The 288,358-nt window shown below is 46.6% G+C and overlaps 2 protein-coding genes across 7 annotated transcripts; one reads left to right on the plus strand and one right to left on the minus strand.

Moving 5' to 3' along the window:
- The first annotated feature begins 28,945 nt into the window (after positions 1-28,945).
- On the plus strand, positions 28,946-44,360 carry LOC140739877 (inositol-3-phosphate synthase 1-B-like). 3 transcript variants are annotated; one of them, XM_073068495.1, is made up of 11 exons: positions 28,946-29,145; positions 30,161-30,292; positions 35,102-35,263; positions 36,327-36,456; positions 37,928-38,121; positions 38,539-38,688; positions 39,693-39,908; positions 41,174-41,338; positions 42,171-42,284; positions 43,160-43,377; positions 43,859-44,360. In XM_073068495.1, exons 2-11 carry the CDS (start codon positions 30,176-30,178, stop codon positions 44,043-44,045), a joined length of 1,653 nt encoding a protein of 550 aa, XP_072924596.1. In that variant the 5' UTR covers positions 28,946-29,145; positions 30,161-30,175; the 3' UTR covers positions 44,046-44,360. The 3 variants fall into 3 exon arrangements, with proteins under 3 accessions (XP_072924596.1, XP_072924598.1, XP_072924599.1); XM_073068497.1 differs by lacking the exon at positions 28,946-29,145 and adding an exon at positions 29,483-29,733; XM_073068498.1 differs by lacking the exons at positions 28,946-29,145; positions 30,161-30,292 and adding an exon at positions 30,336-34,414.
- Positions 44,361-65,018: 20,658 nt separating this feature from the next.
- On the minus strand, positions 65,019-225,611 carry ssbp4 (single stranded DNA binding protein 4). Of its 4 annotated transcripts, none has more exons than XM_073068501.1 (18): positions 225,498-225,611; positions 224,734-224,806; positions 224,574-224,635; positions 221,328-221,412; positions 105,767-105,856; positions 91,319-91,402; positions 90,622-90,681; positions 89,294-89,360; positions 86,046-86,116; positions 84,678-84,745; positions 83,693-83,741; positions 83,162-83,197; positions 82,536-82,587; positions 78,962-79,032; positions 74,609-74,687; positions 73,470-73,498; positions 70,867-70,968; positions 65,019-68,587 (listed from the first exon to the last, which is right to left on the minus strand). In XM_073068501.1, exons 1-18 carry the CDS (start codon positions 225,536-225,538, stop codon positions 68,558-68,560), a joined length of 1,149 nt encoding a protein of 382 aa, XP_072924602.1. In that variant the 5' UTR covers positions 225,539-225,611; the 3' UTR covers positions 65,019-68,557. The 4 variants fall into 4 exon arrangements, with proteins under 4 accessions (XP_072924602.1, XP_072924600.1, XP_072924603.1 ...); XM_073068499.1 differs by having other exon boundaries at positions 225,407-225,579; XM_073068502.1 differs by lacking the exon at positions 224,734-224,806 and having other exon boundaries at positions 225,407-225,582.
- Positions 225,612-288,358: the final 62,747 nt, after the last annotated feature.

Raw genomic sequence — 288,358 nt, forward strand, 5'->3', positions numbered from 1 at the left:
CTGCTAGACTGACAGCTCAGATTCTTGCCATCGTGCATCATGCAAAGGGTCACACAGCATTCTATCCATCAAAGCTGATGATACGCTACTAATTAAGTCACTAGAAAAGGATTTGCATCTTCTGGACCGTGGATCCAGAGGCATGAATGTGAAATCTCATTATGATAGTTATAGTATTTCAATTCAAGTCATTAAATAAATCTGAAATTTAAAAAAAACTGAAATCCCAGTGATGGTAATTTCTGTTGTTCACTAATATTTTAAAGGGTAGTCTGGCCTATATTTGAATCTAGAACTCCCAGCGGAGTAGATACTTAGCTCCGGATAATTAAAAACAAGCAATACATTTTGGAATTGTCAGTATTGTCTGCATGAATAAAGGAACTAATCTGCCTTCCATCAGTTTGTTAGCACTTTGAGGTAACACACCTTGAAGTTTCAATGGCTTACAGAGTAAGATCTCTCCCAGGATGGTTCAGCTTGACAGCATATAAACCAGTCTGATTAAAAGACATTTTCATTGGCAATTTACTCTTTTATTACTAGAATTGGCAAACACATCCATTAAGTTTAGGGCTACAGAATAATTATCCAAAGAACATGAATTCAAAACTCATTACAGTGCACTGATAATTTGAACAGTTTTAAATTCAGCCATGGTAACAGTGACCAGGAAATTGTTGAGCTATAGTAAAAGTCCATCTGCTTTACTTATGGATGTTTGGCAAGGAGGAAAATTAGCATCTAAGGAGAAAGGACTTCTGTCTTTTTCTCGGTTTCTTTGCCTCTGCTGTACTTGTTCTCAGGGCACGGATTTCTGCTTTGGGACATCAGAGATGTCCCCCCTTCTTCCTTTCTCAACTACTGATGCTGCTCTCACCCACATCTCCTCCATTTCCCGTAATCCATGCGCACGCCTTCTTCTCGCCGGCTTAATAGTGATAGAGTTCCTCTTGTCCTTACCTACCACCCCATCAGCCTCCTCATCCAACACATCTTCCTCTCGCAACTTCCACCATCTCCAAAGGGATCCCACTGCCAAACCTAGCTTTACCTCTTCCCCCCACCCCGCTTTCTGCGGGGGGGTCACACCTTCCGTGATTCCCTTGCCCATTAATCTCCCTCCTGGCGCTTATCCCTGCAAGCAGCCTAAGTAATACACCTACCCATTCACCTCCTCCCTCACCTCCATTCATGACCCCAAACTGTCCATCCAGGTGAGGCAACACTGCACCTGCGAATCTACTGAGCTATCTATTGTGTCTGATGCTCCTGATGCAGCCTCCTCTACATTGCTGAGACCCACCATAAACTGGGCACTGCTCCATCCGCCACAAGCAGGACCTCCCGGTGGCCAAGGTGAGGAGCAACACCTTATTTCCATCTGGGTACCCTCCAATCTGATGACATGAATATCAATTTCTCCTTCTGGTAAACAAATTTTGCCCCTTCCCCTCCTCTGTTCCCCACTCTGACCTTCTACCTCTTCTCACCAGCCTATTACTTCCCCTCCCGGTCCCCTCCTCCTTCCCTTTCTCCATTGGTCCACACTCCTCTCCTATCGCATTCCTTCTTGACCTTTCCCGCCACCCTGGCTTCACCTTTCACCTTCTGGCTAGTCTCCTTCCCCTCCCTCCACCTTTTTATTCAGGTGTCTCCCACCCCCCACCTTCCTTCTCAGGCCTGGAACGTCGACTATCTATCCGTTTCAGTGGATGCTGCCTGACCCGCTGAGCTCCTCCGACATTTTGTGTGTGCTGCTTTGTTCTGAGTCAATATTTATTCATCGAAATATGGCTATTGTGAGGGCTCACAATAGGTACTTTACAAAGTCCAGACAAGGATTAACCCTTCTATCAGCTGTCTCATTAACAGCTTCTAGTAGCTTTTGTGGTGAACTACATATACCTGTCTGGACACGCCCCCTGCTGACTGCTCCTGTGGCTCCTCCCACAGACCCCTGTATAAAGGTGATGGAGGTCTGAGCCCGGCCTCTCAGTCTCCAGGATGTAGTATGGTGGTCACTCACTGCTTGTTCCTTCTTCCAGTCAATAAAAGCCGATACCTCGCTTTTACGTCTCAGAGTGAGTTATTGATGGTGCATCAGCTTTATAAACCAAACCAACTAATAAAGATATTTATAATTATACAGAGATTTAAAGCGCTTTGATCAGGAAGGTTGATTTGCAGATGTGAGATGAAAGTAGTGTTCCTTAAAAGCATGACAGCTTTTGATGGATTTTGACAGAGAGAAGTCATGTGATTGGCGGAAGATATGGTTGTCACTTAACAGGTTTTTTACACAGAGAGTGATAAGTGCCCAGGGTGGTGGTAGAAACCAATACATGAGGGACATTTAAGGGGATCTTATATAGTCACATGGATGAAAGAAAATGGACGGCCATGTGGAAGGGAAAGTTAGGTTAGTATTGGACTAGGTTAAAAGGCTGGCATGTCACTGTGGGCCAAAGGGCCTACACTGCGCTGTGCCCAATGTGCTAAAACAGCTGCTCCATCATTGACCTTCTCCCTTCATAAGGTCAGGATTTGGGATGTTTACTGACGACTGCACAACTTTCAGCTCCAGTCACATCTCATCAGATAACGAAACAGTCGATGACTGGTTGCGGCAAGATCAGAACAACGTTTAGATATAGGCTACTGAGTGCCAAGCAACTAGCAGACAAGAATACAGAAAAGTCTAACCACCTATTCCTGACATTGAATATCATTACCACTGCTGAGTTAACCACTATAACATTATTGGGGCTCACCATTAACAGACATTACTGGGTAGCCGCATAAGTTACGGTAAGTAGATATATCCTCCCGGCCTGGTATTTTCCTTCAGCATTTTCTGCAGTTGTACTATGCTTGCTGTGAGAGAGCACTTTAAGCTCTGATGCCCTCCCCAGTGATTCAATATTCACAAATTGTTCCAGCAGCTTCTGAGGGTAATCATTTGAATGCATGATCCTGGGTGTAAAAACCATTCTGCTACCTCGAACATAATTTGCTCAACTTCATATTTTGTTTTGTCTTAGCAGGGTCTTTAATTGACTATTAGTGCTGTTTACCACACAAGAAAAAGGTGTAGTTTTACCCCTCAGAAAGCTTAGATTGCCCCATTACTGTCTGGTTTACAGTACGCTCCTGGAAAATAAAGAAAGCCACACTACTGATTTCTTAGCATAGACCACACAGACTGTTATCTTAGCATCACTCTTGATGAACACATCTTGTAAAACAAGGCCCTTTTCTGGCTACAGGCTCACAAGGGATATTCCCTTCAGAGCTGGCTCATGGGTCAAGTCAGCAAACACAGACTCAGTAGCTGAGTCAGCCTACTAAAGTGCTGCCACCTTTAAAAATATCAGGTTGAAACACTCAAATGATGCTTCTGCTAAATAGATGCACTTGGCAAGAATCTGTACCTACCCCAAGACATTAACAGTCCTGAGCCCTTTGTACCAGCATTACAACTATTTGAATTCCATTCAGCCTTTCCCTCACTTCATTATAAATGCCAACACTTAAAACAAACCACAGTCATCCCTATTCAATAATACTGGACACAATTTTTTTCTGACGTGTTTCTTCCTTAGAAATTTTATTTTGTTTCTGATAGACTGCTTGAAACGGAACCCAAATATCACTTTGGACTTCTTGAGGAATTTGAAGAAACAAGAAATTAATTTTTATTGAATGTAATGTGTTTAATTGCATTATGGTGCTGATGCTTTGCAGTAGTTCAACTCGGCTAAAAATGTTTTGCCGAAGCTCTTCGTTTGTACTCAGTGTCTGAGGCTTCGCGCAAAGTGTCCAACAACAATCAGCCAACATCAATGGATTCCAGTTGCCCTGATACTGTTTCTCCATGACCGCGATGTCCTGGTGAAGCCTTTCACCATGCTCGTCACTGACAGCGCCAAGATCTGCAGGGAAGAAACCTAAATGGGAATGCAGAAAATGAATCTTTAGTGACATGTTGCACTTCATGGTTTTGTATGCTTGAAGCATGTTGTCAACCAGCTGCACGTAGTTTGGTGCTGTGTAGTTGCCAACAAAACTTTCAACAACATCCTTGAGTACCTTCCATCCAATTTTTTCTGGTCCCACCAGAAGTTCTTTGAATCGCCTGTCATTGATGACTTTGTCAATCAACAAAAGCTCCCTCCTTAATCTTGGTACCAATTATTCTGGGAAACATCTGGCTTCAGATATCAAAATGCATCACAAAAATTTATAGCCTTTCTAAAACCTGCCCTGCCTAAGCATACTTAGGCATGCTTGAACAAATTAGAAAGCTTTTCAGCTTATATTGTGGGAAACATTTTAATGGACTTGAATTATGAAATTAAATAACAAATATAGACTTTTTTTTTCAAATGGTAGATGCTAGGGAAATTTCATTGTGATTTTCATGATCAGTAGTCCAAAATCCATAAGGTATACTTTAAAATATTCAGGAAGCAAAATCTTTCTTGTCCAGTGTAATTAACAGAGAAACCCCCTTTTACTGTGCGTCCCATTTACCTTTACCAGGGTGTTACAGTAGAAAACTAACTACTACAGGCCCTTAGTGTCTGTATTCAATGCTTACTCAGCCATGGAAATTATGGACAATGGAATGGAAGGCTGCCTAATTAAAAGCAAAGATTTCAGATAATTTATAGTAGCAGAGATACTCTGAGTGACTCAGAGAAATTTTACACCAGTGTGTGAGACTTTGTAAGTCTGGGGCTTTGAGTGAGTATTAGAGACTCTGAATGTGAGAAACATTCTGAATAAACCAAAAAGGAATCACAATTTTTTTTAAAAATTAGACTTTTAAACCATAGGAAAATGAGTTGTATAAGACTCTGAGTGAGATAGCTTTTGAACGTGCAGTTTCAGGTGATATTTTGGACGGTAAAAGTGGTTTTGAGTGTACTGTATGTAAGAGATCCTGAGTACAGTGGCACTTGAGTGAGTGTGTTTGGGATTCTGGGTAAGTGAAAGACTCAAAAGTATTCAAGATATTCTGAGTGAGTTGGAAAAATTTTGAATGGGAGAAATTTTGCTTGTGAGGGATTTTGTGATTCTGAATTGGTGTGAGATTCGAAGTATGCATAAAAGATTCTTTGAGTAAATGTGAGAGATTCTGAATATATGTCAGAGAGTTTAGGTACATGTAGAATTTTGAGTGAGTGTGAGATTTTGATTATGTCGGAGGAGTTCCATGTGAGAGATTCTGAATGTGTCAGACTAAGTGAGCAAGTGAGAGATTCTAAATCTGTGTGAGATTATGAATGTGTATGTTTCTCTTTAAGTGAGGAATTCTGGTGAGTCTGATTGTTACAAATCTGCTTGAGACATTCTTTGGGTGGGTGAGAGATTTGGAGTGAATATCATTCTTCAAGTAAGTGAGATACAGCAAATATTAACCTCATCAGCAACCAACCTTCAAATCTGAATCTGAATATAGATTGTAGATTGAATTTAAACTGTAGGTCGGAACAGTAAATTGCAAACCAGGAAACATCCAACTGATTGATACATGTCTGCATATGCATGAATGCAATCGACACCCTATTGCATGAACATGACTCAGAAGACCACAGTAATTAACTTTCATTTCGGGTACATTGGTGGGAAGACCCAGGAATTTGAAAAATTACATGTACTCAAAAGAAGCATTACGGAGGCATTGTAACTTTAGAAATGTCTTGTAACCTTTGTCCTTTAACATATAAAAATGTGCTGTAATGTTGGGTCAGGGAGTCTCTCTCTCTCTCTCTCTCTCTCTCTCTCTCTCTCTCTCTCCCTCCCTCTCCCTCTCCCTCTCTCTCTCTCTCTCTCTCTCTCTCCCTCTCTCCCTCTCTCCCTCTCTCCCTCTCTCTCTCTCTCCCTCTCTCTCTCTCTCTCTCTCTCTCTCTCTCTCTCTCTCTCTCTCTCTCTCTCTCTCTCTCTCTCTCTCTCTCTCTCTCTCTCTCTCTCTCTCTCCCCCCTCTCCCTCTCCCTCTCCCTCTCCCTCCCTCCCTCCCTCCAAAGGCTCTCAGCTTGTGTGTGTCCCAAATAAAGAAGTTTATATCTACCAGCAGCATCTTTCTGGTGCCTTCAATCACAGTTACAACAATTTTTTTGGGTGAGTTTATGTACTCATACCAAGACTTTAAGATTGGGCCTGTTGTCACCTCCTTGTATTCCTTTTCTTTCAGCAATAAATAAATGTTCTAAACTCTAAACATAGCTTGTTCTGTCATTGCTTTTAGGTTTGTCTATTCTGGCATTACTTACAATCCTAATGTCTAATATCGCGTGGTCCAGGAGGGTTAAAGGACGGTCGGTAACTAAAATGGTTTATGTTGTTGCGAAACTGATTCTAATCATCCCTTGTGTTGTTTGTATTGTGTAACTTCAAAAACAAAAAACAGCAAAAAATAATCAAAAAACAAAGGGGTAAAATTTGTACTGCTGAGGGAGAGTGAGTCCCAAGCTCTGATTAACAAAATGGAATTTTAACCTCTAAATACCAGGGAAATTCTATTCAACTCATCAAACCTGCTTCTTCATCTGATCATTTCTGAGACCAGGCACCTTACCTATTTAGTATTATTAAAGAAAGTTCAGTATATTTTTTTCTCAAATATATCAAAGTCTAATCCTGCTCCACACGCACAAAAAAACTTTCACTGGGAGTCATGGACAAGAATTGGGCAATACTATGTACTTGAGAATTCCACCTTTGAACAAGGGCACCAACACTATCTATAGTTCACCCACCACTGTCCTGCTAGGACCTCAAGCTCAACTACCCACCTGCTCTCCCTTGATGTAGAGCCGTGATGTAGCTAGAGATTACAGACTAACAGCCAGTGGTCTGGATCATTGATCTAGTGATGTGAGTTTGAATTCAGCATGGAAACTAAATAAATAACAAATTTCAAACAAATTCTAATACCAGTAGTGGAGGCTACAAACGTGCAAGATGATTGCAAAGACCTACTTGGTTAGCAAAGCTGATCTCATACTCTCAAAAGACTATGGGAACCTCTTCAAAATGTTAATCATGCCTCCTTGCCTCGATCTAGCCTGTAGTAGGCAGCCATCGATCTCAGGGGATCATGGGTTTGCGCCTCTGGTGGACTGTGTCCTCTCCAGGGCACAAGCCTGGGCGGGACGATTTGAAGAATTGGCTGTTGCTCATGCTGTGACACTGTCCACGTCACTGATGTAGTCTGAGGGAGGGGCAAGTGCTGATACAGCTCGGCACCAGTGTCGTCGCAGAGGTTGCCAGAGTGAAGTTGTAAACAACATCAAACTGCCTTGGGGACCCCGGCTCCGGAATTCTTCCTCAGGGTTTATTCCTGAAGCCTTTCCCATGGGTGGGTATGGCCACAGGGCAGCGGAGGTTTAAAATCAGAGTTTTCCTTCTCCTAGGTGGGCTGCCGTCCAAGGCTGACGAGCCCCACCTGCCCGAAGCAACTGGATTTGAGGCACCAGTGGTCCATCTTTGCCCCTTCTCGTGTCAGTAGAAACAGTTCCATCGGGCCTAGTAGCTAAGCCACACGTGAAGGCCAAGGGTTGGACGTGGTTGTCAGAGTCTGTTAGAGTCGCACGCCATTTGGAGCACCTTGTAGGTAGTGGGAGCTTATCCCCACGACTACTCTCGGCTGGGACAACCTTAGGAACCTCTGGCCTGTATGTCCACCAATTTCACTTACCTTCAGCTGTTCCTAATTCTGGAGCAATCGGGGATGGGCAATGAATACTGGAATTGCCAGCAATATTCGTATCCATAACATAAGCTAAAAATGAAGGAAAAATGGATCCTAATCTAAAGGTTGGACCCTTCAAAAGTTCATGAAGATAAAACTGTCTCAACACTCCATTTGCAAGTGTCATCCTGAGGAGTAGTGGTTTGTAGAGCAGCATCTGAGTCCCTCAGTTTACTGTGGGTCAGGTGGACAGAGTGACTCATGAGGTTCCTTATACTATTAGCTTTTATCTGATGGAGACTTGTGCCTTCTTGTTCTCTGCTGCTAGGGCCCCTTCCCATGGGAGTAAAGGATGGCTTTGTTTAGTGAGTAGAAGTCCTTTATAGTTAAACATTTATCTATAAGAACTTACAAAGGACTATGGATGCCATACTTTGATGTACACCTGAAGTCCTGATTATCCCTGAATTAAGGAACAAATTAAAGTCAAAGAAATCGGTGAGCCTGGATTGACATGCAGGCTAGGTCAAGTCGTGAAGTTGTCACATTTCAGAATCAGAATCAAGTTTAATATCACCGGCATATGTCGTGAAATTAGTTAACTTACCAGCAGCAGTACAATGCAATACCTGATGATACAGAGGAAAACATAAAGAAGCAAATCATTTACAGTAAGTATTTATGTGTACATTAAATAGTTAAATTAAAAATTGAGCAAAAACAGAAATAATTTTTTTAAGAAGTGGGTTAGTGTTCATGGGGGTCAATGTCCACTTAGGAATCGTTTGGCAGAGGAGAAGAAGCTGTTCCTGAATCACTGAAGCCTTTGGGCTTCTGTACCTCCTTCCTGATGGTAATGATGAGAAAAGGACATGTCCTTAATAATAATGGACGCCGCCTTTCTGAGGCACTGCTCCTTGAAGATGTGTTGGATACTACAGAGGCTAGTACCTATTATGCAGCTAATTAATTATACAGCTATCTATAGCTTCTTTCGCTCCCGTGCAGTAGCCCCTGCCCCCATACCAGACAGTGATGCAGCCTATCAGAATGTTCTCCATGGTACCTCTGTAGACATTTTCGAGTGTTTTGGGTGACAAACCAAATCTCCTCAAACTCCTAATGAAGTATAGCTGCTGTCGTGCCTTCTTTATAGCTGCATCAATATACTGGGACCAGCTTAGATCCTGAGAGATACTGACACCCGGGAACTTGAAATTGATCACTCTCTCCAGTTGTGATCCCTCTATGAGGAATGATTTGCTTTCCTTTGCCCTACTTTTTTCTGAAGTCCGCAAGCTTTGGATTCCTTCCTTAAGTGTAATTTGTGAACTAGAAAAGATCTATGGAAGCCCTTCATAATTAAAATCCTAGATCATGGGAAATATATTCACCACACTCTCACCATCATTCTCCTACCCCTTATCTCTTGGCTCCACTGGCTCATAATTCTTCCACCAGCTTTACTGTGGGGATTGGAAAAGCTGACAATGTCCCCAGAACATCTGGCTTTGACAGACCCCCAGCTGTTTCGGAGTTCCTGATTGTGGGCTTCAATTCACCAGATTTCTTCTGAAACACCAGGACAAACCTGGCACTGTGTAACATTTCCCTGGTATGTCCTCTTTAAAAAAAGCAGGACACATCCAGTGGTGGTAATTACTGTCCAATCAGTCCACAGCAGATCATCAACAGAGTGACGGAAAGTGTTATTGACACTGATATCAAATGGAACCAATTAACCTGTTCACTGATGCTCATTTACGGTTTCACCTTATCAAGTTCCTGGTTCAAAAGTAGACCACAAAGCTGAATTCTAGAAGTCCACAGATGCCAAAGTAGGATTTGACCAAGTTTGGCATTAATGCACCCTAAAGTCAATGGTTACCAAAGGGAAAACACTCCTGTGATTGGAGTCATACTTTGCAAATGATTGAGTTGGTGATCAATAACTCAACTGCAGGTATTCATAAAAGTATCCACAAAGCTAGGTAGAGGAACAGGTAGGGTTGAGCAAGCAGAGAGTCTGCAGAAGGACTTCGATGGATTAGGAGAATGGGCAAAGAAGTGGCAGATGGAATATTGCATGGTGTTGCACTTCGGTAGAAGGAGAAAAGGTGTAGACTATTTTCTAAACGGGGAGAAAATTCAAAAAGGAGAGGTGCAAAGGGACTTGGGAGTCCTCGTGCAGAATTCCCTAAAGGCTAAATTGCAGGTTGAGTCAGTGATGAGGAAGGCAAATGCAGTGTTAGCATTCATTTCGAGAGGACTAGAATATAAAAGCAAGGATGTAATACTGAGGATTTATAAGGCCTTAGTCAGTCTACACTTGGACTATTGCGAGCGGTTTTGGACTTTCTATCTAAGAAAGTTTGTTCTGGCATTGGAGAGAGTCCAGAGGAGGTTCATAAGAAAGATCTCAGGAATGGAACTGTTAATATATGAGGAGAGTTTGATGGCTTTGAGACCTGCCCTCTCTGGAGTTCAGAAGAATAAGAGGGGCTCTCAGTGAAACCTATCGAATATTGAAAGGACCAGTTATAGTGGACGTGGAGAGGATGTTTCTTATAGTGAGGGCATCTAGGACCAGAGGGCACAGCCTCAGAATAGAGAGTTGTCCATTTAGAATGGAGATGAGGAAGAATTTCTTTAGCCAGGTTAGAATAACCAGGTGCTGTGTTTAGAACAATTATAAGGCCACGAGACACAGGGGTAGAATTAGACCATTCAGCCCATTGAGTCTACTCCACCATTTCCCTCTGAACCCCATTCTCCTGCCTTCTCCCCATAACGTTTCATGCTTTGACTAATCAAAAACCCATCATCCTCCATCTTAAATACACCCAACGACCTGCCCCGCACAGCAGCCAGTGGCAACAAATACCACAGATTCACCACCCTGTGGCTAAAGAAGTTCCTCCTCGTTTTCATTCTAAATGGATGTTCCCCTTTTCTGAGGCTATGACATCTGGCCCTACACTCCCCCACTATAGCAAACATCCTCTCCACATCCGCTTTAAACATTCAATAGGTTTCTATGAGATCCTCCCTTATTCTTCTATATTCCAGTGAGTACAGGCCCAGAGTCATCAAATGCTCTTCATCTGGTAACCCTTTCATTCCTGGAATCGTTGTCATGAACCTCCTCTGAACCATCTCCAATGTCAGCACATTCTTTTTTAGGTAAAGGGCCCAAAACTATAAGATGATGGGGGGCATTGATCGTGTGGATAGCCAAAGGCTTTTTCCCAGGACTGAAATGGCTAACACATGGGACATGGTTTTAAGGTGCTTGAAAATTGGTACTGAGGGGATCTCAAGGGTAATTTTTTCACACTAAGAGTGGTGGGTGTGTGGAATGGGCTGCCAGCAGTGGTGGTGGAGGTGGATACAATAGGGTCTTTTAAGAGCCTCTTAGATAGGTAAATGGAGCTTAGAGAAATGGAGGGCTATGTACTAGGGAGATTCTAGGCAGTTTCTAGTAGGTTACATGGTCGTTACAACATTGTGGGCCGAAGGGCCTGTAATGTGCTGTAGATATCTATGTTCTATGTTCTAAAACTGCTCACAATATGGAGCAGTTAACCTGCAAGTTAACCTTTAGGGAATTCTGCACAAGGACTCCCAAGTCCCTTTGCATCTTGGATATTTTAATTTCCTCCCTGTTTATTCCTTCTATCAAAGTGCATGACCACACACTTCCCAACATTGCATTTCAACTGCCGCTTCTTTACCCATTCTCCTAATCTGTCTCAGTCCTTCTGCAGCTTCCCTGCTTCCTCAGCACAATCTGCATCTCTGTATCATATGCAAACTCGATCACAAAGCCATCCATTCATTATCCAAATCATTCATGTACAACAAAAAAAGAAGCGGTCCCAACACCGAGACCCCTGTGGAACACCACTAGACGGTCCCAACACCATCTGGCAGCCTAACAAAAGCTCCATTTATTCCCACTCTTTGCCTCCTGCCAATCAGTCAATGCTCTATCTATGCAGGCATTTTTCCTGTAATACCATGGGCTCTTATCTTGATAAGCAACCTCATGTGGTACCTTGTCAAAGGCCTTCTGAAAATCCAAGTATAAAATATCCACCGATTGTCTTTTGTCTATCCTGATTGTCATTTCCTCAAAGAATGAGCTGCCAGCAGCAGTGGTGGAGGCAGATACGATAGCGTCTTTTAAGAGACTTCTAGATAGGTACATGGAGCTTAGAAAAATGGAGGACATGTTCAACACAGCTTGTGGGCTGAAGGACCTGTATTGTGCTGTAGGCTTTCTATGTTTCTAATTCCAACAGATTTGTCAGGCAAGATCTTTCCTCAAGGAAACCATGCTGACCTTGGCCTATTTTATCATGTGCCTCCAAGTACCTGGAAACCTCATCCTTAACAATCAACTCCAACATCTTCCCAATCACTGAGGTCAGGCTAACTGGCCTATAGTTTCCTTTCTTCTGCCTCTCTCCCTTCTTGAAGAGCGGAGTGACATTTTCAATTTTACAGTCCTCCAGAACCATGCCAGAATCTATTGATTCTTGAAACATCAATACTAAAGCCTCTACAATCTCTTCAGCCACCTCTTTCAGAACCCTGCGTTATAGTCCAACTAGTCCCGATGACTTAACTATCTTCAGACCTTTCAGCTTCCCAAGCACCTTCTCCCTAATAAAAGCAACTGCAGTCACTTCTGCCCCCAACACTCTCGAACTTCCGGCATGCTGCTAGTGTCTTCCACAGTGAAGACTGATGCACTCTGCCATTTCCTTGTTCCCCATTACTACCTCCCCAGTGATATTATCCAGCAGTTCAGTATCTCCTTTCTCCGCTCTAATACTCTTTATATACTGAAAAACCTTTGGTATCCTCTTCGATATTATTGGCTAGCTTATCTTCATATTTCATATTTTCCCTCCTTATGTATTTTAGTTGCCTTCTGTTGATTTTTAAAAGCCTCCCAATCCTCTAACTTCCCATTATTTTTGCTATATTATATGTTCTCTCTTTTGCTTTTATGTGAGCTGTAACTTCCCTTGTTAGCCACAGTTACATCATCCTTCCTTTAAAATACTTCTTTAGGATGTATGATGTATCTGTCCAGGGTCTTCCCAATTGCTCCCAGAAACTCAAGCCACTCCTGCCCTACTGTTACCCTTGCTGGTGTCCCCTTCCAATCAGTTTTGGCCAGCTCCTCTCGCATGCCTCTATAAATCCCTTTATTCCACTATAATACTAATAAATATGATTTTAGCTTCTACCCCTCAAATTTCAGGTTGAATTCTATCATATTATGATCACTGTCTCCTAAGGATTCCTTTACCTTAAGCTCCCTAATCAAATCTGATTCATTATATAACACCCAAGACAGAATAGTTGATCCCCTGGTGGGCTCAACAACAAGCTGCCCTAAAAGATAGATAGATAGATAGATAGATAGATAGATAGATAGATAGATAGATAGATAGATAGATAGATAGATAGATAGATAGATACTTTATTCATCCCCATGGGGAAATTCAACATTTTTTCCAATGTCCCATACACTTGTTTTAGCAAAACTAATTACATAAAATTACTCAGTAAAAATATGATATGCATCTAAATCACTCTCTCAAAAAGCATTAATAATAGCTTTTAAAAAGTTCTTAAGTAGTTTACTTAGATACATTAAATACAATCAACCCCGGCACTTTAACATATCTTACTCCTGGCGGTTGAATTGTAAAGCCTAATGGCATTGGGGAGTATTGACCTCTTCATCCTGTCTGAGGAGCATTGCATTGATAGCAACCTGTCGCTGAAACTGCTTCTCTGTCTCTGGATGGTGCTATGTAGAGGATGTTCAGGGTTTTCCATAATTGACCGTAGCCTACTCAGCGCCCTTCGCTCAGCTACCGATGTTATACTCTCCAGTACTTTGCCCACGACAGAGCCCGCCTTCCTTACCAGCTTATTAAGACGTGAGGCGTCCCTCTTCTTAATGCTGCCTCCCCAACACGCCACCACAAAGAAGAGGGCGCTCTCCACAACTGACCTATAGAACATCTTCAGCATCTCACTACAGACATTGAATGACGCCAACCTTCTAAGGAAGTACAGTCGACTCTGTGCCTTCCTGCACAAGGCATCTGTGTTGGCAGTCCAGTCTAGCTTCTCGTCTAACTGTACTCCCAGATACTTGTAGGTCTTAACCTGCTCCACACATTCTCCATTAATGATCACAGGCTCCATATGAGGCCTAGGTCTCCTAAAGTCCACCACCATCTCCTTGGTCTTGGTGATATTGAGACGCAGGTAGTTTGAGTTGCACCATATCACAAAGTCCTGTATCAGTTTCCTATACTCCTCCTCCTGTCCATTCCTGACACACCCCACTATGGCCGTGTCGTCAGCGAACTTCTGCACATGGCAGGACTCCGAGTTATATTGGAAGTCTGATGTGTACAGATGTGAACAGGACCGGAGAGAGCACGGTCCCCTGCGGCGCTCCTGTGCTGCTGACCACCGTGTCAGACCTACAGTCTCCCAACCGCACATACTGAGGTCTCTCAGTCAAGTAGTCCACTATCCAATCCACCATGTGAGAGTCTACTCCCATCTGTTAGTTTGTGCCTTAAGATCTTGGGCCGGATGGTGTTAAAGGCACTAGAGAAGTCCAGGAATGTAATCCTCACAGCACCACTGACCCCATCTAGGTGAGAATGACACACTGTAGGCATTCTACAAATTCTCTCTCTTAGGATACACCACCAACATGACTTTTCTAATCCACCTACATATTGAAATCCTCCATGACTATTGTAACATTATCCTTTTGATAAGCCTTTTCTATTTCCCATTGTAATTTGTAGCCCACATCCTGGCTACTGTTTGGAGGCCTAGATGTAACTCCCATTAAGGTCTTTTTATCTTTGCAGTTTTCTTAACTCTGCCCTCAAGGACTCTACCTCTTCCAGTCCTTCGTCACCTCTATCTCAGAAATTGATTTATTTTTGTTTACCAGCAGAGCCACGCCACCCCCTCTGACTACCTGCCTATAACACTTTCCAGTGCCTGTGACCTGGGTTCAATTGCCACCGTTATCTGCAAGGAGCTGGCACGTTCTCCCCATGACTGCATGGGTTTCCTCTGGGTGCTCCAGTTTCCTCCCACATTCCAAAGATATAAGAGATGTTAGATTAATTGGTCATAGAGTCATAGAAAAGTACAGCAGAGAAATAAACTGACCCATCTAATCCATGCTGAACCATTTAAATGTCTACTCCCATCAACCTCCAGCCAGACCATAGCCCTCCATACCCCTACTATCCATGTACCTATCCAAACTTCTCTCAAATGTTGAAATCAAGCTTATATGTAGCACTTACACTGGCAGCTCATTCCACACTCTCCAGAAGTTTCCCTTCATGTTCCCCTTAAACTTTTCACCTTTTGCCCTTAACCTATGATCTCTAGTTGTAGTCCCACCCAACAGTGGAAAAAGTCTGCTTGCATTTACCCTACCTATACCCCTCTATCAAATCTCCCCTCAATCTTCTACATTCCAGGGAATAAAGACCTAACCTATTCAATCTTTCCATGTAACTCAGGGCCTCTAGTCCTGGGACATACTCGTGATTTTTTTCTGGACTCTTTCTACCTTATTTAGATCTTCCCTGTAGGAAGGTGACCGAAACTGCACACAGTACTCCAAATTGGGCCTCAGTAACACAATGAACAACTTCAACAAAGCATCTCATCTCTTGTATTCTATACTTTGATTTATGAAGGCCAATTTGCCAAAAGCTTTCTTTACGGACCCTACCTATCTGTGCCACCACTTTCAATGAATTATGGACCTGTATTCCAGAACACTTTTTTCTACCACACTACTCAATGTCCTATCGTTCACTCTGTAAGACCTACCCTTGTTAGTCCTACTGAAATGCAACTCCTCACATTTGTCTGCAATAAATTACAGCTGCCATTTTCCATTTGGTCCAGATCCCGCTGCAAGCCATGATAACCTTCCTCATTGTCCACTACACCACCAGTCTTGGTGTCACCTGCAAAGTTGCTAATCCAGTTAGCACACGGCCATCCAGATTATTGATATCAGTGACAAACATTGGAGCCAGCACCGATCCCTGTGGCACTCCACTAGCACGGTCAAAGAGGTAACCATCTACTACCATTCCATCCAATTTACTTCCTCATCTTGAATGCCAATAGACTGAACCTTCTTGACCAACTTCACATGCAGGAACTTGTCAAGTGCTTTGCTAAAGTCCACGTAGATAACATCCACTATCAACTTCCCTGGCACCTTCCTCAAAAAATTATACAAGATTGATTAGACACAACATACAACACACAGAGCCATGCTGACTACCCCTAATCAGTCCCTGTCTATCTAAATACTCATATATCCAGCCTCTTAGAATACCTTCCAATAACTTTCCCTCTCCTCCAAGAGGACCACAACCTTGTCAAGATTTGGAGGCTTGTGTGCCTCAATGACCTGGAGAGCTATGCTGTCTGGAGTCAGGGCTTAATGCTTTGGCTCTTGGTAGGGTCACTAGGGTTACCCAGGTCAAAGGGTAGAGGCTAGACTAAGAATGGTCCATCAGTTCACCAGGGTCAGGGGTTCAGCTCAGGGCTAACAACCCTGACTGGTCAAACAAAACTGTAATAGAAGCCTCCTTCTACATCTGAATGCAATGGTATACCTGAGTTTCCACCCAGGATTTGCATGACTGACAGGAAACTGACTATTGACGCAATGAAGGAAGTCATGAACGCTGCCAGAGATGGAGGACCAGCAGCATAACGGGCAAAACAGAAAGAAGAAGAACTTTCCCACTACTGATGTTAGACTCGCCAGCCGATAACCTCCTGGTTTATTCCTGACTTATTTTTAGAGCCTTTCTTAAACAGAACAACAGCGTTAGCTATCCTCCAATCCTCCGGTACCTCAGCTGTGCTAAGGATGATTTAAAAATGTATGCTAGGGCCCTTGAAGTTTCTGCACTTGCCTCCCACAGAGTCCGAAGCAACACCTTGTCAGGCCCTGGGTCATTGTGTGTACTTGGGTGGCGTGGGTTTGTTGAGCTAGAATAGCCCGTTATTGTTTTGTATCTCTAAATAAATGAATGGCATTGATAGGAATAATATGTCAGCCATAATGGAATAGCTGAACAGACTGAACGGCCCAGTTCTGCTCCTATGACTTATGGTCTAAAAGTCATGTGTGCTAGTGTTCTTCGCCGAATAATTTTTGTTGTGTATTTAAAATTTTAGTAATATTTTATTAATCTTTGTGTGTGTGTGTGTGTGTGTGTGTGTGTGTGTGTGTGTGTGTGTGTACATATATATATTGCTTGATTAAGCATTCTTGTTCATTTTAATAATTCATTACAGGTTACATGTAAAAACTATGTGAGTTGTACGCGTCATCATGCTACCATGTAATACATGCGCATCTCGCTTAAGTAAAACACAAAGTTAGACTCACATCTCAGACTCCCATGTCTTCTTTTGAATTAGTTTAATCTTTTGAAGCAATAAACATGACAATTTTTGCATATTTCATTGATGGCCTTCTTTCCACCTTAGTGTCAGAAGTGCAGAAATTCACAGATGATTTGCGACTTTCAGCAAATGAAGTACAGTAATCCATGCAACAGGAGCTCGACAACATTCGGGGATAAGCTGATAAGGGGCAGGTAACATTTGTGACATTAACCATTTCCAATAAGTCATGATCTAGCCGTCTACTCTTGATTGAATCTAAGCCCTCCACTGACATTGTCTTGCAGTTCACCATTGACGAGAAACTCGACCACAGCAGCGACATGCATGTCATCTCCCCAAGGCTGAGTAGCCAGCAGGGAATGACTTGCCATCTAAAACTCCAAGGGCTTTCCCACAAGACAAATCAAGGGCGAGGTGGAATACACTCCATTGATTACTTACAGTAAATGAATGTAGCACCAACAACTCTAGAAGCTTGTCATCATTTAAGAGAAAGCACCTTAGTTGATTAGGTACCATTTTAGCCACACTAAACTTTTAACTCTACAAGTAGCTCTGTAGAATGGCTGCTCTGTGCACCACTTACAAACTGCATTGACTGAGGTTATTCTGCCTGCACCTCCATTACCCATGACCTCTACCACTAAGAAGGATAAGGACTACTGATTCATGGGAACATGACCTCCTGTATTATCCCTTCCAAGTCACATATCATCTTGATTTGATCGCTGGCTCCTCATTGTTGTTGGGTATAAATCTTGGAAGTCCTTACACCTTCACCAGAAAGACTACCACACTTCAAGAAAGCGTCTCACCAGCGCCTTCTCCAGGGGCAGTTAGGGATGGGAAATAAAAACTGGCCCTGGCACCTATTTCCAGATCACTGAAAATTAAATTCTATATTAATTACCTTTCTCCGGCAATCTGCCATTAATGCAGCTAATTTTGTGGAGCAAGTATTTTATGCACCTTTTCTCAACCCTTCAATCACCAGAGCAGTCTTAATATTTTGGTTTCTTATAATTAGTAGAATTATAAGGGATCTGTGAATTCTAGTATTAGCAGCTTTCCTCATGCATTTGGGTCTTAGTGATAGATGTCCTGGAAACGGGAATGTTAGCTCCCAAGGGAAGTGGGAATGTTAGTACTGCCACTCCAATAATGCAGCTTTCTCTTGCTTATGTCTCCCCCGCAGTGTATTTCTCCCTCAACATTGCCCTTCCCAGAGTACTGCCCCTATGACAATGTACACCCTCAGTATTTCAGTGCAGGGCCAATCTGCATGATGTGCATAAGGTGCACAATCATAGTCTTCTGACCCAGGGAAATGCACAACTGAGAGAGAAAGCAAATCCGAACAGATAAATCGAAGATAACACTCTGACCGTCCTTTGCATAGAGAGATTGGAATGGAAGAGACTAGAGTATAAAAGCAAGGATGTAATGCTGAGACTTTATGAAGTGCTGGTGAGGCCTCACTTGGAGTATTGTGAACAGTTTTGTGCACCTTATCTAAGAAAGGAAGAGTTGACACTGGAAAGGATTCAAAGGAGGTTCACGAAAATGATTCTGGGATTGAAAGAATTGTCATATGAGGAGCTTTTGATGGCTCTGGGCCTCTACTCACTGGAATTCTGAAGAATGAGTGGGGACCTCATTGAAACCTATCGAGTGTTGAGAGGCCTCGATAAGAGTGGATATGGAGAGGATGTTTCCTATAGTAGGGAAGTCTAAGACCAGAGGACAGAGCATCAGAATAGAGAGACATCCATTTAGAATGGAGATGAGGAACAATCTCTTTAGCTAGAGAATGGTGAATCTGTGGAATTCATTGCCAAGTCACTGGGTATATTTAAGGCAGATTCTCAATTAGTCGGAGCATAAAGGGACATGAGGAGAAGGTAGGAGATTGGGACTGAGAGGGAAAATGAATCAGTACGATGAAATGGTGGAGCAGACTCGATGGGACAAATGGCCCAATTCCACTCCTATATCTTATGGAAATTTATTGCTAAACCTAAGAAATATATGTTCACTGAGAATAGTATCCAGGGACATTCCCTGTGAATTTAACCCAAACATCTGACTTTGAAGAGATAACGCTGTTCCTCACGTCTACACAAACCATTGGTGTGAATCAAGTGTACTTTCTTGAGTGAATCTGAAAGCATACACCTGTACTAACTTCAGCTTCAGTGGCTAATAGGCAATTGCTACTCGTAAGTAGTAACATGACAGATTTACAACTGTCTCTCTTCTATCAATTAACCAAGTAACCAGTTTCCTGCTTAACCTGCCTATTTGTGCATGCCATTTGACGGCACCAGAGTTTGTAAAGAGGTGTGATTATGTATAGCAATGAGTACATTCACTCATTCTCCATGCTTCTTCTCCATTTTCTAACTTAAGTCTTACTTCAACACCTCTTCTGATTGGGCTCGGCTCTGTAACCAGGTTCAGCTCCATGAAAGATTGTGCATGAGCACACCTATCTATTTAATGGAAAATTCATTCTGAAACCATGTCACTTCTCTGTTAAGACCTTCATGATTTTCAGATAAGGAAGGGCAATGCCCTTAAAAGAGGCCTTGCAATTTCTCTCTTTAATAGATTAGCCTGTATGTGAGGTTAGCTTGTATGTGACAGACAGGACACAATGCAAACAATATCTTCATATCAACCCACAGATCTAAAGATCAATATTTCAGGTTGCATAACCCGCTTCAGAACTCGTCATTTTCTGGGTTAAAGTCAGCAAACAACTATGAAAACTGCTAGAACTTTCCACCTGTTCTTGGCCTGGGCTTCATGTGATGTCAGTTCTATATTATCAATTCATACTCAATGCCCAGAGAACCACCCGGAAAGGATTAACTGCTGCGTGGCACATGTCGTCCGTATCCCGGGTTCAACTAAAACTGATTGTGAAAGAAAAAGATAGAAAATGCTGGAAAACCTAGTGTGGGAGTCAAAACAGGACATATAGTTTAGACTGATGTTATCACAGCTATTAAAATATTGATGCACCATCAATAACTCTCCGAGACGTGAAGCGAGATATTGGCTTTTATTGGCTGGAAGAAAGAACAAGCAGCAATTGACCACCACACTGCATCCTGGAGACTGAGGCCGGGGCGGTGTCCCCAATCGCCTTTGTACTGGGGTCAGTGGGAGGAGCCACAGTCAGTGGGAGGAGCCACAGGAGCTGTCAGCAGGGGGCGTGTCCAGACTGGTATATGTAGTTCACCACAAATACACATTTTGAATTTCTTTTTAAGATACTGAATTAGAATTAAAAAAACATACAGAAGAGGAGCCAAGGCACCTGTGTCAAATCTTTAATGGGTCTTTTCATATTTTGTCATTTAGTTTCAAATGTTTTTATCCAATTCCTTCTTGAGCTACTATTGAATCTTCCATCAGGCACTGGACTGAGATAATCATACCTGGGGTGTCAAATGCTTCTCTCGTTCACAACCTGGGTTCTTTTGGAAATTATCTTAAATGTGTAGGCTCTCATCACAATCACATCTGCCTGAAGAAAGAGTTTCTCCTATTTATTCTTGGTGCTCAGTGCCATCGAAGAAGGCAGGAACGGGGTACTGATTGTGGATGATCAGCCATGATCACAGCGAATGGCCGTGCTGGCTCAAAGGGATGAATGGCCTACTCCTGCACCTATTGTCTATTGTCTATTGAATGGTCATTGACTCATGGCGACCCTGTGGATAGTCTAGGTGCCACTGCACCACTGCCCGTCTATTAATTCCAAGAAATTACATAATGGCCTTGTATCCCCCTTTCACTTCTCTAAAGGGCACAATCACGAAAGTTCTTGTTTCTCAAAATCAGAATCAGGTTTATTTGTTAATTTAGCAGCAACAGTTCAATGTAATACATAATCTGGCAGAGAGAAAATAATAAGTTAAATAAAAATAATAATAATAATAGTAAATAAACAAGTAAATCAATTACATATATTGAATAGATTTTAGAAAACGTGCAAAAACAGAAATACTGTATATTAAAAAGTGAGGTAGTGTCCAAGGGTTCAATGTCTATTTAATAATTGGATGGCAGAGGGGAAGAAGCTGTTCCTGAATTACTGAGTGTGTGCCTTCAGGCTTCTGTACCTCCTACTTGATGGTAACAGTGCGAAAAGGACATGCTCTGGGTGCTGGAGGTCGTTAACAATGGAAACTGCCTTTCTGAGACATCGCTCCTTGAAGATGTCCTTGGTACTTTGTAGGCTAGTACTCAAAATGGACCTGACTGGATCCCTTGCATTACTAAATTCCTTGGAAATCCAGTTAATTTCCTCTGCCTTAATATTTTCCCTCAACTGTGGGGCTCAGAAATGGACAGAATGGAGTCTTAGATTTAAGTCATGGAAACAAGGCCTTTGGCTCACAGAGTCTGCTCCGCTGTTTTACTTTTCCTACAGCTGCATGGTATGGCGCTGTAAAAAAAAAAAGGACTGGGTATTGGTGAAGGTTAATGATTGCTAATCTGTCCCCCGAGATGAAGATAGGGAAGTCAGCATAGGAAGAGAAGAATCAAATCATGTGACTGAGACAGTAGTGTGGAAATTAGTTGCAATGATAACAAAATGTTCTAAGCCAGAAGTCAGCTTGAGGAAAAGCAACTCATGTTTTGAACTGTAGAACTTAATCCTTGGGACTAAACTTTTCAGATAACCAGCCCCTTTCCCCCCATTTCTGGCTGGTTTTGTTGCAAGATAAGTTCCTTCATGGTAGGTTGATTCGGAAGATAAAGATGCTTGTGATCCAAAGTGAATTGAAAAATTGGACCCAGAACTGGTTTGCCCATGGAAGACAGGGAGTAGGAGTGAAGGATTGTTACTCTGGTTGGAGGTCCAAAAATAGTGGTGTTTTGCAGGAATTGGTCCTGGTATCCTTGTTATTTGTGACAGAGCAGGAGGGATTAAAGGGGTAGGCTAGTGTTATTAGTCAGAAAAAATGTTACGGCAGTGCTCAGTCAGGAGCATTTATCTAGTGCATTTTTATGGATGGAACTGAGGAATGGGAAATGTATAAATACGTTGATGGGTCTATCTAATAAACCACCCAAAAGTTTGCAGGATTTAGGGGAACAAATCTGTAGAGAGATTGCAGACTGTTGCAAGAAATGTAAGGCTTTTCTTCAAAGATTCAAAGTACGTTTATTATCAAAGAATGTATAAATTATACAACCTTGAGATTTGTCTGCTTACAGGCAATCGCAAAGCAAGAAACCCAAAAGAACCTAATTAAGGAAAACAAAAAGGACCAACACCCAAAATGCAACAGGAAGGACAAAAAACACAAATCACGCAAACAAGTCACGTGAACAACAACATCCTAAACCAAACTGAGTCTTCAGATCCGAAACCCGGAGTAGGCCCTAAGTAGGCCCTCGCTTGTCAGCTTATCATGTCAGTGGGCACGGGGCACAGCAGACGGGGTAATCTTCATAGCCATAGCGCCATGGATAGAGAAGTAACCATCATGGGGAGCGAGCAAAATTGACTCTCACCTTGGATCTCCACACCCCATCTTTTCAGTCTATCTGGGAGGGAGTTTAAATTGATTAAACAATGGAACAACGAAGGGCTCCGGCGCCTTGCAGAGAGACATGAACGAGCAAAATCAGCTCTCACCTTTGATCTGGCCCAGTGTTTAAGTTGTCTAAACAGCAGATCATACCTCACACTAGAACCCAGGTGCTGCAAAGTGCTCGGGGCCTAAACAGTGTCACCCAACAACTCACTCTGGGACCAGATTTCGCTGCCCAGCCCAAAAACACTCTCAAGCTCTTCAAAATCAGCTCAGCGCCCTGAGTGATCCTACCTTGCTCCCTTGCCAGTTGTACAGGCATCGAATCTCCTCTGCCCCAACTTTACCTCTCCAAGTGGCTCACTCCACCTGCATCGATCCTGCAACACACCATTCCTGCTCATCCCCTGAATGCGCCTTACCATCATTCAACCCCTCACTGTTTGTGGCTATAAGCTAACACAACTTATCTCAAAAAATAGGTATTTTTAGTCAAATTTAGTAGGTGATTTTAATTTTCCACATATTGACTGGGCCTTCCATACTGTAAAGGACTAGATGGTATACAGTTTGTCGGGAAAGACTCTTTAATTGGTACATAGAAGTCCCAACAAGAGAGTGGGCGATACTTGATCTGCTATTAGGGAATGAGACAGTGCAGGTGACAGAATTTGGAGTAGGAGAACACTTTACAGTTAGTGATCATAATGCTATTAGTTTCAAAATAAATATGGAAAAGGATAGGTCTGATTCGCGAGTTGAGATTCTAAATTGGAAAAAGGCCAATGTTGATGGTATCAGAAAGGATCTGGCCAAGTGTGGATTGGAACAGGCTACTTTCTGTCAAAGGTGTACTTGGTAAGTGAGAGGCCTTCAAAAGTGAAATTTTGAGAGTACAAAGCTTGTCAGAATAAAAGGTAAAGATAACAGGTTTAGGAAAACTTAGTTTCCAAGAGGTATTGAGGCCTTGTTTAAGAAGAAAAGGAAGTGCATTAGCAGATATAGGCAGGTAGAAACAAGTGAGGTGCTTATGGAGTACAAGAAATGCAAGAGGGCACTTAAGGAAAAATCTGGAGGGCAAAAAGAAGGCATGAGGTTGCCCTCCGGAAGATCAGAATGGTAATCCATGCCTGGAGCCAAAAGTGATGGGGGAGATTTTAAATGAATCTTTGGCATCTGTATTTATTCAGGAATGGACTCAGAACCTGTAGGGATGAGGCAAAGTGGCATCAACTTCATGGACATTATTCAGATTACAAAGGAGGAGGTGTTTACTGTCTTGAGGCAAATTAGGGTGGATCATCCCTTGGGTCTGACAAGGTGTTCCCTTGGATCCTGCGGGAGGCAAGTGAAGAAATTGCCGGGCGCTAGCAGAGATATTTATATCATTCTTAGTGACAGGTGAGGTACCAGAGTATTGGAGAATAGCCAATGTTGTTCCGCTGTTTAAGAAAGGCTCTAATTATAATTATAGGCCAGTGAGCCTGACGTCAGTAGTGGGAAAATTATTTGGAAGGTATTCTAAGGGACTGGATGTTTAAGTATTTGGATAGACATGGACTGATTAAGGATTGTCAGTATGCCTTTGTGCGTGGTAGGTCATGCCTAACCAATCTTATAGGGTTTTCTGACAAAGTTACCAGGAAAGTTGATGAAGGCAAGGCAGTGGATATTTTAGCAAGGCTTTTGACAAGGTCCCCTGTGGGAGGTTGGTCAAGAAGATTCACTTGGCATTCAAGATGAGGTGGTAAATTGGATTAGACATCGGCTTTATGAGAAAAGCCAGAGAATGGTAGTAGATGGTTCCCTCTCTTACTGGTGGCCTGTGACCAGCGGAGTGCAGCAGGGATTGGTGCTGTGTCCATTGTTGTTTGTCATCTATATCAGCAATCTGGATGAGAAAGTAGTTAACTGGATGACAGCAAGATTGGGCATGTAGTAGACAGCAAGAAAGATTATCAGAGCTTGCAGTGAAAGCCGGACCAGCAGGAAAAATGGGCTGAAAAATAGCAGATGAAACTTAGTGCAGACAAGATCAAGGTGTCGAGCTTCGGAAAGACAAACCATGATAAGACCAAGGTCTTACACATTGAACGGTAGTTCACTGAGGAGATCAGTGGGAAAAAGGGATCTGGAAATACAGGGCCATAAGTCTTTGAAAGTGGTGTCACAGACAGATTGGGTTGTAAAGAAAGCTTTTGGCACATTGGCCTTCATAAATCAAAGTATTGAGTACAGGAGACAGGATGTTATGTTGAAGTTGTATTAGATATTGGTGAGGCCACTTTTGAGTACTGTGTGCCGTCTTGGTCTCTTATCTACTGGAAAGATCCAAATAAGGTTGAAAGGGTACAGAGAAGATTTACACGGATGCTGGAGGACCAGAGTTATAAGGAACAATTGAATAGGTTAGGACTTTATTCCTTGGAATGAGTAAGTTTAAGAGGAGATTTGATGGAGGTATACAAAATTATGAGGGGTATAGATTGGGTAATGCAAGCAGGCTTTTTCCACTGAGATTGTGTGCGACTACAACCAGAGGTCATGTGTTAAAGGTGAAAGGTGAAATGTTTAAGGGGAACATGAGGGGAAGCTTCTTCACTCGGAGGCTCATGAGTGTGGATGAGCTGCCAGCACTAGTGGTGCATATGAGCTCAATTTCGATGTTTAAGTAGTGTAAACAGTGTAAAGAACTACCAAAGAGTAAAGTGTGATACATGAACTGCTGAGTATCTCCAGCATTCTCTTTTATTTCAGAATTCCTACAAATTCTGTGAATCAGTGTCAGTGTGTTTTACTCTCCCACCTAGGGTTGCCAACTCTCCTGTATTAGCCGGGACGTCCCGTATATTGGGCTAAATTGGTTTGTCCCATACGGCACCGCCCTTGTCCCATATTTGACTGCTACTACTCTGTAATCTCCAGAGGGCACGCTTACAGACAGACCCTAGATCTGATACAACAGCGTGTGTGCGTGTTACATGTGCTGTTGGCGCCACGCACGAGTGATTCACCTGTCATCCAATCACAGGCCCCCTTATGCGCATCAGTTGTGTGCTATATTTTGCCAATTCCTGCCAAAACAAAAAGTTTCAGTAACGTCTGGTGTTTTTCAGTCAGTTTGGCATGTGCCAATATGGATAAATCTCCAAAAAAGGGGAGACTGTGCAGCTATAAGAAGCAATGGGAAGCAAAAAAGACCTGGGTTAAGCCCGTCAGCAGTGACTCGACGTCGACGAAGGCCTTCTGTACTTTATGCCGTCAAGAATTCTCAATTGGCCATGGAGGTGAGAATGACCTAACCCAGCATGCTTCCACAAAAGTGCACAAGGAGGCCACACTAGCTAAAGGTGCAAGCAATATTGGTGCACTCTTCGTGAAATCTACGGCGGAAAATGACAAAATCGCGGAAAAAGTAGACTTGGTGAGTTCCCCCCCCCTTTTCCTCTTTTGCAGTGATTATATGTCTACTCTATAGGCACACACAGATAGGGTTATTTGGTGTTATTTCATGTCTGACTGCTAGTCAGATTATGCTCTGTATTGTGCTTTGTTATAATTTGGGGTTACATTTCATATATAACACTGAAGATATGTATACATGGTTCATATATTGGATTTGTTTACCTATTCGGGGTTGTTGTCTCTCTCTCCCTCTCCCTCTCTCTTTTGAAAAAGGTCCCTGTTACCATCTGCTAGCTGCCAGCCCCCTCAGTCTCTTCACCCCGGGCCTGCACCATACCCACACTGCCGCGGCACCCCACATTTTGTCCCTTATTTGGGAGTGAGAAAGTTGACAACCCTACTCCCACCCCCATCTTCATCCGTCTTTATTTCTTCAGTCAGATTAGCTAATATTAGAAGATATCTGTTGGCATGGTGGAGTTAAAATATAGAAGAAAACATTGATCTCGAATGGGTCAAGGACAGTGGAAGCAGACAGATCAATTGTCTTTGTTTCTGCCATGTGCTTGGAGATGGAGGCTGCTATTTTGTGGAACGGCTTTACCTCCATTTTGTGAGATGAAACTGCTTTGCTTTCAGTGTTTTAAAGACTCAATGATACCTCAGGTAATCTGCGTGACTAGAAATCATTTCCAAATAAGAAGTTATTTGTGAGATGTACTTTGGTTGGACATAACGTGCAGGTTTGTGAATGTTGGGGTTGGTGCCTGCCAGGAGCGAGTTGAGTTGGTTACTGAAGAGAACAAAGAGCCATAAATTACTGATTGTCACTTGACAGGAAGAGGGCAATAAATGGAGCCGGGCCAATAAAAAGGTGTTAAAGGTCAATCAGATGACATACAGCCAATGCCACTGGAATGCAATATTTGAATTGGTAAGGAACAAGTATAAAAATTAACACTTCGAGTGTGCTATAGGCAATAACTCCTGAGACCCACCATCGTGAGGAAGAACCCCCACGCCAGGATGGGAGAAGAAAGGATCGATCACCTGACCAGTGGAGATCCCCTATTTCGGTCATGTAAATTGGAAAAGTGGTCTGAGTGAGTGTTGGTACAGAGGGAACGGTAAAATTCATGTTCTAAGCTGTTGGCCCAGGATCAACAAAGTTATGTTGTTTGTGCAGAGACAATAAGGTGCGAGCTTCAATTAAATACGAGTTGCATGGTGAATTTCCTAACCTAGTTCTGTTGACGAGCAGTCAGCAATATTCATTCCCCTCTGTTAGACACCACTGACCACTGGACACTCATGCTCAATGACAATTTTGTAGCTTTGGTGACGATGGACCATAGATGGACGATAGATAGAGGCTATCTATCAATTCTAATGGTTGACATTAAAGGTGGCCAAAATAAAATTCAGCTAATTCCTAGACAATCATAGAATATAAGAAATACACAGTACAGAAACAGAGCCTTCTGTATCAACCACCGTACCTAGCTATAGTGATCCCATTTCCTGCATTCGATCTACATCCTGAAACCTGGCCTGCTCAAGTGCCCATCTAAATGCCTCTTAAACATTGTGACCGTGTTAGCCTCCACTATCACTGGCCATGAATTCATAGATTTCAGCAACTCTGTGTGAAAAGCTTTTCCCTCAGATCCTCTTAAAGCATCTTCCCTCACCTTAAGCTTGCTGTTTAACACCTCTTCTCATAGTTTTATATGTCTTTTTCTTTAGGTGACCCCTGAATCTCCTTTGCTCTAAGGGAAAACAAGTGCAGCCAATTCAATCTTTTCTATAACTAAAGTCCTTCAATCCAGGCAACATCCTGGTGAATCTCTTCTGCACTTTCTCCACAGCAAACACAACTCCAGCCCCAACCCTATCTCTGACCCCTAATCCTAATTGATAAAGCCTCTTCATACCAAATTCTAACTACTATACTTAACCACCTGATCAAACATGCGCCATCACAGCTCTGCTACATATTCATGTAATTTTAAAACAAAGGAAATGGTATATATTAAATGTTCCGATTTGTTTCTGAGCATACTTAAGAGTTTCAACAGTAACGACTTTCTTACTTCTAAAATTAGACGTGCAATGATTATTTACTTAAAAAATTAATATAATGGATAGGTATATGGACAGGAAAGGAATGGAGGGTTATGGGCTGAGTACAGGTCAGTGGGACTAGTTGAAAGTAAGCGTTCGGCACGGACTAGAAGGGCCGAGATAGATAGATAGATAGATAGATAGATAGATACTTTATTCATCCCCATGGGGAAATTCAACATTTATTCCAATGTCCCATACACTTATTGTAGCAAAACTAATTACATACAATACTTAGTAAAAATATGATATGGCCTGTTTCCATGCTGTAATTGTTATATGGTTATCGGGCATATTACTTATGTAAACCAGGTCATGGAAAAATACAGGTTTTCCAGAACGTTCTATTTTTTTTCTCTATGAAGTTGCATGAGCCTTTGCATTGCCTGAAGAGTTATAGAGTAAATACCAATCAGATAACATAAGAAGTTTTCATAGATCAGATTACAGGCACAGAGGATGGGCTTGGAAAAATACAACTAAAACTCTGCCCGGCTCTTTAAAGCAAGATTGTTTACTCTCTGGTGAGACACGACCTTCCTTTCCAAAGAGCAGTTGCGATAGGAGCGGGTGATTTGCTTGCCTGGCAGAACGGGACGAGGTCAGTGGCCCTTTAAGTGAGGTCTTCCGGCCCGCTCGCTCCGCCCTGTGCTGGATGAGGTAACCGTGGAAGGGAAGGCTGACTCTCTATATTAAGGAGGCCGACGGCACCGGGTTGACAGAGGCGAGGATCGGCTCTGCAAAGTCTGGTGGTCGAATATAGATCCCACTTATCCCAAGGTAACGCGGAGCGGCCCAGCGGACGGCAGCAGGAGTCGACGCCCTGAGCGAGAGAGAGAGAACCGGTAAGGTCTGGTTCCTGGTATGTGGGGTGGCTGGGAGGGGGAGGGGAATTTCTATCAGCAGGGCTATAATGGCAGGTTCCCGGCCGTGGGTGATGCTCGCCGGCGAGGGCAGGCCAGGGCAGGGCACCGTCCGAGGCGGCGGCAGCTGCTGCCCGATCCGGACGGGGTGCGAGAAGTGGGGACGGTCAAAGCCACGCTGGAAGGTCCGGGTGGGCGGGGTGGGCTACTAGCTGTGCTACCTTGAGTCATCTTGGAGGGGTAGGTGGGGGGGGGGGGGGGAAGAGAATGGGGTATGGTGCTTATAGAATAAAGGGCACCCCTATTGGAGAGAGGGGGGGGGGCAAATTCTCTCATTCAAAGCCGGTATTGTACCGACTTCCATTGCCCTTCCACGGAGCTTCTGTGCTGAACATGTTGTGCTCCTCACTGGGACTCGTCCTCTGGGCGAGTTTTTCTGTTTGAGTAGTTATTGAATAAAACCCAGGACTGATTTTTAAATGAAGAGACTGGTGCAAAGACATTTCTCCAGGAACGAAAGAGCAGGAAAAAATGATCTGTGGTCTGAACTGATCATGAGGAAAATGGAAGGTCTGGAAAACATTTTCTTTATTTCTTTATTTCCAACCTCGCTTGTCTTTCAGGAAAACGCTGGTTGTGGGAAGGGAAGGGATCTGCTTACTTTTCGGTAATCTCCATTAAGTTCTAAATCTGGAGCCTTTTAGCAGCATATACTAATAATAGGGATTTGCATGTTCAGGGGAACTTGGGGCTAGTCATTTAATCAAAATTCATTTAATTAAAATTTGGGCATTCTTTACAGTTGACAGGACATCACAACTTAGATCCCTGTTTTGCATGATAGTGACTTGTCTCTGGCTGCCTTACTTTTTAATACAATTTAGAAAGTTTGATCTGCTCCCAGTCTTGACCTTAAGTTGACAAATTGGTTGCTGTTGAATTCTGGTGCTTCACTGTGTTTTCCAAACCACTCTAGACTTCCATATTCCTTTTTAAGGAGCCTTCCCAACTGATGATGGCGGAGAAATTTATTGTTGATAGCCCAGACCTGACTTACACCAAGGATTACATTGAGGCAGAATATCCCTATCAGACCACACAGGTCTACGAAGAGAATGGAACTATTAAGGTAAGGCATCTGTTTTCTGACTGTTGTTGCTGTGAGCTGGATTGTCAGCAAGGTGAGTATTGTGGTGACATCCCAGGCTCTTTAAATTTGTACATGGGATTCAATTAATAACAGATGCTTGTCCTGAGCAGTACTAATTTCTAGATCTTTTGAGTACCACATTCCATCTTGTGCACAAAACTAGCTACAGTAGCATTCAATATCTTAAGATTTGGTTGTGTGGGACGTGAAGGAATTCTGCTTCTTGTTCATTCTTTTCCTTTTTGTTTTTTAAAAAAAAAGTGTTTTGCCTTCTGACTTTTATTCCTTGGCCCAAGGAGTTGGGGTTTTGAGTTTCATTGTCTCTACTTTCAAAACACCTCTACTTTGTTTCTGAATTTCAATCCAATTGCTCATCTTAACTTCCTGAGAAACCTGACCTATTACTTAAAATGCTGTGAGGAGTGATATTAAGAGTTGCTTTTATTGGCTGAACAAGCAGCAAGGATAGGGGTGATTAGATGAAGGTTTTATGTCATTTTTAGTTGGCAATCTGTGAAGTGACTTGTTTTACATAGTCTTCCTAACTGCAGGTTATAAATGTATATAATCAAGCGATTGAAGCTCTTAATTTATTTGCAGTGCAGATGGTCACTTAGCTCAGTAAGTCTACGCCCTCTCAGAGCAATCCTGTCTTCCCATCTTTTACCCTACAAACCTACTCTTTCATTCTACTCACCTACACTAAAGATCATTTACAGTAGGCAATTAACATATCTTAATGTGGGAAGAAACTGCAGCACCAGGGTGCAATTTGTGTAGTCATGGGAAATGCATGCAGATTCCATGTATTCAACAGTCAAAGTCATGATCAGATGTCAGGTTGCTGGAGCTGTGAGCCAGTGGCACAGCTGGCTGCTCAATTCTGCCTCTCTCCATGAATCAGAGGAAAACCAAGTTAGCCCAAGCTTCTGATAATTATCTCTTTTTTTTTCTTCTTCCTTTCCTTGTATCCTCTGGACTTTACACCCAAATTTCCCTGTGGATGCTGGCTGATCCCACAGATGAAACTCCAGACTGTTTATTGTTGAAGATTGCACATTAAGAATGATCAGTTAATAAAAATGCTATATATCTGCACAGACACCTCTAAACCGTGCGCTATCAAGAACAGCGGAAAATTCAGTCCACAGAATTGAAGAAGCTGTTTGTGCACATTTTAGTAAAACTAAATTGACTTGTAAATGAAAAGATGGAATAGTTATTTGCTCACTCAATGCTGGGGGTGGTTTTGGCATTAATCAGATACGTATTTGACCGTGACAGCTTGCGCTAAAACCAGACAAAGAATTCATCATGGGAAATGTGATGTGGATATTGTCTGTTTATCACTGAATGCTGATATTGGTTGCGGATCAGATGCGATTTTCTTTTTCAGTGTGATCCTGGTGATCTCAAGTGGAAGAATTACTGGAAAACCAGTGTGTTGCTGGGTGAGGGTGTTAAACATTACTTAGCTGGAGTTTTCAATTAGCAACATACTGTTTTGGAGCAGAATCTTAATGCAAAGGTCATTGTGCCTATGCTTGACTCTTCATTAGTATCTGTTCCCATTTCCCAGTGGCTTAGCCCTGTCAAAAAAAAATGGCTTATTACAGGGGACGAGTGTCTGATTTCAGAACATGGCAGAGGGAAAAAAGAGCTTTTGATCCCAACAGCTGTTTCTCTCTCGAGAGGGAAAAAGTGGCACAAAAGAAGCAAACTCAATTTTTAATTACACTGGACAACAAATATTTTTGAAAGTGCTGCTTCCTCAGATTTTTTTTTTGGTTTATGAAGCTGAACAAAAATATAATTTCTGGCTACTTGTATCACGTATGAATTTGGAGAAAGAAGAAATTAACTTTAATTGAAAGTAATACATTTAATTGTACAATAGTACTGAAGCTTTGCAATAGTTCAATGAAACTAAATGATTAGTTGATTATTTTCTTTTTTTTTACTGTGTCCGGGCTTCTCGCTTAAGTGCCCAACAATCAGCCAACATTGATGGATTCCAGTTGCCCTGGTACAGTTTCTCCGTGACCGCAATGCCCTGGTGAAACTTTTTGCCGTGCTTGACACTGACTGTGCCAAGATTTGCAGGGAAGAAGTCTAAATTGGAATGCTGGAAATTAATTTTCAGTGTTATGTTGCACTTCATGGTTTTGTATGCTTGAAGTATGTTGTCAACCAGCTGCACGTAGTTTGGTGCTCTTAGTTGCCAAGAAAATTTTCAATGATTTTTCTCAGAATCCTTCATGGAAATTTACAGCCTTTCTAAAACCAGTCCTGCCCAAGCATGCCAGGGCAAACTCAGAAAACCTACAGCACAATACAGGCCCTTCGGCCCACAAAGTTGTGCCGAACATGTCCCTACCATAGAAATTACTAGACTTCTCCATAGCCCTCTATCTTTCTAAGCTCCATGTACCTATCTAAAAGTCCTTTAAAAGACCCTATAGTATCCACCTCCACCACCGTTGCAGGCAGCCCATTCTACGCACATACAGAAAACTTTTTAGCTTGCATTGTGGGCAATGTTTTAATTGACTTGGATTATAAATTGAAATAACAAATGTGTAGGATTTTTTAAAAATGGTCTCTGATAAGGAAATTTCATAGCGGTTTTTTCCATGATTAGCAGCATAAAATTCATGAGGTACATCCAGAAGTATTCAGGGAGCAAAATCTTTGTTGTCCAGTGTTATTTGAAGCAGTAATTGCTGTAATGGCCCAGTTTCTAAAGTTTTGAGTGCATTCCCAATAACTTGGTTTTCACAATAGCAATTGTTGCAAACTTCAATTACCCATGCAGCCTTCACATATTGCAGCCTTGTGCATCTGTAAAGAGTAATTAGCTGAAAGATTAACCATCACCTTCTGTCATGCTATTTCAGAAGTTGTTTCCCATGCTGTAGGACAGTATAATGGAGGCCCACCAGCCAGTCAGACCCTTCAAAAGCTTAATTTTTAATCTTTGACTGAATTCACAGTAGAACAACAGTGGAAACCCTGGTTAATACAGTAATTAAGGTTTTACAAAAATAATCCAACATGTTAAGTATGTGTTTTGAATATTTTTAACCGAGCCTTTAGAATGTACCGTGGTACTTTAATTCTTTTATACAGTGAAGGAATAGCATGCATGAAATTGCTTCATATCAGTTTTATTTGAATGACCAGATCACAGCTGCCTTTTCATTCAATCATTTAGGAATGACTTCTCGGGTGTCCATTGGTTTTGATGGTGTATCAGTTGCCTGTTTGAAGCAGAACCCTGAACACTGCATCTACAAACATGTGTTTAATACTTGGTATATGGAAGTTGTGTACAATGTGTTAAATTGCTTTCCTCTGAGAAGCTGGTTCCTTCCAAACTGAATAGATAAAGCACGTTGTCTTGATGTTTATCTGTTCTGCTCTCAGGTGGATTAAAAGATCCCACGGCGCTATTTTGAAGAAGAGCAGGGAAATTAATCCCGGTATCCAGGTCAATATTTATCCCTCAACAAATGCCTTTTTATAAAAAGTTATCTGGTCATTATTGAACACTGGCACTTGTTGTATTAACTATATTACATCAGCGAATACACGCTTTTTAAAAAAAAAAAAGTTCATTGGTTATATGCACTTTGTAAATGTACTGAGATCATAAAAGATGCAGTATAATTGCAAGCCTTTTGTGTTATTTCCAAACAGGAAAATATAAATAAATTCCCATATTGGTCAGCCCTAAAACCATTATAGGTTACTATGTTTTATTTGAAAACAAAGACCACTGCTTCCTCCGTCAGAAGATTCTAGTTAGATTATGAGCTGTCTTTCAGTGTCTAAATTCTGGATCCATTCAAACAGAAAATGTTCAGTAGTGAACAGCTACTTGGAGCAACCTGAATGCCAGTATTTCTTCTCCATAATCTGCAAACCAAATATGGTTGTTTTATTTTCCTGTTGTACTTTGGCTACGTTTAACTTATTAAGCACATGTCCTGTTGTGGTTAATGCTGCTTGTGACATTTCTAGGTAAAATAAAGTCGTTTGATCCCGAACGTTAAGGTGACAGATCATAAATCGTGTCTGACTATGTTTTGGTAGCAATGGGTGAGATTTTTTCTGCAATATTTCTAGTTTTAAGCATTGCTAGGGAGCCCTTTTAAGAACATTTCAATATTCATCAGTTGAATGCATTTTGCTAGAGAAATATTGTGATTTAATTAGCAAGTCAAATATAATTTGGGTAATACTGGTTGGGCCTGATAAGGACTCCATTTCATTAAACTTTAGTTTTGTGGGTTTACATTTTTTTCTGGGTTGGTTAGATTTCTTCCTCTTTCTATCTGTCACAATGTGCAGTTTTCTTTCTTTCTCAGAATATGCAGTTTACTTTCACACATGTAAAGATGTTTTGTATCTCTTCAGTATACCATAGGACCTGGTTTCATAAACAATCCTTTCTTGTGAGATGTTCATCTAGGTCTCCCTCTGCCTTGTTCTTGTACCTGCTTGAATACAGTTCAACTTGGGATTTCTCGATCCCCATTTTAGTATTGAGTGCATCTTCATCCAAGGCCATATTCTCATTCCTGCTCATCAAGGCAAATAGTGGGGAAAGCTTGCATACAGCTGTTGCACCAGCCTTGTTGTGGCTTTTAGAGTTGACTTGTCGCCAGAAGGGGCAAATGCTGACTCTGAAATCTATTGACAAAGCTTGACGAGCCTACTTGCCTTGATGGAAATGGAGTTTGGATTTTATTTTAAATGATCTGTTTGTGTTTGGGCTCTGACTAGGTGAAGCCATGCTCAACCAAATTCACCTTCCGCACGGAGAGAAATGTGCCAAAACTTGGCGTGATGCTAGTTGGATGGGGTGGTAATAATGGCAGCACCGTTACGGCAGCAGTTCTGGCCAACAAGTTGGGACTTCACTGGATGACCAAAACAGGAAAGAAGGTTGGTTTTGCAACACTTAATCTTGCTGAATTTCTCTTCTAGGATTTCAGGTAGAATTTAAAGGGATGGGAATATTTGAGACGTCTTTGGTGTGTTCATGTTTCAAATACGCTGTTTTCTGAGGTTGTAAACTTGCAAATTTGTGTTCTAGGGTATATACTGAGCATTTTCCCATTGCACCATGTAAACTTCACTGATCCCAAGAGTCATAGTTTAACTAACTAATAAATATTTTGTTAATACTTTTTATCCTGAAGTATTAAGGCCATCAAGATATAAAACCCACAATCCTATATCACATCAGCTCTTTGTTTAGGCCCCCAAGTGGACCACCTCCTTGTCGCGGTTAGGAGGCTTGCATGCCTCAGTGACACAAAACTGTATTGGCTGGAGTCAAGGCTTTACGCTTTGGCTTTTGGTAGGGTTGCCCATGCTAAGCAGGTCTAAGGGTAGAGGCCAGGCTAAGGGTGATTCACCAGTTCAGGACTAACAACCCTGATTGGGCGAACAAAATTGTAACCGAAACAGCAATGAAGATTCCTCATACACCTAAGTGCGGTTGTATTCTCGAGTCTCCACCCAGGACCTACATGACTGACAGTAATGAAAACCATGAGGAAGCTACCGACATGATGAAAGAGGCTCTGAACACCGCCAGAGATGGAGGACCTTCGTTGTTACCATAAATGCCAGCAGTGTAATGGGCAGCAATTCTTTGTTTAGGACTGAGTGAAATACCGTCAAGCTTTCAGAGTGTTGCTTCCTAGATTTCATTGTTGGGTCTGTTTCTGACCTGAATAGCTCTTGACGCTATGACCCTATTTGGATAAAGGAGGAAATCCTGGGTTTTTTACTATTCTTTCCCCTTTTCCCCAATCCCAAGGTGACAAAGCTTGTAACTGGCTGTGCTTTGACAGAAATTCCACATAGCTGTTACTTCATACACTGTACTAAGCTTTTATTTAGATACCACATTCAAGTGCTTTGTTTATGAAAGCTGATTTGATTTAGCTTGACATCTTAATCTTTTTCTCTCCTCTCTCCTTTGTTTGCTATTAAACAGGTTGCTAACTACTATGGATCCCTGTTTCAAGCCTCAACAGTATGCCTCGGAGCTGGTCCTGCTGGGGATATCTACATGCCTTTCAAAGACCTGCTGCCTACCGTGAATCCAAATGATATAGTTTTTGATGGTGGGTACCATCTCCCATAAGTTTCCATCGTATGAATGGCTTATTTTGCCCAGAGTAGGGGTGTGAGATCCATTAAGAACAGAGACAAGACTGATGGTTGTATCAGAACATTCAAAACACATTGAGAGTTGCTTGGCAGAATTATTTCTGTTATGACCCATTCCAATAAAGACTTGATGTTTGATAGGTTTAAACACAAGAGACTCTGCAGATGCTGGAAATCTTAAGCAACACACAGTGCTGGAGGAACTCAGCAAGTCGGGGAACACAGAGGGGAAAACACAGTTGATGTTTCAGGCTGAGATATTGCTTCGGGACTGGAAAGGAAGGGAACGGAAGGTGGTGGGAGGAGGGGAAAGGGTACAAGCTGATGTGATAAGGTGGGCTGGACTTGGGGGGGGGGGGGGGGGGGGCTTGAACTGAAGCTGGGAGGGGATGGTCAGAGGTAAAGGGCTGAAGAAGGAATCTAAGAGAAAGGTGATTTAACTTAGTTTTTCATGTGTTTCAGTTTGAATATTGGCAGGATGATAGTAAACGGTGTGATGTATTAGAAATTTTATCATTTTTGTCCAACAGTACATATAGTATATCTACTTGTGTGTCTGGAGATAGAATTAACCTAGGACTTGAATATAACTTTGAACTTGATGGCTTTATCCTTGTTGTGGTGTGCAGCTTTCCAGCTCTATATGATTGCTGTTTGAATGCATAGATATAAAACATTTTAGCCTTATTTCAGTGTCTCAAGCAGAATTCACCATTGCACTAAGATTAAAATGATTAACTTATTTGCATGTATTGATCAATACCTGCATTGATTTATGTAAATGGGACACCAGAATCAATGTATTAATATTTGATATTTAATGTTTTGGACACAAAGAGTTGGATGAAACTCAATCTCCACGACGGATGAACCTCGAGCGGGAGTCTGTACAGGGGTTTTCGTTGGCTTCTGTTCTAGGAGCTGGGCTTCCCTTTGTATTTACTAAACTGAATAAACAAATGATAAATCCAATAGTTAAACATACAATATGAATATGGTTTCAATTTTGTAAATTTTTTGGATTGAATAAATTTATCCTGTCACGCTCTATTATCTTTTTTTCCAACCATCTAGAATTGATCAAGCCTTTTTGTTATGGAAAACAAAAGGAATAACATGTTTTCGTGATTTATTTATGGATGATTGTTTTATGTCTTTTGAACAGTTGTCTAATAAATATAATTTTCCTAGATCACACTTTTTCAGATATCTACAGATTAGAAACTTCCTGAATGCTATTCTACCTACCTTTCTGATATCACATCCAATCGAAGTTACAGAAAAAGTTGTGGGTTTAAACCCCTTTCAGAAGAGTTTAATAGAATCAATGTATTGGCTCTGGAGTGCTTGGTGGTCTGAAGATATGAATGCTGAAGTTATGAAGTTTTGTTATAGATACTACAAAACTTGAACTGTATTTTCTAGGCTGGGATATCTCATCAATGAATCTTTGTGATGCCATGGAGAGAGCTCAGGTCCTGGACTGGCAACTTCAAGAACAGCTGAGGCCTCACATGAGAAAGTTCCAACCTCGGCCTTCTATTTACCTTCCAGAATTCATTGCTGCTAATCAGGGAGCACGGGCAGATAATGTACTTCACGGTTCCAAAAAGGAGCAGGTACAGAAATACTTGCTGGTTAAGATGATAGGACATGAAGTATACGCCACAGATTGTATTCTTTAATGGTAATCCTTACAGAACAAGCAACATTGGCTGTCACTGCCAAGGTTCATACGTTACTCTAGTGCCTGTGAATAAAGTAGTGGCAGCATTGCTGGGTTTCTTTGCAGTGGTCTTGTACCCCCTAATGGGTAAATATCCTGATTAAGTTATTCTTCTCTTTAAAAACTAGAGCACAAGAGAGCTAGTGATGAGGAATGACAACAAATACTCTGTTTCTTTTTAATCATATCTCAATTGGAAACAATTGATGTAGCAGAGGAAATTGTGTAATTTTTTTTTTGTGTAATTGGTTTCAAAATAGTTTGGCCATCGGGCATCTTGACAGCAGAATTTGCAATTTGTTTTCTGAAGGTGGATCAAATTAGGAAAGATATCAGGGATTTCAAGGCAAAGAGCGGCGTTAACAAAGTGATTGTTCTATGGACAGCAAATACTGAGCGCATCTGTGATGTCTCTCGTGGAGTAAATGATACAGCAGGAAACTTAATGAAGACAATTGAGGTAAAGACTTTTAGAAAAATGTGCTTTTTTTAAAAATCTAGTATAACTGAATAAAAGCATGAACATAAGAAATAGGGGCAGGAGTAGGCTATCTGGCCCATCGAGCCTGCTCCGCCATTCAGTAAGATCATAGCTGATCTGTCTGTAAACTCAGCTCCATCTGCCTGCCTTTTTTCCCCATAACCCTTAATTCCTGTACTGTGTAAAAACCTATCTAACTGTATCTTAAATATATTTAATGAGGAAGCCTCAACAGCTTCCCTGGGCAGAGAATTCCAGAGATTCACCACTCTCTGGGAAAAACAGTTTCTCCTCATTTGTTCTCAATCTTCTCCCCTGAATCTTGAGGCAATGTGCCCTAGTTCTAGTCTCGCCTATCAATGGAAACAACTTTCCTAATTCTATCTTATCCCTTTCAAAATTTTGTATGTTTCTATAAGATCCCCTCTCATTCTTCTGAATTCCAGAGAGTATAGTCCCAGGCAACTCAGTCTCTCCTCATAGGTTAACCCCTTCATCTCTGGAATCAACCTGGTGAACCTCCTCTGCACTGCCTCCAAAGCCAGTATATCCTTCCTTAAGTATGGAGACCAGAACTGCACACAGTACTCCAGGTGTAGTCTCACCAGTACCCTGTATAGTTGCAGCATGATCTCCCTGCTCTTGAATTCAATCCCTCTAGCAATGAAGGCCAACATTCTGTTGGCCTTCTTAATAACCTGTTGTTCCCGCAAGATAACTTTTTGCGATTCATGAATAAACATTTTGCTGAAGGCTCATGATAGGCAAATAAAAGAATGTTGGAAACACTCAATGGGTCCAACATCCATGGTAAGTGGCTGGAGTTAATGCTTCAGATTCAAGACCCTTCAGGATAGGTTTCTGTTCATGCTGCCAAGCTGCCTCAAGGTCATGAGGTTATCAGCTGAGCTTGTCAGAATGTCTAAAAGCATGCAATGGTAATTATAACTTGGTTCCTTCCTCTTTCTTTCTGTCATCTGCAGTGTGGAGGAGAGGTATCACCATCATCTATGTTTGCTGTGGCCAGCATTTTGGAGGGCTGTGCCTACATCAATGGTTCTCCACAGAACACCTTTGTGCCAGGAGTCATTGATCTTGCCATCAAGCACAAGGTGTTTATTGGGGGTGATGACTTCAAATCTGGCCAGACTAAAATCAAGTCTGTTCTGGTGGATTTTCTGGTCAGTGCTGGACTAAAGGTGAGAAGCTCTGTTCTGACATTTCTAATAAGTGAACTATACTCTCTCATGTCTTTTTTTTTTGCCTATTCAGTACTTCAAGAGCAATAAATTATTTTACTTGTACTGATTCAGCAAATCTTAACATGCTACAAATTTGAAATGAACTGAATAGCATGGTTCTCATGTTAGCTGGAAGGCAACTGGAAATAATTGCTTTGTTTCCAACATTCCCTCTATATTTTTGTTTTTACAGCTGTGTGGACCAGCCATTGCCCTGAGCAGGAGATTTTTACACAGCTTGAACACTGTGTGGCACTTTAAACTTTTTTTTGTAATATTTACCTACTGTGAATATTTAGAATGAAATTTGAAAAATCACACACTTTGGATATTTGTTAATTAAAGGGGATAATGAAATACAGTAAAACAAAGAAAATGTTTCCAGCCTTGTAAACCTTTTCTAGCTGCGTTCCATTCCAGCTGCACAGCAACAAAGGCCATGTGCACAGGAGCATTTCAGCTTCTGCACGGCCACGCACCCGTGCAGCATAGAGGAAAATGTTTGGTTCTGTTTACTTTTTACATTGTGTATGGGTGTACCTGTGTTATCAGTACAAGCAGGATACAGCATGTTATCAGTGCAAGCAGGATATGGCTTGGTTGTGATGAGTGGACTGGTATGAATTAGCTACTGGGGAGTTTTTAGGTAATATATAAAGCCTTCACTTCTAAAACAAAAGGTGAAAGTGGGAGCAACATTGATCTATTTATAATCAACAATGACGCTGTAACTTGTGCTGGAATTAGGCTGCAAAACAGAAACCCCAATGCTTTGTAGCTGAGCTGTGTAATTGTATATTGTGCTTCTACTTATAGAAAGATTTAAGCTATCAGTGTCAGTATTTTTTGGTGGCTGTCATCGCTAGAGGAAGCATTGGTCCCAGAATTTAGGCAGGCTGTTGTGGAATTATTTTAGATGAAGGGGAACTTAATGTATTGGCTGACAAAATAGGCTGACTACATTTTATACACTGGCCCCATATGGTGTAGAGTTTAATGTCAAGTGTTGTACCATTTATTAGCAATGCCTTGCTGCTTAAAATCATGGGTTATTGTGTTCTTGGAAGTTTTTAGCCGAGTTCATTGCTTAGTAGATTGTGCTGATGATTATGCCTCTGATTTCAGTTGTTTGGTTCAGGAATAACAAAGGTTTTTCCAATATGGATGAGAATAAAAACTGATTGACTGGTCACGTCAGTGCTAAACTTTTATTTTCCCTGCAGACTGTCTCAATTGTCAGTTATAACCATTTGGGCAACAACGATGGGAAGAATCTTTCTGCCCCAGAGCAGTTCAGGTCAAAGGAGATCTCAAAGAGCAATGTTGTAGATGACATGGTTCAATCCAATCCTATTCTGTACAGGCCATCTGAGAAGCCAGACCATTGTGTAAGTACCAAAAGAGCTTGGCTCTGTCCACAAAATCGCTGGTTTATTTTGAATTGAAACCTGTCAATTTGCCAGTTGCTGCTGCTTATAAAACTGCACTTGTGAAATCAAGGATGACATCAGCAAACGGCTAGGAGAGCCGCTGTCTTGTAGTTCCAGTGATGCGGGTCACTCTAGGCCTCTGGAAACTCATCGCGGTAACAGGGTTTCCTTTGATCAGGTGACCATACACATCCCATTTGCAGGAATGAAGTTGGGGGGTTAATCGGCCATTGTAAATTGCCCCTAGTCTGATTGAAATGTAGGAAGAATAGATTAGAGAGGGGTTACCCAACCATTTTCATGCCATGGACCAATACAATTGAGCAAAGTGCCTGTGGACCCCAGGTTGGGAATTCCTGGATTAGAGGGAAAATTAATGTGGAAATGGTATTGTTATGGGTTGCCATAGACTCAGTGCCTCAAATGAGCTCCTCGACTGGAGATGGAAATTCCACTCTCGTCTTCAAAGCTGCAGGAAATGTTGTGAAGTTAACAAGCTTGAGCTTGGGACCTCTTTATTAATTTAAGTTCCTTTTCTTTCTCTCTCTCCCCCCCCCCCCCCCCAATTTTGTGGGGGGGAAAAAAAGTTGTGATTGCAACATGAAGTTGGCTTAGGACCTGGGGATTTAAGCTAACTTTCATTTAAATTTTGATATGATAGCAATATAGCAATACATTTCTAAACATGGCACAATTTACCTGGCAATCCTTGAATGTGAAGCTTATAAACTTGAAAGGGGCATTAGTGGACTAATTGTCCTCGTTTTTTTTGTTTATCCACCCTTTTTAGGTTGTAATTAAATATGTCCCGTACGTTGGAGATAGTAAGCGTGCAATGGACGAGTATACATCGGAGATCATGATGGGAGGCACCAACACCATAGTCCTCCATAACACTTGTGAGGTTCGTGTCAAGTGGCGAATATTTGTTCTCTTGAAGAGGCTGGAGGGTAGATTCTTTTTAATACCATTAGAAGAACGAAGGAAAAGTATCCTCTTCAAGCGTTGTGAAATCTGAGCATTTTCCCCTCTTTCTCCCCCCCCCATTGTGTTTATCTCTTCTACTAAGTCCTTGCTCATTCCCTTGGCCTCTCTACATTCTCCTAACATCCCACACTACCGCATAGCTTTGTATCATTGGTGAACTTGGATGTAATGCTTTTATTGCCCTTGTATAAATTATGTAAATAGGTGACTAGACACCAGCTATTCACTAACTGCAGTGTACCAGTTCTCAAACCTAAATGATTCTTCTTCCTTCTGTTCACTGTACATCATATTACCAATACCATAGTCACTTACTGTGTTTAATGATCTTTCTGCACCCTTGTTCAAGGGCATACTGAAAGTCTATGCATACTACTTGGATTGGTTTGCCCTTAAAAATTCTGCTGATTAAAACCTTGCATAATACTGCAGATTTGTTAAAACATAATTTCCCTTTCAAATTGTGAGAGTCCACCTAGTCTTTTGTTTTCCAAGGGTTCTATTAATTCCAAGAGTTCCAAGGGTCTGTGCAACCATGGTGTGTAGCTACCACAAACTGTATGATTTGGGTCATTGGGCCTTAATGATTTCCTTGCTTTTTAATTTTTTTTTTGTCCTTGGCCACCTAATTTCTTTCAGCTTTTTTGTTTATGGTTTATACATTAACTATAATCAGTTTTAAGTTGGAGGCCCATGTTTGTGACCAAACACTTGAAGTTCACTTAAACCATTGAATATATTATAAAGGAGCCCTAATTGTATGTTCGTTTTTTCTTTTTAAATTCCATTCAGGATTCCCTGCTTGCCAGTCCTCTTATTCTGGATCTGGTAATCCTGACTGAGCTCTGCCAAAGGATAACATTCCGAACTGAATCAGACACAGAATTTCAAACATTCCACAGCGTTCTCTCAATTCTCAGCTACCTCTGCAAGGCCCCAGTGGTGCCAAATGGAACACCAGTCGTTAATTCTCTTTTCAGGCAAAGGACATGTATAGAAAATATTTTGAGGTATGTGCTTGGAACAATCTTTTTCCTTCTGTGATAAAGTGAAAGGGGGTATTGGGGGTGGGGGGAATGGACTAGTGAACTCCAAATTGATTCACACTTTGAAGATGTGTCAGTAAAAGTAGTGTCTGAGGTGTTGAGGGTGGGGAACAGGGAGAGCATCATTATGGATCAAAGAAATTGGACTGGGTGACTTGTTTGGAAGGAGGAATATCAAGGTTCACTGAAGTTTTAATGGAGAAATTTATTTTACCACCTAAGTGATTCAGTGATCCTTTGTTCAGTATTGGATCAAAGCATTAGGCCTTTAGGAGGAAAATTGCTTTGATTGTGCTAACGAGGATGGGACTGTAGCCTTTACATTACACACAAGTGGCTGATAAATGGGGGTGGACTGGAAAGATGTGCCATCAAGACACTAGCTGTCGTTGGATTGAGGTGGTATGGAGTTAATGAGTAATGTGGATTTCACTACTTTTTCTAGGGCCTGTCTGGCTCTTCCTCCTCAGAACCATATGCTCCTAGAACACAAGATGCAAAGAAGTTTCATGAGTACCCGGTTAAATGACCACCCGGCAGCTCAGCCTGTGCCTCACAAAACTGCAAAACTTAACAGCATCCTCAACAAAAACCATATCATAAATGGTTATACAAACGGCTGTGTTAATTAACTTTACAGATAATATTGAAACATTGTCGGGTTATTTCTGATCTACTAAGCTTTTGGATAATGGATCTGAACTATTCTACATCTGTATTTGATGTGCTCCTTAACTAAAAGATTGTTATTGTTACATATTACAACCATCCAAGATATGGGGCTGTTTATAAACCTAGTTTATTGTTGAAGTGCGGGATATGGGATATAAACTTTTAATTTTGAATGTATTAATAACCCATTTGTCACAAGTTATTTTCTACCAAGAGCACGATCTAAAGAGTTAATCAGATGCTAGGAGCTCTTAAAATAAAATCCTTCATCTTGACTTTGATTACTGTGAATTTATTTTGGGTCTAGTGCTTTGCTGCGTTGTGTTTAGTGAGTCTATTAAATGGATATTTTTGGTTTTGTGAGTTGGGTTTCTGTAGTTCCTCATGATTTCAAGCAAACTGCTTTAGAATAACATTTTAATCCTTTTTAATCTTAAAATTCGGGCTTGTATTATTAGATTCCTTTTTGAAGCCTCAGAACCTATAGTTTTTATAGTCACATGTAATAATATGGGAGGCCACTGTGGCTTGTCAGCCTATCAGAAGGGTTTCATTTTCCATGGACTAAATTCTGGAGCTGTTTGTTCTACTAACTGAGAATATTTTAAAACATGTAAAGATGAAAGATGTGGATTACATCTTTTATAAACTATCATTTTAACTGATTACCCATTCTTTGAAGTGAAAACTTAATCAAATGTAGACCAGTTAGCTTGCTCTGCTATTAAGAGCTGGACAGCTCCTGTATCACCATACATAGAAGATACACAACTGTATAGGCCCATCGGTCCATCATGATGTGGCAACCTTTTAACTTACTCCTGAGGTCAATCTAACCCTTCCCTTCCCCTCCCACTTATGCCTGTGCCCTAAGGGTCTAGTAAATGTCCCTAATGTTCTCTGCCTCTGCTTCTACCACTAATCCCAGCAGTATGTTCCATACACCTACCACCCTTTTTTATTCAAATTGTGCCTGATATGACCCCTTTTTCTCTTTCCCCACCCCCCCCCATTAACTTTGCTCCAGTCACCTTGTATTAGCCATTTCTGTCCTGGGGGGGAAAATTGACTGGCTGTTTATTTGATCTATGCCTCTTGTGCATCTCTATCGTCACCTCTCATATTCCTTTGTTCCAAAGAGAAATAAGCTCTAGTTTTCTCACCTATCCTCATAAAGCATGCTCTCCAATCCAGGCAACATCCTTGTAAATTGCCTATACACACTGAAGTTTCCAATCTCTCTTGTTGATGAGGTGACCAGAAATGAACACAATATTCTAAGTGTGGTCTAACCAGGATTTTATGGAGCTTCTCAACATTACCCCATGGCTAATGAAGGCCAAGCTACCATACGCTTTCTTAGCTGTCCTATCAAATGGCATGGCAGCTTGGATGTGGACTTCAACGTGCCTCCGTGGCTCCTGACAGCTAAGAATGCTGCCATTAACACGATGTTCTGGCTTTAAGTTCAACCTTCCAAAGTAAATCACTTATCAATTTTCCACATTGAACTACATCTGCCATTTCTCAGCCCAGCTCTAGCTCTGCATCCTATCAATGTCCCATTGTAACCTGTGACAGTGTTCTACACTACCCACAGCACCACCAGCTTTCATTTCATCTGCAAACTTACTACCCACCCTTCCACTTCTAATAAAAATCACAAAGAGCAGAGGTCCCAGGACAGATCCCTGCAGAACACTGGCCTCCAGGCGTGTGCTCCATCTATACCAACACCAGCCTTCCATGGGAAAGCCAATCCTGAATCCATGTAGTCAGGTTTCCATGGATCCCATACCTCCTGATCTTCTGAATGAGCCTTCCATGGTAGATGCCTTACTAAAATCCATATACACCACACCCACCACTCTATCTTAGAATCATAGAACAGATAAGCTCAGAAACAGGCCATTTGGCCCACAATGTTGTGCTGAACCAGCTAAAAAGCAAATCAAAAACACCCAAACACTAATCCCTCCTACCTGCCCCACGTTCACATCCCTCCATCTTTCTCGCATCCATGCCCCTAGCCAAACATCTCTCAGAAGCCTCTAACGTATTTGTCTCTACCACCAAGATCTCCACTCAGCAACATTGCTAAAGGATCTTGCCCCTAACAGTGTACTGTCTCCTTGTATTTGCCTTTCTGAGGTGCAACACCTCACATTTATCTGAGTTAAACTCCATCTGCCATTTCTCTGCCCATATCTGCAACTGATCTATGTCGCGCTGTATTCTTTGCTGGTCTACCACACTATCCTCAACTCCACCGATCTTCAAATCAAATCGAAGTACATTTGTTATAAAAGAATACATAAATGATACAATTTTGAGATTTGTTTGCTTACAGGCTGACGCAAAGCAAGAAACTGGGCAAAACCCAATTTTAAAAAAATAAAGACCCATACCTGACATGCAGAGAAAGGGAAAAAATAGCACAAATCATGCAAACAATAGAAGCAAGCAACAACATTTTCTGAACTAAAATCAGTCCTTAGATCCAAACCCCAGAGCAGCCTGCAGTAGGCCCAAGCCTCAATATCAGTCCATCATATTAGCAGGCATGGAACGTAGCAGCTGGGGGCTGCCGTCGTAGCCTCGGCACCATGGAGAGAGCAGTCACCAGCGTTGGAGAGCGAGTGAACTTGGCTCTTGCCTTTGATCTGGATGCCCTGTCGTTTAAATTGTCCAAACAGCATATTGTACCTCGCAAAAGAACCTGGCCACCACTGCCTCGTGATGCTCTGAGCGTAGAACATGGCACCCAGCGACTTGCTCTGGGCCCAGATTTCGCTGCCCAGCCCGAGGCCACTCTCGATTTCTCTAAATCTGCTTGGCACCCAGAGTGATCCAACCTCGCACCCAAGCCAGTTGTACAGGCATTGGAATCCTCTGCCTCGACTTCTCCTCTCCGAATGGTTCACTCCATCTGCATTGTTTGGCAATGTACTAACTCAGTTCATCCCTTGAACTTGCTTCACCTTCGCTCGCCTCGTGTTGGTACCATCTGCAAATTTACTAACCCACCCAGCTACATTTCCATCCAGATAATTTATATACATCACAAACAGCATAGATCCCAGCACAGATCCCCACGGGACACCACTAATTGCAGAGCTCTAGCTCCAATAGCTTCCATTCAACCACCACCCTCTGTCTTCTACGCGCAAACCAGTTCTGAATCCAAACAGCCAATTTGCCACTGGATTAGCCTCTGACGAGGGTCTTTGCTGTGTCTTTCCATGTTGGCAAACTCAGCCTTCGCCGTTGCCAGCTTTTCTGGGTCCAGCCTATGTGGACAGGCATGGACCAGTGGGCCAGCTGCGGGAATGTGGTGCTCGGCCCCACGTTTTGTGACTGTAGTGAGGCATGTGGCCTTGGTGAGGTCTGGGAATTCGCCCAGCAGTCGAGTAAACTCACATTCCGTGGTGCACGCACTTGACAGAGTTGTGGGGAACTTACTGGGAGAGCAGGGTAACAACCCAAAGTCCTTGACATCCAAAAACCGGCAGTTCTTAAAATCAAGTTACAGTCCTTGGCCACACAGGAAATCTGCACCGAGCAGAGATCTAGCCACTATAGCCAAGATGCAGTCCCCCGTGTAATGTCGCCCACGGAAGCAGAGCATCACCTGCATTGTCCTCGTAAGTCTGGATCCTGCTGCTGTTGGCTGCCTCCAGCAAGGTTTCGGTGCTCTTTACCTTCTCATTAATGGGCGATGCTGGCAGCACCCTCACTTGAGCACCTGTGTCACACAGGTGTCCGTGATGAACAGTAGCCAACCCTGGCAGCTGGGCCTCTGATGTCCCAATGGCGCTGGCACTGTCAAAGCTGCAAGGTGATCAGCTCTTCCTGGCATTCATCCCAAAGTAAGTGTAAAAACACACAAGCCTTTCATTGTCTGTTTTTCTGCCGCAGGTGTCCTTACAGACAATAGACAATAGGTGCAGAAGTAGACCATTCGGCCCCTCGAGCCTGCACCGCCATTTTGAGATCATGGCTGATCAACTACCATCAATACCCGGTTCCTGCCATGTCCCCATATCCCTTGATTCCCCTATCCATAAGATACCTATCTAGCTCCTTCTTGAAAGCATCCAGAGAATTGGCCTCCACTACCTTCCAAGGCAGTGCATTCCAGATCTCCACAACTCTCTGGGAGAAGAAGTTTTTCCTTAACTCTGTCCTAAATGACCTACCCCTTATTCTCAAACCATGCCCTCTGGTACTGGACTCTCCCAGCATCTGGAACATATTTCCTGCCTCTAGCTTGTCCAATCTCTTAATAATCTTATATGTTTCAATCAGATCCCCTCTCAATCTCCTTAATTCCAGTGTGTACAAGCCCAGACTCTCTAACCTCTCTGCGTAAGACAGTCCAGACATCCCAGGAATTAACCTCGTGAATCTACGCTGCATTTCCTCTACAGCCAGGATGTCCTTCCTTAACCCTGGAGACCAAAACTGTACACAATACTCCAGGTGTGGTCTCACCAGGGCTCTGTACAAATGCAAGAGGATTTCCTTGCTCTTGTACTCAATTCCCTTTGTAATAAAGGCCAACATTCCATTAGCCTTCTTCACTGCCTGCTGCACTTGCTCATTCACCTTCAGTGACTGATGAACAAGGACTCCTAGATCTCTTTGTATATCTCCCTTACCTAACTCTACACCATTCAGATAATAATCTGCCTTCCTGTTCTTACACCCAAAGTGGATAACCTCACACTTATTCACATTAAACGTCATCTGCCAAGTATCTGCCCACTCACCCAGCCTATCCAAGTCACCCTGAATTCTCCTAACATCCTCATCACATGTCACACTGCCACCCAGCTTAGTTTCATCAGCAAATTTGCTGATGTTATTTTCAATGCCTTCATCCAAATCATTGATGTAAATTGTAAACAGCTGTGGTCCAATACCGAGCCCTGTGGCACCCCACTAGTCACCACCTGCCATCTATCTGCCAACCAGTTTTCTATCCATGTCAATGTCTTCCCCCCGACGCCCTGAGCTTTGATTTTACCCACCAATCTCCTATGTGGGACCTTATCAAATGCGTTCTGAAAATCGAGGTACACTACATCCACTGGATCTCCCCCATCTAACTTCCTGGTTACATCCTCAAAAAACTCCAACAGATTAGTCAAGCATGATTTACCCTTGGTAAATCCATGCTGGCTCAGCCCAATCCTATCACTGCTATCTAGATATGCCACTATTTCATCCTTAATAATGGACTCTATCATCTTCCCCACTACTGATGTTAGGCTGACAGGTCAATAGTCCTCTGTTTTCTCCCTCCCTCCTTTCTTAAAAAGTGGGATAACATTAGCCATTCTCCAATCCTCAGGAACTGATCCTGAATCTAAGGAACATTGGAAAATGATTACCAATGCATCCGCAATTTCCAAGGCCACCTCCTTTAGTACCCTAGGATGCAGACCATCTGGACCTGGGGATTTGTCAGCCTTCATTCCCATCAATTTTCTCATCACCGTTTCCTTCCAAATGTCAATCTGTTTCATTTCCTCTGTTACCCTATGTCCTTGGCCCATCCATACATCTGGGAGATTGCTTGTGTCTTCCTTAGTGAAAACAGATCTAAAGTACTCATTAAATTCTTCTGCCATTTCTCTGCTTCCCATAACAATTTCACCCAATTCATTCTTCAAGGGCCCAACATTGTTCTTAACTATCTTCTTTCTCTTCACATACCTAAAAAAGCTTTTGCTATCTTCCTTTATATTCCTGGCTAGCTTGCGTTCGTACCTCATTTTTTCTCCCCGTATTGTCTTTTTAGTTAAGTTCTGTTGTTCCTTAAAAACTTCCCAATCATCTGTCCTCCCACTCACCTTAGCTCTGTCATACTTCCTTTTTTTTAATGCTATGCAATCTCTGACTTCCTTTGTCAACCACTGTGGCCCCTTTCCCCCCTTTGAATCCTTCCTTCTCTGGGGGATGAACTGATTTTGCACCTTGTGCATTATTCCCAAGAATACCTCCCATTGCTGTTCCACTATCTTTACTGCTAGGATATCCGTCCAGTCAACTTTGGCCAGCTCCTCCCTCATGGCTCCATAGTTTCCCCTGTTCAACTGCAACACTGACACCTCCGAGCTGCCCTTATCCTTCTTAAATTGCAGATAAAAACTTATCATATTATGATCACTACCTCCTAATGGCTCCTTTACTGCAAGATCGCTTATCAAATCCTGTTCATTACATAACACTAAATCCAGAATAGTCTTGTCCCTGGTCAGCTCTCGTACAAGCTGTTCCAAGAATGCATCCCGTAGGCACTCTACAAACTCCCTATCCTGTGGTCCAGCACCAACCTGATTCTCCCAGTTCACCTGCATGTTGAAATCCCCCATAACTACTGCGACATTACCTTTGCCACATGCCAATGTTAACTCCCTATTCAACTTGCACCCAATATCCATGCTACTGTTTGGTGGCCTGTAGACAACACCCATTTGGGTCCTTTTGCCCTTACTGTTCCTCAGTTCTATCCACACAGACTCCACTTCTCCTGACCCTATGTCCCCCCTTGCAAAGGACTGAATCCCATTCCTCACCAACAGGGCCACCCCACCCCCTCTGCCCACATTTCTGTCCCTACGATAGCACGTATACCCTTGTACATTCATTTCCCAGGTCTGATCTCCCTGCAGCCATGTCTCTGTTATCCCAACAACATCATAGTTACCCATTCGCACCTGGGCTTCAAGCTCATCCGCCTTATTTCTGACTCTTCGTGCACTCAGATATAGAATTTTTAGCCCATTTCTCCTCTCTCTGTTTGAATCGCTGCCTATTGTGCTTAACCCAGCTCCCCGAACTCCCATCAGGCTATACGCCCCTAGAATTTTGTTGTCCTTCCTAAATTTACTTATTCTTTCAACACATTTAACTCCATGTTCCGTCAGACCATCCCTCTGTACATGTGTCCTCCTTATCACTTGTTCCGCCTCACCTTTCTCTACTACACACTTTATATTCCGGAACCGTGTAGTCCCCACCTGTCCTTTATTCTTCCTCTCGCTATCCTCTCTCACATTCTGGATCCCCGCCCCCTGCAAATTTAGTTTAAACCCCCCCAAGAAGCACTAGCAAACTTCCCTGCAAGAATGTTAGTACCGCTCCAGTTCAGGTGTAAACCATCCCTTCGGAACAGATCCCACCTTCCCTGGAACAAAGCCCAATTATCTACAAACCTGAAGCCCTCCCTCCTGCACCATCCTCTCAGCCACGTGTTAATCTTTATAATCTTTCTGTTCCTTGCCTCACTCGCATGTGGCACAGGTAGCAATCCTGAGATTATGTTGGGGACCTTGCTGACCGGGCTTATTGGGGTAGAGAAAGGAGGAGGCTGCTGTACCACTGCCTAACTAAGTTAGACTCTCAGCCATTTTAGCAAGCTCCCTATAGTCCTTCATGGGTGCATTAGTGAGGGCTATGTGAACTTGACCAGGCATTTATTGCATGAGGAGTTCTTTAAAAATAAAACGAGGATGGTGATTTCCCAGGAGAGACGGCATGTGGTCCATTTGCTCTGACTGCTCATCACCGAGGCCGGGCAAGGAGAGCAGCTGTTTGGCGCGCTCAGACTCTGGTAGTGCAAGTGCCTGTAAAAGGTGAGTTTTCAGCAATCGATGTTTGTCATGTTCAGGTAGGTGTTCCAGTAGACTCACCACTCTCACAGCCGCGGAGTTGCTACGGCTACCACATAGAAATATCTGGTGTTGTCAACAGAGATATCTCGCAGCATGAACTGGGCATCAGCCTCAACGAGCCAAGTGACAGCATTCTGCTCCCAAAACTCTAGCAGTTTCGAAGTTACTCTATTGGCCAACATGTTTAATAACTCTGGAATCGTCCTAGAGCATCGGGGTCACCAACGTAGGTTTTTGCAAATAAAGCGAAGTGAGACATTTTATGTTTAACGAAACCCATAGTAACACTTTATTGAACTCCACAACCTAAACACAAAATTGCGCTAAAAATCTTTACGTAACAATGTCATCACGTCAGACCAGCCTCTTAAGGTGAAACCTCAACTCATTGTCGGGGGTTGTGAATTATGTACGTTTTTCCCAATTATGTTACCCTACAATGTGAATTCCCAGGAAGCTGGTGCACTTAACACTCCCTATGGAGGGACCATGTATTCACAGAGGGGTATCTGCACCTTCCTGAAGTCCACAATGACTCTCCTTGATGATCTTCACGTTCAGAGTTAAGTTATTTTCTCGTACCAATCCACTTCCCCTCTGTACTCTGTCTCGTCTTCACTTTTGATAAGACTAACCATCCTTGTGTCGTCTACTAACTTGATGATACAGATTGAGCTGAATCCTGCGACACAGTCGTGTGTCAGCAGTGGGCTGAGCACACAGCCGTGGGTGGGGGGTGGTTGGAGCCAGTACTCAGTGTAATGGGACTAGAGACATTGCTGCCCTCATGAACTGACTGTGTGGCCTTTCTGTTAAGAAGCGCAGGATCCAGTTGTACAGGGAGATGTTGTGACCCAGCGAAGACAGTTTCCCCGCCAGTTTCTGCAGAATGTTGGTGTTGAAAACTGAACTGAAGTCTATAAGTAGCAAACGAGCATGTGAGACCCCATTTTCCATGTGAGACAGGACAGAGTGAAGGGCAGAGGTATAGCATTGTTAGTAGATTGACTTGAGCAAAAAGCAAACTGGAAAGGGTCCAATGTAGCCGGGAGTAAAGTTTTAATGCACTCCATGACCAGCTGCTCAAAGCATTTCATTCTTCACCTGTTATACTGACAGGAACATACAAGCTTTGTACTCTCAAAATTCCTCTTTTGAAGGCCTCTCACTCACCAAATACAACTTTGTCAGAACACATCCTGTCCCAATCCACATGTGTCAAATCCTAACTGATCCCATCAAAATTGGCTTTTCTCCAATTTAGAATCTCAACTAGTGTTCTCCACCTGCCCTATCTCATTCTTCAATAACAGATCAAGTATCACATGCTCTCTTGTTGGGACTTATACATACTGATTAAGGAAACTTTCCTAAACACAGTTGACAAACTCTATTCCATCTAGTACTTTTACAGTATGGGAGTCCCAGTCAATATGTGGAAAATTAAAATCACCTACTAAAACAACCTACACACAATGCTGGAAGAACTCAGCAGGCCAGGCAGCATCTATGGAAAAAAAATGATGAGAAGTCAGAGCAATAAAGTGGGGGAAATCTTATGTTTCTTGCAATAGTCTGTGATCTCTCTACAAATTTCTTCCTCAATATCCTGCGGACTGTTGGGTGGTCTATAATACAGCCCCATTAATGTGGTCGTACCTTTCTTATTCTTCATTTTCACCCATAAAGCCTCACTAACGCCTCTCCCTTTAATCCTTCCCGCTCTGTCACGTATAAAGCAACGTTCCGCTGGAATATTGCCACCCTGACCCTCCTGTAACGAGGTCTCATTAATAACTACAATATCATGATTCTGTGTGTTGATCCATGCCCTGAACTCATCTGTCTTTCCTACAATACTTGCATTGAAATATATGCAGCTCAGAATATTAGTCAGACCATAATCAACCCTTTGATTCCTGACGTGATCTGAAGTCTTACCAACATCTGCCTCCACAACCTCCCCACTAACTGTTCTGGCACACTGGTTCCCATCCCCCTGCAACTCTAGTTTAAATGCCTCCATGCAGCATTAACAAACCTTCCTGCTAGAATATTAGTACCCTTCCAGTTCAGGTCCAAACCATCTCTTCTGTACATGTCCCGCCATCCCTGAAAGAAAGCCCAGTGATCCAAAAATCTGCTGCCCTCACTCCTACACCAACCCCTTAGCCATGCGTTAAACTGTACGATCTTCCTATCTCTGCCCTCACTCACACACCAACCCCTTAGCCATGCGTTAAACTGTACGATCTTCCTATCTCTGCCCTCACTCACACATGGCACAGGTAGCAGACCTGAGATCACATCCCTGGAGGTCCTGTCATTTAACTGAGCATTTAGCTCCCTGAACTCACTTTGCAGAACCTCGTCACACATCCTACCTACATCACTGATACCTTCATGGACCACAGCCTCCCACTTAAGTATGCTCAGGACTTGATCTGAAATGTCCTGGACTCTGACACCCGGAAGGCAACATATCATCCAGGAGTTCTGCTCTCGTTCACAGAACCTCCTTTCAGTCCCCTTATCCAATGGATCCCCTACCACCACAACTCGCCTCTTCTTCCCACTTCCCTACTGGGTCACAGTCAGACTCAGTGCCAGAGACCTGACCACTGCAAGCTTCTTCTGCTTGGTTATTGTGGTGAACTACATATACCTGTCTGGACACGCCCCCCCCGCTGACTGCTCCTGTGGCTCCTCCCACTGACCCCGGTATAAAGACGATTGGAGGCACTGCCCCGGCCTCAGTCTCCAGGATGTTGTGTGGTGGTCACTTGCTGCTTGTTCTTTCTTCCAGCCAATAAAAGCCTATATCTCGCCTCACGTCTCCGAGAGTTATTGATGGTGCATCAGTTATCCCACCCCCACCCCCAACAGTATCCAAAGTGATATGCCTGTTGTTGAGGGGGGTGGCCACAGGAGTACTCTGCATTGGCTGTATAACATCTTTCCCCTTCCTGACTGTCCCCAGTTTTCTGTGTCCTGCACCATGGGTGTACCTACCTCTCTTTATGTCCTGTTACCCACCTCAGCCTGCTGAATGATCCAGAGTTCACCCAGTTCCGGCTCCAACTCCCTAACGCGGAGTGTTAGAAGCTGCAGCTGGATGCACTTCTCACAGGTGAAGTTGTCAGGGACACTGGAGATCTCCCTGCCTTCCCACATCCTGCAAGAGGAGCAGTCAACTGTCCAGCCTGACATCCCTTCTGTTCTAACTGTGCAATATAAAGAAGGAAAACAATAAATAAACTGGGGGGAGAAAAACATCTACCAACAGCTTTTTTGCCTTCCCTCACTCAAGTCTCTCCTCACTGAATCATAGAACCATAGAACATTACAGCACAGAAACAGGCCTTTTGGCCCTTCTTGGCTGTGCCGTACCATTTTTCTGCCTAGTCCCACTGACCTGCACCTGGCCCATATCCCTCCATTCAGCTCTCATCCATGTACCTGTCCAAGTTTTTCTTAAATGTTAAAAGTGAGCCCGCATTTACCACTTCATTTGGCAGGTTTCATTCCCACTCCCACCACTCTCTGTGTGAAGCAGCCCCCCCCCCAAATGTTCCCTTTAAACTTTTCCCCCTTCACCCTTAACCCATGTCCTCTTTTTTTTTCTCCCCTAACCTCAGTGGAAAAAGCCTGTTTGCATTCACTCTATCTATAACCATCATAATTTTATACACCTCTATCAAGTCTCCCCTCATTCTTCTACGCTCCAGGGAATAAAGTCCTAACCTATTCAACCTTTCTCTGTAACTCAGTTTCTCAAGTCCCGGCAACATCCTTGTAAACCTTCTCTGCACTCTTTCAACCTTATTAATATCCTTCCTGTAATTTGGTGACCAAAACTGCACACAATACTCCAAATTTGGCCTCACCAATGCCTTATACAACATCACCATAACATTCCAACTCTTATACTCAATGTTGTTGTTGTTGTTGTTCGTCCCTCGGAGTCGAAGACAACCACAACTTCTGTCAGTTGGAGGGTTTGTGACTGTGGGTCCGGAGGTGACTGGTGAGGCCAATCCGGGCCCTGAAAGCTCGCCCACATGTGGGACACATGAGGGTAGGTGCTGCAGTGGAAGTGGAGGTAGCTCGAGCCTTGCGCGCGGCGCGTTTCCTCTGAGACTCTACGGTGCGTCTGATTTCTGCTGCATGCGTTCCTTTAGTGGTCCTGCTCCACCAGGTTGGGCGGTCCAGAGCAAGCGATTCCCAGCTACTGGGATTGATGTTGAGGTCTTTGAGGGACACTTTGAGGCAGTCTTTGATACGTTTCTTCTGCCCTCCAACTGAGCGCTTGCCCTGGCTCAGCTCTCCATACAGCAGCTGTTTTGGTAGTCGACTGTCAGACATCCTGATGACATGGCCAGCCCATCTGGTTTGGGCTTTCTGTAGGAGGGTGTAGACACTGTGGGTGCTACACTCAATACTTTGATTTATAAAGGCCAATGTACCAAAAGCTCTCTTTACTACCCTATCTACCTGTGATGTCACTTTGAGGGAATTTTGTATCTGTATTCCCAGATCGCTCTGTTCTACTGCACTCCTCAGTGCCCTACCATTTACCTTGTATGTTCTACCTTGGTTTTCCCTTCCAAAGTGCAATACCTAACACTCGTCTGTATTAAACTCCATCTGCCATTTTTCAGCCCATTTTTCCAGCTGGTCCAGATCCCTCTGCAAGCTTTGAAAACCTTCCTCACTGTCCACTACACCTCCAATCTTTGTATCATCAGCAAATTTGCTGATCCAATTTGCCACATTATCATCCAGATCATTGATATAGATGACAAATAACAATGGACCCAGCACTGATCCCTGTGGCACACCACTAGTCACAGGCCTCCACTCAGAGAAGCAATCCTCCATTACCACTCTCTGACTTCTCCCATTGAGCCAATGTCTAATCCAATTTACTACCTCTCCATGTATACCTAGCAACTGAATCTTCCTAACTAACCTCCCATGTGGGACCTTGTCAAAGGCCTTACTGAAGTCCATGTAGACAACATCCACTGCCTTCCCTTCATCCACTTTCCTGGTAACCTCCTCGAAAAATTCTAATAGATTAGTTAAACATGACCTACCACGCACAAAGCTGTGTCGACTCTCCCTAATAAGTCCCTGTCTATCTAACTACTTGTAGATCCTATCTCTTAGTACTCCTTCCAATAATTTACCTACTACCGACGTCAAACTTACCAGCCTATAATTTCCCAGATTACTTTTAGAGCCTTTTTTAAGCAACAGAACAACATGAGCTATCCTCCAATCCTCCGGCACCTCACCCGTAGATACCGACATTTTAAATATATCTGCCAGGGCCCCTGCAATTTCAACACTAGCCTCCTTCAAGGTCCGAGGGAACACCCTGTCAGGTCCTGGGGATTTATCTACTCTGATTTGCCTCAAGATAGCAAGCACCTCCTCCTCTTCAATCTGTATAGGTTCCATGACCTCACCACTTGCTTGCCTTATTTCCATTGACTCCATGCCAGTTTCCTTAGTAAATACAGACGCAAAAAAAACATTTAAGATCTCTCCCATTTCTTTTGGCTCCATACATAGCCCACCACTCTGATCTTCAAGAGGACCAATTTTATCCCTTACTATCCTTTTGTTCTTAATATACCTGTAAAAGCTCTTTGAATTATCCTTCACCTTGACTGCCAAAGTTACCTCATGTCTTCTTTTGGCCCTCGAAGAGTTCAAGCCTCAAATAACCACTCAGTCTGTGGCCGCTCTGCTTGCCCCTGTCTTATTTTTATTTGTTCTTGCCGATTGCTTCCAATCGCTGGCTGGCCATTGCTCTAAATACCAAAGTGCCACGAATCAATGCCTTATGATCTTATTTGGCAAACCTGAGTGAGCCACGTCTTTGCATGCTTCCATTCACCGATTGGCCACTGCTCAAAAGCATATTCAACTATTTGTTTTGACATTTCCTCAAAGAAGTCAGTGACACTTGTGTGGCATAACCTGTCCCTCACAAAACCATGTGACTATTCCTAATCAGACTATGCTTCTCCAAATGCTCGTTAATCCTGTCTTCAGGACCCTTCTCCAATAATTTGGCCACAACTGATGGAAGACTAGTCTATAATTCCTAGAGTTATTGCTATTGCTATTGAAAAAAAGGTACAACATTTGCCGCCCTCCAACATTCTGGTACTACTGTAGCCAGTGAGGACATAAAGATTATTGCTAAAGATGCAGAAACCTGTTCCCTCACTTCTGTAGTAACATGGAATATATCCCACCTGGCCCTGGGGACTCATCTATCCTAAAGTTTTTCAAATGCTTGAGCAGATCCTCTTTTTTTTAATTTCAACATATTCTAGCATATCAAGCTGTTTTATGCTGTCCTGACATTCATCAACCCCTCTTGCTGATGAATACTTAAGTAATGTATTTATTAAGAAGTTCCCCTAACTCCTTTGACTCCAGGCTATTCTGTCCCTCCCTCCTTTCTTGAATAACAAGCTGCCACTTGCTACTTTCCAATCTGCTGAGACTGTTGCTTCAGTGATATAAATTACTTCAAGTTCTTCAATACAAAGGAGATTAAGTTTATCTCAGACCAAAAGTCAGATAAGTTAAGGTTGTTTTAAGGTAAAAGAACCATTGGGTCAAGTGATAGAAATCACCCTGAAATTTGAGAAGGAGATCTTTTCTGATACCATCAAAATTGGCTTTTCTCCAATTTAGAATCTCAACCCAAGGACCAGACCTATTCTTTTCCATATTTACTATGAAACTAATGGCATTATGGTCACCAGATGAAGAGTGTTCCCTACCATCTCAGCCCTTAATAGCGGATCAAGTATCGAACACCCTTTCATTGGGACTTTTCAGTACTGAATAAGAAAACTTTCATGAAACTTTTGACAAACTCTATGCCATCAAGTCCTTTTACAGTATGGGAGTCCCAGTCAATATGTGGAAAGTTAAAATCACCTACTATGATAACCTTATGTTTCTTGCAACAACCTGTGATCTCTCTACAAATTTGTTCCTCAAAGTCACACAGACTGTTGGGTGGTCTATAATATATCCCCATTAACGTGGTCACACCTTTCTTATTCCTCATTTCCATCCATAAAGCTTCACTAGACAATTGTTTGGGCTACTTGGAGGCTCCTGATAAAATAGACTGTCATCAGCATGGTTTCCTCAAGGGAAAATCTTGCCTGACAAATCTATTGGAAATCTTTGAAGAAATAACAAGCAGGATAGACAAAGGAGAATCGGTTGATTTTGTGTACTTGGATTTTCAGAAGGCCTTTGACTAGGTGCCACACATGAGGCTGCTTAACAAGAGATAATACTATAACAGGAAAGATACTAGCATGGGTAAAGCAGTGGCTGATTGGCAGGATGTGAAGAGTGAGAATAAAGGGAGCCTTTTTTAATTGGCTGCAGGTGACTATTGGTGTTTCACAGGGGTCTGTGTTGAGACCGCTTCTTTTTACATTATATGTCAATGACTTGGATAACAGAATTGATGGCTTTGTGGCAAAGTTTGTGGACAATACGAAGATAGCTGGAGGGGCAGGAAGTTTTGAAGAAATAAAGAGGCTCCAGAAGGACTTAGACAGATTAGGAAAGCAGGCAAAGAAATGGCAGATGGATACAATGTTGGGAAATGTATGGTCATGTACTTTGGTAGAAGAAATTAAAGGGTTGACTATTTTCTAAATGGAGCGAAAATACAAAAACTGAGGTGCGTAGAGACTTGGGAGTCCTACTGCAGGATTCCCTAAAGGTTAATTTGCAGGTTGAGTCTGTGGTGAGGAAGGCAAATGTGATGTTAGCAGTCCTTTCAAGAGGACTAGAATATAAAAGCAAGGATGTAATGTTGAGACTTTATAAAGCACTGGTGAGGCCTCACATGGAGTATTGTGAGCAGTTTTGGGCCTCTTATCTTAGAGAAAATGTGCTGACATTGCAATGAATTCCACAGATTCGCCGCTCGCTGGCTAAAGAAATTTCTTCTCGCCTCTTTTCTAAAAGGCCAGCCCTCTATTCTGAGGCTGCATCCTCTGGATTAGAGGAGAGATGAGGATCTTGTCATTCAACAAGGAATGAAGGACATCTGGGAGCTCTTGATGATTGACGCAGAACCTCATCAGATTTACGAGATTGGATATATACTTGAAGAGCAGTGGTAAAGCTAGTCGAGCTGTTTCTTCATTACCCGAGCAGACAGGGTTCAACTCTGACTCTATGAATCTTCAGTGTTTTCCTTGTGACTACGTAGGTTTTCTCTGGAGAGCGCCAGTGTCCTTCCACCTCCCAGAGATGTGTGGATTGACAGGGTAAATGGCCTCTGTAAATTGCTCCTAATGTGTAGATGAAGGTGGAATCTCCCCCAGATCAGGGCAATACTATTGAGAATGTGGAGTGTGTGCGTCTGCACAGTAATGATGAGACAAATGTTCTAGGCTGTCAGAACGTATGAAATGAAATATGACCTGCCGAACTGTAAGCTATGTTTAGAAGATGGGATTAATTTGTGTAGCTTTTCCTTGACTGGGCTGAACTGCATTTGTGCTTCATATTTTCTGATTCTATTCTTGCCATTAGACTCATGCTTCCCCACTACTTTTTCTCTATTTCTGCATCTTTTACAGTAAAGCATCCAAAATGTTTCTTATTAATACCCTCAGACACATTTGTACTCTCCTCTCTAACCTTTTCAGCATTTTCCAAAAAATATTCTGTTACGGATTCAGCAACAATAAATATATCAGTGAGGCAGGGTTTTTTATAACAAATAAAACATTTATTAAACACTGAAAAACAAACCCCCAAAAGTAAACAAACCACTAACGTAACCGGAAATCAGCTGCTGTGCGGCAGCTTAAACAGTTCTTAAAGGAATAAAGTGAAAACAGTTCTTAAAGCGATGTTGCAAACACAGTTCTTCAAAGTAGTACTGCAAAAGGTCAAAATGCTTACAGTCCATTAAAGGAGAGACTTCTTAGATGATTTAAATTCTCTTTCACGTCGTGTTGTTGCGGTTCCCAGTCGAACTATACTTTTCTCGGAGAATTTACGAAGATGAAAATGAAACGGCTTAAAGGCACTGACCTTTCCTTGACAAAACTGTACCCAAACCCTTTCTGCTATAATTCACAGGGGTTAGCACGGGGACAGCCAACGAATTCCTTCCGAATGAGGATCAAACAAGGTCAAACTTGTTTCACCATCGAAATCGACTTTTCCTCGATCTTTTAGCTCCCGAACTCCGATCTTCACTCTCCACTGATTTTTAACTGGCAGTATTATAAAGAAACTGCTGGCAATGACCTTTTAAACTTTAGGCATTAAATAAAACTCCACCTTTCAACCAAACTGCGTCATAAGCCAAAATGGCAAATCCAGCCACGAACTGCCCCTCCTCACAGGGAGGGGTCCTCCTCTTATACCCTGTAAAAACAACCTGTCACATGATCTCTACTGGCGGGAAAATGATGTCACTCCACCATCACAAGACCACTACCTTAAGTCCAGTATAGCTTCAACACCACTGTCATGTGACAAGTACAAGATACCCACGGGTACGTAACAATTCAAATCACTGTTTTATTTGATTATTTGAATATTTATATTTTTATATCTAATGCTAGGGATATGCCAACTAGCGGAGTGGTGTTGCAGCAACAACCTGGTACTGAACGTCAGTAAGACGAAAGAGCTGATTGTGGACTTCAGGAAGGGTAAGACAAAGGAAAGCATATCAATCCTCATAGAGGGATCAGAAGTGGAGAGAGTGAGCAGCTTCAAGTTCCTGAGTGTTAAGATCTCTAAGGACCTAACCTGGTCTCAACAGATTGATGCAGTTATAAAGAAGGCGAGACAGCGACTATACTTCAATAGGAGTTTGAAGAGATTTGGTATGTCAACAAGTACACTCAAAAACTTCTATAGATGTACTGTGGAGAGCATTCTGACAGGTTGCGTCACTGTCTGGTATGGGTGGGGGGGGGGGGGGGGCGGCTACTGCACAGGACCGAAAGAAGAGGATTGTAAATTTAGTCGGCTCCATCTTGGGTACTAGCCTACAAAGTACCCAGGACATCTTCAAGGAGTGGTGTCTCAGAAAGGCCTTATTAAAGACCTCTAGCACCCAGGGCATGCCCTTTTCTCACTGTTACCATCAGGTAGGAGGTACAAAAGCCTGAAGGCACACACTCAGTGATTCAAGAACAGCTTCTTTCCCTCTGCCATCCGATTCCTAAATGAACATTTAACCCTTGAACACTAGCCCACTTTTTAAAATATATATAATTTCTGCTTTTTGCACAATTTTTAATCTATTCAATATACATATACTGTAATTGATTTACTTAATTATTATTATTACTGCTTTTATTTTTTTCTCTTCTATATTATATATTGCATTGAACTGCTGCTGCTAAGTTAACAAATTTCATGACACGTGCTGGTGATAATAAACTGATTCTGACCTTCTGTTCTATCAAATTTTGGATTACCTTAAAAAATCCCAGACTTCCTACCTTCATCATATTAGATGATAATCTAATTTTCCCTTAACATCCCAAGTTAGCTAGTGATAGATTACCTACTGTAAGGAAAGAGTTAAGTGTGCTTCCTCCTTAGAAAATGCGAAAATAAAATGGAAGTCTAAGACAAAATGCTGCTAGCTTGGAGAGGGGTTGTTTTGGAAAGTACAGAAGTCCACAGCAAAGTTTTGAGGAAGTTAAGGGAGTACAAGTCTACAGCCATAACAGTGAACAATGGTGAACATGTTCTTCATGAGAAGGCAAGGTCATTGTGCAAGTACGGGCACCAAATACATGGAAAAGTACCAGTGTAAAGGGTTTTGAAGGGTATAAAAGGGGCATCTTCCTGGTGCAAGGAGAGAGTTTTGTCCGAGGCTTGGTCTAAGCTGGTGACTAGTACTGAGAAAGGGAGAGAGAGCCGAGTATGTCATATCAGAGTTAGACAGAACTGTATTCCATGGACCAGCTCACTCAGAGGATAAGTATTATTTTGATTTCTGTACTACTACTTAGAGCTGTAGGGATTTGTTTCATTTACTTTTTTATTGCATTTCTGCTAGTTGTAATAAAGTGTTTTCTTGTGGCCTTGAACACGTGTTGACTGCTTTTGTTTGCAATTACACATTAAAATAACCTGAACTGAATCATGAAATAATTTTCATTTACACACACCTCATGGAATTTCCACTTCTCAATGGATTCACTGAAAACCAAAAAAAATCAATTGATATTTGTTATTTTTATCTGTTAAAGTTCTAATCCGTTTAAACTAATTTCTCATCTTTACACAGTTAGCTTTAATTAAGGACACTGGTTTCCAAGTTAGTTCATTCATCTGAATACAAAAGGTATCACATTGATCTATTTTCCCAAGATAATCCTCTTCTGTAAGACTATTAATTGCTAATTAAAATTGCACCATTATACAAGATATACCCTCTTTCTGAGTTGCTTCCATAATATATAGTGCTTCAGGAAACTATTCTAAGTGCATTTTATGATTTCATCTTTCAAACTACTTTTGCCAATTACATTTGCTGAGTCTGTATGAAGACTAATGTCCCTTTGATTATGCCTTATCATCACTACAAGATCTTGCTTAATTTAATGTCCAACAATTTTGCTTCCATTTTTTTGTTCTTAAGTCAAGTATAGGGTTCTTAAGTGTTTTCGTGCCAAGATACGGAAGTAGATCATCAGGCCTTTCTTCCGCACAGATACTGCTGCTGCCCAGTTTGGGACCCAGCTGGGTTTGAACACAGGACCATCTGCCTTGAAGTCCAGTGCTGATACCACTATACCACCAGCCAGCCCCTGCTTCCATTAGGGTTACTATAAATCAATCCTCTGATATCCCGTATTACCTCTGCCCTCCATCTGTGCCGATTTTACTCCCCATTCTGTGTGAAGGTATTCTTCACTGCTCTCTATCACTGTTTATCCTCTATTCATCTGCACACCTACCTACCCCTGCCCCTTTCAGGGGACCCCATCCTTTTGCTGACAACACAAAACTAAGTGGAAATGTGAGAACTGCAGTGCCAAGTGGATTCTAAGAGATACGGACAAGCATACATTTAAGAGCACAACGTGAAGTTGCCCACTTTGGTACAAATTGCTGAGTATTTTTTCAAAGACTGGGGACCTGAATGTCCCCGTACACAAGTCACTGAAGGATGCAGTGTCACAACCACAGATACGGCAATTGCGCTCATGAATATGCGGGTGTCAGCTAATTCATTATTTCACTGTGATAGTATTTAACTCCACTCATGCCGTCGTAGTGTTTGTCGAGACTTGGACACAGCAACACTTGGCTGCCTGCTTGCATTCCGCCCTGCCTGAGAAAATGGACAGTCGAGTGACTCTGAAGACTAGCGGAATTTGTTTCATTCTTAGTTGTTCTTTTCAGCCACAGTGTAGGCTTTGTTTTCCATTTGAGAGTTTTAGTTAACAGTCCTGTTTGGCCTAGTGTTTATTGTTTTCTTTTCCTTTAACACTATTCGCATTAAAGTCTGTGAACTATCAACCAGCTTCAGTGATTCTCACTCCGCACTTGGGCCATTTCCGAACCCTGTCTGTCATGGAATTAGGAAGGCAATATTAATGTCAGCCTTTACTGCAAGAGGATATGGTAGAGATGTCTTACTACAATTATACAGCTTCTGTGAAATGCCTGGATATTGTATACAGTTATAAAAAATATATTTGTTATATAGGGAATGCAGCAAAGATTCACTTGACCTTTTTCCTGGCATGGCTGGTCTTTAATATAAGGAGAAGTTGACCAGGCTGGGCCCCTATTCCCCAAGGTTTCAAAGAACAAGAAATTGAAATGAAACACATACTTAAAACAGGATAGTTATGGGGAGGATACTTTGACTGGCTGAGTCTGAAATCGGGGAACATATGTTCGACATTAAGGATTAGACAAGTTAGTTCTAAGATGAACAGAAATCTGTTTGCTGAGAGGATGGTAAATCTTTGGTCTTTAAAGCTGTGGAGGCTCAGTCATGGATTCCGTTCAAATCAGAACAATCTTTCCCTGCTATAAGAGGATCAAAGGAGATACGGTTGGGGGAGGAAAATAATGTAAAAGATCAGTAACGATTTTGTTGAATGGTGAAGCAGGCTTGAGGAGCCAAATGACCTTCTGCTGCTCCAGTTGTGTGATGTTCTTATAACAGAAAGCCACAACACAGGCAGGGAATAAGAAAAGCATCCATGACATTTATTGATGCAGTATAATACGCAACTGAACATCTAAAGAATCTTTACAATATATAAAGAACATACAGGTGACATAATATATATAACTACACAGAACGCTATAGCAAACTTGGGGCTGAGAGGGTCAGCAAACTGCCAACATTTGTGTTCAATACAGTTAAGACGTAACGTAAAAGTTTAATGCAATTATACATCAAACACAATTGGCAGGCAGCAGGAATACAGGACTGTACAGTCATAAATGATAGATATTAAAAATATATATTTAAAAAAACATGGGTTCAAGATTGGCTGAGGTTCCTGCTGGTACCCAGCAGTGCGCTGTGTGGTTTAAGTAATAACTATGATTTTGATTCAGCTAAAATGATATCAGCTCTGAGTTCAAACTTGATTTTCTCTGTTCTCATCAAGAGCGTGGGATCCTGGAAGTGATTCAGGAAAGGGGAATCCAAGTGTGTTCAGGATCTTGGCAGGTGCAAGGTCTAGGGGACTGCAGTACCCACATATGCAGGATCCTTAGGTATAGGATGCAAGGCAACAGGACACAGGGGTTTCTGAAATCTACAATGTAGAAACTGTGGTGGGGCGGGGGGGGGGGGGCATTGAATCCAGGTGAACAGGATGTGCAGGACCCAGAGGATATTAAATGGAAGCTAGCAAGCTCTTGGATTCGATCATGCAGGATCCCTCTCAAAGGGAGAGGATGTCATGATAACCTAGTTGGTTATCAGGCTGACTCTAATAATGAGGGGCTAGACCATTGAAGCTGCCCTCCACCTGTACCAATTTTGCTCAGTTCTGAATATCTCCGAGGTATGTACAGACAAATCTTGGCTCTGCTCCTATTCTGAACCCTCTCCTTGCCAATTCATGGCATCCTGGTGGGGCTTTCAACTCAAAGCCTCTCAGCAATATGACACTCCCCATGAAACTTTACTGAAATGCCATAATAGTCCACTCTTGCCACCCCACAATGGTCCCTTCTCATGGATATGCTCAATAACGTCCACTCTGGACTGTCGGTCTGTGAGAATCTTCCTCTTCCAGCTACGAAGCAAAGGCTGGTGAAAAAGCAGCAAAAGAACCAAACAGAAAAACAGGGATTCAACAAAATCTAAAGATAGAAGCAAACTTTAGCATATTGTGGGCATTGTGACTTCATGGTGAATAGGTCCTTAGGTGAGACATCACAGACCTGAAGTGAGAGGGAAAGGATCCTGAGGGGGCAGGAAATATGTGTGAGTAGTGACAGTGAGCAAGCAGTTGTCATGGCAATGTGTTTGCAAAGAAACATGTGAAGATTTTACTATGTTGATAGAGAGCATGAGTCTGCGGTGTGTGTATATATACAGTATAATGTGTATATATATGAGAGAGAGAGAGAGGGGGAGAGAGAGATATGAGGAACAACCTCTTTTGAGACTGTATGATGATCAAGAAATGGATAATAGATACACCGGCAGCAGACCTACATCTTACCTAATGTCACACCAGACTGTAGGAGTGAAAATTTTGCAAAGGCCCTTTTAAATGAGAAAACAGGTGAACATGAATTGAGCTGGAGGCTGCTGGTTATGTTGTGGGGGTGACAGTCAGTGAACTGCAGGAAGTATTCAGTTCTGCTGGACATAAGGCTGGTGCACTGGTGAAGGAAGGCAGATGACAGAAAGGGAGATCCCCAGAAGTGCAGTCGATTTAACTGTGATATGGAACATTCAGAACAGGGAAACTCTGCTTCATTTGGACAACTTGCAAGGTTTTTTTTAGCTGGGCAGGGAGAACCGTTTAGTTCATCTAATCTTAAAAGTCTAAGGTCTCTACCCATCAGTACTCAACAAACTTATGCTTAAATTGCACCAGGGACTTTCACTCAATAGCCCCCTTCGTGGACAACCTCTCAGCTATTTCACCATATTCTGCTCCATTCTGATTTGTTGATGTTCTTGGATGCCCCAGTAAGGTCATCACAGCCGTCTCCTTCTATAGTTGATGCACTTGAGGAGAACATGATCTATTGTCATTTAGACTAAGGGTCGGGTCTCTCTGTTCAAACCTCTTTGGTAGATGCTAACGATCCCTCCAGAACCCTGGAGTACCTCCTAGAATCTGAACCAACACTAACAACCGAAGCCACGCCATCAGATAACTGGTCATTTTGCAATTGAAGACTTTTAGCAATCCACAAGATAAGTGCCACACATATGGCAGCCGTGGTTGTTCCAATGTGATGTTGGTTAGTGAGGCCAAGGTCTTTTGTTGAATCCAGTGGGCAGCAGGGACTCAGGGCATACATGATTCATGTCAGTACAAGCTCCAAGTACCAAATGTATTCCAGAATTTTTGAAAGAAGCCATTTAACAGTAAATGATTACAATATTTACAAGGAAGCCCCTTCTGGTCAAAACAGTAGTTAGCTTTCAGGTGAATAATCTAGGATCTGGTCCATGTGCTGGTGAGCAAGGGTTGAACAGCACCAGAGGCATTTTCATCTCCCACGCAGCCATATTTGCCCATAAAGCCAAGTTCGCTGGGCTTTCCCTTGGTTAATGGCTGACCAAGGAGCAGAACCTTTGGATCTGTGCTGCGATGTTTTCACCGTCGAGACAATGGGAAAAGTTCAAAAGATCAGTGCAGATTTGGTGCTTTATAGACATGAGCCCAGGGACAATAAACACTTAAATATTCATTCGCATGCATCTAAACAGGAGGAGGAATTTTAACTCCCAAGAAGCTCGGACTTGAGGTGAAGTTTGAAGGGATTCTTCATGGGCAAAGATGCAGATACAGAAAATATGGAGAGGAGATCTCAGGGGTGGCGTGTTGAGGAGTGAGGACATCTGTCCGAATTGTGAACTTTGCTGCACAGCCCAAAAACAGCTAAACCATGCAGAAAGAGCTTCCAACTGCAGAGGCTAAGCCTGCAGTCAGAAGACCCAATTCCTTGGCTGCACACAGACCTCTCAAAGTTATATACTATGGAAAGAGGTCCTTCTGCCCACCAAGATCTGAGAGGACTCTACTGGACAGGAGACCATTGGATGTTCCAGTGAAACATGAAATGTCGATCATCCCTCCATTGCCCCTTCCCTATGTCAAAATAAAGATAGAATAGTGTTGCTTGGTTATCACAGCACCATGTAACTGAAATAGCCACAAACTGTGCCAGCTTGGGCCTGCTTCAGGACCAAGGCCTTTAAGTATCTTTGTCTTCTGAATGAACAACGTTTTTTATACAAAAGAAAGTATTAAAACAGTAAAATATCTTTGATCGCCCTCCCCATGCCATCCCCTCCCCTCCCCTCCCCCCTCAGCCCCATGCTTAAATATAACATCTTCCATTCCTCCAACAGGCCTCAGACCTCCTTCCAACTTAACTACAGCACAGTGCAGCAGACACAACTGCGCAGGTAATCGTCCATTAAATATTGTTTCGTTTCAATAGCAAATGGCCATCCACGCTTTCTTCTCATTTCTAGTGGGATTGCACGAGGATCAGAAGAGAGAGTATGTAGGACTTGCTCACACACTCATCGTCATACTTGGGGAGTACTGGGGAAAGAAGACACAGTCATTGGAAACAGCTTCTCCTCCTTCGCCAAAGAAATTTCATCAGATCTTGCCTTAAGGAGAACAGCCTCAGTTTCTCCACATCTCCTGAGAGCTTTATACTAGAATTAGAAACATAGAAAACCTACAGCACAATACAGGCCCTTCAGCTGAACATGTCCCTACCTTAGAAATTACTAGACTTACCTATAGCCCTCTATTTTACTAAGCTCCATGTACCTATCTAAAAGCCTCTTAAAAGACCCTATCGTATCTGCCTCCACCACTGTTGCCGGCAGCCCATTCCACACACTCACCAATCTCTGAGTAAAAAACTTAACCCTGACATCTCTGTACCTACTCCCCAGCACCTTAAACCTGTGTCCTCTTGTGGCAACCATTTCAGCCCTGGGAAAAAGCCTCTGACTATCCACACAATCAATGCCTCTCATCATTTTATACACCTCTATCAGGTCATCTCTCATCCTCCGTCGCTCCAAGGAGAAAAGGCCGAGTTCACTCAACCTATTTTCATAAGGCATGCTCCCCAATCCAGGCAACATCCTTGTAAATCTCCTCTGCACCCTTTCTATGGCTTCCACATCCTTCCTGTAGTGAAGCGACCAGAACTGAGCACAGTACTCCAAGTGGGATCTGACCAGGGTCCTATATAGCTGCAACATTACCTCTCAGATCCTAAATTCAATTCCACAATTGATGAAGGCCAATACGCCACAGAGTTAACCTGCGCAGCTGCTTTGAGCGTCCTATGGACTCAGACCCCAAGATCCCTCTGATCCTCCACACTGCCAAGAGGCTTACCATTAATTCTATATTCTGCCATCATATTTGACCTACCAAAATGAACCACTTCACACTTATCTGGGTTGAACTCCATCTGCCACTTCTCAGCCTAGTTTTACATCCTATCAATGTCCTGCTGTAACCTCTGACAGCCCTCCACACAATCCACAACACCCCCAACCTTTGTGTCATCAGCAAACTTACTAACCCATCCCTCCTGAGATGCTTGGTCAGAATCGGGAAGGAGGCGAAAGAAAGCTTACTAGACTTCAGGGAGTGTGGGGGGAGGGTAAGACTGGGGTGAGCGTGGGAATAAGCTGAAAACAAGGTCATCTGCTAATGAGTTAGAGAGTGAAGACATGGGCAAAAGGTTATGGGAGTTGTGAAATGTAGAGCAGTAAGACAGGGCCAGTGGAAATGATGAAAAATGGAATTTGCAAAATAGTCATAAGACCGTAAGATATAGTAGCAGAATTAGGCCATTTGGCCCAGTGAGTGTACCCTGCGACTTCATCATGGCTGATCCACCTTCCCTCTCAGCCCCAATCTCCTGCTGTCTCCCTGTATCCCTTCATACCCTGATCAATCAAGAATCTATCGACGTCTGCCTTAAATAAGCCCAAAGACTTGGCCTTCGCAGCTGCCTGTGGCAACAAATTCCACAGATTCACCACTCTCTGGCTAAAGAAATTCCTCCTCGTCTCTGTTCTAAAAGGACATCCCTCTATTCTAAGGCAGGGTCCCCGAGTCTTAGACTACCCCACCATATGAAATACCCTCTCCACATCCACTCCATCAAGGCTTTTCACCATTCAATAGGTTTCAATGAGGTCACCCCTCATTCTTCTGAATTCCAGTGAAAACAGGCCCAGAGCCATCATATCTTGGAATCATTTTTGTGAACCTCCTTTGAACCCTCTCCAGTTTCAGCACATCCTGTCCAAGATAAGCGGCCCAGAACTGCTCACAATACTCCAAGTGAGGCCTCGCCAGTGCTTTATAAAGTCTCAACGTTACATCCTTGCTTTTATATTCTAGTCCTCTCGAAATGAATCCTAACATCGCTTTTGCCTTCCTCAACACCAACTCAATCTGCAAACTAACCTTTAGGGAATCCTGCAAAAGGACTCCCAAGACCTTTGCACCTCATATCTTGGAATTTTGAATAGTCTACCCTTCTATCTCTTCTACCAAAGTGCTGAGGAAAGTGGTAGACAGAGAAAAGGAGAGAGAGACCTAGAAAGAGAGAGGGGTAGGGAGAGAGAGGGAGAAGGAGAAAGAGGGAGATAGAGCGAGAGAGGGAGAGGGAAGGGGAGAGAGGGGGAGAGGGAGAAAGAGTGAGAGAAATAAAGAGGAGAGAGAGAGAAAAAGAGAGTGAGAGAGAGAGAAAAGAGAGTGGGGGAGAGGGAGAAAGAGGAAGAGAGAGAGAGAGCTAGAGAGAGGGAGAGAGTAGATGGACAATCTGTGGCTTAACTTACACTTTCATTTTGGAAAGGGTTTAAAAAGTTTCCTGCCATCTCGCCATCATCACGTGGAGTTCCAGGAGGATTGCTGATCCCTGTCATGTTGTTCGGGGAATTCTAAATTGAAAGGGATGACAGACATGGTGATTATCAAGCAATCTCATCATTAACTCTGTTTTCCTACGTCAATGTCTGAATTACGAATGGCAGGCATAAGGAATAACTCATCCACGACTGCACGGCCAAACACCTGAGCAATCACATCGTCAAGTTCGCCGATGACGTGACAGCGGTGCGGCTTATCATCAACAATGTTGAGAAGGCTTAACAAGAAGAGATGGAAGGTTTCGAGGCTAGGCAAATAACCTCTTTCTGAATGTCAAAAGGACACAGGAGATGGTTATCGCCTTCAGGAGAACTTGCACAACTCATACTGGTCTCTATGTCAGTGGCACAGCAGTGGAAAAGCAGTTTCAAACTGCTGAGAGTGCACATCACACAGAACCTCTCTTGCTCCCAGAATACATCCTACACAGTCAAGAAAGCTTATCAACGCCTCTACTTTCTGAAGAGAGCTGGACTTTGCACATCCATACTCACATCATTCTACAGATGTGCATCCTGACAAGTTACGTCACTGCTTGGTATGGAAGTTCCACTGCAGTGGCCATGAAAGTATTACAATGGGTGATCAAAGCTGCCCGTCACATCACCAAGCACCTGCCTACCCGCCAGCATGGACATATATAGAGAAAGGTGCCTGAAAAGAGCCAGTAACATCATGAAAGAACCCAGCCACCCTGCCCATCAGGGTCGAGGCTACGTAGCATCCCTGCCAGGACCACCAGACTCGAAAACAGTTAATTTCCCGCAGCAGTAAAGACCGATCAATGCCTCCATCCACTAACTCCACCATTACTTTATTTCATGTCGGTCACCTTAAGTACAGCCTAGTGTCACTTTACAGACATACATATATACTATGTATATAAGCTATCTTATGTATTTATATTTATAGAATTTTTTAAATTTTTTTTATTGTTTTCTTTATCTTTTGAGCTTTTCCTGTGACCATCAGATCCAGAGTAGCAATTATTTTGTTCTCCTTTACACTTGTGCACAGGAAATGTCACTAAACAATCTTGAATCTTGAATGGAGAATCAAATATTTGTACATATGGAAAGCAGCTGTGGATGTAGTTGCAGTGAACAGTCACTAGATGGAGCCTGAACACAGATTTAAGTTAATTTTTAAAAATGATACTAGAGATTATGTTTAAACAGGGATTCTCCCATTCTTAGACCTCTTACAGGAAGGCTGCTTCAAGCCATCTCTGGATTAAGAATGCCTGATTTAAGGACATGTGAATGAGCTCCCATAAAATGATTCAATTCTAGTCCAATGTACATAATTGCATTTGTTCTTACAAATAACAGCATGATGCAGTTTCCTGCCTCTTTCCATTTTTGGTAATTGTTATTTTTTTTTATCAGTTTTCTGTGTGTTTGATACCATTCATTACCATTCTGTGAAGGTATGATGACCATATTGAGTGATTTTTTTAAGAAGTGCATTTTCTGACCTAGGGACTAAAGTAGACCAAAGGACTTCTGCCAAAGTGTTACCCAGTACATTAGTGTTACCCGTATGTAGATCAGTGTCAGAGCTGTAAGGCTGATGACCTGATTCTCTAACTGACCCAGAGCAGTCAATGGAAAGCCAGTGTTATTCATATCATTAGAATGCAAAGTCCCACAGCTACTAATCCAAGTAGAACATGAGTGGAGATCTCAATATCCTGGACATGACTCACTTTTCCATCAACAGCTAAAGCAGATTATCTGGTCATTATTACTGCTGTATGGAAGCCTGCCATGAATAATCACGTATTTGTTGCATTTTCTAACTAAGTTACAGCAGTGACTAAATTTCAAAAAGTACTTCGGTGTCTGTGAGGCACTTTGGGATGTCCTGAAGATGTAAAAAGACTCACGAGATATTTCTGATCATAGAAGGTGGCAGATTATGAAGGAAAATTTGAGAGCAGGTACATTATTCTGGATCAGAGCTGAGGGATAACTCTTATAGTTGACTGGGCCCACACATTCAGAAATGTTGCACTGTCCCACAATGATAATACGATTTGCCACCGCTGCAGAAAGGGCCATCTGGGACTTACTCTGAAAGTCTGAGCTGCAGCTAGCAGGAAAGACTGAACAGGTTAGGTGGGCTTCTTCTCTTCAACTGGTCAAGTAAACAGGTGGAGGGAGGACAGCTAAAAGAAACTTTAAATGATGACAGAGTCCAATAGAGTAAACAAGGAGGTACTTCTAATTCCATACTCAGCCACTTCAATAAGATGGTGATTGATCCACCCAGTCTGGAACTCAAGAGAAAGCTCTGTTGCCTGGAGAGTTGGCAGAAGCAGAGTAGGGTTTAAGGGGAAGATGGCTAAACATACAAGGGTGAGAGGAGATGTGGTGGGGTGAAATGAAGATGGATGGGAGAAGTCCACTGTGGGGCAGAAACACTAGCTCAGAGCAGAAGGTCTGTTTCTGAATTTAGAGTCTATATAACAAGAAGGCCAACAAAGTCTGTGTGATCTGCACCAACATACCTTTGACAATCCATCGATATCACCAGAACCTGAAAGATACAGAAAGACTGTTAGTTGCTCCCTCTCACCCTGGCTCACTTAAAAGCTCAGATCCTTGGCCCCAACAATACCAAGAGTGAACGGAAAAGGGTGTAATGATCATCTAGTTCCCAAATAGAGGCGGCAAGGCACTATGGAGCCCAAAGCAGGAGAGAAAGGCTTTTCATTCCAATACCACCACTATCTGATCTTCACTCCCTCTGCTCCCTGATCTTGATGAATTGCATTGTACGTATGTCCATGATAATGTTACTCTGGAAACCACCGTTGAATTACATCAGGCAGTTCTGGGCTGCATTACAGTGTGGTAGCTGTACGCCCATGTTACTGCACACTGATGCAAGCACGCTTTTCATTGTACTCTACCTGTACCTCACTATTCTGCATATGACAATAAACTCCACTTGTTGCTCCAAGCCCAACTGCATGTTATCCAGTTCCATAATCTATTGTTACTGAAAGATTGAACAGTTTAGGACTTTATTCCCTGGAATGTAGAAGGTTGGGAGGAGATTTGATAGAGATATAAAAAATAATGAGGGGTACAGATAGGGTATATGCAAGCAGGCTTTTCCCACTGAGGGTGGGTGGGACTGCAACTGGAGGTCATGGGTTAAGGGTGAAAGGTGAAAAGTTTAAGGGGAACATGAGGGTAAATTTCTTCACTCAGACAGACGATCAAGAGAGTGGGGAACGAGCTGCCAGTGCAAGTGGTGCATACAAGCTCAATTTCAATGTTTAAGAGAAGTTTGGTTAGGAACATGGATGGTATGGTCCTGGTACAGGTCAATGGGTGTAGGCAGCTTAAGTGGTTTGGCACAGACTAGATGGGCCAAAGGGCCTGTTTCTGCGCTGTACTTTGCTATGACTCTATGAATGTTACTCCGGTTTTTAATCTATATTATTTTGTGTTTTGCTTCAGACTCATGTCTGCTAATTCAGGTCCAAGCCCATGTTACTTGTTTTATTCCAGGGTCTTGTCTACATTGTTTTACTCCAAGCCCAAGTTTTACTTATTTTGTTACTCCAAGCCTTCAGGCTATGTGCTGCCAGCCTGAATTACTTTTACTCCAGGCTCGCTTTACATCACTGGCCATTACCTAGCGTTCCGTTCATGTGATGAGGCTCCATGCCTGCCATTCCACCAAGCGGACCCTCAGCTCCAGGACCCATTGGGAACTGAAAGAGAGGGAAGGAAGAGACAATTTATCTGCTGCCCCATGCCACTCAATGCAGGGGTCACTGTGTAGGGACCACAAGGCATGTTAGTTTTTTATGCTCAGTGGGAAGCACAGATCTCCTTAGATAATAATAGGCTTGAGCCCAATCTAGGAACTCAAGCTGACACCAGTGAAGCAGGATTAGAATCAGGTTTATCGTCACTGACGTATGTCATGAAATTTGTTGTCTTACAGCAGCAGCACGGTGCAATATATAAAATGTTACAATAAGAAGTATAAATAAGGACATAAACAGGGCAAAAAGAGAGCAAAATAATGAAGTGGTGTTCAAAGGTTCATGGACTTTAGAAATATGATGGCGGAGGGTTGAAAAAGGATCTAGTGCTCTCTCTCTCAGCGTATATGACAACTAAACTCTTCTCGGGCTTCCAGCCGGGTATAGGTATCAATTTTAACTGACGTTTCGATGACAAACTCTGCCATCTTCGTCAGGGATGGTGCCTGGGCATGTCTAGCCCGGTGGTATTTATACCCCTGTCGTCCGTCCCTCCTGATTGGGTAGTCCTCATCCAATCAGGTTTCTGCCTCCTACCTTTTATCGATGACAAACTCCAGCACCTTCATCAGGGCCGATGCCCTGGCATGTCTAGTCTGGTTCCAGACAATGTCTAAAATTCTAGTGCTTAGTTTGAGCGAGACCTTCATCTTTGTTAAAATTCTTTTCTTCTAATTTTATTACAATGGCAGTAGCAGAACATTGCATTCGCTACGGCCACAGGATTGACTTTGATGGCACAGAACTACTGTATCGTGCTACTGGCTTTTGGGACCGCCTGGTGAAGGAAGCCTTTGAAATAAAACTAGAGGAGTTTATTTATTCCTAAATTGTTAGGTATGCATCATCAGACTCCAGCACCTCCTCCCTGATGGTGATAATGAGAAGAGGGCATGTCCTAGGTGATGGGGGTCCTTAATGATGCATGCCAGCTTTTTGAGGCATCAACCTCTGAAGATGTCCTCAAAAATGCTGCACTGTTGGACAGACCTATTGACGCAGAGGTATTAAACCAACCACCCTGCTTACTGCCAGGGTTCAGAGAAGGGCACTGAGTTCTGCTCTTACCCCTTATGAGGTATCAGTAGTACTGCAACATATATTGCAGTCGGCCCTCCTTATCCGTGGGGGATTGGTTCCAGGACCCCTCGCGGATACCAAAATTCTTGGATGCTCAAGTCCCTTATTCAACCTGTCTCAATGAGGTGGAACTTAGGACCCAGCGGAACCCCAGACATTATTTAACCTGTCTCAGTGCGGTGGACATTAGGACCCAGTGGCAGAGATCTGAATCCACAGTGTTTCTGTTCACGAAAATAATCACGAACACAATTAAAAATAAAGTGGAAATAATAAAGCGATCGGAAAGAGGTGAAATGCCAGCGGTCAATGGAAAAGCATTAGGCTACGTCGGTCAACGATCGGAACAATTTTAAAGGATAAAGTGAGAAAGGCTCTGCCCCAATGAAAGCTACAATTATTACTAAGCAACGCAGTGGTTTAATTATTGGGTTTTGGGGTTTTGGATCCTCCACATCAACCCGGCACGATGGAGAGTGCACTCAAAAGTGGTCTGTCACTAGATCGAACTCCGGAACCTCCCGAGCCCGGCGCAGAAACATATGTTCTTAAGCGTTTTATATGCATAGAAAGGTAAAATATATACTATATACTAAGATAAACGTTTGACTAACTGATGCTAAATAATACCATATGTACTTGTTCCGACTTACTTAGTAAGAGAACTTCCAATTTTTTTCGATCCCGATCCACGATAACGCACGCACATCTTTCCTTATACTTTAAATCATCTCTAGATTACTTATAATACCTAATACAATGTAAATGCTATGTAAAATGGTTGTTATACTGCATTGTTTAGGGAATAATGACAAGAAAAAATAGTCTGCAAATGTTCGAACAACAAGTGCTGGAAGAGCACTTCTGGGTTTTCGTGGTTCGTGGTTGGTTGAATTCGTGCATGCGGAATTCGTGGATAAGGAGGGCCAACTGTATCATAATAATTATATGATTGGTTCCTTAAGGTTTATATAGCCGGAGTGGTGTTGGGGATAAGCTCCTGCTGTCTATTAAATGCTCCCAATGGTGTGTATCTCAAATAGCCTCTGACAACCAAGTCCAACTCCTAGCCTTCTTGTGTGGCTTAGCTACTAAGCCCAGCAGAACCTTTTCTACTGACAGGAGAAGGGGCAAAAGCAGCTTACTGGTGCATTAGAAGCAGTCATTTCAGGCAGATGGGGCTCGTCGGCTGTGGTTGGCATCTCATCCAGCAGAAGGAAAACTCTGATCTCAAATCTCTGCTGCCTTGCGGCTATACCCGCTCGTGAGGGAAACTCCGGAGCTGGAGTCCCTAAGGCAGTCCAGTGCTGAGTTCAACGCTGACTGGCAACTCCTGCGATGCCGCTGGTGACAAACTGTATCGGTCTCTGCCGTTCCTTTGGATTCATTCATCAGCTAGTGGAGAGGGGGCACCTGTGGCTGCATGGGCCACAGCTTGCTGTCTCTATAATACTACCCAGGCTTGTGTAGATAGGATGCAACATCCATGGGCGACCCTAACCAATGGAGGGCCTCAGTTATATGATCAAAACTGCTATCACCCTGAAATGTTAACTCTGTTCCTCTCACCACAGGTGCTGCCTGACCTGCTGATCTACTTCCATCGTTCTGGTTTTATTTCAGATTTCCAGCTTCTGCAGTATTGTGCTTTTGGGAATGAGCTTCCTGATCATTTCCTGTTTGAGGACACAAGCAGCCAACGCTTGGTCCGAGATATGTGGAAGCTGTTCCAAGGACCTGGGGGCACTGACCTAAACTTCTCAGCAAAAAGAATTCAGAAGGATGACCGTTGATCTGGAGCTAATTTTGTGAGGATAATGGAAGGAATCAATTGGAGCTTTCAAAGGATTAGGATAGGCATTGAGAAAGGATAATTTTCAGAGTGAAGGAGTAATACGGATGGGATTGCCAGAGTAGGAAAGATGGGTTAAACAGCCTCCTTCTATGCTTGAAGTGTTCTAAGATTCTTGCCTGCTTTCCTAGACGTCGTGGTTATGCAGCACTTTTAACAAAATGATCCAAGAAACTTCAAATCAAATAAACTGAGGTATTAGGTTTAGTGACCAAAAGCACGGTGGTGGATGTAGGATTTAAGGAGGATGTGGAATGGGGTCAAAGCACAGGCACCCATGGTTCAACCTGGGGGGTCTGAAAAGTTGATCACTAAGCTCACGGACAGAGCACAGGAACAGCGGAGTTTTGAATGAGCTCGATTTTGTTCACGCGACACACAGTTCAGCACTCAACACTGTCGTCCCAAAGACTGCGGTGAACAAACTCCTACACGTCAGTCTAAATACACCACCGTGCAACAGGGTGTTGGGGCTTTCTAACCAATAGATCTCAGATAGTCAGAATGCACCACTTCTCTTCCCTTCCCCACATCCTCAACGTGGGTGCCAACAATCCCCCCCTACAGGGCTCTGTGCTGAGCCCATTGCTATACACTCTGCTAAATCATGACTGCAAGGCCAAGCACCCGAGTGATCACGCTGGCAAGTTTGCCAATGACAGGACAGTGGCGGGGCTCATCACCAGCGACGTTGAGACAGCTCACAGAGAGGAGGTGGAAGTGCTCGAGGCCAGGCGCCAGGCAAATAACCCCTTCCTCAATATCAACAAGGTATTGACTTCAGGAGAACTTGCCCCACTCACAACCCCTCCACCCTTCTACATCAGAGCGCAGTGGAAACTGAGAAAACTTTCTAGCTCCTGGGAGTGCACAAACTCTCATGGTCTCAAAACACTTTCTACACAATCAGGAATGGTGAGATGGGAAGCAGGGTAACAATAGTGTGCACCAGGGTTTGGCAGCTGATGGAACGAGATGAGCAGGGGTGACATTAAAGGGTTGGAGCTATCTTCCCCTCCTGAAGCTGCTGAGTTACACCTGCAGCCTGCAGAAAGCAGAACCGGACACAGGGGGGGGGGGGGGGGGGGGGGGGGTGTGTGTGTGTGTGTGTGTGTGTGTGTGTGTGTGTGTGTGTGTGTGTGTGTGTGTGTGTGTGTGTGTGTGTGTGTGTGTGTGTGTGTGTGTGTGTGTGTGTGTATGTATTTATATGGAGCAGAGGCCGGAGACCCAGGCCTCGCAGAATCACAGCCGGACTGCCCCACACAGCCACCTCCCTCAGACTTACTCCGGGTCGATTCCCTCCAGGCCCAATAGGATTCATCATCGTGTACATGTTCTCGCTGGAGTTGGTAGAATCTGATAAAAAATAGCAAAAGGCAAAGGTTCAAGGCAGGACTTGGAGGTTGCTGGAGTTTCATAGAAACATACGAAAAACTACAGCATGATACAGGCCCTTCGGCCCACAATGCTGTGCCGGACATGTCCTAACTTTGGAAATTACCTAGGGTGACCCATAGCCCTCTGTTTTTCTAAGCTCCATGTACCCATCCAGGAGTCTGTTAAAAGACCCTATCGTATCCGCCTCCACCACCGTCGCTGGCAGCCCATTCCTGGCACTCACCACTCTCTGCGTAAAAAACTTACCCCTGACATCTCCTCTGTACCTACTTCCAAGTACCTTAAAATTGTATCCTCTCACGTTAGCCATTTCAGCCCTGGGAAAAGGTCTCCGACTAGCCACATGATCAATGCCTCTCATCATCTTAAACACCTCTATCAGGTCATCTCTCATCCTCTGTCACTCCAAGGAGAAAAGGCCAAGTTCATTCAACCTATTCTCATAAGGCATGCTCCCCAATCCAGGCAACATCCTTGTAAATCTCCTCTGCACCCTTTCTATAGTTTCCACATCCTTCCTGTAGTGAGGTGACCAGAACTGAGCACAGTACTCCAAGTGGGGTCTGACCAGGGTCCTATATTACCCCTTGGCTCTTAAACTCAATTCCTTTCAAACCACAATCAAGCAGCATTCCTACTGGCATGATCCACATTTCTGATCCTGACCTCATACCCAGAAGAAGCAGTGAGCACACTCTGTCCCAGCCCTGCTCAGAACAAAAAGCATCCAATGCTCCTTTCTGATCTGTGTGACGGAACTTTGAACAGTTTCATTGCTGCATTGACCAGGAATCCACACACACTTAAACACAATAAGAATCAACTCCCATAGGGCAGCCGGCTGAGTATTCGGGAAGTGTGCACACCAGCTCACGGACATCTTCAACACTTCACTCTTCCAGGCTGCTGTCCCCATGTGCTTCAAATCAGCTACCATCATCCCTGTACCAAGGAACTCTACACCTTCAGAACTAAATGACTGTGGCGCCGACACCAGTCATTGTGAAGTGCTTTAAATGGCTGGTAATGGGACACATCAAAAGCTCCATTCCTGCCACATTGGACAATCATCAATATGCTTACCAAATGAAACGCTCCACGACAGATGACATAACATCTGTCATGCACCTGGCCTTAACATACCTAGAAAACAAGGGCACTTCTGTCAGAATTCTGTTTCGGGATTTCAGTTCAACAGGCAACACTACTGTCCCACAGAACCTGGTGTACGAACTCCTAATGTCGGTCTGAATACACCACTGTGCAACTGGGTGCTGGACTTCCTAACCAATAGACCTCAGACAGTCAGTATGTACTGTACAACCGCTCCTCCCTTCCCATCATCCTAAACACAGGGGCTCCTCCATGGCTGTGTGCTGAGCCCATTGCTGTATGCTCTGCTAACACATGACTGGCTGCACGTCCAAACACCCCAGTGATCATATTGTCAAGTTCGCTGATGACGCGACAGCAGCGGGGCTCATCACCAACAATGATGAGGCAATTTACAGAGAGGAGGTGGAAGTACCAGGCAAATAATCTCTTCCTCAGTGTCAACAAGACAAGGGAGAGAGTTATCGACTTCAGGAGAACTCACGTCCCTCCGCCCTTCTACATCAGCAGCACAGCAATGGAAACTGTGAACATTTTCAAACTCCTGGGACAGCACATCTCGCACAAACTCTCATGGTCCCAAAGCACATTCTACACAATCAGGACAGCTCACCAATGTCTCTACTTTCTGAGCAGGCTGAAGAGAGCTGGAATTAGCACGTCTGTACTCACTTCATTCTACAGATACATGGCAGAGAGCATCATAACAAGCTGCATCACTGCTTGGCATGGGAAATGCACTGTGGCGGACAGGAAGGCACCAGAAACGGCAGTCAAAACTGCCCAACACATCATCGGCACCAGCACACCCACCATCAAGGACACATGTAGAGAAAGGTGCCGGAAAAGGCACAGTAACATCACGAAGGATCCCACACACCCTGCTCATACACTGTTCCGCTCTCACCAGGGAGCAGGCTACTTAGCATCCATGCCAGCTTCACCAGACAGTTACTTTCCACAAGCAGGAAGGCTAATCAACACTTCCACCCACTAACCAAACCCCACCATCACTACTTTATCATTTCCTGTCAGTCACCTTAGGTACAGACACACCTCTGCCTAGTGTCACTTAATGAATGTACAATCAATCTATGTACAGAAACTACCTTACGTATGTATAGTCATTGTGTTTTTTTAAATTATTATGTTTTTTGTGCTGCATTGGATCCAAAGTATCAGTTATTCTGTTCTTTACACTTGTGTACCGGAAATATTAAGCAATCTTGGACCTTGAAAAAACAGACATCTTCTCCTGACACATAGAATATGTGAGGAGGTATCACAGCAGTACAGGAGTACAGAATGAGGCAAGTTTACTCTGTATTTAAGCCGTAATTTTCATTTTTTAAATAACTGGAAACATCAACAAAACAGCTGCCATTAAAATGCCCCACTCACTTCCCGGGACACTTTCCAGTCTCTGTGGGACTGACCCATCCTGCAAGGTTACCTGTAATCCTATAGACGTTGTATGGTTCACTCTGCCGGGACACCCAGATATGAAAAGTGGATCAGATTGATGGCTTGGATGAACTTTTTGATGGCCCACTGCCTGAACCCAGCTGGGCCAGATCCAGGACTAGACCCACCTTGGCCTGAACCAAGGCTAGACCCAATTATAGACAGTGTGAGGATTCATGAACCACCTTCTGAACTATCACGTGGGATTCGTGCAATGCTCTCCATTCTGTCTCCTCACGTTAAAGGGGGAGATTCCAACACAGAGAGATGTCCCTTGAGATCCCCTTTCATGGCAGAATGTACTAACACTGCACGTGCAGCCCACAGGCTGGGGCAGGAAGCGGAGTATTGCTGGGGCAGCCTACACAGGAAACCCCTCTGTGCCATGTGGAATGACATGGAAGGTAATTCCAGAAGATGGCTCAAGTCAGGTAACCGAGCCTCAAGGATACGGATCCAATGAGAGATTTCTTCAAAGGGCTCAGCCCAACACCTCTGAGCTCTCAGCACTCATACAATCCATGTCAAAGAGTTGGCCACGTTATTCAGCTTGCTGCCATGTCTGCCCATCCCATCCTCCAAACCGCCCTTCAAAAGCAGCAGGCACAATAATTGGAGGAGACCATTTCCTAAACAGGTCTTAAGGCTGCGTCATGGCAGAACGTGTAACACACCAGCACGCGCCATCTGGGAGGATGCTCGGCGCACAGGGTTCGAAGTAGGCAGGGATAGGCCTTGGGGACAGATGCATTCCAACAGGAGGGGCTGAATGATCTGACAGTGTTATGATTCACAACCCAACGCCACTCCAACACCCCCACGATTTCATTATCCTTCATCGCTGTCGCTTCCTTAAGAACCAAAAGAGGGGCAAGATTCATTACCTCCAGGGCTGGGAATGATTGGCGTTCCTGGGGGTGCACTGCCCGGTGGACCCTGAGAGAGATCACATGGGGAAAAAAAAACAGGTCAACAAAGGGCAACGTGGGAGGGGTGCGGATGGGGGCGGGGAATCCTTCTCTGTCGCAGAGGGGAGGAGGAGGGAGAGAAATGGGTGACTGAGGGAGGACTGGTGGAGGTAGGGAGAAGAGGCAGGCGAAATATCTGCCTTTCAGTGGTAGGGGTGGAATAAAACCAGTCAGGAAAGGGTGGACATTGGAAAGGAAAGGGTTCAGTGAGGCTAATGGCCTTGTGGAAGGGGGTTTGGGGGAGGTTTACAGGGATGGGTGCATCAGAAGGAAAGTGCAGCAGAGGGGATGGGTGCAAAGAAGGGAAAGGGAGGGGCTTATATTGGGATGGTAGCGGTGTAAACTGTGATAGGAAGCGAATGGGGGGGACCACGGGAGAGGAATTTGAGAAGAGGAGAGGAGCTGGCTGCGGAGTGTGCAGGGAGGGACGATTGGTGAAGGCAGATATGGGCTGGAGGGGGTGGACTTTGGTGCAGGGGTGGTGCGAGTGGGCCTCTGCCCATCTAGCAGGACGTGCGTTTTTCTGAGGACAATAAACTCACCACATAGCTGCCCGGTGATGATGAGGAATATGGTATCTGGGACAAAGAAAGAGGCAAACCATTAGCAATGAACCTCCATTACTGGAGCCTTCAAGTCTAGCAACACCCTACATTATGGCCATTGTTGGCCCCGATTAACTGAAGGTACAATCCATAAGAACATAGGAGTAGGTCAATTCCCTCATTAAGCTTCCTCCCCCTTCAGTAAGTTCATGGTTGATCTCATCCTAATGTCAGTGTGTGAAACGTTAGATATCTCCATTTCGGAGCTGTTTTGCAGTTACGGACACAATGGTCATTCCCAGTTTATACTGCTCTCAGAATGAACTCATGTCCGATTGTAAAACCATTAACCAACCAGAAGAACTCAGTGATAAGACTGGATAACTGGCATGATCAGGGCTTGGAGTATTGACACCAAAGGAAGAGACTGACTGTGACGGGGTTGGAAAAGGGGAACCGATTACAGCATTGTTTGAGGAGAATTTGGTTTCTCTGAATCCTTCTGACACCTAATCATTGGTTACTTACCGAATTAGCATTGGGTGGGTTTGGCCATGTTCTCCCACCGCCTGGACCCCTGTAATCAAAACACATCTCTGTGTTACCGATATCATACAGGAGGACTACTCTTGTCAATCACTCAGACAAGTGAATGCTCCTGATAACAGACAGCACTCCCCAGTACAGAGGTTTTGACTGGCAGACCACCATGGACAGACCCTTCATTGGAGACCATCACTGGAGAACCCACAACAACATCTAGATCACAATTTCTTCTGAGCCAAATGTTGCCTTTGCTTCTGCGAAATCTCTTTATTCATACTTTAACACCAAGCATGCAATTTCTAAACGTTTTCCAAAAAACTGAAACTATCTCTTTGGTCATTTTACTTTGCTGCTTGTGTGTCAGTTGGCTGCTGCATTTCCTACTTTACAGTGAGTGCACTGCAAATGTATCCCGTCAGCAGTTAGGTGACGTGCTGAAGGGTCTCGCAGGGAAATCACTGAGGCTGCAGAAAGCCATTTGGATCATTCCGACCAGCATCCAAACCAAAACCCAAACTGGACCGTTCTCCAAGACTGAGGCTGCTCACGATTGAGCTGAGGAGGTTCAGAGTAGATCTGAAGGTGGCACATTATTTGGGATGGACTTGAAGGATTGCATTGGAAGAAACTGTTTTCATTAAGGATAGAGTTTATAAGGTGATCGACATAAGATACAGAAGGGCCAAATGGAGAATATTTTATGCAGAGATTTGGAAAGAGGGGTGGAAGTAGATTCAACAAGAACTTTTCAAAGGGGCAATGAAATGAAGCAAGACAATGCTGGTACAAGCAATGGACCAAATGGTCACCCTTATTATTTTCTATAGTGGTCAAATGATGCCACCTTCCCTTTATCCTTCAGGTGGCTCACAGTATCTTCTACTGATGTTACAACAGTCTCTGTCTCCAATGACTGGGACCAAATAACCACACAACCCAAAAATTGCAATTCATTAGGAAATCTTACAGATTCATTCCCGGCATTCCAGGACCTCCTAAAGAGTTAGGCGGGGGCCGCATTGCGCCTCCGTAATTCTGGAAGAGAAAAAGACAAAAGATCCCGGAGTGAGCGAGGGATGGCAAAGAAGCCTGGCAGTGCCAGGATTAGATGTGTAGCAGGGTGGAACAGCCGCTGCCTCACGACTCCAGCAACCTGGGTTCGATTCTGACCCCAGGTGCTGTCTACCGTATAGAGATATAGAGTCATAGAGCAATACAGCAGGAATGCAGGCTGCTTGGCCATGCTGAGCATGGTGGCCACCCAGCTGGCCCCAATTTCCTGCATTCGGCCCATATCCCTCTAAGCCCCACCTCTACACGCACCTATGCAAGCACCTCGTGAATGATACCACCGTACCTGCCTCAATTACTTTCCCTGGCAGCTCGTTCTATGTACTCACCACCCACTGTGTAGGAAAGTTGCCCCTTGGGTCTTTTTTAACTCTTTCCTCTCCCACCTTGCACCTACTCCCTCTAGTTCTTGATTTCCCTTCCCTACACATTCTACCTCTGCATGGGCTCTCTCCAGATGAAAACTGCAGGTGGGTTAATTGGCCAGTGTGAATTGCTCCTCGGGGGTGGATGTCTGGGATGGGGGGGGAGTGGGTTGATGCAAATGTAGGGAGAACAAAATGGGTTAGTGTAGGATTGGTGTAAATGGGTCGTTGGTCAGCGGGGGCCTGGTGGGACGAAGGGGTTGCTCTTGTGTATGACTCTGTGACAGGATGGGATCAGGTGGTTCGACACAGGCAGAAGTTTGACAGGTGGGACGTCTGCTGGAAACAAGGATTCTTTCTGCAGCACAGATTCAGTGGGAATTGAGAGACAGCTCCTGAGGGTGGCTCCGCTCATTTCCTGGTAGATTCAAGCTTCTACATTAACTCTGGCTATGAAGGTTCTTGCTGTTGCTCAGCTTGACGATGTGCAGTCAGAGTCAGTGGAGACTCCCATCCTCTCAACTTTCCCTTTCATTCGCTCCTCCACTCCCTCTCCACTTTCTTTGCATCTTAAAGCCTGTTTGTCTTCATCTCTGCGAAGTTGAGGACCCTGCACATGAACTTGTTCCTCCCTCAGAGACACAGATAGACTTGTTGAACAACTTCCGACATTCTTTGATTTTACTTCAAACTTCAGCAGTTGCAGGTTTTTGCTTTCTACCTTTGCAAGTCTAAGACTGACTTGGAAAGGAGGGTGAGAAATATTCCTGGCACAGCATGGGTTAATCAGTGAATCGGGTGATCATCCATTAAGGACGAGAAAGCAAGATCATAGACAGCGGAGGAACAGTCTGGCCCTCAAGGGCAGAGCTATACGTATGGAGTGAGTAGAACAGTACCTGGGGTCCCATCCCAGCTAGTCCTCGAGGAGCAGTCATTCGCTGTATTGGACCGGCCATTCCTGGATGACCTGAAACAACATAAAAGCAATTCTTCATCAGAAGTACTCTTGCATTCCCCAAGATCCTTCGTAAATACTAGCCATTCCTAGGGACACCCCATAACACTGTCACAGACCCGTGGTGCTAATACACACCACAGGACATTTCAAGAACTGACCCATTTCCAGCATTATTCATAAATACTGAGATTAAAGAAACGAAAGGTTGGTTCCATCTGTCACTTGTACATCAGAACATTGAAACACGGAGTGAAATGCATAAAATGTGTGAATGAGGATTCTGCCCAAGGATGTGCTGGGCAGCCCACAAGCGTGGCTACACTTCCAGCGCAGACATAGCATGCCCACCATTTACTAACCCTAACCCTGACCCTGACCCTGACCCTGACCCTGACCCTGACCCTGACCCTGACCCTAACCCTAACCCTAACCCTAACCCTAACCCTAACCCTAACCCTAACCCTTACGTCTGAGGAATGCGGCAGGTGTCACAACCATGGACTCTGCTGCAGAGTCTATGCACCCGCAAAGGCAGGCTGTAGAATAGGTTTGGCAGGTGCGTTCACGAACATGCGTGTTCCAGCTAACTACTGCTTCATTATGGTAGTATTTAACCCCCTTCTTTTCATTCTAGTCTTGTCGAGACTTGACTGAAAGCACAGTAGCGTTTACACTCCCTGCTTATCCTCGTCCTTGCCTGGGAAAGTGGACTACCGTTTTGACTGACACTGAAAAGGAACGGCATTCATTTAGTATCTAGTTATTTCTTCCAGCCACGGAGTTGCCACGTGACTTTCAGTCTGAGAGCTTTGGTTAATGGCACTGTTAGCCTAGTGTTTATTGTTTTACTTTTCCTCTAACTTTACAACAGTTCTCATTAAAGTCAGTGAACTTCTGACCCACTTCAGGGTCTCTCTCACCACACTTGGGTCACATCAGGACAGGGGGAAAGCGGAGCACCTGGAGGAAACCCACTTTGTCACGGGGAGAACTTATAGACAGCAGCGGAAACTTAACCCTGACCATCGGTGCTGCAAAGTGTACACTAGCCGCTACACCACTGTACTGACCATTCTTGGAATCCACGTAAATACTGACACAGTCCTGCAGTCCCCTGTGAATACTGCCACACACCCATAACCACCCCCTGCCCCCAGCAAACATTGACATTTCAGTGACATCCCTTATCAATACTGAATCCCTTCCAGGGTCTCCATGTGAGCGACAACACTCCTGGGAATTTGCTGTGAAAGTGCTGCACTTACAGGAAGCCACTATGGATCTACTGATGAATATCCCACCGTCTCCCAGAAATCTCCTGCGAATGCTGATATGCTTCTGGGAACCCCGTAAGTACTAATACACTCCAGGCTTCACACTTTCAGGATGCTGATACACTCTCAAAGACCTCCCTGTGAAAACCGGCAGACTCAGGGACCTCCAGAATCGGAGTCTGTGTATTTGGCAATTGAATGTTACAAAGCCCCACTCAGGCCTCGCCTTAAGAAGGATGTTGAAAATTCAGTGGTGAACCGATTTAAGTTTTCAGAGTTGGTGGTTGGAGGTGAACTATTTTTATTTCAAGGCTCACCTCTGATCATAAAACATGCTGTCTATGTAAGAAATACAAAAAACAGTTCATGGTTTTTTTTACATTCATAGTGCCGATCAGTCCGTACATTCATTGGGTATCTACGTTAGCAGTGTTAGCACATTCTGTGCACAAGGCACCAACACGACACTTGTGCCACTTCCAAGTGTTTTTGAGAGCCTTTTACATTCGAATGAGAGCTGATCTCATGAAACACACAAGATTCTCCTGGGACTTGATGGGATATTTGGAATGATGATGTTTGCAAAAACTAGGGTAAATAGAATTACAGTCTTGACATGGGGGTCAGCTATTCAGGGAGATGTGAAAAGGGTTCTTCACCCATCTTGGGAATTACTGGTCCTCCCAGGTTATGGCTGGATTCTGTTTCTGTGAGCTGCTCATAACCCGGACAGGACAGTTCACAACTTGGAAACTGAATTTCCACACAGGAAGACCCCAGCAGGTTCATCCCATGGTCCTCAAACACTTGTTCAGTTGTACAGATTGTACATAATTCGGGTGTTCGTAAGCTGGGAGAAACAATCTGTATTTGTTGAACAGATTTATTAAAGGCTCATTGGATGAGTGCATTCAAGATAAAGGTGGGAACATTTTTGGCTATTAAAGGAATCAAGCGTTATGGAATTGCTATAGGAAGAAGGCACTGAAGTAAGCATCATCTCCGTACTGAATAGTATAAGGAGATATTTGCATTTTGAATAGATTCCATTACCCTATGTCCGAGAACAAAGCCATCACAAGCTACTATAGATCAAATGGGATGACTAACTAATCAGCAGGTATTTACAGGTTAATAAGGAGAAGGTGGCTACGCTATAAGAACGTAAGATACATGAGCAGAATTAGGCCATTCGGCCTACTTGTTTCAAGCCTATCTCCTCGTCAGTCTCATACTGAAATTCACCGTTTACTCAGCCTGCTAAAACCTTGCTGCTATCCCTCATGTTGGACAAGGGAGTGCCTTTGGTGAGGGGTGGGGGATGCAAAGAGGACAAGTCAAGACATAGTTCAAACGGCTCATGGGGCTGAGAGGAATGCTTCAGACGCAGACTAGACAGAGGATGAAGAGATTGGTAGATGTGGCGTGGGATGGTAGAATGGAGGAAGGACTTAACACAGGCCTCAAAAAGGCAGCATCCCATCATTAAGGACCCCCGTCACCCAGGACAAGCCCTCTTCTCATTGTTACCATCAAGGATGAGGTACAGGAGCCTGAAGACACACATTAAGTGTTTCAGGGACAGCTTCTTCCCCTCCACCATCAGATTTCCAAATGGAAGAGGAACCTACTAACAATACCTCAGTATACTTTCTCTCTTTTTACATTATTTATTTAATTTATTTTAACCTATTTTATATACATATATGCTTCTTAATATAATTTAGTTTTCATTATTATGTATTGCAATGTACTGCTGCTGCAAAACAACAGATTTCACAACGTATACAAAGTGATTATTAAACCTGATTGTGATTCAATCAAAGCCTCCAACACCCGCAGGGAAGGTATCTGTGGACAGTGTTGGTGTGGCCTTTGGGCTCAGCGCACAGCACGGTTCCGCCATACCCACCTTGCTGTCTTGTGGGGTCCATTGCATTTGGTAACAGTGGCTGAGATCCCGGGACTCCGATAGGAGGCTACAGGAAAGGAAGGAAGGGTTAACACAGGGCAGGATTCTCATTTCCACTCCCCTCCACCTACGCCCAATCTCTGTCGCTACCTCCTGGGCTCCCAGGCTCACCACCACCACCCCCCCCCACATGCTCTCCAAGCAGTTGTCTGTCTTCTTGCAAAAGGGGGTCAGCTCAACGGGCACTGGTGGTGGCGTTCTCTGAGCACAGTTTCCAGTACTGAGCTCAGGACCAGTGGCTCCGCAGGTGCTGTAGCTCTTCCTTCGGGCTTCCACCTCTCATCATCCCCTAGCCTTAACTTCGCAGATTGAACAGACACTGATTTCTAGGTGGGGACCCACTGGTGGGTCTGATACTTGTTGCCCCCTCCCCTGTTACCTGTCTTACTTCTGATGCCCTGCATGGCTTCGTTCACAAGACCATAAGACATGGGACTAGAATAAGGCCATTTGGCCCATCATGTCAGCTCTGTTATTTGATCATGGCTGACTTATTTTCCCTTTCAGTCCCATTTTCTTGCTTTCTCCCTGTAACCTCTGACACCCTTACTAACTAAGAACTTGTCAACCTCTGCTTTAAACACACCCAATGATTTGTTCTCCACAGGCACCTGTCCCAATGAATTCCACAGATTCATCACCCTCTGGCTAAAGAAATTCTTATACTATTCTTCTATCCTTAAACTTGTGCCCTTTGGTCCTGGACTCCCCACTGTTGGAAACATCCTCATCACTTCTACCCTACCTGCATTTTTTAATATTTGGTATATTTCAATGAGATTATTCAATTCTCTAGTGAGTTCAGGTCCAGAGGCATCCAACGCTCCTCGTTCACTAACTGTTTCATTTGCAGGATCATTCTTGCAAACCTCCTCTGGTCCTTCTCCAATGCCAGCACATCCTTTCTCAGACATGAGACCTGAAAATGCAGGGCTCCGGGGCAGGGGGTGGCCTTAAAAGTGAAAGGTGTGACCTGGAATATCATATGGGCCCAGACCCAGGCAGGGGAACGGCTGGTTTGCAACGATCCAGCAGATTCTCAACCTCTCTCACTGAGGTGAGTTCCTGATTTCCACATGATGATGTCCTCAGTGCTGGGAGGCTAGTGTCCTGATGGAGCTGGCTGAGTTTACAACCCTCTGCAGCTTTTTCCTGTCCTGTGCACTGACCCCTCACCGATGCGATCAGTTAGAACTCTCCCCACAGAACGTCTGAGTGTATCCTGCACCCTATCGAAAAGTCAGGCCTGTAAACCTGGTGACACTCACCTGTGCTGATATCCGGAGCGAGTTCCGGGGTCCACCTGGGTACCGAGGAGACATGAAGGACTGTTGGGTGAGAAACACAGGTCCGTCACAAGGGAGGGTTCACTGTTACTCCAGATATTCCAGAAATTCCCAGCTACTCCCAGTACCTTTGAGAAGCTATGTGGAAGAGCCCCGCAGAGGACTTGGTGCATTGCCCAAGCCATGCTCCTCTGCAGCAGAAAATATCTGCACAGATGAAATTAGATCAGAGCTGGAGGCAAGATCTCTCTGCACAGTCCCATGCAACATTCCCAGGTCAGGGTCATAATTAGATCCAGAGGAAAGCGCCTTCTAGACGATCCCAACAAACATCCTCAGGGTGGGAATACCACAAATTAGATACAGGGGCAAGTTTCTTCTACACTGTCCTGTCAAACATTCCCAGGTAGGGTCAACTGGGGTTCAATGCACAGGAAAAGTCGTCTCTACACTCTCATATCAAGTTCTCCCTAGGCAGGAATGACACAATTGGATCTAGAGGAAAACTCCTTAGCCTAACTCATCCCTACAAATATCTCGGGGCAAGAATACTACAGGTCAGATACAGAGGAAAGTCCCCTCTACACTGTCCCATCAAACATTCTCCCCAGCAAGGGCTAAATAGAGAGTGAAGTTCCCTCCCACTGTCCCCTTCCTTATGACGTCGGACAGCACTCACCTGACCATGGGGTCCCATGATGGGGTTGTTGGGATTGTGTCGAGGTGCCTGACTGTGTTGTGTTGGTTGTGATCCAGGGGGACCCTTCAACAGAACAAAGTTGAAAAGAAATTAGTGACAATTGGGACAGACCTAGGTTAAATTGCATTATATCTCAGTTCACTGCACCCGGTCCAGGGAACCACACCAACCTGACTTTAGTTAGCTGATACTAACATCACATGAAGTTTACAATGGGCAAGGACATGGACAAAAAACTGGGGAGAAGGACTAACTAGGGGCACCCTCACAGAGGCACAATGGGCTGAATGGCCTTCTCCCGAGTGGGACTTTACATGACCCAAGGCCATCCTGAATAGTCGGAGTTTAACTATAGATGGGATCTGTTCTCCCAAGGCCACAAGACTCAGGGAAACCTCAGGAACTCTCTGTGACAGAGGGCTATGCTATGAAGTGTACTCAAAATCAGGAATGATGTAATACAATCTAAATATACAGGGAATGGGTGGTAAAATAGATGAATATGCTATTGACTAGTGAGACAGATTGTAAGGGTTGTAAAACTTATCTTTTAGGGACTGGGCATAAATTGGCTTTTTTTATTTAACTGATTATCGCAGGAATGTGTTTTCAAATCCCATTTTTATGAATTGAGGATCCAGAACAAGCCAACAGTAAGCAGTTAAAGTGTCAAACTTGGTTTTCTGTGCTGATGAAAGGGAATAAACAGTCAACATCTTGGCCCAAAATGTTGATGGTTTATTTCCCTCCATAGATGCTGCTTGACTCGCTGACTTCCTCCAGCATTTTGAGTGTGTTGTTTAGGATTTCCAGCACTGCAGAATCTCTTGTGTTGCTGATGGTTATTCATTGTTGTCTACTGACATCTGCTGGAGGACGTCTGCATGTGCAGCTGAGCCTGGATGTGCTGAGTCTACAGAAAAGTATTCTATCTTTGAATCAGTGCCTTGGAGATATGTGGCACTGCTGACCTTGAGGTTTAAATTCACAAATGATGTGGGCATGGGAAAAAGATAAACTATGGACTGGATTTTCTCTTTGGACTTCAGTGAACTGGTGCAAACTGGTATAAATGACTGAGGGACTTCAAAAACAAGTCAGAACTTCAAAAAAAACCTCCCTCTGCAACTGGATACTAGGCTTCCTGACTGGGAGACCTCAGTCAGTCCGGATCAGGAGCAGCATCTCCAACACCATCACACAGAGCACGGGGGACCCCAGGGCTGTGTGCTCAGTCCACTGCTGTTCACTCTGCTGACCCACAATTGTGCTGCAACACACAGCTCGAACCACATCATCAAGTTCGCCCATGAAACAACCGTGGTGGGTTTCATCAGCAAGAACAATGAGTCAGCTTACAGAGAGGAGGTGCAGTGGCTAACAGACTGGTGCAGAGCCAACAACCTGTCTCTGAATGTGAGCAAAACAAAAGAGATGGTTGTTGACTTCAGGAGGGCACAGAGCGACCACTCTTCACTGAACAGCGATGGCTCCTCGGTAGAGATCGTTAAGAGCACCAGAAATCTTGGTGTTCACCTGGCGGACAATCTCACCTGGTCCCTCAACACCAGCTCCATAGCAGAGAAAGCCCAGCAGTGTCTCTACTTTCTGAGAAGGCTGAGGAAAGTCCATCTCCCACCCCCTATCCTCATCACATTCTACAGGGGTTGTATTGAGAACATCCTGAGCAGCTGCATCACTGCCTGGTTCGGAAATTGCACCGTCTCGGATTGCAAGACCCTGCAGTGGATAGTGAGCTCAGCTGAGAAGATCATCAGGGTCTGTCTTCCTGCCATTACAGACATTTACACTACACGCTGCATCCGTAAAGCAAGCAGCATTATGAAGGACCCCATGCACCCCTCATACAAACTCTTCTCCTTCCTGCCATCTGGGAAAAGGCGCCGAAGCATTCGGGCTCTCACGACCAGACTATGTAACAGTTTCTTCCCCCAAGCTATCAGACTCCTCAATACCCAGAGTCTGGACTGACACCAACTTACTGCCCTCTATTGTGCCTATTGTCTTGCTTATTATTTATTGTAATGCCTGCACTGTTTTGTGCACTTTATGCAGTCCTGGGTAGGTCTGTAGTCTAGTGTAGTTTTTTCTGTATTGTTTTTACGTAGTTCAATGTAGTTTTTGTATTGTTTCATGTAACACCATGGTCCTGAAAAACGTCTCATTTTTACTGTGTACTGTACCAGCAGTTATGGTTGAAATGACAATAAAAAGTGACTTGACTTGAGGTACGTTGCCGATGAAACGTTTTTAAAAGTTTGTGTTAATTGTTCCACAACGTTGTCCAATTAATACATGGACAATATTACACCAATCTGTGTCCAGATTGTCAATTTTACTTAAAGTACATGCATAACATGGTTGGAACTATCAATGAAATCCTTCTGTGATTCCAGTTTTGTCGGGATTTGCTGCTTCATAAGTAATCCAGAGGTCAAACATCTGGACATCTTTACATAGAACATAGGACACAGAACACAGAACAGTACAGCACAGAAACAGGCTCTCCGGGCCACAGTGCTGTGCCAAACCAAACAAATTAGTAATCAAATTGCCAACTAAACTGAAGTTAATAAATTTCACGACAGATGCCAGTGGCCTTCTTAACCACCTTATCAACATGTGTAGCCAGTCGATGTTTCGGGCCGAGACCTTTTGTCAGGAAGGACGAAGGGTCGACTGTACTTCTTCCTATAGATGCTGCCTGGCCTGCTGCGTTCCACCAGCATTTTGCGTGTGTTGCTTGAATTTCCAGCATCTGCAGATTTCCTCATGTTTGCGTTAGTCAGAGACGATTTGCCCCACACATGCTGATTCTCCTTAATCAGGCCATTGTTTTTCAAATGCTCATAAATTTTATCTCTATGAGTCTTCTCCTTTGCTGGGTCACCATCAGGCTGCTGAACCAGCAAGGACTCACCTCAACTTTGAAACAATTCCACAACGCATGGACTCACTTTCAAGGACTCTGCAACTCACGCTCTCAGTGTTACTTATTTACTTATTTATTTTTAGTTTCCTGCTTCAATCAGGCTTCAATTGTACAAGTGCTCAAGAAGAATATGGTAGCTTGCCTCAATAAGTATCACTCAGTAGTACTTACATCCACTGTGGTTAAGTGCTTTGAGAGGTTGATCATGAAGCATATCAACTCCTGCCCGAGGAATGATTTGTATGCAGCTCAGTTTGCCTCCCGTCACAACAGTTCAACAGCAGATGCCATTTCATTGGCTCTTCACTCACCTCTGGACAGTGGGACAATGAAGACGCATACATCATGATGCTCTTCATTGATTACAGGTCAACAGTATCATCCCCTCAAAACTAATCACTCAGCTCCAAAACATAGGCCTTGATGCCTCCCAGTGCAATTGGATCATTGATTTCCTCACTTGCAAACCCCAATTAGTTCAGATTGGCAACAACATCTCCTCCACAATCACAATCAGCACGGGTGCACCACAAGGCTATGTGCTTAGCCCTCTGCTCTAGCTGCTTTACACTTATTACTGTGTTGCTAAGTACAAATTCAACACCATATTTGAGTTTTCTGATCACACCACTGTGGTTGACCAAATCAAAGGTGGTGATGAATCGTCACATGGGAGGGAGATTGAAAAACTGGTTGAATCATGCCTCAACAACCACCTCCCACTCAACATCAGCAAAATCAAAGAACTGATTATTGACTACGTGAGGAAGAAACCTCACGTAGCCCATGAGCCAGTCCTCATTAGGGGATCCGAGGTAACGAGATAACCTTAAAATTATTTGGCGTTATCATTTCAGACGATCTGCCCTGGGACCAGCACCGAAATGCCATCACAAAGAATGCACAACAGCACCTCTGCTTTCTTAGAGCTTTGCACCGATCTGGTGTGTCATCTAAAACTTTGACAAACTTTACAGATGTGCAGTAGAGAGTATCTTGACTGGCTGCAACACCACTGCCTGGGAATGGGAAAACTTATAGTGGATGCAGTCCATTCCTACACAGGCACAGCCCTCCCCACCATTAAACACATCTGCAGGGAACGCTGCCACAATAAAGCAGCCTCCATCATCAAGGAGCAGTGTTCCCTCTAATTTGCGATGACCAGTGCACGTAAAGATCTTTTGCTGTGCAACCTTTTGCCCAGTGACACCAAGAAGTGTGCACTGAATAATTCCAATAAAAGCAGTATAAATAAGGCAGTTCTAAAATTTGCAGACAAATCATCACAAACTCCACATTGTCAACACCGTCCACATCAGAAACCAGAAAGGGAAATGTGATTGTGTATGATTTTGAAATATACTTAACATACTAACAAGGTAGAAGGCTCTCTTCTCACTGCTGCCATCAGAAAGGAGGTACAGGAGCCTTAGGTCCCACACCATCAGGTTCAGGAATATTTGAAGTATTACCCTTCAATCATCAGGCTCCTGAACTAGCAGGGATTGCAGCACTCAACTCAACTCTGAACTGATTCCACAACCTATGGACTCACTTTTAAGGACTCTGCAACTCACATTCTCAGTATTTATTCATCCATCCATCCATCCATCCATCTATTTATTTATCTATCTATCTATCTATCTATTTATTTATTTGTTCATTTTAAAATGTGCAGTTTGTCTCCTTTTGCACATTGGTTGTTTGCTAGTCTTTGTGTGTAGATTTCATTAATTCTATTGCTTCTCTGTTCCACTGTCAACGCTGAAAGAAAATGAATCTCAATGTATTATACAGTGACATGTATGTACTTTGATAATAAATTGAACTTTGAAAGATCCCTTCACTGCAACAGCAAGGCTGAGGAAGCCCGGGGGTCCCTGATACTGTGAAAGGACATGGCAGTGGTTGTGACGGTAAGTTATTTCCACAAGTGAGGGTTTGAAAGCTGCTGAGTGGAAATACAAGGCAGCAATTCATGAGCAGTTTCTTTCCCCAGAACGTGTCGCTGGCTCCGACTGACAATGGTTGTGATGGCAATGTTGGTGCTGCTCTTATCAGGAAGCTGGAAGAGCATGCGAGAGAAAGCGGACAGCAATGGGCAAAATCCCTGTTCAATTATAGCTGTCGCAAATCAGTGGCAAGATGGCAAGAAGGGCAGCAGAGAGATGATCTACTGCTCTACGAATGGGGAGCTTACTCCTGCTTTATCAGGTTTTAACGTGCACAGGATGGCCTTGAACTCTGCTATCAGTCTACAAACTCACTAGACTCCATTAGACAGAACATGATACACTGGACACGCTCAGCAGGTCAGGCAATATCTGCGGAGAGGGAGACAGGGTTAACCCTTTCAGATTGCTGACTCTTCATCCAGGAGGAAAATGGAGGAAACAAATACGTTTTACGCTGCAGAGAGGGCGAGGGTGGAGAGAAGAAAGTGAATGTCTGTGATGGGTAGGAAATCAGAGCTGACCCATTGCTTTCGTTGCTGTCCAGCTGTAGATCAATGAGGAAGTTCGAGAGAGAGAGAGAGAGAGAGAGAGAGAGAGGAAAAAAACAACAAAAAGTACTTGCTAGAAATCTGAAATAAAAATGTTGGAAATACTTGCAAATCAGGTGGCATCCACGGAGAGAGAATAACTGAGATAATGATGTACAGAAAGCGGATGTAGTGGAACTGGCCAACTTTGACACAAAGGGAGAAGGCAGCTTACCCTGTGTTGGGAAAGATGTTACTAAACTAGGAATGCAGAAAAGAATTACCAGGGTGTTGCCTGGACTTGAAGGGCATGAGTTACAACGAGAGGTTATGTGGAGTATGTCTTTATTCCCTACAATGTAGGAGATCAAGGGGTGACCTGGCAGAGGTACATAAAAATCATGAGGGGCATAGACAGGATGAAAGCACATATTCTTTTTCTAAGGGAACTACAAATAAGAGTTAAAATCAGAGGCAAGTGATTTAAAAGGGACATGTGGCACCTTCTTGACACTAAAGGTGGTGAATATTTGGAATGGGCTTCTAGGAAATATTGACTGAGGCAAGCACGTTAGCCACTTGATAAATACATGGATAGGAGAGGTTTAAATTTTGAAGTAAATTTATTATCAAAGTATGTATATGTCACCATATACTACCTTAAGATTCATTCTAGAACATAGAACAGTACAACATAGGGACAGATTCTTCAGCTTAAAATGTTGTGCCAAGCCACTTAAATTAGTAATCAAATGGCCAACACAATGTCTTCTGCCTACACAATGCCCATGTCCTTCTGTTTTCCTCACATTCATATGCTTATTCAAAAGTCTCCGGAGTTTTTGCCTCTATCATCACTTCAGGCAGCACATTCCAGGCACCCACCTCTCTGTGTAAAAAAAACTTGCCTCGTTACATCTCCTTTGAAATTAACCCCTCTCACCTTAAATGCATGCTCTCTGATATTAAGCATTTCAACCCTGGGAGAAAGACACTGTCTGTCTACTCTATCTATATCTCTCATAATCTTATAAACCTCCATCAGATCTCCCCCCAGCCTCCACCACTCCAGAGAAAACAACCCAGGTTTTCCTCTTGTTATACCACACACCCTCTAAACCAGGCAGCATCCTGAGAAGCCTCTTCTGCACCCTCTCCAAAGCCTTGACATCCTTGCTATAATGGGGCAACCAGAACTGCATGCAATGCTGAACTAGAGTTTTATAAAGTTGCAAACAAGAGAAAATCTGCAGATGCTGGAAATCCAAGTAACACATGCAAGATGCTGGAGGAACTCAGCAGGCTAAGCAGCACCCATGGGAAAAAAGTACAGTTGATATTTCGGGCTGAAACCCTTCAGCAGGTCAGCCGAAGCTGCAACATTTTGAGCTCATTGCCTCGACTAATAAAGGCAAGTATGCCATATGCCTTCTTAATCACCCAAACAACCTGTGTAGCCACTTTCAGGGAGCTATGAACTTGGACCCCAAGATCCCTCTGCTCATCAACACTGTTACGAGTCTTGGCCTGAACAGTGTACTGTCTCTTTACATTTGACCTAACAAGGTGTAATGCTTCAGATTTAGCCAGATTAAACTCCATCTGCCATTTTGCTGCCCATATCTGCAAATGATCTATGAATATCCCAATGCATTCTTTGCCTGTCTTCTATGCTATCCACAACATCACCAATCTTCATATAATTGACAAACTTACTTACTAACCAATCCAGCTAAACTTTCATCTGGGCCATTTATATACATCACCCACAGCAGAGTTTCCAGTATAGATCCCTGTGGAACACCACTAATCACAGACCTCCAGCTGCAATAAATCCCTTCGACCACCACCCACTGTCTTCTTTGGGGCAAGCCAGTTCTGAATCCAAATGGCCAAATATTAATCTTCTGAATGACAGGCCTTGTCAAATGCCATTCTAACATCCACAGCTCTACCTTCATCAATCACCCTCGTCACCTCGTCAAAAAACTCACATTAGTAAGACAGGATTTGCCCTGCACAAAGCCCTGCTGCCTCTCCCTAATTATGCCACAGTTTTCCAAGTGCTCATGAACCCTGCCCCTAAGGATTCTCTCAGTAATTTCCCTACCACTGATGCGTGACTGTAGTTTCCTGGATCTTCCTTGGTTCCCTTCTTGAATGGAGCATTAGCTACTTGCCAGTCCTCCGGGACCTTTCCTGTGGCTAGGGAGGACACAACAATATTCCTCAAGGCCCCAGCGATCTCTTGCCTCTCTCAACAACCTGGGGTATATTCTGTCAGACCCTGGGGACTGATCTACATTAATACTCTTTAAGAGACCCAACACTATGTCCTCCTTTACCTCAAAAAGCCTTAGCATATCAATATGCTGCATACCTGTTCCTCAGTGTCCTGGGGGCTACAGGAGGGAACGTAGTTACAATCCCATCAGAGTGGTTGCACCCTTCCTATTTCTGGATTCTACCCACATAAACTCAGTGGCCGAGCTCTCTATTATGTCCTCTCTGAGTGCAGCTGTGATACTGTCCCTGATTAGTAGTGCAGCTTCTTCTTCCCCCACCCCAATTTACCCCCCCCCCCCCCCGGTTATCTTTTCTAAGACATCAAAACCCTGGGATATTAAGCATCCTTTCCTGATTATCTTGCAGACTTGACCAGTAGAACAAAGAAATACAATGGAATCAATGAAAAAATACATGCAAATAAAGACTGACAAACAACCAGTGTACATAAAGACCCATGCAAATACAAAAATAAATATATTAATAGGCAAATAGATAGATTGATAGATAGATGAGTTGTAGAGTCCTTGAAAGTGAGCCCATAGATTGTGGAATCAGTCCAGTGATAAGGTGAGTGGAGTTGTCCACACTGGTTCAAGGGTAATATCTGTGCCTGAACCTGGTGGTGTGGAAGCTAAAGCTCTTGTTCCTCCTTCCCGATGGCAGCCGCAAAAACAGAGCGGAGGTGGCGGAGACCCTTGTTGATGGGTGTTGCTTTTTTTGTGGAAGCACTCCCTGTGGATGGTTTAGAGGGCTCTGGGCTAAATGCAAGCAGATAGGACTAACTCTGACAACACAGCATGGATGAGTTGGGGTAAAGAGCCTGCTTCAGCACTGTAAGACTCTATGGCTCTACCTGAAATTGTTGAATTCACTACTGAGCCCCAAGGTTTACAATGTGCTTAAACAATCGATGAGCTGCTGTCCCTTCAGTTTACACTGGAGTTCATGGATCGACACAGCAGACCAAAGACAGGACTCGATTGAATTACTGCGTGAGGGGACTGAAAGCTCCGGGTCGCGCAAAGCATCACCTAATTAGCACTGGCACCCTCATTGCAAAGGAGTCCTCATTGTGAGCACTACAGGCTCTCAACCGGATTGGAAGAACTGCAAGTGTGCTGCTGGTTACCTAGAAGGACTGTTCGTACTCTTGGGCCGTTGGGAAGAGAAGCGATCAAAGGACAAATGTGTATTTCCTACGTTGTGTGGAAAAGTGCTGTGAGAAGGTGAATGAAGATGAAAGAGTGACGCAGTTACGGAGGGAATAGTTCCCTCAGAATGCTGAAAGCCGAAGGGTTGGGAAGATGCATCTGGTGGTGACATCACATCAAAGGCAGCATAAAATCTATTGAAAATAGAAGGTAGCGGATGGAAGCTGGGGGCAAGGGGAATGGCCTTTGTTCTGCCTGGGAGAGATGGTCAGAGAAGAGGATAAGGACACAGACGTGAACATTTAAGTATTTCATTTAGTATTTTATTTCATGTTTACCCTCAGAAATATTGTCTGTAAACAATTTTCACCGCAGATAAATTCTTGCAGTAAAAAAAATTAAATAAATGCTATTAGTTTTTCTCTTTGGAATATTAAAATTCCACCGGCACAAAGGAAGATTAAAATCCTGTTTTCTAATTTTTAACTGTAAATACGTAGACCAAGTTTGTGTGCACAGTAATTAATGTTACCTTGAGCAACACACACAAAACAATGGAGGAACTCTGCAAGTCAAGCAGCATCTAGGAAAATGAATAAGCATTTGCAGTTTTGGGCTGGGGCCCTCATCGGGACTGAAAAGAAAAGGGGAAGGCGCCAGAATAAAAAGGTGACCAGAGGGGAAGGAAGACAAACTAGAAGATGATAGGTGAAGACAAGTACGCGGGAAAAGTAAAGGGCTGGAGAAGAAGGAATCTAATAGGAGAAAAGGAAGATGGAGGGGCACGAGGGGGAAGTGATAGGCCGGTGAGAAGAGATATGAGGCCAGAGTAGAGAACAGAAAAAGAGGGAAGGGGGAGGGGGAAAAGAGAAATTACCATCAAGAGAAATCAATGTTCATGCCATCAGGTTGGAGGCTACCTGGACAGAATGTGAGGTGTTGCTCCTCCACCCTAAGGGTGGCCTCATCTTGGCAGGAGGCCATGGACCAACATGTTGGACTGGGAATGAAAATGGTTCACTACAAGTTAATTCCACTTTTGGCAGATGGTGCTGGACAAGGTGATCCCCCATTTTACATTGGGTCTTACCAGTGTAGTGGAGGCCACATTGGGAACACTGGACACAATAGACGACCCCAACGGATTCGCAGGTGAAGTGTTGCCTCACCTGGAAAGACAGTTTTGGGCCCTGAATGGAGGTGAGGGAGGAGGTGAAAGGGCAGGTGTAGCACTTCTGTCACTTGCAGTGATACGTGCCGGGACAGCGACGAAAGGACAAGGGAATCTGCAGAAAGCGGAGAATGGGGGCAAGTAAAGATGTGTTCAGTGGTAGGATCCCATTGAAGATGGTGGAAGCTGTGTGAATGGTCTGTTGAACGTGGCAGCTCTTGGGGTGGTAGGAGAGGCCAAAAGGAACTCTATCCCTGTTAAGGTGGCGGGAACACAGGGTGAATGCAAATGTCTGTGAAATGGAGGAGATGTGGGTGAGGGCTGCAACAATGGTGGAAGCAGGAAAACCCCGTTCTTTGAAGAAAGACATCTCTGATGTCCTCCTTCTTCAAAGAATGGGGTTTCCCTTCCTCCACAATTGATGCTGCTCTCCCCCATATCTCCTCCATTTTCTAGGTATCTGTGTTCACCCCATTTTCCCGTTGCCCTCACAGGAACAGAGTACCTCTTGTCCTCACTTACCATCCCATGAGCCTCCACATCCAACACATCATTCTCCGCAACTTCCACTGCCCACCAAACACATCTTTACTCCCCAACCCCCCCCCCACTCCCTGCTTTCAGCAGGGATCACTCCTTCTGTGATTCCCTACTTCATTTGTCCCTCCCCACTAACCTCCCTCCTGACACTTACCCCTGAAAGTGACAGAAGTGCTGTACCTGCCCATATACACCTCCACTTAAGTTCCAAACAGTCCTTCCAGGCGAGGCAACACTTCACCTGTGAACCTGCTGGGGTCGTCCATTGTGTCCAGTGCTCCTGATGCGGCCTCCCCTACATTGGTGAGACCCATCGTAAATTGGGGTGCTGTTTTGTTGAACACCTCCGCTCCAGGCACCAAAAACATAATTTCCTGGTGGCCAACTATTTTCATTCCTCTCCCCAATTCCTGGTCCAACATGTCGATCCATGGCCTCCTGCCACAGTGAGACTAGCCTCAGCATGGAGGAGAAACAACTCATATTCCATAAAAGTAGTCTCCAACCTGTTGACATTAAAATTGATTTCTCCTTCTGGTACTTTTTATTTTATTCCCTTTCCCCTTCCCTCTTCCTCTATTTACTACTCTGGACTCTTACCTCTTCTCCTTACATACCTATCACCTTCCCCTGGTGCCCCTCCTTTGTCCCTTTCTCCCATGGTCTACTCTCCTTTCTTATCAGAATCCTTCTTCTCCAGCCCTTTACCTTTCCCACCTACCTGGCTTCACCTATCACCTTCTAGTCTGTGCTCCCACCTCTTCTTTTCATTCTGGCGTCTACTCCCTTCCTTTCCAGTCCTGATGAAGTCTCTTGGCCTGAAACGTCAAATGTTTATTTGCTTCCGTAGCTGCTGCCTGATCTGCCAAGTTCCTCCAGCATTTTGTGTGTGTTGATCTAGATTTCCAGCATTAGCACACTCTTGTTGAAGAGATGACTATTTAGCAAAAATAATGTACAATAAGTGGATAATACTTATAAAGGAGGTAAAAATGGAAAGAAATTTTAAATCTGTGAGCAAACATTGACAACTTTATTAGTATGTTTTGCAAATGCATGTTTAATGGTTAAAATGGTAAATATTTAGAAATCTTTGAGAAGGTGGGATTCAAAACATTGTACTGGCGTAGAACTGATAGTGTTTAAAAATTATTTCAAGCTCTCAAACATGAAATCCCCTGGACGAGTCTACTGCATTAAACACAGTTTGTTCCTAGTTAGTTCCTGTTTACTTGAAGACAGACCATACAGAATAAACTTTGTGTTATCATGAAAATGGCTTAAGATGTCAGGACTTGTTATATGCAACTAAGAAAAAAATGATTCATGTGAGTGAAGCTCAGAGTCAATTCTGATCGTAAGTCTGGCTCTTACCCCAAGAAAAGATTACGCACCACTGGAATATAAGGATTTGGTGATAGGTGAAATGGAGAGGGCTGAAAGGAGACTTGTGTGGAATCAGCTGGCAGAATGGTCTTCTTTAATTCTTTTCAGTAATGTTAACTGAATTGCAGTCCTGAACTGAATGTAAACTTGATCCTTACCCCTTTTACAATGTGGTGGAATAACTAGTCACAATAACTGCTGTTTTTAACCAGCAATTGCTTTGTAGTATGAAGCGAAATGTATTGAATTAATGTGTAGATATAACTGGGGTTTAATTTTCGGTTCAGGCAAGGTTGAAAGTGCGGGAGCAGGGATCTATTGCTTTTTAGCTCTTTGAATGTTTTCAGACTATCAGAAAGAAATGCTTGCTGGTGAAGAAGGCAGGAACAGATATCACCACATGATGGCAGTGTCGTTCAACGAATGAAAGAACAGCCAATTAAACAATAATAAAAGCAGAAAATGTTGTAATTACTCAGGTTAGGTAGCATCTGCGGAGACAGAAAAATAATTGACATTTCAGGATCCTTAACCTGAAATGTTAAACTTGTTTCTCTCTTCACAGATGCTGAGTATTTTCTGTTTTTATTTCTGGTTTCAAGCATCTACATTTTTCCACTTTTTTTTGGGCCAAAAACGTTGTGCAAGGTTGGAGAGAAAATTGGGAAGAATGAAATATCAGAGAATGTAAATAAAACAGACAGTAAAATGTCAGAGAGGTTTAGAGGGCATGAAATGGAGAGCAGAAAACAGAGAGGGAGTCAAAGAGAGCACAGAGATAGCAGAGATGTGTGTGGAGTGAGTGGCAAGGTGGACAAGCCAGACACTGGAGTAATGGCTCCTACTCTGTGGCCATGATTCACTTTGGGATTTCAAATACAAAAGATGACGTTGTAAAAATGCTGGTCAGGTATTGCAGGACGTGTTTACGACATGTTGACTACATTGCTTTGATGGTCTAAGGAATGCTCTAGGGTTTCGGTGAGGTCATGGCTAAGAGATTCAGAAGGCAGAGATCCAGTGAGGAGACAGAGAAGGTGGAGAGATAACGGAAGTGGTGCCAGACAATTAGCCGATGGGCTCGGAGAGAGATATACAGGCTGGTGAGAGGAACTAGAAAGGAGGGAGGAGAGGGAAAAAAGAGACAAGGGGAGGGAATAAAGTGAAACACAAACCGGAGAGAGGATGCAGTGAGTTGATAGCGTGACACAGAGGCAGCAGACTGAGTGGAAGATGCATAGAGAGAAAACGAACAGCAAAGAGAGGGTACGGAAAAGATGAGCTGACACAGGGAGATTGCAGAGGCAAGTAAAAAAATGCTCTCCAGTGTGTTAACCTAGGGTCTCATTTTTAGCCCAATCCAAATATAAGGTGCTATCAATGGGATATTCACCACAGCAGGCATCACCGAGCAGCTTGAACGAACTTTCTTTGGATGTGTTCTGATCAGATGTGATGGACAGCAGAAAGCCTTTGTTCAGGGATGTTGGAATCTCAGTGGATGACACAGTGAACAGCGGGATCAAATGCATCCCCCTTCTCATTTTGGGGTTCGGGATCTCACCCACCACAAGGAGCACAGGAGAGTAACCAATCATTTGCGCAAACCTGGCTGCGGAGGGGTTCCTGGACCACATTAAAAGCCTAGAAACATCGAGCCAGCCGATGGCTCTGCCATTCAATAGTATCACAGCAGATACGATCCAGGCCACAACACTTTCCTGCCAGTCCCCATAACCAATGACTTTAGACAAAGAATCTGTCTCCACCTGAACATATCCAGCAACTTTGCCTTACGGCACTTGTGTCAGAGAACTCCATAGTCACAACCCTCTGAGAAAGAAATTCTTCCCCATCTCCATCTCAAAGGGCTAACTAATCCCACTGTTATAGGATATCTGATTGCTCCCCCGTATGATAAGATGGATTCCTGACCTCACAATCTACCTCATCGTGACCTTAAACCTTATTGACCGCCTGCACTGCACTTCCTCTGCAACTATTACACCTCATTCAGCTGTTTTCCCTTCTACTGCCTCAATATACTGGTATACTGGTGAAATGACCTGTACGGATGGTATGCAAGGCAAAGTTTTTGACAATAATAAACCAATTTATCAATCTTAATCTGAACCATACCCTCTAGCTTTAGATAGCCCCACCAGGAGAAACATCTTGTAAAACTGTGCCCCCCCACCCCCGCCGCTCACCAGATCTTGCGTTTCTAAGATCACCTTTAATTCTACTGAACAATGAACCTCATCAGACTACCCCTTCACCCTGGGCACCATTTCATGCACGTGCTTGTTGCTGCATCTGGTGCGGTTTTTAAACCAGAGTGTTGGACCCAAGTCCTCCTGTGCCCCACCATGTAGAGCCACACACCACTCCCCCCCCCCACCCCCCATCACCACCACCACCACCACCACCACAGTATTTGAGCCGTGAGTACCTGGAAGAAGCCGGGTGGCAGAGGGACCCCCGGAGCCCCCTCGCCAGGAGTCACGTTGCCAAGCACAGGGCTCGGAGCTGCTGCCGCACTCTGTGAAAAGACGCAAGAAGCAGTGGGTTAGAATGTGGGGCAAGAGGTCACACTCAGCCAGAGGGGGAGCCAGCACACTTCCTGCCCATCATAACTAACCCCAGCTCTGTGGGGTGACCGAAGCAAACGGGCAGCTACCTCTTCCACTGTAGGGCACGCTGCACCCTTCTTCAGTGAATCAAAGTAATGTTTCCGGGTCAAAGAATACACAGGAAGAGATCAGACTCAGAGTCTGAAAAGTCACCCGCACACAAGCACAAGGGAGAGCCATTGGACCCATCACATCTCAAGGCCCATTCACAGAGGCTGAGAGTAAAGGAGGCAAACAGCCAGCATCAAAGCAGTGGGTGCACATTGTGGAGAGAGTTACAGGCTGGATTATTGTCGGGGTTCAGGGGTTTTACATATAAATAGATCCTTGGGAATGAGTTCCAAGCTGGAACCCATCGGGTGGTTTATAGAATAACAGATGAGGGAGTAACATGAGAGTGAGATACAGGCTAGAACCCAGTCAGGGGATTTATATAGAGAATAAAGAACAACCAGGAGTGTGTCGTATATTGGAATCTGCCTGAAGGATTCTGGGGGGGGGGGGGGGGGGGGGTGAAATCATACATAGAATAACAAATACCCTGGAATGAGTTACAGACTAGAATCTGATCATGGGGTTCTGTGGGTTTATATATAAAGCAGGCTATCCAGGATTGAGATACAGTTTTGAGCCAATTGAAGGGTTTAGTTGTTGACGTATTGAACAACAGATACTGGGACTTATTTACAGACTGCATTCTGGGGGAGGGTTATATGTAGAACAGGCTCATGCTGGGGCTGGCATTGAGCATTCCCCTGTCCCGTTAGACAGAAGCCTGAAAACAGGTACCACCAGGCTCAAGGATAGCTTCTATCCCACCGTCACCAGACTTTCGAACGGACCTCTTGTATGATAAGACGGCCTTGCAATCTACCTCATATGATCTTGCACTTCATTATTTACCTGCACTGCTCTCTTCACCAGCTTTTACACTTTATTCTGCCTTGCTAGTGTTTTACCTTATTCTATCTCAATGCACTGTGTAACGATCTGATCTGCTAGACAGCACACAAGACAAGCTTTTCACTGTATCTCGGTAGCAAAACCAAAAATCAACAAAAAAAATCCGACCGAGCTACAGGTCAGAATGGGATCGAGAGGTTTGGTGGATTCACATTCGGAATAACAAAGCCCCTGGATAGAATCTGATCCAAGAGGTTCAGGGAGGTGGAGTTTATGTAGAGAGTAACAGATACTGGGAGTTAGATACAGGGATTCAAGGGGTTTATATACATTGAATCACAGATACCCAACAGTGGAATCTGATTGAATGTTCGCAGGGGGTTTATATAGAGAATAATAGTTAACCAAGTGTGAATCATTTATGCAGCTCTAATATTTTAAACAGTGCCTTTCAATTTCTGATATAATTTAGGGTTTAATCTCAGATATATTTCAACGTTTAATCTTATTTACCCCTACTGTTCCTGCTGCAGCTGGGTCGGGTGGAGAGGCTCTGATTGGAGTGTGGGGCTGTGGATAATCATGCTGACTTGGCTGCAGACAGGGCCGGGGTGACGCTGGGATCGGTGGCTGTGTTACACACAGGGCAGGATCACATCAGAACCTGCTGCCTCTCCTCAGACTCCCACCCTACGGTGGGGCTGGCACCGATCGCTCCTTCCCCCTCCCCACCCCCAGCCATACCCCAGGTTATCCTAGCACAGCATGCTGTGCCTTCCCCCACCTGATCAGAGAGTGGTTTATTGAGGTCCGGCCATGCATACTAATCCGACGAGCGGCTGCAGGAGCAGCTTGCTTTCGGCAGTTCCAACCTGCACGGGCCCAGGGCTCACCCGGAACCCAGGGGCTGGGGGGCATAGCACCGTGCATCGTCCCCACAGGGGCAGACACTCCATCCACTCCCAGCCCCCTGCACTCCCCACCCAGGCTGCTCCAGCTCCATCAGCAGAGGGGTTATTCATTACAGGGTGCGGGGTGGAGTTAGTCAGCACAGGCCGTTCAGCCATGACCAGTATCACAGGCAAACTTACGTGTCACAGAGGGAGGCACACACAGACACAAACACAAAGTGTCTCACATACACACACAGACACCTGCACACAGAAAGTGCAACACACACACATACACACCAGCACAGACACACACACAAAAATGCAACACACACATACACGCACAGTGTCAGAGTGTGACACACACACACAGAGAAAACGCAACACACACACATACACACCAGCAGACACACACACATACACGCACAGTGTCAGAGTGTGACACACACACACAGAGAAAACGCAACACACACACATACACACCAGCACAGACACACACACAAAAATGCAACACACACATAGACATACGCAGAGTCTAAGTGTGACACACTCACACACACACACACACACACACACACACACACACACACACACACACACACACACACACACACACACACACACACACACTTCAATTAGACAAAAAACAAACACACACACCAGAGCCCCCTCCCTTCCTTGGTTTATCCTCTTCCTTTTCCTGCCTGCCCAAGCCATCGCCATTCCCTCTATACCCCGTCCTTAGCACCGCAGTCTCATTGCCCCTCCGCACATTAAATGGATGAACCTGCCCTCCTGGACACACTCTGATGGCTTGAATTAGGCAGCCTGGTCCTGACCTAACCAGTCACTGTAAATCCGGGACTGAAAGGGTTAAAGAAAATAAACACGCCATAGGTTTACAAGGAAAAAATATCTGAAGCTTTTCAGGCGATGATCTGAATTTTAAATGAGGGCAGAGAGGAGAGCAAAGCACCGCACTGTGCTGTTGCTGTGCTCGACAGTCCCTCTCACAGCTCCGTGCAGTGAACTCTCCACTTCAACAACCTGTGGTGGATTCAAAACTATTAAAAATTAATCGGTTCGGAGGCAGATCAGGAGACGCCTCTCCTGACTCGAGTAAAATCCATCCCTTGGTCAGGTGAACGGGCTCTACACTACCAGTAACCATGGAAACCCATGCTTCCAATGCCTCTCGAGTCCCCATTAAAACCCTCCACCTGGCAATCACTCAATGCCTCTGAGAGTTGGGTCTGTATCATTAGCTTAGCAAACCCTGCAGGTATAAAAAAAACACAATTCTACTTACAGCTCATACATACACTATTTTTTTTAAACAGGAAATGATTCCTCCATTGAACCAAGAATCTTAGCTCTGCCTATATTTTTGAGTTGGGCAAGCCAGTGTTTATTGCCAGCCCCTAACGGTCAGAAGGCGCTCCTGTGGTGTTGTGTGTGAGAGGTTTCAGGATTAGACCCAGTGGCGGCGAAGGAAGTTGGGAACACCATCACCTCCATGTGCCCCTGACATGCGTCTACCATCCTTGTCCTTTATGGTGGTATGGCTTCGGGGGGCAGGGTGACCTACTCGGAGAGATAGTCAACTGGAGGGTGTCTCATAGATGGCACTGACTGCTGTATAGTACCGTGGTAAAGGGGGATAAATGTTGACGATAGGGGAGGTGGGGTTGTCAATCGAGCAGGCTGCTTTGTCCTGGGTGGTTTTAATCTTCTCAGTGTGTGGATGTGTGGAGAGTGCCATCACACTCCTGAATGTGACGATATAAAGACTTTGGGATATCAGGAGGTGGGTCACTTACTGCAGGATATCCACCATCCAGCCCACTCAAGTCCATCCCAGCCCCCTTGGAAGTGTCACTCACGAGCCCTGCTCATCCACCGCAGCGGCTGCCGACAGCGTGGCCAACCACGGACCGCCTCACAGCCAAGGCGGGCAGGTTCGGTAATGTAGCAGTTAAGTTATTCGACTAGTAGCTGAGTTCTGGTCCAGTGATCCAGAAACGAGAGTACAAATCCCACCTCAACTGCAGGAGAATTTACATCCAAGTAATTCAATATCTCTGGAATTAAAAACAGAGTCTCAGTAACTGTAACTGTGAAACGACTAGGTTTTCACCAAATCCCAACTGATTCAATGAGTCCCTTCAGGGAGGGAACCTGTTGCCCTTAACCAGTGCAACGTAAACCTCCTCAGTTCAGGGGCAATTAATGATGGGCATAAAATATCAGCATTGTCAGCAACGTCCACGTCCCTCACAGAAATAAATGTAACACAACGGTGTCTCCCCCTCCATGAATGGGTACTGAGGCTAATCCTATTCCCATCTGAATCAGATAACCCCACTTCAGTGTCAGGGTCTCATTCTCCTGCACGCTACAGTTCAGCAGGGTAGGTCAGGCCCTTTTACCCTTTACCTCTTCCACCACCCACCCCCCCAGCTTCATTCTTCCTACCCCTCCTTCAACCACCTACCTTTCTCCTCACCTGGTCTCAGCTATCCCCTGTAAGTTTATATTCCTTCTGCACCCTCCCACCTTCTTATCCTGGCTTCTGCCCCCTTCATTTACTATCCTCAAGAAGGGTCTTCACCCGAAACACTTTCCCCTCCATTGATGCTGCCTGACCTGCCAAGTCTCTCCAGCATTTTGTGTGAGATGCTGTGGGCAGGTTAGATGTGGGTCAGCCTGTGTGTTGCCAAGGTGTTTCCTTTTTCCCACTGTCCTCTATTGAATCCCAATGAAATTGGGATCATTGACCAACTTGGTCATTGCTTAACAATGGAGTGAAAGCTTAGTCAGGAGAAAGGATGTGTCACGGGACCAGTACTGAGGGAGAGTGGAGCACCTGAATGGAGGAACTGAGGAAGTATCACACTGTTGGTGGGTTCATACCGAGGGAATGTCACACTGTTGGAGAGTTCATACCGAGGGAATGTCACACTGTTGGAGGGTTCATACCGAGGGAATGTCACACTGTTGGAGGGTTCATACCGAGGGAGTGTCACACTGTTGGAGAGTTCATACCGAGGGAGTGTCACACTGTTGGAGGGTTCATACCGAGGGAGTGTCACACTGTTGGAGGGCCCATACCGAGGGAGTGTCACACTGTTGGAGGGCCCATACCGAGGGAGTGTCACACTGTTGGAGGGTTCATACCGAGGGAGTGTCACACTGTTGGTGGGTTCATACCGAGGGAGTGTCACACTGTTGGACGGCCCATACCGAGGGAGTGTCACACTGTTGGAGGGTTCATACCGAGGGAGTGTCACACTGTTGGTGGGTTCATACCGAGGGAGTGTCACACTGTTGGAGGGTTCATACCGAGGGAGTGTCACACTGTTGGTGGGTTCATACCGAGGGAGTGTCACACTGTTGGAGAGTTCATACCGAGGGAGTGTAACACTGTTGGAGGGCCCATACCAAGGGAGTGTCACACTGTTGGAGGGCCCATACCATGGGAGTGTCACACTGTTGGAGGGTTCATACCGAGGGAGTGTCACACTGTTGGAGAGTTCATACCGAGGGAGTGTCACACTGTTGGAGGGTTCATACCGAGGGAGTGTCACACTGTTGGAGGGCCCATACCAAGGGAGTGTCACACTGTTGGTGGGTTCATACCGAGGGAGTGTCACACTGTTGGAGAGTCTATACCGAGGGAGTGTCACACTGTTGGTGGGTTCATACCGAGGGAGTGTCACACTGTTGGAGGGCCCATACCGAGGGAGTGTCACACTGTTGGAGGGTTCATACCGAGGGAGTGTCACACTGTTGGAGAGTTCATACCGAGGGAGTGTCACACTGTTGGAGAGTTCATACCGAGGGAGTGTCACACTGTTGGAGGGTTCATACCGAGGGAGTGTCACACTGTTGGAGAGTTCATACCGAGGGAGTGTCACACTGTTGGAGGGTTCATACCGAGGGAGTGTCACACTGTTGGAGAGTTCATACCGAGGGAGTGTCACACTGTTGGAGAGTTCATACCGAGGGAGTGTCACACTGTTGGACGGCCCATACCAAGGGAGTGTCACACTGTTGGACGGCCCATACCGAGGGAGTGTCACACTGTTGGAGGGTTCATACCGAGGGAGTGTCACACTGTCGGAGGATTCATACCGAGGGAGTGTCACACTGTTGGAGGGCCCATACCGAGGGAGTGTCACACTGTTGGTGGGTTCATACCGAGGGAGTGTCACACTGTTGGAGGATTCATACCGAGGGAGTGTCGCACTGTTGGAGGGTTCATACCGAGGGAGTGTCACACTGTTGGAGGGTTCATACCGAGGGAGTGTCACACTGTTGGTGGGTTCATACCGAGGGAGTGTCACACTGTTGGTGGGTTCATACCGAGGGAGTGTCACACTGTTGGAGGGCCCATACCGAGGGAGTGTCACACTGTTGGAGGGTTCATACTGAGGGAGTGTCGCACTGTTGGAGGGTTCATACCGAGGGAGTGTCACACTGTTGGAGGGTTCATACCGAGGGAGTGTCACACTGTTGGTGGGTTCATACCGAGGGAGTGTCACACTGTTGGAGGGTTCATACCGAGGGAGTGTCACACTGTTGGAGGGCCCATACCAAGGGAGTGTCACACTGTTGGACAGTTCATACCGAGGGAGTGTCACACTGTTGGAGGGTTCATACCGAGGGAGTGTCACACTGTTGGAGAGTTCATACCAAGGGAGTGTCACACTGTTGGAGAGTTCATACCGAGGGAGTGTCACACTGTTGGAGAGTTCATACCGAGGGAGTGTCACACTGTTGGAGAGTCTATACCGAGGGAGTGTCACACTGTTGGAGGGTTCATACCGAGGGAGTGTCACACTGTTGGAGGGTTCATACCGAGGGAGTGTCACACTGTTGGAGAGTTCATACCGAGGGAGTGTCACACTGTTGGAGGGTTCATACCGAGGGAGTGTCACACTGTTGGTGGGTTCATACCGAGGGAGTGTCACACTGTTGGTGGGTTCATACCGAGGGAGTGTCACACTGTTGGAGGGTTCATACCGAGGGAGTGTCACACTGTTGGTGGGTTCATACCGAGGGAGTGTCACACTGTTGGTGGGTTCATACCGAGGGAGTGTCACACTGTTGGAGGGTTCATACCGAGGGAGTGTCACACTGTTGGTGGGTTCATACCGAGGGAGTGTCACACTGTTGGAGAGTTCATACCGAGGGAGTGTCACACTGTTGGAGGTCTCATACCGAGGGAGTGTCACACTGTTGGAGGGTTCATACCGAGGGAGTGTCACACTGTTGGAGAGTTCATACCGAGGGAGTATCACACTGTTGGTGGGTTCATACCGAGGGAGTGTCACACTGTTGGTGGGTTCATACCAAGGGAGTGTCACACTGTTGGAGGGTTCATACCAAGGGAGTGTCACACTGTTGGTGGGTTCATACCGAGGGAGTGTCACACTGTTGGAGGGCCCATACCAAGGGAGTGTCACACTGTTGGAGGGCCCATACCGAGGGAGTGTCACACTGTTGGAGTGCCCATACCAAGGGAGTGTCACACTGTTGGAGGGCCCATACCAAGGGAGTGTCACACTGTTGGAGGGTTCATACCGAGGGAGTGTCACACTGTTGGTGGGTTCATACCGAGGGAGTGTCACACTGTTGGAGGGCCCATACCAAGGGAGTGTCACACTGTTGGAGGGTTCATACCGAGGGAGTGTCACACTGTTGGTGGGTTCATACCGAGGGAGTGTCACACTGTTGGAGGGCCCATACCAAGGGAGTGTCACACTGTTGGAGGGTTCATACCGAGGGAGTGTCACACTGTTGGTGGGTTCATACCGAGGGAGTGTCACACTGTTGGAGGGCCCATACCAAGGGAGTGTCACACTGTTGGTGGGTTCATACCGAGGGAGTGTCACACTGTTGGAGAGTTCATACCGAGGGAGTGTCACACTGTTGGAGGGTTCATACCAAGGGAGTGTCACACTGTTGGAGGGTTCATACCGAGGGAGTGTCACACTGTTGGAGGGCCCATACCAAGGGAGTGTCACACTGTTGGTGGGTTCATACCGAGGGAATGTCACACTGTTGGAGAGTCTATACCGAGGATGTGTCATACTATTGGAGGAACTGTAGCAAGTACCGCTGCACTGACAAAGGGGCTGCGCTGAGGGAGTGTCGCACTGTTGTTAAGGCAAGACTGCTGAGAGCTTGCTGCAGTGTTTGGGGGTCATGAATGGGAGGACGAACACTGAGGGGATGCTGCAAACAGTAGAACGGTGCTGAGGATGCGTGGGCTGCAGGAGGAGCAATGCTGAGGGAACGTTGTGATGTTGGGTGTGCAGTGCTGCTAGAAGGAGATACTGTCCTGTTGATTGGGGTGCACGTAGGCCTCTGCTCTACTGGAGGGCATGCACGCAAAGGGTGCTGCGATGACAGAATGCCACACAGTGGTGGAGAAGCATTGCCTTGAAGAACAGGCTGTAGTAATGGGGAACTATGGTTGGTGAGGCAGTACTGGAAGGGCGTTGTGGTCTTGGAAGAGTAGGTCTGAGGGAGTGCAGGAGAGTTGAAGGAATAGTGCTGTGGGTGGGTTGAGGAAATGTCACGCTCTCAGAAAACCAGTCCTGACTGAATGCTGTGCTGTTAGAGAGTGACTGCACCGCCATAAAAATGATGTCCTTCAAGCCAGTTCCCAGAAATGCTGAAGGCTGGTGGAGGGCTGCTTGAATTATTCTCTTGGTATTTGTGGCCTGAATCTTCCCTCATTTGTAACCAAAAAATGACTGCTAGTTCATTCCATTCCGTTCTTGGTTTACCAAAAATACCAACACTGACAACATTCGGAGGTTATTGATTAGTCTGACGGCATTTTTATGTGAACTGGAACAGTGCGGGGAACAAATGAGACTTGCTCATCCACAGAGTCCAATGCTTCATCTTAATGCTTGCTTTCCACCCACTGGTCCAATCAGCTGTTAAATCACAGAACTGCTCAGATGCACCCTATTTACTGTCAGCTCAGCTACTGCTGAAACTGGGCGTGCTAGGGTGCCACAGTAGCGTAGCGGTTAGCTCAATCGCTTTACAGCGCCAGGTGATCACAGACTGGGGTTTGATTTCACTGCTGTCTGTAAGGAGTTTGAACATTCTCCCTGTGACCATAGGGGCTTCCTCCAGGTGCTCTGCTTCCTCCCGCATCTCAAGGACGTACAGTGAGGGCTAGCAAGCCGTGGGCATGCTACGTTGGTGCTGGAAGTATGACGTCACTTGCAGGCTGCCTCAGCACAACCCTCGCTGATTTGATTTGATGCAAATAAAGCACTTCACAGTACGTACCAATGTTTCGATGTATACGTGACAAATAAAGCTAATCTTATCTTTTAGAAAACCTTCATCTGCACCCTATTTATCTCTACCCTGCACCTTTACATGTTGGAGTTTAAAAGAAAGAAGGGTGATCTTATTGGAATACTGTAGATCCCTTGGGGCAAGGCAGAGTAGGCGGTGTGATATTGTCGCTAGGGAGACAGTCTCGTATGAGGGGGCTGGGATAACACGGAGGTGCTCAGGAACCTCTGGGATTCTCCACCTCGGAATGTTTTATTTAATTAGGTCGAGATGCTGCACTGTAACAGGTCCTTCTGGCCCAATGAGCCTAAGCCAAGCAATCACACCCTTGTGAGCAGTTACAAACAAGAGAAAATCTACAGATGCTGGAAATCCAAGCAACACACACAAAATGTTGAAGGAACTCAGCAGGCCAGGCAGCATCTATGGAAAAGGGTAAACAGTTGATGTTAGGGCCGAGACCCTTCATCAGGATTGTTCTTCAGTCCTGATGAAGGGTCTCGGCCTGAAACGATACTATTCTTTTTTCCATCGATGCTGCCTGGCCTGCTGAATTCCTCCAGCATTTTGTGCAAGTTGCTTGTGACCAGTTAACCTACTAAACTTAAAATATGGGAAGAGACTAAAGCACCTGGGGGATACTCATTGGTCATGTCGTGGAGGCTGGATTACAGGAGTATTTAAAGATGAAGTATGTGGAATGATTGGGGAATTGAAGACAATGGGAAACTGGTACTGAGAAAGAGATGAGACCTGTTACAAATCAGCCATTGATCATATTGAATAGTGAGGCAGACTTGAGGGGCCGAGTGGCCTACACCTACCTCTGTTTTCCTGTGTTATGTTTCAACTGTATTTATTCCAACACACTGCTATTGACTTTCCTCAATGTTCCCTTTGCAAACTTGAGCTCATCTGAACTTGCACCAGGTCCTATTCACCCACTCATCCTGGTCACTCTGAGTCAGAATGGCTCCTACTGAAATAGTCTTCAATTCCTCACCCTTACCATATCCCTGCTTCTTATGCTACTCCGTCTCTGTAACCTCCAGCAGCCATATTCCTCTGGGATCTCTGCATGCTTATACCTCTTGGTCATTCCCAGATTTACTCACTGCACCATTCTCAGTGGTGTCCTGTTACTACTAAACCCTGGAATATTTTTTCTCTTTTTCTCTCCTCCCCCCCCCCCCCCATTCTCTCTCTCCTCCAAGACGTTTCTTAGAACCTCCCTCTTTGACCAATAATTTGTCTAAAGGTATGATTAATATTTCCTTGAAAAAAACCATGAAATTCTTTATTTCAGGGGTTCCCAAACTTTTTTTTTCATGCCAATGAGCCTTATCATTAACTGAGGGGTCCATGGACCCCAGGTTGGAAACCCCTGATTTATGTCAACTAGAGAGAACCTTGATCTGCCGGCTCCTCCAAAAGACAGTGTAGCAATTCCTGGGTGCTGGCCAATGATCAGCCGAAATTAATGTTCCTAAAAGCAGGAGGCAGCTCGAAGATGGAGGTGGACACAATGTCAGGTTCAGTAGCAGCGCCCTCATCGCAAAACCAAAGGGTGATGGGTTTGAATCCCAGTCCAGAGTTCTGAGGTGGTCAGAAATTCAGGATGATGCATCAGGACTGACTGGTGTTGGAAGTGTGGCCGCTTGGATGATATGTTAAACCTGGTCTCTAATCATTGCCAATCTGAGGTGCGATATCGAAGAAGAGCAGAGGAGCTGCCTCCCAAAAGCCAATCAACACATTCACTTGTTACAGGATGGGGACATCACCACAGGCTGGCATTTGTAGTCCATCCTCAACTGCGGTCATAGTGAAGAGTTAAGCAGGTTGGTCAGCTAGGATCACAAAGAAACCACACTGGATAAAGGTGGCAGGTTTTCTTCCTTGAAAGACATCATTGAAGCAGATGGGTTTTTACAACAACCAGTGCTTTCATGGGACTCCTCTATATATATAAATAATATATAATATATATAGGAGTCCCATGAAACCATATATATATAGCCTTTATGATATATAAATATATGTGTGTGTGTGTGTGTGTGTGTATATATATATATATATATCATAAATAAAGATTATGGAATAAAAAATAGGTCTGGTATACCATGTATTTTTTTAAATCACTTTTTCAACATTCCCGCCTCTGCCTCTAAGGAGTTTTTACATTCTCCCTGTGACTGCATGGGTTTCCTCCAGGTGTTCTGGTCTCCTCCCACAGTCTGAAGACATACCGGTTGGTAGATTAGTTGGTCATTGTAAATTGTCCTGTGATTAGGATAGGACTGGGCAGCAAAGGGCCAGAAGGGCCTATTCCGCACTGTATCTGAATAAATAAATAATTTTTTTAACTGCCTGGCACTTTCAATGACAGTAAATAAACTCCAAAATTTCTGTTCTTGTGTCCCCTGTAGAGGTCTGGCTTACATTGTTTTTTTGTGATTTTTCTGTGATTGGCTGCATTTCTCAGTATTAGATTTCATCTGCAACTTAATCTGCCACCTTCCACCAGACTGCCTACATCTCCTTGAAGTCTGTTGTTCTTTACAATCCTCAGTGTCTCCATGTTTTGACCAAATTCGGAAACCATGTCCAGCACACCCAAGTTCAGTCAGTAATATTATATTAAAGATAGGTGTGGACCTGATGGTGACCTCAAGGGAGTTCCACCGCACAGGTGCCTCGTACAAACACCTTTCCACTACTATATGTGTATTTACAGTATTCATATATCTCTCTATGCACGGGTGTGTGAGTATGCATACACGTCTGGGTGTGCTTAATGTGTCCTCTTGTGTGTAGCTGTCAGGAGATGCACACAGTGTGAGTGTGTGCAGGGGTACACGTTTGAGCTGTGTGTGTGTGTGCGTGCACCTGTGTTGACAGGGCTGTGTGTGAGTACTGTCAGGGCTCTGCGTGCACACAGAGGGTTCTGGGGTTGTGGGTGATTCTGTGCAGTGTTGCCAACAGAGCCATCGCTGGACAAGTCGGCAACATGGCCTGCTCTTCCTGCTGGCTGCAGCATCAATCGCTTGATTAATTCCCGCTAAGCAAATGTGTTGGGGAAAGACATGGATTCCCAGCACTGTACAACAAGCAGACCACTGGGCATCCTGCCCTCTCTCAGTAAGTGGCAAACAGCAGGCCTAAACCATTCGCTTTCAAGTACACAAAAGCAGACCTAAGTCAATTTTAACCATTCCCAAACTCATCTTTTACAGCAGGTACAGTACTGGGCAGGACAGCAGACCTATACCCCAGTATTACACACTGACAAACCTGCCCACACCAGCACTGTACCCCAGTATTACACACTGACAACCCTGCCCACACCAGCACTGAACCCCAGTGTTACACACTGACAACCCTGTCACACCAGCACTGTACCCCAGTGTTACACACTGACAACCCTGTCACACCAGCACTGAACCCCAGTATTACACACTGACAAACCTGCCCACACCAGCACTGTTCCCCAGTGTTACACAGAGACAAACCTGCCCACACCAGCACTGTACCCCAGTGTTACACACTGACAACCCTGTCACACCAGCACTGTACCCCAGTGTTACACACTGACAACCCTGTCACACCAGCACTGTTCCCCAGTGTTACACAGAGACAAACCTGCCCACACCAGCACTGTACCCCAGTGTTACACACTGACAACCCTGTCACACCAGCACTGTACCCCAGTGTTACACACTGACAACCCTATCACACCAGCACTGTTCCCCAGTGTTACAGAGACAAACCTGCCCACACCAGCACTGTACCCCAGTGTTACACACTGACAACCCTGTCACACCAGCACTGAACCCCAGTGTTACACACTGACAACCCTGCCCACACCAGCACTGAACCCCAGTATTACACATTGACAACCCTGCCCACACCAGCACTGTTCCCCAGTGTTACACACTGACAAACCTGCCCACACCAGCACTGAACCCCAGTGTTACACACTGACAACCCTGTCACACCAGCACTGTTCCCCAGTGTTACACACTGACAATCCTGCCCACACCAGCACTGTTCCCCAGTGTTACACACTGACAACCCTGTCACACCAGCACTGTACCCCAGAGTTACACACTGACAACCCTGTCACACCAGCACTGAACCCCAGTATTAGAGACTAACCTGCCCACACCAGCACTGAACCCCAGTGTTACACACTGACTACCCTGTCACACCAGCACTGTACCCCAGTGTTACACACTGACAACCCTGTCACACCAGCACTGAACCCCAGTATTACACACTGACAACCCTGCCCACACCAGCACTGAACCCCAGTATTACACACTGACAAACCTGCCCACACCAGCACTGAACCCCAGTGTTACACACTGACAACCCTGTCACACCAGCACTGAACCCCAGTATTACACACTGACAACCCTGCCCACACCAGCACTGTTCCCCAGTATTACACACTGACAAACCTGCCCACACCAGCACTGAACCCCAGTGTTACACACTGACAACCCTGTCACACCAGCACTGAACCCCAGTATTACACACTGACAAACCTGCCCACACCAGCACTGAACCCCAGTATTACACACTGACAAACCTGCCCACACCAGCACTGTTCCCCAGTATTACACACTGACAAACCTGCCCACACCAGCACTGAACCCCAGTATTACACACTGACAAACCTGCCCACACCAGCACTGAACCCCAGTATTACACACTGCCAAACCTGCCCACACCAGCACTGTTCCCCAGTATTACACACTGACAAACCTGCCCACACCAGCACTGAACCCCAGTGTTACACACTGACAACCCTGTCACACCAGCACTGTTTCCCAGTGTTACAGAGACAAACCTGCCTACACCAGCATTGAACCCCAGTATTACACACTGACAACCCTGCCCACACCTGCACTGTTCCCCAGTGTTACACACTGACAATCCTGCCCACACCAGCACTGTTCCCCAGTGTTACACACTGACAACCCTGCCCACACCAGCACTGTACCCCAGTGTTACACACTGACAACCCTGTCACACCAGCACTGTACCCCAGTGTTACACACTGACAAACCTGCCCACACCAGCACTGAACCCCAGTATTAGAGACTAACCTGCCCACACCAGCACTGAACCCCAGTGTTACACACTGACAACCCTGCCCACACCAGCACTGTTCCCCAGTATTACACACTGACAACCCTGCCCACACCAGCACTGAACCCCAGTATTACACACTGACAACCCTGTCACACCAGCACTGAACCCCAGTGTTACACACTGACAACCCTGTCACACCAGCATTGAACCCCAGTGTTACACACTGACAACCCTGTCACACCAGCATTGAACCCCAGTGTTACACACTGACAACCCTGCCCACACCAGCACTGAACCCCAGTATTACACACTGACAACCCTGCCCACACCAGCACTGTTCCCCAGTATTACACACTGACAACCCTGTCACACCAGCACTGAACCCCAGTATTACACACTGACAACCCTGTCACACCAGCACTGAACCCCAGTGTTACACACTGACAACCCTGTCACACCAGCATTGAACCCCAGTGTTACACACTGACAACCCTGTCACACCAGCATTGAACCCCAGTGTTACACACTGACAACCCTGCCCACACCAGCACTGAACCCCAGTATTACACACTGACAACCCTGTCACACCAGCATTGAACCCCAGTGTTACACACTGACAACCCTGTCACACCAGCACTGAGCCCCAGTGTTACACACTAACAAACCTGCCCACACCAGCACTGAACCCCAGTATTACACACTGACAACCCTGTCACACCAGCACTGAACCCCAGTGTTACACACTGACAAACCTGCCCACACCAGCACTGTACCCCAGTGTTACACACTGACAACCCTGTCACACCTGCACTGTACCCCAGTATTACACACTGACAACCCTGTCACACCAGCACTGAACCCCAGTATTACACACTGACAACCCTGTCACACCAGCACTGAACCCCAGTATTACACACTGACAACCCTGTCACACCAGCACTGAACCCCAGTATTACACACTGACAACCCTGTCACACCAGCACTGAACCCCAGTGTTACACACTGACAACCCTGTCACACCAGCACTGAACCCCAGTATTACACAGTGTCAGCCCTGTCCTCACTAACTGTACCTCAGTATTACATAGTGTAAACCTATCCACACCAACACTGAACCTCGATGTTACACACTGACAACCCTGTCACACCAGCACTGAACCCCAGTATTACACACTGACAACCCTGTCACACCAGCACTGTTCCCCAGTGTTACACACTGACAACCCTGTCACACCAGCACTGTACCCCAGTATTACACACTGACAACCCTGTCACACCAGCACTGAACCCCAGTATTACACACTGACAACCCTGTCACACCAGCACTGAACCCCAGTATTACACAGTGTCAGCCCTGTCCTCACTAACTGTACCTCAGTATTACATAGTGTAAACCTATCCACACCAACACTGAACCTCGATGTTACACACTGACAACCCTGTCACACCAGCACTGAACCCCAGTATTACACACTGACAAACCTGTCACACCAGCACTGAACCCCAGTATTACACACTGACAAACCTGCCCACACCAGCACTGTTCCCCAGTGTTACACACTGACAAACCTGCCCACACCAGCACTGTACCCCAAAGTTACACACTGACAACCCTGTCACACCAGCACTGAACCTCAGTATTACACACTGACAAACCTGCCCACACCAGCACTGAACCCCAGTGTTACACACTGACAACCCTGTCACACCAGCACTGTTCCCCAGTGTTACACACTGACAAACCTGCCCACACCAGCACTGTTCCCCAGTGTTACACACTGACAAACCTGCCCACACCAGCACTGTTCCCCAGTGTTACACAGTGACAAACCTGCCCACACCAGCACTGAACCCCAGTGTTACACAGTGTGAACCTGTCAGACCAGCACTGAACCCCAGTGTTACACAGTGTGAACCTGTCCACACCAGCACCATATCCCAGTGCTCCACAGTGTGAACGTGCCCACACTAGCACTGTACCCCAGTATTACACAGTGACAGACCTGCACTCAGCAGTATGGTAAGCCAATGTGTCACAGCAACAGATGTGTACGCACATAAAGTAGCCATAAAGTAAGGTTACTCAGTGACAGATCTCCACCAATATTGTGTGCCAGTATTACAAGTGATGAGAGTAAACCTGCTCTTGGCCTTAGTATTATACAGTGAGAGAGATGAACCTGAGAGGAACATGGTAACACTTAGACTGCACCAAAGTTTTATACAGAGACAGACCTGCATCACTGGATTTGTACAACAGCTTCCCACCATGACAGTCTGCATCCTACAATATTGCAGCAATGTTCAAAGCAAATTTATTATCAAAGTACATATACATCACAATAAACAATCCTGAAATTTATTTTCTTGTGGGCATACTCAACAAGTCCATAGAATAATAACCATAACATAATCAATGACAGACCACACCAACTTGGGCATTCAACCAGTGTGCAAAAGACAATAAACTGCAAATACAAAAATGAAATAAATAATATTAATGATGATGATGATGATGATGATGATGATGATGATGATGATAATAATAATAATGATAATAATAATAATAATAATAATAATAATAATAATAATAATAATAATAATAATAAGCAGTAAATATCAAGAACATGAGATGAAAAGTCCTTGAAAATTAGTCCATTGATTGTGGGAACACTTCAGTGATGGGGCAAGTGAAGTTATCCCCTTTGGTTCTAGAGCCTGTTCCTGAGCCTGGTAGTGTGAGTCCTAAGGATCCTGTATCTTCTGCCTCATGGCAGCAGTGGGAAGTGAGCATGACCTGGGTGGTGAGGGCCCCTGTTGATGGATGCTGCTTTCCTGTGACGGTGTTTCAACTAGATGTGCTCATTGGTGGGGAGGGCTTTACCTATGATGGACTGCTTTGTATTCACTACTTTTGGTAGAACTTTCTATTCAAAGGCATAGGTGTTTCCATCCCAGATTGTGATGCAGCCAGTCAACATACTCTCCATTACACATCTATAGAAGTTTGTCAAAGTTTTGGATGTCATGCCGAAACATCACAAACTCTTAAGGAAGTAAAGGTGCTGCTGTGCTTTCTTTGTAATTACAGTTACATGTTGGGCCCAGGGCAGGTCCTCCGAAATAATAACACCTAGGAATTTAAAGTTGCTAACCTTCTCCACCTCTGATCCTCTGATGAGGACTGGCTCATGGACCTCTGGTTTCTTTCTCCTGAAGTCCATAACCAGCTCCTTGTTCTTGCTGACATTGAGTGAGAGGTTGTTGTTATGGCTCCACTCAGCCAGATTTTCAATCTCCCTCCTATAGGTTGATTCATCACCTTCGATTTGGCCAACGACAGTGGTGTTGTCAACAAACTTGAATATGGCATTGGAGCTGTGCTTAGCCCCACAGTCATAAGTGTAAAGGCAGTAGAGCAGGGAGCTGAGCACACAGCCTTGTGGTGCACCTGTGCTGATGGAGATTGTGGAGGAGATGATGTTACCAATTCAAACTGAGTGGGTTCTACAAGTGAGGAAATCAAGGATGCAATTGCACAGGGTGGCATTGAGACAAAAGTCTAAAAATTATTGATCACTGTTGAGGAGATGATGGTCTTGAATGCTGAGCTGTAGCCAATAAAGAGCATCCTTGCTCTTTGCTGTCCAGATGTTCCTGGGTTGAGTGAAGAACCAATGAGATGGCACCTACTGTGGACCTGTTGCTCTGGTAGACAAAGTGGAGCAGATCCAAATCACTTCCTAGATTGGAGTTGATACATTTCATCACCAACTTCTCTAAACACTTCATCTTAGTGGATGTAAGTGCAACTGGACAATAGTCATTGAGACAAGTCACCATGTTCTTGGACACCAGTATAACTGAAGCCAACTTAAAGCAGCTGGGTACTTCAGGCTGCTAGACTGTTAAAGATCTCCGTGAACACTCCAACCAGTTGATCAGCACAGGTCTTTAGTACTTGGCCAGGATGCTTTTCATGGGTTCACCCTCCTGAAGGCTGCTCGCACGTCGGCCTCAGAGGCTGAAATCACAGGATAGTCAGGGGCTGTGGGTGATGGTGAATAAATAAGGCAGTGAGCTCATCTGAAAGCAAACCTGCTGTTGCCTACATCACTTGACTTTATAAAGGATAATAGTTTTCAAGCCCTGCCACAACTGTTGAGCATCCTTCGTTGATTCAGGCTTGGTCTGGAATTGCTACTTCATCCGTGAGATGGCTTTCCAGAGATCATACACGGGCCTCTTGTAACTTTCTTGATCCGTGTTCCGCAATGACAGAACTGGCCACACTCATGTTGTAAACCTCAGTATCATTGCATAAGTTTTGTATAAGTTTGCAATAAGACAGTCTGTAACAGGATGTCTTCCGGTGACATTTAACCCATTTCCAACATCCACCTTAACCAACATTTCTATTTCACCTGACATGCCCTGTCCCTCCATTGCTGTACATTGTGGCACAGCTGTACCATCAGAATCAGAATCAGACTTTAATCGCCAAGTACCTATGCACATACAAGGAATTTACTTCCGGCAGATGTTGTCTCTCTGCTCATAACAATAATAATGATAAATATAAATGAAAATATAGACTATACATACAGGTAGTGCAATCCAAGTAATAGTTAGCCGACAGTTAACTGTTCAGCAAAGTGACCGCAGTAGGGAAAAAACTTCTCCAGTGCCTATTAGTCCATCCACAAAAGGTGCCACAATTACCTGTCTAAGGTACTTTGAAAGCTCCCCACCGAAACTTTTGACTTCTAGAACAAGAAAGAGAAGATCAGCAGTTGCAGGGGAACACCACCCCTTGTAGATTCAGTTCTGTGTCCCACACTGCTCCAACATGGAAACACTGCACTATTCTGTCAATGTAATAGAGACCAAATCATGACTATTCATATTGTAGGAAAACCTTCCCTGAGAAAGACAACATGGGACAGCTCATCATGAGTTAGGAATGCAGTTTCTGCTTTGCTATTGTTGCTAAACGCTGTAAAATGAATAGAAAGAGACCCACTTTATAGGCTAATTCAAAACCTGTGCAATTATCCAAGAACACACAACTTTCAGGAACACCATGCCTCCAACGATATCATTATATGTGCTGTACCCCAGTGGGAGTCAGTGTCTGTGGGATTCATATTACAGTGAGAGCTGATGTTTGTTTGACATGTACGTACCTAGAGGGTGTCAGTCTCTGTGGCCCTTACACCACAACTGAGCCAGTGTCTGTACCAGTACCCTAATGAGAATCAGTGAATGTAACACCCATCTCCAGTGAAAGGCTGTGCTCTTAAGGTAGCTCCAGTGCAGCTGAAACAACCTGAGCTTGAAATACCAGGGAAGTGGTGAGATAGTAATTAGGAAACAGGCCAAATATTCAACATTTAATCACACTTAATGAATCAAACTTTATTTAGCTAAAACTGGAAGTTGGGAGAGGTCCTGGCAAATACTCCAAATTTTAATCTAACTCTACAAACAAACTGGACTCTAAATCACATTACTCTAAACAGGCTACAGAGACCAGTGACAGGTGATACAATCTGTGCTGCCTGAAGCTCAGTGATAGGACAATTAAAATGATCCCAATGACAAATGAATGACTGTACCTTGCAGGGTTATGTCCACAATAATCAAGAGTATGGGTAAGAGCAGGACAGGGATGGCTTTGACCAAACAGGTGTGCAACTAATTGCCCCCAGTTAATAGTGCTAATTCCTCCAGGAGGACCACAGTCTTGTGATTTGGAGGCTCACATGCCTCAATGACCAGGAGAGTTATGCTGGCTGGAATCAGGGCTTTATGATTTGCCTCTTGATAGGGTCACTCATGCCAAACAGGTCAAAGGAGAGAGGCCAGACTAGAAGTGTCCACCAGTCCTCTGAGTCCAGGGCCAACCACCATGACTGGTCTAACAAACCGTTACAGAAACAACAATGAAGAATCCTTCTACATCTGCATGTGGCAGTATTCCCGTGTCTCCACCCACGACTTGTATGGCTGACAGCAGTGAAAACCAAGAGGAAGCTACTGGCATGATGAAGGAAGGCCTGAACACTACCAGTGATGGGGGATTTCCGTAGCTGCCCCAAACACTCGTGGTGTAGCAGGCAGTAAGTAAGTAATGGTGCCAATTGCTAATAGACTTGAATGAAATATTAATCACCATTTCAATTCTGGTGAAGAACTGACACTCAGAGTCCAATGAGCTAGATACAGACTGATGACCTTCACTATCACGACCAAGGTTTACCCAATCAGCCTAGTACAAATAAAGAAGAAAAGTCTCCCTTTGCTATAGAGCTCTTCACATCCTCACTGTTAACGAGGTGCTTTCTCCAAAGTGCAGCCACTGTTGACCAGGAGACTTGGGGAGCCAATTTCTGCATAGCAAGATGCCACAAACTGTGAAAAAATAACCTGATAATGTTGGTTAAGGGACAAGCAACAGAGAGCATGTTTAGAGTGATCTGCCCTGCTCACTGTCTTCCAGCAGCTGTGGGGAGCTTTACAACCACCCAAGACAGCATCTTTGTCCTCTTATTAACTTTTGGTCACCTCATTATAGGAAGGATGTGGAAGCTCTAGAGAGGGTGCAGAGGAGGTTTACCAGTATGTTGGCTGGAACAGAGAGAGTGTCTTATGAAGAAAGATTAAGCGAGCTAGAGCTTCTCTCTTTAGAGATGTGAGGCAGCTTGATACAGGTGTATAAGATGATAACAGGCATTGACAAAGTGGACAGCTGAGACTTTTTCCCTAGGGTGGAAATGGCTAATATATGGGAAAATAATTTTAAGGTGACTGGAAGAAAGTATAGGGAGATGTCAGAGGTAGGCATTTTACGCAGAGAGTGGTGGGTGTATCAAACAAACTGCCGGAGTGGTGGTCGAGGCAGATACATTAGGGAGACTTAAGAACCTCTTTGAGGGGCACATGGATGGAAGAAAATTGGAGGACTACTTATGAGCGAAGTGCTAGATCGATCTTGGAGCAGGTTAAAAGATCGGCACAACATTATGGGCTGAAGGGCCTGTACTGTGCTGTACTGTTCTAAGCTCTATGTTGTATCTGTTGGGAAAGATGGGGTGCCGCTGCAACCGCTGTGCCAGCCGGGACTTCTGAGGATTTGAAGGCAAAATTCCCTGATTAGAGGGAGAGGTGCTGACCACACAAGACATCAAAATGGTGATGAGGAACTCCGTCCGCAGAGGTAGGCTGGAAGAAGGATCTTAAAACACATCTGGGAAGCAGGGAGACTGAAAGAAGGAACTCCGGAGTTAAAAGACCGGAGCAGCCAAAGGCATGGCTGCAAATGGTGGAGTGATCAAATTCAGGAATACTTAAGCAGCAAGAGCTGAAGGGAGTGCCCAGATCTCAGAGGGTTCTGGGGTTGGAAGAGATCAGAGAGATAGGGAGGGGAAGGCAAGACGGAGATTTGAAAAGAACATGAGAACTTTAAAAAATGAGGTATTGTTCGATTAGGAGCCTCTGTGGGTGAGGAATCCTCATGGTCGCTGTAGCTTGAGACCACAGCAGGAAGCACACCAACCCAGCGCAGCATCCGGTTGTGAAGTTTTACTATAAATTTGCAGTAAAACTACAGGTAAGCTGGGCAGAAATTCTTATGCATTGAGGTTTTATGCTGTTCTCTAACTTCTGAATCAGAAAACTGTCAGTTCATGGTCCCTGAACATAAAAGCCAGGCTTAGTGAGGGCTGCACTGTCAGAGGGACTGTACTGAGAGACTGCTGCATTGTCGGAGGGGTAACCTGAGGGACAGCTGCATTTTGAAGCAAATTGTACTGATGGAGTAATGAATTTTCAGAATTAGAATCAGGTTTAATATCACTGGCATATGTTGGGAAATTTGTTGTTTTACATAATAATTAAAAAGCTATAAATTACAATAATAAAACAAATTAAATTAAATAAGTAGTGCAAAAAAGGGAAGAAAAAATAGTGAGGTTGGGTTAAACTGGGTTAGTTGGAGCGTAATGCTGTGGGAGCCCTGCACTTCCTGAAAGATCAGTACTGAGAGAGTGTTAACGTCAGAGGGATAGCACCGCACTGTTTAAGGAGCAGAGCTGAGCAGAATCACAGCAGCAGAGGGGCAACGCTGTTAGAGAGGTGATGCTGAGGGAGTGCCGCAGGAGAGTAATTCTGAGCAAGCGCCATAGAGTTGGAAAGGTGCATGAGGCAATGCCAATCTGTTACTGGGGCAATACTGAGGGAGTGCTGCGCTGTCAGAGAGCAGTGTTGAGGAAACAACTGTTGGAGGGACAGCACCAAATTTTTAATTTCAAAAATAAATTTTATAGATAAAAATATATGCAAGAAATACAAAAGAAAGTGTTTGCCTTTCTTTATATTTATAGTGTTATTCGGTTTATACATTCATAGTGTTATTGATTCTATATATTTTAAATGTTAGCACATTCTGAGTACAGAGCACCATTGTCACACATGTGGCCTCCTGGGCTGATACAAACTTCAAGTGCTTGAGAGGCTTTTACACAGGATTTAGCCCCTCAAAGACTAGTAGTGTGATAGAAGGACTTTCGACTGTGGTCCTTCCACACAGAACCTTTGCGTTGGCTGTTCCAAGCTTCAGTGTGTCCCTCAGCACGTACTTTGCAACTAGAATTTGCCTGTCGGCAGCACTTGCTTACGGACGCAATACTGTACCGGGAGACCAACAAGTTTCAGGCAGACCGAAGTGCACCTATCACTAAGTTGATGATCTTCTAGCAGCTTTTCATCTCTGTCTCAGCAAAGCCTGCAGATCAGCAGCCAGTACTCTGATATGCAGCTACTCAGGATGAACCTCAACTAGAACCTTTGCATCCTTTATAGTTACTGCAGGCAGGGCAGTGCAGAGGGAGTACCACAATGTCAGAGGGAAAGAACAGAGGGACCACCATGCTCTCTGAGACACCATAGTCTGGATGTAATGAGGAAATGTTACTGCTACACTTTTTCTGGGTTGCTGCCTATCAGGCCTGTGGATATATGAATTCCTTCTTTCTTTTTCTCAGCTCATCCCAACCTACTACTACCCCTTCTCCTGTTTAACAGAATTAATCACCATGCCCTGGGAACTAGGAATCAAGCACCACCATTGGCCGTGTTAAGGCTTTCTCCTCCTCCACTACTCCCTCGGGATCAAGTCTGAGAACACAGCTTGTGGGGGATGGGCATGGCTGCACAATTAAAGGGATCCCACAGGTCCTTGTGCCCAGTCAATACCGTACAGCTTCAAAAATCTACGGAAATTTCACGTCCCAGAGATTCTCACCGGAGTACAGGTCCCATAGACTGACCCACACTGGGATACGGGTCCACAGACATTGTCTCTCACTGAGGTAAAGTCTCCACAGACACTGACTATTACTGGGACAGCTAATCAACACAGGTACTGACTCAATTGGGTTCTGGGTACCACAGAACTCGTCTATCCACTGACACCAACTCTCATTGGGGTGCAGATTCACAGGTGATGTTTCTCACTGGATTAAAGACACTCTCACTCTCTGAGAGACACAGACACTCTCTCAGTGCGTATCTCACATACGCTGAGCTTGTGTCCAACAATGGGTTCAGAGTTCTACAAGACACTTGCACTTCGTGCAGTTTGGGGTCCCCTAAACACCGATTCTCACTGCAAGACAGTAGCTCTCATTGGGATCAGTCCATGATAACGTTGGTAGAAATGACCACTTGTAGCCCTTGTGGAGACAATGTCCTGTCTTTACACCAAGTGCACCCTGTCTCATTCTGTCTCAGCAAATGAAATCAGAACAGCACACAAAACACTTGAGAAAGCCGGCTAGTATCTGTGGATCCAGGGAGGATGCCTGACCCACTGAGTTCCTCCAGCATTTTGTGTAATGCTCCAGATTTCAGCGTCAGACATCTGTTGTCTCTACCTGACTCAGAACAGATCTCTCACCTATAAACTGGGTGTCTATGAGGTGCTGGGGACTGTCAGCAGGAACAGACATACACACCTTCAGAATCTTTAACCTAATGACCCGGATATCCCTTATGACTATTAACAACAAGCCAGACAACCAACCATGCTTCAATGCGTGGTGCGGAAGGGCGTGCTGGCAGCAGCCCTGAAGTGACAAAGTTCCCAGCCTAGTACAGGAGTCTGTACATGTGGTAGAGTGGTGCAGCTGGAGGAGTGTTGGTGCTTAACAGTCCCAGTGAAACAGGTTCAACCCTGTCCCCCAGTGCCCTCCATGCGAAGTTTGCACTTTCTCCCTGTGAACACTTGGGTTTCCTCCAGCTTTTCTCTCCCATCTCCCATGTATGGATTGGTGGGTTGATTGGACATTGTATATAGAACTGATGGGAATGTGGGAAGAGTAGATTACTGGAAAAGTTAGTGAGGTTGCTGTTCTGTGAGTTGGTATAAACTCGATGGGCCAAATGGAGACTACAGAAACAGCATGTGATGGAAAGAGCTAAGCAATCTTACAATCAGCGGATCAGATCTAAGCTCTGCCCTCTAATCACATATATCCGTGGATGCTGGTAGACAAATAAAGAGCTAACGGAGGATATTCAATGATAAGACCCAATATGTGAGTGCTAAAAAATGCCTAAGGTATTAAAGATCAAGTTTAATTGTCATTCAACCGTACCCATGAATACAGCCAAACGAAACAGGATTCCTCCAGGGTCCTGGTGCAAAACACAGTCCCATTGGTCACCCACAGTCCCACTGGTCACACACAGTCCCATTGGTCACCCACAGTCCCACTGGTCACACACAGTCCCATTGGTCACAAACAGCACATATAATTACGATAGAAGAATAACATACAGTCGCCAAAATAAAAACGTAGCCCAAGTCCCTGAGTGTTAGGCCTGTAGAATGACAGTGCTCGGGATGTTGTCCTGGGGCCACAACCATGTTCAACAAGAAGTATAAAACAGACGATCCATCTTGGCTACTCCCAAGATTCCCAACACCACAGAACTCAGTGATTCACTTGATGCAATTTCATAAGACTATAAGAACATAAGACATATAAGCTGTATTAGGCTATTTGGCCCATCAAGTCTGCTCTGCCAATCCATCAAGGCTGATTTATTTGCCCTCTCAATCCCATTCTCCTGCCTTCTCCCCATAACCTTTGACATCCAGACTAATCAAGAACCTATCAACCTCTGTTTTAAATATACCCAATGACTCGGCCTCTACAACCATCTGTGGCAATGAATTCTACAGATTCACCACCCCATGGCTAAAGAAAATCCTATCATCTCTGATCTAAAGGGCTGTCCCTCTATACTGAGGTTGTGCCCTCTGGTCCTAGTACAGTAGTTGAGAGCACTGGACAACTGGTAGCCCAGGACACAGTTCAGCTACAGTACTGAAGACATGCTCACTAGCATTGGCTGCCCACTGTTACAGCTAAAATGGCATCCACCTGACAATGTGGAATATTGCCCAAATATATCCTGTTTGCAAAAGGCAGAACAAATCCATCCAGCTAAATTTACTGCTTAATCACTTTACTCTCACAAATCAGCGAAGTAATGGAAACCGTCTCATTAACAGTGCGATGAACCAGCACCCTCCAACTGATGCCCAGCTTAGGTTTTGCTTGGACTCCTCAGCTCCTGACCTTATATTAACCCTGGTACCACACCGCTAAATTGGAAGGGTGAGGTGAGAGTGACTGCCCTAGAAATGATGACACTATTTGACTGAATGTGCCACTAAGATGCCTTGGTAAAACTGTAGCCAATACACATCAACAGGAACATTGCCATGTTTGAAATCATACCTTCCATAAAGGAAGGTGGCTGTGGTTGTCAGAGGTCAAACATCCTAGCCCCAGATATCACTGCACAACTTCCTCTGATCTATGCTTTAGGCCCAACCATCTTCATAGAGTCATAGTCATAGACAAGTAGAGAAACAGGCCTTTCAGCCCATCTAGTTTACGCTGAATCAGTTAAATTGCCTACCCCCATCAACCTGCACCAGGACCGTAGCCCTGCATATCCCTACTATCCACATACCTACCCAACTTGTCCGAAGCTTTGAAATTGAGCTTAGAATGCACCACCAGCACTGGCAGCTCATTCCACACACTCACGATCCTCTGACTGAAGGAGTTTCCTTCATTTTCCCTTTAAGCTTATCACTTTTCACCCTTAACCCATAACTTCTAGTTGTAGTTCAACACAGCCTCAGTGGTAAAAGACTGCTTACATTTACCCTGTCTTTACCCCTTATGATTTTGTATAACCCTATCAAATCTCCTCTCAATCTTCTATGCTCCAAGGAATAAAGTCCTAACCTATTCAATCTTTCCTTATAACTCTGGTCCTCCAGACTCATCAACAGCCTTGTAAATTTTCTCTGTATTCTTCAACATTATTTATATCTTTCTTGTAGACAGGTGACCAAAACTGCACACAATATTCAAAGTAGGCCTCATCAATGTCTTACTTCAATATAACATCCCATCTCCTGTACTCAGTACTTTGATTTATGAGGGCCAATGTGCCAAAAGCTTTCTTTATGACCCTATCTACCTGTGACACCTCTGTCAATGATTTATGTATCTGTTTTCCCTTTGTTCTACCACATTCCTTAGTGCCCTCCCATTCACTGTGCAAGACCTATCCTGATCGGCTCTACCTAAGTGCAACACCTCAGTTATCTGCATTAAACTCCATCTGCCATTGTTCAGCCCATTTTTCCAGCTGGTCCAGATCCCTCTGCAAGCCATGATAGCTTCCTCACTGTCCACTACACCCCCAACAACAACGGACCCAGCACTGATCCCTACGGCACTCCACTAGTCACAGGCCTCCAGTCAGAGAGGCAACCATCTCTGGCTTCTCCCATAAAACCAATGTCTAATCCAATTTACTACCTCACCTTGAATGCCAAGTGACTGAATCTTACTGACCGTCCTCCCATGAGGGACCTTGGCAAATGACCTTGGCAAAGACCTTGACCTCTATCATTCGGTCAGAAACGGGGAAGTTCTCCAAAGATTTCACAAGTTCAGTTCTATATACAACTCCTCAACAAATGAGGCAGCCTGCACCTGCCTGCAGTAAGGAAGACCTTGACAACATTCAGACATGGGCTGAGATGTCAAAAGTAATGTTCACACCACGACGGGGTAAGACAATGACCATCCCCAACATGAAAGAACCTAATCACTTACCCTATACATTTAATGGCATTACCATCATCAATCCCCACCATCCATACCTTGAGGATTACCAAAGGCCACAAACTCAAATGGACCCATCCATAAATATCCTAGCTACACGAGAAGGTCAGAGACTCAGAATGCTGTAACAAACCTCTCACCTCCTGACATTCATCTATGGGGTGCTCTCCATTTGGCTGAATGAAGAAGTCAGCACCACATTAGCCAGGCCAAACCCCACCCTTCACTGTAGACAGTCACATCAGTCCACAATGTTACTCTGATCACACCTCCCAATCCTATGAGTTCTGCCACCAACAGCAGCAGCCAGCTTGGAAGACCTGCAGCCACTCCACCCTCACTTGGAAATGTGGCACCAGCTCCTTGTCATTACTGGGTCTATGCACTGAAACTCTTTCCAATATCATTGTCATTTGGTGGGCTGCAGCGGATCAAAGAGATGGCTCACCAGCTCCTTTCCAATGCCTTCGGCCGTGCCATCAATGACCGGATCTCAGAAACTGAGTTTTAAAGAAGAGTTCAGTGATATTTACACCAACTGGATAAAGGTTCCACTGTCTGACTCTTCAGAACATCAGTTCTCAATGTGATGAGGGTTCTAGGCACACCGACTCACTCAGCAGGAATGTGCAAACAATTACTGTCGCTACATGAAGTTTCCCATACAGGGCAACACAGTGGCTGAGCCTCTCAGTGCCGGAGACCCCAGCCGCTGTCTGCGTGGAGTTCACACATCCTCTCTGTTGTCACTTGGGTTTTCCCTGGGTGCTCCAGATTCCTCTCACATCCCAAAGTTGGTCGGATAATTGGTCACCGGTGTGCGAGTGAGCGGGAGAGTCTGGGCATTGTTGGTGAGGATGTGAAATTAACGCAGGGTTAATGTAAAATGGGTGATGGATGATCGACTCAGTGGACAATGACCCTATTTGGTCTATCAAGATCATTATGGGGTCCAATGATCTTGACACAGACTAGGGTAGAGGATGCACCGATGTTGAATTTTGCTGGGGTACAGGCTGCACAGACACAAAGACTGTCTGTGATATGAAGTAAACACTGGATTATAGAACCCATGGATACTCCCACCGGTGTACAGACACAATGGACATAAACACATGGTATGTGCCCACAGGCACTGAGCCTCCCTGGGGTCTGGGTCCTGGAGGAACTGACTTGTATTGGATTACAGCTCCCAGAAACACTGATTCTCACTGCACAGACACATACCCTCACTACTGCACCAACACTGACACTCACAGTACAAGCCCTACAGACACAGATAGTCTCCAGAGTACCAGATCCACAGACACTGACTCCCCCAATTCCTCTGACCATCCTTACGACCTGATGAAGGATTTAATGTCCTGAATGGATTTGACAGGAGAGATCCCCTGGAGGAACCCGGTTGGCCAGGAGGAGTCTCCGTGTTTGAACTGAAGCAGCTGGAAAGAAAACCAGGAAATTAACACAAAGGGCAGTAAGAAGATGGAATGCATGCCCCAGAGGCAGAGAGACAATTGGGGTGTTTAAAGGGGTTGAGTATTATGCGATGAGAAGCTGGAAAAGGGGTTGAGTATTATGCGATGAGAAGCTGGAAGTGTGTAAACAAGAACTAGGTCTGTTTAAATGGAGCAGCCTGCAGGAAGGGCTTTGGGTTCCTATCAGCGATGATGGCAAATTGATTCCAACAGGCCTTCTCTCAGCTTCCAGTTATGTAGCACACTTAATTGAAGCAAAAATGCATCGAGGCATTTTCACAGGCATGTCATGAAGCAGAGCCACATTAGAACACATTAGAGATGGTGATCAAAAGCCTGTCAAAGAGGTTGGTTTTAAGAACATCTTAAAGGAGACGAGAGAGTAAGTGAGCTGCGAGGCTTAGGGAGAAAATTCCAAAGAGGCTCTCGGCAGCAGCAGATCCATCTGCCGGTGGTGGAGCAATTCATACAGGGATACGCAATTTGTTAGAAATGGAGAGGCGTGGAGATCCAAGAGGATTACAGGGCTGGAGGAGATTAGAGAGCCAGGGAGGGGTGAGCTCATGGAGGGATTTGAAAACAATGAAGTGAATTTTAAAATCAGCTCCACAAGTATTCTCTCTAACCGCAGAACTGCACACAACATGATTGCCTAGAACGTGGGTGCACAGAAGGTAGGCCATGGCCTTACTGTCACTCCATTACATCCCAAAAGGTTTATCATGGATCAAATAGGTTTTTTTCTCACCGGCAAGTTGATTTTCAATACATTTAAGAAATAACAATAGACATTCCTTTCTGGATTACATTTTGGATTTTAATTTTTAAAAAATCAGAAGGTGTGGAGAGTTTGCCAAATGTCACAGAATTACAGAAAATTTATGGTAGTGGTTCCATTCAGCCCATTCTCTCTGTCCCAGTCAAGAAACAGCTCCCCAGCCTAAGCTCACCCTCCAGCTCTGGGCCTATAGCCCTGCAGGTCACAGCTCTTCCAGAGCACCTCCAAATCCTTTGTAAATGTGGCGAAGGGTCTCTGCCTCTTTCAGGCATTCACTTCCAAACCCAGTGTCCCTGGATGTAGAAAGATACCTTTCCATATCTGTCCTCTTATCCCTCTAGCAACTGCTTTCATTACGTCTATGCTCCCTGGTATGTGACCTCTCTGCTAAGGTCCTTCTTATTTACTGCTTTTAGGTCTCTCATAACTTTACACACGTCAATTACATCTCTCCTCAGCCTCCTCCTCCATGGCTAGGATAATAACTCCAACTTATCCAATCATTCTCTGTGGCTAAAATTTCACAGGCCTGGCAACATCTATGTAAAACTCCCATGAACTTTCTCCAGCACATTACAGTGACATAATTCCTGCAATACAGTCAACAGGAGTGTACATAATACTCAAGTTCTGTCTTCGCTGGTGTCGCATACAATTCTAGCATAATCTCCCTGCTTTTACTGTATATTCTGTGTCTCTGCTAGTAAAGGGAAGAATCTTTTATCCATCGGAAGTACCTCATTGACCTGTCCTGCTACCATTGAGAATCTGAGGCCACATACTATAACGATTCTCTGCTTCTCTACACCTCTCCATATAACTGCATGTTCCTAATGCATCACCAGACTGAATTCTATTTGCCACTTTACAGACTATCCAGATCTTCACACAGTAAAACCTTCCTCCCCACTTTCAACCACAGAACCAAACTTTGCATCACGTTTAAACATTTTTATTATGCTGTATATACTTAAGTCTACATCATTAATATACAGCATAAATAGCAAAGGACTGAGTACAAATCACTGTGAAACGAACCTGGAAAATACCTCAACGTGTTAAAACATCTGTCAACAAATCCATTTGGGTCCATATCCCCCATTCACTTGGATACTATGGTCTTCCACCTTTTTGACTCGGAGTTGGTGCAGGACCATGTCAAAAGCCTTTCTAAAGTCCATCTAAACTGAATTAAAGGAATTACCCTCATCTATTCCCTTGTTACCTCCTCAAAAATTCAGTCATGTTAATCAGTCACGATCTAAAAAAAAATCATGTTGACTGCCTTCATTAATCTATCTCTTTCTAAATGATAGTTAATACTAGGAACTAAAGAAGTAGCAGAGATAGAACACATAATATCTAATTTCATGGGAGCAGACATGACAAGCATCCCAATAATTTCAGAAAGTCTGGGGACAGGAGAAGCTTTAAACTATCTATATCACCAGACAGCCTAATTGGCACCAAAGACTAATAAGTCTGGACCTAATGGCCTTTATCTTTTGGTCATAAGAGATGTGGCTTTAGAGATGGTGGACATATTGGCTGCATTTCATTCAACATTCAGACTGCTAATTAACAGGAATCTGGACATCCTTGTTCATGTACAACCAAAAGTTACAATGTAGCTGGAAAAAATAATTATGAAGGTGAATGGAATATTGGGGATGGAGTAAAAGTATGGAGAAACATCATGTCAGCTGAGGAGGCTATTGGAGAAATTTTACACAGAGGCATTTTTGTCTCTGTGCTTAAGGAGAGATAGAGGGAACTGGTGAAGGATTTACTCAATTGCCTCCAGAAATGAAAGGCTGTCTTCTGAGGAAAAGATTTATCTGGTAAGGCCTAGCATTGGAGCTCAGAAGAATGACAGATGATCTTATTGAAACATACAGGGTACAGACTGAGCTTGACAAGGTAGAAAAGGAGAGGGCTTGTTTCCCTCCTGCAGGAATCTAGACTAGAGGGGGATTAGTTTCAGTGAAAGGGTTATCCTTTGAGACTGAAATGAGCAGGAATTCTTTTCTCAGCAGGCTGCGAATCAATGGAATTCTCCACTCCAAAGAAGTGGAGGCTACATCATTGACTGTATTCAGGACTGAGATAGGTGGGTTTTTAGTTTATATGGGAGTTGAGGGTTATGGAGAATATACAAAAAGATTACTGAGTTCAAGATTGGATAATCATGATCTCACTGAATGACAGAGGAGACTCAAGGGGCCAGATGCCTACTCCTACTCCTACTCCAACTTCTCCTGCCCTTATGAAAGTTTATAAGGTACCGTACCACAGAAATGATTGCAATAATTTACCCACCACTGAAGCTAAACTAATGGGCCTGTAATTACACAATTTTATCCCTTCCTCCCCTTTTTAAACAGCATTGCAACACTGGAAATGGTACAATCCTCCAACTTACTGGGGAGGATTGTAAAATGGTGGTAAGAACCTCCACTATTTCCTTCCTCATTTCTTTCATTCAGGTCTGGTGATGTATCTACTTTCAAAAGTGTCAAGTCCTTCACACTTCCTCTTCTACTACCTTTATTCCATCAAGTATTTCATACTCATCATCCTTAATTACAATGTTGGCATCATCCCACTTTACTATGTAGACAACCATAAAGCGTTGATCAAGAAGCTTATCCACACCCTCCCTCTCCCCTCATGGGTTACCCCTTTGCTCTTGATGTGGGCAGTCCAGTAGTATAGCGGCTAGTGCAATCACTTTATAGCACCAGCGTTCACCAGTCGGGTTTCTGATTCCCACCGCGGTCTATATGGAGTTTGTACGGTCTCTCCATGGCTGCATGGTTTTCCAGTGCCCTCCCACATTCCAACGACGTATGGGATTCGGGTTAGTGAGTCGCGGGCATGCTATGTTGACGCCGGAAGCATGGCAACAATTGCCGGCTGCCCCTCCTCCTCCAGCACATCCTTGAACTGTGTTGGTCGTTGAGGCAAGTGAAGTGTTTCACTGTATGTTTTGATGTACATGTGACAAATAAAGTGAATCTTTAATCTTTGAGTGCTTAAAAACACCTTTGAATTTTCTTTGATTTTACTTGGCAGTACTTTTTCCCCTTTCATTTTTAGCCCCTTTATTTTCTACACCCGCTGCATATTGAACTCTCGGTGTCTGACAGCAGTTTCCCTTCTCTTGCACCTTTTCATGCAGGGGCTTTAGGTTTAGCAGTCCCATCCTTTTTCCCTGAGGACTCATGGTTATCTGAATCTTCTTCCTGAATGGCCCATACTGCTCTGACAGTGATTGATCTTCAGGTCGTTAAGCCAAATAATACCGCAACAACACACACAATATGCTGGAGGAACTCAGCTGGTCAGGCAGCATCTGCAGAAGGGAGCAGTCAGTGCCTTGGGCCGGGACCTTTGCCAACATCCCAATTTACTGCACCTCACCTTCAGGGCAGTTCAAGCTGGCAAGGAGACAAGAACCTCCACGGAGTACAGAACCAGACTAAAACTGCCCTTGCCTTTCTTCTTCATACGGACATATTTGCTGCCTAGCAACAAAGAAATGACTAAGCCACGGGGTCCTGGTTAATAGTGGTAATGACTCACACAAACCACAGACCAGTGAAATGCAGGTGTCCCTTCAGGTTACAGACCATCCTGACTTCGAAATTAAATGCTGGTCCTTCTTCACCATTGAGATTAAACCCTGAAATTCCATACCCTGTAGCATGTGGGAGGCAACTCACTGCCACCTTCTAAAAGGCAATTTGGGAAGCATAATAAATGTGAGCCTTGGCAGTGTTGCCCATATCTATATGCCTTTAAAGAGTTGCAGTCCCGAATATACCTCTGTTCCAACAGGTAAGCCAAACCCATGAGCCACATATTGTAGTCAGTAGTAAATGTACAGTCAGTACCATTCTTTTGTCCTAAGGTTAAATAGTTCAAGTCCACATTTCAGAGACCTGACCACATAATCCAGCATTATGGAGGGAAGGCTACACTGTTACATGTTCTGAGTCTTAGAACTGAAACTAAATCGAGATTTTGCCTGAGAAGTCCCATGACTACAACTTTAAAGAGAATGGAAACTTTGGCCAAGATTTTCCCCAGTCACCATCACAAGAAGCGAACAGCCGCCACCAGCTTTGCTTATTCGACCTTGCTAGGTGTCCATTGGCTATTGTGCTTCTTACTTTGCAAAAGAACTTAACTTCTTACTTCCTTCTCTTTATGATAAAATCCTGAGTCCTGGTGTTGCTCTTACTAAAAGCACCATCATTTGGACTTTCAAGATCTTTCCTAATTTGCAAGCTCAGTATTTTCCACCTATACTTTCTCACCTGCCTTGTTTGTGTCCCATCATGACTCCATGGTTCTCCTTAACTCAAATAGTTTTCTCCAATCAAGCTGCAAACATAAGAAAAGGAGAACACCTGGGTGACAGGGGCCATGCTGTACACCTTGTGCTTAGGGCAGCATGGCAGCATAGTGAATAGCACAATACTCCACATCGCCAGTGACGTGGGTTCAGTTCCCGATGCGATCTGTAAGGAGCTTGTTCGTTCTCCCCATGACTGTGTGGGGTTTTCTCCGGGCACTTTGGCCCCCTCCCACATTCCAAAGATGTAAGCTATGGGCATGCTACGTTGGATCTGGAAACATGGCGACATTAGCGGGCTGCCCCCAGCACCTCCTTGGACTGTGTCAGCCATTGATGCAAATAATACATTTTACAGTATGTATGTATCTATGTTCCGACATGACAAATAATACTAATCTTTAATCTTTTTTAAATAAATGTGCAGGCCATTCAGTCCTCCAGTTCATTCTGCCGCTCATTCACACCATGTCTGATCTATGTCTTAGCTCCAACTACCCATCTTCACTCCATGACTGTCCAAGCCATTCTGTATCCCTTCATGCTATTATTAATGTTTAGAATTCATATATCCCAAAAGACTGTGAAGGACAGGTCATTAAGAATATTCAAGGATAGAATGAATAGATTTTGGACTGTGGAAAGACTAAGGGTTAGAGGAAATAGGCAGAAAAAGGTGAGCCAAGGCTAATAGTCAGATCAATTATGACCTGCCCTTGCCTGTAGAAATTATGCTTGACAATCATCTACTAGCCTCAAACATTGAACATTTTAATGAACCTCTACAGAATTTTGGAGAAGAGACTTCCACATCCCCTTTCGCAGGAAGAAATGCTTCCTGACATCACTGCCACACAGCCTGACCGCTACATTGCTGGTTGGTGCACAGTGTGATTCATAACCTAAAGACAAGATGATGCATACAGATCGGATAAGCTGTTGTCATCATTGCCACTCACTGAAAAGGAACATGTGTAATCTATTAAAATGACCGCCAACTGCGCACAATTCCAGTCATCTTTTCCATTATAAACTCATATGTCAACATTTCTAATGAAAACCACTGCTGTAAATCTGTCACATTGTAACTACACCCAACTCTGCCAGAGGCAGCACCCCTGCTGCCAGGAGGTACAATTACAGCACAACAAAGTTACTTAGACAATTATCATAAGAAATTCTGACATAGGAACTTACAATTCAAATTTATAAGGATAGAATGTCTAACTGCTTAGTTGATCAGTTGACTCCAAAGACGGTACTTAGCATTTACTATTTGTGTCAAAGTTACTGGAGAATGATTAGTTTTAAACATCTGAGCTCCTGCAATTCTATCCTCTTCATTCCCAGTTTTAATACCTCACAGTTGGCACCAGAGTCTTCCACTGCTAAGACCCTGCCGTCTGAACCCCCTCCCCCCTCCGCAGGGCAGCCGAAGGGTTTCGGCCCGAAGCGTCGCCTGTATTCTTTTCCTAGATGCTGCCTAGCCTGCCGAGTTCCTCCACCATTTTGTGTAAGAAGCTCCAAAGACCTCAGCCCTGGGAGAGTTAGGATCTTAGATGGGCTACACCTGGGGAACAACTTGAAAGGCTGGTCCTGAACTGAGTAGTGTAGTGAGCTGTTGCCGGCTGTGTACGCCTCTGTAGGAGTGACGGTTAAGCAAGTTATAAAAAGGTAGTTTTTGAGGTCAGGGTCCATCTTATGGTACTAGGGAACCATTTAATACTCTTATAATAGGGGTAATATAGTGGTGTGTGCTTTTAGGCTTTTGCATCTACTATCTGATAGGAGGGGAGAGAATAATGTCTGGGGCGGGTGGCATCTTTGATTAAACTGCCTGCTTTATTGAGGTAGCCGAGCCCGGGGAGGGGAGACTGGCTTCCGTGATGTGCTGAGCTGTTTCCACAATTCTCTCTGGCTTCTTGCAGCCAGTTACCATACCAAGCCTTGGTGCAAGCCTGTAGGTTGTCTTCTATGATGCATCAATAAAAATTGCTGAGGTTCAAAGGGAATATCACACATTTCTTTAGCACCGAGGAAGCACAGGCACTGGTGGATGCTCTTAGACTGCAGTGTCTACATGGTTGGACCAGGACAGGCTACTGCCGACACTCACCCCTAGGAAGTTAAAACTCTCAACCCTCTTGACCTCAGTACCATTGGCGTAAACAGCAATACACACAATATACCGGAGGAGCTCAGCAGGCCAGGCAGCATCTACGGATGGGAATAAGTAGTTGACCTTTCAGGCTGAGACCCTTCATCAGGACTCGGCCCGAAATATTGACTGTTTATTCCCCTGCAGAGATGCTGCCTGACCTGCTGAGCTCCTCCAGCATATTGTGTATTTTGCTCTAGATTTCCAGCATCTGCAGACCCACTTGTGTCTATGCTAAGCGAGGATAACATACAAATTCAACCTGTTGCTTCTGATGCAACATTTTAAAGTCTGATTCATGCACACAGAACTTGGTCAGTTAACCCAAAATTGGCCACGGACTAATGAGACAGAGTATGAAAGCCACCTTGCTGCAGCACCTGGGTCCACCACTAGAGGCTGCTCACGCTTGCTATAAATTCTTGAGGCTGCTGCCCCATCTCCATCCAGTCTATTGCAAAGGGTGAGCCAGAAGGATTGAGAGATGGACAAAGGTAGCTGGAGAGAATGAGACAGAAAGAAATCAGTAGAAAACAACGACAAATAGAAGCGGAACGATAGACAAAGACAGCAGGAGAAACATAAGAATGGACATGGGGAAAAAACAGACAAAGGGCTGGAAAAACAGAAACAGCAGTAGAAATTGTCAAGCAAATGAGAGGAAAGCAAGAGATATAGGACAGAGGAGGACAGGTGTGTGTGTGTGTGTGTGTGTGTGTGTGTGTGTGTGTGTGTGTGTGTGTGTGTGTGTGTGTGTGTGTGTGTGTGTGTGTGTGTGTGTGTGTGTGTGTGTGTGTGTGTGTGTGTGTGTGTGTGAGAGTGAGAACACATGTATACAATAATCCTAACATATACACATACCAATGTGTGGAAAGAGACAGAAATGGAAATGGGAGGAAGAGATATAGAGAAAGGAGGAACAAAGTATAAGATGGAGACTTGGAGAGACAGAGTGAGGAAGTGGGAGATTCAGTGTGAAAGGCTGAGGCCAGTGAGAGCACTCATGACAAAGATCAACATTTGCATGGAATCTAAGCTGAAACAGATGGGTGTCCCTTTCCTCCCTTCCCCCAACACCGGGCGCAGTTTAGTCAGAAATATTACCATTCCACTTCTGAATGTATTCATTCTGACCATCTTCCAAGTAAGTGATGGAGGGAGACTTGGAAAGGAGATGGGAAGGAATGGGAGATCGCAAAGTCGAATGTGGAAGCAGGGAGAGGGAAAGCAGTGGAGCATGGGGGGGGGGGGGGGAAGGCATTGAGAAAATAATTTGAGGAATGGGATGGACTGGGGTGGGATTAAGATAGAAGGAGAGAGCGTAAAGAAATGCAGAGAGAGCAGGGAAGAGAGACAAGGAGAAGTGTACTGACAGAAAATGAGAGGCAGCAGGGCACAGACAGATGTAGTGACAGGAAGGAGAGATGACAGGAAAGGAAATGAGAGAGGGAGAATAGGAGGGCAGTGACAGAAGGCAGACATTAAACAATAACAAATTAATTCTTTATCTTGGCCGTATGCTGGATCAGGATCTGATCATTCAGATTGGGAATGGGGGCAATGAGTGGGGATTGGGATTGGGAACAATACGGGATCAGGGATTGTCAGAGAATGGGATGGGAAGTGCTAAACGAATGGGACTGCAATAACTCTGGCGATGCAGGCGTAGCACTGATCTTTCACCTTTGTGATCTCAGAGCCATGCAGAAGCAGACGAGGGTCTGTGTCCTCTCTGCTCACTGACTTTCACCGACCGGTCAGGCAGGTCTGGAGACAGAGATGGGCTGGTCAGCCGAAGAGAGAGAGAGTAAGAAATGGCACAGATGGGAAAGAGAAGAGGCTCAACAAACAAATGCACCGTGCAATTTAAACTGAGCCATGTGGTTGCGAGGGTGCCGTTCATTACGGTAGCTTCTGGCCCCTTCAGCCTCGTCTCCATAGTATCATCCTTATAACCTGACTTCAATGGGGATGGTCCCAGGTTTGAATCTGGCCCGCTCCTTGCACGCTTCCCATCCATGCTGGGTTGAGCGTCGACTTAGCAAATCGGCTAAGTGCTAAAGAAGTGGCCAGGATGCAGCCCAATGCACCACAGGGCACAGAGGGGAATAACAACAACCTCCCCTAATAATGTATGATATCATCGGTTACGAGTGTTTGATGTGCTCTCTTCCTGTTGTTGGAATCACCAATGAAAGCCTGGCTGGAAGTAAAGGTGATTTTTTTGAGGGAAATAAGAGTGGGAAGGATACTAACTATTCACTCCCTACAACATGCTGTAATTACCTGAGTACTAGGAAACTGCAGGCAGACATGACTAGTCATGCTAATGGTATTTCCTCAGTTGAGTTATGGGGAAGGGAAGGGAAACAGAGGAGACAGGGAAACAATGTCTGAGACGCATCCAAAATCAAACAGTTGTTGGACTGCTAGCGATGGAGGCTGTTGCAAAAAGCCAGATCCCGCTCATTAGGTAAAATCTCACTGTTGAAACAGCAACACTCAGAGAACATTGCACAGTCGAAAGCACAGTATTGAGGGAGGGGCCACAGTTGGAGGGACAGTACTGAGGGAATGGTCACTGTTGGGGGGACAGTACTGAGGGAGTGGTCACTGTTGGAGGGGCAGTACTGAGGGAATGGTCACTGTTGGGGGGACAGTACTGAGGGAGTGGTCACTGTTGGAGGGGCAGTACTGAGGGAGTGGTCACTGTGGGAGGGACAGTACTGAGGGAGTGATCGGTTTTGGAAGGACGGCTTGAGGGCATTGTCACTTTAGGAGGGACAGTACTGCTGGAGTGGTCACTGTGGGAGGGACAGTACTGAGGGAGTGATCGGTTTTGGAAGGACGGCTTGAGGGCATTGTCACTTTAGGAGGGACAGTACTGCTGGAGTGGTCACTGTGGGAGGGACAGTACTGAGGGAGTGATCGGTTTTGGAAGGACGGCTTGAGGGCATTGTCACTTTAGGAGGGACAGTACTGCTGGAGTGGTCACTGTGGGAGGGACAGTACTGAGGGAGTGATCGGTTTTGGAAGGACGGCTTGAGGGTGTTGTCACTTTAGGAGGGACAGTACTGCTGGAGTGGTCACTGTGGGAGGGACAGTACTGAGGGAGTGATCGGTTTTGGAAGGACGGCTTGAGGGCATTGTCACTTTAGGAGGGACAGTACTGCTGGAGTGGTCACTGTGGGAGGGACAGTACTGAGGGAGTGATCGGTTTTGGAAGGACGGCTTGAGGGCGTTGTCACTTTAGGAGGGACAGTACTGCTGGAGTGGTCACTGTGGGAGGGACAGTACTGAGGGAGTGATCGGTTTTGGAAGGACGGCTTGAGGGCATTGTCACTTTAGGAGGGACAGTACTGCTGGAGTGGTCACTGTGGGAGGGACAGTACTGAGGGAGTGGCCACTGTTGGAGGGGCAGTAGTGAAGATGGGGTGGTGAGAGCAGTGCATCTGCACTATTGGAGAAGCAGTACCCAGGACATGCTGCAACGTCAGAGGGACGGTACTGCAGGAATGCCACATTGTCAGAAGTGGCCTCTCTTGTGCACGTAAAAGATGGCACAGCCAGAATTACAAGAACAATAAGGGCTGTTCCTCCTGCAGTTCTCACACAAATGTTTACGCCTTCAAACAACATCAGCGATCTGGACGTTTTAACCCGTTAGTATTTGTGGGATCTTCCTAGCTGAAAGTGACTGTCTGTTTCCTACACTTTTAACAGTGTCTTCACTTTTAAAGTATTTCAGTGGCGTTAGAGCAATGTGTGGTGTCCTGGAGTGGGAAGGTGCCACAGAAAACCAAGCCTTTCTTTCTGCAACTGAACACAGTGGGTACTTGGACCCAGAGGAGTCTCACTTTGATTTTGGAGGCTGCTACAGACAGCCCTGTGGCCCCCTGCTCGTTTATCACAGGTCTCGATCAGTGCAGTTGTAGTGGGGAGGGGGGGTGGAGTGGGGGCGGGGAAGGCAGTGCAGTCTGCAGCGCAAATCATTTGCAAGACAATGGGGAGTCTGTATAGCAGCCCCAGGCTCCAGAATCACCGAGGAAACCCACCCCTCTGCCACTATCCCCCTCCTCCCATTACACCTCCAAAATCCCAGCTTGCATTCCTGCTGTTTGCATGAATTGCTTTTCCCGGCACCCTCCGTGCCTTGCAGGCAAAAACCCTTGTCTCAGCCTCACTGAGGTAAAGCAGAAGGCCATTCAGCCCCTTGAGGCTATTCTACCTTTCGAATGAAACTCAGAAATGGGCATTTTAAATCTCTTAATGATGGGCAGTCAGGAAACAAAGCAGGCAACGGGTACACTGCAAGATCCCACAAACAGGCAACACTAATGAAGTTTTACAGATCCCTTTAGTACATATCTAATTGAGAGATAAACTGTAAGAATGAGGTGCATTTTTTTAAATTTTGAAAAATAAGGCGGGATCCCACCACTGAGTGAAACAAAATCTCTGGGAAGGAGTGCTCCAGAGGCACAGATTCACAAATAATTCAACGTAATGTTGTAAGTAAATAAAGTCATTAGGATGACAACTAAAGACTTGGGATTATATCTGTGGGTACAGAAGCATAGAGGTTAGGCCAAACATCTTTTGAAAAGGTTAAGACATGGGGTAATTCATTAGGGGTCCTTAAAATTACAACAGGGCTTAAAAGTGGATGATAAGAGATGCCTGAAGATTTGATCTCTCCCTTTCTTGATGTATTACATCAATGCTGTGGGCATTGCTAACATTAACGGGGTATCCTGTGAAGAATCACAGAGGAACCTGAGGGAAGAAGAGTGGTTTTCACACTGAACCCTGCGGTAAAGCTTCAGCTGCATAGTTCCTGACAGCAGCTGCGTGCAGGCTTGCGACTGCTGGGCTGATTGTTGGGAAGCGAGTCAGGCCATAAGGAACGAGCTCCTTTAGCAGCCACAGGAAAGGTTGCCTTGGAGGTGAGGGAGAATGTGGTCCGGTGGGACATTGGCAGGGGGGGGGCAGGGGGAGGAGAATCACTAGATTTCCTGTGTAGATGGGCAACCCAGAAATGAGGTGCCCTTGTGCTGTATACAGGCAGTCCCAAGCCACCACATGTCACAGGCTCATCGAGGGGCCACTGATCACAGCTTGCTGCACTGGGGGGTGGGGAGGCACAATGTCGAGATGTGCAAATGTCATAGGTAAAACTTGTGGGCTAAACTGGAAAGCAGGAAAGCAACTCCTGCAGAAGCTGTGGACAAACATCAGTGTCCCTACTGGAAGCCTTTAATTTGCACCTCCGGATAATTTGTTTACTGTGAGTCAAAAACAGAGGTCGTAGGTCACACCTTTACCAATCAAAATGTCGGTAAACAAGGAAGTGGCTATGGCGAAACAGATGACACTGTTAGCTTTATGTCTGATGTTGCTGGAAACACTAAGGTGAATCATGCCTGGGATGTCACAGCAATCTCCCAGTACAGAATTCATTACTAGCATGATCCAATGTACACAAAACAGCTTCTTTTGAAAGACCTGGACAGAGTGGATGCAGAAAGGATGCTTCAAATTCTTGAGGAGTCCAGAACCAAAGGGCACGGACTCAGAATAGAAGGATGTGCCTTTATAACAGAGATGAGGAGGAATTTCTTTAGCCAGAGGCTGGTGAACCTAAAGAATTCATTGCCACAGACGGCTGTGGGGGCCACATCATTGGGTCCATTTAAAGCAGAGGTTGATAGATTTTTGATTAGTCAGGGTGTCAAAAATTACGGGGAGAAGACAGGAAAATGGGGATGAAATGGAAAATAAATCAGCCATGATCAAAGGGCAGAGCAGACCCAATGAGCCTAATTACATAAATCCACTCCAATGTCTTATTTACAAATTCCACCTAATAACACCAGCACAAACAAGTCCAATTGCTAGACAAGAGCATTTCTAACTGTATGGAAGACCAAAAGACCAATTGGGAATTCAAGAGAGTTGGAGAATTTGTAACTCCCTCTCATAGTTGAAACGAGGCAGCATTCCGCCACCTCCAACGGGATCCCACTACCAAGCACATCTTTCCCTCCACCCCCTTTCTGCTTTCCGCAGGGATCCCTTGTCTACGCAACTCCCTTGTCCACTTGTCCCCCCCCATCCCTTCCCACCGATCTCCCTCCTGGCACTTATCCTTGTAAGTGGAACAAGTGCTACACCTGCCCTTACACTTCCTCCCTCACCACCATTCAGGGCCCCAGACAGTCCTTCCAGGTGAGGCGACACTTCACCTGTGAGTTGGCTGGTGTGGTATACTGCGTCCAGTGCTCCCGGTGTGGCCTTTTATATATTGGTGAGACCCAACGCAGACTGGGAGACCGTTTTACTGAACACCTACGCTCGGTCCGCCAGAGAAAGCAGGATCTCCCAGTGGCCACACATTTTAATTCCACGTCCCATTCCCATTCTGATATGTCTATCCATGGCCTCCTCTACTGTCAAAATGAATCCAAACTCAGGTTGGAGGAACAACACCTTATATACCAGCTGGGTAGCCTCCAACCTGATGGCAAGAACATTGACTTCTCTAACTTCCGTTAATGCCCCTCCTCGCCTTCTTACCCCATCCCTGACATATTTAGTTGTTTGCCTGTTCTCCTTCTCCCTCTGGTGCTTCCCCCCTTCCCCCTTTCTTTCTGCCGAGGCCTCCCGTCCCATGATCCTTTCCCTTCTCCAGCTCTGTATCATTTTTGCCAGTCACCTTTCCAGCTCTTAGCTTCATCCCACCCCCTCCAGTCTTCCCCTATCATTTCGCATTTCCCCCTCCCCCCACTACTTTCAAATCTCTTAGTAGCTCTCCTTTCAGTTAGTCCTGACGAAGGGTCTTGGCCCGAAACGTCAACAGTGCTTCTCCCTATAGATGCTGCCTGGCCTGCTGTGTTCCACCGGCATTTTGTGTGTGTTGTTGTTTGAATTTCCAGCATCTGCAGATTTCCCCGTGTTTGAGCATTTACAGGGAGGTTGGATAAATGGAAGTAGCATTGCCAGCAGGTTTCCCTTCAACCCACATAGCACCCCAACTTTTGTAAATATATAAACACAAGAGATTCTGCAGCTGCTGGAAATCCAGAGCAACAGCAACACACACACACACACACACACACACACACACACACACACACACACACACACACACACACACACACACACACACACACACACACACACACACACACACACACACACACACACACACCCCCCCCCCCCCCCCGAAAGGAAGAGGGTGAAGCCAGAATAAGAAGAGTGGGGCAAGTGGAAGTGAGATGGCAATAGATAAAGCCAGCTGCATGGGGGAGGGGGTTGAAATGAGAAGCTGGGGGGTGATAGGTGGAAAAGGTAAAGAGTTGAAGAAAAAGGAATCTGATAGGAGGGGAGAGTGGTCCAATGGAGAAAAGGAAGGATAGGCAGGTGAGGTGAGGAAAAGAGGTAAGTGGGCGAATGAAATAAGCAGGAAGGAGGAGGGGAAAATATATCACCATTCTTTCATTGTTGCTAGGTCTAAGTCGTTGAACTCACTCCCCTAGAGCACAGTAGTACCACCTCCATCAGAAGAGGTGCAGTTTTCCACAAAGACAGGTCAACACCACCTCATCAGTTAGGGATGGGCAGTAAATATGGGCCTATTCGTCAATGCCCAAAGCCCAAAATGAATAAATAACAATACAGAAAGGGACAGATGAATGTAATGTGGTATTGGGTAAAATGAACAGGGATAGGAGCAGGCTTGTGTGGAGCAGAAACACCAGCACGATCTAGAGGACCCAAATTGGGCTGCACATTCTACGGGTTCCACGCTCCCAAAGTACTTTTCAGGAGAATAATCAGACAAAATTTGACACCTATTCCTTACGGAGGTGCTTCCTGAAGGGGGTAGGTTTTAAAGAGCCTCTTAAGGAGAAGGGAGAAACAGCTGAAGATATTTAGGGAGGGAATTCAGAGACTGAGGATCTTGGCAGTTGGAGTGATTGATACTGGAGATACTCAGGGGCTGAGATTTGGTCATTACACTCCTCACGGTATCTAATCAGATTATGGCTGCATCTGCCTTGGGCAAATTGACAAGTCTCCTTCCCCTGTATCTAAGGGCTTCATGGCACTGGCTGACAAAGAGTCTTTAATGTCTGGAGACAATATTACTCCTTAACCCAGATCACTGGAAAACAAACGACCTGTTGATAGTCACACTCTGCTCACTAGAGACAGCTGTGTATAAGCAGACCGCTATCTCTTTCCCCCCTCTCTGTATGCTACTTCAGGCGATTCCTCGAGGTCAGGAATAGCCTGTTTCAGTGAGTTCTGAGTCGCGGGACGCATAGGTGGGTCAGGAGCAACCTGACTGGGTGGACGGGTTTCCTGCGAGACGACAGTGAACGCTTTGAGACAAAGTACTGCATTTGCCGAGAAGGAGTCGTTCTGTATGCAGTACTCACTTCGTTGTTGCAGTGCTCTCGTACCCACTGCAACGGGTGCCTCATTAATAGTGAAGCACATAAATCACATTCCTTGGTCTCTGTCTCTCCCTCCCCTCACTGATAGTGCTCTCCTATAGAAGTAAAACATTATTATGCTGACACACAAATCCCAGACTTTTAACACACCCACCAATCAGAGTTGGCTTGGCCTGTACAGAGTAAACTGAACCCTATGGTGAGCCCCAAGCTGAGTAGGCTCCAGGCCAGACCGTTCCAGGGTTAACCCACATCCCCAGACAGGAGAACCCTGAACTCCAAAGTGGTCAGATCTTTTATATCCACCCCAGAGAACAAGGTGTGGCTCGGCTTCACATATCATCTGAAAAACAACACTAGCACCAGTGCAGCGCGCTCCTACAGCATGGATTCCATGCTCAAGTATCTGGAATGGAACCAGGGCCATAACTTGAGATTTCAGCCAAAGTTAAGTTACAAACCCTTTAAAGGAAACTATAAAGGTGTTCAAAGTTCAAAGTGAAATTTATTATCAGAGTACATACAAGTCACCACATACAGCCCTAAGATTCTTTTTCCTGCAGGCATACTCAGCAAATCAATAGAATAATAACTATAAACAGGATCAATGAACTACAAACTGTGCAAATGCAAAATAAATAAACAGCAATAACTAATGAGAGCATGAAATAACAGGACTAAAAGTCGTTAAAATGTGATCACTGGTGTGGGAACATCTCAACAGATGAGTGTAGTTATCCTCTTTTGCTCACGAGCCTGATGGTTGAGGGGTAGTAACCGTTTTTGAACCTGGTGGTGCGAGTCCTGAGGTACCTGTACCTTCTACCTTATGGCAGCAGCAAGAAAAGTGCTTGGCCTGGGTGGTGAGGATCTTTGATGATGGATGCTGCTTTGCTATGACAGCGTTTCATGTAGATGTGCTCAATGGTTGGGAGGACTTTACATGTGATGTACTGGGCTGAATCCTCTACCTTTTGTGGGATTTTCTGCTCAAAGGCATTGGTGTTCCCATATCAGAACGTAACACAGCCAGTCAATACACTTTCCACTACACATTTATAGAAGTTTGCCAAAGTTTTTGATGTCATGTCAAATCTCCGACTGACTCTTAAGGAAGCAGAAGAGATATAAGAGACTGCAGATGCTGGAATCTGGAGCAAAATGCTGGAGAAGCACATCAAGTCCAACAGCATCTGTACAGGGAAGGTGTAAGGGAGGGTTGTCTGTGATAGATAGGGAAACTACATTGAGCGGTATGAAAATGTACATGTAATGGCCAACGTTTGAAGAAATAACACTAGTTTGCAACAAATACACATTCTTTTAAGGCACAAAACATAAATTGGTCCAACCATGGATTATAGGAGAAATCGAAGATTGTCTTAAATCTAAAAAGGTTTATACAGTTGCCAAAAGAAAACTAGTAAAGCCTGAGGACTCAGAGTGTTTTAGAATACCAAAAAAAAAGATGAACAAAAAATGATACAGAATAGAAAAACACAATTTGAGAGTCAACAAAGAAGACACACAAAAAAAAGAATGCCAAGAGCTAGGAAGTAAAAGGGAAAGGCAAATGTGGGTTCCTAACAGACAGAGATGCGAGGACTTTTACTGGGGGCTACGGAAATGGCAGAGGAAATTAACAAATAGATTCTGTCCAGCTTCATAGAAAAAGATATAAACACAGGGAAATAGAGAACTAAGGATCCAGTAGAAAGGAAGTAAAAGATAATAAAAATATACACAGTGGCTACTTTATTAAGTACACTTGCTGGTAATGCACGCATCTAATCAGCCAATCATGTGAAAGCAATTCAATGCGTAAAAGCATGCAGACATGGTCAAGAGATTCACTTGTTTTTCAGACCAAACATTAGAATGTGATCTAAGTGACTTTGACTGTGGAATGACTGTTGCTGCCAAACTGGCAGTTTGAGTATCTTAGAAAATGCTGACCTCATAGGATTTTCATACACAACAATCTCTAGAGTTTACAAAGAACGGTGCAAAAAAGAGAAGATATCCAGTATGTGTGGCAGTTCTGTTCGTGAAACCGCCCTGTTAATGAGAGAGGTCGGAGGAGAATGGCCAGACTGGTTCAAGCTGACAGGAAGGTGACAGTAACTCAAATAACCACACATTACAGTGGTGTGCAGAAGAGCATCTCTGAACACACAACACATTGAATCTTGACATGGATGGGCTACAGCAGCAGAAGACCACAACAATACACTCAGTGGCCACTTTATTATGTACAGGAGTTAGCTCATCAAGTGGCCATTGAGTGTATACAACCCGTATACCTCGAGGTTCAAATACTTTTTTTCTGAAATTTCCCCCTGACCCTTCAACTAATGATTTTAAATTGAGGGGGCTAATTTTTAATCTCTCATCTAAAATAATTAGACCCTTTCTTTTTGGTCTTTTTAGGCTCTTCATAGTTTCAGACACTTTGATTAAATCTCCCTTTTGTCTCCTTTGTTCCAAGGAAAACAGTCTCAAATGGTTCTGGTGAAAGGTGATTGACCCGAAAGGGTTATTCTGTTTGTCTCTCCATGGGTGCTGCCAGACCAGTTGAACATTTACAACATTGTTTTTATTCCTGACCCATCAGTCGATCCCTATTACTAAAATTCCTCTGTGTCAGCAAACTTCCTCTGAACCCTCTCTAATATTATCACATCTTTCCTGTAGTTCCTGCAGTATGGCTGTAGCCTAATTAGTTTAAGACAGTTCCAGAACTACCTCCCTACCCTTATGTTTGGTGCCTTGACTGAATAAAGCAAGTCTCCCAAAGGCCTTTTTAGCCCCCTTAGTTACTTGGCCTGGCCTTCAGAAATGTGCAGGCAGAACAACATTTGGAATACATAAACACAAGAGATTCTGTAGATGCTGGAAATCCAGAGCAACAGACATAAAATGCTGGAGGAACTCAGCAGGTCAGGCAGCATCTATGGAAAGGAATAATCAGACAGACATTTTGGGCCAAGACCCTTCACCAGGACTGGAAAGGAACAGGGAGATGCCAGAATAAGAAGGCCAGTGGGGTGGGTGGGAGGGTGTAAGAAGGGGATGGAGTACAAACTAAAAGGTGATAGCTGAGGTTAGCAGGTGGTGGAGGGGGATGAAGTAAGACACTGGGAGGTGATTGATGTTTAACAGTGGAAGAATCAGAATCAGATTTAGTATCACTGGCATATGTCATAACTTTTACAGCAGCAGTACAATGAAATTCATGATAAATAAAATAAAAGAGAAAATGAGTTACATTGTGTATATATAAATATGTCTGTTAAATAGTTAAATTAAAATAAGTGGAGCAAAATAACAGAAATAAAAATGTAGTGAGGTAGTGCTCATGGGTTCAATGTCCATTTAGGAATCGGATGGCAGAGGGGAAGAAGCTGTTCCTGAATCGCTGAATGTGTGTCTTCAGGCTTTGGTACCTCCTTCCCGATGGTAACAGTGTGAAGAAGGCACTTCCTGGGTGGTGGGGATCCTTAATGATGGATGCCGCCTTTCTGAGGCACCGCTCCTTGAAGATGTCTTCGATACTATGGAGGCTGGTACCCATGATGGAGCTGACTAATTTTACGAGTTTCTGCAACTTATTTCAATCTTGTGCAGTAGCATTCCCCCCCCCCCCCCTCCCCACCCCCATTACCAGACAATGATGCAGCCAGTCAGAATGCTCTCCACGGTACATTTGTAGAAGTTTTTGAGTGTTTTAGTTGACAAATCAAATCTCCATAAGACATAGGAGCAGAATTAGGCCATTCAGCCCATCGCATCCACTCTGCCATTTCACCATGGCTGATCCTGAATCCCATTCAACCCCATACACCTGCTCTCTCACCATATCCCTTAATGACCCGATCTGTCCCTTTGATCTCAAACTCCTAATGAGGTATAGCCACTGTCTTACCTTCTTTATAGCTGCATCAATATCTTGGGACCAGATTAAATCCTCAGAGATATTGACACCCAGGATCTTAAAATTGCTCACTCTCTCCACTTCTGATCCCTTTATGAGATTGGCTCGTGTTCCTGTCTCACCCTTCCAGAAGTTCACTATCATCTTTTTGTTCTTGCTGATGTTAAGTGCTAGGCTGTTGCTGCAACACCACTCAACTAACTGGTATCTGTATCTCACTCCTGTACGCCCTTTCGTCACCAACTGAAATTCTGCCAACAATGGTTGTATCATCAGCAAATTTATAGATGTTGTTTCAGGCTATGCCCAGCCACACAGTCATGGGTGTAGAGAGAGTAGAACAGTGGGCTAAGCACACATCCCCACAGAACGCCAGTGTTGATTGTCAGCAAGATGGAGATGTTATTTTCAATCCGCACAGATTGTGATTTTCCGGTTAGGAAGTCGAGGATCCATTTGCAGAGGGAATTACAAGAGGCCCAGATTCTGGAGTTTTTCGATCAGGACTGTAGAAATGAACATCCTAGCATCACAGAAGTATTTTCCCATTATTGTTGTGATTCCAAAGGCCAAAGGGATATCAAGGGCCACCCTAGGAGTTTTGGAAGGGAATTTCAGCCTCATGCTCTTGGCAGCTGAAGGCATGGTTGCTCACTCACAGCACAGTGAGTAAAATTGAGAATGATCGAGAGATCAGATTTCAACGAGCACAGAAATCCTACACCTCCAGGGTTGTAGATATGGAGAAAATTACAGAAAGATTTTGGTGAAAACTTTTGACAAAATCCCACCCAGATGGGAAACAGGTTTAAAAAGCCCATGTGATTTGAGGCAAGTTGTAGGCTGGATCCAAAATACGCTTGGCATCCGGAGAACGGGGGGGCAACAGTAGACAGACTGCTTTGTAATTTGATACCTGTAAGTATTGGTGTCCTACATCGATCAGTGCTGGGACCACTGCTGTTTGTAATATTAATAAATTACTTGGATGTAGATGTGGGAGGCAAGATCAGTAAGTTTGCAAATGACATGCAGACTGCCAAGTTTTTGAGAATATGGAAAATAGTCTTGGGCTGCATGGGGATAGCAACGTAATGGTGAAATGGGCTGAAAAATGACAAATGGCTTAATTCAGGCAGATCTAAGGTAATGCATTTTTGGGAGCACTAACGAGGCCAGGGAATGATAAGTTAAGGAACAGGGAGACCTTGGAGTGCCAGTCTATGGATCCACATAGATGGATATACAGGTAAATAATGCGGTTAGGAAGACATATGGAATATAGCTGGGACATCGAACACAGAAGTTCAAAGTAAATTTATTATCAAAGTACATATATGCCACCCTGAGGTTTGCCTTCTTGCAGGCTTACACAGCAAATCCAAGAAACTCTAAGGAATCAATGGACGACTGCACCAGCAAGACTAACACACAGCCAATGTGCAAAAGACAAAAAGCTGTGCAAATACAGAAGAGAAAATAATCATAATTAATAATTATATAAATAAGTAACAAGAACATGAGATGAAGAGTCCTTGAAAGTGAGTCCATAGGTTGCGGGAGCAACTCAGTGATGGGTGAGTGAAGCTGAGTGAAGTTATTCCCTCTGGAGGTGGTGTACGTCCCACCTCACACCAGTGTCAAATCAGGCTCTAGACGGACTGAGCCACATAATAAAGAGGCAAGAAACAGCACATCCTGACGGCTTCCCGTTATTTTGGGGGATTTTAACCAGGCCAGCTTGAAAAAGTCTCTAAATGATTCGTATCAACAAATCACTTGTACTACCAAAGAAACCAACACACTGGGCCACTGTTACACCACCATCAAGACTGCCTACCACACCCACACTTTGGAAAGTCTGATCACCTGGCTGTACTTCTCCCTGAATATAGGCAGAAACCAAAGACTGCAGCACCAGTAGTGAGGACCAAGGAGATAAGGACAAGGAAAGCACAGGAGTGCTTATCAGTGGACTAGACAGTATTCAGGGATTCATATTCAAGTCTGAATGAGTACGCCACAGTCATCACTGACTTCATTAAAACCTGTGTGGATGAGTGTGTGCCTATGAGAACATACTGTATATACCCAAATCAAAAGCCATAAATGAACCAGAATGTTCGTCGTCTGCTGAGGGCTAGATCTGTGGCACTCAAGTCTGGTGACCCAGGTCTGCACAAGAAAACCAGGTATGACTTGCAGAGGGCTATTTCAAGAGCGAAGGAACAATTTGAATGGGGTTGGAGATGGAATCAGATGCATGTCAACTATGGCAGTGTTTGCAGGCCATTACCTCGTACAAAGCAAAACCCGACATCATAAATGGCAGTGGTACTTCACTCCCAGGCGAGCTCAACGCCTTTTATGCCTGCTCTGAAAGGGCGAATAAAACTACAGTTATAAGGATCCCAGCAGTACCTAGTGATCTCCATCTTAGAGGCCGATGTAAGGCTGTCTTTCAGGAGGGTGAACCCACGTAAAGCGACAGGTCCTGATGGAATACCTGGTAAGGCTCTGAATACCTGTGCCAACCAACTGGCAGGAGTGTTCAAAGACATTTTCAATCTCTCATTACTGTAGTTGGAAGTTTCCAGCTGCTTCAAAAGGGTGACAGTTATACCAGAGACCAAGAAGAGCAGGGTGAGCTGCCTTAGCAACTATCATCCAGTGGCACTCACGTCTACAGTGGTGAAGTGCTTTGAGAGGTTGGTTATGGCTAGAATCAACTCCTGTCTCAGCAAAGAGTTGGACCATCGCCACAATAGCTCTGTGATGGACGCGATCGCATTGGCTCTTCACGTAGCCTTGGATTACGTGGACAATACAAATACCTCTGTCAGGATGCTGTTTATTGAATACAGCATTTGTTCCTACAGTTCTGATCGAAAAGCTCCAGAACCTGGGCCTCTGTACCTCCCTCTGCAACTGGATCCTTGACTTTCTAACCGGAAGACTTCAATCTGTGAAGATCAGAAATACCATCTCCACCTTGATGACAATCAACACTGGCACACCTCAGGGATGTGTGTTTAGCCCTCTGCTCGATTTTCTTTATACAAATGACTGTGTGGTTGGGCACAGCTGAAATGACATCTATAAATTCGCTGACAACACAAATATTGTTGGCAGAATTTCAGATGGTGACGAGAGGCCATACAGGAGTGAGATAGATCAGCTAGTTGTGTAGTGTCGCAGCAACAACCTTGCAATCAATGTCAGTAAGACCAAAGAACTGATTGTGGATTTCAGAAAGGGTAAGGCAAGAGAACACACCCTAGTCGCCATTGAGGGATCACAAGTGGAATGAGTGAGCAACTTTAAAATCCTGGGTATCAATATCTCTGAGCATCTATCCTAGACCAAACGTATTGATGCAGCTATAAAGAAGTCTTGACAGCAGCTACGTTTCATTAGAAAATTGAGAAGATTTGGTTTGTCACCAAAGATACTCGCAAATTTCTACAGATGTACTGTGAAGAGCATACTAACCGGCTGCATTGCCGTCTGGTACAGGGGGGAAGAGCTACTGCACAGGATCGAAATAAGCAGCAGAGGGTTATAAACTTAAGCTAGCTCTACCATGGGCACTAGCCTCCATAGTATCCGTAGATGTTCTCCAGGATAGCTTCGAGGAGCAATGCCTCATTAAGGACCCCCATCACCCAGGACACGCCTTGTTCTCAGTACTACCATCAGGAAGGAGGTACAGAAGCCTGAAGCCACACACTGAATGATTCAGGAACATCTGCTTCCTCTCTGCCATCTGATTTCTGAATGGACATTGAACCCACAAGTACTACCTCACTACTTTTTTATTTCTATTTTTGCACCACATTTAATTTAACAAGTAAATATATATATATATATATATATATATATATATATATACTGACTGTAATTCATGTTTTCTCTCTGTTATTATGCACTGCATTGTACCGCTGCCACAGTGACAACAAATTTCACAACATATGCCAGTGATATTAAACCTGATTCTGGTTCAAAAGCCTGATAGTTGAGGAGTTGTTACTGTTCCTAAACCTGGTGGTGAGGGTCCTGAGGCTCCTGTATTTTCTTCCTGCTGGCAGCAGTGAGATCACCTGGGTGGTGGGCAGTCCTTGATGATGGATGCCGTTTTCCTGTGACAGCCTTCCATGTAGATAGATGTTCTCTGTGGTGGGGTGGGCTTTACCCATGATGGACTGGGCCATATCCACTACTTCTTGTAGGATTTTCCATTCCAAGGGCATTGGTGTCTCCATACCAGCCTGTGATGCAGCCAGTCAATATACTCTCCTCAACACATCTACAGAAGTTTGCCAAAGTTTTAGACGTCGTGCTGAATCTTCCCAAACTTCAAAGAAAGTAAAGGTGTTGCCGTGCTTTCTAAATAGTTGCACTTACATGCTGGGCCCAGGACAGATCCTCTGAAATGGTAACAATGATGAATTTAAAGTTACTGACCCTCTCCACCTCTGATCCATTGATGAAAATTGGCTCAGGAACCTCCAGTTTCCTCCTTCTGAAATCAATAATCAATTCCTCAGTCTTGCTGACATTGGGTGAGAGGTTGTTGTTGTGGCACCACTCAGTCAAATTTTCAATCTCCCCCTACGTGCCAATTCGGCACCACCTTTGAATTGGCCAATGACAGTGCTGTCATCAGCAAACTTAAACATGGTATTGAGCTGTGCTTAGCCTCATAGTCATAAGTATAAAGCAAATAGAACAGGGGGCTAAGCACACAGCCTTGTGGTGCACCTGTGCTGATGGAGATTATTGCCAATCTGAACTGACTGGGGTCAAGAAGTAAGGGAATCGAGGATCGAGTAGAAAGATAATGTTCCTACTTTATGAAGCCTTAGTCAGATCTCAACCAGATTACTGCATGCAATTCTAGTTACCAAAGTATAGGAAGGATGCAATAGCTCCGGAGAGAGTACAGAGGAGATTCACCAGGATATTGCCTGGGATGGAGCAGTAACATTTTTATGGAGAAGGTAGATTTAAAGACGCTAGCATAGAAGAGGTTAAGAGGGATCAATGATTGAGGAATATAACATTATGAGGGGTTTAGGTAAGGTAAACCTCAAGAAATTTCTCTATCGGGGTAGAGGATGTAGGTTTAAGATAAGAGTAAAGAGATTTGGAAAGGATAGGAATGGGTCAGAGAGTGGTTCGAACCTGTAATGTACTGCCTGAGGAAGTGTTGAAGCTGGGACTCCTGCCACTTTTTGAGAAATGTCTAGATGAGCACTAAACTAGTTTAAGCAAAGAGCGCTATGGACATAGTGCTGGGCCAATGGGATTAATATGGAAAGGTGCTCAAAGAAAGGACCATGTGGATGGATCGGGCTGAAAGGCTCATTTCCATGCAGTACAATTCCATGGTCCTGCGACAGAGACAGGGAACAAGGATGAGCATTTTAAAAGTGAAGAGTTAACTGAGAGCTGTGCGCTGAGTGGTCACAGGACAGGTGAGCAAGTGGGATGGTGCCAGCTAAGACCTGCGGCAGTAGAATGCCAGATGACCTCAGATTTAAGAAGAGCACTATGAAGTCCCAAACAGCTTAGGAAGGTACTGGCACAGAGGTGAAATGGCTGGTCTTAGAAATGTCATGGATTTGAGTTCAAACCTCAGTTCCAAGCTGTTGCCATGGAGAGGGTTGGAGTCTATAGTCAGAAACAGAGACACGAGCTTTAAACTACCCAATAGCTGGAGGAAGCCTACCCAAACAAGACTGGATGGCAAGCTTGAGGCAGTGAAGACATGCTTCGCAAGTCCCACTGCCTCTCTGCTTCTCAGCATCCTAACATTTACAGTGTTTTCCTCCCCTAAATAGAATTCTGCACCCTGTGGATTGAATTCCATTTACTACTCTATTATATGGTTCCCTAGTACAATAAGATGGACTCTTGACCTCACTATCTATCTCGTTATGATCTTGCACCCTGTTGTCTATCTGCCCTGCACTTGCCCTGTAACTGTTATACTTTGTTCTGTGCTCTGTTATTGTTTTAGCTTGTACTATCTCAATGTGCCACGTAATAAATTGATCCGTATGAACAGTATGCAAAACAAGCTTTTCACTGTACCTTAGTACATGTGACAATAATAAACCAATTCCAAATCCAATTCCATTCAGACCAACCTTCTGATAACTTGAATTGCTTTTTCCCTCACTGTTTACCACACTGCCAATTTATGTTATATAGGTGATCTATGAATAGCTCTGTATTAAACTCTAAATCATTGATACAAATTTCATAAAAGTCCCATCACAGAACTCTGCCTAACCTCTCTAAAACAGCCTTCCAGTCACCAAAAGCTATTAAGCAACATCTTTTGCTTCTTGTCACAGAGCTAACTTTGGATCAAACTTGCCACTGAATTGTTGGGGGTAGGTGCTGAACTGAGAATGCTGCACCATCAGAGGAGCTGGGCTGAAGGGGTGTTGTTCTATCAGAAAGGCAGAGCTGAGGGTGTTTAGCAATGTTCGCAGGACTGAATTATAAAATCACAGAAACTGCTCTATTGGAGGAGCAGTACCAAACCAGTGCTGCACTGTGGGAGAGATGATACCGAGGAAGTTCTACATTGCTGACAGAATATCACTCCGTCAAAGGAATGATACTGAAACAGTTTTACATATTGTTGTAGCAACTGAGGCATTGTTTCCTTGTTAAGGAGGTTGGGAATCAGATAATATGTTAAACCATGGTCCTATTAGCTTTGAATATAGAATCAAAGAATCAAAGATTCCCACAGATGCTGCCTGGCCTGCTGAGTTCCTCCAGCATTTTGTGTGTGTTGCCATAGAATCATACCACATGGAAACATTGGTCCTTGAGTCCTTGCTGATCATCAAGCACCCATTTCCAGTTTTCAATTTTAACTCTCCCCATGTTCACATCAACTCCTTCCAGATCCTACCCCTTGTCTGTGCATTAGATATAAATTAACCTGCCAGCCGGCATAATGTGGCAATGTTGGAGGAAACCTGAACACTAAGGAGAAACCTGCATAGTACAAACTCCACACATATAGCACCAGTGGTGAGGACTCAACCCAGGACACTGGAGTTAAGGCAGCGGCTCTGGTAGGCATGTCAGTGCAGCACTGCTGTAAAAGTAGGACTGAAAACTTCTTCTCAACATCTTCCTTGATGAATGTCATTAAAGGATCATCTGAAAAACATGTTTTTTTTAATGGGATCTTACCATGCATGAACTTACATTGCTTCATTAACTACCCTACTTGAGGCTCATTATTCGCTCTAAAGTGTTGAGGACAAGTCAAGAGCTCGCGAAGTGAAAGCCTTTCTTTACCACTCAAGGGTAATAAATGTTGGTCTTTCCAGTGATGCCCCCATCACAAAAATAAACAAACATACACCCTGCTGAGAGATGGCTTGAGGTTTTCAGAAAACCACTGAAACCAATAATGGCTCCTGCTAATTAAATCAATTAAATAGAGTTAATTAGAATGAAGTCATCTTTTCGCATGGACACGTCTGTCAGGACAAGATGATCCTTTGGGGAATCCCTTTATGATGCACCATCTCTTGGTACAAAACATCAGACAGGAAGAAGTACACTCTGTAAGAAGAAGATGCTTGACAGAAGTTGGCATCTGCTGTTCCCTGCCTTTGATTCCGCTGCCTCTCAGCCCTCTGCATCTCCCCATCCCCTTTTACTTCAATTCCTTTCTCCTCTTTGTGTTTATTCAACCCACCTCAGCCTCTGTAACCAGAGTGGTTTCACATTCTATCTGCTTTCTGGGGAAACAATCTCTCCTGAATTCCTTCTTGGATTTATGGTTGTTTTTCTTGATGGCTCCTGGTTATGGACTCTCTCAGAAACAAAATTATCTTCTACCCTTTTTCAGGCTTGCCTAATATTAGATAGCTATATTGGTTCTTCTCTCAGCTTTTGCCTCCTCAGAAAAAAAATAAGAGTTAGAAATAGAAATATGAGAAAGCTATTTGACTCCTCTCTCTTACTTTACAAACTAGATGTTGGAAGCGGGATCTTATTTCTCCCTGTAATGGGACACTTCCATTCTTCCCTAATGGGGGAGCTGCCTCATAGTCCCAACAACCTTGGTTCAGTTCACACCTCTGGCACTGTGAAGAGTTGAACTGTTGCCTCTATGACTATGTTGGTTCAGCTTTAACCTGTGTACACAGTGGTATGCAAAGGTTTGGGCACCCCTGGTCAAAATTTTTGTTACTGTGAATAGCTAAGCGAGTAAAAGATGACCTGATTTCCAAAAGGCATAAAGTTAAAGACGACACATTTCTTTAATATTTTAAGCAAGATTACTTTTTTATTTCCATCTTCTACAGTTTCAAAATAACAAAAAAGAAAAAGGGTCCAAAGCAAAAGTTTGGGTACCCTGCATGGTCAATACTTAGTAACACCCCCTTTGGCAAGTATCACAGCTTGTAAACGCTTTCTGTAGCCAGCCAAGAGTCTTTCAATTCTTGTTTGGGGGATTTTCACCCATTCTTCCTTGCAAAAGACTTCTAGTTCTGTGAGATTCTTGGGCCATCTTGCATGCTCTGCTCTTTTAAGGTCTATCCACAGATTTTCGATGATGTTTAGGTTGGGGGACTGTGAGGGCCATGGCAAAACCTTCAGCTTGCACCTCTTGAGGTAGTCCATTGTGGATTTTGAGGTGTGTTTAGGATCATTATCCTGTTGTAGAAGCCATCCTCTTTTCATCTTCAGCTTTTCTACAGATGCTGTGATGTTTGCTTCCAGAATTTGCTGGTATTTAATTGAATTCAATCTTCCCTCTACCAGTGAAATGTTTCCCATGCCACTGGCTGCAACACAAGCCCAAAGCATGACTGATCCACCCCCATGCTTAACAGTTGGAGAGGTGTTATTTTCATGAAATTCTGCACCCTTTTTCCTCCAAACATACCTTTGCTTATTGCGTCAAAAAGTTCTATTTTAACTTCATCAGTCCACAGGACTTGTTTCCAAAGTGCCTCAGGCTTGTGTTCCTTTGAAAACTTTTGACACTGAATTTTGTGGTGAGGACGCAGGAAAGGTTTTCTTCTGATGACTCTTCCATGAAGGTCATATTTGTGCAGGTGTCGCTGCACAGTAGAACAGTGCACCACCACTCCAGAGTCTGCTAAATCATTTGTAGTCACGGGAGTTTTGATTTACCTTTCTAGCAATCCTACGAGCAGATCTCTTGGAAAGTTTTCTTGGTCTTCCGAACCTCAACTTGACCTCCACCGTTCCTGCTAACTGCCATTTCGTAATTACATTTCGAACTGAGGAAATGGCTACCTGAAAATGCTTTGCTATCTTCGTATAGCCTTCTCCTGCTTCGTGGGCATCATTTATTTTAATTTTCAGAGTGCTAGGCAGCTGCTTAGAGGAGTCTATGGCTGCTGATTGTTGGGACAAGGTTTGAGGAGTTGGGGTATTTATAAAGCTTTGAAATTTGCATCACCTGGCCTTTCCTAACGATGACTGTGAACAAGCCATAGCCCTAACAAGCTAATTAAAGCCTGAGACCTTGGTAAAAGTTATCTGAGAGCTCAAATCTCTTGGGGTGCCCAAACTTTTGCATAGTGCTCCTTTCCTTTTTTTCACTCTAAAATTGTACAAAACAAAAATAATACACTAATCTTGCTTAAAATGTTGAAAAGAATGTTTCATCTTTAACTTTATGACTTTTGGAGATCAGTTCATCTTCTACTCACTTAACTATTCACAGTAACAGAAATTTTGACCAGGGGTGTCCAAACTTTTGCATGCCACTGTATTTGCTCAATGTATGTCAACCACTGTATATTCCCCCCAGAGAGCGGTAGAACCTGTAGAGAGAATGGAATTGTTGGAAGAATAAAACGTGATTAGTGTAAATGGATGCTTGATGACTAGTCTGGATACAATGGGCTGAAGGGCCTGTTCATGCGCTGTATGATTCCGTGACTCTTGAATTTACATTAATAAAAGGTGCATTGGCAAGAAATCTGCCAAAGGATTAAGTGGTTCCTGCACAGCATCCACATAAGAGAAGATCAAAATTGTTCAGCCTTTTCTGATAATTCTAACCCTTCAATTTTGATAACATCCTTGTAAACTTTTTTGCACCTTCTTCAGCTAGTTAATAACTTGCTTGTAAAACGGAGATCAGAAATTTTCCAGTTGAAAAGAATTCCATTTCTGTCATGTTCTTCATGACCTTAGGAGATTTCAAAGTGTCCCACAGCCAGTGATGCGCCTTTGGAAGGCAGTCAGTGCAGCAATTTAGGAAACAGAGCAACTAATTTATACACACTAAACTCCCATAACAAAGTGGAAGAACTTGATTAGTGATGCTTGTAGAAGTATAAAGATAATTATTGGGCAAGATATTGGGGAAAATTGCTTGTGCTTGAAATAGAGGCTCTGGGTTCATTTACATCTACCCGAAGGGGCATATGGACTCAGTCTAACTCCTCCACTTGAGTATGGGCTGCACACCCACTCCAGAGAACAAGAAATCAGTGCAGTAAGACCTGTTACTCTATCTACACAGCTCAGTGGAAGGACATCCCAAGGATGGAAGGAAGTCTGAGAGGGCATCTGTGAACCCCAAACATCTGACACTATTGACTCTGCTGCAATAACCCCACCCCCCCTTCCAGTTCCCTCACCACTCCCACCTCACCCATTTCCCCTTGCCCCTCCCATCTGCTCTTCCAAGTTCTCTCTATGCTCTCAGCTTTTTCACCCTGTCCTTTCCCACTACCTAGCTGCTCTCACCTGTCCTCTTCCCTTCCTCTCTCCTCCATCCATTCCATAAGACCATAAGACATAGGAGCAGAATGAGGCCATCTGACCCATCGAGTCTGCTCCACCATTCAATCATGACTGATCCTTTTTTTCCTCCTCCTCAAACCTAGTTCCCGGCCTTCTTCCCGTAACCTTTGATGTCATATCCAATCAAGAATCTACCGATCTCTGCCTTAAATACACCCAACAACCTGGCCTCCACAGATGAATGTGGAAATAAATTCCACAAATTCACCAACCTTTGGCTAAAGAAATTTCTCTGCATCTCTGTTTTGAAAGCGCGCCCCTCTATCCTGAGGCTGTGCCCTCTTGTCCTAGACTCTCCCACCATGGGAAACATCCTTTCCACATCCATTCTGTCTAGGCCTCTCAACATTTGAAAGGTTTCAATGAGATCACCCCTCATCCATCTGAATTCCAGCAAGACCCAGAGCCATCAAACATTCTTCGTATGATAACCCTTTCATCCCTGGAATCGTCATTCCTTCCCATAGCCGCAGCCTCTACCAACCTCATACCTTTGACACAATTGTCACCCCCATGTTCTGCTCGATCCCACCCTCTTCAGTCGCCTCCCAGCCTCTGTGTTGATGTGAAACCACATGGCAGCGTCCACTGTAGGTGAATCACCTTAACTCTTTCAATACCACTGCTGTAGCCTGCAGTACATTTCTATGACCACCTCCAAAAGCAGCAGACAGGAAGAACACCAGCTGACTAATGATAATGCCATTTTCAGCTGGTAGATTCTGATCTGCATTTCTCAACCCTGCAATTGCAGCTATAAGTAGACTCCAATCCCACAAACAGACTCTCACTAGGGTGCGGATGCTACAGGCATCGACCTTCATTGGGGAAAAAGTGTAACAAACTCTCTCTTGGGGAGCTAGTCCCACAGACACCGATTTTCACTGGAGTTCAGATCCCACAGTCACTGAACTTCATTTTGGGTACAGATTCTTCACACACCGACTTTCACAGAGTCACTAACTCTTGAAGGGGTACGAATCCCACACACTCCCACTCTCACTGGGTTACAGGTCCCACTATCAGTGATAGTTACGGGGGTATATGTCCCACATACATCAACATTTAAGAGAAGTTTGGACACGCACATGGATGGGAGGGATATGGAGGACGATGGTCCAGGTGTGGATGGGTGAGATTAGACAGAATAAGCGTAGTAGATGGACCGAAGGGCCTGTTTCTGTGCAGCCGTGCTCTGGGACTCTAATCTCTCACTGGATAAAAAGGATCGCACCAGTCACCGACTCTCAATAGGGGACAGATTCCATACACACTAAATTTCACTGAGGTATGGGTCCCAACAGGCACCCGTTCTCACCCAAAGTGCCCTGAGTGACAGGAAGTAACCTGAAATTAAATAATGCTGAAAGAAACAGCTTTAAGCAAATTAATATCTCATGAAAAATTCCTTTCAAACAGCTTCTCGGTTTCCAAAACCGCCCGCCCCTCCCCCCTGTACTGAGTGGAAGCGAAGGATGTAATAGATTTATTTATTTAGCTATACAGCGCAGAGTAGCTCTTCAAGATTTGCTGCCCCAGGAACCCCCAATCACAGGGCAATTCACAATGACTAATTAATCTCTGTGAACTGTGGGAGGAAACCAGGGGACATGGAGAAAAACCACGCATTCCATGGGGGGGTCGGACAGAGACTCCTTACAGGATCGCGCGAGAATTGAACTCCGAACTCCGGAACCCTCCGGGGGGTAACGGCGTCGCGCTGACTGCTACACTGCCACAGCGCCTGGATGGGCAAGGACAGACAAAATGTAATGCAGAGTAAAGTGAAGTGGTTCATTCCGATGGGAAGAACGAGACGAGGCAAGATAAACTAAACAGGGTAAATCTTAGAGAAGTGCAAGACAAGCAACGTTGACATAAATGCTCAAAGATGGAAATATATGTAAAGAAGTCTGTTAAAAACACAGGATTATTGCCTTTCTAACCAGAGGCAGAGAATACAATAGCCAGGAAGTAATTCTACACCGTTATAAATCACCGAATAGATCCCACATTGGGTACCGTGTCCAATATCATGTTTCACACAGTAAGAGTGATAGTAAGACTTTGAAGACACTGCACAGGATGCTTATTACATCAGTCCCAGGGACGAGGGACCTCAGTTACATCAAGGGATTAGAAATATGAATGTTGTTCTGCTTAGAGCAGAGGTTAGAAGAAGATGAAATCTGATGATAAAGTCATGATAGCATGTAGAAGGAAAGCGGCATAGAAGGTAATGGATTGACTTCACTATAAAGTCAGATAACAGCAACTTATATACTTTAACATACAAAATGCCCAAAGCATCATCATAGGAGTGCAAGCAAATAAAACGTGATCCCACACCACATCCGGAGATATTAAGCTCAGGTAACCAAACAGCAAAAAGAAATTTAAAAGAGATTGGTTTCAGCAATTGTGTGGAAAACAAGAGTAATATAGAGGTTTGGGGGGGGGGGGCAATTCCACAATTTGGGTACAGCTAGTTGAAGATATACAAGCCAACAGTGAAACAACTCCGATCAGGCGGTCAAGAGATGAGAAGTTGAGGAGTGTTGTGTAAGAAAAAAACCAAGGAATAAATTATTTTTACTCCTCGTGTCTCGGCCCGAAATGTCAAACTGTTTATTCTTTTCCATAGGTGCTGCCTGGGCCTGCTGAGTTCCTCCATCATTTTGTGTGTGTTGCTCGGATTTCCAGCAACTGCAGATTTTCTCTTGTTTGTGAGTAAATTATTTAAAAATGTACAGCCAGACTTTTGATGGTTTGGTAATTCTCCTGGCAATCCACCTTGGTGACCACACTGCTGTGAGCAGTTGAGAATGCTCATATTGTGCTCACTTTATACGTAATTATATTCCAGTCAGTGCTTTTATTGCTGGAGAAATTAGCCTTCTTCGACTAAGAAATGTGTGCAGAAGGCCGTCTCTTTTGCCCTTGTTTTCTAGGTAAATGATCTGGGTAAAGTCTTTGCATGACTTCTAACTCATTGGCTGGTTTGCAGTGAGACGCCAGAGGACCACTGCAACAACGCTGCTTCCCAGAGCTCAGCAGCCACATCTCAACAGAGGCAGAGGTCAGTAATGAAATACACCAGTATCTTCAATGCACCATAAGTCACAGGAGCAGAATTAGGCCATTCAGCCCTCCAAATCTGCTCTGCCATTCAGTCATGGCTGACTTACTATCCCTCCAAATTCCATTACCTTCTTCCCATAACCTCACAGCCTTTGACCAATTGAAGAAAGGTTATTTGAAGATCGAGATGATAGGATGAACAACAGTGATTTCTGCCCTCCCGTATGCCTCTGGCGCTTGGATTAGTGAGGTAAAACACCTGAAGGAAATGTAAACAATGCTGAACTCTCAAAACCTTCTGAATCTACTGAAAGAATAGGAAAACCAATGGTAGAATCCCCTCCCAGACCAACATGGCACCACGGTAGTGCAGCGGTTAGTGCAATGCTATTACAGCCTGGGCCACTCAATTCCGACTGTCTGTAAAGAGTTTGTACGTCTCTCCCCGTCAATGCGTGAGTTTCCTCTGGGTGCTCTAGTATCCTCCCGTATTCCAAAGATGTACTGGTTAGTAGGTTAATTGGTCATTGTAAATTGTAACGTAATTAGGCTCAGGTTAAATAGCTGGGTTGTTGGCTCGTTGGGCTGGAAGGGCCTGTTCTGTGATCTATCACTAAATAAATAAATCTGCAGCCCTGAGGCCGTAGTAACTATTGGCTTTGTTGGGAACAGTGCGTCGTCATTCACAACTCTAATGCCACAATCCCAAACAAAGAGTCCATTTCAAACTTTGTCATGAGAAGAGATCAGCAGAATGACAAAAGAAATAGTCAAGGATGGATGCTTTCGAGGCTGGAGATTCCTTGTTCACTGATAGTCCAAAATGGAGAGACAGCATTTGAGATGGCACCAAGTATTTTGAGCCCAAGGCTGTGGGTACGCAGGGAAGCTCAGCATAAGTGATGAAAGAAGTTCACCACCTCACAAACCACCAATTTACCAACTTATCCTGTTAGCTCCTGCGTCCTTCTGTGACAGAGTCTGTGGAACCCATACTGGCCTAATCACTCATCTCTGAACACATGGGACCAGAGTAGAAGTCACCCATGATTCCAAGGGACCACCTTAGAAGAAGTTGAAATCTGTAGATTTAAGATTGTGTTAAAAATAAGAGAGTGGCATATTGAGAGACCCGGGGACCCAGGGAATGCTGTGCTGTCTGTGATATAGGCTTAAGTGTTTCCTTATGCAAATTGCAGACGGTGAACATTTGCAAGTCATCGGTGCTACGAAGGAGAGAGGCCGGCCCACCGCCAAAACTCAGTGTCCTTTATTGCCCGTCAATCACAGGTATGCTCAATGCTGGGGCGGTGGACAGAAGCCGTTGCCATGGCAGCTATCCAAGGGGCAGCGATACCCTGCTGTGAGGGAGAGGCAGCCCCTCACACTGAGTGCCCATCACCACCAGCCCATAATGTTCAAGGAGCCTGCGACCCACACTCACTGCAGGGTCAGTGAACCCAGGGGCTGGTTGCCAAGAATTCAGTGAAAAATATTTTAAAATAATAAAATTCCCTTCCAATGACAGACAAAAATACACTCTCCTGTCTGCTTCTCTTGTACTGTCTGCTCTCTCTCCCCCGCCTCTCTGTCCCTGATGCCCCTGTATCCCGCTCTCTCTCTCTCCCCGCCTCTCTGTCCCTGATGTCCTTGTATCCCGCTCTCTCTCTCTCCCCCTCTGTCCCTGATGTCCCTGTATCCCGCTCTCTCTCTCTCTCCCCCACCTCTGTCCGATGTCCCTGTATCCCGCTCTCTCTCTCTCTCACTCTCTCTCCCCTCTGTCCCTGTATCCCGCTCTCTCTCACTCTCTCTCTCTCTCTCCCCCTCTCTGTCCCTGATGCCCGTATCCCGCTCTCTCTCTCTCCCCGCCTCTCTGTCCCTATGTCCTTGTATCCCGCTCTCTCTCTCTCTCTCCCCCTCTGTCCCTGATGTCCCTGTATCCCACTCTCTCTCACTCTCTCTCTCTACCCGCCTCTCTGTCCCTGATGCCCCTGTATCCCGCTCTCTCTCTACCCGCCTCTCTGTCCCTGATGCCCCTGTATCCCGCTCTCTCACTCTCTCTCCCCCGCCTCTCTGTCCCTGATTACCCTGTATCTCACTCTCTCTCCCCCGCCTCTCTGTCCCTGATGTCCCTGTATCTCTCTCTCTCTCTCCCCCTCCGTCCCTGATGTCCCTGTATCCCGCTCTCTCTCTCCCCGCCTCTCTGTCCCTGATGCCCCTGTATCCCACTCTCTCTCTCTCTCTCTCACTCTCTCTCCCCTCTGTCCCTGTATCCCGCTCTCTCTCTCTCCCCGCCTCTCTGTCCCTGTCCCTGTATCCCGCTCTCTCTCTCTCCGCCTCTCTGTCCCTGATGCCCCTGTATCCCGCTCTCTCTCTCTCCCCCACCTCTCTGTCCCTGATGTCCCTGTATCTCTCTCTCTCCTCCCCCTCTGTCCCTGATGCCCCTGTATCCCGCTCTCTCTCTCTCCCCGCCTCTCCGTCCCTGTCCCTGTATCCCGCTCTCTCTCTCTCCGCCTCTCTGTCCCTGATGCCCCTGTATCCCGCTCTCTCTCTCTCCCCCACCTCTCTGTCCCTGATGTCCCTGTATCTCTCTCTCTCCTCCCCCTCTGTCCCTGATGCCCCTGTATCCCGCTCTCTCTCTCTCTCCCCCTCTGTCCCTGATGTCCCTGTATCCCGCTCTCTCTCTCTCTCCCCCGCCTCTCTGTCCGATGTCCCTGTATCCCGCTCTCTCTCTCTCCCCCCTCTGTCCCTGTATCCCGCTCTCTCTCTCTCACTCTCTCTCCCCGCCTCTCTGTCCCTGATGTCCCTGTATCCCGCTCTCTCTCACTCTCTCTCTCTCTCCCTCTCTGTCCCTGTATCCCGCTCTCTCTCTCTTCCCCGCCTCTCTGTCCCTGATGTTCCTGTATCTCTCTCTCTCCCCCTCTGTCCCTGATGTCCCTGTATCCCGCTCTCTCTCTCTCTCTCCCCAGCCTCTCTGTCCGATGTCCCTGTATCCCGCTCTCTCTCTCTCTCTCCCCCCCTCTCTGTCCCTGTATCCCGCTCTCTCTCACTCTCTCCCCCCTCTGTCCCTGTATCCCGCTCTCTCTCTCTCACTCTCTCTCCCCGCCTCTCTGTCCCTGATGTCCCTGTATCCCGCTCTCTCTCACTCTCTCTCTCTCTCCCCCTCTCTGTCCCTGTATCCCGCTCTCTCTCTCTTCCCCGCCTCTCTGTCCCTGATGTTCCTGTATCTCTCTCTCCCCCTCTGTCCCTGATGTCCCTGTATCCCGCTCTCTCTCTCTCACTCTCTCCCCCGCCTCTCTCCCCCTCTCTGTCCCTGTATCCCGCTCTCTCTCACTCTCTCCCCCCTCTGTCCCTGTATCCCGCTCTCTCTCTCTCACTCTCTCTCCCCGCCTCTCTGTCCCTGATGTCCCTGTATCCCGCTCTCTCTCACTCACTCTCTCTCCCCGCCTCTCTGTCCCTGATGTCCCTGTATCCCGCTCTCTCTCTCTTCCCTGCCTCTCTGTCCCTGATGTTCCTGTATCTCTCTCTCCCCCTCTGTCCCTGATGTCCCTGTATCCCACTCTCTCTCTCTCACTCTCTCCCCCGCCTCTCTCCCCCTCTCTGTCCCTGTATCCTGCTCTCTCTCACTCTCTCCCCCCTCTGTCCCTGTATCCCGCTCTCTCTCTCTCACTCTCTCTCCCCGCCTCTCTGTCCCTGATGTCCCTGTATCCCGCTCTCTCTCACTCTCTCTCTCTCTCCCCCTCTCTGTCCCTGTATCCCGCTCTCTCTCTCTTCCCCGCCTCTCTGTCCCTGATGTTCCTGTATCTCTCTCTCCCCCTCTGTCCCTGATGTCCCTGTATCCCGCTCTCTCTCACTCTCCCCGCCTCTCTGTCCCTGATGTCCCTGTATCCCGCTCTCTCTCACTCTCTCCCCCCTGTCCCTGTATCCCACTCTCTCTCTCACTCTCTCCCCGCCTCTGTCCCTGTATCCCGCTCTCTCTCTCTCCCCCCCCTGTCCCTGTATCCCGCTCTCTCACTCTCTCTCCCCCGCCTCTCTGTCCCTGATGTCCCTGTATCCCACTCTCTCTCTCCCCCGCCTCTCTGTCCCTGATGTCCCTGTATCCCTTCTCTCCCTTTCTGCTACCTCTCAGTCTGCCTCTTTTTTTTCCTCTTCTGTCTCCGTGATACTTGTCCTTTCTCGCTTTGTTTTTCCTCTCTGCCTTTCGTTCCTGCCTCCCTCTTTCTCTCTATCTCTCTACTTGGGCACCTCTGTCTGCCTGCTCTCTCTCCTACTCTCTCTTTCATCAGCAAAACATTTACCATGCTAATTGTAAGTGTTTTTTTCCCTCTCTCAGTCCTCAGGGTGCAGGTCATGACTAATACTGCGCAGCAAACCAATTCCTGGCATGGCGAACCTATCATGCCCACACAGTTTCCCAATGTTGAGCACTGTGTATCAGGATTTTAAGAAACTCAGGAGAGGGAGGATCCAATAAAAATATCAAATGATGTCCGAACAACAGTTTAGAATTAAAATCTGCAACACATTCTTTCACAAAATGAAATTAGGATAGCTCACCAGTGAGGGTAAGAGTTGTTCCTGCAGGATGGAATTAGCGCTGCAAATTTATACATGGGGTGCTCTGTGGTAACCTGCCTACAGCATCCTGGCTCAATTAGAAGGCAACAGTAAAGAAGGGATCAGATTTACTAGAAAAGTTGAAGGACAAATCCTGGCTTTGGATGTGGGATTTTTTCCTGTCCTTTCTTGAAGAAGTGGCTGTGTGATCATATATGTTCATGTGAAACGGTAAATGAGATGTCGGTGTAAACATCTATTGAAAATAAGGCAGCCTCTCTTAATAATACAGCACCCTCTCAGTACTGCCCCAACAGGACACAAAGAGTACTGCAAGGGAACACAGACTTTCCTGATGCCTGTGCCAACCATAGAAAGATAGGAAACCTACAGCACAATACAGGCCCTTCGGCCCACAAATCTGTGCTAAACATGTCCTTACCTTAGAAATTACCTAGGGTTACCCATAGCCCTCTATTTTTCTGAGCTCCAGGTACCTGTCCAGGAGTCTCTAAGAAGACCCTATTGTATCCGCCTCCACCACTGTCACTGGCAGCTCATTCCACACACTCACCACTCTCTATGTAAAAAAACTTACCCCTGACATCTCCTCTGCACCTATTTCCAAACATCCTAAAACTGTGCCCTCTCATGCTAGCCATTTCAGCCTTTGACTATCCATACAATCAATACCTCTCATCATCTTATACCAGGTCACCTCTCATCCTCCGTCGCTCCAAGGAAAAAAAGGCCAAGTTCACTCAACCTATTCTCATAAGGCATGCTCCCCAATCCAGGCAACATCCTTGTAAATCTCCTCTGCACCCTTTCTATGGTTTCCACATCCTTCCTTTAGTGAGGTGACCTGAACTGAGCACAGTACTCCAAGTGGGGTCTGACTAGGGTCCTATATAGCTGCAACATTACCTCAAGGTTCCTAAACTCAATCCCACAATTGATGAAGGCCAATGCACCGTATGCTTTCCAAGCAGTCAACCTGCGCAGCAGCTTTGAGTGTCCTATGGACTTGGACCCCAAGATCCCTCTGATCCTACACACCGCCAAGAGTCTTACCATTAATACTATATTCTTCCATCATATTTGACCTATCAAAATGAACCACCTCACACTTATCTGGGTTGAAATCCATCTGCCACTTCTCAGCCTAGTTTTACATCCTATCAATGTCCTGCTGTAACGTCTGACAGTTCTCCACACAATCCACAACACCTCCAACCTTTGTGTCATCAGCAAGTTTACTAACCCATCCCTCCACTGCCTCATCCAGGTCATTTAGTAAAGATCACAGAGTAGGGGTCCCAGAACAGATCCCTGAGGCACACCACTGGTGACTGACCTCCATGCAGAATATGACCCATCTACAACCACTCTTTACCTTCTGTGGGCAACCCAGTTCTGGATCCACAAAGCAATGTCCCCTTGGATCTCATGGCTCCTTACGTTCTCAATAAGCCTTGCATGGGGTACCTTATCAAATGCCTTGCTGAAATCCATATACACTACATCTACTGCTCTTACTTCATCAATGTGTCTAGTCACATCCTCAAAAAATTCAATAAGGCTCGTAAGGCACGACCTACCTTTCACAAAGCCGTGCTGACTATTCATAATCATATTATGCCACTCCAAATGTTCATAAATCCTGCCTCTCAGGATCTTCTCCATCAACTTACCAACCACTGGGGTAAAACTCACTGGTCTTTTAGATCAGAAATTAAAATGAGATTATTTGGTGCAAAATATATAAGGTACTAAAGAGCAAGATTTCTAAACATACAATATTTATTTCTGATCCAACAATGTCCAAGCTAATCCTATCTGCCTGTGATTGGTCAATTCCCTCCATTCACTGGTTGTTCATGTGCTTGCCTAAATGCTTCATGAACATTACTATCCTATCTTTCTTCACTACCTCCCCTGGCAGTGTGTCCCAGGCACTTAGCATACTTTGTAAATAATTTACTTCATGCTTTAAACCCCCTCTCAGCTTAAAGCTATGCCTTCTGGTATCTGACATTTCATTCAACCCTGGGAAAAAGACTGACTATCTGCACCTCTCATCAGTCTATATATTTCTATCAGTTCGCCCCTCAGCATCTGAAACTCCGCAGTAAACTATCCAATTTAGTCCGATCTCTCCTTGCAGCGAATTGTTCTCGAATCCGGGCAACACCCTGGCGAACCTCTTCTGCACCCTCTGCAAAGCCTCCATAATCCTTCTTCCAAATGTGGCCGATCCAAGGTTTTATTCAGCTGCAATATGTCTGCCTTACTATCATACTCTAAGGCAAACATGTTCTTTACCACTTGAACAGCTGGCTTTGCCAGTTTCAGAGAGATGGGGATGTGCAGCCCGAGATTCCTCTGTTCATCAGTGCTCAGCGGCATTGCCAATTACAGTATACTTTATTCTTGCACGTGATCTCCCAAAATGCAAAATCTCACACTTGACTGGGTTAAACTCCACCACAGTGTGGTATGCACTCAGCACTGTCCCTGAACAGTACAGTACTCTCCTTATATACTCACCAACCCTAATAGAGCCGAGTTCCCTCATTACTGCACCTCCGATAGAGCATCACCCCTGCAATAAAACTGAATTCCTTTATTCCTATATCTCACTACCCCCCTTCTGACAGTGAACAACACTATGAGTGTTGCCTCTCCAACAGTACTGTGGTCCTGTCATAGTCATAGAGCACGGCAACAGATCCTTCGGCCCAACTGGTTCATGCTGTCCAAGATTCCTATCTAAACTAGTCCCATCTGTGACGCTCATCTCACATCCCTCTATATATTTCATACCCATGTAATGGCCCTCTCTCACAGCAGTGCTCCCTCATTCCCGTCCCACTAGCAACACCATGCTCCCTCAGTATTGTGATGCTGAAGAGCAACTCTCCCTCAGTACTGTGCTTGGGGGCTAGCTTGAATTGTATACACAAATCTTGGGTTGGGTCTAAATGATGCACTGGCTGGATTTAAGGTAGTGTAGGGGTTAGCGTAATGCTGTCACAGTGCCAGCGATCACTGATTGGGATTCGATTCCCACTGCTACCTGTATGTTTTCCCGTGACCATGTGGTCCACAGGTACTCTGATTTCCTCCCAGCTTCCAGAGATGTACAGTTAAGGTTAGTGAGTTATCAGCACCATCAGAATCAGGTTTATTATCACCGTGAAATTTGTTAACTTAGCAGCAGCAGTTCAATGCAGAAGAAAATACAGAAAATACGTAATACAGAAGAAAAATAAATAAATTACAGTGTATGTATATTGAATGGATTAAAATTGTGCAAAAATAGAAATAATATATATTAAAAAGTGAGGTAGTGTTCATGGGTTCAATGTCCATTTAGGAATCTGATGGCAGAAGGGTAGAAGCTGTTCCTGAATCGCTGAGTGTGTGCCTTCAGGATTCTGTATCTCCTACACCACGATGCTATATTGGTGCTGGAAGAGAGGCGACATTTGAGGGCAGCCCAGCACAACCCTCACTAATTTGATTTGATGCAAACGACGTATTTTACTGTTCTACACATAACAAATAAAGATAATCTTTATCTTTAAATCTATCCCTCTGAGTCAGGGGTGAGAAAAAGTGACCCGCTGAACTGCAATGACTGGATGCCTCCTTGAGCTGAGAATAGCAGAGAGAATGGCCAAGGATCCCTCCATGAACTGTTAGATGTGTGGGTGTGAAATGTGCTGATGCGTGTCAATGAGAAGACAGGAATTTCCAGCTCCAGTGAAAAATCTGCAGGTGGGTACAGCTTGAGGCAGGGAGAGTGGGAGTGAGGTCATCTACAATGTTCTTCGTGGTTGAACGGTCATCCAGCTCTCCGGGCTCGTGGAGATGCGGAGGGTGTCGGAATGGAGTGGGTAGGGAGCATCCCACAGCACAATCCTATCTGCTCTCGTGTTTTTGCACAACACAGAAAGAGGCCATTCACCCTTTGAGTCTTATCCAGTTCTGAGCTTCATCTCCTCAACCATGTTGGACTATTGTCCATTGTCTATTGACTACAACCCTCTCTTCAATATTATAATTCCAAGCAAACTTATTTGCAAACTCATAGACCTAGGACTCATTATCTCCTTTTGCAAATGGATTCTTGACTTCCTGACCAATAGACCACAGTCTGTAAGACAGGCAGCAACACCTCTAGCATGATTACTCTCAACACTGGTGCCCCCACAAGGATGCATCCTTGGCCCCCTGCTCTATTTCCTGTATGCTCATGACTGCGTGGCCAGATTCTGCCCTAACTCCATCTACAAATTTGCAGATAAAACAAGTGGGCCGTATGTCAAATAATAAGGAGTCAGAGCATAAAGGAGTTAGAGATCCTAGTGAGGTGGTGTCACGACAACCTTTCCTTCAAGGTCAGCGAAACAAAAGAGTTGGTCATTGACTTCGGGAAGGGGGAGCAATGTGCATGTTTCCCTTTTCTATCAACGGTGCTAAAGTTGAGAGGATTGAGAGCTTCCTAGGAGTGAACATCATCAATAGCCTGTCTTGGTCCAACCACGTCAATGCCACAGCCAAGAAAGCTCACCAACATCTCTACTGCCTCAAGAATGTTAACTGTTGCCAATTCTGCCTACATATACACAATACAACACACCATCCTGTCTGGATGCATCATGACTTGGTATGATAACTGCTTTGTCTGTGACCACTAGAAACTGCAGAGTTGTGGACATCATGGAAATCAACCCCCCCCCACCCCCACTGTCTATACTCCTCACTGCCCCTTTTCAAAGACCCCACCCACCCAGTTAGTTTCTCATTTCCCCTCTCCCATTGGGCAGCAGTTACAAAAGTTTGAAGGCACATATCACAAAGCTCAAGGACAGCTTCCATCCCATTGGTATAAGACGACTGAACAATTCCCTAGTACAATAAGATGGACTCGTGGCCTCACCATCTACCTTGTTATGACCTTCCAGCTTATTATCTAGCCGCACTGAACATCCTTTGCATCTGTGTTCTGCATTCTGTTATTGTTTTACATTGTGCTACCTCAATGCACTATCGTAATGATTTAATCTGTATGAATGGTAAGTTTTTCACTGCACGTGTGACCATAATAAACCAAAGAATTTCCCTGTAGCCCATACAGCCACACTTGCTCATCAACACTGCCCCTTTTCCCCACTCAGATTCACTAAGGGTAGTCTACAGGAGATAATTAACCTATGACTTCACGACTTAGGAGAGGCCTGAGGACTGAGAAAACTTGTGTGCCGTGGGGAGAGCGTGCAAGCTCCGCACAAACCGCACAAGAAGTCAGGATTGAGCTTGGGTCACTGGAGCAGTGAGAAAGCAGTGCCACCTCGATTAAACCAACCCTGGCCAGACCAAGGGATCCTTCTTTGTTTCTCCAGTCCTGATGAAAGGTCTTGGCCCGAAACGTCAACTGTGCTCTTTTCCATAGATGCTGCCTGGCCTGCTGAGATCCTCCAGCATTTTCTGGTACGTGTTCCAAGGGGTCAGCTGGAGCCAGAGATTAAGTGATGGTTGTGGCCTGCTAATCCCCAGTAAAGCTCAATTTGGAAGGATAAAGGTCCGACCCCTCATTGCTCCCTCCCTCCCCTTGTCCTCTTTGAGATATACTCACTCTTGTGGAATGGTGTTCCCATAATGTGACATCAACTGCTTGGATGGGACAAAGGGAAAAGCCAATTTTTGGGTGATAGATAACCAGAAATAAGACAAGGCTTACAGAAAACTGGATAAATATTTAAAAGAGTAAGATCTGCAGGGGATTGCCACAGATGGATTTTTGCAGAACATGGACTGAATGACGCACTGGCAGGATTTAAGATTAAATTTATCCTTCAAACAAGGTCGCCAGAAACAGTCTATCTGGTCATTACACACGTTGCAGTCAGTAAGAGCTTGCTGTGCCTAAATTGGCCACAATGCTTTCTACATCACAAAGAGTGCTAACATTTCTAAAAGAATTTCATAGGCAGCAAAGCACTTTGCCCAGAGGCTGTAGAAATGCTGCAGAAGCTCTTTCTTTATGTAGAGATGACATGAAGCTCAGGATGTTGAGAGACTTTTCCTCCCACATTCTTGGCCTCGCTCACTCTTCCCATATGTTACCTCCGTGCTCAGGCGGACATTTTGCCCGTCCAGTTTCAGTCTATGCATGAAACACGCAGCTATGAATAATCCATGGTTCTTAAAAGTGATTTCCTTTTCACTCTGCCCTTCATTCACTGAGACACCAACCCACTCGAATCACCCACAGACCCAGCTGAGTATCTCTCCCACACATGAACAAGTAGGTAGGTGTACAGGCAAACATGCACACTCACTTGTGCATCGCTGTACAAGTACACTCGTGAGCTGCGTGGCTGGTAAAGTTGCTGCCAGCTGCAGCATCTGCTTGCTGCAACGAGAAATTAAAGGTGAGAAAGCAAGGCTGCTTCTCGATTCAAATAGAATGTGAACACGGTTTCCACAACATTAACTCTGCATTAGAGAACTTGAGACACAGAATTTCAATGCAAATAGTTCTTTCTGCTCTTCACGCAGCCCATCCACAATATCACGAAGAATTCACTATTAGCTGCCCCGGTTTCTGGTGGTATTGCATATTCTGAGCTGTGGACGTATGCACACCCACAGGCTCACCCACAAATGTGCCAACACATACACAGGCATGTGCGCGCACACGCATACACACACACACACACACACTCACACACACACACACACACACACACACACACACACACACACACACACACACACACACACACACGTAAACATGAGCATGCATGTCAACTTCAGGAACTTCAGGTGTCATTTCTCGTGGTTTATCGGGCAGGCAATATGTAAATTAGGAATGTAAAATGCCATTGAAATGCATCTTAGCAAGTGAATTTGATTGTGAGGTAAGATTCAGAGAGATAGTGGGAGCCCTGAGAAAACATGTCAAGGGGAACAAAGGGAGAGGTAGAGAGAGAGAGAGAGAGAGAGAGAGAGAGAGAGAGAGAGATAAGGATCTACAGAAAGAGGCTTTGCCTCAGAGGGAAGGAGAGGGGGCAGAGAGAGAGAGGGGGAGGGAGAGGGGGAGAAAGAGAGAGCAGAGAGGAGAGGAGAGAGGGAGGGAGGGGGAGGGGAGAGAGAGAGCAGAGAGGAGAAAGAGAGAGGGAGGGAGAGGGGGAGAGAGAGCAGAGAGGAGAGGAGAAAGAGAGAGAGAGAGAGAGAGAGAGAGAGAGAGAGAGAGATTAAATCTTTTATTAGCCAATTTTCCGAAGTATTTTGTCCATTCTGAAGCCCCAGATCTGCAACAAAGCACCCCTACTGATCTCACTCCACAAGGTGGGCTGATTAAACTGATTCTCTAAATATCTCACCCATTCTCTTTGCTCTTTTAAGTATCTCTTTAAAACATACCGCTCTGACTAAGCTTCTGGTGCTCTGCCATGTATATCTCCTTATGTGGCTCCGTGTCAAATCGTAAGCTGAGCTGCTCTCTAAATGCAAGCTGCTTTAGTTTCACCCTCCCATCCCTGATGATAGTGTGGACAGTCAGGGTGACATGCATATGGCTGCTTCACACCGAGCGGAATTCCTCACCCTTTCACTGCATAAACAGCTGTGTGTGGTGGTCTCTGTGTCAGACTGTTGCTGGAATTAACAATTAGGCAAAGCTTTTGATAAATATGTGAGCAATTGTGAGCTCAGTAGAGATGTGGAGGGTGAATGGGCCACAGGGGTTCAAGCCAGACTGGCATCCAGTACCAATGAGGCTGCACTGTCTCCCAGGAGCCACGGACTGGGTGTCAATGGCTCTGTCTTTTGGTAGACTGACCCCCTTACGATGAATGACTTGACTCCAATTTGAATAATATCAGAGCACTTCTCCCCAATATCCTGATGGTAGTACCAATAACGAGGTGGCCTACAGGGAAGAAGTAATCTCTCTTATACAGTGGTGTCAAGTAAACAACCTCTCCCTCGATGTCGCAAAAACAAAGGAGCTGGTTGTGGATTACAGGAGGAATGGAGACGGGCTAACCCTATTGACATCAATGGATCTGGGATTCAGGGGGTAAACAGCTTCAAATTCCTTGGCATCCACATCACTGAGGACCTCACGTGCTCTGTGCACACCAGCTGTGTGGTGAAAAAGGCACAACAGTGCCTCTTTCACCTCAGACGGTTGAAGAAGTTTGGTATGGGCCCCCAAATCCTAAGAACTATCTACAGGGGTACAATTGAGAGCATCCTGACTGGCTGCATCACTGCCTGGTATGGGAACTGTACCTCCCTTAATCGCAGGATTCTGCAGAGAGTGGTGCGAACAGCTCAGCACATCTGTAGTTGTGAACTTCCCATGGTTCAGGACATTTACAAGGACAGGTGTGTAAAAAGGGCCCGTAGGATCAATGGGGAACCCAAGCCATCCCAACCACAATCTATTCCAGCTGTTACCATCCGGGAAGTGGTACCGCAGCATAAAAGCCAGGACCAACAGCTTCTTCCACCAGGCCATCAGACTGATGAACTCACGCTGATTTGAGTGTATTCTATGTTACATAGACTGTTCTATTTACTGTAAATTATTATAAATTACTATGATTGCACATTTAGATGGAGAAGTAATGTAAAGATTTCTACTCCTCATAAATGATGTAAGAAATAAAGTCAATTTAAATTCAAATTTGACTGACACCACCAACACCAACGGTCTGTCTGGTCACTGTCGTGCTGTAGTTTGGTGGGATATGGCTATGCACATCACAACGGTGACTGCACTTTGCAGGCTGCATGCTGCTCCGGGGGTGACCCAAGGCACCGAGAGGAAGCACAAGCCCGCCCCTGCATCCACCGCGGACATTTCTGTTTGCAATGTCGGAGTGTTGGTCTGCAACTGAGTTGCTGCCGTTCTGCCTCGTAGAGAAATGGTTCAGGCAAGTAAGAGGGTGGGGGGAGGGGAGCCAGACTCCTGCCAAATCCTATCTTGTAACTAACGCTGTTGAGAGAGGGCCCCCTAAATATCGCCTGGAGGCCGATTCCTCTCCATCCAACAACAAATCATAGCTCCTTCAAACAGGATATCCCCCATCGCCCTGCCAGCACTTTGCAGAGAGCTGCAGCGGCCTGCCAGGGTGGGAGCTTGGGGTCAGAGTCAGGCAGCCACACCAGACTCTTCCATTAACTCTTTCCTTCTCAGACAATCCTCAGTGCTTTGCAGATAGTGAAAAGAACAGCTTTGCCTCCCAATCTACATTCACCGTGTGGAAATAAGAGGACCAGGAAATGGGAGAGACTGAGGGCGGAGGTAACAGAAGCCTAGGGTGTGGGCAAGAGGCTGAAGAAAAATGAACTGGGAGGGGGCTGCAGTTGGGGGAGAGGCTAAGAGGAGTGGGCTGAAGGGGAAAAATGGTACAGGGATGTGTTGAAACACTGGGGGAAGAGGGAGAATCTGAAGGGAAGGCTGGAGAATGGGAATGAGGTCAGGGAGAAGGGGGAGGGGTGAGCCTGGGAGAAGGGGAAGGAGATGTGGGAGAAGGGAGTCGGCAGGACTATGGGTAAAGGCTAGAGGAGATGAAGAAGTTGCAGAAATGCCAGTAGAGAGACTCAGAGAGGGGGGAACTGGAAAGATTCATAACAACAGAGCACAGTCGGGCCATTCAGCCCATAGAGTCTTCTCTGCCATTCCATCATGCCTGATTTGTTTGCCCTTTCAACCCATTTTCCTTATTCCTTAGCCTTTGACATCAAGAAGCTATCAACTCTCCACTTTAAATATATCCAATGACTGGCTTCCACAGCTGTCTGTGACAATGGATTCCACAAATTCACCACCCTCTGGCATAAGAAATTCCCCCACATCTCTGTTCTAAAGGGACATTGTTCTATTCTGAGGCTGTGCCGTCTGGTCCTAGACTCTCCCATTGTAGGAATCATCCTCTCCACATTCACTCAATCTAGGGTTTTCAATAGTTGGTAGATTTCAATGAGATTCCCCATCATCCTCCTGAACTCCAGTGTGTACAGGCCCAGAGCTATCAAATGCTCCTCATAGGTTAATCAGGAATAAAATTTCAGAAAATTTACCCCAATATTTTGACCATTTTAATTGTTGAAGGTGCTGATTTTCAGTAGGTCTCAACGACACTGATCCCATTTGCACTGATAGTTGTTGAGCAACAGATCACTGGGACATTAAGTCCCACAAGTACTGACATTACCTGGATGTGATCCCACAAACACTGACACTACCTATGGTGGAGACCTATGGGCACTGATTCTCACTAGCATATCTCTCTCCCTCCCTACCTCTCTCCCTCTCCCACACATACATTCACACTTCCATATGATGCACTAACACCAAAACTGATTAGGTTATAGTGTCCATAAAGTGTCTCTTGCAAACTCAGGATATCCAAGAGAACAATTTAGAACAATGGCCACAATTTACATTCAACAGTTAACATGGTAAATTATCTCTCGACATTTCTCTGAAGGTCAGAACAAATTTGGCATTCAGTTACACAAAAAGCCGTTCAGGCAGAGGAGCAAACGTTTGATCAGTGAGGTAGGAACGAGAGGCGGAGAAGTTTCGACTCGGAATTCCAAAGCTTGGGGCCTTGGCAGCTGAAGACAATGCCATTAAGTGTGTTGACCAATTGTCCAAGAATGTTGAAGTGCAAAGATTTCAGAGGGTTATAGAGATGTGGAGATGTAGAGAGGAGGCCATATAGGGATTGTAAACAAAATTGAGAATTATAAAATGCAGCCATTACTAAACACGGAGCCAATGTTTGCCAGTGACCAAGAATGGTACAACAGGCAATAAAGTAATTTTTGAAAGCAATTACTCTGCTAAAAATGACCAGGGCACCAGTAATGCTGTTGTGCATTATTTTGGGTACACAGCAAATTGGTAACCTAGGTGCATTCAAATCTCACCACGTCAACTAGGAATGTAAAATAATCTAATGGAATAGGCCCATCTGGACCTTCAAGCCATGCAATCACCTCATTTTAATCCTATCCTAATCACAGGACAATTTACAATGACCTATTAACCCATTAATTTGTACGTCCTTGGACTACGGGAGGAAACCGGAGCACATGGAGGAAACCCACACAGTCACAGGGAGAACATACAAACTCCTTACAGGCAGTGGCAGAAATTGAACCCAGTTCACTGGCACTGTAAACCACTATACTACCATGCTGCCCCCTGGAGATATGGGATTGAGCAGCAAACAGGAGAAGTCATAATTCTGGCCAGGATCTTCGAATGGCAGAGCAGGCTTGATGGGTTTTATGGGTGAATCTTGCTTCATTTACACATATTTTAAGTATATAAAATCTATCTTAATGAGGATATTGATAGAATTTAAAACCTCAAGAGATTCTGTAGATGCTGGAAATCTAGAGTAACACACACAAAATGCTCGAGGATTCCAGCAGGTCAGGCAGCATCTATGAACAGGAATAAAGAGTTGACATTTTAGGCCGGGACCCTTCAGCGGGAATTTAAAACCATCAAGTTCCTGCATAAAGTTAAGAAGTAAAGCGATGGATTTTGGAAGGACATTTTAAGCATATGCTTATCACATATATATAAAACATAAGCATCCATGCTTATATGCACTTAAAGATTTTGGGGGATCCACGATGCTTTGACTAACTCTCAACTCCCATTTACTTCCCTCCATAATGCTGACCTGCAGTTCAATTACTCTAACATATTAAGGCAAAGACACAAGTAACTGTGCTTCTCAGAAACTACCCAGTCATCTTGAAACCATCAATGTGTAACCAGAAGTTGTGCAGGCAAAACCTGTTTGGTTCCACTATGTTTACAAATTTGTCATCTAACCAATAAAACTATCTCGAAGAGATCATAACCAGCCAATATGACTAGCTGTCAATTGTACTAAACAGAGTCTAAGATACATCACCATATAAACTTACCCAAATACTCACAAAATTATTACTCCTTATGAATATTTTATGGTGTATTAATGACTCTTAAATGCAAGCTAAGAGCTAAATGCACTGATATTTTGATGATTATCATTAATATTTTAATGATGTTTGAAATGTAACACACACCAAGATATTTTTTAATAAAACTCAATGCAAAGAACAGATCCACCAATAGTAGGATTGTTCTTTTGCCTGAGTGAGTAGCTATCCTTCCTTTGTGTTAGAGGTTTTGGTTTGAGCTCGAACCACAGAGATTTAACCACAAAAATCCAGACTGATATTCCAGCCTGTTAGTGACAGAATACAACGAATTGGTGGTGCCGTCTTTTGGTCAAGACACTGAAGCTACACACAAATGCACTCCAAAGCAGGCACAGAAGAATCAAAACATAACAGACTGCAGGTGCTGGAATCTGGAGCAAAAATAAACCACTGGATGTAGATTGGTGACCTACAATCATCAAGGTGCTTTTCTGTAGTGAATACTGAAGCAAAGTATCATTAAGCACCTCCTCTATCTCCTCTGGTTCCATACACACTTTTCCACTGTCACACTTGATTGGTCCTGTTCTCTCATATCTTATCCTCTTGCTCTTCACAAACTTGTAGAATGCCTTGGGGTTTTCTTTAATCCTACTCACCAAGGCCTTCTCATGGCTCCTTCTGGCTCTCCTAATTTCATTCTTAAGCTCCTTCCTGCTAGCCTTATAATCTTCTAGATCTCTATCATTACCTAGTTTTTTGAACCTTTCATGAGCTTTTCTTCTTGACTAGATTTTCAACAGCCTTTGTACACCATGGTTCCTGTACCCTACAATCCTTTCCCTGTCTCATTGGAACGTACCTATGCAGAACGCCACTCAAATATTTCCTGAACATTTGCCACATTTCTGCTATATTTCCCTGAGAACATCCGTTCCCAATTTATGCTTCCAAGTTCCTGTCTGATAGCTTCATATTTCCCCTTACACCAATTAAACGCTTTCCTAACTTGCCTTTTCCTATCCCTCTCCAAATACTATGGTAAAGGAAATAGAAGTGTGATCACTGTCTCCAAAATGCTCTCCCACTGAGAGACCTGACACCTGATCAGGTTCATTTCCCAATACCAGATCAAGTACAGCCTCTCCTCTTGTAGGCTTATCTACATATTGTGTCAGGAAACCTTCCTGAACACACCTAACAATCTCCACCCTATCTAAACCCCTTGCTCTTGGGAGATGCCAATCAATATTTGGGAAATTTAAATCTCCCACCACGGCAACCCTGTTATCATTACACCTTTCCAGGATCTGTCTCCCTATCTGCTCCTTGATGTCCCTGTTACTATTGGGTGGTCTATAAAAAAACACCCAGTAGAATTATTGACCCCTTCCTGTTTCTAACTTCCACCCACAGAAACTCAGTAAACTAGTAAATCCCTCCATGACTTCCTCCTTTTTTGCAGCCGTGACACTATTTCTGATCAACAATGCCACGCCCCCACCTCTTGTGCCTTATTCCCTGTCCTTTCTGAAACATCTAAAGCCTGGCACTCTTAAATAACCATTCCTGCCCCTGAGCCATCCAAGTCTCTATAATGACCACAACATCATAGCTCCAAGTACTGATCCACACTCTAAGCTCATCCACTTTGTTCATGATGCTTCTTGGATTAAAATAGACACATCTCAAACCATTGGTCTGAGCGCATCCCTTCTCTATCGCCTGCCTATCCTCCCTCTCACACCGTCTCCAAGCTTTCTCTATTTGTGAGCCAACCGCCCCTTCATCCATCTCTTCGGTTTGTTCCCAACCCCCAACAATTCTAGTTTAAACTCTCCCCAGCAGCCTTAGCAAACCTCCCTGCCAGGATATTTGTCCCCCCTTGGATTCAAGTGCAACCCATCCTTTTTGTACGTCGCACCCGCCCCAAAAGAGGTCCCAATGATCCAGAAATCTGAATCCCTACCCCCTGCTCCAATCCCTCAGCCACGTATTTATCCTCCACCTCACTCTATTCCTATACTCACAGTCGCATGGCATAGGCAGTAATCCCGAGATTACTACCTTTGAGGTCCTGCTTCTCAACTTCCTTCCTAACTCCCTGTAGTCTGCTTTCAGGACCTCCTCCCTTTTCCTAATTATGTCGTTGGTACCAATATTTGGAAAATCCAGTATTTCTGCCACTGAGCTGCAGACTACCCAACTGGAATATGAGGTGACATTCTTCTAGTTTTTGTTTAGTCACACTCTGGCAGCGCAGGAGGCTAAGAGAATGGACAAATTGGTGTTGAAATAAGATGCAAATGAAAGCTCAAAGTCGCCGCTGCAGAAGAGTGCAAGTGCTCTTCAAAGCTAGACACTGCTTGGTAGAGGAGTCCACGTGGTAAGCACAATGCAATAGATCAGGTTGGAAGAGGTGTACGTGAATCACTACTTCACCTTGAAGGGCTGTTTCGTTCCCTGGATGATGTTGGGACACGTGCTACACCTCATATGGTTGCTTAAAAAAGCACCAAAAGATGGAAAGAAGAGGGTGAGAATGGAAGGAGGAAGGAAGAGTGGGAAAGGCGAAATCCCAAATGGTTGTTTTGAAACAGAAATGCTGGAAATACTCAGCAGGTCAGGCAGCATCTTTGACCTACCAAGCCAGATAAAATGCTTTTGGACATCCTGATACAAAAGGCACTACAGAAATGCAAGTTTGCCTTTCCTATCTCCTACTGCTGCTTTGATTACATGACAAACATCCCTTCAGAAAAAATGGATTTCTAATTTTATATATCCTTACATCCAATTTTTGTTGTGTCTCCATCACAATGCATAAATAATAAAGAGGGGAAATGTGAGAGGATATTGCCCAAACACTAATATTGTATACATAATTGTTCTGTATACATGTAAATACGGTCAGATATGCAACCAGATCGATGTGTATTGATAAATCTGATAGCCTGATGAAAGATGTCCTGGAGCCTGTTGGTCCTGCTTAAATGCGGCAGTACTATTTGCCAGACTGTAGCAGCTGAAACAGTTTGTGGGTGGGGTGGCAGGAGTCCCTGATGATCATCTGGTCCCTTTTTTACACACCTGTCGCTGTAAATGTCCTGAATAGAGGAAAGTTCACATCCACGCATACGCAGGCTTGTCCGCACCACTCTGCCTGTGATTGAGGGTACCGCAGTTCCCATACCAGGTGGTGACACAGCCAGTCAGGATGCTCTCAACTGTGGAAGGTCCTGAGGATTTGGGATCTCATTCCGAACTTCTTCAGCCTTCTGAGGTGAAAGAGGTGCTGTTGTGCTTTTTTCACCACCCAGCTGGTATGTACAGTCCAGATGAGATCCTCGGTGATGTGTATAATGAGGAACTTCAAACTATTCACCCTCTCAACTACAATCCCACTGATGTCAATAGGGACCAGCCTGTCTCCATTCCTCCTGTAATCCACGATCAACTTCTTTGTTTTCTCAACATTGAGGAAGAGGTTTATTCTTGGCACCACTGCATCAGGGTGTTGACTTCTCCTCTGTAGGTTGTCTCATCATTGTCGGAAATCAGGCCTATCAATGTTGTGTCATCTGCAGATTTGATCAGCAGATTGGAGCTGCACGTGGCAACACAGTCGCGGGTGTATAGGGAGTAGAGGAGGGGGCCCAGGACACAGACCTGGGGGCTCCTATGAACTTTCCATTCAGTGCTGGATCTGAAATATCTGCAGTCTCTCAGTAACAAAAGGAGAGTGAAAGGCAGATGTTACCTGCAGACTGAACAGTTTTCTTTGCAACACATAAAATATGACCTTCAACCCAGCTTAATAGTACTGCATAACTCTTGCAAAACACACATCAGTGAGTAGTTCCAAAAAAAATTTCACTAGCAAAATAGCACAAAAGTACAAACACATCATTCACACATGCGTGAAAATCATCTCAAGCTGCTTCACACTTAGGCTACGTCCACACTACGCCGGATAAATCCGTAACCGAAACTTTTTCTCTTCGTTTTTACCCTCCGTCCACACTAAAACGGCATTTTCATCCCCCAAAACTGGAGCTTTTCAAAAACGCTTTCCAGGGTGGGTATTTCTGAAAACGCTGCTCGGGCAGATCAGTGTGGATGGGGTAACCAGAGAAATCTGAAAGCATTATCAGACAGCAGCGCACTATTTCATTGTTTTCTTGAACGCAACCTAACAATTTCAGAACAGATGGCAACGAGACTGAATCCAGAAGAGTTAGAAATGTACTCACCAAATACTTTGACCTATAACTTACTGAATAAATAAGTATACTCACTTTGCCCTGTTTTCTGTCCTTGCTCGTATGAAGGTGGTTTACCTATTTATGCAAGTACTTCTTTGACAATAGATGTGTAACAGCCTAATGTAACATTGTATGGAAATACAAGGTAACACTGATGCAGACATGTTTTATACATTTAACAAGGTGCTTTATTAATGCAACATAGTCAGTCAGTTTTTCAATGTTCGTCGTCAGCCGGGTCAATCTGTCCGTGAATTCCCTGTCGGTTGCCTCTGTATGCTCCAGTATTTGTTTATTTTTACTTTTAAGTTCTCCTGCGCGAAAGCCAACAGTTGTCCGTTGTTTTAAGTCTTTCTAGTCTGTAACTACACAAACGCGCACTTTCACGGCAAGATTCGACACCAAACATGTCGCCTGTTTTCGGTAGATGTGTCCTGCGCATGCGCAGGAGGAGGAGATTCGCCGAAATCTCCGTTTCAATGTGGACAGAGATATTTTCAAAAACGCAGTGTGGACGCCTATCGTTTTTACACGAAACCGGCGATTTCAAAATTATCTGTTCTAGTGTGGATGTAACCTTAGTTACTGATGGAAGTGCATCTTAAAATACTGATAATGCCTCATCTCTAATCTGAAACTGCCACCCTTCACAGGCTGAGGAACTTTATCACCATACTATTTCCTATCAAGTTATTTGCATGGCAATTAGCTCACTGACTGCCTCCCTGTGAATGGCGTATCCTGTTGGGCTGCTTTTCTCCTCTTGTATCTTTCACAGCCTCCACTGCTCATTGCACAGCTTTCACAGGGCATGCATCCAAAGCGCTGACCCATTTTATTACAGTCAGCAGTGGTTCAGTGGGCAATACTCCTGCCTCAGATGCTTGTGGGTTCAAATCCCTATCTAGGGATAACCACGTGCAGCAAGACCCGGACAATATGCAAGCCTTGGCTGACAGGAGGCAAGTAATATGCGTGTCACACAAGTGCCAGACAATGACAATATGGAACAAGGGAAAATCCGTGTATCACCCTGACATTACCATTACAGTGAATCCCCCACTATCAATATCCTGAGGAGTAACAAATTGATCAGAAAAAAAGAAATTCACTAGAAACATAAATGGTGTTGCCATAAATACAATGTGGCACAAAGAGCCGGTCTGGGTCTGGGAATACTGAGGCAAATAACTCACCTCCTACCTTCTGTCTCCCTATCTCCAACCCGTGCACCATCTAAAAGGCTCAAGTCAGGAGAGTGATGGAATACTCTTGACTTGCCTGGATGAGTGGAAGTTTCAACAACACTCATGAAGCCGGACATAGCAGCCCGCTGGCTAGATAGCCCATACACACTCATTCCGCCACCACTGCACAGTAAAAGCAGTTTATACAATTTTACAAGATACACTGCAGCAACTCATTGACTACTTAGATGGCACCTTCCAAATGCATAACCTCTACCAGCTGTAAGGATACGGGCAGCAAAAACATGGTGTCATCGCCACGTTGCAGTTTCCTTCCAAGCCGCACTCCATCCTGACTCGATTCACGAATTCTGTCTGACCTGCTGAGTTCCTCCAGCACTTTTTGTGTTGCTCTGGATTTCCGGCATCTGCAGGCTCTCCTGTGGTTTTGGAAATACATTGTTGATTCTTCACCGTCACTGGGTCAAACTTGGGAACTCTCTCCTTAAAGGCATTGTGAGCGTACCCACATTTTAAGGATTGCAGCAGCGCAAGAGGTAGCTCACTGTCACCTTCTAAAGGACAGCTAGAAGTGGACAATTAAATGCTGGTTACAATCCCTGAGTGAGGCTTCCGTCAGTTGGGGTCGACCATGAACGTTGTGTCCTAGCTGTCTAGATACGCAAGCCTGGGCAGTACGATATGGAGAGCAAGCTATTGCCCAGGTAGCAAGCTTCCCTCCACCGCACATCTAATGAACCCAAAGGAACGGCAGAGACCAAGGCAGCTTGGTACCAGCAGCATCACAGGAGTTGCCAGTCAGTGTAGGGCTGCCTTAGGGACTCCAGCTTTGGACTTTTCCCTCGGGGTTTACTCCCGAAGCCTGCCCCAGGAGTGTGTATTGCCACAAGGCAGCGGAGGTTTGAGATCCGAGTTTTTCCTTCTCCTGGATGAGCTGCCAACTACAGATGGCGAGCCCCATTCATTCCCTGAATGAAAAGAAAAACAGTGCAGTACTGAGGGGTGCTGCCTTTCAGATGGTTTCTTTCAACTGAAGCTTCATCCAATCTATCTGGTGAGTGAAAATAGCACCATAACAGCATTTTTCATAAAAGGAAGCAAGTTCTTTTCCATAGTTGCTGAATATTCATCTCTTAACCAACTGGCTGCCATATTTTCAACAGTAAGGATACCTCAAGATCACCATTTGCTGTAAATTTTACCTTAGAATTATCACTCTTTCAGTTTTGTTCTTTCCCGAGTTCTATGTTTCCCCCAAAAAAAATCTTGCTGAGCAAAGCAAGAAGTTGGTAAATGATGCATGACCTGGAGGTCAAGAGCAATGCCAAGGAGTGTTGGCTGGCAGTAAGCAGTACATCACGCATCAGAGAACGCGGCCAACCACATGTCAGGCAATATTGCAGAGAAAGTTGGCCAGCCAAGGCCCCAGAGCTTCAAAGTTGAATTATAAAACACCACTAGAATACATTTTTAATAATCTCTTTTTATTTCAGATTCCCAGCAACTGCCATAGTTTAGTTTTTTTTTATAATGAAGGAGACACAAGAGACTGCAGATGTTGGAATTTGGATACAAAATGCTGTAGGAACTCAGCAGGTCAGGCAGCATCTATGGAGGAAAATTGACAGTTTACATTTCAGGTTGAGGTTGCCTGCCTGTATCAATAGTTTAGGGGAGCTATAATTACTCAGATGCATTAACACCCCTGCACAGATGGGGTACCTGGCTGAGTACTAAAGACCTGTGCTGATCAGCTGGCTGGAGTGTTCACTGATAACTTTAAACTCTCACTTTGACAGCTGGAGGTACTCTCCTGCTTCAAGCAAGCTTCAATTATACCAGCGCTTAAGAAGAATATGTAAACCTGCCTCAGTGACTATCGGCCAGTAGCACTTACTGTGATGAAGTGCTTTGAGAGGTTAATGATAAAACATATCAACTCCTGCCCGAGAAGTGACTTGGATCTGCTCCAATTTGCCTACAATTTGTCTACCGGTACAACAGGTCCATAGCAGACATCATTTCCTTGGCTCTTCACTCAACCCTGGAACATCTGAACAGATGCATGTATCGAGATGCTCTTTATCGACTACAGTTCAGCTTTCAATACCAACATCCTCTAAAAAGTAAACAGCTTCAAAACCTTGACCTCAATACCTCCCTGTGCAATTATATCCTTGATTTCCTCACTTGCAGACCCCAGTTAGTCTGGATTGGCAACAACATCTCCTCCACAATCTCCATTAGCACAGGTGAACCACAATGTGGTGTGCTTAGCTACTCAATTTATACTTATGACTGTGAGGCTAAGTACAGCCCCAATACTATATTTGAGTTTGCTGACGACACCATTGCTGTTGGCCAAATCAAAGGTGGGGACGAATCAGCATATAGGAGGGAGACTGAAAATCTGGCCGAGTGATGCCACAACAACAACCCCTCACTCACTGTCTGCAAGACCAAGGAGCTAATTGTGGGCATCTGGAGGAGGAAATCCAGAGGTCCATAAGCCAGAGGTGATCAGAGGTGGAGAAGGTCAGCAACTTTAAATTCCTTAGTGCTATCATTTCAGAGGATCTGTCCTGGGCCCAGCCTACATGTGCAATTACAACGAAAGCACAGCAGCATCCCAACTTCCTTGGAGGTTTATGAAAATTCGGCATGACACCCAAAACTTTGACAACTTCCATAGCTGTGTGGTGGAGGGTATATTGACTGGTTCCCTCATGGCCTGGTATGGAAACACCAATGCCCTTGACCAGAAAATCCTACAAAAAATCCATCACGGATAAAGCCTTCCTCTCCATTGAGCACATCTACATGGAGCGCTGATGCAGGAAGCTGTTATCATCATCCATCATCAAGTACCCCCAACACCCAAGCCATACTCTCTTCTCACTGCTGTCATCAGGAATATGGTACAGGAGCCTCAGGATGCACAACACTAGGCTCAGAAACAGTAATAACCCCTAAACCATCACACTCTTGAACCAGTGGGGATCACTTTACTCAGCTTTACTTGCCCCATCACTGAACTGTTCTCACAACCTATGGACTCACTGTCATCTCATGTTCTTCATATTTATTACTATTTATTTACTTTTTTTTGTTTGTACTTGCATAGATCATAATACCTGAAGATATAGGAGCAGAATGAGTCCATTCAGTCCATCGAGTCTGCTCTGCCATTTGATCACGGCTGACCCATTTTTCTCTTAACCTCATTCTCCTGCCTTCTCCTTGTAACCTTTCACACCCTGGTTTAACAAGAATCTATCAGCTTCTACCTTAAATATACTCAATGACCTTGCAGCCCAGCTGCCAGTGGCAATGAATTCCACAGATTCATTACCATCTGCATTATGGCCTGGAATGGGAACACCAATGCCTTTGAGCAGAAAATCCTACAGGAAGTTGTGGATTCGGCCCAGTACATCACGGGTAAAGGCCTCCCATCCATTGAGCACACCTACATGGAGCACTAACGGGAAAGCAGCATCCATCATCAGAGATCCTCACCACCCAGACCATGCTCTTTTCACACTGCTGCCATCAGGTAATAGAAGGTACAAGAGGCTCAGGACTCGCTCGCACCACCAGGTTCAAGATCAGTTACTACCCCTCAACCATCAGGCTCTTGAACAAAAAATTAACTATAGTCACCTATTGAAATATTCCCACAACTAGTGATCTTACTTTTAAGGACTCTTTATGTTGTTATTTCATGCTTTTCTTAGCTTTCCCTACTTACTTATATTTGCATTTGCACAGTTTGTTGTCTTCTATGCTCTTGCTCTTTCATTGATTCTGTTTAGCTACAATTCTACAGATTTGCTGAGTATACCCACAGGAAAAAGAATCTCTGGGTTGTATGTGACGACGTGTGAGAGATAATAAATTTTATTTTGAACTTTCAACCCTGGCTAAAAAGATTCATCCTCATTTCCGTTCGAAATGGATGCTCCTTTGTTCTGAGGCTGTGCCCTCTGGTCCTGGATTCTCCCACTATGGGAAACATCCTCTCCACATCCACTCTATATAGGCCTTTCAACATTCGATAAGTTTCAATGAGATACCCTACCCCCTCCTTCTTCTAAATTCCAGAAAAATGACTGTTGTCTTTTGCACAGTGGTTGTTTGTCCATCCCATTAGGTAGGTGTGGTCTTTCACTGATTCTATTCTACGTTTTTGGATCACTGTGAATGCCCGCAAGAAAATTAATCTCAGGGTTGTATATGATGACGTATATGCACTTTGATAATAAATTTACTTTGAACTTTGAGCTCCTGGGATGGCGAGTGCTTGGGATCCCAGAGAGGACATCTTAACTTTTTTTTCCCATTTATTGGCCATGACATTTGTTACATCCTTCCAAGGGACGACCCCTGGTTTAACGTTTCATCCAAGAAACCTCCAACAGTGCAGCATTGCAGCACTTCCACAGTGCTGCACTGGGAGCAGCAATTTGCAACTTTTGCTCAGGTTTCTGGAGTGGGACTCAAATCCCTAACAGAGATGAGAGTGAGTGCTGGCAACAGCGACACAAATTAGTTGTTAAAAGACCATTCAGGACAACACAATTGCTTGGAAATACATCCCTGCCTTACTATTGGTTTTCTCCGCTCCTCATGCTCAGTTGCACTGAAGTCAGTCAGTAATGCATGGTCTATTTAACGGTACCACCCGGGTCTGAATTGCTCAACAGATTATTTTCTTTAAGATCCCTCAAAATTCTGTGCCTGTAGCGTCCAGGAGTTTAACCGTTAAATCTTGGAGATTCCAGAATACGCCTGGAATGCTGATGGCCCCAAAGATAATGCCTGCCCATCTCTTAATCGTGGTATCTGTCCATTGCTGGACTGATGAAATCTAAACCTTAGTACAAGGTGAGAGGAGGCTGAGAAGGCGTTGGGAGAGGGAAAGGGCTGGGTGTGGGAAGGTGAGAAGTGGGTGCAAACCTGAAGCCATACTACTCAATTCCCCCCCCCCCCCCAGTGGCTGAGCTGTGAAGGTGTAAAGCATTCCAATAATCTTCAGGACAGTTAAATCCAGCAAGGAATAGGTTACTTGCCCATGTGCCAAGTCTCCACGTTAACCCCTCTGGTCTATTGTTTGTGCCTGTGATGACTAACCCGGAGTGGGTGAGGGGCTGCCGAGTGTCTGCAGAAGTCCCAAAGTGCTCAGACTTTACATATGCAAGCCAGGGTTGCCATGGAGACGAGGCCTAAATCAGCAAGTTGACCTGTGAGGCAGACTAGCTTCTGAAACAGTCAGCTCGTACTTCACTGAATCCCATTAACTTGGAGCGACTGCAGACTGATTTATGTATGCAAATAAATTCTATAGATACCTACTTACACAAATATTCTTATTAAAAACAAGGCATCAAAAAAAAGGAAAAAATAGCAAAACGAGATAAAAAAAAACTTCATTTGGTGCTTGAATTGCAAAGCATATTGAGCTGATCCTAAACCAAACATTCAGAATTTATGAAGGCTCAGAATAGCTGCAAATTACTTGCAGTGCCCCGTCATAAATATTTTGAAAGAAACAGCAAAATAAGCTTTCCTTGCTGTTACCACCCTACTTCCCCCACCCCCACCCTGCACCCCCCGCCCCCCCCCCCCCCACTCTCCAGCCGGCACTAACTGGAGACATAGAGAGCAAGTTACTGATGTCATTCTTAGCCCCACTCCCCCAGCTTCTCGAGCGGACCGTCAATGCTATGACTCATTCTGAAAATAGATGCAGGCAGTAGAGATCTTTCTGAAACCTTTGTGTGGAGAGTCTCCTGCTTGGGCTCAGGGGAGTACACCAGGGGACCATCCTGGAGCTTTCTGCAATTGAAGATTAATCTCCTGCAGAGAAAAAAAATCCCTGGAGAATATGGACAATAAGCAAAATAATCTCCTTTTAACACCGTTGAGCCGAAAGGACTGTTTAACTGGGCACAGGTATCAAGAGATTGAGCTGGAAAGGTGTAGTTTTTCCCCAGTTTGTCAGATACTAGTATCATCCCTAAATTAGTGGGTTTGTATTTCGAGCCTTGACTCTGGAAATTTGTGGTGCTGAGCTCTATTGGAGATGCCATCTTTCCAAAAAGATGTTAAATCGAAGCCCTTCAGCCCTCCCAGGTGAATTTAAGAGTTCCTTAAATTGCCCCGCTGACAAAATGAATCCCTTCATTATGCACTGGAATCGCCAACCTAGATTAAATGCTGAAAGCTTTGTAGTGGAGCAACACTATCAACCAGTCCAAGAAGCAGACTAGGAGAAAAAGAATCAAAACAAATAAATGTTGGTGAGACAAAAAGAGAGTGGGGGATAGAGGAAGTGGTGAGAATCACTGGAAGAAAACAGCATAGAATATGATAGTCAGGGAGACAGATCTGTGCAGATATACGGGCACCTATGAATAAATGTATACTTGGATACAGTAAGAGCACATATGTAGCAGTTTACATGCAGATACATATAAACAATATACACTCTCTCACATACCATGCACAGCCCACACAAGCACATACTTAACACACATATGGATGCACTCATATCACATGTTCTGATGTGTACACACACACACACACACACACACACACACACACACACACACACACACACACACACACACACACACACACACACACACACACACACACACACACACACACCCTCGCCCCCCAGGGTGAACAATATGGAAAAATTAGGGTAGAATTGGTGTGAGGAAGAGAGAGAGCAAGGGAGGAGAGAGAAAGAGTGAGAGAGAGGAGAGGGAGAGAGAGAGAGAGACAGACAGACAGACAGAGATGGACAGAGAGAGACAGAGGGAGGGAGAGAGAGGGAAATAGAGAAATATAATAGCTTCATACCAATCAGGAACTATTTAGATAACACCTAATTACAGGTTATGATAGCCAGAAGATTGACCTCTAACCCAGTCACTGAGAGATTTCTGTGCAGCTCTAATACTCTGGGAGACTTCATTTGTATTTTTAAAATCTGAATATTTTAAACACTCTCTTTAAGTATTTATGGAACAGCATCTGGGAGACATGAAGTCAAAAGCAGCCAAGCGGTTAGGCAGAACTCATAAGGAAAGAGCTAGCAAACAGACACAGGAGATGCCATCACATTTTCTCAAACTCCCACATGGCACAGCAAGCAAAGACGTCGCTGGTGTAACCAGAACGAAAAAGGCTCATTCTCTGTCACTGGTTGATGTTAAAATGGACACAGTCAGTCCCCTCTCTGGCACAGAGTTTGATGCCTAATTGTGTTTACCCGTGACCCTGTCTGTATAAACAAGTGTATGCTTGTGAGCCGGAGAGGGTTTATGTACGTTGTCATGCTACAGCACGTTTGTACAAATTATCATGCATATGTGTAAGAACGCGTATGTGTGACAAGTTAGAGTGAGCATCTTGTGATAAGTGTGCCGCTGCTCACTGGGGATTCAATGAGATCAGCTTTAACTCAACACACAGAAAATGCAGGAGGAACTCAGTAGGTCGGGCAGCACCAATGGAGGGAAATGCACAGTCGACATTTCAGGCCGAGACCCTTCATCAAGAATGGAAAGAAGGAGGGATGTAGTCAGAATAAAAGGGTGGAGAGAGAGGGAGGGGCACAGGCTGTCGGGTGATAGGTGAGACCAAGCGAGGGGTGGGGAAGATGGGTAGGTGCAGGAGGGAGAGAGGAGCGGCAATGACCTGAGAATCTGGGAGGTGACAGTTTAATGGGCTGAAAAAGATGGAATCTGATAGGAAAGGATCAGGGAATAAAGAGAAAGAGGTGGGAAGTAGAGGGAAGGAAGTGTGGATAAAGGGCAAGTTTTGAGGGCAGGGAAGGGGAAAGAGGAGGGGTAAAGGGGCCAGAGAGAAGCCGGAGGATAGAGGGGAGTGGTTACCAGAAGTTAAAGAAATTAATGTTGACACCATATAAATGTTGACTACTAAAGCAGAAAATGATCTGTATTTTCCCCAGACAGCATCCACCTTCAGTTTGGCAGTAGCGGTGGCCACGGACGGACATGTCAATGTGGGAATGGAAAGCGGAATTAAAATGGTTTGGACATGCACACAAGTCCAGTCCATTCTAAGCTTATTCTCATTCAGTTCAATTCTCATCTCTTCCAAGTCAATGAACGTAATTGTTCAGCCATTTTCAGCCGTGCCTCCAATGGCCAACCTCTGGAATTCTCTAAACTGCCTTGCCTCTGTAACCTCCACACCAAACTGACCAACCTCCCAACCATTACCTGATGGAAACTTGAGGTCATTCCACAGGCTGTTATTCCCTATCCTAACCTGCATTCAGTTCAGTAAACCCGCCCCTGCCCCATCAACCCACTCAGGGAAGCAACTTCGAAGATTTCACTGTGCTTTTAAGTCCCTCTCTAACCTTTCCCCTACAGTTACCATTCCTTTCTGAGGTCTCTGCACTCCCGTGATTCCATTTCCTTGCTTACTCCTGGAATTAGTCAGCTAGTTGAGCCCAAAGCTCTGGAATTCCCTCTCTAAGTCTCTACCTCTCCCTCCACTTTTGACATTCCTTCAAGCCCAATTTCTGACTAGATTTTTGGTCAACTGCCTCAATATCTTAAGTGGCTTGATCAAATTTTTAAAACGCTCTTTTATAGTGTCACAGAAGGTTTAACTCAATCTAAGGTGCTTTATGAATGTGATTTATTGTTGAATCCCTTCTCTGCGCCCAAACAAGAGCTGTATAACAGTAATTCTTAATCAAGGAATGCAGGCTTGTGGTGAGATTCAGAGGGAGCAGTGGGGGTTCGCATTAGGCAAGAAGCAAAAACAGTTCAAGGTCTGATGATGCAAGTGGACATGAGCAGATTGTAACTGAACAGTCTGCTCAGTCGAGTCTTTGTAAAGCAAGCTGCACTGAAGGAAAATATCAAAAAAATCCACACATGCTGGTAACAAACTTTAAAATAGCCCCCACTGACTTACCCGTACCCTACTCCATCCACCCCTCTTCCACACCTCCCCCCCTTTTTCTCCTTCCCTACTCCCCCTTTCTACAGCTCTCCAATCCCCAGACATCTCCGAACCCCTCAGCAGCTGCTCCACCCCCTCCAACCCTGCTGCTGGATTGTTGGGAGCCTGGCCTCGGGCCAGAATCCCATCAGTTTCACAAGGCAAATGTTGCAAAGACCACCAACTTGCAGACCCAGCCAGTACAAACACTACTCAGGAAATACTGAGCACAGCAGCATCCGTTAATATTAAGCCCACCCCACAGTAAACCATGGCACCAAAAGTACTAACCCCAACATTATTCACTCAGTAAACTCGTAAAGCCCGTGTATTAACCCTACCCCCACAGTAAAACAGGGAACACAGAATATTAACTCCAATATAGCCCCTTTAGCAAACTGCTAAAGCCAGAGTATTAACCCTACCTTCACAGTAATCCAAGGGACCCAGAGTATTAACCCTAATATCACCCGCTCAGTAGACCATTAAAGCCTGATTATTAACCCCTTTGCCACAGTAAATCAGGGAATACAGAGCATTAACAGCATCCAACAGTACACCAGACTAACCCCATCAGCAGTCCCTCAGTAAATTAGGGAATCCTAAATATTAGTCTCATGCCTACACCTCCTATAAATGAGGGAGCCCGGCATAAAAACTACACCCCCACAGTAAATGAAGAACCCTGAAAATTAATCCTACGTGCACTAGGATGCAAATTTCAAAACCACACAAGTCTTCCCTGTATCCACTGGTCAGGTAATATAAATTCCTCAGTATTACTGTCACAAAGAATGATAATGCAAACTCTGATTGGGCCTCTGAGCAGTTAATGTTCTGGCTTCAAGTAAGATTGCTCTGGGTTCAAGCTTAGTCCATAAAGGACCACAAGGCATAAATAGAAATTTCTACTCAGTGCCCCAATCAACGTTCCTTTCTGAATCAACGCAAAGGGCACTGTCAATTGCTGTTTGTGGGATCAGCTGTGCCCACGAGTATGTCCCTATCCTTATCGTGTACCTCACTGGCTGTGAAGGATGTTGCAATGTTAAGAAGATCAGAAATCTGCTGTCAGGCAAGGAGTCAACCAGAGGATGGGAAACCAAGGCAATGTTGGACAGGGAGGTCAGCACACACAGGAGTGATGATTCTCAGTAGAGATGAGAGCTAAGGAGGAACAGGAGCTCATGAAGAGTGGAACAGAAAGACCAGCAAAGAAATGCTAAGTCGAGAGGCAGGGAAAAAAGATGGCTTTAATGGCTTATGAGCTGAGACAGACAAAGAAAGGAGGTAGCCATCATCACATACAGCACTTCATTCCTGGCCAGCCATCTCAGGACTTCTGCGGCAGGGGTGACCATGACATAAAAGCAGACTTAAGCCACTCGGCCCATCAAGTTTGATCTGCCATTCCTCAAATCTGATTGAACCCCATTCTCTTGTCTTCTCCCCGTAATCTTTGACACTCTAAGAAAGAAACCATCAAATTCTGCTTTAAATATACTCAATGACAGCCTCCAAAACCATCTGCGACAATGGAATCCACAGATTTACCACCTTCTGGTTAAAGAAATCCATTCTAAATGGATGTCCCAGGCTCAGCAAGTATGGGAAAAATCTTCTCCATATCCACTCTGTCTAGGCCTTTCAATATTTGAGAGGTTTCAATGAGACCACCCCCATCCCACTCATTCTTCTAAAATCTAGTACAGGCCCAGAGCCATCAAACCACCTTCATACGCTAACCGTTTTAATTCACCAAATCATTCTCATGAACCTTCTCTGGACCTTCCCCAATACCAGTAAACCCAGACCCCGCATAACACTAACCCACATGGCACTGATTTGTTACAATGTTGTTATTCAATTCTTTATTGAAATTACAAAAAATAATTCTAAACAACACATAAAACTTCTCGAGTGACCGCTATTACAGTAAACATTCAATCAGCCAATGAGAGCGCTTTACGTATGGTCTGAGCCACTCACAGCCAATCATGTATTAGTTCACACTCTGCCTCCCCTGCGTCTGTAAACTTTCTTGCTCCCTCGCCAATTTATTCCATTTTTTTTCACCCATAATGGCTGGAAAACAGTCTGTAAATCCAGTGAGGGTAGTACATCTCCGATGTCCAGGAACAGCATTAGCATGAATGTGAAACTGCAAGTGATGCGGCAATCAGAAGCTGGTGATCCTCAGGTTGATGTTGGTGCCTCTTTGAAATTGGCTACATCGACAATCAGAACAATCATATAAGAAAATGCAGACAAGAGAAAGGCTTCTGCAGTGATGACCTCAAAGTTATCAGTAACGAAGGTGACTCGGTCAAGGAGCCATTTTCTTGAAAAAATGGAAAAAAGACTAAATATATGGGTGGATGACCAGCCACAACGAAACATGCCTCCTGCCAAACAGCCAATCCTCTATCCATGTTAGTATCTTTCCTGTAATATCGCGCACTCTCATCTTGTTAAAGTAGCCTTATGTGCAGCAGACTGTCAAAGACTTGCTGAAAGTCCAAGCAAGCAGCATCCACTAGCTCTCCTTTATCTGTTATTTCCTCAAAGAATTCCAAAAGATTTGAAAGGAAAGATTTTTCCTCAAGGAAACCATGCCGACATTGTCCTGCTTTATCCTGCACCTCCAAGTACCCTGAAACCTAATCCTTAATAATGGACTCCAACATCACTTAAGTTAGGCTTACTGGCCTATAATTTCATTTCTTTTGCCTCCCTCACTTCTTAAAGAATAGAGTGACATTTGCAATTTTTCAGTCCTCCAGAACCATTCTAGAATCTAACTAATGCCTTCACAATCTCTTCAGCTACCTCTGTCAGAACCCTGGTGTGTAGTCCACCTAGTCCAAATGAATTATCTATCTTCAGACCTTCAGCTTCCCAAGCACCTTCTTCGTAGTAATACATACAAAAAGCTGGAGGAACTCAGCAGGACAGAAAGCTTCTAATGAAAAGAGTCCACAGTTGATGTTTCAGACCAAGACCCTTTATCAGGACTTCTTAGTAATAGCAGCTACACTCACTTCTGCCCCCGACACTCTCAAATTTCTGGCATGCTGCTAGCATCTTCCACAGTGAAGACAGACTCAAAATAATTAAGTTCGTCCACCATTTCTTTGTCCCCCATTACTACCGCTCCAGCGTCAAGGGAGGTGAACCTTTTTGAGAATGTGTGCCCAAATTGGTGATAATCTAAAAAAATATTCTTGTGTGCCATCGCGAGTGAATCTGCAGATGCTAGAAATAAATAAAAAACACAAAATGCTGCCAGAACTCAGCAGGCCAGACAGCATCTATGGGAGAAGGTAATAACGATGTTTCGGCCCAAAATGTCATTATTACCTTCTTCCATAGATGCTGTCTGGCCTGCTGAGTTCCGCCAGCATTTTGTGTTTTTTATTCTTGTGTGCCATGGTAATTTTAAGCAGAGATTACCATTGATTATTGAATTAGTAATTAGTAACAATAATTATGGAATTTTTTAAGGAAAAAGGACAAGCCTTTTTCTTTATTTATGTATATTCATTGTTTTATATTAATAGAAGTATTTCAGAGACAAATTGAAATAAACAAATCATTTTAGAAAACCTGTTCAAAATTATTAATGTTAATATTTTTAAAAGCAATTGAAAAGTAACATCATTTGCAAATAGTATTGTTTTTGTACCTCATATATAACATAAGAAATGCAAATGTGAAACTATAAGCTTTGGTGTATATTCATTAAAGATCAAGGAAAGTTAAATAAATACAATATACTCGCAGTGAGACTTTTGTTGCTGCACTAATTATGACAAATATTTTATATCCAGCTTGTATTTGGTTCCTTTGAGAACTGTGCATATAGAACTAGTTTCATCAGTAAGTCTTCTCCTATAATTAGACCTGACCAAGTTCACCACTGAAAACAATGACTAACATGAACATGGGGTAGCACCGCATGCCGTATGCCATCAAAACCTTTGTACGTATCATCTTTGGCATGCATACCATAGGTTTGCCACTCCTGTGAGCAATAAGCAGTGGAAAAATTACAAGGTTTTGTCTGAGGGCAGAGGGTGGTCGGGAGAAGATATCTGCTTTGTTAGCCCAGCCACTTCACCTGGACCACCACGAGAAACTCAGGTCACTCATTCAGGAGAGATTCTCCCAGTTAGCCAGGGGAGAGCACATTTGAATTTCCATTGCATGCTCATGCCAGTCGTAAGGTTTTGCTTGGAATTATGGAAGAGATCCCCATGAGATCCAGCTAGCAATCGTGCTACAGGAATTAAGTAGGTCAACTACACCATTCCTGTAGATGGAGAAATCTCTGGCCCTGTCTTATAATATTAACGATTTCAGGGTGCATTGCACTGCCTGTTTACTGCGGTCACGTGATCCTATGTGCATGTGCACACACAAATCTGCACGTGCGTGCATGCGTGTGTGTGTGTGTGTGTGTGTGTGTGTGTGTGTGTGTGTGTACGCACATATGCACTACAGTATAACGGCTCTACATTCCACCCCTCTACTCCATACCACCAAATTTGATTCCATCCTGTAACCAATACCTGGTATCTGTTATAAATAAACAGCCAAAAACCTTGATTATATTCTTGCTAACTTGCTCCATCCTCACCCTCCCCTTTAGATTCGAGCTTGTAACTCATTCCTAGGTGCCTGTCACTCTCTGTATAAAACTACTGGTTGCCCTCACAGTTGTAAGAGTCATTCTAAAGCTTGCTGTGCTGTTTAAATGTCTCTTTATCTCCTTCTTGCAATCAGTAAGATCCAATCGGCACCTCCGCAATTGTGTGGAGGGAAGCAGCAATATTCCGACCCATTCCCATGTTCTCTGGCTTTATCACGTGGATGGGCTGAGGTATCAAGATCCCGTCTTCTGTATCTCAGCCTCTGGTTCCAAACTGACTGAACTTGGCTTGACTCAGCTATTCTGGAAGGATAAGTCGAGGTTTTAAGCCTAGCGCAAATTCCCTGGTATTCCACATCCTCTCTCTTACCGGGCACGAAATAGAAAATAAAGAAATAAAGAAGTTACACTTTTACAAATCACTGGTTAGCCCTCGGTTGGAATTTGGATTTGATACTTTAGGAAACGTGGTGAAGGTGTGGAGAGATTTATGGGAGCAGCTCCAGTGATGAATTACAGGCAACATGGAAACTGGAGCAGTGATTATTCCCCTTGGAGCTGGGAAGGTTAAGAGAATATTTAGCAGACATGCTTAAGAGTGGTTTCATTGAGTAAGTAAGAGAATGTTTCCAAGGGTCCAGGTTTATGGTAATCAGCTGGCAAATGCAGGAAAGTGAGAGGTGGAGAATTTGCTTCTGAACATCAATATATTAAAAATAAAGGATCAGATGTACGCTCTGCCACTGAATTAGATGAGGGCTGATCTTATCTTGGCCTCAACTTCAGCTTCCCACCTGTTCTTCATTACCCTTGATTTCCCCATACTCCAAATATTTACCCAACTTATCTTCCATATGCCTTGCATTAACAGCTGTCTCCTGCAGGGAATTCCAAAGATTCACTACTCTATGACAGCAGAAATTCTACCCTGTCTCTCTCCAACATGGACTACTCCCCAGACTGAGATCATGGCCCCTTTAGATTCTCCTAAGTAGTGGAAACCCTCAGTATCTATCAGGTTGGCCCTTTCAGAGATGTGTTCCAGAGCACATCTTCTGGAACAGTACAGGTGCAAACTGCTCAGCTGACCCTCATAGGACAACTTCTTTATCCCAGGAAATAGATAGATAGATAGATAGATAGATAGATAGATAGATAGATAGATAGATAGATAGATAGATAGATACTTTATTCATCCCCATGGGGAAATTCAACATTTTTTCCAATGTCCCATACACTTGTTGTAGCAAAACTAATTACATACAATACTTAACTCAGTAAAAATATGATATGCATCTAAATCACTCTCTCAAAAAGCATTAATAATAGCTTTTAAAAAGTTCTTAAGTAGTTTACTTAAATACATTAAATACAATCAACCCCGGCACTTTAACATATCTTACTCCTGGCGGTTGAATTGTAAAGCCTAATGGCATTGGGGAGTATTGACCTCTTCATCCTGTCTGAGCAGCATTGCATCGATAGCAACCTGTCGCTGAAACTGCTTCTCTGTCTCTGGATGGTGCTATGTAGAGGATGTTCAGGGTTTTCCATAATTGACCGTAGCCTACTCAGCGCCCTTCGCTCAGCTACCGATGTTATACTCTCCAGTACTTTGCCCACAACAGAGCCCGCCTTCCTTACCAGCTTATTAAGACGTGAGGCGTCCCTCTTCTTAATGCTGCCTCCCCAACACGCCACCACAAAGAAGAGGGCGCTCTCCACAACTGACCTATAGAACATCTTCAGCATCTCACTACAAACATTGAATGACGCCAACCTTCTAAGGAAGTACAGTCGACTCTGTGCCTTCCTGCACAAGGCATCTGTGTTGGCAGTCCAGTCTAGCTTCTCGTCTAACTGTACTCCCAGATACTTGTAGGTCTTAACCTGCTCCACACATTCTCCATTAATGATCATTAATGACCTTGTGAAACTTCTCTGAACCGCCTCCAAAGCAAGCACATCCCTCCTTAAGGATATTTAAATTGTTCTCAGCATTCCAGGTGTGCTTTCACTGATGCCCCTCATAGCTGTAGCAGTATTCCCTACCTGTACAGTCAATTCCCATTGGAATTAAATCTATTACCATCCATAGCTTGAGCCACATATACAGTACATATATATAACTAGGGTGCCTCAGAGTTTCACACAGTACTGTAGTAACTTTATGTATTGCACTGTACTGCTGTCATAAAAACATATTTCATATTCCATCTGTGTTGGCACGTGGCCAAGTGGTTAAGGCGTTGGTCTAGTGATCTGAAGGTTGCTAGTTCGAGCCTCAGCTAAGGCAGCATGTTGTGTCCTTGAGCAAGGCACTTAACCACACATTGCTCTGCGACGACACCGGTGCCAAGCTGTATCAGCCCTTGCCCTTCCCTTGGACAACATCAGTGGCGTGGAGAGGGGAGACTTGCAGCATGGGCAACTGCTGGTCTCCCTCACAACCCTGCCCAGGCCTGCGCCCTGGAAACTTTCCAAGGCGCAAATCCGTGGTCTCTCGAGACTAACGGATGCCTATATATTATATATCATCTGAGTGATAATAACCTGGTTCTGATATAGATCTCTTTTATCAACTGAGTGTGGGGACAGGGAGAGGGGATCATAGTTGGGAAAAATGGAAGGGAGAGTGGGGAGAGTGATCAATAAACCAATTGTTTGGAATCAAATGACCTTGCCAGGTGTCTCAGGGCTGGGTGTGTCTGCACCTGCGCCACCCCTCTGCCCCTGTGCCTCCATCTCTGCCACCTGTCTCACACCCCTCATGCGGTGCGCTACCCTCACCATTCCCATCATCCTTTGATCCCATCAGATTTACAAACAAGCTCTCCACCCTACATTGACAAATACAGTACTGTACAAAAATCTCAGGAACACTAGCTATATATATATATATATATATATATATATATATATAACATAAGTGGAGATGTGGAGAAAGCGAACCAGCTGAACAACTTCTTCAATAGGTTCGACAGCGCAATCTCACCCTCACTGCAGAACTCCACACCAGGCTTACTTCCCTCACAGGAAAATAGCCACTCACAGGAGACCTGGCCCACGTCCAGGTTTACGGCTGCACAGGTGGAAGGTCAACTGAGGAAGATCTGTACCAGCAAGGCGGCTGGACCGGATGGAGTTTCCCCACGATTACTAAGGGCCTGTGCGACTGAACTGGGAGAACCACTACAGCGCATCTTCAACATGAGTCTAGATCAGAGAAGAGTACCCAGACAGTGGAAAACATCTTGTATTGTCCCGGTACCGAAGAAACCACAGCCAAAGGAGTTGAATGACTTCAGACCTGTTGCCTTGACGTCGCACGTGATGAAGACCATGGAGCGGCTGATAATACAGAATCTGAGGCCACAAACCAGGCACGCCCGGGATCCGCTTCAGTTTGCGTATAAGGAGAAGGTGGGAGTGGAGGATGCTATCACGTATTTGCTGCACAAATCACTCTCTCACCTAGATGGGGTCAGTTGTGCTGTGAGGATTACATTCCTTGACTTCTCTAGTGCCTTTAACACCATCCAGCCCAAGATATTAAAGCACAAACTAACGGAGATGGGAGTAGACTCTTACATGGTGGATTGGATAGTGGACTACTTGACAGATAGACCTCAGTATGTGCGGTTGGGAGACTGTAGGTCTGACACAGTGGTCAGCAGCACAGGAGCGCCACAGGGAACCGTACTCTCTCCGGTCCTGTTCACCCTGTACACATCTGACTTCCAATATAACTCGGAGTCCTGCCATGTGCAGAAGTTCGCTGATGACACGGCCATAGTGGGGTGTGTCAGGAATGGACAGGAGGAGGAGTATAGGAAACTGATACAGGACTTTGTGATATGGTGCAACTCAAACTACCTGCGTCTCAATGTCACCAAGACCAAGGAGATGGTGGTGGACTTTAGGAGACCTAGGACTCACATGGAGCCAGTGATCATTAATGGAGAGTGTGTGGAGCAGGTTAAGACCTACAAGTATCTGGGAGTACAGTTGGACGAGAAGCTAGACTGGACTGCCAACACAGATGCCTTGTGCAGGAAGGCACAGAGTCGACTGTACTTCCTTAGAAGGTTGGCGTCATTCAATGTCTGCAGTGAGATGCTGAAGATGTTCTATAGGTCAGTTGTTGAGAGCGCCCTCTTCTTTGTGGTGGCGTGTTGGGGAGGAAGCATTAAGAAGAAGGACGCCTCACGTCTTAATAAGCTGATAAGGAAGGCGGGCTCTGTCGTGGGCAAAGTACTGGAGAGTTTAACATCGGTAGCTGAGCGAAGGGCGCTGAGTAGGCTACGGTCAATTATGGAAAACCCTGAACATCCTCTACATAGCACCATCCAGAGACAGAGAAGCAGTTTCAGCGACAGGTTACTGTCGATGCAATGCTCCTCAGACAGGATGAAGAGGTCAATACTCCCCAATGCCATTAGGCTTTACAATTCAACTGCCAGGACTTAAGAACTTTTTAAAGCTATTATTAATGCTTTTTGAGCTAGTGATTTAGATGCATATCATATTATTACTGAGTTAAGTATTGTATTGTATGTAATGAGTTTTTGCTACAACAAGTGTACGGGACATTGGAAAAAATGCTGAATTTCCCCATGGGGATGAATAAAGTATCTATCTATCTATCTATCTATCTATCTATATATATATATATGTGTGTGTGTGTGTGTGTGTGTGTGTGTGTGTGTGTGTGTGTGTGTGTGTGCCCAAGACTTTTAGTACTGTAGCAAAATAAAAAGCCTGATTTATAAGGATGTGTTGATCAGACCTCCCAATTTACCAAAGACTGGCAAGGTGAGTCAAGCCTCCTTCTCTGCAGGAAGATTCCATGCTTGCTGATGTATATCAACCTTCTACAACACCACTATTGACCATTGCAACAATTTGCGTTCACCAGCTGACCCTCCCATCCTTACCAACTTTTGCTTTAACCTCCCCCACTGCACCAGTGAGGAAGTTGTGGAGAGCATTGCAAGGTCTCAAAGCTTAGCAGGCATCTGTAAAAGCCAGGACTATTTTTGATTAGCGAGGTTATGAAGAGAAGGCAGGAGAATGCAGCTGAGAGTGGAAGTAAATCAGAAAAGATCGAAAGGCGGAACAGACCGGATGGGCTAAATGGCCTGCTTATTCTCCTATGTCTTCTGGTCTTAAGGATATGCATGAGGACAGAGAGGAAGATTGTCTTAATGGCCAAAGACTGGAAATTGCTTCGAACCAGAGAGGTGTGCATGAACCTCTGAATGGGAGGAGAAGGTCAGACCAACAGACTAATGGAGCGTTGGTCTTTAGGTCAAGACGTCCAAAATACTGTAGTTGGGGGAGCCTGGTGCACTGCAAACAGTTCTGGGTCTATCACAGCTCAGGTAGGAGGCGTTGGCCTCGGAGGAAAGACAGAGCAGATTCATTGAGAATATTGCCATGGTTTCAAGGTTAATATGTGACAATATTGTGTAAAGGCAACTTTGCGATCTTTCAATTCGAGAATAGAGGTGGATGCTTAAGTGCACTAAAGGGATGTTTGGGTATGGAGATGTACCCTCGCATGGGAGTACTGGACAAGGTGTCTTAAAAGAAAGGACGGGTATTCCTGGAGTGATGGCAGACTAGTACATTGGATCTATCTAACACTGAATGTGTACCATGTGATGTGACACTGTTTTATCATCCCAGCTGTTACTTAGGCATTGTTTGCCATCAATAAAGGATGTTTGATTCGAGGCTCCATACTATTTGCTTCCCTTAATAAAAGTGATACAGAGAGGAACCCTTGAGCATTGTAGTCAGGAAGCACTTCATCCCAAATGGAGAGGAATCTGGAATTCTGCCCCTAAAGTGCCACTTTGGATACTGGCATCTATTATAGATTTCAAAACTTCAAAACCAAGATCTATAAGACATTTATTAGATAGAAAGAACAAAGTGAAAGACCGCAAGGCACAAGAGCAGCCATGCTCAGATTGGATAGTACCCCAGACAAGGGGCTCAATGGCCTCGTTCTCTTCTTAAGGCAAAGGGGAATTAGAGATTGAAAAGAAATAAATTAAAATATTACCCCAGAGGAAGGCAAGATCTGTACATGGTAAAGATTATACTGCTGGATTTGATAATTAGGATTTTTGTTAAATTAATTATGAGGAGTCAATGAGTTGCCCCAGTGTCAACAAATGGAGTCTGCTTCTTTAACAGGATAATTCTAATAGATAATTTACAGAAAGGTAAAGGAATATTATATTCAATAATCTTATTTATATTTCCTGCTGCACTCTTTAGTTCGAACAAAGATATTTTGCAGAAGGGTTTACATTGTCATGGAAATAGCAAGAGTTGCTTGTCCCCAGAGCTAACATATCACAGGAACTCAGGGAACCATTTTATAGGACATCCCATCAATAACAGCCCTTCCATCTGCTGCAACAGGCCCAATGTCAGGGTCGGAGGTCAGGTGAACAGAGCATCAATCCTTGGTCAATAGCCTCTCGGCACCTCCTCTTGAACCCAACTGATCATTGTGTGGTGTGGTGTGTGTGTGTGTGGAGGGAGGGGTTAGCTGGCAATGGGGGATGACGGGGAAAGAAGTCAGAGATATATTTTCAATAACTACAGGACTAGTAATGTTCTCGCAGCATTGAAGTACCACACATAACCTGCTATAAACAAGTGCACCATTAATAAGAAGAGGCATTAATACAGTATGGACTGACTACAGAGGAAGAATTGGGCCATTCAGTCCCTCAATCCTATTGCCCCTATGTTATTAACTGATATACAATTCAGCTCTAGTTACCCACTCTAGGTACATGTGCCCCAAAACTCTCACCACCGGAAAGAAATTGACTTTGGAAGGTCTCATTGACCCTCAGTGTCCATCCACCCCTTTCAGGGGACCGAGTTCCAGCTTCTCACTGCCCTTTGCATGAAGAAGTGCCTCCTCACCTAGACGTTGCCCAACCTGCTGAGTTCCTCCAGCATATTGTGTGCGTTGCTCGAGATTCCATCATCTACAGAACCTGTCGGTGTTTTTGATTTGCTGCTCCACCCTGAAGAAGTTTAAATCTTCTCTTCGACGGGAGTTCTGTGAGACCCTCTCTCACTGCTCCCCCTCTGTGATCTCTGATGCTCTTTGACTTCCTGACCATATGCAACTATCACATGGCAGCTTGAAGTCCTTGCATTCCCCAACCTTCCTATTTTGACTTCTGCCCCCTTCCTTTCCAGTAATGATGAAGCATTTTGGCCTGAAATATCAACTATTTATTCCTGACCGTTGAGTTCCTCCAGCATTTTGTGTGTGTCACTCTGGAATGAACTGGCTCTAACTTTATTATCACTGTGTCCAAGTACCATCTCACACAGTGAAGAGGAAACATCTTCTCTCCATTACCCTTCAACTACATCTCAGTAACTATTATTTTAAGAATCCCAGTAGCACTCACATCGACAGTGATAAAATGCTTTGAGAGGTTGGTCATGACTAGACTGAACTCCTGCCTCAGCAAGGATCTGGATCCATTGCAATCTGCCTATCGCCGCAATAGGTCAATGGCAAACGCAATCTCAGTGGCTCTTCACACGGCTTTAGACCACCCGGACAACACAAACAACTTTGAAAGGATGCTGTTCATTGACTATAGCTCAGCATTTAATACCATCATTCCCACAATCCTGATTGAGAAGTTGCAGAACCTGGGCCTCTGTACCTCTCTCTGCAACTGGATCCTTGACTTTCTAACCAGAAAACCACAATCTGTGCGGATTAGTGATAACATATCCTCCTCGCTGACGATCAACACTGGCGCACCTCAGGGGTGTGTGCTTAGCCCACTGCTCTACTCTCTGTATACACATGACTGTGTGGCTAGGCATAGCTCAAATACCATCTATAAATTTGCTGATGATACAACCATTGATGGTAGAATTACAGCTGGTGATGAGAGGGTGCAGAGGAGTGAGATATGCCAACTAGTGGAGTGGTGCCACAGCAACAACCTTGCACTCAATGTCAGAAAGCCAAAAGAGCTGAAGGCTAAGACGAAGGAACACACACCAATCCTCACAGAGGGATCAGAAGTGGAGAGAGTGAGCAGCTTCAAGTTCCTGCATGTCAAGACCTTTGAGGATCTCACCTGGTCCCAACATATCAATGTAGTTATAAAGAAGGCAAGACAGCGGCTATACTTTATTAGGAGTTTGAAGAGATTTGGAACGTCAACAAATACACTCAAAAACTTCTATAGATTACCATGGAGAGCATTCTGACAGGCTGCATCACTGTCTGGTATGGAGCGGCTACTGCACAGGACCGAAAGAAACTGCAGAGGGCTGTAAATCTAGTCAGCTCCATCTTGGGTACTAGCCTACAAAGTACCCAGGACATCTTCAGGGAGCGATGTCTCAGAAAGGTAGTGTCCATTATTAAGGACCTCCAGCATCCAGGACATGCCTTTTTCCTCACTGTTACCATCAGGCAGGAGGTACAGAAGCCTGAAGGCACACACTCAGTAATTCAGGAACAGCTTCTTCCCCTCTGCCATCCAATTCCTAAATGGACATTGAACCCTTGGACGTTACCTGACTTTTAAAAAATTATACAGTATTTCTGTTTTTTGCACTTTTAAAAATCTATTCAATATATGTATACTGTAATTGATTGACTTATTTATTTATTATTAATTTTTTTTAAAATTTGCTCTTCTATATATGTATTGCATTGAACTGCTGCTGCTAAGTTAACAAATTTCACTTCACATGCCAGTGATAATAAACCTGATTCTGAATCCAAGGGCCATCATGGCAACCCCCCTCATAACTTAATGGTCTTAGCCTTCTGGAATCATTGAGCAGTCCCTGGCCAGGCTCTCCTCCGGTTATATCCAAACTTAATGCAAATGGAGTCTGACCAATGTTTTCTTCATCAGTCCCCATGCTTGTTTGACCTCCTTTAATGAGGTCAGGAAGTTCATAAAGTGATGAATCTTTTGGACACGTGAAACCCACTAAACCTCTAGGTGGTGACGTGAAGCATTTCTGGAGCATCACATCTAAAACATAGAAACATAGAAAACCTACAGCACAGTACAGGCCCTTCGGCCCACAAAGCTATGCCGAACATGTCCCGACCTTAGAAATTACCAGACTTCCCCATAGTCCGCTATTTTTCTAAGCTCCATGTACCCATCTAGAAGTTTCTTAAAAGACCATATCATATCCGCCTCCACCACTGTTGCCAGCAGCCCATTCCACACACTCACCAATCTGTGAGTTAAAAACTTACCCCTGACGTCTCCTCTGTACCTACTCCCCAGCACCTTAAACCTGTGTCCTCTTGTGGCAACCACTTCAGCCCTGGGAAAAAGCCTCTGACTATCCACATGATCAATGCCTCTCATTATCTTGTACACCTCTATCAGGTCACCTCTCATCCTCCGTCGCTCCAAGGAGAAATGGCCAAGTTCACTCAACCTGTTCTCATAAGGCATGCTCCCCAATCCAGGCAACATCCTTGTAAATCTCCTCTGCACTCTTTCTATGGTTTCCACATCCTTCCTGTAGTGAGGTGACCAGAACTGAGCACAGTACTCCAAGTGGGGTCTGACCAGGGTCCTATATACCTGCAACATTACTTCTTGGCTCCTAAATTCAATTCCACGATTAACGAAGGCCAATACACTGTATGCCTTCTTAACCACAGAGTCAACTTGCACAGCTGCTTTGAGCGTCCTATTGACTCAGACCCCAAGATCCCTCTGATCCTCCACACTGCCAAGAGGCTTACCATTAATACTATATTCTGCCATCGTATTTGGCCTACCAAAATGAACCACTTCACACTTATCTGGGTTGAACTCCATCTGCCACTTCTCAGCCCAGTTTTGCATCCTATCAATGTCCCACTGTAACCTCTGACAGCCCTTCACACTGTCCACAACACCTCCAACTTTTGTGTCATCAGCAAACCCATCCCTCTACTTCCTCATCCAGGTCATTTATAAAGATCACGAAGAGTAAGGGTCCCAGAACAGATCCCTGAGGCACATCACTGGTCACCGACCTCCATGCAGAATATGACCCGTTCACAACCACTCTTTGCTTTCTGAGGGCAAGCCAGTTCTGGATCCACAAAGCAATGTCCCCTTGGATCTCATGCCTCCTTACTTTCTCAATAAGCCTTGCATAGGGTATCTTATCAAATGCCTTGCTGAAATCCATATACACTACTTCTACTGTTCTTCCTTCATCAATGTGTTTAGTCACATCCTCAAAAAATTCAATCAGGCTCATAAGGTGCGACCTGCCCTTGACAAAGCCATACTGACTATTCTTAATCATAGTATACCTCTCCAAATGTTCCTAAATCATCCTGCCTCTCAGGATCTTCTCCATCAACTTACCAACCACTGAAGTAAGACTCACTGGTCTATAATTTCCTGGGCTGTCTCTACTCCCTTTCTTGAATAAAGGAACAACACCTGCGACCCTCCAATCCTCTGGAACTTCTCCCGTCCCCATTGATGATTCAAAGATCATCGTCAGAGGCTCAGCAATCTCTTCCCTCACCTCCCACAGTAGCCTGGGGTACAACTCATCTAGTCCCGGTGACTTATCCAACTTGATGCTTTCCAAAAGCTCCAGCACATCCTCTTTCTTAATATCTACATGCTCAAGCTTTTCAGTCTGCTGTAAGTCAGCACTGCAATCACCAAGATCCTTTTCCATAGTGAATACTGAAGTAAAGTATTCATTAAATACCTCTGCTATTTCCTCCGGTTCCATACACACTATCCCACTGTCACATTTGATAGGTCCTATTCTTTCACGTTTTATCCTCTTGCTCTCCACATACTTATAGAATGCCTTGGGGTTTTCCTTAATCCTGCCTGCCAAAGCTTTTTCATGGCCCCTTCTGGCTCTCCTAATTTCCTTTTTAAGCTCCTTCCTGTTAGCCTTATAATCTTCTAGATCTCTAACATTACCTAACTCTCTGAACCTTTTGTAAGCTTTTCTTTTCTTCCTGACTAGACTTATTACAGCCTTTGTACACCATGGTTCCTGTACCCTACCATAACTTCCCTGTCTCATTGGAACGTACCTATGCAGAACTCCACAGAAATATCTCCTGAATATTTGCCACATTTCTTCCGTACTTTTCCGTGAAAACATCTGTTCCCTATTTAAGCTTCCAATTTCCTGCCTGATAGCCTCATAATTCCCCTTTCTCCAATTAAACGCTTTTCTAACTTGTTTGCTCCTATCTCTCTCCAATGCTATGGTAAAGGAGATAGAATTGTGATCACTATCTCCAAAATGCTCTCCCACTGAGAGATCTGACACCTGACCAGGTTCATTTCCCAATACCAAATGAAGTACAGTCTCTCCTCTTGTAGGCATATCTACATATTGTGTCAAGAAACCTTCCTGAACACACCTAACAAACTCCACCCCATCTAAACCCCTTGCTCTAGGGAGATGCCAATTGATATTCGGGAAATTAAAATCTCCCAACTCTGTTATTATTACACCTTTCCAGGATCTGTTTCCCTATCTGCTCCTCGATATCCCTGTTACTATTGGGTGGCCTATAAAAAACACCCAGTAAAGTTAGTGACCCTTTCCTATTCCTAACCTCTACCCACAGAGACAATCCCTACATGACGTCCACCTGTTCTACAGCCGTGACACTATCTCTGATCAACAGTGTCATGCCCCCACCTCTTTTGCCTCCCTCCCTGTCCTTTCTGAAACATCTAAAACCTGGCACTTGAAGTAACCATCCCTGCCTCTCAGCCATCTAAGTCTCTGTAATGACTACCACATCATAGCTCCAAGTACTGATCCACGCTCTAAGCTCATCTGCTTTGTTCACAACACTCCTTGTGTTAAAATAGACACATCTCAAACCGTCTATCTGAGTGCGTCCCTTCTTTGTCACTTGCCTATCCTCCCTCTCGCACCGTCTCCAAGCTTTCTCTATTTGTGAGCCAACCGCCTCTTCCCCAGTATCTTCAGTTCGGTTCCCACTCCTCAACAATTCTAGTTTAAACTCTCCCCAGCAGCCTTAGCAAACCTCCCCGCCAGGATATTGGTCCCCCCTGGGATTCAAGTGCAACCCGTCCTTTTTGTACAGGTCACACCTGCCCCAAAAGAGGTCCCAATGATCCAGAAATCTGAATCCCTGCCCCCTGCTCCAATCCTTCAGCCACGCATTTATCCTTCACTTCATCCTATTCCTATACTCACTGCCGCGTGACACAGGCAGTAATCTCAAGGTGACTACCTTTGCAGTCCTGCTTCTCAACTTCCTTCCTAACTCCCTGTAGTCTTTTTTCAGGACCTCTTCCTTTTTCCTACCTATGTCATTGGTACTAATATGTACCACGAGCGATATGTACAACATTTAAAGTTCCAGGCAGGAGTAGATAACCAGTTGTGACGTTCCAGAGCAATACTGTCTGGAGGAGCTGTCACTGGGATGAGATGAGATGGCTAGAAAGATCCAGAGCACTAAAGCTCAGAAGAGCAGATGGATTCTTCTGGTTTCCTGGACCAGCAACCTCTCAAATAAGACAGTCAGAACAGACCATCTTGTTTTTATTGGAAAGGTTGCTCGTAGGAATTTCCTGGACACACACTGGCTTCAATATTTCCTACATTACAGCAGTTACCACCCTTCTGAAGCACTTCATTAGCTACAAAGCAATTTTGGATGTTCTGAGGGAGCAAAGGTGTTATAACATTGCAAAATCCTTTTCTTTCATTGGCACAAATTTCGCCCTGAATAACTTCACCCCAGCCAGCAACACCATGTTACGGTGCCCTTGGGGATGAGCGTCAATGGGTTGAGAACATTGGCGCACAGGACGTTCATTCGTCTCAGACAGGGGCATCTCACATGCTGAGAAGTTATTGGTTTGTTCTTTGGACTATGTATCTGACATAAAGTTCCTTCAATTTTTATGTATCATTACAGGCAACTGAATGATTGATGAACCTGGAAACATCAACTCCAGTGGGAGTCAGTGTCTGTAGGACTTGTACCCCAGTGGAAGTCAAGAGTCTGTGGGACCAGAACTCCAGTCGGTACCGGCCTGTGAGACCCGTCCCCCAGAGGAAATCATTGTGAATCTGTGGGACCTGGACTCCAGTGGGAGCCAGCACCCATGGGACCTGGACCCCAATGGGAGTCAGTGTCTGTGGTACCTGTCTCCTAGTGGGAGTCATGTTTTCTGGAACCCATCCCCCAGTGTCAGCCAACGTCTGTGGGATCTGTACCACCAGTGGGAGTCAAGTCTGTGGGACCTCCCCCCCACCCGCCCCAGTGAGAATCGGTGTCTGTGCTACCTACACCACAGAGAACGTCAAGTGTGTTGGGGCTATAACCCAATGATGGAGAGTGTCTATTTGACCCACACCCGGTGTGAGTCACCATCTGTGGATCCACACCTCCGTGAGTATCAGTAACAGTGCGCTCAATGTCCTGGTGGGATCCCATATCCCAGGAGGGGTTAGTGGCTGCAGGACCCACAACGAGAGAATATTCAGCAATTCTCAGAAGGGTTGGAGAAACCATAATCGAAGGTGAATGAAAAAAAAGTTGTCAGCGCTGCCACTTAAACCTGTCACCCCTTGAGCCAGCACTGACATACAAGTTTACTGCTTGCTTTAAGTCAATATGCACCAGACAGTATAGAAGATAACTGCACCAACAACTTGCTTTTGTGTAGCACCTTTAAAGAGACTAAAACATTGCAACACGTTGTACAGAAACCATAATGATTAAGCGTCTCATAAGCTGATAATAGAAGGAGAGCACATTTCATCAGTGAGAATAAAATTGAGTATTTACATTATGAACAAACCAAATGGAAAGTAATTGCCCCTACTGGTTATACCACATGGTGTTAGTGATCTTAACTCTATTGGCAAACAGTGACATTACATACAGACCTCAATTACAATCAAAAGGCTGAGAAAACCAGACTGTAAATTATTCTATTTTCCAAATGCAACAAATCTTGCCATTAAGAAGTCACCATTTAAACCAGTGGTTTGCAGAGTGGGTGATATTCCCCCCCCCCCACCCCCCCCCCCCCCCGCCCGGGGCAGTGGGAGTTTCTTAGGGGGCAATAAAGATAAAGGGGTAGTGGCTGGAGCTCAGTAGCAAGGGGGGCAGCTGAGGGATTACAGGTGTAATTTAAGAAATGAATTACTTATTATAAGCATTTGATCCTCAGTGCCTCATAATTGATTACAATGATCACATAATCACCTCATCTCTTGCTAAGCCACTGTTCTCATAGACTTTGCTCTAAGAGCATTATAATTGTTGAAAAGCAATGCATCATTTCTTTATTTGGCATATCATGAGAAATCTGGACCCAGCCCGGGCATTATTACTGTCCATTACTGCAGTGCAGTGTTAGCTTGTGTGAGTCCCACACTTTAATTATGCAGTGACGCAATTCCTGTGAGTTAGATTATGGTGTTCAATGGGGTAAAGTTCAACATCTGCCCTTTTGCACGGCTTTGGCTGCCTTTCACTAGCCCACAACCTAAACGTGGCATCGCTGCCCCACTTAATGCCCCTTCATTCCGAGTCAGGTTCTTTCCCTTTACACCTAAACGACAGTTGATTGACTGTAGTCATTAATCTATATCAAAAATGGCAGAAGCAGACCAAACGAAAGAGAAACATAGACAGTATAATGTGAAGTATCAGAAATATGAATTTATACCAGCACCAAGCAACCAACAGTAGCTAAGGTGTCTGTTGTATGAAAAAGTTTTGTCAAATGAGGCAATGAAACTGTCCAGCCTCCTTGAACATTTGAAGGGAATGTGCTCTGACAAAGCAGGCACAGACTTAGCTTATTTTTTGTCACTTTGTGAAAACTTCCAGAAACTGAAAACACTTCAAAACATGCTTGCCAGCACTTCACAACAAAACAGTGATGGTTTGTGTACTTCATACAACATTTCATTGCTAATTGCCAGATCTGGAAAGCCCTGTACAGTTGGAGTAGAACTGATTCTGCCAGCGGTAAGGGTGGTTCTGATTACAGTTTTACATAAGTCACCAGACCAAATAATTAAAGTGATTGCACTCAGCGACAACTCTGTTCAAAGATGAATAGATGAAATGTCCAAGCCACATTGCGCAATACACTCGGGAGTACAGAATTTTCTCTGCAGGTGGATGAATCAACTTTGCCAGGCAACAAATATTTGCTTCTTGATTATTTTTGCTTAATAAAAGATGAAAGCATGGTTTAAGACTTGATATTTGCAAGGGGGCTAGACACAGATACAAAGGGGGAGTCAGTATTCAGGTTGTTGAGCAGTTTTTCAAAGAGAAGGACATTTCACTCACCAACACTCTTGGAGCACCATCACTGACAGCACACAACTCGGGTTATTAATTACTTCTAAAATGTTGTACTTAATGTATTTACTATTCACTGTGTAAATCACACACAACCTCTTGTTGCAAAAAACCTAAGCGGTCAGCTGCACAAACCATTAAATATTGTTATCGCAGCGGCAAATAAAATCAAGCCCCAAGCTCTCAATTCTAGACTATTTTGAGAGATTTGTATAAAAACAGTTTGAATGTTTGCTGTTGCACACAGAAGTCAGATAGCTCTCAAAAGGAAACTGCCTAAGGTGCTTTAATGTGTTTTGTGACACTGCGATAAAATTCTTTGAAGACTCAAATGCCTCATTCTGTAAACAACTCAGGAATATTATCAATGATATTTTGTCAGAATTATTCACAAAGTTTAATGAAATCAATCTTCAATTGCAAAGAAATGATGTGAATCTTATCAAAGTCAAATCAGTCGTCTCCACATGTCTGTCCAAGTTAACCCTATTTAAGCACAACTTTGGCCGCTGCGACCTTTTACAATTTCCAAGCCTCTCTGAGTTGGAAGAGAAAGAAAGAATATCAGCTGATGATCTTCAGGTTTACTGAGCCCACCTGGGTGAGCTGCACAAAGACACGTCAGAGATTTCAGGATCTTCTCTTGATCCGAGTTCTAGATTGGGTAATAAACCCATTCCTGCACACTTGTCATGAGGAATTAACAGGAAGGATGGAGGAAGAACTGATCTCACTACGAAATGACGTTGCGCTGAAGCTGAGGTTGAAAACATCGTATCAAGACTTTTGACTGCAGAAAGAAATCGCTGAACGCAATCCTGCACTGTGGAAAAAGGTCAAGATGTTCTTCACTGCCTTTTCAATATCAGATTTAGTGGAGCCCGGTTTCAGTGCAGTCACCCAACTTCTTTCAAAGCGTGAAACGGATTGCAAATTACTGAGCGTAGATATCTGAGACTCCTTCTGAGTGACCTTCAGCCTGATGTTGAGGAAACGGTGTCACTGCACCAAGACCATCCGTCTCATTGAAAGGAGAAAAAGCAATGAAGTAGTGAATAGTTGGATCACTAATGTAGTCCCTAAAATTGTTGATAAAAATTATTTTTACTGTAATTAAATAAAGAAATAACTTCATAGCTTTAAATAGGTTTGAATAATTTTTGCAATTATTTGTCACTGCTTTGAATCTGCAGTTCCTATTTTCTTTCAGAGCGCAACATAAATCAAAATTCTTTACAGTTATTAACGTAATGGCCGGAAAGGGAGAGGGGGGCGCTGGGGATGTGGTTTGGGAGCGAAAGAGACAGTAACCCAAAAAAGTTTGGAAACCACTGGTTTAAACCAACCTTCCTCCTCAAACGGTAAACTCGAAAAATTACAACAGTTAATAATTATAATACCAGGAAATGATCACAAGTTTAATTAAACCATTTAAGTGACGAGCATCATTTACAATATTCTGATGAAGACTAATTCAGGCACAATCCAATTCTGGTTAAGGTCCATCTCCCCTTTAACATGAATGGAGCCATGGTCACAGGTGGCCCTACATCAGCACATTGGCATAAAGAGCACGACACCTACAGCAAACCGAGAGAGAAACAACACACAGAGACACATGCACATCCACACTAACACTCACAAAGGCAGACAGACAGAAAAGCACACAGGCACGCAGTCAGACACACATGCACAGAGAGATACAGAGGAACACGCATACACCGTCTTTCCTGCCAGCAGTGATATTTTCCTCCAACAAGACAGAGAACCTCTTTCCATAATGAATAAAATTAGCATAAAACTCACATAATCGTGAAAGGCTTTGGCTTCACTGGAGTGTTCACAGGTTTCCCGTCTGTCGGGAGCAGCACAATACAGATCCCAAAACACACTAGAGAGGGGAAACAAGACCATCACTAAATTCTCCCATTTATCTGGCTCTCTCAGCTCATATCATCACATATTTGATAAAATTGACAAACAGGGGACAAACTACATACCATATTCCCCACAAATCCCACATCCTACTGGTTTCCACAGGGAAGACAATGGACCCTTGGTTCTCAAACAACCCTGGTCCTCAATCCCAATCTCAATGCCCATCCAAATCCATGGGTTCTGGTGTTTGATCGCAATCCAACTGCTGATAGGGAGAGTATAGTGGAACCTGATTCTGATCTCAGATTCCAACCCCAGACCTGGAACTGCAGAAGCCACTGCCTGTCAGTTCAAATCCCAGCGCTCATGCAGTCTGGTTTAGTCCAGACTCCCTCAGCCCACAGTGTTCAGGACTACTCTAAACAAGGGTCCTGTTATCATGAGACATAGGAGCAGAACTAGGCCATTGGGCCCATCGACTCCGCTCCGCCACTCGATCATCGCTGACTTATTTTTCCTCTCAGCCCCATTCTCATGCATTCTCCCCATCACCTTTGACGTCCTTACTCATCAGGAACCTACCAACCTCTGCTTTAAATATCTCCAATGACTGGACCTCCACAGCCACCCATGGTAAAGGATTCCACAGCTTCACCACCCTCTGGCTAAAGAAATTCTTCCTAAAGGGAGGAATTCCGGAAAGATGTCCTTCTGTGCCCTCTTAGTCCTACACTCTCCCACTATTGGAAACATCCTCTCCGTGTCTACTCTATCTATATTCAGTGAGTTTCAATGAGAATCCCCCCCCCCATTCTTCTAAATTCCAGTGAATACAGGTCCTGAGCCATTAAATACCCCCTTACATTAATTCATTAACCCTTTCATTCCCAGTACCATTCTCGTAGTGCTCCTCTGGACCCTCTCCAATGCCAGTACATCCTTTCTTGGATATGGGGCACAGAACAGTTCGCTGCACTCCAGCTGTGGTCCGACCACTGCCCTTATAAAGCCTCACAGCACTCCACAGTTCCACAGACCACTTCCCCACTCCGCACGGCCACGAACCCACTGGCGGAGAGCAAGACAGGGCCTAACTGGAACAGTTACCCGAACGTTGGCCCAGGTCCACTTTATATAGCCCAGGTTTAATGGACAAAGCCTCTCTGACCAATCACACTGTGATGAGAAACTTCGGGCAAGGCAGAGGGACTGGAGAAGCTGGAGTAGGGGAATCTAAGGGCATTTTCAAAGCCATGGAGGGTTTTAACATAATGAGAAGTGACTGTTTCCGCTGGCAGAAAATCAGTAAATACAGGAGATGGAGTGAAGGTGAAGGGCAGATGAACCGCTAGAGGATGAAAACATTTTAAGACGGTGAGCTGCTTTGAAAGGGAATGGGTTTCCTGAACCTGGATGATTAGAATCCTAAAATGATATATGCGAAAAGCCATTTGGCCCAGCATACCCATGTCAGCTCTTTGAAAGCACTCCAGTTAATCCCATATGTTGGCCTTACTTCCGAGCTCAGCAATTACTTTCCTCTCAGGTGTTTGGAGTGGGGATGATGGGGCGCGGGCTGGAAGAGGTGGTGACACTAACTGGGCAAACTTTACACTGCCTTCACCTTCCTCACCTCTCTTGAAGGCACTGTCTCTAGTTGTGAGAAGAAGTTGCCCTGGTTCGATACCAGCCAGAAGGAGTGGGATATCTGACTGTGTTGGCACCTTTGTCAACCTCACCCTTCCCCAGTGGGCATACGAATCCAGGAGGAGAATGGGGGGGGGGAGGAGGGGCAGTGTGATGGAAGTTGGGGAGGCGGGGGGGGTAGGGGCAGAGTTGATAGGGGACAGTTGAAGGGCAGAGAGCGAAAGTGGGGGGAGATGGAAGGGGTGTAAGATGGAGTGCGAGGGGGGGGGGAATGCAGCAAATAATAGGCAGGATACAGAGGTGAGAAACACCTTCCTCACCATCTAGAACCCAGGCTGAGTTTCACGCCTGCCTAAGGATGTTGAGGGGAGGAGGAAGCTCGATTATGACTAATCAACTGTCCCAATCGCTGGAAAACAGGTTACTGAAGGATGGGCCTGCCTGAGGTATACAAGATCATGAGGACATAGACAGGGTGAAAGCATATAGTCTTTCTCCCAGAGAGGAGGAACTAAAAGCAAGAAGGTTTAACATCAGAGGCGGGTGATTTAAAAGGAACATCGAGGCAGCTTCTTCACACAAAGAGTGTTGCGTGTTTGGAATGAGTTGGCAGAAATTGTGGCTCATTAGCAACACTTAAAAACCTAACCATCTAGGTATGTACGTGGACCGGGGAGGTTTAGGGGGTTATGCATCAAATGCGGGCCGAATGGACTAGCTCACTGGACAACACAGTGGGCAAGGATGAGCTAGCTGGGCTTCCATGCTGTAAGATTCTGTGACTGTCCCAGTTGGATAACTGGTACGGGCTTGGGGGGTGGAGTCTGGGACTGGTCAGCACACTGAGCTGTGGTCTGGAGCCCTCGCTAGTGGCTGCAGCTCACCGGAGTCCCGCTCCGTAGCAAGGAACGCAACTTTTGATAAATGTTCTAGGGAGCCCAGGCAATGCAAGTGAGTCTGAGATTGTGATTGGAGAGATAAGGCGATGGAAAGCGAAGGGGTGGGTGGGGGGGGGGGGCGGGGGGGAGATTGATAGAGAGATTGGGACGGAGGGAGGAGTGGGAGAGGTGGGGAAGAGAACGCAATGGGGAGAGAGGTATGGGCATTGGGGAGAAGGTGTGAGAGAAAGTGAAGAAGTGAGTAGGGCAGGAAGTGAAATCAAAGAGAGAGGGGAAAGAAGAAGGGCAAAGATGGGGGGAAAGGAGGGTTTGAATGAATGAGGGGAGAGAGGAGGGACAGTGGAGTGGGAGTTGTGGAGACAAGAACAGATAGGGGAGAGGAGGGCCCAGAGGTAAACTGGAGGGCGCAAGAGCAAAAGTGAGGGAGGGGAGGGGGAGGGAGAACGGGAGAGAGGGAAGGGGGAAGCGGGGTGGAGTGGGGGGAGCAGTAAGTAAATAGCCAGGATACAGAGGTGAGGAGCGCCCTCCTCGCCATCTGGAAACAGGCTGCCTTTGTTTGAGGAGCCGATCTCCCGCAAAATCGGAAAACACTTTCCAATAAAACTATACCAATGTAACTAAAACTTACCACCACCAGGAGTGAAGGAAGCCGGGAGGCTCTCCCAGAGTAATATTCTTTTCCCAGCGGATCTGGAAATAAGGAGGGAGGAAGGAAATCAGGAAAACTGCAAAGAGTCATAAACAATAATGCTAAATTTCAACCTTAGAACACGGGAGAGTGGGTTCACCTCTGAGAGGAAAGTCTGTGCAGATTTCTGTGCCCCAATATGGAGCAGATACTCGTATACATACAACGCCAACCTACAGACAGAGAGGGAGAGAGAGAGAGAACAAACGCGCCACATTAGAAGGAATTAACTTTTTCTTTGCAACAAGCACTTCTATTAAATGTAAATCACGCTTCGGAACGAGAAAGGCAAAACACAAACACACGCCAAATATTTACATACATTACAGGAACAAAACATTCCCGGGACTACGGAAAGATCCCCTTCCCGGGATAGGATGCTATGAAATTCCCAAATGAAACTGAACGATGCTTTAATATATATGTTATATATATATTTTTAAAAAATATATATATATATAAAATGGGGGAAAGAAATCAGCATTGACGGGAATTAAACCGCATCGAGAGAGGTGTTTCTTCGCAACGCGTTATATTCCGCAATGTTGTAAAATTGAAATGATTAAAATGCAACGGAGAATAAATGTTTACATTTTAAATGAAAACTTTACAAGAAAATCCCTCCCTCCTCATCCCCTACAGCATTCCCCGGGTAAATCCCGTTTCCGAAAAATTCCCTTCTCCTGAAGAGCGCTTCCAGCGAGAGCCACAGATGTTCTCTCTCTTTTTCTCCTTTCTCCTTCTGCCTCTCCCTATCTTTCGCTGCCACTTACTTTTCCCTTGCCTGACCGTCCGAAGGAACCGCACATCCTTTCCCTTTGCTGTACATTGCCGCTGTCTGTCTCTTAAAGCTGAAACACACACCTGTCAAAGGAACCAGCGACTTGCCATCTCCATAGATACATCTGAGTAAAGCTCCCAGACCAATGGGCACGCACAGCCACATTCTGTGAAGGGCAACTTGAAACCGACTCGATCTGCAGGATTTCCAACTCTATATGTGAAATGTTTTCTCTCTCTCTCTCCCTCTCGCTTGCCGCGGATTGCCAGCTCCCTCTGTCGGGAGAAACACTCCACGCCGGCGGCTGGGAGCAGGAAGTCAGTTCACCGGATTTGTCAGCTCAATCGCAGGACGGCGAGCTGGGTCAAAGACGGAGCATTTTAGGAGTGATTTACAGGGGGAGATGGAGTCGGGGGATGTATGCAAGACCCCTCTCCACCAATAGGTGTTAAACGGGTTGAAATTAATAGGCGCTCTTAGAATTAGATTGGAGAAGATGGTGGCGGGAGGGGGTTTGAAGGGGGGGGGGGGGGAGAGAGGAATTCCCTGTAAGATTCTGAGATCCAGAAGTGATTCGTTCGATAAGAGTGTGCAAGATTACGATTGATTTAGGCAGGGTTAACAGAAAGATTTTGCTCCCAAAGCAGGTGGTTGAAGACCAGGGACATAGATTTAAGTTATTTTGCGAAAAGATGCAACGAGGCTGTGGGGGAAAAACCGAGGGAATAGTTAGAATCTGGCACCGACTGCCTATAAGGGAGGTGGAAGCAGAGTCAACTGGTGCTCTTGAAAGGGAATTCGATAGTCGCACTGTGAGGGAGAATCGTTTGCGAGATTGTGGGACTGCCAGGGTTACAAACTCTGCGAGGATCAGATGAGCCATTGCGCTCCGTCAGCGCAGTAATAATTTTCATTATAGGAGTGCAGACCTCCCTCTCTTAAAATTATGTGCTTCTCCCGGGGTGAAGAGAGCAAAGTTCAAGGTTCAGATCAAAAACGTATATGTTACCACATACTACCTTGAGATTCATTTTCTTGCTGATAGTTATAGAAAAATAAATTTAATATAATTTATAAACACCTATACATAAAGACAAAAAAAAACAATATGCAAAAAAAAAGACGAACTGCAAACAGGAACAATACTGAGACTAGTCCTTGAGAGTGAGTCTGCAGGTCTAGAATAAGTTAGGAGTTCCACTGAACGATGCTACCTATGCTGGTCCAGGAGCTGATGGTACTCAATCAGCCCCATCATAGGCACTAGCTGCCCCCACCCCCCCCCCCCCCCCGCCTCCCAAGCATCCAGGGCATTTTCAAGGAGTGATGCTTCAAAAAGGCAGCATCCATTATTAAGGACCTCCAAACACCCAGGACATGCCCTCTTCTCATTGCTACCATCAGGGAGGAGGTACAGGAGCCTGAAGATGCACGCTCAACATTTCAGGAACAGCTTCTTCTCCTCCACCACCTGATTTCTGAATGGACATTGAACCCATGAACACTACGTCACTACTTTTATGCACTACTAACTTAATCCAACCATTATATTTACACACATGACAAGACATTTACACATATTGCTGGTGATAGCCTACCTGATTCTGATCCTGAACCCGGTGGTGTGGGACCTCAGGCGCCTCCTTCTCAATGGGAGCATCAACAAGAGTTCATGGCCAGGATGCTGCGGTCCTTGTCGATGGACACTGCTTCCTTGTGGAAGCGCTCCGTGCCAATGGTGTGGAAAGCTTTGCCAGTGATGGACTGGGCTGTATCCACTACCTCCTGTAGCCTCGTCCGTTCCCGGGCATCGGTGTTTCCATACCAGGCCAGAGGATATTCAGCACCGCACATCTGCAGAAGAAGCCAAAGTTTTTGGAGACATGGTAAATTTATGTGAACCTCCAAGAAAACAGAGGCAGTATTGTGGCTTCACTGTGATGGCGTTTACACGTGAGTCCCGACACAGGTCCTCAGATACGTTAACACCTAGGAGTTTAAAGTTAATGAGTCTCTCCAAGAGAACTTCAGAGAGGCAATTCGACAACCTGTATTCCGGGCATCTCCAGGCACCTGCACCAGTGTTGCAGCAAAAGGAGCTGCAGATGTTTAAGAAGTTAAAGAGCAGGGGTTTCAGAGTGCTGGAGTACCAGACTTAACAGGTCATGAAAGAGTTGAAAACAAAACCAGATGATTTTAGATCGAAGAGCGAGCTGGTCAGCACAGAGAGAGGCATGGGGTGCAAGGCAATACAAGATTGGCTGATCATATGGATATGGACAGTCATATCCATGGTTCGTGCTCTTAGTTACTGCGGAGGATGAAGATGCCACCTCCCTGCCCGATATTGCCCACATTCATACAGAAGAAGGCAGGTTTCCATTGAATTTCTCCTCCGAGAGGCAACACATCAGACGAAGAAGTATCCCCTCATTACTGAATAGTGAAGCTCTTCTTCAGACCAGTCTCCCTCAGAGACCACTCACTCAGTACGAACTCTACAACAGCATTCACACCTGCAGGTCTATCCTTCCATAGAGTGACCACTCCCTCAATTTTCTCCCTCCAAGAGTGACCACTCCCTCATTACTGTCCATCCAACAGTGATCACTCCCTCAGTACTGTCCCTCCAACAGTGACCACTCCCTCAGTACTGCCCCTCCAACAGTGACCAGTCCCTCAGTACTGTCCCTCCAATAGTTACCACTCCAGCAGTAACCTACCTCTAAAAGTGACCACTCCCTCAGTACTGAACCTCCATTAGTGACCACTCCCTCAGAACTGTCCCTCCTAAAGCGACAATGCCCTCAAGCCGTCCTTCCAAAACCGATCACTCCCTCAGTACTGTCCCTCCCACAGTGAACACACTCTCGGTACTGTCCTTCCAACAGTGACCACTCCCTCAGTACTGTACCTCCCACAGTGACCACTCCCTCGGTACTGTCCCTCCAGCAGTGACCACTCCCCCACTACTGTCCCACCAAAAGTGTCCACTCCCTCGGTACTGTCACTCCAACAGTGACCACTCCCTCAGTACTGTCCCACCAACAGTGACCACTCCCTCAGTACTGTCACTCCAACAGTGACCACTCCAGCAGTAACCTACCTCTAAAAGTGACCACTCCCTCAGTACTGTCCCTCCATTAGTGACCACTCCCTCAGTACTGTCCCTCCTAAAGCAAAAACGCCCTCAAGCCGTCCTTCCAAAACTGATCACTCCCTCAGCACTGTCCTTCCAACAGTGACCACTCCCTCAGTACTGTCCCTCCAACAGTGACCACTCCCTCAGTACTGTCCCTCCCACAGTGACCACTCCCTCAGTACTGTCCTTCCAACAGTGACCACTCCCTCAGTACTGTCCCTCCCACAGTGACCACTCCCTCAGTACTGTCACTCCAACAGTGACCACTCCCTCAGTACTGTCCCTCCAATAGTGACCACTCCCTAACTACTGTCCGTCCAGCAGTGACCACTCCCTCCCTACTGTCCCTCAAACAGTGACCACTCCCTCTGTACTGTCCCAACAACAGTAACCACTCCCTCGGTACTGTCCCTCCGACAGTGACCACTCTCTCAGTACTGTCCCTCCAACAGTGACCACTCCCTCAGTACTGTCCCTCCAATAGTGAATTCTCCCTCATTACTGTCCACCCAAAAATCAACACTTCCTCAGTAGTCCCTCCAAGAGTGACCACTCCCTCAGTACTGTTCCTCCAACAGTGACCACTCCCTCGGTACTGTCCCTCCAATAGTGACTTCTCGCTCATTACTGTCCACCCAAAAATCAACACTTCCTCAGTAGTCCCTCCAAGAGTGACCACTCCCGCAGTACTGACTCTCCTATAGCGATCACTCCCTCAGTACCGAACTACCAAAAATGACCACTCCCTCGGGACTATCCCTCAAACAGTATCCACTCCCTTGGTACTATCCCTCAAAAGTGACCACTCCCTCAGTACTATCCCTCCAGCCGTGACCACTCCCTCCCTACTGTCCCACAAACAGTGACCACTCCCTCCCTACTGTCCCAACAACAGTGACCACTCCCTCCCTACTGTCCCTCAAACAGTGACCACTCCCTCCCTACTGTCCCTCCAACAGTGACCACTCCCTCGGTACTGTCCCTCCAACAGTAACCACTCTCTCGGTACTGTCCCTCCAATAGTGACTTCTCCCTCAGTACTGCCCCTCCAACAGTGACTACTCCCTGAGTACTGTCCCTCCAACAGTGACCACTCCAGCGGAAAACTACCTCTAAAAGTGACCACACCCTCAGTACTGTCTCTCCTATAGCGATCACTCCCTCAGTACCGAACTACCAAAACTGACCACTCCCTCGGGACTGTCCCTCCAACAGTAACCACTCCCTTGGTACTATCCTTCCAAAAGTGACCACTCCCTCGGTACTGATTCTCCAGCAGTGCCTGCTCCCTCACTACTGTCCTTCCATAGAGTGACCACTCCCTCAGTACTGTCCCTCCCACAGTGACCACTCCCTCAGTACTGTCCCTCCAATAGTGACCACTCCCTCCCTACTGTCCCTCAAACAGTGACCACTCCCTCCCTACTGTCCCACCAACAGTGACCACTCCCTCAGTACTGTCCCTCCCACAGTACACCACTCCCTCGGTACTAACCCACCAACAGTGACAACTCCTTCAGTACTGTCCCTCCCACAGTGACCACTACCTCAGAACTGTCCCTCCAACAGTGACCACTCCCTCAGTACTGTCCCTCAAACAGAGACCACTCCCTCAGTACTGTCCCTCAAACAGAGACCACTTCCTCCCTACTGTCCCTCAAACAGAGACCACTCCCTCCCAACTGTCCCACCAACAGTGACCACTCCCTCAGTACTGTCCCACCCACAGTCACCACTCCCTCAGTACTGTCCCTCCAATAGTGACCACTCCCTCGGTACAGATTCTCCAGCAGTGCCTGCTCCCTCACTACTGTCCTTCCATAGAGTGACCACTCCCTCAGTACTGTCCCTCCCACAGTGACCACTCCCTCCCTACTGTCCCTCAAACAGTGAACACTCCCTCCCTACTGTCCCACCAACAGTGACCACTCCCTCGGTACTGTCCCTCCCACAGTCACCACTCCCTCGGTACTATCCCACCAACAGTGACAACTCCTTCAGTACTGTCCCTCCAACAGTGACAACTCCCTCTGTACTGTCCCTCCCACAGTCACCACTCCCTCAGTACTGTCCCTCCAACAGTGACCACTCCCTCAGTACTGTCCCTCCAACAGTGACAACTCCCTCTGTACTGTCCCTCCCACAGTGACCACTCCCTCTGTACTGACACTCCAACAGTGACTACTCCCTCAGTACTGTACCTCCAATAGAGATCACTCCCTCAGTACCTTCCCTCCAATAGTGACCACTCTCTCAGTACTGTCCCTCCAATAGTGACCACTCTCTAAGTACTGTCCGTCCAGCAGTGACCACTCCCTCCCTACTGTCCCTCAAACAGTGACCACTCCCTCCCTACTGTCCCACCAACAGTGACCACTCCCTCGGTACTGTCCCTCCAACAGTGACCACTCTCTCAGTACTGTCCCTCCAACAGTGACCACTCCCTCAGTACTGTCCCTCTGACAGTGACCACTCCCTCTGTACTGTCCCTCCAACAGTGACCACTCTCACAGTACTGTCCCTCCAACAGTGACCACTCCCTCAGTACTGTCCCTCCAACAGTGACTACTCCTCAATACAGTCCCTCGAACGGTGACCACTCCAGCAGTAACCTACCTCTAAAAGTGACCACTCCCTCAGTACTGTCCCTCCAACAGTGACCACTCACTCAGTACTGTCCCTCCCACAGTGACCACTCCATCAGTACTGTCTCTCCTATAGCGATCACTCCCTCAGTACCGACCTACCAACAATGACCACTCCCTCAGTACTGTCCTTCCAACAGTGACCACTCACTCAGTACTGTCCCTCCAATAGAGACCACTCCCTCAGTACTGTCCCTCCAATAGTGACCACTCCCTCTGTACTGTCTCACCAACAGTGAGCACTCTCTCAGTACTGTCCCTCCAACAGTGACCACTCGCTCAGTACTGTCCCTCCAATAGTGACTTCTCCCTCATTACTGTCCATCCAACAATCAACACTTCCTCAGTAGTCCCTCCAAGAGTGACTACTCCCTCAGTACTGTCCCTCCAACAGTGACTACTCCTCAGTACAGTCCCTCCCACAGTGACCACTCCCTCAGTACTATCCCTCCAACAGTGACAACTCCCTCAGTACTGTCCCTCCCACAGTGACCACTCCCTCAGTACTGTCCTTCCAACAGTCAACACTCCCTCGGTACTGTCTCTCCAGCAGTGACAACTCTCTCTGTACTGTCCCTCCGACAGTGACAACTCCCTCGGTACTGTCCCTCCAACAGTGACCACTCCCTCAGTAATGTCCCTCCAACAGTGACAACTCCCTCTGTACTGTCCCTCCCACAGTGACCACTCCCTCAGTACTGTCCCTCCAACAGTGACCACTCCCTCTGTACTGTCCCTCCCACAGTGACCACTCCCTCTGTACCGACCCTCCAACAGTGACTACTCCCTCAGTACTGTACCTCCAATAGAGATCACTCCCTCAGTACATTCCCTCCAATACTGACCACTCTCTCAGTACTGTCCGCCCAGCAGTGACCACTCCCTCCCTACTGTCCCTCAAACAGTGACCACTCCCTCCCTACTGTCCCACCAACAGTGACCACTCCCTCGGTACTGTCCCTCCAACAGTGACCACTCTCTCAGTAGTGTCCCTCCAACAGTGACCACTCCCTCAGTACTGTCCCTCCGACAGTGACCACTCCCTCTGTACTGTCCCTCCAACAGTGACCACTCCCTCAGTACTGTCCCTCCAACAGTGACTACTCCTCAGTACAGTCCCTCGAACGGTGACCACTCCAGCAGTAACCTACCTCTAAAAGTGACCACTCCCTCAGTACTGTCTCACCTATAGCGATCACTCCCTCAGTACCGACCTACCAACAATGACCACTCCCTCAGTACTGTCCTTCCAACAGTGACCACTCACTCAGTACTGTCCCTCCAATAGAGACCACCCCATCTGTACTGTTCCTCCAACAGTGACCACTCCCTCGGTACTGTCCCTCCAATAGAGACCACTCCCTCAGTATTGTCCCTCCAACAGTGACCACTCCCTCAGTACTGTCCCTCCAATACTGACCACTCCCTCAGTACTGTCCTTCCAACAGTGACCACTCCCTCGGTACTGTCCCTCCAACAGTGACCACTCCCTCAGTACTGTCCCTCCAATAGAGACCACCACCTCAGTACTGTCCATCCAAGAGTGACCACTCACTCAGTACTGTCCTTCCAACAGTGACCACGCCCTCAGTACTGTCCCTCCAATAGTGACCACTCCCTCAGTACTGTCCCTCCAAGAGTGACCACTCCCTCAGTACTGAAAATCTCAGAATGAGCACAATACTGCCCCTCCAACTGTAACTTCTCACTCCTTATTGTCCATCCACCAATCAACACTCCCTCAGTACTGTCCCTCCAATAGTGATAACACCCTCTGTACTGTCCCTCCAACAGTGACTACACCCTCACTACAGTCCCTACTGGACCGACCACTCCCTCCAACATTCACCACGCCCACAGTACTGTCCGTCCAACAGTGACCACTCCCTCAGTACTATCCCTCCGACAGTGACCACTCCCTCGGTACGGTCCCTCCAGCAGTGACAACTCCCTCTGTACTGTCCCTCCAGCAGTGACTACACCCTCACTACTGTCCCTACTGGACCGACCACTCCCTCCAACATTCACCACGCCCACAGTACTGTCCCTCCAACAGTGACCACTCCCTCAGTACTATCCCTCCGACAGTGACCACTCCCTCGGTACTGTCCCTCCAACAGTCACCACTCCCTCGGTACGGTCCCTCCAGCAGTGACAACTCTCTCTGTACTGTCCCTCCGACAGTGACCACTCCCTCAGTACTGTCCCTCTAAAAGAGACCACTCCCTCAGTACTGTCCCACCTAAAGTGACCGCTCACTCAGTACTGTCTCTCCTCCAGCGATCACTCCCTCAGTACAGACCTACCAAAAATGAGCACTGCCTCGGTACTGTCCCTTCAATAGTAACCACTCCCTCGGTACTATCCCTCCAACAGTGACCACTCCCTCAGTACTGTCTCTCCAATAGTGAGCACTCCCTCATTACTGTCCCTCCAGCACTGAACACTCACTCAGTACTGTCCCTCCGACAGTGACTACTCCCTCAGTACTGTCCCTCCAACAGTGACTACTCCTCAGTACAGTCCCTCCCACAGTGACCACTCCCTCAGTACTATCCCTCCAACAGTGACAACTCCCTCAGTACTGTCCCTCCCACAGTGACCACTCCCTCAGTACTGTCCTTCCAACAGTCAACACTCCCTCGGTACTGTCTCTCCAGCAGTGACAACTCTCTCTGTACTGTCCCTCCGACAGTGACAACTCCCTCGGTACTGTCCCTCCAACAGTGACCACTCCCTCAGTAATGTCCCTCCAACAGTGACAACTCCCTCTGTACTGTCCCTCCCACAGTGACCACTCCCTCAGTACTGTCCCTCCAACAGTGACAACTCCCTCTGTACTGTCCCTCCCACAGTGACCACTCCCTCTGTACCGACCCTCCAACAGTGACTACTCCCTCAGTACTGTACCTCCAATAGAGATCACTCCCTCAGTACATTCCCTCCAATACTGACCACTCTCTCAGTACTGTCCGCCCAGCAGTGACCACTCCCTCCCTACTGTCCCTCAAACAGTGACCACTCCCTCCCTACTGTCCCACCAACAGTGACCACTCCCTCGGTACTGTCCCTCCAACAGTGACCACTCTCTCAGTAGTGTCCCTCCAACAGTGACCACTCCCTCAGTACTGTCCCTCCGACAGTGACCACTCCCTCTGTACTGTCCCTCCAACAGTGACCACTCCCTCAGTACTGTCCCTCCAACAGTGACTACTCCTCAGTACAGTCCCTCGAACGGTGACCACTCCAGCAGTAACCTACCTCTAAAAGTGACCACTCCCTCAGTACTGTCTCACCTATAGCGATCACTCCCTCAGTACCGACCTACCAACAATGACCACTCCCTCAGTACTGTCCTTCCAACAGTGACCACTCACTCAGTACTGTCCCTCCAATAGAGACCACCCCATCTGTACTGTTCCTCCAACAGTGACCACTCCCTCGGTACTGTCCCTCCAATAGAGACCACTCCCTCAGTATTGTCCCTCCAACAGTGACCACTCCCTCAGTACTGTCCCTCCAATACTGACCACTCCCTCAGTACTGTCCTTCCAACAGTGACCACTCCCTCGGTACTGTCCCTCCAACAGTGACCACTCCCTCAGTACTGTCCCTCCAATAGAGACCACCACCTCAGTACTGTCCATCCAAGAGTGACCACTCACTCAGTACTGTCCTTCCAACAGTGACCACGCCCTCAGTACTGTCCCTCCAATAGTGACCACTCCCTCAGTACTGTCCCTCCAAGAGTGACCACTCCCTCAGTACTGAAAATCTCAGAATGAGCACAATACTGCCCCTCCAACTGTAACTTCTCACTCCTTATTGTCCATCCACCAATCAACACTCCCTCAGTACTGTCCCTCCAATAGTGATAACACCCTCTGTACTGTCCCTCCAACAGTGACTACACCCTCACTACAGTCCCTACTGGACCGACCACTCCCTCCAACATTCACCACGCCCACAGTACTGTCCGTCCAACAGTGACCACTCCCTCAGTACTATCCCTCCGACAGTGACCACTCCCTCGGTACGGTCCCTCCAGCAGTGACAACTCCCTCTGTACTGTCCCTCCAGCAGTGACTACACCCTCACTACTGTCCCTACTGGACCGACCACTCCCTCCAACATTCACCACGCCCACAGTACTGTCCCTCCAACAGTGACCACTCCCTCAGTACTATCCCTCCGACAGTGACCACTCCCTCGGTACTGTCCCTCCAACAGTCACCACTCCCTCGGTACGGTCCCTCCAGCAGTGACAACTCTCTCTGTACTGTCCCTCCGACAGTGACCACTCCCTCAGTACTGTCCCTCTAAAAGAGACCACTCCCTCAGTACTGTCCCACCTAAAGTGACCGCTCACTCAGTACTGTCTCTCCTCCAGCGATCACTCCCTCAGTACAGACCTACCAAAAATGAGCACTGCCTCGGTACTGTCCCTTCAATAGTAACCACTCCCTCGGTACTATCCCTCCAACAGTGACCACTCCCTCAGTACTGTCTCTCCAATAGTGAGCACTCCCTCATTACTGTCCCTCCAGCACTGAACACTCACTCAGTACTGTCCCTCCGACAGTGACTACTCCCTCAGAACTATCCCTACAACAGTGACAACTCCCTTGGCACTGTCGCTCCAACAGTGATTACACCCTCAGAACTGTCCCTCCAACAGTGATTACACCCTCAGAAATGTCCCACCAACAGTGACTACTCCCTCAGAACTGTCTCTCCAACAGTGACCACTCCAGCAGTAACCTGCCTCTAAAAGTGACCACTCCCTCAGTACTGTCTCTCCTAAAGTGACCACTCCCTCAGTACCGACCTACCAACAATGATCACTCCCTCGGTACTATCCCTCCAAAAGTAACCACACCCTCCGTACTATCCCTCCAGCAGTGACCGCTCCCTCACTACTGTCCCTCCAAGAGTGACCACTCCCTCAGTACTGTCCCTCCAATACTGACCATTCCCTCAGTACTGTCCCTCCAATAGTGAACACTTCCTCAGTACTGTCTCTCCTATAGCGATCACTCACTCAGTACCGACCTAACAAAAATGACCACTCCCTCGGTACTGTCCCTCCAACAGTCACCACTCCCTCGGTACTGTCCCTCCAGCAGTGACAACTCTCTCTGTACTGTCCCTCCGACAGTGACAACTCCCTCAGTACTGTCCCACCAACAGTGACCACTCCCTCTGTACTGTCCCTCCAACAGTGACAACTCCCTCTGTACTGTCCCTCCGACAGTGACTACTCCTCAGTACTGTCCCGCTAACAGTGACCACTCCCTCAGTAATGTCCCTCCAACAGTGACAACTCCCTCTGTACTGACCCTCCCACAGTAACCACTCCCTCAGTACTGTCCCTCCAACAGTGACAACTCCCTCTGTACTGTCCCTACCACAGTGACCACTCCCTCTGTACTGTCCCTCCAACAGTGACTACTCCCTCAGTACTGTCCCCCCAATAGTGACCACTCCCTCAGTACTGTACCTCCAATAGAGACCACTCCCTCAGTACCTTCCCTCCAATAGTGACCACTCCCTAAGTACTGTCCGTCCAGCAGTGACCACTCCCTCCCTACTGTCCCTCAAACAGTGACCAGTCCCTCTGTACTGTCCCACCAACAGTGACCACTCGCTCAGTACTGTCCCTCCAATAGTGACTTCTCCCTCATTACTGTCCACCCAACAATCAACACTTCCTCAGTAGTCCCTCCAAGAGTGACCACTCCCTCAGTACTGTCCCTCCGAGTGACCACTCCCTCAGTACTGTCCCTCCAACAGTGACTACTCCTCAGTACAGTCCCTCGAACGGTGACCACTCCAGCAGTAACCTACCTCTAAAAGTGACCACTCACTCAGTACTGTCCCTCCAATAGTGACCACTCCCTCAGTACTGTCCCTCCCACAGTGACCACTCCCTCCCTACTGTCCCTCAAACAGTGACTACTCCCTCAGTACTGTACCTCCAATAGAGATCACTCCCTCAGTACCTTCCCTCCAATAGTGACCACTCTCTCAGTACTGTCCCTCCAATAGTGACCACTCCCTAAGTACTGTCCGTCCAGCAGTGACAACTCCCTCCCTACTGTCCCTCAAACAGTGACCACTCCCTCAGTACTGTCTCTCCAACAGTGACCACTCCCTCAGTACTGTCCCTCAAACAGTGACCACTCCCTCCCTACTGTCCCTCCAACAGTGACAACTCCCTCTGTACTGTCCCTCCAATAGAGACCACTCCCTCAGTACCTTCCCTCCAATAGTGACCACTCTCTCAGTACTGTCCCTCCAATAGTGACCACTCTCTCAGTACTGTCCCTCCAACAGTGACCACTCCCTCAGTACTGTCCCTCCAATAGAGACCACCATCTCAGTACTGTCCATCCAAGAGTGACCACTCACTCAGTACTGTCCTTCCAACAGTGACCACTCCCTCAGTACTGTCCCTCCAATAGTGACCACTCCCTCAGTACTGAAAATCTCAGAATGAGCACAATACTGCCCCTCCAACTGTAACTTCTCACTCCTTATTGTCCATCCACCAATCAACACTCCCTCAGTACTGTCCCTCCAATAGTGATAACTCCCTCTGTACTGTCCCTCCAACAGTGACAACTCCCTCTGTACTGTCCCTCCAGCAGTGACTACACCCTCACTACTGTCCCTACTGGACCGACCACTCCCTCCAACATTCACCACGCCCACAGTACTGTCCCTCCAACAGTGACCACTCCCTCAGTACTATCCCTCCGACAGTGACCACTCCCTCGGTACGGTCCCTCCAGCAGTGACAACTCTCTCTGTACTGTCCCACCGACAGTGACCACTCCCTCAGTACTGTCCCTCTAAAAGAGACCACTCCCTCAGTACTGTCTCTCCTCCAGCGATCACTCCCTCAGTACAGACCTACCAAAAATGAGCACTGCCTCGGTACGGTCCCTTCAATAGTAACCACTCCCTCGGTACTATCCCTCCAACAGTGACCACTCCCTCAGTACTGTCTCTCCAATAGTGAGCACTCCCTCATTACTGTCCCTCCAGCACTGAACACTCACTCAGTACTGTCCCTCCGACAGTGACTACTCCCTCAGAACTATCCCTACAACAGTGACAACTCCCTTGGTACTGTCGCTCCAACAGTGATTACACCCTCAGAACTGTCCCTCCAACAGTGAATACACCCTCAGAACTGTCCCTCCAACAGTGACCACTCCAGCAGTAACCTGCCTCTAAAAGTGACCACTCCCTCAGTACTGTCTCTCCTAAAGTGACCACTCCCTCAGTACTGTCCTTCCAACAGTCAACACTCCCTCGGTACTGTCTCTCCAGCAGTGACAACTCTCTCTGTACTGTCCCTCCGACAGTGACAACTCCCTCGGTACTGTCCCTCCAACAGTGACCACTCCCTCAGTAATGTCCCTCCAACAGTGACAACTCCCTCTGTACTGTCCCTCCCACAGTGACCACTCCCTCAGTACTGTCCCTCCAACAGTGACAACTCCCTCTGTACTGTCCCTCCCACAGTGACCACTCCCTCTGTACCGACCCTCCAACAGTGACTACTCCCTCAGTACTGTACCTCCAATAGAGATCACTCCCTCAGTACATTCCCTCCAATACTGACCACTCTCTCAGTACTGTCCGCCCAGCAGTGACCACTCCCTCCCTACTGTCCCTCAAACAGTGACCACTCCCTCCCTACTGTCCCACCAACAGTGACCACTCCCTCGGTACTGTCCCTCCAACAGTGACCACTCTCTCAGTAGTGTCCCTCCAACAGTGACCACTCCCTCAGTACTGTCCCTCCGACAGTGACCACTCCCTCTGTACTGTCCCTCCAACAGTGACCACTCCCTCAGTACTGTCCCTCCAACAGTGACTACTCCTCAGTACAGTCCCTCGAACGGTGACCACTCCAGCAGTAACCTACCTCTAAAAGTGACCACTCCCTCAGTACTGTCTCACCTATAGCGATCACTCCCTCAGTACCGACCTACCAACAATGACCACTCCCTCAGTACTGTCCTTCCAACAGTGACCACTCACTCAGTACTGTCCCTCCAATAGAGACCACCCCATCTGTACTGTTCCTCCAACAATGACCACTCCCTCAGTACTGTCCCTCCAATAGAGACCACTCCCTCAGTATTGTCCCTCCAACAGTGACCACTCCCTCAGTACTGTCCCTCCAATACTGACCACTCCCTCAGTACTGTCCTTCCAACAGTGACCACTCCCTCGGTACTGTCCCTCCAACAGTGACCACTCCCTCAGTACTGTCCCTCCAATAGAGACCACCACCTCAGTACTGTCCATCCAAGAGTGACCACTCACTCAGTACTGTCCTTCCAACAGTGACCACGCCCTCAGTACTGTCCCTCCAATAGTGACCACTCCCTCAGTACTGTCCCTCCAAGAGTGACCACTCCCTCAGTACTGAAAATCTCAGAATGAGCACAATACTGCCCCTCCAACTGTAACTTCTCACTCCTTATTGTCCATCCACCAATCAACACTCCCTCAGTACTGTCCCTCCAATAGTGATAACACCCTCTGTACTGTCCCTCCAACAGTGACTACACCCTCACTACAGTCCCTACTGGACCGACCACTCCCTCCAACATTCACCACGCCCACAGTACTGTCCGTCCAACAGTGACCACTCCCTCAGTACTATCCCTCCGACAGTGACCACTCCCTCGGTACGGTCCCTCCAGCAGTGACAACTCCCTCTGTACTGTCCCTCCAGCAGTGACTACACCCTCACTACTGTCCCTACTGGACCGACCACTCCTTCCAACATTCACCACGCCCACAGTACTGTCCCTCCAACAGTGACCACTCCCTCAGTACTATCCCTCCGACAGTGACCACTCCCTCGGTACTGTCCCTCCAACAGTCACCACTCCCTCGGTACGGTCCCTCCAGCAGTGACAACTCTCTCTGTACTGTCCCTCCGACAGTGACCACTCCCTCAGTACTGTCCCTCTAAAAGAGACCACTCCCTCAGTACTGTCCCACCTAAAGTGACCGCTCACTCAGTACTGTCTCTCCTCCAGCGATCACTCCCTCAGTACAGACCTACCAAAAATGAGCACTGCCTCGGTACTGTCCCTTCAATAGTAACCACTCCCTCGGTACTATCCCTCCAACAGTGACCACTCCCTCAGTACTGTCTCTCCAATAGTGAGCACTCCCTCATTACTGTCCCTCCAGCACTGAACACTCACTCAGTACTGTCCCTCCGACAGTGACTACTCCCTCAGTACTGTCCCTCCAACAGTGACTACTCCTCAGTACAGTCCCTCCCACAGTGACCACTCCCTCAGTACTATCCCTCCAACAGTGACAACTCCCTCAGTACTGTCCCTCCCACAGTGACCACTCCCTCAGTACTGTCCTTCCAACAGTCAACACTCCCTCGGTACTGTCTCTCCAGCAGTGACAACTCTCTCTGTACTGTCCCTCCGACAGTGACAACTCCCTCGGTACTGTCCCTCCAACAGTGACCACTCCCTCAGTAATGTCCCTCCAACAGTGACAACTCCCTCTGTACTGTCCCTCCCACAGTGACCACTCCCTCAGTACTGTCCCTCCAACAGTGACAACTCCCTCTGTACTGTCCCTCCCACAGTGACCACTCCCTCTGTACCGACCCTCCAACAGTGACTACTCCCTCAGTACTGTACCTCCAATAGAGATCACTCCCTCAGTACATTCCCTCCAATACTGACCACTCTCTCAGTACTGTCCGCCCAGCAGTGACCACTCCCTCCCTACTGTCCCTCAAACAGTGACCACTCCCTCCCTACTGTCCCACCAACAGTGACCACTCCCTCGGTACTGTCCCTCCAACAGTGACCACTCTCTCAGTAGTGTCCCTCCAACAGTGACCACTCCCTCAGTACTGTCCCTCCGACAGTGACCACTCCCTCTGTACTGTCCCTCCAACAGTGACCACTCCCTCAGTACTGTCCCTCCAACAGTGACTACTCCTCAGTACAGTCCCTCGAACGGTGACCACTCCAGCAGTAACCTACCTCTAAAAGTGACCACTCCCTCAGTACTGTCTCACCTATAGCGATCACTCCCTCAGTACCGACCTACCAACAATGACCACTCCCTCAGTACTGTCCTTCCAACAGTGACCACTCACTCAGTACTGTCCCTCCAATAGAGACCACCCCATCTGTACTGTTCCTCCAACAGTGACCACTCCCTCGGTACTGTCCCTCCAATAGAGACCACTCCCTCAGTATTGTCCCTCCAACAGTGACCACTCCCTCAGTACTGTCCCTCCAATACTGACCACTCCCTCAGTACTGTCCTTCCAACAGTGACCACTCCCTCGGTACTGTCCCTCCAACAGTGACCACTCCCTCAGTACTGTCCCTCCAATAGAGACCACCACCTCAGTACTGTCCATCCAAGAGTGACCACTCACTCAGTACTGTCCTTCCAACAGTGACCACGCCCTCAGTACTGTCCCTCCAATAGTGACCACTCCCTCAGTACTGTCCCTCCAAGAGTGACCACTCCCTCAGTACTGAAAATCTCAGAATGAGCACAATACTGCCCCTCCAACTGTAACTTCTCACTCCTTATTGTCCATCCACCAATCAACACTCCCTCAGTACTGTCCCTCCAATAGTGATAACACCCTCTGTACTGTCCCTCCAACAGTGACTACACCCTCACTACAGTCCCTACTGGACCGACCACTCCCTCCAACATTCACCACGCGCACAGTACTGTCCGTCCAACAGTGACCACTCCCTCAGTACTATCCCTCCGACAGTGACCACTCCCTCGGTACGGTCCCTCCAGCAGTGACAACTCCCTCTGTACTGTCCCTCCAGCAGTGACTACACCCTCACTACTGTCCCTACTGGACCGACCACTCCCTCCAACATTCACCACGCCCACAGTACTGTCCCTCCAACAGTGACCACTCCCTCAGTACTATCCCTCCGACAGTGACCACTCCCTCGGTACTGTCCCTCCAACAGTCACCACTCCCTCGGTACGGTCCCTCTAGCAGTGACAACTCTCTCTGTACTGTCCCTCCGACAGTGACCACTCCCTCAGTACTGTCCCTCTAAAAGAGACCACTCCCTCAGTACTGTCCCACCTAAAGTGACCGCTCACTCAGTACTGTCTCTCCCCCAGCGATCACTCCCTCAGTACAGACCTACCAAAAATGAGCACTGCCTCGGTACTGTCCCTTCAATAGTAACCACTCCCTCGGTACTATCCCTCCAACAGTGACCACTCCCTCAGTACTGTCTCTCCAATAGTGAGCACTCCCTCATTACTGTCCCTCCAGCACTGAACACTCACTCAGTACTGTCCCTCCGACAGTGACTACTCCCTCAGAACTATCCCTACAACAGTGACAACTCCCTTGGCACTGTCGCTCCAACAGTGATTACACCCTCAGAACTGTCCCTCCAACAGTGATTACACCCTCAGAACTGTCCCACCAACAGTGACTACTCCCTCAGAACTGTCTCTCCAACAGTGACCACTCCAGCAGTAACCTGCCTCTAAAAGTGACCACTCCCTCAGTACTGTCTCTCCTAAAGTGACCACTCCCTCAGTACCGACCTACCAACAATGATCACTCCCTCGGTACTATCCCTCCAAAAGTAACCACACCCTCCGTACTATCCCTCCAGCAGTGACCGCTCCCTCACTACTGTCCCTCCAAGAGTGACCACTCCCTCAGTACTGTCCCTCCAATACTGACCATTCCCTCAGTACTGTCCCTCCAATAGTGAACACTTCCTCAGTACTGTCTCTCCTATAGCGATCACTCACTCAGTACCGACCTAACAAAAATGACCACTCCCTCGGTACTGTCCCTCCAACAGTCACCACTCCCTCGGTACTGTCCCTCCAGCAGTGACAACTCTCTCTGTACTGTCCCTCCGACAGTGACAACTCCCTCAGTACTGTCCCACCAACAGTGACCACTCCCTCTGTACTGTCCCTCCAACAGTGACAACTCCCTCTGTACTGTCCCTCCGACAGTGACTACTCCTCAGTACTGTCCCGCTAACAGTGACCACTCCCTCAGTAATGTCCCTCCAACAGTGACAACTCCCTCTGTACTGTCCCTCCCACAGTAACCACTCCCTCAGTACTGTCCCTCCAACAGTGACAACTCCCTCTGTACTGTCCCTCCCACAGTGACCACTCCCTCTGCACTGTCCCTCCAACAGTGACTACTCCCTCAGTACTGTCCCCCCAATAGTGACCACTCCCTCAGTACTGTACCTCCAATAGAGACCACTCCCTCAGTACCTTCCCTCCAATAGTGACCACTCCCTAAGTACAGTCCGTCCAGCAGTGACCACTCCCTCCCTACTGTCCCTCAAACAGTGACCACTCCCTCTGTACTGTCCCACCAACAGTGACCACTCGCTCAGTACTGTCCCTCCAATAGTGACTTCTCCCTCATTACTGTCCACCCAACAATCAACACTTCCTCAGTAGTCCCTCCAAGAGTGACCACTCCCTCAGTACTGTCCCTCCGAGTGACCACTCCCTCAGTACTGTCCCTCCAACAGTGACTACTCCTCAGTACAGTCCCTCGAACGGTGACCACTCCAGCAGTAACCTACCTCTAAAAGTGACCACTCACTCAGTACTGTCCCTCCAATAGTGACCACTCCCTCAGTACTGTCCCTCCCACAGTGACCACTCCCTCCCTACTGTCCCTCAAACAGTGACTACTCCCTCAGTACTGTACCTCCAATAGAGATCACTCCCTCAGTACCTTCCCTCCAATAGTGACCACTCTCTCAGTACTGTCCCTCCAATAGTGACCACTCCCTAAGTACTGTCCGTCCAGCAGTGACAACTCCCTCCCTACTGTCCCTCAAACAGTGACCACTCCCTCAGTACTGTCTCTCCAACAGTGACCACTCCCTCAGTACTGTCCCTCAAACAGTGACCACTCCCTCCCTACTGTCCCTCAAACAGTGACAACTCCCTCTGTACTGTCCCTCCAATAGAGACCACTCCCTCAGTACCTTCCCTCCAATAGTGACCACTCTCTCAGTACTGTCCCTCCAATAGTGACCACTCTCTCAGTACTGTCCCTCCAACAGTGACCACTCCCTCAGTACTGTCCCTCCAATAGAGACCACCATCTCAGTACTGTCCATCCAAGAGTGACCACTCACTCAGTACTGTCCTTCCAACAGTGACCACTCCCTCAGTACTGTCCCTCCAATAGTGACCACTCCCTCAGTACTGAAAATCTCAGAATGAGCACAATACTGCCCCTCCAACTGTAACTTCTCACTCCTTATTGTCCATCCACCAATCAACACTCCCTCAGTACTGTCCCTCCAATAGTGATAACTCCCTCTGTACTGTCCCTCCAACAGTGACAACTCCCTCTGTACTGTCCCTCCAGCAGTGACTACACCCTCACTACTGTCCCTACTGGACCGACCACTCCCTCCAACATTCACCACGCCCACAGTACTGTCCCTCCAACAGTGACCACTCCCTCAGTACTATCCCTCCGACAGTGACCACTCCCTCGGTACGGTCCCTCCAGCAGTGACAACTCTCTCTGTACTGTCCCACCGACAGTGACCACTCCCTCAGTACTGTCCCTCTAAAAGAGACCACTCCCTCAGTACTGTCTCTCCTCCAGCGATCACTCCCTCAGTACAGACCTACCAAAAATGAGCACTGCCTCGGTACGGTCCCTTCAATAGTAACCACTCCCTCGGTACTATCCCTCCAACAGTGACCACTCCCTCAGTACTGTCTCTCCAATAGTGAGCACTCCCTCATTACTGTCCCTCCAGCACTGAACACTCACTCAGTACTGTCCCTCCGACAGTGACTACTCCCTCAGAACTATCCCTACAACAGTGACAACTCCCTTGGTACTGTCGCTCCAACAGTGATTACACCCTCAGAACTGTCCCTCCAACAGTGAATACACCCTCAGAACTGTCCCTCCAACAGTGACCACTCCAGCAGTAACCTGCCTCTAAAAGTGACCACTCCCTCAGTACTGTCTCTCCTAAAGTGACCACTCCCTCAGTACTGTCTCTCCTAAAGTGACCACTCCCTCAGTACTGTCCCTCCAATACTGACTATTCCCTCAGTACTGTCCCTCCAATTGTGACCACTCCCTCAGTACTGTCCCTCCAATTGTGACCACTCCCTCAGTACTGTCCCTCCAATAGTGAACACTTCCTCAGTACTGTCTCTCCTATAGCGATCACTCACTCAGTACCGACCTACCAACAATGATCACTCCCTCGGTACTATCCCTCAAAAAGTAACCACACCCTCCGTACTATCCCTCCAGCAGTGACCGCTCCCTCACTACTGTCCCTCCAAGAGTGACCACTCCCTCAGTACTGTCCCTCCAATACTGACTATTCCCTCAGTACTGTCCCTCCAATTGTGACCACTCCCTCAGTACTGTCCCTCCAATTGTGACCACTCCCTCAGTACTGTCCCTCCAATAGTGAACACTTCCTCAGTACTGTCTCTCCTATAGCGATCACTCACTCAGTACCGACCTAACAAAAATGACCACTCCCTCGGTACTGTCCCTCCAACAGTCACCACTCCCTCGGTACTGTCCCTCCAACAGTGACTACTCCTCAGTACAGTCCCTCGAACGGTGACCACTCCAGCAGTAACCTACCTCTAAAAGTGACCACTCACTCAGTACTGTCTCTCCTATAGCGATCACTCCCTCAGTACCGACCTAACAAAAATGACCACTCCCTCGGTACTGTCCCTCCAACAGTCACCACTCCCTCGGTACTGTCCCTCCAGCAGTGACAACTCTCTCTGTACTGTCCCTCCAACAGTGATAACTCCCTCAGTACTGTCCCACCAACAGTGACTACTCCCTCTGTACTGTCCCTCCAACAGTGACAACTCCCTCTGTACTGTCCCTCCGACAGTGACTACTCCTCAGTACTGTACCGCTAACAGTGACCACTCCCTCAGTAATGTCCCTCCAACAGTGACAACTCCCTGTGTACTGTCCCTCCCACAGTGACCACTCCCTCAGTACTGTCCCTCCAACAGTGACAACTCCCTCTGTACTGTCCCTCCCACAGTGACCACTCCCTCTGTACTGACCCTCCAACAGTGACTACTCCCTCAGTACTGTACCTCCAATAGAGATCACTCCCTCAGTACCTTCCCTCCAATAGTGACCACTCTCTCAGTACTGTCCCTCCAATAGTGACCACTCCCTCAGTACTGTCCGTCCAGCAGTGACCACTCCCTCCCTACTGTCCCTCCCACAGTGACCACTCCCTCTGTACTGTCCCTCCAACAGTGACTACTCCCTCAGTACTGTCCCTCCAATAGCGACCACTCCCTCAGTACTGTCCCTCCCACAGTGACAACTCCCTCTGTACTGTCCCTCCAACAGTGACTACTCCCTCAGTACTGTCCCTCCAATAGTGACCACTCCCTCTGTACTGTACCTCCAACAGTGACTACTCCCTCAGTACTGTCCCTCCAATAGAGACCACTCCCTCAATACCTTCCCTCCAATAATGACCACTCTCTCAGTACTGTCCCTCCAATAGTGACCACTCCCTCGGTACTGTCCCTCCAACAGTGACCACTCCCTCAGTACTGTCCCTCCAACAGTGACCACTCCCTCTGTACTGTCCCTCCAACAGTGACCACTCCCTCAGTACTGTCCCTCCAACAGTGACTACTCCTCAGTACAGTCCCTAGAACGGTGACCACTCCAGCAGTAACCTACCTCTAAAAGTGACCACTCCCTCAGTACTGTCCCTCCAACAGTGACCACTCACTCAGTACTGTCCCCCCCTCACAGTGACCATTCCCTCAGTACTGTCTCTCCTATAGCGATCACTCCCTCAGTACCGACCTACCAACAATGTCCACTTCCTCAGTACTGTCCTTCCAACAGTGACCACTCACTCAGTACTGTCCCTCCAATAGAGACCACCCCATCTGTACTGTTCCTCCAACAGTGACAACTCCCTCGGTACTGTCCCTCCAATAGAGACAACTCCCTCAGTACTGTCCCTCCAACAGTGACCACTCCCTCAGTACTGTCCCTCCAATACTGACCACTCCCTCAGTACTGTCCTTCCAACAGTGACCACTCCCTCGGTACTGTCCCTCCAACAGCGACCACTCCCTCAGTACTGTCCCTCCAATAGAGACCACCACCTCAGTACTGTCCATCCAAGAGTGACCACTCCCTCAGTACTGTCCCTCCAATAGTGACCAATCCCTCAGTACTGTCCCTCCAAGAGTGACCACTCCCTCAGTACTGAAAATCTCAGAATGAGCACAATACTGCCCCTCCAACTGTAACTTCTCACTCCTTATTGTCCATCCACCAATCAACACTCCCTCAGTACTGTCCCTCCAATAGTGATAACTCCCTCTGTACTGTCCCTCCAACAGTGACAACTCCCTCTGTACTGTCCCTCCAGCAGTGACTACACCCTCACTACTGTCCCTACTGGACCGACCACTCCCTCCAACATTCACCACGCCCACAGTACTGTCCCTCCAACAGTGACCACTCCCTCAGTACGGTCCCTCCAGCAGTGACAACTCTCTCTGTACTGTCCCTCCGACAGTGACCACACCCTCACTACTGTCCCTACTGGACCGACCACTCCCTCCAACATTCACCACGCCCACAGTACTGTCCCTCCAACAGTGACCACTCCCTCAGTACTATCCCTCCGACAGTGACCACTCCCTCAGTACGGTCCCTCCAGCAGTGACAACTCTCTCTGTACTGTCCCTCCGACAGTGACCACTCCCTCACTACTGTCCCTCTAAAAGAGACCACTCCCTCAGTACTGTCCCACCTAAAGAGACCGCTCACTCAGTACTGTCTCTCCTCCAGCGATCACTCCCTCAGTACAGACCTACCAAAAATGAGCACTGCCTCGGTACTGTCCCTTCAATAGTAACCACTCCCTCGGTACTATCCCTCCAACAGTGACCACTCCCTCAGTATTGTCTCTCCAATAGTGAGCACTCCCTCATTACTGTCCCTCCAGCACTGAACACTCACTCAGTACTGTCCCTCCGACAGTGACTACTCCCTCAGAACTATCCCTACAACAGTGACAACTCCCTTGGCACTGTCGCTCCAACAGTGATTACACCCTCAGAACTGTCCCTCGAACAGTGAATACACCCTCAGAACTGTCCCTCCAACAGTGACCACTCCCTCTGTACTGTCCCTCAAACAGTGACCACTCCCTCGCTACTGTCCCACCAACAGTGACCACTCCAGCAGTAACCTGCCTCTAAAAGTGACCACTCCCTCAGTACTGTCTCTCCTAAAGTGACCACTCCCTCAGTACCGACCTACCAACAATGATCACTCCCTCGGTACTATCCCTCCAAAAGTAACCACACCCTCCGTACTATCCCTCCAGCAGTGACCGCTCCCTCACTACTGTCCCTCCAAGAGTGACCACTCCCTCAGTACTGTCCCTCCAATAGTGAACACTTCCTCAGTACTGTCTCTCCTATAGCGATCACTCACTCAGTACCGACCTAACAAAAATGACCACTCCCTCGGTACTGTCCCTCCAACAGTCACCACTCCCTCGGTACTGTCCCTCCAGCAGTGACAACTCTCTCTGTACTGTCCCTCCGACAGTGACAACTCCCTCAGTACTGTCCGTCCAGCAGTGACCACTCCCTCCCTACTGTCCCTCAAACAGTGACCACTCCCTCTGTGCTGTCCCACCAACAGTGTCCACTCGCTCAATACTGTCCCTCCAATAGTGACTTCTCCCTCATTACTGTCCACCCAACAATCAACACTTCCTCAGTAGTCCCTCCAAGAGTGACCACTCCCTCAGTACTGTCCCTCCAAGAGTGACCACTCCCTCAGTACTGTCCCTCCAACAGTGACTACTCCTCAGTACAGTCCCTCCAATAGTGACCACTCCCTCAGTACTGTCTCTCCTATAGCGATCACTCCCTCAGTACCGAACTACCAAAAATGACCACTCCCTCGGGACTGTCCCTCCAACAGTAACCACTCCCTTGGTACTATCCCTCCAAAACTGACCACTCCCTCAGTACTGTCCCTCCAATAGTGACCACTCCCTCACTACTGTCCCTCCCACGGTGACCACTCCCTCAGTACTAACCCTCCAGCCGTGACCACTCCCTCCCTACTGTCTCTCAAACAGTGACCACTCCCTCCCTACTGTCCCTCAAACAGTGACCACTCCCTCCCTACTGTCCCTCCAACAGTCACCACTCCCTCAGTACTGTCCCTCCAAGAGTGACCACTCCCTCAGTACTGTCCCTCCAATACTGACCATTCCCTCAGTACTGTCCCTCCAATAGTGAACACTTCCTCAGTACTGTCTCTCCTATAGCGATCACTCACTCAGTACCGACCTAACAAAAATGACCACTCCCTCGGTACTGTCCCTCCAACAGTCACCACTCCCTCGGTACTGTCCCTCCAGCAGTGACAACTCTCTCTGTACTGTCCCTCCGACAGTGACAACTCCCTCAGTACTGTCCCACCAACAGTGACCACTCCCTCTGTACTGTCCCTCCAACAGTGACAACTCCCTCTGTACTGTCCCTCCGACAGTGACTACTCCTCAGTACTGTCCCGCTAACAGTGACCACTCCCTCAGTAATGTCCCTCCAACAGTGACAACTCCCTCTGTACTGTCCCTCCCACAGTAACCACTCCCTCAATACTGTCCCTCCAACAGTGACAACTCCCTCTGTACTGTCCCTCCAATAGTGACCACTCCCTCTGTACTGTCCCTCCAACAGTGACTACTCCCTCAGTACTGTCCCCCCAATAGTGACCACTCCCTCAGTACTGTACCTCCAATAGAGACCACTCCCTCAGTACCTTCCCTCCAATAGTGACCACTCCCTAAGTACTGTCCGTCCAGCAGTGACCACTCCCTCCCTACTGTCCCTCAAACAGTGACCACTCCCTCTGTACTGTCCCACCAACAGTGACCACTCGCTCAGTACTGTCCCTCCAATAGTGACTTCTCCCTCATTACTGTCCACCCAACAATCAACACTTCCTCAGTAGTCCCTCCAAGAGTGACCACTCCCTCAGTTCTGTCCCTCTGAGTGACCACTCCCTCAGTACTGTCCCTCCAACAGTGACTACTCCTCAGTACAGTCCCTCGAACGGTGACCACTCCAGCAGTAACCTACCTCTAAAAGTGACCACTCACTCAGTACTGTCCCTCCAATAGTGACCACTCCCTCAGTACTGTCCCTCCCACAGTGACCACTCCCTCCCTACTGTCCCTCAAACAGTGACTACTCCCTCAGTACTGTACCTCCAATAGAGATCACTCCCTCAGTACCTTCCCTCCAATAGTGACCACTCTCTCAGTACTGTCCCTCCAATAGTGACCACTCCCTAAGTACTGTCCGTCCAGCAGTGACAACTCCCTCCCTACTGTCCCTCAAACAGTGACCACTCCCTCAGTACTGTCTCTCCAACAGTGACCACTCCCTCAGTACTGTCCCTCAAACAGTGACCACTCCCTCCCTACTGTCCCTCCAACAGTGACAACTCCCTCTGTACTGTCCCTCCAATAGAGACCACTCCCTCAGTACCTTCCCTCCAATAGTGACCACTCTCTCAGTACTGTCCCTCCAATAGTGACCACTCTCTCAGTACTGTCCCTCCAACAGTGACCACTCCCTCAGTACTGTCCCTCCAATAGAGACCACCATCTCAGTACTGTCCATCCAAGAGTGACCACTCACTCAGTACTGTCCTTCCAACAGTGACCACTCCCTCAGTACTGTCCCTCCAATAGTGACTTCTCCCTCATTACTGTCCACCCAACAATCAACACTTCCTCAGTAGTCTCTCCAAGAGTGACCACTCCCTCAGTTCTGTCCCTCCAATAGTGACCACTCCCTCAGTACTGTCCCTCCAATAGTGACCACTCCCTCAGTACTGAAAATCTCAGAATGAGCACAATACTGCCCCTCCAACTGTAACTTCTCACTCCTTATTGTCCATCCACCAATCAACACTCCCTCAGTACTGTCCCTCCAATAGTGATAACTCCCTCTGTACTGTCCCTCCAACAGTGACAACTCCCTCTGTACTGTCCCTCCAGCAGTGACTACACCCTCACTACTGTCCCTACTGGACCGACCACTCCCTCCAACATTCACCACGCCCACAGTACTGTCCCTCCAACAGTGACCACTCCCTCAGTACTATCCCTCCGACAGTGACCACTCCCTCGGTACGGTCCCTCCAGCAGTGACAACTCTCTCTGTACTGTCCCACCGACAGTGACCACTCCCTCAGTACTGTCCCTCTAAAAGAGACCACTCCCTCAGTACTGTCTCTCCTCCAGCGATCACTCCCTCAGTACAGACCTACCAAAAATGAGCACTGCCTCGGTACGGTCCCTTCAATAGTAACCACTCCCTCGGTACTATCCCTCCAACAGTGACCACTCCCTCAGTACTGTCTCTCCAATAGTGAGCACTCCCTCATTACTGTCCCTCCAGCACTGAACACTCACTCAGTACTGTCCCTCCGACAGTGACTACTCCCTCAGAACTATCCCTACAACAGTGACAACTCCCTTGGTACTGTCGCTCCAACAGTGATTACACCCTCAGAACTGTCCCTCCAACAGTGAATACACCCTCAGAACTGTCCCTCCAACAGTGACCACTCCAGCAGTAACCTGCCTCTAAAAGTGACCACTCCCTCAGTACTGTCTCTCCTAAAGTGACCACTCCCTCAGTACTGTCCTTCCAACAGTCAACACTCCCTCGGTACTGTCTCTCCAGCAGTGACAACTCTCTCTGTACTGTCCCTCCGACAGTGACAACTCCCTCGGTACTGTCCCTCCAACAGTGACCACTCCCTCAGTAATGTCCCTCCAACAGTGACAACTCCCTCTGTACTGTCCCTCCCACAGTGACCACTCCCTCAGTACTGTCCCTCCAACAGTGACAACTCCCTCTGTACTGTCCCTCCCACAGTGACCACTCCCTCTGTACCGACCCTCCAACAGTGACTACTCCCTCAGTACTGTACCTCCAATAGAGATCACTCCCTCAGTACATTCCCTCCAATACTGACCACTCTCTCAGTACTGTCCGCCCAGCAGTGACCACTCCCTCCCTACTGTCCCTCAAACAGTGACCACTCCCTCCCTACTGTCCCACCAACAGTGACCACTCCCTCGGTACTGTCCCTCCAACAGTGACCACTCTCTCAGTAGTGTCCCTCCAACAGTGACCACTCCCTCAGTACTGTCCCTCCGACAGTGACCACTCCCTCTGTACTGTCCCTCCAACAGTGACCACTCCCTCAGTACTGTCCCTCCAACAGTGACTACTCCTCAGTACAGTCCCTCGAACGGTGACCACTCCAGCAGTAACCTACCTCTAAAAGTGACCACTCCCTCAGTACTGTCTCACCTATAGCGATCACTCCCTCAGTACCGACCTACCAACAATGACCACTCCCTCAGTACTGTCCTTCCAACAGTGACCACTCACTCAGTACTGTCCCTCCAATAGAGACCACCCCATCTGTACTGTTCCTCCAACAATGACCACTCCCTCGGTACTGTCCCTCCAATAGAGACCACTCCCTCAGTATTGTCCCTCCAACAGTGACCACTCCCTCAGTACTGTCCCTCCAATACTGACCACTCCCTCAGTACTGTCCTTCCAACAGTGACCACTCCCTCGGTACTGTCCCTCCAAGAGTGACCACTCCCTCAGTACTGTCCCTCCAAGAGTGACCACTCCCTCAGTACTGAAAATCTCAGAATGAGCACAATACTGCCCCTCCAACTGTAACTTCTCACTCCTTATTGTCCATCCACCAATCAACACTCCCTCAGTACTGTCCCTCCAATAGTGATAACACCCTCTGTACTGTCCCTCCAACAGTGACTACACCCTCACTACAGTCCCTACTGGACCGACCACTCCCTCCAACATTCACCACGCCCACAGTACTGTCCGTCCAACAGTGACCACTCCCTCAGTACTATCCCTCCGACAGTGACCACTCCCTCGGTACGGTCCCTCCAGCAGTGACAACTCCCTCTGTACTGTCCCTCCAGCAGTGACTACACCCTCACTACTGTCCCTACTGGACCGACCACTCCTTCCAACATTCACCACGCCCACAGTACTGTCCCTCCAACAGTGACCACTCCCTCAGTACTATCCCTCCGACAGTGACCACTCCCTCGGTACTGTCCCTCCAACAGTCACCACTCCCTCGGTACGGTCCCTCCAGCAGTGACAACTCTCTCTGTACTGTCCCTCCGACAGTGACCACTCCCTCAGTACTGTCCCTCTAAAAGAGACCACTCCCTCAGTACTGTCCCACCTAAAGTGACCGCTCACTCAGTACTGTCTCTCCTCCAGCGATCACTCCCTCAGTACAGACCTACCAAAAATGAGCACTGCCTCGGTACTGTCCCTTCAATAGTAACCACTCCCTCGGTACTATCCCTCCAACAGTGACCACTCCCTCAGTACTGTCTCTCCAATAGTGAGCACTCCCTCATTACTGTCCCTCCAGCACTGAACACTCACTCAGTACTGTCCCTCCGACAGTGACTACTCCCTCAGTACTGTCCCTCCAACAGTGACTACTCCTCAGTACAGTCCCTCCCACAGTGACCACTCCCTCAGTACTATCCCTCCAACAGTGACAACTCCCTCAGTACTGTCCCTCCCACAGTGACCACTCCCTCAGTACTGTCCTTCCAACAGTCAACACTCCCTCGGTACTGTCTCTCCAGCAGTGACAACTCTCTCTGTACTGTCCCTCCGACAGTGACAACTCCCTCGGTACTGTCCCTCCAACAGTGACCACTCCCTCAGTAATGTCCCTCCAACAGTGACAACTCCCTCTGTACTGTCCCTCCCACAGTGACACTCCCTCAGTACTGTCCCTCCAACAGTGACAACTCCCTCTGTACTGTCCCTCCCACAGTGACCACTCCCTCTGTACCGACCCTCCAACAGTGACTACTCCCTCAGTACTGTACCTCCAATAGAGATCACTCCCTCAGTACATTCCCTCCAATACTGACCACTCTCTCAGTACTGTCCGCCCAGCAGTGACCACTCCCTCCCTACTGTCCCTCAAACAGTGACCACTCCCTCCCTACTGTCCCACCAACAGTGACCACTCCCTCGGTACTGTCCCTCCAACAGTGACCACTCTCTCAGTAGTGTCCCTCCAACAGTGACCACTCCCTCAGTACTGTCCCTCCGACAGTGACCACTCCCTCTGTACTGTCCCTCCAACAGTGACCACTCCCTCAGTACTGTCCCTCCAACAGTGACTACTCCTCAGTACAGTCCCTCGAACGGTGACCACTCCAGCAGTAACCTACCTCTAAAAGTGACCACTCCCTCAGTACTGTCTCACCTATAGCGATCACTCCCTCAGTACCGACCTACCAACAATGACCACTCCCTCAGTACTGTCCTTCCAACAGTGACCACTCACTCAGTACTGTCCCTCCAATAGAGACCACCCCATCTGTACTGTTCCTCCAACAGTGACCACTCCCTCGGTACTGTCCCTCCAATAGAGACCACTCCCTCAGTATTGTCCCTCCAACAGTGACCACTCCCTCAGTACTGTCCCTCCAATACTGACCACTCCCTCAGTACTGTCCTTCCAACAGTGACCACTCCCTCGGTACTGTCCCTCCAACAGTGACCACTCCCTCAGTACTGTCCCTCCAATAGAGACCACCACCTCAGTACTGTCCATCCAAGAGTGACCACTCACTCAGTACTGTCCTTCCAACAGTGACCACGCCCTCAGTACTGTCCCTCCAATAGTGACCACTCCCTCAGTACTGTCCCTCCAAGAGTGACCACTCCCTCAGTACTGAAATTCTCAGAATGAGCACAATACTGCCCCTCCAACTGTAACTTCTCACTCCTTATTGTCCATCCACCAATCAACACTCCCTCAGTACTGTCCCTCCAATAGTGATAACACCCTCTGTACTGTCCCTCCAACAGTGACTACACCCTCACTACAGTCCCTACTGGACCGACCACTCCCTCCAACATTCACCACGCCCACAGTACTGTCCGTCCAACAGTGACCACTCCCTCAGTACTATCCCTCCGACAGTGACCACTCCCTCGGTACGGTCCCTCCAGCAGTGACAACTCCCTCTGTACTGTCCCTCCAGCAGTGACTACACCCTCACTACTGTCCCTACTGGACCGACCACTCCCTCCAACATTCACCACGCCCACAGTACTGTCCCTCCAACAGTGACCACTCCCTCAGTACTATCCCTCCGACAGTGACCACTCCCTCGGTACTGTCCCTCCAACAGTCACCACTCCCTCGGTACGGTCCCTCTAGCAGTGACAACTCTCTCTGTACTGTCCCTCCGACAGTGACCACTCCCTCAGTACTGTCCCTCTAAAAGAGACCACTCCCTCAGTACTGTCCCACCTAAAGTGACCGCTCACTCAGTACTGTCTCTCCTCCAGCGATCACTCCCTCAGTACAGACCTACCAAAAATGAGCACTGCCTCGGTACTGTCCCTTCAATAGTAACCACTCCCTCGGTACTATCCCTCCAACAGTGACCACTCCCTCAGTACTGTCTCTCCAATAGTGAGCACTCCCTCATTACTGTCCCTCCAGCACTGAACACTCACTCAGTACTGTCCCTCCGACAGTGACTACTCCCTCAGAACTATCCCTACAACAGTGACAACTCCCTTGGCACTGTCGCTCCAACAGTGATTACACCCTCAGAACTGTCCCTCCAACAGTGATTACACCCTCAGAACTGTCCCACCAACAGTGACTACTCCCTCAGAACTGTCTCTCCAACAGTGACCACTCCAGCAGTAACCTGCCTCTAAAAGTGACCACTCCCTCAGTACTGTCTCTCCTAAAGTGACCACTCCCTCAGTACCGACCTACCAACAATGATCACTCCCTCGGTACTATCCCTCCAAAAGTAACCACACCCTCCGTACTATCCCTCCAGCAGTGACCGCTCCCTCACTACTGTCCCTCCAAGAGTGACCACTCCCTCAGTACTGTCCCTCCAATACTGACCATTCCCTCAGTACTGTCCCTCCAATAGTGAACACTTCCTCAGTACTGTCTCTCCTATAGCGATCACTCACTCAGTACCGACCTAACAAAAATGACCACTCCCTCGGTACTGTCCCTCCAACAGTCACCACTCCCTCGGTACTGTCCCTCCAGCAGTGACAACTCTCTCTGTACTGTCCCTCCGACAGTGACAACTCCCTCAGTACTGTCCCGCTAACAGTGACCACTCCCTCAGTAATGTCCCTCCAACAGTGACAACTCCCTCTGTACTGTCCCTCCCACAGTAACCACTCCCTCAGTACTGTCCCTCCAACAGTGACAACTCCCTCTGTACTGTCCCTCCCACAGTGACCACTCCCTCTGTACTGTCCCTCCAACAGTGACTACTCCCTCAGTACTGTCCCCCCAATAGTGACCACTCCCTCAGTACTGTACCTCCAATAGAGACCACTCCCTCAGTACCTTCCCTCCAATAGTGACCACTCCCTAAGTACAGTCCGTCCAGCAGTGACCACTCCCTCCCTACTGTCCCTCAAACAGTGACCACTCCCTCTGTACTGTCCCACCAACAGTGACCACTCGCTCAGTACTGTCCCTCCAATAGTGACTTCTCCCTCATTACTGTCCACCCAACAATCAACACTTCCTCAGTAGTCCCTCCAAGAGTGACCACTCCCTCAGTACTGTCCCTCCGAGTGACCACTCCCTCAGTACTGTCCCTCCAACAGTGACTACTCCTCAGTACAGTCCCTCGAACGGTGACCACTCCAGCAGTAACCTACCTCTAAAAGTGACCACTCACTCAGTACTGTCCCTCCAATAGTGACCACTCCCTCAGTACTGTCCCTCCCACAGTGACCACTCCCTCCCTACTGTCCCTCAAACAGTGACTACTCCCTCAGTACTGTACCTCCAATAGAGATCACTCCCTCAGTACCTTCCCTCCAATAGTGACCACTCTCTCAGTACTGTCCCTCCAATAGTGACCACTCCCTAAGTACTGTCTCTCCAACAGTGACCACTCCCTCAGTACTGTCCCTCAAACAGTGACCACTCCCTCCCTACTGTCCCTCAAACAGTGACAACTCCCTCTGTACTGTCCCTCCAATAGAGACCACTCCCTCAGTACCTTCCCTCCAATAGTGACCACTCTCTCAGTACTGTCCCTCCAATAGTGACCACTCTCTCAGTACTGTCCCTCCAACAGTGACCACTCCCTCAGTACTGTCCCTCCAATAGAGACCACCATCTCAGTACTGTCCATCCAAGAGTGACCACTCACTCAGTACTGTCCTTCCAACAGTGACCACTCCCTCAGTACTGTCCCTCCAATAGTGACCACTCCCTCAGTACTGAAAATCTCAGAATGAGCACAATACTGCCCCTCCAACTGTAACTTCTCACTCCTTATTGTCCATCCACCAATCAACACTCCCTCAGTACTGTCCCTCCAATAGTGATAACTCCCTCTGTACTGTCCCACCGACAGTGACCACTCCCTCAGTACTGTCCCTCTAAAAGAGACCACTCCCTCAGTACTGTCTCTCCTCCAGCGATCACTCCCTCAGTACAGACCTACCAAAAATGAGCACTGCCTCGGTACGGTCCCTTCAATAGTAACCACTCCCTCGGTACTATCCCTCCAACAGTGACCACTCCCTCAGTACTGTCTCTCCAATAGTGAGCACTCCCTCATTACTGTCCCTCCAGCACTGAACACTCACTCAGTACTGTCCCTCCGACAGTGACTACTCCCTCAGAACTAACCCTACAACAGTGACAACTCCCTTGGTACTGTCGCTCCAACAGTGATTACACCCTCAGAACTGTCCCTCCAACAGTGAATACACCCTCAGAACTGTCCCTCCAACAGTGACCACTCCAGCAGTAACCTGCCTCTAAAAGTGACCACTCCCTCAGTACTGTCTCTCCTAAAGTGACCACTCCCTCAGTACTGTCTCTCCTAAAGTGACCACTCCCTCAGTACCGACCTACCAACAATGATCACTCCCTCGGTACTATCCCTCAAAAAGTAACCACACCCTCCGTACTATCCCTCCAGCAGTGACCGCTCCCTCACTACTGTCCCTCCAAGAGTGACCACTCCCTCAGTACTGTCCCTCCAATACTGACTATTCCCTCAGTACTGTCCCTCCAATTGTGACCACTCCCTCAGTACTGTCCCTCCAATTGTGACCACTCCCTCAGTACTGTCCCTCCAATAGTGAACACTTCCTCAGTACTGTCTCTCCTATAGCGATCACTCACTCAGTACCGACCTAACAAAAATGACCACTCCCTCGGTACTGTCCCTCCAACAGTCACCACTCCCTCGGTACTGTCCCTCCAACAGTGACTACTCCTCAGTACAGTCCCTCGAACGGTGACCACTCCAGCAGTAACCTACCTCTAAAAGTGACCACTCACTCAGTACTGTCTCTCCTATAGCGATCACTCCCTCAGTACCGACCTAACAAAAATGACCACTCCCTCGGTACTGTCCCTCCAACAGTCACCACTCCCTCGGTACTGTCCCTCCAGCAGTGACAACTCTCTCTGTACTGTCCCTCCAACAGTGATAACTCCCTCAGTACTGTCCCACCAACAGTGACCACTCCCTCTGTACTGTCCCTCCAACAGTGACAACTCCCTCTGTACTGTCCCTCCGACAGTGACTACTCCTCAGTACTGTCCCGCTAACAGTGACCACTCCCTCAGTAATGTCCCTCCAACAGTGACAACTCCCTGTGTACTGTCCCTCCCACAGTGACCACTCCCTCAGTACTGTCCCTCCAACAGTGACAACTCCCTCTGTACTGTCCCTCCCACAGAGACCACTCCCTCTGTACTGACCCTCCAACAGTGACTACTCCCTCAGTACTGTACCTCCAATAGAGATCACTCCCTCAGTACCTTCCCTCCAATAGTGACCACTCTCTCAGTACTGTCCCTCCAATAGTGACCACTCCCTCAGTACTGTCCGTCCAGCAGTGACCACTCCCTCCCTACTGTCCCTCCCACAGTGACCACTCCCTCTGTACTGTCCCTCCAACAGTGACTACTCCCTCAGTACTGTCCCTCCAATAGTGACCACTCCCTCAGTACTGTCCCTCCCACAGTGACAACTCCCTCTGTACTGTCCCTCCCACAGTGACCACTCCCTCAGTACTGTCCCTCCAATAGTGACCACTCCCTCGCTACTGTCCCTCCAACAGTGACAACTCCCTCTGTACTGTCCCTCCAACAGTGACTACTCCCTCAGTACTGTCCCTCCAATAGTGACCACTCCCTCTGTACTGTCCCTCCAACAGTGACTACTCCCTCAGTACTGTCCCTCCAATAGAGACCACTCCCTCAATACCTTCCCTCCAATAGTGACCACTCTCTCAGTACTGTCCCTCCAATAGTGACCACTCCCTCGGTACTGTCCCTCCAACAGTGACCACTCCCTCAGTACTGTCCCTCCAACAGTGACCACTCCCTCTGTACTGTCCCTCCAACAGTGACCACTCCCTCAGTACTGTCCCTCCAACAGTGACTACTCCTCAGTACAGTCCCTAGAACGGTGACCACTCCAGCAGTAACCTACCTCTAAAAGTGACCACTCCCTCAGTACTGTCCCTCCAACAGTGACCACTCACTCAGTACTGTCCCCCCCTCACAGTGACCATTCCCTCAGTACTGTCTCTCCTATAGCGATCACTCCCTCAGTACCGACCTACCAACAATGTCCACTTCCTCAGTACTGTCCTTCCAACAGTGACCACTCACTCAGTACTGTCCCTCCAATAGAGACCACCCCATCTGTACTGTTCCTCCAACAGTGACAACTCCCTCGGTACTGTCCCTCCAATAGAGACAACTCCCTCAGTACTGTCCCTCCAACAGTGACCACTCCCTCAGTACTGTCCCTCCAATACTGACCACTCCCTCAGTACTGTCCTTCCAACAGTGACCACTCCCTCGGTACTGTCCCTCCAACAGCGACCACTCCCTCAGTACTGTCCCTCCAATAGAGACCACCACCTCAGTACTGTCCATCCAAGAGTGACCACTCCCTCAGTACTGTCCCTCCAATAGTGACCAATCCCTCAGTACTGTCCCTCCAAGAGTGACCACTCCCTCAGTACTGAAAATCTCAGAATGAGCACAATACTGCCCCTCCAACTGTAACTTCTCACTCCTTATTGTCCATCCACCAATCAACACTCCCTCAGTACTGTCCCTCCAATAGTGATAACTCCCTCTGTACTGTCCCTCCAACAGTGACAACTCCCTCTGTACTGTCCCTCCAGCAGTGACTACACCCTCACTACTGTCCCTACTGGACCGACCACTCCCTCCAACATTCACCACGCCCACAGTACTGTCCCTCCAACAGTGAGCACTCCCTCAGTACGGTCCCTCCAGCAGTGACAACTCTCTCTGTACTGTCCCTCCGACAGTGACCACACCCTCACTACTGTCCCTACTGGACCGACCACTCCCTCCAACATTCACCACGCCCACAGTACTGTCCCTCCAACAGTGACCACTCCCTCAGTACTATCCCTCCGACAGTGACCACTCCCTCAGTACGGTCCCTCCAGCAGTGACAACTCTCTCTGTACTGTCCCTCCGACAGTGACCACTCCCTCACTACTGTCCCTCTAAAAGAGACCACTCCCTCAGTACTGTCCCACCTAAAGAGACCGCTCACTCAGTACTGTCTCTCCTCCAGCGATCACTCCCTCAGTACAGACCTACCAAAAATGAGCACTGCCTCGGTACTGTCCCTTCAATAGTAACCACTCCCTCGGTACTATCCCTCCAACAGTGACCACTCCCTCAGTATTGTCTCTCCAATAGTGAGCACTCCCTCATTACTGTCCCTCCAGCACTGAACACTCACTCAGTACTGTCCCTCCGACAGTGACTACTCCCTCAGAACTATCCCTACAACAGTGACAACTCCCTTGGCACTGTCGCTCCAACAGTGATTACACCCTCAGAACTGTCCCTCGAACAGTGAATACACCCTCAGAACTGTCCCTCCAACAGTGACCACTCCCTCTGTACTGTCCCTCAAACAGTGACCACTCCCTCGCTACTGTCCCACCAACAGTGACCACTCCAGCAGTAACCTGCCTCTAAAAGTGACCACTCCCTCAGTACTGTCTCTCCTAAAGTGACCACTCCCTCAGTACCGACCTACCAACAATGATCACTCCCTCGGTACTATCCCTCCAAAAGTAACCACACCCTCCGTACTATCCCTCCAGCAGTGACCGCTCCCTCACTACTGTCCCTCCAAGAGTGACCACTCCCTCAGTACTGTCCCTCCAATAGTGAACACTTCCTCAGTACTGTCTCTCCTATAGCGATCACTCACTCAGTACCGACCTAACAAAAATGACCACTCCCTCGGTACTGTCCCTCCAACAGTCACCACTCCCTCGGTACTGTCCCTCCAGCAGTGACAACTCTCTCTGTACTGTCCCTCCGACAGTGACAACTCCCTCAGTACTGTCCGTCCAGCAGTGACCACTCCCTCCCTACTGTCCCTCAAACAGTGACCACTCCCTCTGTGCTGTCCCACCAACAGTGTCCACTCGCTCAATACTGTCCCTCCAATAGTGACTTCTCCCTCATTACTGTCCACCCAACAATCAACACTTCCTCAGTAGTCCCTCCAAGAGTGACCACTCCCTCAGTACTGTCCCTCCAAGAGTGACCACTCCCTCAGTACTGTCCCTCCAACAGTGACTACTCCTCAGTACAGTCCCTCCAATAGTGACCACTCCCTCAGTACTGTCTCTCCTATAGCGATCACTCCCTCAGTACCGAACTACCAAAAATGACCACTCCCTCGGGACTGTCCCTCCAACAGTAACCACTCCCTTGGTACTATCCCTCCAAAACTGACCACTCCCTCAGTACTGTCCCTCCAATAGTGACCACTCCCTCACTACTGTCCCTCCCACGGTGACCACTCCCTCAGTACTAACCCTCCAGCCGTGACCACTCCCTCCCTACTGTCTCTCAAACAGTGACCACTCCCTCCCTACTGTCCCTCAAACAGTGACCACTCCCTCCCTACTGTCCCTCCAACAGTCACCACTCCCTCAGTACTGTCCCTCCAATAGTGACCACTCCCTCAGTACTGTCCCTCCCACAGTCACCACTCCCTCAGTACTGTCCCTCCAATAGTGACCACTCCCTCCCTACTGTCCCTCCCACAGTGACCACTCCCTCCCTACTGTCCCTGAAACAGTGACCACTCCCTCCCTACTGTCCCACCAACAGTGACCACTCTCTTGGTACTGTCCCTCCCACAGTCACCACTCCCTCAGTACTGTCCCTCCAATAGTGACCACTCCCTCCCTACTGTCCCTCCCACAGTGACCACTCCCTCCCTACTGTCACTGAAACAGTGACCACTCCCTCCCTACTGTCCCACCAACAGTGACCACTCCCTCAGTACTGTCCCTCCCACAGTCACCACTCCCTCAGTACTGTCCCTCCCAGAGTGATTACTCCCTCCCTACTGTCCCTGAAACAGTGACCACTCCCTCTGTACTGTCCCACCAACAGTGAGCACTCTCTCAGTACTGTCCCTCCAACAGTGACCACTCGCTCAGTACTGTCCCTCCAATAGTGACTTCTCCCTCATTACTGTCCACCCAACAATCAACACTTCCTCAGTAGTCCCTCCAAGAGTGACCACTCCCTCAGTACTGTCCCTCCAAGAGTGACCACTCCCTCAGTACTGTCCCTCCAACAGTGACTACTCCTCAGTACAGTCCCTCCAATAGTGACCACTCCCTCAGTACTGTCTCTCCTATAGCGATCACTCCCTCAGTACTGAACTACCAAAAATGACCACTCCCTCGGGACTGTCCCTCCAACAGTAACCACTCCCTTGGTACTATCCCTCCAAAACTGACCACTCCCTCAGTACTGTCCCTCCAATAGTGACCACTCCCTCACTACTGTCCCTCCCACGGTGACCACTCCCTCAATACTTTCCCTCCAGCCGTGACCACTCCCTCCCTACTGTCTCTCAAACAGTGACCACTCCCTCTCTACTGTCCCACCAACAGTGACCACTCCCTCCCTACTGTCCCTCAAACAGTGACCACTCCCTCCCTACTGTCCCTCCAACAGTCACCACTCCCTCAGTACTGTCCCTCCAATAGTGACCACTCCCTCAGTACTGTCCCTCCCACAGTCACCACTCCCTCAGTACTGTCCCTCCAATAGTGACCACTCCCTCCCTACTGTCCCTCCCACAGTGACCACTCCCTCCCTACTGTCCCCGAAACAGTGACCACTCCCTCACTACTGTCCCACCAACAGTGACCACTCTCTTGGTACTGTCCCTCCCACAGTCACCACTCCCTCAGTACTGTCCCTCCCACAGTCACCACTCCCTCAGTACTGTCCCTCCAATAGTGACCACTCCCTCAGTACTGTCCCTCCCACAGTCACCACTCCCTCAGTACTGTCCCTCTAATAGAGACCACTCCCTCCCTACTGTCCCTCCCACAGTGACCACTCCCTCCCTACTCTCCCTGAAACAGTGACCACTCCCTCCCTACTGTCCCACCAACAGTGACCACTCCCTCAGTACTGTCCCTCCCACAGTCACCACTCCCTCAGTACTGTCCCTCCCAGAGTGACTACTTCCTCAGTACTGTCCCTCCAACAGTGACTACTCCTCAGTACAGTCTCTCGAATGGTGACCACTCCAGCAGTAAGCTACCTCTAAAAGTGACCACTCCCTCAGTACTGTCCCTCCAATAGTGACTTCTCCCTCATTACTGTCCACCCAACATTCAACACTTCCTCAGTAGTCTCTCCAAGAGTGACCACTCCCTCAGTTCTGTCCCTCCAACAGTGACCACTCTCTCAGTACTGTCCCTCCAACAGAGACCACTCCCTCGGTACTGTCTCTCCTATAGCGATCACTCCCTCAGTACCGAACTACCAAAAATGACCACTCCCTCGGGACTATCCCTCCAACAGTAACCACTCCCTTGGTACTATACCTCAAAAGTGACCACTCCCTCAGTACTGTCCATCCAATGGTGATAACTCCCTCGGTACTGTCCCCCCGACAGTGACCACTCTCTTAGTACTGTCCCTCCAACAGTGACCACTCCCTCAGTACTGTCCCTCCGACAGTGACCACTCACTCAGTACTGTCTCTCCAACAGTGACCATTCCCTCAGTACTATTCCTCCAACAGTGACCACTCTCTCAGTACTGTCCCTCCAACAGTGACCACTCCCTCAGTACTGTCCCTCCAATAGTGACTTCTCCCTCATTACTGTCCACCCAACAATCAACACTTCCTCAGTAGTCCCTCCAAGAGTGACCACTCCCGCAGTACTGTCCCTCCAAGAGTGACCACTCCCACAGTACTGTCCCTCCAACAGTGACTACTCCTCAGTACAGTCCCTCGAACGGTGACCACTCCAGCAGTAACCTACCTCTAAAAGTGACCACTCCCTCAGTACTGTCCCTCCAATAGTGACCACTCCCTCAGTACTGTCCCTCCCACAGTGACCACTCCCACCCTACAGTCCCTCAAACAGTGACCACTCCCTCCCTACTGTCCCACCAACAGTGACCACTCCCTCAGTACTGTTCCTCCCACAGTGACCACTACCTCAGTACTGTCCCTCCAACAGTGACCACTCCAGCAGTAACCTACCTCTGAAATTGACCGCTCCCTCAGTACTGACCCTCCAACTGTGACCACTCCCTCCCCACATTCCCTCCAACATTGACCACACCCTCAGTACTGTCCCTCCAACAGTGACCACTCGCTCATTACTGTCCCTCGAAGAATGACCACTCCCTCACTATTGTCCCTCCAGCAGTGACCACTCCCACACTACTGTCCCTCCAACAATGACTACTCCCTCAGTACTGTCCCTCCAACAGTGACTACTCCTCAGTACAGTCCCTCGAACGGTTACCACTCCAGCAGTAACCTACCTCTAAAAGTGACCACTCCCTCAGTACTGCCCCTGCAACAGTGACCACTCTCTCAGTACTGTCCCTCCTATAGCGATCACTCCCTCAGTACCGAACTACCAAAAATGACCACTCCCTCGGGACTATCCCTCCAACAGTAACAACTCCCTTGGTACTATCCCTCCAAAAGTGACCACTCCCTCAGTACTGTCCATGCAATAGTGACCACTCCCTCCCTACTGTCCGTCAAACAGTGACCACTCCCTCTGTACTGTCCCTCCGACAGTGACCACTCCCTCTGTACTGTCCCTCCAACAGTGACCACTCTCTCAGTACTGTCCCTCCAACAGTGACCACTCCCTCAGTACTGTCACTCCAACAGTGACTTCTCCCTCATTACTGTCCACCCAACAATCAACACTTCCTCAGTAGTCCCTACAAGAGTGACCACTCCCGCAGGACTGTCCTTCCAACAGTGACTACTCCCTCAGTACTGTCACTCCAACAGTTACCACTCCCTCCCTACAGTCCCTCGAACGGTGACACTCCAGCAGTAACCTACCTCTAAAAGTGACCACTCCCTCAGTACTGTCCCTCCAATAGAGACCACTCACTCCCTACTGTCCCACCAACAGTGACCACTCCCTCAGTACTGTCCCTCACACAGTCACCACTCCCTCAGTACTGTCCCACCCAGAGTGACTACTTCCTCAGTACTGTCCCTCCAAAAGTGACTACTCCTCAGTACAGTCCCTCGAACGGTGACCACTCCAGCAGTAAGCTACCTCTAAAAGTGACCACTCCCTCAGTACTGTCCCTCCAATAGTGACTTCTCCCTCATTACTGTCCACCCAACAATCAACACTTCCGCAGTAGTCCCTCCAAGAGTGACCACTCCCTCAGTACTGTCCCTCCAACAGTGACCACTCTCTCAGTACTGTCCCTCCAACAGAGACCACTCCCTCAGTACTGTCTCTCCTATTGCGATCACTCCCTCAGTACCGAACTACCAAAAATGACCACTCCCTCGGGACTATCCCTCCAAAAGTGTCCACTCCCTCAGTACTGTCCATCCAATAGTGATAACTCCCTCCCTACTGTCCCTCAAACAGTGACCACTCCCTCACTACTGTCCCACAAACAGTGACCACTCCCTCTGAACTGTCCCACCAACAGTGACCACTCCCTCAGTATTGTCCCTCCCACAGTGACCACTCCCACCCTACAGTCCCTCAAACAGTGACCACTCCCTCCCTACTGTCCCACCAACAGTGACCACTCCCTCAGTACTGTCCCTCCAACAGTGACCACTCCAGCAGTAACCTACCTCTGAAATTGACCGCTCCCTCAGTACTGACCCTCCAACTGTGACCACTCCCTCCCCACATTCCCTCCAACATTGACCACACCCTCAGTACTGTCCCTCCAACAGTGACCACTCGCTCATTACTGTCCCTCGAAGAATGACCACTCCCTCACTACTGTCCCTCCAGCAGTGACCACTCCCACACTACTGTCCCTCCAACAATGACTACTCCCTCAGTACTGTCCCTCCAACAGTGACTACTCCTCAGTACAGTCCCTCGAACGGTTACCACTCCAGCAGTAACCTACCTCTAAAAGTGACCACTCCCTCAGTACTGCCCCTGCAACAGTGACCACTCTCTCAGTACTGTCCCTCCTATAGCGATCACTCCCTCAGTACCGAACTACCAAAAATGACCACTCCCTCGGGACTATCCCTCCAACAGTAACAACTCCCTTGGTACTATCCCTCCAAAAGTGACCACTCCCTCAGTACTGTCCATGCAATAGTGACCACTCCCTCCCTACTGTCCCTCAAACAGTGACCACTCCCTCTGTACTGTCCCTCCGACAGTGACCACTCCCTCTGTACTGTCCCTCCAACAGTGACCACTCTCTCAGTACTGTCCCTCCAACAGTGACCACTCCCTCAGTACTGTCCCTCCAACAGTGACCACTCCCTCTGTACTGTCCCTCCAACAGTGACCACTCTCTCAGTACTGTCCCTCCGACAGTGACCACTCCCTCTGTACTGTCCCTCCAACAGTGACCACTCTCTCAGTACTGTCCCTCCAACAGTGACCACTCCCTCAGTACTGTCCCTCCAATAGTGACTTCTCCCTCATTACTATCCACCCAACAATCAACACTTCCTCAGTAGTCCCTCCAAGAGTGACCACTCCCGCAGTACTGTACCTCCAAGAGTGACCACTCCCTCAGTACTGTCCCTCCAACAGTGACTACTCCCTCAGTACTGTCCCTCCAACAGTTACTACTCCTCAGTACAGTCCCTCCAACAGTTACTACTCCTCAGTACAGTCCCTCCAACAGTGACCACTCCAGCAGTAACCTACCTCTAAAAGTGACCAATCCCTCAGTACTGTCCCTCCAATAGTGACCACTCCCTCAGTACTGTCCCTCCCACAGTGACCACTCCTTCCCTACTGTCCCTCAAACAGTGACCACTCCCTCCCTACTGTCCCACCAACAGTGACCACTCCCTCAGTACTGTCCCTCCCACAGTGACTACTCACTCAGTACTCTCTCCAAGTGTGACCATTCCCTCAGTACTGTCCCTCCAACAGTGACCACTCCCTCACTACTGTCCCTCCAACAGTGACCACTCCCACGGTACTGACCCTCCAACAGTGACCACTCCCTCCCCACATTCCCTCCAACATTGACCACACCCTCAGTACTGTCCCTCCAACAGTGACCACTCGCTCATTACTGTCCCTCGAAGAATGACCACTCCCTCACTACTGTCCCTCCAGCAGTGACCACTCCCTCACTACTGTCCCTCCAACAGTGACTACTCCTCAGTACAGTCCCTCGAACGGTGACCACTCCAGCAGTAACCTACCTCTAAAAGTGACCACTCCCTCAGTACTGTCCCTCCAATAGTGACCACTCCCACAGTACTGTCCCTCCCACAGTGACCACTCCCTCCCTACTGTCCCTCAAACAGTGACCACTCCCTCCCTACTGTCCCTCAAACAGTGACCACTCCCTCAGTACTGTCCCTCCCACAGTCACCACTCCCTCAGTACTGTCCCTCCAATATTGACCACTCCCTCAGTACTGTCCCTCCCACAGTGACCACTCCCGCAGTACTGCCCCTCCAATATTGACCGCTCCCTCAGTACTGTCCCTCCCACAGTGACCACTCCCTCAGTACTGTCCCTCCCACAGTCACCACTCCCTCAGTACTGTCCCTCCAAGAGTGACCACTCCCTCAGTACTGTCCCTCCCACAGTGACCACTCCCTCAGTACTGTCCCACCCACAGTCACCTCTCCCTCAGTACTGTCCCTCCAATAGTGACCACTCCCTCAGTACTGTCCCTCCCACAGTGACCACTCCCTCCCTACTGTCCCTCAAACAGTGACCACTCCCTCCCTACTGTCCCACCAACAGTGACGACTCCCTCAGTACTGTCCCTCCCACAGTCACCACTCACTCAGTACTGTCCCTCCTACAGTGACTACTCCTCAGTACAGTCCCTCGAACGGTGACCACTCCAGCAGTAAGCTACCTCTAAAAGTGACCACTCCCTCAGTACTATCCCTCCAATAGTGACTTCTCCCTCTTTACTGTCCACCCAACAATCAACACTTCCTCAGTAGTCGTCCAAGAGTGACCACATCCTCAGTACTGTCCCTCCAACAGTGACCACTCTCTCAGTACTGTCCCTCCAACAGTGACCACTCCCTCAGTACTGTCTCTCCTATAGCGATCACTCCCTCAGTACCGACCTACCAAAAATGACCACTCCCTCGGGACTGTCCCTCCAACAGTAACCACTCCCTCAGTACTGTCCCTCCAAAAGTGACCACTCCCTCGGTACTGATTATCAAGCAGTGACTGCTCCCTCGGTACTGTCCCTCCAACAGTGACCACTCTCTCGTTACTGTCCCTCCAATAGTGACTACTCCCTGAGTACTGTCCCTCCAACAGTGACCACTCCAGCGGAAACCTACCTCTAAAAGTGACCACTCCCTCAGTACTGTCTCTCCTATAGCGATCACTCCCTCAGTACAGAACTACCAAAAATGACCACTCCCTTGGGACTGTCCCTCCAACAGTAACCACTCCCTTGGTACTATCCCTCAAAAGTGACCACTCCCTCGGTACTGATTCTCCAGCAGTGACTGCTCCCTCACTACTGTCCTTCCATAGAGTGACCACTCCCTCAGTACTGTCCCTCCCACAGTGACCACTCCCTCCATACTGTCCCTCAAACAGTGACCACTCCCTCCCTACTGTCCCTCCAATAGTGACCACTCCCTCAGTACTGTCCCTCCCACAGTGACCACTCCCTCAGTACTATCCCTCCAGCAGTGACCGCTCCCTCACTACTGTCCCTCCAAGAGTGACCACTCCCTCAGTACTGATCCTCCCACAGTGACCACTCCCTCAGTACTGACACTCCCACAGTGACTACTCCCTCACTACTGTCCCTCTAACAGTGACTACTCCCTCAGTACTGACCCTCCCACAGTGACCACTCCCTCTGTACTGTCCCTCCGACAGTGACCACTCCCTCTGTACTGTCCCTCCAACAGTGACCACTCTCTCAGTACTGTCCCTCCAACAGTGACCACTCCCTCAGTACTGTCCCTCCAACAGTGACCACTCCCTCTGTACTGTCCCTCCAACAGTGACCACTCTCTCAGTACTGTCCCTCCGACAGTGACCACTCCCTCTGTACTGTCCCTCCAACAGTGACCACTCTCTCAGTACTGTCCCTCCAACAGTGACCACTCCCTCAGTACTGTCCCTCCAATAGTGACTTCTCCCTCATTACTATCCACCCAACAATCAACACTTCCTCAGTAGTCCCTCCAAGAGTGACCACTCCCGCAGTACTGTACCTCCAAGAGTGACCACTCCCTCAGTACTGTCCCTCCAACAGTGACTACTCCCTCAGTACTGTCCCTCCAACAGTTACTACTCCTCAGTACAGTCCCTCCAACAGTTACTACTCCTCAGTACAGTCCCTCCAACAGTGACCACTCCAGCAGTAACCTACCTCTAAAAGTGACCAATCCCTCAGTACTGTCCCTCCAATAGTGACCACTCCCTCAGTACTGTCCCTCCCACAGTGACCACTCCTTCCCTACTGTCCCTCAAACAGTGACCACTCCCTCCCTACTGTCCCACCAACAGTGACCACTCCCTCAGTACTGTCCCTCCCACAGTGACTACTCACTCAGTACTCTCTCCAAGTGTGACCATTCCCTCAGTACTGTCCCTCCAACAGTGACCACTCCCTCACTACTGTCCCTCCAACAGTGACCACTCCCACGGTACTGACCCTCCAACAGTGACCACTCCCTCCCCACATTCCCTCCAACATTGACCACACCCTCAGTACTGTCCCTCCAACAGTGACCACTCGCTCATTACTGTCCCTCGAAGAATGACCACTCCCTCACTACTGTCCCTCCAGCAGTGACCACTCCCTCACTACTGTCCCTCCAACAGTGACTACTCCTCAGTACAGTCCCTCGAACGGTGACCACTCCAGCAGTAACCTACCTCTAAAAGTGACCACTCCCTCAGTACTGTCCCTCCAATAGTGACCACTCCCACAGTACTGTCCCTCCCACAGTGACCACTCCCTCCCTACTGTCCCTCAAACAGTGACCACTCCCTCCCTACTGTCCCTCAAACAGTGACCACTCCCTCAGTACTGTCCCTCCCACAGTCACCACTCCCTCAGTACTGTCCCTCCAATATTGACCACTCCCTCAGTACTGTCCCTCCCACAGTGACCACTCCCGCAGTACTGCCCCTCCAATATTGACCGCTCCCTCAGTACTGTCCCTCCCACAGTGACCACTCCCTCAGTACTGTCCCTCCCACAGTCACCACTCCCTCAGTACTGTCCCTCCAAGAGTGACCACTCCCTCAGTACTGTCCCTCCCACAGTGACCACTCCCTCAGTACTGTCCCACCCACAGTCACCTCTCCCTCAGTACTGTCCCTCCAATAGTGACCACTCCCTCAGTACTGTCCCTCCCACAGTGACCACTCCCTCCCTACTGTCCCTCAAACAGTGACCACTCCCTCCCTACTGTCCCACCAACAGTGACGACTCCCTCAGTACTGTCCCTCCCACAGTCACCACTCACTCAGTACTGTCCCTCCTACAGTGACTACTCCTCAGTACAGTCCCTCGAACGGTGACCACTCCAGCAGTAAGCTACCTCTAAAAGTGACCACTCCCTCAGTACTATCCCTCCAATAGTGACTTCTCCCTCTTTACTGTCCACCCAACAATCAACACTTCCTCAGTAGTCGTCCAAGAGTGACCACATCCTCAGTACTGTCCCTCCAACAGTGACCACTCTCTCAGTACTGTCCCTCCAACAGTGACCACTCCCTCAGTACTGTCTCTCCTATAGCGATCACTCCCTCAGTACCGACCTACCAAAAATGACCACTCCCTCGGGACTGTCCCTCCAACAGTAACCACTCCCTCAGTACTGTCCCTCCAAAAGTGACCACTCCCTCGGTACTGATTATCAAGCAGTGACTGCTCCCTCGGTACTGTCCCTCCAACAGTGACCACTCTCTCGTTACTGTCCCTCCAATAGTGACTACTCCCTGAGTACTGTCCCTCCAACAGTGACCACTCCAGCGGAAACCTACCTCTAAAAGTGACCACTCCCTCAGTACTGTCTCTCCTATAGCGATCACTCCCTCAGTACAGAACTACCAAAAATGACCACTCCCTTGGGACTGTCCCTCCAACAGTAACCACTCCCTTGGTACTATCCCTCAAAAGTGACCACTCCCTCGGTACTGATTCTCCAGCAGTGACTGCTCCCTCACTACTGTCCTTCCATAGAGTGACCACTCCCTCAGTACTGTCCCTCCCACAGTGACCACTCCCTCCATACTGTCCCTCAAACAGTGACCACTCCCTCCCTACTGTCCCTCCAATAGTGACCACTCCCTCAGTACTGTCCCTCCCACAGTGACCACTCCCTCAGTACTATCCCTCCAGCAGTGACCGCTCCCTCACTACTGTCCCTCCAAGAGTGACCACTCCCTCAGTACTGATCCTCCCACAGTGACCACTCCCTCAGTACTGACACTCCCACAGTGACTACTCCCTCACTACTGTCCCTCTAACAGTGACTACTCCCTCAGTACTGACCCTCCCACAGTGACCACTCCCTCTGTACTGTCCCTCCGACAGTGACCACTCCCTCTGTACTGTCCCTCCAACAGTGACCACTCTCTCAGTACTGTCCCTCCAACAGTGACCACTCCCTCAGTACTGTCCCTCCAATAGTGACTTATCCCTCATTACTGTCCACCCAACAATCAACACTTCCTCAGTAGTCCCTACAAGAGTGACCACTCCCGCAGGACTGTCCCTCCAACAGTGACTACTCCCTCAGTACAGTCACTCCAACAGTTACCACTCCCTCCCTACAGTCCCTCGAACGGTGACCACTCCAGCAGTAACCTACCTCTAAAAGTGACCACTCCCTCAGTACTGTCCCTCCAATAGTGACCACTCCCTCCCTACTGTCCCACCAACAGTGACCACTCCCTCAGTACTGTCCCTCCCACAGTCACCACTCCCTCAGTACTGTCCCTCCCAGAGTGACTACTTCCTCAGTACTGTCCCTCCAAAAGTGACTACTCCTCAGTACAGTCCCTCGAACGGTGACCACTCCAGCAGTAAGCTACCTCTAAAAGTGACCACTCCCTCAGTACTGTCCCTCCAATAGTGACTTCTCCCTCATTACTGTCCACCCAACAATCAACACTTCCGCAGTAGTCCCTCCAAGAGTGACCACTCCCTCAGTACTGTCCCTCCAACAGTGACCACTCTCTCAGTACTGTCCCTCCAACAGAGACCACTCCCTCAGTACTGTCTCTCCTATTGCGATCACTCCCTCAGTACCGAACTACCAAAAATGACCACTCCCTCGGGACTATCCCTCCAAAAGTGTCCACTCCCTCAGTACTGTCCATCCAATAGTGATAACTCCCTCCCTACTGTCCCTCAAACAGTGACCACTCCCTCACTACTGTCCCACAAACAGTGACCACTCCCTCTGAACTGTCCCACCAACAGTGACCACTCTCTTTGTACTGTCCCTCCAACAGTGACCACTCCCTCAGTACTGTCCCTCCGACAGTGACCACTCCCTCTGTACTGTCCCTCCAACAGTGACCACTCTCTCAGTACTGTCCCTCCAACAGTGACCACTCCCTCAGTACTGTCCCTCCAATAGTGACTTCTCCCTCATTACTGTCCACCCAACAATCAACACTTCCTCAGTAGTCCCTCCAAGAGTGACCACTCCCGCAGTACTGTACCTCCAAGAGTGACCACTCCCTCAGTACTGTTCCTCCAACAGTGACTACTCCCTCAGTACTGTCCCTCCAACAGTTACTACTCCTCAGTACAGTCCCTCCAACAGTTACTACTCCTCAGTACAGTCCCTCCAACAGTGACCACTCCAGCAGTAACCTACCTCTAAAAGTGACCAATCCCTCAGTACTGTCCCTCCAATAGTGACCACTCCCTCAGTACTGTCCCTCCCACAGTGACCACTCCCTCCCTACTGTCCCTCAAACAGTGACCACTCCCTCCCTACTGTCCCACCAACAGTGACCACTCCCTCAGTACTGTCCCTCCCACAGTGACCACTACCTCAGTAACCTACCTCTGAAATTGACCGCGCCCTCAGTACTGTCCCTCCAAAAGTGACCACTCACTCAGTACTCTCTCCAAGTGTGACCATTCCCTCAGTACTGTCCCTCCAACAGTGACCACTCCCTCACTACTGTCCCTCCAACAGTGACTACTCCTCAGTACTGTCCCTCCAACAGTGACCACTCGCTCATTACTGTCCCTCGAAGAATGACCACTCCCTCACTACTGTCCCTCCAGCAGTGACCACTCCCTCACTACTGTCCCTCCAACAGTGACTACTCCTCAGTACAGTCCCTCGAACGGTGACCACTCCAGCAGTAACCTACCTCTAAAAGTGACCACTCCCTCAGTACTGTCCCTCCAATAGTGACCACTCCCACAGTACTGTCCCTCCCACAGTGACCACTCCCTCCCTACTGTCCCTCAAACAGTGACCACTCCCTCAGTACTGTCCCTCCCACAGTCACCACTCCCTCAGTACTGTCCCTCCAATATTGACCACTCCCTCAGTACTGTCCCTCCCACAGTGACCACTCCCTCAGTACTGTCCCTCCAATATTGACCACTCCCTCAGTACTGTCCCTCCCACAGTGACCACTCCCTCAGTACTGTCCCTCCCACAGTCACCACTCCCTCAGTACTGTCCCTCCAAGAGTGACCACTCCCTCAGTACTGTCCCTCCCACAGTGACCACTCCCTCAGTACTGTCCCTCCAATAGTGACTTCTCCCTCTTTACTGTCCACCCAACAATCAACACTTCCTCAGTAGTCGTCCAAGAGTGACCACTTCCTCAGTACTGTCCCTCCAACAGTGACCACTCTCTCAGTACTGTCCCTCCAACAGTGACCACTCCCTCAGTACTGTCTCTCCTATAGTGATCATTCCCTCAGTACCGAACTGCCTAAAATGACCACTCCCTCGGGACTATCCCTCAAACAGTATCCACTCCCTTGGTACTATCCCTCCAAAAGTGACCACTCCCTCCCTACTGTCCCTCAAACATTCACCACTCCCTCCGTACTGTCCCTCAAACAGTGACCACTCCCTCGGTACTGTCCCTCCCACAGTGACCACTCCCTCAGTACTGTCCCTCCAATAGTGACTTCTCCCTCATTACTGTCCACCCAACAATCAACACTTCCTCAGTTGTCCCTCCAAGAGTGACCACTCCCACAGTACTGTCCCTCCAAGAGTGATACTCCCCCAGTATTGTCCCTCCAACAGTGACTACTCCCTAAGTACTGTCCCTCCAACAGTGACCACTATCTCAGTACTGTCCCTCCAACAGTGACCACTCCCTCAGTACTGTCCCTCCAACAGTGACTACTCCTCAGTACAGTCCCTCGAACGGTGACCACTCCAGCAGTAACCTACCTCTAAAAGTGACCCCTCCCTACCTACTGTCCCACCAAAAGTGACAACTCCCTCAGTACTGTCCCTCCCACAGTCACCACTCCCTCAGTACTGACCCACCCACTGTCACCACTCCCTCAGTACTGTCCCTCCAATAGTGACCACTCCCTCAGTACTGTCCCTCCAACAGTGACCACTCTCTCAGTACTGTCCCTCCAACAGAGACCACTCCCTCAGTACTGTCTCTCCTATTGCGATCACTCCCTCAGTACCGAACTACCAAAAATGACCACTCCCTCGGGACTATCCCTCCAAAAGTGTCCACTCCCTCAGTACTGTCCATCCAATAGTGATAACTCCCTCCCTACTGTCCCTCAAACAGTGACCACTCCCTCACTACTGTCCCACAAACAGTGACCACTCCCTCTGAACTGTCCCTCCGACAGTGACCACTCCCTCTGTACTGTCCCTCCAACAGTGACCACTCTCTTTGTACTGTCCCTCCAACAGTGACCACTCCCTCAGTACTGTCCCTCCGACAGTGACCACTCCCTCTGTACTGTCCCTCCAACAGTGACCACTCTCTCAGTACTGTCCCTCCAACAGTGACCACTCCCTCAGTACTGTCCCTCCAATAGTGACTTCTCCCTCATTACTGTCCACCCAACAATCAACACTTCCTCAGTAGTCCCTCCAAGAGTGACCACTCCCGCAGTACTGTACCTCCAAGAGTGACCACTCCCTCAGTACTGTTCCTCCAACAGTGACTACTCCCTCAGTACTGTCCCTCCAACAGTTACTACTCCTCAGTACAGTCCCTCCAACAGTTACTACTCCTCAGTACAGTCCCTCCAACAGTGACCACTCCCTCCCTACTGTCCCTCAAACAGTGACCACTCCCTCCCTACTGTCCCACCAACAGTGACCACTCCCTCAGTACTGTCCCTCCCACAGTGACCACTACCTCAGTAACCAACCTCTGAAATTGACCGCGCCCTCAGTACTGTCCCTCCAAAAGTGACCACTCACTCAGTACTCTCTCCAAGTGTGACCATTCCCTCAGTACTGTCCCTCCAACAGTGACCACTCCCTCACTACTGTCCCTCCAACAGTGACCACTCCCACGGTACTGACCCTCCAACAGTGACCACTCCCTCCCCACATTCCCTCCAACATTGACCACACCCTCAGTACTGTCCCTCCAACAGTGACCACTCGCTCATTACTGTCCCTCGAAGAATGACCACTCCCTCACTACTGTCCCTCCAGCAGTGACCACTCCCTCACTACTGTCCCTCCAACAGTGACTACTCCTCAGTACAGTCCCTCGAACGGTGACCACTCCAGCAGTAACCTACCTCTAAAAGTGACCACTCCCTCAGTACTGTCCCTCCAATAGTGACCACTCCCACAGTACTGTCCCTCCCACAGTGACCACTCCCTCCCTACTGTCCCTCAAACAGTGACCACTCCCTCAGTACTGTCCCTCCCACAGTCACCACTCCCTCAGTACTGTCCCTCCAATATTGACCACTCCCTCAGTACTGTCCCTCCCACAGTGACCACTCCCTCAGTACTGTCCCTCCAATATTGACCACTCCCTCAGTACTGTCCCTCCCACAGTGACCACTCCCTCAGTACTGTCCCTCCCACAGTCACCACTCCCTCAGTACTGTCCCTCCAAGAGTGACCACTCCCTCAGTACTGTCCCTCCCACAGTGACCACTCCCTCAGTACTGTCCCTCCAATAGTGACTTCTCCCTCTTTACTGTCCACCCAACAATCAACACTTCCTCAGTAGTCGTCCAAGAGTGACCACTTCCTCAGTACTGTCCCTCCAACAGTGACCACTCTCTCAGTACTGTCCCTCCAACAGTGACCACTCCCTCAGTACTGTCTCTCCTATAGTGATCACTCCCTCAGTACCGAACTGCCTAAAATGACCACTCCCTCGGGACTATCCCTCAAACAGTATCCACTCCCTTGGTACGATCCCTCCAAAAGTGACCACTCCCTCCCTACTGTCCCTCAAACATTCACCACTCCCTCCGTACTGTCCCTCAAACAGTGACCACTCCCTCGGTACTGTCCCTCCCACAGTGACCACTCCCTCAGTACTGTCCCTCCAATAGTGACTTCTCCCTCATTACTGTCCACCCAACAATCAACACTTCCTCAGTTGTCCCTCCAAGAGTGACCACTCCCACAGTACTGTCCCTCCAAGAGTGATACTCCCCCAGTATTGTCCCTCCAACAGTGACTACTCCCTAAGTACTGTCCCTCCAACAGTGACCACTATCTCAGTACTGTCCCTCCAACAGTGACCACTCCCTCAGTACTGTCCCTCCAACAGTGACTACTCCTCAGTACAGTCCCTCGAACGGTGACCACTCCAGCAGTAACCTACCTCTAAAAGTGACCCCTCCCTACCTACTGTCCCACCAAAAGTGACAACTCCCTCAGTACTGTCCCTCCCACAGTCACCACTCCCTCAGTACTGACCCACCCACTGTCACCACTCCCTCAGTACTGTCCCTCCAATAGTGACCACTCCCTCAGTACTGTCCCTCCCACAGTCACCACTCCCTCAGTACTGTCCCTCCAATAGTGACCACTCCTTCAGTACTGTCCCTCCAGCAGTGACCACTCCCTCACTACTGTCCCTCCAAGAGTGAACACTCCCTCAATACTGTCCATCCAGGAGTGACCACTCCCTCACTACTGTCCCTCCAAGAGTGAACACTCCCTCACTACTGTCCCTCCAAAAGTGAACACTCTCTCAATACTGTCCCTCCGACAGTGAGCAGTCCCTCAGTATTGTCGCTCCAGCAGTGACCACTCCCTCACTACTGTCCCTCCAAGATTGACCACTCCCTCAGTACTGTCTATCCAGGAGTGACTACTCGCTCTGTACTGTCTCTCCGAGAGTGACCACTCCCTCAGTACTGTCCCTCCAACAGTGACCACTCCAGCAGTAACCTACCTCTAAAATTGACCGCTCCCTCAGTACTGTCCCTCAAAAAGTGACCACTCACTCAGTACTGTCCCTCCAACAGTGACCACTCCCTCAGTCCTGTTCCTCCAAGAGTGACCACTCCCTCGGTACTGACCCTCCAACAGTGACCACTCCCTCCCTACATTCCCTCCAACATTGACCACTCCCTCAGTACTGTCCCTCCAACAGTGACCACTCCCTCACTGCTGTCCCTCCAACAGTGACTACTCCCTCAGTACTGTCCCTCCATCAGTGACTACTCCTCAGTACTGTCCCTTGAACGGTGACTACTCCAGCAGTAACCTACCTCTAAAAGTGACCACTCCCTCAGTACTGTCCCTCCAATAGTGACCACTCCCACAGTACTGTCCCTCCCACAGTGACCACTCCCTCCCTACTGTCCCTCAAACAGTGACTAATCCCTCCCTACTGTCCCTCCCACAGTGACCACTACCTCAGTACTGTCCCTCCAACAGTGACCACTCCAGCAGTAACCTACCTCTAAAATTGACCGCTCCCTCAGTACTGTCCCTCCAAAAGTGACCACTCACTCAGTACTGTCTCTCCAAGTGTGACCATTCCCTCAGTACTGTCCCTCCAACAGTGACCGCTCCATCACTACTGTCCCTCCAAGAGTGACCACTCCCTCGGTACTGACCCTCCAACAGTGACCACTCCCTCCCTACATTCCCTCCAACATTGACCACACCCTCAGTACTGTCCCTCCAACAGTGACCACTCGCTCATTACTGTCCCTCGAAGAATGACCACTCCCTCACTACTGTCCCTCCAGCAGTGACCACTCCCTCACTACTGTCCCTCCAACAGTGACTACTCCCTCAGTACTGTCCCTCCAACAGTGACTACTCCTCAGTACAGTCCCTCGAACGGTGACCACTCCAGCAGTAACCTACCTCTAAAAGTGACCACTCCCTCAGTACTGTCCCTCCAATAGTGACCACTCCCTCAGTACTGTCCCTCAAACAGTGACCACTCCCTCCCTACTGTCCCTCAAACAGTGACCACTCCGTCAGTACTGTCCCTCCCACAGTCACCACTCCCTCAGTACTGTCCCTCCCACAGTGACCACTCCCTCCCTACTGTCCCTCAAACAGTGACCACTCCCTCCCTACTGTCCCACCAACAGTGACCACTCCCTCAGTACTGTCCCTCCAATAGTGACTTCTCCCCCAGTACTGTCCCTCCAAAAGTGACCACTCCCTCGATACTGATTCTCAAGCAGTGACTGCTCCCTCGGCACTGTCCCTCCAACAGTGACCACTCTCTCGTTACTGTCCCTCCAATAGTGACTACTCCCTGAGTACTGTCCCTCCAACAGTGACCACTCCAGCGGAAACCTACCTCTAAAAGTGACCACTCCCTCAGTACTGTCTCTCCTATAGCGATCACTCCCTCAGTACCGAACTACCAAAAATGACCACTCCCTTGGGACTGTCCCTCCAACAGTAACCACTCCCTTGGTACTGATTCTCCAGCAGTGACTGCTCCCTCACTACTGTCCTTCCATAGAGTGACCACTCCCTCAGTACTGTCCCTCCCATAGTGACCACTCCCTCCATACTGTCCCTCAAACAGTGACCACTCCCTCCCTACTGTCCCACCAACAGTGACCACTCCATCAGTACTGTCCCTCCCACAGTCACCACTGCCTCGGTACTATCCCACCAAGAGTGACAACTCCATCAGTACTATTTCTCCAGCAGTGACCGCTCCCTCACTACTGTCCCTCCAAGAGTGACCACTCCCTCAGTACTGATCCTCCCACAGTGACCACTCCCTCAGTACTGTCCCTCCAATAGTGACTACTCCCTCACTACTGTCCCTCTAACAGTGACTACTCCCTCAGTACTGACCCTCCCACAGTGACCACTCCCTCAGTACTGTCCCTCCAACAGTGACAACTCCCTCAGTACTGTCCCTCCAATAGTAACCACACCCTCAGTACTGTCCCTCCAACAGTGACCACTCCCTCACTACTGTCCCTCCAACAGTGACCACTCCCTCACTACTGTCCCTCCAGCAGTGAACACTCCCTCAATACTGTCCATCCAGGAGTGACGACTCCCTCACTACTGTCCCTCCAAGAGTGAACACTCTCTCAATACTGTCCCTCCGACAGTGAGCAGTCCCTCAGTATTGTCCCTCCAGCAGTGACCACTCCCTCACTACTGTCCCTACTAGTGTGACCACTCCCTCCCTACTGTCCCTCCAAGATTGACCACTCCCTCAGTACTGTCCCTCCAAGAGTGACCACTCCCTCAGTACTGTCCCTCCCACAGTGACCACTCCCTCAGTACTGTCCCTCCAATAGTGACTTCTCCCTCTTTACTGTCCACCCAACAATCAACACTTCCTCAGTAGTCGTCCAAGAGTGACCACTTCCTCAGTACTGTCCCTCCAACAGTGACCACTCTCTCAGTACTGTCCCTCCAACAGTGACCACTCCCTCAGTACTGTCTCTCCTATAGTGATCACTCCCTCAGTACCGAACTGCCTAAAATGACCACTCCCTCGGGACTATCCCTCAAACAGTATCCACTCCCTTGGTACTATCCCTCCAAAAGTGACCACTCCCTCCCTACTGTCCCTCAAACATTCACCACTCCCTCCGTACTGTCCCTCAAACAGTGACCACTCCCTCGGTACTGTCCCTCCCACAGTGACCACTCCCTCAGTACTGTCCCTCCAATAGTGACTTCTCCCTCATTACTGTCCACCCAACAATCAACACTTCCTCAGTTGTCCCTCCAAGAGTGACCACTCCCACAGTACTGTCCCTCCAAGAGTGATACTCCCCCAGTATTGTCCCTCCAACAGTGACTACTCCCTAAGTACTGTCCCTCCAACAGTGACCACTATCTCAGTACTGTCCCTCCAACAGTGACCACTCCCTCAGTACTGTCCCTCCAACAGTGACTACTCCTCAGTACAGTCCCTCGAACGGTGACCACTCCAGCAGTAACCTACCTCTAAAAGTGACCCCTCCCTACCTACTGTCCCACCAAAAGTGACAACTCCCTCAGTACTGTCCCTCCCACAGTCACCACTCCCTCAGTACTGACCCACCCACTGTCACCACTCCCTCAGTACTGTCCCTCCAATAGTGACCACTCCTTCAGTACTGTCCCTCCAGCAGTGACCACTCCCTCACTACTGTCCCTCCAAGAGTGAACACTCCCTCAATACTGTCCATCCAGGAGTGACCACTCCCTCACTACTGTCCCTCCAAGAGTGAACACTCCCTCACTACTGTCCCTCCAAAAGTGAACACTCTCTCAATACTGTCCCTCCGACAGTGAGCAGTCCCTCAGTATTGTCGCTCCAGCAGTGACCACTCCCTCACTACTGTCCCTCCAAGATTGACCACTCCCTCAGTACTGTCTATCCAGGAGTGACTACTCGCTCTGTACTGTCTCTCCGAGAGTGACCACTCCCTCAGTACTGTCCCTCCAACAGTGACCACTCCAGCAGTAACCTACCTCTAAAATTGACCGCTCCCTCAGTACTGTCCCTCAAAAAGTGACCACTCACTCAGTACTGTCCCTCCAACAGTGACCACTCCCTCAGTCCTGTTCCTCCAAGAGTGACCACTCCCTCGGTACTGACCCTCCAACAGTGACCACTCCCTCCCTACATTCCCTCCAACATTGACCACTCCCTCAGTACTGTCCCTCCAACAGTGACCACTCCCTCACTGCTGTCCCTCCAACAGTGACTACTCCCTCAGTACTGTCCCTCCATCAGTGACTACTCCTCAGTACTGTCCCTTGAACGGTGACTACTCCAGCAGTAACCTACCTCTAAAAGTGACCACTCCCTCAGTACTGTCCCTCCAATAGTGACCACTCCCACAGTACTGTCCCTCCCACAGTGACCACTCCCTCCCTACTGTCCCTCAAACAGTGACTAATCCCTCCCTACTGTCCCTCCCACAGTGACCACTACCTCAGTACTGTCCCTCCAACAGTGACCACTCCAGCAGTAACCTACCTCTAAAATTGACCGCTCCCTCAGTACTGTCCCTCCAAAAGTGACCACTCACTCAGTACTGTCTCTCCAAGTGTGACCATTCCCTCAGTACTGTCCCTCCAACAGTGACCGCTCCATCACTACTGTCCCTCCAAGAGTGACCACTCCCTCGGTACTGACCCTCCAACAGTGACCACTCCCTCCCTACATTCCCTCCAACATTGACCACACCCTCAGTACTGTCCCTCCAACAGTGACCACTCGCTCATTACTGTCCCTCGAAGAATGACCACTCCCTCACTACTGTCCCTCCAGCAGTGACCACTCCCTCACTACTGTCCCTCCAACAGTGACTACTCCCTCAGTACTGTCCCTCCAACAGTGACTACTCCTCAGTACAGTCCCTCGAACGGTGACCACTCCAGCAGTAACCTACCTCTAAAAGTGACCACTCCCTCAGTACTGTCCCTCCAATAGTGACCACTCCCTCAGTACTGTCCCTCAAACAGTGACCACTCCCTCCCTACTGTCCCTCAAACAGTGACCACTCCGTCAGTACTGTCCCTCCCACAGTCACCACTCCCTCAGTACTGTCCCTCCCACAGTGACCACTCCCTCCCTACTGTCCCTCAAACAGTGACCACTCCCTCCCTACTGTCCCACCAACAGTGACCACTCCCTCAGTACTGTCCCTCCAATAGTGACTTCTCCCCCAGTACTGTCCCTCCAAAAGTGACCACTCCCTCGATACTGATTCTCAAGCAGTGACTGCTCCCTCGGCACTGTCCCTCCAACAGTGACCACTCTCTCGTTACTGTCCCTCCAATAGTGACTACTCCCTGAGTACTGTCCCTCCAACAGTGACCACTCCAGCGGAAACCTACCTCTAAAAGTGACCACTCCCTCAGTACTGTCTCTCCTATAGCGATCACTCCCTCAGTACCGAACTACCAAAAATGACCACTCCCTTGGGACTGTCCCTCCAACAGTAACCACTCCCTTGGTACTGATTCTCCAGCAGTGACTGCTCCCTCACTACTGTCCTTCCATAGAGTGACCACTCCCTCAGTACTGTCCCTCCCATAGTGACCACTCCCTCCATACTGTCCCTCAAACAGTGACCACTCCCTCCCTACTGTCCCACCAACAGTGACCACTCCATCAGTACTGTCCCTCCCACAGTCACCACTGCCTCGGTACTATCCCACCAAGAGTGACAACTCCATCAGTACTATTTCTCCAGCAGTGACCGCTCCCTCACTACTGTCCCTCCAAGAGTGACCACTCCCTCAGTACTGATCCTCCCACAGTGACCACTCCCTCAGTACTGTCCCTCCAATAGTGACTACTCCCTCACTACTGTCCCTCTAACAGTGACTACTCCCTCAGTACTGACCCTCCCACAGTGACCACTCCCTCAGTACTGTCCCTCCAACAGTGACAACTCCCTCAGTACTGTCCCTCCAATAGTAACCACACCCTCAGTACTGTCCCTCCAACAGTGACCACTCCCTCACTACTGTCCCTCCAACAGTGACCACTCCCTCACTACTGTCCCTCCAGCAGTGAACACTCCCTCAATACTGTCCATCCAGGAGTGACGACTCCCTCACTACTGTCCCTCCAAGAGTGAACACTCTCTCAATACTGTCCCTCCGACAGTGAGCAGTCCCTCAGTATTGTCCCTCCAGCAGTGACCACTCCCTCACTACTGTCCCTACTAGTGTGACCACTCCCTCCCTACTGTCCCTCCAAGATTGACCACTCCCTCAGTACTGTCCCTCCAAGAGTGACCACTCCCTCAGTACTGTCCCTCCCACAGTGACCACTCCCTCAGTACTGTCCCTCCAATAGTGACTTCTCCCTCTTTACTGTCCACCCAACAATCAACACTTCCTCAGTAGTCGTCCAAGAGTGACCACTTCCTCAGTACTGTCCCTCCAACAGTGACCACTCTCTCAGTACTGTCCCTCCAACAGTGACCACTCCCTCAGTACTGTCTCTCCTATAGTGATCACTCCCTCAGTACCGAACTGCCTAAAATGACCACTCCCTCGGGACTATCCCTCAAACAGTATCCACTCCCTTGGTACTATCCCTCCAAAAGTGACCACTCCCTCCCTACTGTCCCTCAAACATTCACCACTCCCTCCGTACTGTCCCTCAAACAGTGACCACTCCCTCGGTACTGTCCCTCCCACAGTGACCACTCCCTCAGTACTGTCCCTCCAATAGTGACTTCTCCCTCATTACTGTCCACCCAACAATCAACACTTCCTCAGTTGTCCCTCCAAGAGTGACCACTCCCACAGTACTGTCCCTCCAAGAGTGATACTCCCCCAGTATTGTCCCTCCAACAGTGACTACTCCCTAAGTACTGTCCCTCCAACAGTGACCACTATCTCAGTACTGTCCCTCCAACAGTGACCACTCCCTCAGTACTGTCCCTCCAACAGTGACTACTCCTCAGTACAGTCCCTCGAACGGTGACCACTCCAGCAGTAACCTACCTCTAAAAGTGACCCCTCCCTACCTACTGTCCCACCAAAAGTGACAACTCCCTCAGTACTGTCCCTCCCACAGTCACCACTCCCTCAGTACTGACCCACCCACTGTCACCACTCCCTCAGTACTGTCCCTCCAATAGTGACCACTCCTTCAGTACTGTCCCTCCAGCAGTGACCACTCCCTCACTACTGTCCCTCCAAGAGTGAACACTCCCTCAATACTGTCCATCCAGGAGTGACCACTCCCTCACTACTGTCCCTCCAAGAGTGAACACTCCCTCACTACTGTCCCTCCAAAAGTGAACACTCTCTCAATACTGTCCCTCCGACAGTGAGCAGTCCCTCAGTATTGTCGCTCCAGCAGTGACCACTCCCTCACTACTGTCCCTCCAAGATTGACCACTCCCTCAGTACTGTCTATCCAGGAGTGACTACTCGCTCTGTACTGTCTCTCCGAGAGTGACCACTCCCTCAGTACTGTCCCTCCAACAGTGACCACTCCAGCAGTAACCTACCTCTAAAATTGACCGCTCCCTCAGTACTGTCCCTCAAAAAGTGACCACTCACTCAGTACTGTCCCTCCAACAGTGACCACTCCCTCAGTCCTGTTCCTCCAAGAGTGACCACTCCCTCGGTACTGACCCTCCAACAGTGACCACTCCCTCCCTACATTCCCTCCAACATTGACCACTCCCTCAGTACTGTCCCTCCAACAGTGACCACTCCCTCACTGCTGTCCCTCCAACAGTGACTACTCCCTCAGTACTGTCCCTCCATCAGTGACTACTCCTCAGTACTGTCCCTTGAACGGTGACTACTCCAGCAGTAACCTACCTCTAAAAGTGACCACTCCCTCAGTACTGTCCCTCCAATAGTGACCACTCCCACAGTACTGTCCCTCCCACAGTGACCACTCCCTCCCTACTGTCCCTCAAACAGTGACTAATCCCTCCCTACTGTCCCTCCCACAGTGACCACTACCTCAGTACTGTCCCTCCAACAGTGACCACTCCAGCAGTAACCTACCTCTAAAATTGACCGCTCCCTCAGTACTGTCCCTCCAAAAGTGACCACTCACTCAGTACTGTCTCTCCAAGTGTGACCATTCCCTCAGTACTGTCCCTCCAACAGTGACCGCTCCATCACTACTGTCCCTCCAAGAGTGACCACTCCCTCGGTACTGACCCTCCAACAGTGACCACTCCCTCCCTACATTCCCTCCAACATTGACCACACCCTCAGTACTGTCCCTCCAACAGTGACCACTCGCTCATTACTGTCCCTCGAAGAATGACCACTCCCTCACTACTGTCCCTCCAGCAGTGACCACTCCCTCACTACTGTCCCTCCAACAGTGACTACTCCCTCAGTACTGTCCCTCCAACAGTGACTACTCCTCAGTACAGTCCCTCGAACGGTGACCACTCCAGCAGTAACCTACCTCTAAAAGTGACCACTCCCTCAGTACTGTCCCTCCAATAGTGACCACTCCCTCAGTACTGTCCCTCAAACAGTGACCACTCCCTCCCTACTGTCCCTCAAACAGTGACCACTCCGTCAGTACTGTCCCTCCCACAGTCACCACTCCCTCAGTACTGTCCCTCCCACAGTGACCACTCCCTCCCTACTGTCCCTCAAACAGTGACCACTCCCTCCCTACTGTCCCACCAACAGTGACCACTCCCTCAGTACTGTCCCTCCAATAGTGACTTCTCCCCCAGTACTGTCCCTCCAAAAGTGACCACTCCCTCGATACTGATTCTCAAGCAGTGACTGCTCCCTCGGCACTGTCCCTCCAACAGTGACCACTCTCTCGTTACTGTCCCTCCAATAGTGACTACTCCCTGAGTACTGTCCCTCCAACAGTGACCACTCCAGCGGAAACCTACCTCTAAAAGTGACCACTCCCTCAGTACTGTCTCTCCTATAGCGATCACTCCCTCAGTACCGAACTACCAAAAATGACCACTCCCTTGGGACTGTCCCTCCAACAGTAACCACTCCCTTGGTACTGATTCTCCAGCAGTGACTGCTCCCTCACTACTGTCCTTCCATAGAGTGACCACTCCCTCAGTACTGTCCCTCCCATAGTGACCACTCCCTCCATACTGTCCCTCAAACAGTGACCACTCCCTCCCTACTGTCCCACCAACAGTGACCACTCCATCAGTACTGTCCCTCCCACAGTCACCACTGCCTCGGTACTATCCCACCAAGAGTGACAACTCCATCAGTACTATTTCTCCAGCAGTGACCGCTCCCTCACTACTGTCCCTCCAAGAGTGACCACTCCCTCAGTACTGATCCTCCCACAGTGACCACTCCCTCAGTACTGTCCCTCCAATAGTGACTACTCCCTCACTACTGTCCCTCTAACAGTGACTACTCCCTCAGTACTGACCCTCCCACAGTGACCACTCCCTCAGTACTGTCCCTCCAACAGTGACAACTCCCTCAGTACTGTCCCTCCAATAGTAACCACACCCTCAGTACTGTCCCTCCAACAGTGACCACTCCCTCACTACTGTCCCTCCAACAGTGACCACTCCCTCACTACTGTCCCTCCAGCAGTGAACACTCCCTCAATACTGTCCATCCAGGAGTGACGACTCCCTCACTACTGTCCCTCCAAGAGTGAACACTCTCTCAATACTGTCCCTCCGACAGTGAGCAGTCCCTCAGTATTGTCCCTCCAGCAGTGACCACTCCCTCACTACTGTCCCTACTAGTGTGACCACTCCCTCCCTACTGTCCCTCCAAGATTGACCACTCCCTCAGTACTGCCCCTCCAGGAGTGACAACTCGCTCTGTTCTGTCTCTCCGAGAGTGACCACTCCCTCACTACTGTCCCTACTAGTGTGTCCACTCCCTCCCTACTGTCCCTCCAAGACTGACCACTCCCTCAGTACTGTCCCTCCAGGAGTGACAACTCGCGCTGTACTGTCTCTCCGAGTGTGACCACTACCTCAGTACTGTCCCTCCAACAGTGACCACTCCAGCAGTAAACTACCTCTAAAATTGACCACTCCATCAGTACTATCCCTCCAAAAGTGACCACTCACTCAGTACTGTCTCTCCAATAGTGACCACTCCCTAAGTACTGTCCGTCGAGCAGTGACCACTCCCACCCTACTGTCCCTCAAACAGTGACCAGTCCCTCTGTACTGTCCCACCAACAGTGACCACTCCCTCAGTACTGTCCCACCAACAGTGACCACTCCCTCAGTACTGTCCCTCCCACAGTGACCACTCCCTCAGTACTGTCGCTCCAACTGTGATGACTCCCTCTGTACTGTCCCTCCCACAGTGACCACTCCCTCAGTACTGTCCCTCCAATAGTGACTACTCCCTGAGTACTGTCCCTCCAACAGTGACTACTCCCTCAGTACTGTCCCTCCAACAGTGACCACTCCAGCGGAAACCTAACTCTAAAAGTGCCACTCCTCAGTACTGTCTCTCCTATAGCGATCACTCCCTCAGTACCGAACTACCAAAAATGA

Source organism: Hemitrygon akajei, chromosome 16, assembly GCF_048418815.1.
Source record: "Hemitrygon akajei chromosome 16, sHemAka1.3, whole genome shotgun sequence".
In the NCBI taxonomy this organism is placed as follows: domain Eukaryota; kingdom Metazoa; phylum Chordata; class Chondrichthyes; order Myliobatiformes; family Dasyatidae; genus Hemitrygon; species Hemitrygon akajei.

Bases quoted from the DNA above. Each gene is read 5' to 3' on its own strand.
- ssbp4 (XM_073068499.1), bottom strand. From the start codon at position 225,579: ATGTGGCTGTGCGTGCCCATTGGTCTGGGAGCTTTACTCAGATGTATC. The intron at 105,857-221,327 runs GTGAGTTTTATG...GTCTTTTCACAG, and splicing joins CCAAAGCCTTTCACGATTAT to AGTGCGGCAGCAGCTCCGAG. The intron at 91,403-105,766 runs GTACTCACGGCT...GTTCTGTTGAAG, and splicing joins TGCCACCCGGCTTCTTCCAG to GGTCCCCCTGGATCACAACC.
- LOC140739877 (XM_073068495.1), top strand. From the start codon at position 30,176: ATGATGGCGGAGAAATTTATTGTTGATAGCCCAGACCTGACTTACACC. The intron at 30,293-35,101 runs GTAAGGCATCTG...GGCTCTGACTAG, and splicing joins AAGAGAATGGAACTATTAAG to GTGAAGCCATGCTCAACCAA. The intron at 39,909-41,173 runs GTGAGAAGCTCT...TTTTCCCTGCAG, and splicing joins TGGTCAGTGCTGGACTAAAG to ACTGTCTCAATTGTCAGTTA.